Source organism: Cydia strobilella, chromosome 18, assembly GCF_947568885.1.
Source record: "Cydia strobilella chromosome 18, ilCydStro3.1, whole genome shotgun sequence".
In the NCBI taxonomy this organism is placed as follows: Eukaryota; Metazoa; Arthropoda; class Insecta; order Lepidoptera; family Tortricidae; genus Cydia; species Cydia strobilella.
The window spans coordinates 11,403,728-11,659,891 of NC_086058.1; the positions used below are offsets into that span (position 1 = coordinate 11,403,728).

The window sequence follows — 256,164 nt, forward strand, 5'->3', positions numbered from 1 at the left end:
TTGCTCGTTTAAAGGTATAATATATACATAGATAGACAGATATATACAAGAATTGCTCGTTTAAAGGTATAAGATATACATAGATAGACAGATATATACAAGAATTGCTCGTTTAAAGGTATAAGATATACATAGATAGACAGATATATACAAGAATTGCTCGTTTAAAGGTATAAGATATACATAGATAGACAGATATATACAAGAATTGCTCGTTTAAAGGTATAATATATACATAGATAGACAGATATATACAAGAATTGCTCGTTTAAAGGTATAAGATATACATAGATAGACAGATATATACAAGAATTGCTCGTTTAAAGGTATAAGATATACATAGATAGACAGATATATACAAGAATTGCTCGTTTAAAGGTATAATATATACATAGATAGACAGATATATACAAGAATTGCTCGTTTAAAGGTATAATATATACATAGATAGACAGATATATACAAGAATTGCTCGTTTAAAGGTATAAGATATACATAGATAGACAGATATATACAAGAATTGCTCGTTTAAAGGTATAATATATACATAGATAGACAGATATATACAAGAATTGCTCGTTTAAAGGTATAAGATATACATAGATAGACAGATATATACAAGAATTGCTCGTTTAAAGGTATAATATATACATAGATAGACAGATATATACAAGAATTGCTCGTTTAAAGGTATAAGATATACATAGATAGACAGATATATACAAGAATTGCTCGTTTAAAGGTATAAGATATATAGGTACATAGATAGACAGATATATACAAGAATTGCTCGTTTAAAGGTATAAGATATACATAGATAGACAGATATATACAAGAATTGCTCGTTTAAAGGTATAAGATATACATAGATAGACAGATATATACAAGAATTGCTCGTTTAAAGGTATAATATATACATAGATAGACAGATATATACAAGAATTGCTCGTTTAAAGGTATAAGATATACATAGATAGACAGATATATACAAGAATTGCTCGTTTAAAGGTATAAGATATACATAGATAGACAGATATATACAAGAATTGCTCGTTTAAAGGTATAAGATATACATAGATAGACAGATATATACAAGAATTGCTCGTTTAAAGGTATAAGATATACATAGATAGACAGATATATACAAGAATTGCTCGTTTAAAGGTATAAGATATATAGGTACATAGATAGACAGATATATACAAGAATTGCTCGTTTAAAGGTATATTTAAGATAATAGCGGAGTATAACAAATTTCCGGTCTTCCGGAAAATAAGATCGTTAAAATTAGGCAGTTAACCGATTTTACGTGAAGCGTACTGGGGGCGTAGCCAAGGTGACAATCGTTAACGCTGATCTAAAAGTAGAAAAAACATAAAAAAATTAATACTAGTTGCAACAATTTAACAGATACTTGTTGTAAACATAAATATGTCAATGTAAATGTTAAACGTACTTCAAATGTACATACATAGGTACTAATATTGAGGTAGTGTAATTATTTACGCTACTCACATTTGTCCGATTTGTGAAAAGTAGGTATATAATATTTTTGCCGGCAAATGTATGAGAATTGTAAGTGGGAAATTTAAGGGGCTGGTGGGGGTAACGCCACAACTTATCAGCCTGGCAACATTAAGTTTCTTGAAGCCTATAACCAGGGATAAGAAGTCAAACTGCGGTCTAATAATTATGCAAATGACACAGTTCTACTAGAGATCCTGGTCTATATTTATTTACTTCCAAACTGTTGTTGGTTCTTGGCAACATTAAAAGTATGTCAAATAATCACCTGAAGGTTACAAACCCCTGTGTAAGTATATCACTGTTCGATGTCATCTCAAGCGGTACCACTACATAAACCATGGAGACTATATAAAGGAGCCAAATCTCTATGTATGAAAAGTGTCCATCAAAAAACAGTAATTAGGCGGCGCCACCATACACCGAAATACTATCAAAAACAACCTACGTAATTTGGTCGGGTTATTTGTTGCCTTATATGGTTCATGTTATACTCATGTCCCAGAGCCTAACTAGCGCCACCGGAGAGATTAAGAACTATTATTTAAAGCTGAAAGCGGTCACTTTTGCAACAATTCTGCCATAAGAGATTGGCATTCTTTCTATACCATCCATAACATAAACCTACGCTTATACGCTTATATTTGTAACTATTGGTGCCATTTTCAACCAAAATTGTCGCTGGACTTTGTCGCTTGTCAACAAGGTTGATTTCAAATTGAAGCTATATGGAAATAGCGCCTTATCGACAACCGACAATAAGTACCCTTTTGATTGAAAATGGCACATTGTGTGTTGCTAAGCTCATAATCAATTTATTAATAATAAAAATTACGGGTCATAGTTTTTGCCTATACCTAAAAAGGGGCCCACTGACTATCAGTCCACCGGACGATATCGGCCTGTCAGTTGTTCGGAACTGTCAAATTTTTGTTCTACCTGACAGGCCAATATCGTCCGGCGGACTGATAGTCAGTGGGCCCCTTTAAGCCCCTTTAAAGCAAACATAATTAACACTTTTATAAAGTGTAGTAGATTTTTACATAGGTACATATTGTACATTTGTATTACATATCTGATTTTGTAAGATCACGGCCGTAGAATTCTTTATGGTCATATAAAGCCTACTCTATTAGCCAATTCTTCAGTATTGTTTTGGAGACTGTGTTGCTGGTGAATTAACTATTTCGTTGGGTAGATGATTGTATACCTTCAGCCTAGTAGTACATAGTAGCATTATAGTTTGTTAGAAAAAGTGTTGTGCCCATTCAACTAACAAACATGTTTGATAGATGACCCATTATATGTAGAATGGGCTTATAACTACCACAAAAATGCATATTTTGTTAATTTAAATACCATAAAATATCCACCACCATATACCATATTTTTATTTTTATTTTCGTTAGTTTAGCTAGTTTATAGTTAGTTATTAAGAAGTGTATGGTTTTTTTTTATGCCTGCAATAAAACATTTTATTATTTTTTATTATTACTATAAAACTGGCCAGGTGCGAGTCGGACTCGCCCTCCGAGGGTTCCGTACAAATTTTACTATTTTTAATTTTTTAGACATTTACAGTTGTCAGATTTTTCCTGTATTTGTAGTGTAAAACGATATTACTTGCCAAATTTCATAGTCCTAGGTTAACAGGAAGTATACTATTAATTTTGATTACCTTGAGTGTCGAAATTTGCATTTTTTGCGGCATAAACGGCTGTCTTTTTTTACGTTAACTTAGAAATTTGATTTTTTCACAGCTTCTAGGGACTGTGAACTTGAGTATATATGGTTTTAATTTCAACTCGATACCTCCACGCGTTCCCGAGATAAATTGTCTTGAGGAACAGACGGACGGACGGACAACTATGTGATCTGATAAGGGTTCCGTTTTATTCCTTTTGAGGTACGGAACCCTAAAAACAACGGTTTAAAGAGTGACCCAGGCGACCGTAACTATTGCAACGAGTCACAAGGAAAAGTTGATTCACCCATGTACAATCACCTGCAATAATATGTTACACAACGAAGGCCGCAAAAATATCCGACACGATCTTATTTTGTAGAGCCATAAGAGCGTGTCACATATTTTTGCAGCCTTCGAAGAGTAACATATTATTGCAGGTGACGGGACTTTCTTTAACCAGTCATCTATGAGGCGCTTCTAATGAGCCATCAATGACATTGCGTTGTGTTGTTCATATCACAGAGTTCCATTAACTACGGCGGTCATCATGAGGCCAGTTTGGTAGTACAATAATATTGCATTGCTACCAAACACACGTGTACGAATAAAATATTTTAACTCAATCGGACATCGGTATACTATGTAAAATCTTGCTTGAAATATTTCAGTTAAATAAAGTTGCAAGCAGACAATGCAAGTAGAATTGGGTAAATCAACTTTTCCTTGTGACTCGTTGCAATAGTTACGGTCGCCTGGGTCACTCTTTAAACCGTTGTTTTTAGGGTTCCGTACCTCAAAAGGAATAAAACGGAACCCTTATCAGATCACTTAGTTGTCCGTCCGTCCGTCTGTTCCTCAAGAGAATTTATCTCGGGAACGCGTGGAGGTATCGAGTTGAAATTAAAACCATATACTCAAGTTCACAGTCCCTAGAAGCTGTGAAAAAATCAAATTTCTAAGTTAACGTAAAAAAAGACAGCCGTTTATGCCGCAAAAAATGCAAATTTCGACACTCAAGGTAATCAAAATTGATAGTATACTTCCTGTTAACCTAGGACTATGAAATTTGGCAAGTAATATCGTTTTACACTACAAATACAGGAAAAATCTGAAAACTGTAAATTTCTAAAAAATTAAAAATAGTAAAATTTGTACGGAACCCTCGGAGGGCGAGTCCGACTCGCACCTGGCCAGTTTTATAATAATAATAATAAATAATAAAATGTTTTATTGCAGGCATAAAAAAAACCATACACTTCTTAATAACTAACTATAAACTAGCTAAACTAACGAAAATAAAAATAAAAATATGGTATATGGTGGTGGATATTTTATGGTATTTAAATTAACAAAATCTGCATTTTTGTGGTAGTTATAAGCCCATTCTACATATAATGGGTCATCTATCAAACATGTTTGTTAGTTGAATGGGCAAATTAACGCTGGTTAAAAAGGTGAGAAATTGTCGCGAACTTAAGACATTAATATGATGAGAATTTCAGCAGGATTTCCATCGGCGATTAACCATTAAATAAATTTTATTCTTGTGATAAGCGGGGCGAGGCGGCGCAGGGCGGGCGGGCGCCGGCCTGACGCCGTAGTCGCCGCCCGCCGCCCGAGCCGCCGCACGTCCCGGCCCGACGCCGACTCGCCGCGCCGCCGCCGCGCTAAAATTACCAACACTGATGACCTACTGACAGTGAATTGTGTTCGAACCCGTAGTGAGTGTCTTCGGCTGCTCGACCATCTACCGTAAGTATCTAGACAACTTTGACGGAGACGCCGTGGCCATCTTATGGAATGAGAACCTTGAAATCTGTCTGATGTGGCGGTGACGAGAAACTCAGCTTCAAGACCTTTTCGGTTGGTTTTACGCATGTAAGGTCGGTTAGTATTTAAAAATAGCGCAGGAATTTCATTCTGTAGCGCGCTTGTAGAGATGAGTTGACGAGTAATATTCCGGGAGGCACGAAAACAAACTGAGGATTCATGTCAAGGCTCAGAGTTCGGTAACGGAGGAAGATTTCGAAAACCTCAAACGCAATGATAATAAATGTATACGTATCAGAAGAGCAAATGAGATTACTGGATAGATCCCGAGGGGCGGCGCCGACCCGCGGTTCGTTAACACCAAGAACTGTCTTGAAACTAGAAAAAACGAAATAAAAAGCATTATCCTCGGTGGAGAAATGAGCGAAAATTTCTTGAGTGTAAAAGTTTCTGCTTGAAGGGAATTAAATGAAAGAGCAATGTTATTGCATTAGCTTTCAAGACGCTCTCGCTTTACATATTTTTTATAAGTAATACACGTAGAAGTACTTAACTCTTTTCGACCAAAGTTTTATGAGGTTTTTAATGAATGAAAATATGAAGAGCGAGTGACTCGACTACCACAAAAAACTTGCATAAGAAATGAAGAAATCGTTGTAGAGCGTTGTTAGCATGATATATGACTGTGCCTATTCTGAATTTCTTTGATTATGTTTCTATCTCATCACATGTAGGTATGTATTTTTATTTCGATCTCTAAAATATATTTTTTAGGGAAAATTTATGCTTTTTACCAATAAAGTAGAGTGTGATTTAATTTAAAGTGAAATCGACGAACATTATTCATTTATTTATTTGTTTTGATTTATTTATTTGTACTCTCTCTTGATGGAAAGTTGAGTGCCAAAAACCAGACAAGTGCGAGTCGGACTGACTTTTAGTATTTGTTGTTATAGCGGCAACAGAAATGCATCATCTGTGAAAATTTCAACTGTATAGCTATCACGGTTCATGAGATACAGCCCGGTGACAGACAGACGGACAGTGGAGTCTTAGTAATAGGGTCCCTTTTTTACTCTTTGGGTACGGAACCCTAAAAATTGGTTCTGCATTGCTCTAACATATAACAATACGAGATCATTAGACAAGGATATGCTACAGTTGCTCAGTGTGGTCAACAAACTTATAGGCTTATAGAAACTTCATTATTCCGTGTTTAATTGGGCAATGGTGAAAACAGATACCAAATAATGAAGTTTAAACAACGCAGGCTTCGTCAAGTGGACACAAAAGCAAATCAGCAACAGGCTTCGTCATCTACTTACAAATGATGTAATCCGCAACAGGCTTTGTCAATCTTAACCACTAAATTAAACTATTTAGGCTATGGTGCCACCCCGGACCGTAGCCGGCCCAAACGTCCCCATGACACTGGCAGCGTTGCCCCGTTGAATTGCCAAGGAGATCTGTTGGACCAGGTACGATCCGGAGCGAGGATCGCAACCCCTATCTCTCAGTCGCCGACCCAATTCCCACACAAACTCCTTAGCCTCCGCACCCCAAGGTCCTGCAGTCTCCACCGCAACTGGTATAAAATCATACATTGGTTCCAACTCATTTGAAACATCTCAAAAAGTTATCGAGAGAAAGGAACAAAAGGTACCTACTTATAAGAGCGTGTATCAATCATTGAATTTTCGACACACTAGAGCTAGGCTTGTATTTTGTTACCTGTACCCACATTTTCGTCATATATTTGCTAACTTTTCTGCCGTGGTTTCTAGAATTTCTCCAGCGCATATTTTCTCGTGATCTCGAATGTTCCTTACGCTATACGCTATACGGTTCACTAGTGATACAATTATGTTCAGGACTACGAAGTCTACGAACAATTCCTCTGGATCTAATTACAAGGACGTGTGGCAGAGCTCACTCAGGTAAATGAAGATATCTCGCATACAGGATGATTTTCATATCGTGACTTGAAATATGTAAGTACCTACCTATTTTATGATATACCTATAGGATAGGTACTCGTTATCCGAGAAATCATTCCTAAAAGGGATGAAATTGTTTTACACGTAACTATTAAATTGGGGTAAAAATGATAATACTTATTGAGTAGGGTAAACTCGTATTATTTGGTGACACACCTAATTCGGTGATACAAGTTTTGAATCATGACACGCAGGGAAGCTAGTGAATTAGGGATTTAAATAGGACCTCATGGCAAAGCCGCCAAAGCCGTGAGGTCCCATTTAAAAGGCCCTAATTCACTAGCTTTCCTGGATGTCATGATTCAAAACTTGTATCACCGAATTAGGTGTGTCACCAAATAATACGAGTTTACCCTACCATTAATGAGTTTGACGCGGAGTTAGGTGTTATATAGAGCTTTTCACAAAATAAAACTGAAATAGGTATATTTATATCAAGCCACTTCAAACATAAATAATTTATGTTTGAAGTGGCAATAGCGTCACAATTGACATTGCTTGAAGGATAAAATAAGACGAATCCTTTACATTCTCATGTGTAGCAAACTAATTAAAAAAATGTTAAATAATTAAAAAAATGTCACTGTTGAGAACAAGAACTTAAAGTCAAAATCGGGCTTCAGGTCTAAAATAATTATTTGGAAAAGGAAATGAGCATTTAAATATTTTCGGTTCACAGTGTTACATCCTGTATAAATATTACACCATTGTATAATTGGCAACGTTAAGAGCAAATTCAGTTATTTCTGCTTGTATTTTGTAATCCGATGTAAATGATTTATCTGTCTGCACGCGTTTTAATTATAAACGAAAGATGTATTTACACGACGCTCGTTGGCTATCTGTTGAGAAAAACTAAAGTATTAAGATTGTTTTTGTTTTGCACAAAACTCAAAGTTAAGTTCAATTCAGCATCAAATCTAAGATTCTCCACTTATCAACCATACTTAAATGCTGATGGCACAACAATCAAAATTTGATCGTATCTCGTATAAACATGGTTGATTGCTTGTTGTTTCTAAATAAAAGAACCACATAAAGGTATAGTTTTTAACATGCCAACGAAGATCTCATCAGAGTACGTTTTCGCGTACCTAGATTATGTTTTACATGTAGGCAGTAGTCAAAATTATAAGTGAGCGCCCAGCGTGCCAAAGAAACATTCAACCAGAATTATTGACCACCGCCTCGTAAGTAACATTCGAAAACTTGTTATAGGTACACGATGAAATTTAATCGGTAGTCAGTTGTTTTTTTTAATATATGGCTTTCCCCTCTTGTGGGTTTCGGTAGGAGGAATTTTGCCAATGACGACGTTTTATGACGAACCATGTATGATAAGAATATTTATTCGGTTTATAATTTTGATTTGGTAAAAGGAATTATGCTGGGAACCTAAAACAAAAACATTTATTGTTATGGACATCACAGACACACAGGACATTATGTACAGTTTATTAGAAAAAGAGCGGGAAAGGAGACAGTTTTGACAGTTAAGAAGCATGCCAACATAAGGAGAAAGATGGACTATAGATCACAAGTACCAGAAAGTGTAGAGCCGTTAGAGTTTTATATTATTTTCTTGTATGTGTTTAAGAAGAATTCCAGTGATGGGAGAAAAAAATAATAATTACCAACCTATATAAAATTCAATACGCGAGGCCTCATCCAATTAATTCACCGTCTAATTAATCACAGTTAATGATAACGTTAAAATTAATAACCACTGGATACATGTACACCCTATTTTAATTGATACTGAGCGTTCGAACCGCAATAGGCGTATGATAGTCACTAATGCTATTATCCACGTGATAGAGCGAACATCACTTTTTAACACCTTGCGATTGAAAGCTGTCACGTCTATAACACAACTATCAAATTTGTATAACAGTCACGTAATAAAAGTCTGACTAAAAGACTATATTTCAATATAAAGGTAAGTCTTCGTGTACAAAGCGAGTCTCCAATGTTTGCGGAACGCCCGTGCAGTCCTAATAGTACCACTCAGAGTAAATCTGTGGGGAAACTAATGCAATGTACGATGTCTGTCCTACTTCTAAGCTCTCACATTATTATTTTCATGCGAAGGAAGGGTAATTCAGCCTTACAACGCATAACTAAAGTAATGAAATAGTTTGAGAACTTGTAATTGATTGCATATGTATACGATTAAATTTAATCGGTGATCAGGAACCAATTTTTCTAATTCAGTCATCGATGGCGATCACATTTATGTAGCACTAACACAATTCTAATTTATTTTTCAAGTAAAACTTCTTTAGGCGCGACTAGAGGGTAACTCAGTTTTTTTCTGACGGAAGTAACGCTTAGTAGTGACACACGCACAATAGGACACACGTCAAAGTGACAACATAGCGATAAACGTCATCGTCAAAGAAGTTTTACTTCAATCGCGCGTAAAAATTACACGCACATACTGTTTTTATCTCACGCAATTTTTAAGTTGAAAATAAATGTTAACTGAAATTTATTGTCACCCTGCCAATGGCTTAGTCTAAAGAGTTTTAACACCTCTTTCCAAAGTGACAGCCATAAAAAAACTAAAGCCTTATGAGCAATAAGCTGTCAATTTGTAATTGTTAAATTCCCCGCCAAAGCGATGGCACATGACGTACTCTTACACCTACTTTGCTTCAATTAACGTTAAATCGGTTGAAAGCTGTCAATTATTTATGTGGGTTAAGTGTTATGCTAAGGAGTAATTGTGTTATGATTGGAGTTCTAAACTGAGATCGTATATATCGAAGAAGGATATAAGCGTGAAATCAGGAACATTGTAGTGCATGCGCTCTATTTTGACTGCTCTGTAAACGTAATAGGTCATGTAGAGAATTTATTAGGCTAAACAAAAAATGGAAAATTAGAGAAGTCCTTTCTGTGGATTTTGATTGTGCTTTTGTTATCAAACAGAACAGTTTGATGTGTAAAATTATTGATGAAATGGTAGTTATAATACTTATTAGATCCTGTTATTTGACTATTTTATTTAGGTGATAATTATCTAAATTCTTTAAGTACCTAAGTATAGGTAAGTAAACGTTTTTTTCAGTGGCAAAAATATGGATTTAACGAATTAAGCTGTCTTGCTTGTATTATTTTAAATATTTTATACCTTTTTACCTTAATTTATCAATAACTTTTTAATTCATAGAAAGGCTCTACTTAGTTTTCTCGTTGAATAATCACATATTTCTACTATCTATGTAAATATTCTTAAAGGTTTTACGACTTAATACTCACCTCCATGTCTTACGTTGTAATATTAAATTTAATCATCACGGTGTAACCATAGCTACTAATTATAAAAGCGACATGATGTGGCATTTTGTAATAAAACAAGATTAAATTTAATAAAATAAGTATACTTACCAATCTACTTGTGTTCCTTCATTGAATAAAATGAAATGTTTTTGCTATCAATGCAGGAAGATATTTGTGGGAGAGGCCTCCTCGCCGTAGGTGAGGATAATCAGGATACACATATCGAGGAGTTTGCGCTTTAAAGAGAGTGGAAGGTTCCCCATCATTAGCGACTTCATGGACCAGAAGCTCTTCCAGGCGTTTGCGATACGGCAATCAATTTATTTGAACTGCTTAATATCATATACATATACAGCATAGCTATGGAAGAAATCGCTTAAAAGATACATCAGAAAAACGGCAGGGATCCGGGATTCTCTAATCAGATAAGCGCGATGCGGGTTAGACAGGCCCTTAAAACCGCGGTTATTGGCCTGACCGGAAATGGCCCTGCACCGGAAATTGCTTCCGACGCCGTTTCCGACCTCAGTCCGGTCATTTAATTACTGCTTAAAATTAATTTCACGATTGGAAACGGTTGAAGTTTAGCAAGCTTTGTGCCTTGACGGTTACCTACTTTAGACCACTCAATTTCATGGGTATATACCTATAAAGTTTTGTAGGATTGTTTGTATTTATCTATGTAAGTGAATTGTAATCTTCCCATGTATTTAGTAAATTTATGCGGTGGAACTATATGCAAATGGTAGAATAACAACAACGTGACGTGATTACGGATTGCCAGTAATTCCGTGGAAGCAAGACTGTTTGGCCGAATATCGGATTATTTCGAATTAACTAAAAAAAAAATGTTGAAAGCGATGAAAAAATGGGTAGTTAAGGAATATATTTATAATAAACTATTGTCTTTACGCCTACGGCTGATTTCCATCTCGTCGCACTCCATTGAATTGATTATTGTCTAGAAGCGAATATTATTGCAAAAGATATTTGACAACAAATAATCATTGCAATGCATAAAAAATACGATTTTATCAAGTAAGTATAAAATATAATAATAATGTATAAGTAGTGTTTGTATGTATGTATGTATGTATGTAAACACTTTATTGTACATAAGACAGATTACAAACACAATAAAAGAACATAAATATATACAATGTACAAAGGCGGACTTATCCCTATAAGGGATCTCTTCCAGTCAACCTTTGAGCAATTACACTTTACACTAATGCTACAATTCTGTATAATATACCGACATCATTTATTAAGCTTGATTGATGAAAGTGACAGCTTTCGATCACTGATGCAAGTGAATACCTCATACACGTATATACTTGAGCTTTGTGAAATGGGCCAGACGTGCGTGTCAGCCACTCAGCCGATAATCTATTTCAGTGTATATTCTATTTAGCATTTTGTTGTGATAAAACAACCTGTGTATATGATAGAATGTATCATTACTTTGTTTATTTTTATTACAGTTAGTGTATTGTACATGTTATACCTCAATCCGATGACAATGCTACTTATACACTCTTGGTTTATAAATCTTAGTGGGAATTGTCCCAGGATGTAGGTTGCACCTATTAATGTAAAAACCATTCCTCTTTTTTTGTATTATTTGCCTAGATGTCGGTTTTTTCCCCAATAAAGAAAAATAAAATAAAATACATGGCTTACGGAATTTAACTGCTAAGTAGTAAGTTTTTTCGTAAGTATTTTAGATATCAGTCGATATAGAAAATAATTTCTTTCAGTTAGTCCTTATTCCATTTTTAGTACTAAAAATGCATAGAAATGTTACTTTGTTTAACCTGCACGCACCTTACCTTAATGATACGAGAATTACAAAAAAAAAAAAAACTGAGAGAGAAGAAGAACACAATGATGAGAGAAACAAATATAACATCTATTACATGTTTCTAACACGTAATGTATTTGTTTAGAGGACGTATGTTATATAACGTAGGAATCTGAAATGTTTTTTTCTTTTATCAAAACAAACTCAGCCAAGTTCCCGGAAAACCTTAGAATTAATGTTCTAGCCTCAAAGTCTGAGACATAATTTGTGGTATTTTCTATAAAAAGGGACCTTATTGTCGATGGCGCTTACGCCCGTATTAACGATGCTCCGATATAAATACAATGCCGCGCGGCGCTGTGCGGCGTAAGCGCCATCGACAATAAGGTCCCTTTTCATAGAAAATGCCCCATTTAATGTTGAGTTCTTTCCTCGCCACACGCATAATACAATTACATGCGCCTTGAGATTTCACGGGCATATGCAGGTTTAAAATAAACTCAGTCTAATCCCCACGAACGGCCATTGCGTAGTTACTGAAATTTATTGTTCAGACTTCTGGGCAAAACGTTTATAGGACACTTTAATGAAAGGATGGATCGTTATTTAAGATGTAGCATTAGCACTATTAATTCTTGAGTAAGTATTTGTTTGTTTCATGTTAGATTTATGACTGTTTCTAGTGTTTCTAAATCAAAGATCTTATTTTGATCGATTAAGAGTTTTGGTTGTAACAGTCAATCCATGAATATTTAAAGAACGCTTTTATGTAAACCGGAATAAACATCGGTTTCCATCCCGCCTTCCATTTTTCGATAGTCGGTTTTTGTATAAAATGTCAGTATAAACTGTAACGTGTGTTATCTCTCAGATTTTCCGACAGACATATTTTAATAACAAAGCCAATTTGAAAAACATTTTCGAACAAAGCAAACTCGCGAGGAATGAATAATTTCGGACATAATAAACTCCCGAATAACCGCACAAACGGGTTGTGACAAAACAATACGTTTTGGAAGCGTTTCCCTCGAAGTAGTACCTTAGCCGCATAATGAGGAGTGGCTGGTTTTAGTAGTACTTGACAAGCAATTTGTGGAATTTCTGTTCAGTGTCCCGTGGGGGATATTATTTACAGGTCACAATAAAGACGAGAACTTGTTAGTATGCTTGCGCTTTAGAGTCCATTGAATTTTATTAAAGCCATTGAATCGTGTCCGGCACCGGTGAGCCGGCAGTGTAAACATAATTTGCCTTTGGCTCGCTGCGCTACGGTTCATATTTTAGACTACCTACGGAATGAGCGGAGCGGAACATGTTTTAGCTTAAGAGATGTTAATTTAAGCGTTAGTTAAGAAGTCGCGACTTCCTAGTTGAGTTAACGCACTCGTTTACTCCGTGGTTTAGTTTGTAAATGTAATATTAAGTATTTTACTCCTTTTATGGTTTGTTATTTCTATTGACCCGACATTTGATTTTGGACATGAATTATTTCAACAGGTGCGTTTTCATTACACGTATTCCGACAAATGTTTTCCATTAATTCAACGATGAATGATCATGATATAACTGAAAAACCCGAACTTATCTCTCTAAGAGAGGAAACTGCTAGCGCTATAAGTTCACTTTATCTACTTTTAATGAATAGATTGGTAGTAACAGATGGCGAGCACATTGAAGATTCAACTTAGCAACTTCGCAGTTGCCGTTCAGCGTTGCCATCGGCGTCTCATTTATTTTCAAACCCGACTGAATTAGCCATTCGATTGAAACTTCCTCACAATCGACAACTTGCGGTAGCAGCTACTGGAAGAGGCACTCGAAAATTAAAAATCTGATATTGATTTGGCATTGTAATAGTGATTTTGTTATGACTGATCATTTCTGAGAGGTAGTGTAAACAATAATCAATATCTATTCAACAACTTTTATTATGAAAATGCGTAAAAAGTAGCTGTTTTATATTATTTCCTCTTGGAATTTCGGGGTTGGCTTCATGATATTGTAAATTGTTTTGACATAGCAAAATTAACCCGTATAAAAGTACATGAGATGCACACATATTATGATCATTTACTAACGTGAATTCAATATCAATTCGAGTTCAGACTTTTAAAGTTCGAAATCTGCTTGGGATCGACTATTGGCAACTTAACATACCCTTTGGCAGGAAAGTTAGTACAATTAATGCAAACTGTTCTTCTGACATGACAATTTACCCCATTTGTGTTCATAAAAATGTATGAATTAACTATCGAAAACAATAATAAATATAGAAAGCTCACAACCCAGTCCAAAGTTGACCAAAGCAACTTTTGCAAAAGGTTCTCAGCTGTCCTAAAAGCAAAAGATAGGAATATCAGTTCAATTACCCGACAAAGTATCTTCTCGGCTCCCTCGGGTACAATTCCTTGGAGGTCAGGCGGAATTACCAACTCCTAGTCACGGCATGCCGAGCCTTGCGTGGTGAGACGGTCTGTCCCGAAATTGTCTCTGGTCTCGTGCGTCTGTTTATCCCGGACGTCCCGAGAATGGCCCTTAGACCACGACAACGCGATCTATTGGCCGTGCCGCCGGGGCGCACCGTATCGCGCAGGAACTCGCCGCTGCCCCGCGCCCTTTCAATGCTCAATGCGCTCCTGGCATCGACGCCTGAGTGCGACCTATTTGCGTGGCGATGGACGGCAGTGTATAATGAATGCCTGAGATTCTGTGAGGCGATGGATGCTAGGTGCTCAACTGTTCCAACATAATTTGTCTGTCTGTCTATTCTAATGTTATGTGATATTATTGTTGTTATAATTGTTGCTGTTTTATGTATTATTATTGCTGTTAGTTTTAAGTTTCGTGACGCATTGGTTCAACTGTAATGTCATGTAAACATTCTTATCAATAAAATAAATAAATAAATCAGCAAGCAACTAATTGGCTGAAGGCTTGGCTTGTCATTCGCCGCTGCCTCTTTGAAGACTGCGACTTTGAGTACCTAATTAAAGGAGCGCTAGATTGAAAAGAATCTAAGGGAACTTTTAAAGTCGAATTTCAAGGGTCAAAGCAGATATTTTAAATACCATTAAGCGGTGGCGTTATTTTTAAAATTTTACATAATGCAACTTAATTACCAAAAAAACTCATATTTTACCGGAAAAAGACCGTACTTCCCGACAATAAAGTTTAGTTAAAAGTTAAGGCTTGGCTCAGTAAGGCAAAAGGTTAGAGCTGTCCTAAAAGCAAAAGATTGGAATGGTAGTGACAAGCTACTAATTGGCTTGTCATTCGGCCGCTGCCTCATTGAAGACTGCGGTCACTTTGAGTACCTAATCAAAGGAGCGCCTGATTGAAAATCATTAGAGCAACTGTGAAAGTGGAATTATTACTGAAATTTTAATCGCTTCCGGACACTAGTAGGGAGGCAGTAGTAGTATCAGAACGGTAAATTTAAAATTCTGGCTATCTGGTGCAACTATGTTTTTTTAAGCGAAACCTGTTCTATCGCCCCAATTTTTTTGAGCTGTCTATCAGCATGTCTCATAACAGCATTATAAAATAAGCATACGACTTTTTGTTTACAAACATCACGGATACAATACTTAATTCACGAAGGCTAATATTTGCTTGTCTGGATGAGATTGGTTCAGGACCGGGATAAGTGGCGTACTCGAAGAGAGGCCTATATATATATGCTCAGCAGTGGGCGATAAAGGGCTAAAATGATGATGATGAATATTTGCTTGTAATTTCATACAAGATTTTAAGGAGAGTAGACCTTATGAACTTAAAATACCGTAATAATTCGTCTCTCGTCTTTATCTGTCAAATTCTACGGTGAATGGCAAATAGTCATGTCATAATAGGAAGTTAATAGTCACATACGACTTTTTGTTTTCGAACGTCACGGTCAACGTCCCAACGGTTGGCTACTCGCAAGCGTGTAGACATCTCGAAAACGCCAGTGTAACATGACCTTGAGATCCGTAACAACCTAAGCGTAATCGGAGCTTACTTATACCGGTTTCTTTAGCCCTTAACTCGCGTATGATAAGTAAGCGATATTAATAATAAATTACGTCGCAGCAATGTTGAGTAGCTGAATTAAATTAATTGGCGTGATTGGCGTTGGGCGAGCTTTTATAAGATAATTAAAAGATAATTCAAGAGAATATTTATCAAGTTAAGATAAAAAACGCGATTTTAACACCCTAAATCAAATAATTTTCCGAATATTTTCAGTTAATTGCCTATCTATAATCCGTAAAAAAGTTTCACTTGCATCGTGGTTTCATAAAACCACACAATTACTTTTTTTAAATTACTTACGGTATCAAGCGAGTGACAAAATCCATATGTAACTTGGATTAATGCGTGCGTATATTTTCTTACTACCTAAATTATAAAAGGACGTCCTGGGACTCCAATACATTTTAAAGGGCTCTATCAACATCATTTAGCTGTGTTTGTTTTAAAACAGCTGAAATCACAACCAGTTAACTTAATTACTCTTTTCCATACACCAGTTAGCATGAGGAGGAAGTTATCTCTTTTTAAAACGGAATGAGTTTTCTTTCTCTTTGTGAAAAACGCGTTAATTGAAGAGAGACGAAGAAACGGATAATTGATCTGAATGTCGATTCTGTTTAAATATTTTGATTACGCTTTTCATCTGATTTTGATACGTAGCGGCTCACGCTGGTTTGTACTTAAGAGATGCTATCACGAGTCGTCTTATACCGCATCTCGCTTGCTCTTATTGGTGCGCGTGAGATGCCTGATGCCACGACTGTCAAGGTCGTGTCAGAATAAGATGAAAATTATATCAACATATTGAAACAGAACTTTTTTGTGGCTAGCCCCGGAAATAAACAGATGTGATTTTCATGTAAATGTTTCTATACTATATTATACGGGGTTTGATACTAGTCGAAACACGAATGCTTAAAATTTTCTCTATAAAAAATAAATCCTAACTTACATCTTAATTTTTCGTGTTCAGCTTAAACTTTAACTTCAAAATGTATTCAGCAAATAGGCCACAAGGGCACTGTTACACTTCAATATTGAATTTACATGCAATGTAAGCAAAATAATATAGCACAAAACCCACTCAGAAAGTGGATCTGCCATTGGAACATCTCTGGAACAATAGGTTTTCAAAGTATAATCTTAACTATATTTTTAATTTTAATTTTAGTATTATTTTTAATCAGAATTTAATCAATCTTTTATTATTATCAATCAATTAAATTTTAATGTCAAGATTTATTTATTATTAATTTTAACATAATTTTATTTTAATTCTTATTATAATTGTAACTGTTGTTTTGTTGTGTTATGCTTATTATGTATAAGGACCAATGTACGTAACGTAAGAACTATCAAAACCCCCTCCCATCCCCTTCTAAGAAAAAAAGGTATGGTCGATCCCCCCCTAAATCGACTTAAGTAATAAATGAATGGCACCTAAACAAATTAGTTGATCTAGAATAAATAGTTTATATTAAACTAGTGACTCACTACCACCACGGACAAACGTGACGGACCACCATGGCTCCGCCATTTAAAAAAAACAAAAGCTGAATGGACAAAAAAAAAACAGTTAAACAATTATCAGACCTACTCACAAAATTTCAAGAGAATCGGTTGAAAAATGCGACCTGTAGAGGAGAACAGTCGGCTCAAAATTATTTTTCATTTAATTTCTTTAATCAGAATTCGTAATATAATAATATCTAGCTAGATATATGTTAATACAAAGCGACTCCGCTGCAAGAACACACATTCATCACATACTTATAAACTCGTATGTTACACAATAGATATATTATACTATGTATAAAAGGTCGGCGCGCCATTTCGAGTCGGCACTGATTGAAAAGGAAACTCATTACGACACTCAGACAATTTCTAAAACAATTGGCGGCTCTCGCTATTCTACCTAGCTACAGTAGCTACGTACGGCACAAGCATGTGTAGTATGTTGATCTTGCGTCTCTGCCAATAAATGTGTGACGTAGCGAACAGCTGAGTTCAACGAATTCAGAAACGGAAAATCGGCTGCTTACTCTCAAACTCGCATCTGATCCGGCTGAAGCGCTTTGGATAATTAGGCTTTAATTTAAATCAGGTACTTTTTATGAAACGTCAGGTTTTTTACAGTTAGAAACCAGTGACGTCACCATTTATGCAACCGCTTCTTTTTGGAGTTTTGCTAATTTGAAAATCGGGGGACTTCCGGTTCGAACGCCATCTTGATAGTAGCCTCGTGATTAATTCCTTTGTTTTTTGCTCATAAATATTGTTTAATGTGTAATATCGATAGCTTTATTATACAGTAATCTAATGTGGTAGTGTGCAGTGAATGGAGAATTAATCTCAAAGCGTGTTTAACCACCATTTTGGAGTCAACGGCCGGTAGTCCACGTGCTTCTCGTAAAATCCAGCTATCGGTTTTACGAGACAACTACAACAACCACCGAACAACGCCGTGCTCTAAGAGCATTTGGTATTTCTACCTCTAACCGTGTCTGGCTAGAGCCCTAGAGGCCCATAATTTTATTGTTTACCGTACACTGGCTATGGCCGATGGCCGATATGTTTTAATCAAGAAATATTAATTCGATCCCACGTGGATCCCACTTTGACGTTGGCGAAATCATCGACAGTATCGATGGAGCCATACTACCTGAAAAATTGATTGATTGAATTTGAAAATCATTGAAAGCGTAAAAGAACCTTGAATGACCTTGTTTTTTCTGTGTATTTGCGTAAATTAGTCTTTACTTTTTTTCATGACTGCCGTAATATAATTTGATTTAGGTTGCTTAATACCCGCAGTATTATTCTGAACGATGATTAATTTCGGAAGTCTTTTCATAGATCACATTGTAATGATTTCTTATGCAACACAAGTTCGAAAGAGGAAATAATTTTGAGAATTAATAATGCAAATAATTTCATTACCATAATTGGTTGTTTTGTTTTCAGAATTTAACATAAAGAAACTTATCCAACATGAACGAATAAAAAAAAAAAGCCCGGATAAGATAGAAATACGAAATAAACCTACACAACACACCTATAGTTAACCAAAAAAAGCCCGTATTTTCCAATAGTCAGGCTTAGTTTAAGATCCCTATTGGTGACAAAGTTATATTGTTACCTTCATACTCGTAGGTACATAATGTGAGTTACATAGAAAATAAAATAGAAAAGTTATGATATCGGCCTCGGCCCACATCACTTTAATACTCGTAAAAAGTAAAGGTAAGTTAGAAATTTATTTTTCAGGAAACACGGACTAAAGGAGTTTTGCGATGGGTATTTAATCGGACTTTGATGTTTTAAAAGACCTATTAAATAGCCATCAAGAAAACGGGCTGAGCAAAATTCATTAAGGAGATTATTTATTAAATGAAGTTTCTTGATAAGCTTTACCTATGGTGTTTTAACAGAAATTGACTTTAAAGTATAAACAATACGTATGTATATAGATATACATAGGTATAAGTATATTTCAATCCACAATTTTAAAGGTAGTATAAATCGGTTCATTGATGTCTGGTCCCCTATAATAGAGAGTGGACCAAATGGAAATCGATCTCTTGACCGATGATTTTCTTAAATGATTTTGTATCACGCTGGACTGTATTATTAGTTTTTTTACGACTTGGTAGCGAGATCTTTAAGCCAAGTCTTTGTTTTGCTATTTTTAAAACACGTCATTTTAAGAGTTAAAGGTATGGCAGAGAATACACTAATTTTGCTAAATAACATCGGTGAGGCGGCGGGGGACATTAAACACTAACGGCCAGTTGCACCAACCACAATTAACAGACTGATCAACGTCAAGCTGCAGATAACTATGAAACTTCCCATACAATAAAATTTAGCGAACGCTAAAACGGTGATAGACGGTTTGGTGTAACCCGACCTAAGTATTTCATTGTTAAATATTTTATGATTATTACATTAAATGTCATCATAATTACATTACAATACTATTTTACAAACACAAATTACATTACAATACTATTTTACAAATACATTTTATGATGAAGTATCTTTAATTTGCTTTATAATCATACCGACTTAGATGTTGAATGTCTTTATACCGTTCTCGCGGAACAATAAATAATCAATCACATTAGGTACTTGTGTGGTGTGTATTTATATATGCTTATAAATAATAAAAATAAAATATGTTTATTTCAGAACATTCAAGATTCCATACAATGTTGTTAGTACCATCGTTATAGCTATGTGTTAGTAAATACATTAAAAATAAAAACAAAACTTTCAACAATAAAATCAAAATACAATAAATTTAAATAATGAATACACCGTAGCGCTTATACCGTAGCGTAGCTGCTAACCTAAAATGTCACAGATTGCGACGGACAAAAGGTATTAGACTTCGTAAGAGGGTTCCCTTGGTACTCTTAGGGTACGAAACCCTAAGAAGCATTTGCAACGTTAATGAATACACCGTAGCGCTTATACCGTAGCGTAGCTGCTAACCTAAAATGTCACAGATTGCGACGGACAAAAGGTATTAGACTTCGTAAGAGGGTTCCCTTGGTACTCTTAGGGTACGAAACCCTAAGAAGCATTTGCAACGTTAAATAGAAACCCTTATCACTGTTCGTCGTCACCTACGACTGACGAAGAATTGTGGGTGCTTGTAGTGTTTTTCTTTACAAGTCCCTGCCGCCAGCCTCTTGGTGAATTTGTACATGTGAAGACGACATACACATTTATGTACTTAATCGACTCTTACTGTTTTTTATAATTTTCTTGAAAATAAATGTTTACTGTTACTTAACTTTTTCTGAAATATTTCGTCTGCGACTTCATCCGCGTAAAAGTCGTTAAAAATTTCAATCTCATTTTTTTATAACAACAAATATTATAAAAAAGTCATGCATCAGTCAAAAAAAAAAAAAAAACTCATTTTCACCTTTGAGGTTGAATTAAAAAAAAAAAATCTTTAGGTACTGAAGCTCTTATGATGCTCTAAGGCTCACTTGCACCATCCCACTAACCCGGAGTTAACCGGTTAAACCTGTAAACCATTTATAAAATTGTACTTGTAACTCCAGGTTTAACCGGTTAACCCCGGGTTACTGGAATGGTGCAAGTGGGTTTAAGGGTTTGAAGAATATTTATTTCAAATTTGAGTGGTTTAGGCTGTGTGTTGTCTAAGAATATCTTGGTAACGGGATTATCTTGGTTATTATCCGGATTCAGTATATCATACAAATATTTCAGGCAGTATTTCAACCAGTCCAATACAATAGTTCCATGTATGAAAAAATGAAATGAAAATGAAAATGAAAATATTTTATTTCATTAATAAAATGTTACATTACAAGGTAGTAGGTTGGGACTTCCTTTTAAGTATATTATACCTGTATCAGGAAGCCCCGCTCCTCCGTAGCAACAAGTAATTTTTAGTTTAACAAAAGCAGAAAGAAAACTTAAGCTAATACAATTTTATCTACATTAAATGTGTATATGTGTGTGTGTGTGTGTGTGTGTGTGTGTGTGTGTGTGTGTGTGTGTGTGTGTGTGTGTGTGTGTGTGTGTGTGTGTGTGTGTAGGTGTATGAGATCGTGTGAGTGCAGGTGGTGAGGTGATGTACTAATCGGCACTTCTTATATATAGGTACTGTAAAGCATAGAACTATGTATCGTACTTTTCTTATACAATAGGTATTTTCTTATACAATAGGTACTGTAAAATGTAAAATGTCATATTTTCTTACTTATTATATTAAAACTGATAAGTAGGTACTTTAGAGTTTGAGTTAATATCAACTTAATTTAATATATCAGAGCCTCTGTCTCCTCGTAGTTAAGTATTTTAAGCCACTCGGTTAATATTTTTTTACATTTATATAGTTGTAAATTGTATATATTTAGTATTTTGTTTATTTTATTGTACACATATGCAGATTGCGCTCCAAATTGTCTCTTAGCAAATACAGATTTTGTAGTTGATATGGGGGCAACATTATGTTTTCTTCTACGATTTAGCAGCTGTGGGTTAAATGGTAACGTTTTATGTAGTCTCGTTGTTAGACTCAGTACATACAGCTTCCTCATTGTTAGTAAGTCACTTAGGTGGTAGAGGTCTTTCGTTGGGAATCTGTATGGCTTAGAGTACATAACCTTTAGTAAACAACGTTGCCCCCTTTCAACTTCCAGAAACTTGGTTTTTGCTGAGCCACCCCACACTGATATGCAGTAAGACATTACTGATTGAGCTAAAGTTATATATAACTGATTTAATAGTTTTTTTGTTGTAATATGTCTTAACTTTTTGAATAGCCATATCAGATTGTATCACAGAGATTGTATCACAAAGTAGACTATAATAAACATGATTTGCGAAATGCACGCGATATGTTATGCGCCGTTACATTTCCGACCCACATGCGAGGCGCTCCGCAATCCACATTTCTTCGATGTCACAAGTGTCAGAACTCGCACACCCTCGGTGCATAGCCTTCATGAGAGTGGCTACGTCGATAGCTTGACAGTTCGACGAGGAAAGGCAGTCGACGACATTTTTGAAGAGTAGTTTTTAATATAAAATGTTGCTATCATGCTTCACTTTTTGAAGAGAGGCAGCTGCCGTCGGTACTAATTTAGTGTCTGACCACAAAAAATTGAGTGTTGCAAACATTTCAAAGAACAATAAATACAAATAAAATCAAGTTTCCTTGTATGGCCTCCTATTTTTATTTTATTTTAGCGGAACTGAACACACGAACACACTAACGAAAAATGTTGACACATTTCAGCAAGTAGGTATCTGAAAAGGTATAATATTCATAATAACATGCAATAAGGCCCTACCTGGTACCTCATGCTTGACTACATTTTGAAGATTAATGAATATCACACATCAAAGCAGATTAGTTTTAGTATCAGACCTGGCCCTTGTATTCAAAGCATTTCGGTCGGAAACACGGACGCAGGTCAGCCAACCGGGTAGTGACGACCGAGTGCTCTTGCTAACAGCAACATATGCTACGGCCCAATTCTAAACTTTATGCCGGTGTAATAAAGGTCACGACTTTTCAATTAACTATGTCAACGATCGTATATAGATATAGGCCAGACAGGTCGACGGACGACCTTAAGTAAATACCGACTACATCTTCTAGTTATCTGTCCTGTGACACAAGCTAGGCAATCCGTGTGACCCAAATATTGTAGCTAGTTCTGAGGACTGTGGTTGAGATCGATCGGGGAGTTGAGAGCGATCATTCGCCCTTATATGTACCTAGAGGTATATCTACAGATTTGTATCTCCTGATAATCGGTCTGTCTAACCTTTGGTATTTACCGTAACCATTTATAAAACTACTGCACGACTAATACGAGACGAGATCCATATGATAGAGCGAGCGCTTTGTATTTTTATTTTATTTAAAAGGCACACTAAACAGACAACATTCAACATTGTTACAAAGAGTACATGAGTGGTAGGTATTACATAAGAATGCCATCCAAAGCAAGCATGCACAGCAAGAAAGAAATATAAGAAGCAAAAACTATCCTAAAATTATAAAAAAGTATCCTAAAACTACTCAAAATTACACTAAATTACAAATTACAACATTTCGCAAATACTTAATAATTACATGTCAGATTGCGTACTATTATTGAGAAGTGTGATGATGGCCGAGAACCCTAAGAACCTGCCTCCTAAATACTGCCTGCCGTGAGTCGAAAATGTCAATATCTTTGTGTTTAAATACCAATTCATTATACTGGCGACACTGACGATTGGATTGTAAAAAGAGGTATTATTTCTGTAGACCTGAAGGGCGAAAGTCTTAAGAGCACGGGATCTAAATCGAGGAGTATTGAACGTAACTAGGGATAGTAGGCTTGGCGAGTCAATTTTGTGATGTAGAAGTTTGTGAAGGAATAATAAGTCCTGTGAGAGACGACGAGATTCAAGAGAGGAGATGTCAAGTGTTTGTAGTCTCTGTTCATAACTATGACGCAGGAGATCACGTCTGTAACGATATCTTGTCCTATCGTTACAGACGTGATCTCCTGATGCATTTTTTCTGAACTCGCTCAATGTTGTTAGAGTGTACTGAGTAATGTAATATTATTTCTAGATAGATAGATGTACAATTTATTTTGTCTCAAAACTGGAGTTTCGCGATAACGCGAGGAAGAAGAGAAAGATCGTCGCCTAGCACCCATATATAGTATAACCTTTGCTTAGTCCTCTAATATTTGTGGTATTTTCTATAAAAAGGGACCTTATTGTCGATGGCGCTTACGCCATTATTAACTACTATGCTCCGATATAAATACAATGCCACGCGGCGCTGTGCGGCGTAAGCGCCATCGACAATAAGGTCCCTTTTCATAGAAAATGGCCCATTTATATATTTATTATTATTAAAGTTTCTAACTGTAGCTTAAGGATCGTCAAGTCTGCCAAATCAGATGAACAAACACCGTTTGGGTTCTTACTATATATCAAAGTTGGTACGTGGTGATTGCATTTGAAGCCAAAACGAGTCCGTTTCGAGATTCCTTCAGTAAGTTTGGTTTCACAGTGACATAAAACTAGAGTGGTCGTATCTTTGTGTCGTGCAAGTCTCGCTAGTAAAACCCCTTCACTTAGGTGATAAAATGGATTAAGTACAGATATGCATGACAAAGTTTTAAGTTTTAACTTAATAAAATTTCTGAAAAAGGTAGCTTTCGTTGCGCATGCTGGTAAGGTCTTCCCAAAGAGGTATATAAACGACTGTACTGCTCTTTTAATGGGTCAGGTGTGTAAGGTGGGTTTACAGAAATTTGCATATGAGTTAGCGACTAGTTACACATGTCGTCGACAAACCAAAAGGCGACACGTTTCGCCGCGTCGCCGCCATTTTCTCTGTTGTACCTTGTACCCAAAACGTGCACTAATAAATGTCATGCGATCAAATCGGGGTTTCATGGGCCGCTGGCTATATGGGCCATATGGGGTATCTTAATTTAGGTAGGTACAGTCGCCATCAGATATATCGGAGCGGCCAAGGTGCTCACAAATATCTGAACACGCCTCTATTGTCAAGGCGCTAGGTGCGTGTTCAGATATTTTTGAGCACCTCGGCCGCTCCGATATATCTGATGGCGACTGTACCAAAAAGTTTGTTAGTTGCCTTTTCTCCCTCAAAGCGAAAAAAGAAGTTTTGTCTACTTTAACATCGACTTCATTGTTTTGCCAAGTCCAAATCCATTCCAAGTAACTAAGGCTTAAATATATAATAAGTACTTATAAGAAAATTATTTAGATCACTCCCAAGTCTCCCAACCTAGGTTTCATCAGCCAAAATAAAGAATGCCCACAATTCGGTGTTTGACTATAATCCACATTGAACTCTTCCATACCTAAATAAATACAAATAGATGACGTTGATAGTATATTTTATCCAAAAATATCGTGTAAATACACCAGTCCATCTTATTTTTCCTTCCATTACAGAATATTCTTTCAGGGCAGAAAAAGACGACTTTTTTCACGTCAAAAGTAAATTAATCGTAATTGACTGAACCCAACTTTCTTATAAATAGTTCAGCGACAGAACAAGACTCTACCTTAATAAATATCATAGCTGTTCGAAAAGATAAAAGGAAAAGTTTGAGCGAAGATTTGGCGTTAGATATAGAAATGGGAAGTATAAATGTGATTTTGGGTGAGCGAGCACTAAGTATATTGTAATTCTATTAGTATAAACAGGTAGCGGTTGATGCAGTAATATAGCTTTATTTTGTTTAGTGGACCTTCTATAAGGTGGGTGGAACAAATATCAACATATTATCTATAATAGGCAATTCTTATGTTGGATGATATAAAACACTAAAATCTACTGTCATAGCTATAATACTTTATGGTATCAATAGCCAAGACAAATATTGAACTTTAATTACAGCCCAAGTGAACTAGAACTTTGCACTCATATATAGGTAGATATCAATTTATTTTGCCGGCGAAGTCAACAACGACGCATATTCTTAATGTTGAACTTGGCTCTCATTTCACATTTATGTTTTTGATAGGATATCATTACTTTTTGTACAGAAATTATTAGTCATAATTATTAGCATCATAATTCATGGTTTACTTCGAAACTAAAATTAATTTTGTAAAATTTTACAAATCATAAAAAAAACACTCATCATCTTCCTCGCGTTATCCCGGCATTTTGCCACGGCTCATAGGAGCCTCGGGTCCGCTTGACAATTAATCCTAAGAATTGGCGTAGGCACTAGTTTTTACGAAAGCGATTGCTATCTGACCTTCCAACCCAGAGGGGGAAACTAGACCTTGTTAGGATTAGTCCGGTTTCCTCACGATGTTTTCTTTCACCGAAAAGCGACTGGTATAAATATCAAATGATATTCCGTACATACGTTCCGAAAAACTCATTGGTACGAGCCGGGGGTTTGAACCCGCGACCTCCGGATTGAAAGTCGCACGCTCTTACCGCTAGGCCACCAGCGCTTGATTAGCGCTTAAAAAAACACTGTTTCTTGATATTAGGTTCGTAACCACATAACTACCCTAGATGCTAGATTTAAATTTCCTTGGTCATTTGAGAGTGGGTTAGGATTTTGATGTTAGGTGAGTCAGTCGGTAAGTGAGAAAAATTCCGATTTTTAGATGTTTGTATCTTAATAACTGGTTGAGCTATATTCATGAAATTTGAGGTTCTAAGGGTCTTAATAAATGAACCAAACTTCATAATTATGTTTAGGTTCCAAATGGTTCGTGTACCTAATATAACACGGCCGCTGCTGCTTCGCCAGTTCTCTTATTTTGAACTTGGCCTGAGACGCAGCCGCGTATCTAGATAATATAAGGCAATCTAATAAAAAGGTGTTTTAATATAATCTACTGGTTTATTTCAACCAAGTTACTATCACCCTTATATTAAAATAACTACAGTAATACCCCGGTTTACGCGAGGGATACATTCCAAAGACAAGTACTCTGGCGAACCCACTTTGTAAGTAGAAAAAGGCGAAATTCAAATTTTTCAATGGGAGATCAACTCTTCGCGCCTACATTTTTTAAGTTTGCCACCTTTTTCCACTGGCGGAAATGGCTTGCCAAACTATACATAAGCAATCCGCGTAATGCGAGGCATTTTAGCGAGAAATTTGAAATTCGCGTTAACCCGCATAACGGGGTCGCGTAAAGCGGGGTATTACTGTATAAGAAAAACGACTTTTCTGAAAGGTTATCAAGTTATCAACAAAAATGCAATTACCATAACAAAAGTCAACATCAAAGACCCCCATAAAAGCATTTTTCCCCAGCGTACAAGTATTACATATACCCGTTGTGACGTTTAGACATCTGTTGTCATCTTTCATCCCACAATCGAAAATTCAGCTTTCGGAGCTGAAACTTCATTCTCAAAGGAAATTTTGGCATATAAAATGATCTAAAGAATATGCACGTGTGTGGCACACTTGATGTTTTTTTTATTGACTCGTCACAAACCCTTCAGGCACAGATCATAATTATAATACTAGTACTTCAGGCAAACAAACTCAGCCTAATCAATCGAATGTTATATCATACGCCATATACGTATTATCAGTAACTTCTGCTCGCGCCTTCGTATGCGTGGAATGATGATAATGATTGATAACAACTATCCTATATCCTTCCTCGGGCCTGCCAATCCTAACTATCTCCATACCAAATTTCATCTAAGTCAGTTAAGCAGTAGCGCGAAAAGTTAACCGACAGACAGAGTTACATTCGCATTTATAATATAAGTAGGTACTAATATATACTAGCGGGGTATTTACCATGTATACTTTTTTATGAGCTCCTGGTGTTTCGTTTTCGTTTCGAGTTCGGCACAGTTGCACATGTCATCTTCACAAAATCTTCCAAAATACGCTGCTAATCAAATCTACAAAAGATTTAGTATACCTACTGAGTTCAAGCTTCCTTCATGCCTAATTATTCAGAAGCATTGACATATTGAGAAACAAATCAAATGAGAACAGTTTTGAATGATTGAAGTTAATGTATTGCTGCATTTTAATATATTGATGATTCAGAATATCTGCCAAGTTAAACCAGTTTGACAGCACTGGCTTCCCTTGAAATGCGGCTGACCCATTGAAAGCAAATGAGTCAAAGAACGGTTATATGTGCGTAATGTTGACAAACGTTGCTTAAAGTTTGGGTTTTCAGGCTTATACGGTATAAGCCTAGAAACCCTAAACTGAAATGAATATACCGTATAAGTTATACCGTATATTTATTTCTGAATTCGGCCCTCAGAATCTCTTTCTTTCTTCGTTCTCATTGAGCGTAACGCGGGACAGGGCTATAACCGCGAAAATTGAAGTTCGCAAATTGCGGGCATTTTTCTTGTCACTCTAATTACGTCTGCATTGGAGTAAAAGAGAAAGATCCCCGCATTTTGCGAATTTCGGTATTCGCAGTAGCCCCTCAGGTTATGCGGATGTGTTCCTTTGTTGCGGAAGCGCCCTTTGCCCTAGTTGTTCCGACGAAAAGAAACCGCCACTGCTTTTTACTTTCAAATGCGATCAGGCATACAGTGAAACTAGGGGATTTTGCAGTTTACGTTGTAGTCCTAGCGGTGTACCCCGAAATTCAGTAAAATCCTGCAAATTGTGTTAAAAGCATGAAAATCGGAACGATTGATCTTTAGGCCATTTGAATCAATTTAACCCGTAGCACCAAAAAAACGTTTTTTGGCGTACCGAACACTATTGGAATTGTCTTTTCATCTTGTGACCTGAAAAACAAAGTAGAAAAACATGCATTTTTATTTATACACTTTGTTGTCTTATAGAATACCACAGCTAACCAAGTTATTTCTACATCTACGACAAAAAAATCTCCGTTTTAAGTCCACTTTATTACGTTACGCTAGATTATGTGCATGGTTTTCTAGCGTCGTAAAAACAGACGGGCTTAAAGAAATCAGGTCATTTCTTCCTCTCCGAGTACATTTTTCTAGCGAAGTATATATGGAGCATAGACATTTTAATATAAGACTCAGAGCTTGTTTAGCATAATTTTATTCGTTAAGTTTTAGAGTTATTTTTCATTATCCAAGACGATATTGGCTACGCTATTGTTGTATCCACTCCACTTAATTCTATGCCTTCATAAGAAAATCTGTGTAGGTAGCTAATTAAGTTATGAGGAGGTTATTTAAATTATTATTTATATCTGTAAAATTTTATATTTCCTGTAAGTTAGTTATTATTTTGTTTCAGGTACGTACTACATTAAATAATAACTCAAGGAAATATTTGGCATAAAAATACACAAACTAAAGGTAGGTAAGTAACAATGAAGAGAATACATATTGTCATTATCTCTCTTATTATTTAATAGCATTATAGTCTCTCGTTCCCGACAACAAAAGACATGAAGATCTCTGAATGTGTTCGTATATAATTAGTTATATATATGTATTCGGGGCTTTTTACACTGATTAGTATTTAGTGCGAGTTCATAGATTTTCCTGTATGCGTTTATTTAGTAGCAAATGTATGAACTAGCAGTAAATACTAATCAATGCGTATCAATTATTTAAACATGCATGAGTTTAGTGAGAGTTCGTACTTGCGTTTAGTAGCTTTGTAAACTCTTACTAAACACTAGTCAACGTGTAAACAGGCCCTATATAGGTACAGTCAGCAAAGTCGTTAAGTGCGCCTGTGTCTGCTTTTTTCTGTTTTGTCCAATATCGATTCGCCCCAGCACAGGTGACTTCAAATTGGTAATATAAAATCAATGTTTTACAGCACAGAAAACCGCTGCTAGGAGGTGGTCTGTGTTTTACACATATCTTCCCTAAACTAAGCCCCTCAATTAAGGGTCCCCGGCAAGCTCGGCCAAATTTCACATTCCAATACAAACGGAGTTTCGGTCTCATTTTAAAACTACGTGTTGGATTGTAATGAAACTTTGCACATACAATGACATAAGGTATATCTAGGTCTGTAATAAGTTCATATAGCTCCTAGTGGGAGATACGTTATACATATGTATATGGTCGACCTTCACCGATACGTCTGACGGATGAAACTTATATTTTATGAAAGAAAATATGTCCCTGAACATAAATAAATAGGGTTGCCTAAAGAAATATGGTCAAGACTATTTAAAAAAAATGCAAATAATTTTTTTCTGCGACTTGTCTGACGAACGAAATAAGTTCCAATGGAAAGTATACTTGTACAAAATGAATAAATTAGGTTGCATATCTTTTTCCGGTCACTATTATGTGGTTGCCGTGTTTTTAAACAGGTGAGTTTTAATCGATAATTGCACTCATCTCTCTGACGCTTGAATTATAAAATAATGGTAATTTAAATAATAAATAATAAAACGTGTGTAATGTTTAAAAATGTGCTTTAATGTAAGCTTAATCCAACCCTGTGGTGTCGTTATTTGTCTGAAGGAGTTAGTTGCGCCTCGTTGCACTTTGAAAACCTGTTTATAGTGTTTATGGCGTTAACCTTTGGATGGGAACTATGAAACTGTAACTTTTGCGGCACTTTTGTACTACACAGTATAATACCGTAGCCTGTCAGGTGCGGTAAAAAAGGTTTGCCACCACCAAAGGTTACCATAGTAAATATAGGCCAGGGTCAACTATAGGTACTCCTCTAGTTATTGGCCCCGACAAGCTTTATTTAAGGCAGCAGTAGTGGAAAAAGTAGGGCCCATAAGAGTAGGTAATTCAAATGTAGGTAACTTGGTAGTTTACCCAAAAAAAATTTTTTAGATAAAAGTAATGCCTCGATATGAGCAGATTGTAGGTGTCCCTATTCAATAAAATGTAATATTCATACGATAACCACGTAAAAACAAACTATTCCAACTAATAATAATTTACTTACCTACCTATTTCCAGCCGTAACAACACACACTAAATAAGCCCACATTCCAAAATGTTTTGGTCAACCCTTTTAGGTAATACATTTCAGGCATTGTTTTCACTTTTATCAAATATCAAATATCGTAATGCGTTTTGTTGGCGGGAAGCGAACGTGCGAAACGGAAACCGTACAAAACAGATAAGCGAGGGCCTCGCTCTGCGAGAAATTGAGCTACCGAATGTTACACTCACAAAACGTTCAGCAAAATGGAACCAGCATGAACTGTTAATTTAAGGTAAAGAACCCACGTAGCGGTGTGGCACCGCTACATCGCGCGGAACGGCGGAGGCGCGGCGTGAAAATTTGTATCGCGGTGTAGGTAAGGTACCTAATCCGCCTAGACCAGACACGCGACGCCGCGCCTCCGGCGTTGCGCGCGGTGCAGCCGAGCGACACCTTACTGTCTCAGCTGCCAAATAAGCTTACAGACTATGGACGGTATAGAAAGGACGACAATCTCTTATGGCAGAATTATTAAAAAAGTGACCAGCTTTCAGCTGTAAATAATAGTTCCTAATCTCTCCGGTGGCGCTAATTAGGCTCTGGGACATGAGTATAACATGAACCATATAAGGCAACAAATAACCCGACCAAATTACGTAGGTTGTTTTTGGTAGTATTTCGGTGTATGGTGGCGCCGCCTAATTACTGTTTTTTGATGGACACTTTTCGTACATAGAGATTTGGCTCCTTTATATAGTCTCCATATTACAGACTTTTAAAGAACGTCATACCTCATACTAATGTTCATTGAGAAGGCTGGGAATATATTCTACAGTCGGAGAAATATAAGTATTTCTACTCTAGCCAAACGTATAGTTATGTAAAAAATAAATACAAGCAACAAAATAAGTCATTTACAAATATAATTTCGACGCTGAGTGGATCCAATTTTATCAAGTTATTTCAGTTCTTTTGGGCGCCAAAACCACAAAATACACGGAAAGCGGATGAAAATATTCCAACTGTTTGCATGTGGCTCACGGCCGATGCGTTTGGTTCTGATTGAGATTGTGGGGACGTGTTATTTGTCCCGTGAGCCAGCCAGAATAATAGTGACACGCGCAGCAGTCGAAAATGTATCTTGGATTTTTTTAACGTTTCAAGCAATCAGAATGGTCTAGAATGGAGCTTGAAAACGCTATATAAAAAAAAACAAAAAAATCAGTGATCCAAAGTATCGAAGCATTAATTTACTTACGTCGTGGTGTCGTGGACTTGATACAATTAGGTTCAATTAGATTATACGAGCAATTCAATTTCTATATTTAGGCCGGCATCATCGCTCAGCGACGAAGGCCTTTTTTTCCTGAATAAAGATTTAAAAAAATATAATAATTCTATATTTACGTCCTGTAAGTTAACCATTAAATTTGTAACCAAGTTATATAATTGTTATAAATATGAGATGTTATTAAATATTTGACTTGCTTTAAGGTAGAGAATGCAGAGTATTGAAGTACCGAACCAAATCGTAATATCGAACCTCGGCGGCATTTTCTAAAAATAGACGTTTATTTATAAGTTTTTTTCCCCTATAACTTATTTCCTTGAAAAGCTTTCACTTTCTCTGGCACCTCTACACGCGTAGTATATTTGACGGTAATGATCTAGTATTCACCGCCTACACCTTAAAACTAAGTTGCTAGAATAAAATGTGGTGCTTAATGCAATTTTAAATATACATATAATTGCATTAATTACATAAATATTTCTTGCAGTGACTTACGTATTCAGTAGGTGAAACATCAATTTATTTTTTAAATTGTTATATTTTTTTAATGCTGCTTTAATAATGCTCTTTGTAGAATGATATCCCCCATGTCTCATGTCAAATAAAATACGGACCAATATTTGTCAGTCATTGTAACACGAGTGATATAGTTCCAAACTACGCAGAGCCACATACTCGTAAAAACGGCTGTTACACGACGTTAGATTTTACTTTGTGTGCTTTATTGAAAAATTGTTCGTACATGCCTGAAACATTTATGTAATAGAACCTACATCCAAAAACGTAATCGGATCTAATCTCTATTCTAGTATCTTTTAAGGGGCCCACTGACTATCAATCCGCCGGACGATATCGGCCTGTCAGAACAAAAATTTGGCGGTTCCGAACAACTGACAGGCCGATATCGTCCGGCGGACTGATAGTCAGTGGGCCCCTTTAGTCCTTTGTGACACATTTTGCACAGATTAATGCACAGGATTACACTTACGCCTACTTGCACCATCCCACTAACCCGAGGTTAAGCGGTTAAACCGTTAAACCAGTGTCAAATTGTACTGGTAACCATGGTAACTCCAGGTTTAACCGGTTAACCCCGGGCTAGTGGAATGGTGCAAGTGCTGGGCCTTACTAGTGCCAGTTGTGCCCTACCGTTGTCACAGCGTATGAGTAATCACTACTAGAATTTGCTTTTACTAGGATGTCGTCGGAAATATACGTTCTGACATAACGAGTACGCGCGCTCCCTGAAATATATGTTCCTATATTATTTGGAGTGAGTGAAAAGAAACTTACTTACTTACTTTGAAACTAGCGTATTTTTGCACATATATTCTTAATAATTTTAAGGCCGTTCCCTGAGCCAGAAAGCGAAAAATTTCCTTATATGATCATATTTTTCTAAGAGACGTTGATATTGAAAAAATATATGTAGTTCGATTATACTATCTTTAATAACACAGCTTCCGATACACGAATTACGACACTTCGCTCGATACAATTAATTCCCAAAGTAACCTCTAACTCGGACTTTTAATCAAACTTTACTCGGTTATTTATTTTGTGACACTATCAACAAAAAAAAGAAGAAATAACAATCTTAGATAACTTAAATAGTAATTTGACACCTTTCGAATTTCGTTATTGTAAGAAAACGTTTTTAAAATAAATAAAAATCGACAAAATTCGATCAAAATTGACACTTCGCGCCAATGGTCTTTCCCGATCTTACTTGCGAAATGTGACAGTGATAGCAGCAAATCGATGTAACGGCCTTAAGCTTAACATTAGCTGTATGAACGATAATGGTGCCCGCCTGGCAATGCGACACAGACGTCAGTCTTTTTGCCAAACCAAGCTTGATGACAATGATCACTGCTTTTAGTTGTCCCTCCTCGGACTTCCTACATCCCTACTAATTTTAGAAATGCGAAAGTAACTGTTTGTCTGTAACTCTTTACCCTTAAACCGCTGCACCGGCCCTGAGACCGGCACGGGAAACGACATACGATTAGCATTTTTATCAATCATTGTCATTATTCCACGCAGACGAAGTTGCTTGCAGAAGATAGTACAGAATAATAACTTTATTTGAAAACACGCATATATGACGTTTCCCGCCGCTTAGATGTGTCCCGCCGAGTTTGTTGCCGGTCCCATATTGGAATACCCTCCTCCAATTGAGGGGGGATTTAAATCTTCTCGAGGCAGAGGTATAGGGTTAGAGCCGGCGTAGCTTTATTTGACGTTCATAAGCGCATTGTAATATGCCTACTTTAATAATAAACTATCTTTATACATATACATGTAATGTCACAACAGTAGGGCAATCCCAGGGGATTTTCGATAAAGGAAAAATAATGTCGGGTTGCTGATTTAATCCCAACAAGGCCTAATTCCTCCGGATTTGGAAAGACAGATGGCGGCCGCTTTCAGAAAAACTACATTACCTAAAAACTCTGTCGCACATTTAACTTATAGAAACTTATACTAATAGATAGAACGATCAGAAACAGACGTTGGGTGCGTTATTGCGCGCGACTCTATACTCGAAGTTGCGCTAGATGTAAGGAGTATGCAGTCGCGCGCGAGAACGCAAGTCATGTTAACCGGTCAAATGTCACTAAACAGAGAAGGGTGATCTGAATATGACTTAGTTGTTAAGGAATTGAAAGCGGGTTCAGACCATTTTCAATATTTGACAACCGCAGTGGCGTGGAATGAGTAACAAACAGCAGCTAGAGTAAGTTTAGCGCCTGGATAAAGTGTAATAGCAATCATTCAATTCGAGCATAATTGACATCAATTATCAGGCAATTCATTAAATCTCTCAATTTCACTCCCCTTTTCACTCTCCTTAGGGATGATTTCAGAGATGAGTAAAAACTATCCTTTGTCCTTCCCCGGGACTCATTATTTCTATGCCAAATTTCAACTAGATCGGTTCAGCGGTTTATAAGCGTGAAGAATGCAATCAATTTTAAACACCAGGTGACTGGAACGGAATAACGTCCTTCGATGACCTTAGGCTTCCTGCGACTTTGAATAAAGGGGTGTCTGCCGTCTTTATAGAGTACCGTCCAAGTACTGTGCCAACTTTATCCGTTACCCCTTTTACGTACGGCAAAAATGCCGGTTGTCTGGAGACATCAGGACGTGTCCCTTTTGGTTTGTGGTTATAACTTACCCCCTTAAAGTCCCGTTTTACAATTTAATAATGTGTAGAAATCGTGAAAGTTTAAATCAGTGTTTAACATTTTTCAAACAAACATCTTGATGGAAAAGTTAGGCAGCATAGTTACATGTGCAATAGTTCTGTTTTTGTAAAAGCTTTCTGCTTTTCTATTGTTGCAATGTTTGCCACAGATAAGTAGCAAAGAGTTTCTTTTAACATCGCTAATGACAAAACATTTGCACATTTCCCGCGCGGTGACATTATCTTCTGTAATTCCTTCTGACTCAAAATAACCAGCATGTTTGTATTTTGGAACAAGTTGGAAGAAAAACTGAATCGAGCCTTAAAGGTAAGGACTCCAAAGACTTAAAAACAACATTTTGCATTGACATTACTAGTTTATAATATTATTATGACAGCAACACCTAGGACCCGAGCGACAGTCGGTGCCTGCATTATGACTACATATTTGGTACATTTATAATTGTACAGATGTCAAGCAGAAATGGGCCTACAAATCGTACAAATACAAATGGGGCTACGTCAAGCGCAAACATCACTTTAAGTTGGTGGTAATGGTGGGGGACCACCCACCGCATATAGTGGTTCACCAGAAACGAACGATTGCACTCAGTAAGACGGGAATAACATCCAGTAATATCCCTTGGGTCGGGTCTTGCGCTTTATCTGTTCTGCATATTTAAAACAAAAGAATACCCTTTGGTCACCAATATTGTGGCATCGATTCACCAATATCGGCGGAAGCCGAATTCGTGAATCGATTCGCATTGCAAGCGGTATCGCGGTGAAATGCAGTTAATTTTTTATTTGTAAAATGGAACATTCTTAGAAAATCAGTCGAATTTTTCAACAGTTCGTATGAAAACTGTACCCTTCACTTTTTAAATATTAAGATCGCGAGAGCTTTTATTTAAAGAAGGAATTGAGAAGATTACATATATTTCAAGACTGCATTAATAATCATCCTCTTAGCAAAAATATAGCACAGTAAATCATCGGGATCCATCTGTAATTTCAATTTACAGAAAGCATCCATCACTCAATATTCATTCAACAGTAACGGTAGTTCCGAACTTAAAGTCAGAAAATGTCGAAAAATACAATTTTTAATATACAGACAGTGACCAAGGCCTTAAAAGCCATTCAGCAGGCGCCATCGCCACTCAATCACCGGTTGAAAAAAAGTTATTTACGTCCATTTTCCCGTTGTGATCTATCAAAGGAATATTGTTTAAGTTTTGTTGAAGATATTCCGCTATTTATGTCAGGCATTTCGCAATCATCCAACGCTTTGTCAAATATTGATGAAGCCTACGAAAATATGTTATTTGAGGGCCATTGTGAAGGTTCGAACAAGGATATTCTTTTGTCGATGAGAAGTCATTACGAAAATAACCTACAGACCTACCTACCTAACCTAAGACCAACCTAGCCTACCTAAGATAATGTTTCCTGTAACATGTACAGAATAGCTGGGCACTTTTCGGTAAACATTTTTAAATTAAATTAGCAATAAAATTTCGCTTTGATACGTCTCAAAATTCGTCGCGATACGTCGGGATCTCATTAGTCCGTCGAAAACTCACGCGGGCTAGAAACTTCTCGTTCCCTACGCCCGCGAAAACTAATGAAAAAACCGGACAAGTGCGAGTCGGACTCACCCACCGAGGGTTCCGTACTTTTCAGTATTTCTTGTTATAGGGGTAACAGAAATACATCATTTGTGAAAATTTTAACTCTCTAGCTATCACCGTTCATGAGATACAGCCTGGTGACAGACAGACAGACAGACGGACAGAGAAGTCTTAGTAATAGGGTGAAAACGGCTTACCCTTTGGGTACCCTAAAAAAGGATACAGATAACATCCACCTGTATGATAAATCAAATGATTAGATTCAAACTGAGGACCTTTTAAATATATTAAAACGGGTCAATCACTTTTTTAAGGCAAAAATTACTCGATATTTTTCGTTAGCCAACGCGCGCTCCATTTGAAGCTACTCCTTATGGAGCGAAACATGTCGACTTGTCGAGCAAATTCTGACTTTAAAATGTGAATGACTCGTTTTAATATATTTCATAAGTCGTGAGTCTCACGGAAGTTTTGCTCTTAAAGTCAGGACTTTTGTTTAAAAGTCCCAAGTTTGAAACATTTACCTTTGGTTTCTGAAAGTAATTAATCACGCGTTACATAATAATACTGTAAACCTACTCGTGATTATACAAATGCCTGTAGGCTTCTGTAGCGAAGCCCCTGTAAGCCAAACTTTCCTCGACTTTTCCCCAGAACTTACAAATTAATTTATATATGAGCTTCCTACAGCCGCTTGGAACTAAAGGGCGTAACCTGCAGAGGTTACTCAAACGCATATATTTCTTTTATAATACAAGTGTGAAGATAGCTTAATGAAGACATCGAGTCATCGAGTCTCAGATTACTTACCCGTTAGATAGGGCAACGTTACTCCCATAACCTGTCATTTCCATACATTTTATCACAGAGAGACGTTTTTGGTATGAAATGTATTGAAACGTTAGATCTCATAATTGATTTCTGAGGTCATTTATGTTGGTTCAGGCATCAACTCGTCACACCAAAATATTGTTCTAACCGGTCATACCGCCAAAAGCAAAATTATTTGTTTCAATCCGTCACAAGTAAATTTAGTTCTATATTAAGTCAGATGGTAGTTTTGTAGCTATTGGTCACACTACAAATCTGTGCTTGCTGCGTATCTGCAATTTTGGTATGACCGGTTAGAACAAAATTTGGGTGTGACAAGTTGATGCCTGAATCTTTAGGTTGTGTTTATGTTTACATGTTTACAACCTGTATAGGTATTCATGTAAATTAAAAAAGTCAACAAAAAATATTTCCAAAGTAAACATTAAAATGGTGTTCGGTGCGCGTGTTGCGACTCGGAAGATAGTATTTCAAGAGACTTTAAAATTCTTTTCGTATTCCTTTCTTAGTGAATATTTTTACGTTACATAAATAGTTTGTAATTAATTTCAATACAATACAATTCCTCTTTAATGCACAACCTCAAAAACATAATACCTATATTTATTTATTTGTTTAAACTTTTTTTGCAAAATACAAAAACTTAATGTACAAAAGGCTGAACTAAATGAGGCTCAGCACTAATATGGTACTGCTACTTGAAAAAGTGGGGTCCACTGAATAAGCTGATTATTAGCCGAACTTATTGAGTAATTAAAAAAAAAACTGAATAAATAAAGAAATACATTTTTGATTAGGTAATTAATTCTAAACCAGCTTTTGTTGGCCAGTGTAAACACATAGTTCGCAAGTCCCATGCAATTTTCGTGTAGGGTAGGAAACAGTGTCTCGGAAAAAAATAGCCGATACAGTGGCTCCCTCAACCTAATTCCAATGATAGATATTGGGGCGACTGAACCACTGTTCGAGCTGAGCTACTGTTTCCTACCCTACTAACAAAATATTTTATTGTTACTGTTAAGTAAACATTTCTTTCAGTGTCTACGCGAAGTGGTCAACGCATAGAGTATATCGCTGGTATTAACGTCCCCGCACGTACGGCACGTCGCGGAGTATTAAGATATGTAATAGGGCAGGAATCTCCGAGGACTCGGACTTGGCCTTGGGGGTTATTGCCAATCTAAGTGGGAAACTTCGTATTGTTCAAACAAGTGTTTGGCGAGAGTAAATTGTATTGTAATACAATACAGTTAAGAATGTTCAAGTACTAGAAGCCTAAACCATAAGCGAAGCGATATTACGGAATACCACCAAGTTTTGGAAATTAGGTAAGAATGGCACAGTCAAGTGGTACTGATGTGTCGTCGAAAAGTTTCCAAAATTGCGAATTTTGCATATTGAAAAAAAAAAGCGGGAACTTCTCTTAATATTTTGTATGTGGATCGAAAATATAACGTAATATTTCCTCATCTTCATTTAGAAATTGTATAACTTTCTTTGTAATGTATTTAAGTATAAATAATACTCTTCTGTATATAATACATGTATTTTAAGTACATAGACACAAATGGAAGGTAGTTGGTACTTATAGCACAGGTGAAAAAGTATCAGCGAAAGACTTGGGCAGTGTATCCTATGTAATATAATTTAAGAAATAATGTATTAGTTATAAACCTTTTGAGCTTAATAATAAACTTACTTACTTACTAATATTTGTATAGGGATTTTAGATGGAAAATAGGTCAGAATGAAACAATGGGGTCAATGGGTCCATCTGGTTTCCGTTACCATCTATCATATGAATATTAAATACTATAACTAAATAGGTAACAGATTTTAAAAATAAACGTATTTGAAAATAAGGCACGACCTGAAATTTTATACCAATGAGTTTTTCGGAACTTGTGTACGAAATATCATTTGATATTTATCAGTCGCTTTTCGTTGAAAGTAAACATCGTGAGGAAACCGGACTAATCCTAACGAGGCATAGTTCCCCCTCTGGGTTGGAAGGTCAGATGGTAGTCGCTTTCGTAAATACTAGTGCTTACGTCAATTCTTAGGATTAGTTGTCAAACGGACCCCAGACTCCCATGCGCCGTGGCAAAATGCCGGGATAACGCGAGGAAGATGATGATCCTGAAACCGATGTTCTTGTTACAAACCGACTTGTTGGCCGATGTAATACATAGTTCGCAAATCGAAATTTTTGTGTAAGTAGTAACAATATATTTTGTTACTGTTATGCAAACATTTATTTTAGTTTAAAAGTGGAAAGATTACTGCCTTGGGTGAGACTTGAACTCACGGCCTCTGGATCGATACTCCAGCGCTCTGCCAAGTGAGCCACCAAGACCTCATCCATAGTCAGCAAAAGCATAGGCATAGCGTAGTAATAGCATAGTCGTTGGTGGCTTAGTTGGCAGAGCGCTGGAGTATCGATCCAGAGGCCGTGAGTTCAAGTCTCACCCAAGGCAGTAATTTTTCCACTTTTAAATTTATTCTAAGCTTAATAGCATCGATCGCAGACGTTTCTGCTTGTTAAAAATTAATTAATTTCAGTGTTAGAAGATGCTTTAAGTCATGCTAAGATCATTTTGACACGACGACCGCTCGGCTTCTGCTGCTGACTGTCCACGACTCTCTGACTATGGCCTCGGGGGGTTATTGCCATTCAAAGTGGGAAACTCTGTATTGTTGAAACAATTAGAGCTCTCCAATAGTTTTGGCGAGTTGAATTGTATTGGGACGATAATGTTTACGGCCAGTCACGCTTGGATGCTTGGGGAATAAATAAACATAACTGCTTAAGTTTTTTACTGGGTGGTTTTGTGGTCGTGATCCTGAATGTCAAAAATGTGTTAAAATGGTCATATTAAACAAATTTCCCCATGGGACACCACAAAATCGCGAAAAAAATCTAATGGACACCTTGAGGGCCCTAAGTAAACGAAACGTGTGGATCCAAGCCAAGCTATTTTCGCGATTTTGATATCCATCTCATAGGAAACCTTGTTCAGTATGACCATCTTAATACATTTTTGACATTAGGGATGAAAAAATCACCCAATATTTTAATACATGGACATTTTTGTCCTCAGACTATCCCAATGTTTCAAAATTCTTTAAAATGGAGAAAACTGCCACTGACTATCTGCTGGGGTAATGTATCTTCATTCTTGGTGGTTCATTGAGCATTTTTCTAAATAATAACTAACACTAATAGGTAATACTAAACCAAGCTATCTTGTTGTGTTCAAAATAACTAAAAGTAAGTACCTTTTTTGACATATCTCCACTGAACTGAAAAAAACCGGCCAAGTGCGAGTCGGACTCGCGCACCGAGGGTTCCGTACTTTTTAGTATTTGTTGTTATAGCTGCAACAGAAATACATCATCTGTGAAAATTTCAACTAGCTAGCTATCACGGTTCATGAGATACAGCCTGGTGACAGACAGACGGACAGACGGACAGACGGACAGGCGGACAGACGGACAGCGGAGTCTTAGTAAATAGGGTCCTGTTTTTACCCTTTGGGTACGGAACCCTAAAAAGAAACTGTACAATGTGTACTTTATTGCATAAAAATGAGGTACTCACTGTACTACTCAGGTACACAATTTTAATAACTCCTAAGAGCACATATTATAAAGTTGCTGTGGAATTGTAGAGCTGAGGTCATCAACGTATACTAGGTACTTGTAAACCGTTATTGTCAGAAATTTCAAGCTAACAAAACCTAACTCAAATGTTTTGGAGCAGTAAAAGGGATGCGGCTTTCTAGGTTTGCCGCCCTTGGAGCTTTTACACATTCACGGGTCGGAGTAATTGAATACGAACTTATACCTACGGTTCGTTCATTTGTACAAGTCGGCTTACCGAGTCGAAACAGTTTACAACTACACATCCGAATAAACAAACGAAACAAACGCAATCAAACTATACTTGCCGCAGAACTAAGTGGCGAGTCAGGTCATAATTCCATCTCTTTCACTCTTGGTTGGTCTTAACCCATTCATGGCCAAGAACCGCCGAGCGTACTCAATTCGCCGGCTCACCATACAAACCGTTTTTAGCTAAAACGCATGACTCAGCTTATGGGTCTCGAGACTCTCGAGCCTGGCGCGAACGGTAAATAAATCGCCGTTTATGAAGCCGACCAGTTGAACAACATTATGCTACATTTTTACTAACCACCTTTTTTCTGTGCCTATCAAAAAAAGAACTAATTATTGCAGTTTGCAGGAATGAACATTTTTACTTTCTACAAGCTTTTAATGTTAGAGCAAACTAAGTTGGCAGCGATTTTGATAGCCCAGCCTGTGCAAGTGTTAAGTTAAACATCATAATATCATAGAAATTTGGCGTTTGAAACTTGCCGTGTTTGTTGTTGTTATCTCTAATAGGGGGATGGGCTGAATCACTTCTTGAACTCTTGTGAAAAATACCACATAAAAGATAATACCGCCGCTCGGATGCATTGTTTACTGTCCAAGTGTGTTCGATAAGCTTACACCTGGTCGGTCATTATCTTTGTTTTGGTAAACGCCATTATATTAATATTAGTAACAATATAGCACTTAAAATGTATTATAGTACTTACATTACACTTTTAGATTTCACACACACACATTTCACTTTCTCCCTCCCTCCCTCCTCACAACAAGTTTACACACATACAAATTCACACTTCACACTCCTCTTTCTTTCTTATTCTTATGTTTAATATACATAAATATATTGGTAACTCGTGATGACCTTGACCCATTGTTTTTTGTTAAATAAAGATAATTTAATTTATTTTGCCGAAGAAACCACAAAAATGTTTTAAAAAACTTGTAAATATTTGTCACACACTATTACGATAATACAATACCTATTAGTTAGTGGTGACTGTTTTAACCGCCTTGTTTTATATTGAAACGAAAAAAAAGAAACTTAACATGATTGTTAGTGGTAAGATACAATACAACGATCATCAAATATTATGACATAAAAGTACAGTGGGAGAAAATCCTTGTTGCCTTACCCCTCATACAAAACAAAATATTATTATACTACGGTTTGGTCCCTACAAAATGTTGCTTACCATCGTCCAAACAGTAATCGGTTGTAAAATGATACAATATCAAACAGCTTCAAGATGAAATAAGCTTTAAAACCAGCCAATAAAGTTTATTTTAGCCTGCTACGGAAACATTTGTAGTTTTTACATCTAGCGCCAGGCCACGGTGACCAATACCTTGAGCCATGTCAATAACTTCTGAAATATATATATTTTTGGTATCTTTGAAATATGGATTTTTCTGTTTGCTTGCAACGCGTATGTATCTAGAATTTCAGTATTTTTACTATATTGCACTGATAGTAAACCAAACTTAAATATTTAAGACCCAGTTTTCATTTAAAAAAATGTGTTTATATTTTTTTGTCCTAATATACCTTATCGAAATGGTTGTTAGCTTATATGATACTTACGTTATTACGTCAAATTACGTTTCGTTTATGTTCGTAAAACGGAGTTCCGTTTTCATTTTAAAACTACGTGTTGGATTGTAGTAAAACTTTGCACATACAATGATATGAGGTATAACTAGGTCTGAAATAGGTTTATATAGCTCTAGTATATAAAACAATCGAAATAGAGCAAAAACAAGTTTTGTATGAAAAACTTAAATTCCCTGTATTTTTTTACTATGGTATCTAAAGCTACATAAACTAATTTCAGACCTAGATATACCTTATCCTATTGTAAGTACTAAGTGTCAGAGCAATCTAGCTAGTCGTATTAAAATGAGAGCGTAACTACGTTTGTATGAAGAACCAAGCCTGCCGGGGACTTGAGTATTCAGCTCATTTTTCTACTTCGATTTTATGATACTTTGTAACAACTGTTACTGTGCGCATATACATAGCGAATGGGCTATGTATATTCGACTTATCACCTACGACGAGTACTAGGTACCTAAATATGTAACATAAAGTCTGAGTAAGTAATTTCTTCTGACTCATTATTCTCATTAAAGATCATGACTTCATAAATGTATAGAGACACAGACTCAGCTAAATGAATAGAAACTCCAGTGTAGAACCTTTACGAACGATTCAAATGTACCTACATTTCTGTTTTAAGTTAATATGTACCTATAAGCTGTGTCAAATTGTAATAATCTATCTCTAAGAATAATGCGTGTTTTGAACAGAACTTTATCTCGCAATCCCTTGATGCATCTGTATTAATCTTAAAAAACAATATATCGCTGTCAGACTCGTTAAAGCGTAAGGATAAGGATTCTGCGTAAGATAATTTGCAAAATATCACCAAGTTTGACACAATATTTTAAGAAAAATTAATTAAAATAAGTAGTACATTTTCTATCTACTTTATTTGGTCACATTTTCATGAATTGACATTTAATAAAATTTATTGCGTATTAGAATTCAAGTTAGAAGACATTCTCTACCAATCAACCATGCCATTAAACAGAGATTGAACGGTACAAATATAACATTTAAAACTTTCACGTTTTGAACACATGCTGGGACATCAGACATCAGTTATCCGCGACCACGACCAGTGAAACCTGCATCGACACATCGAAGATAATGGTTAAAAATAAATTCGCGATAGACCCGGTTATAAATATGTTTTATATTCAGTCCATTAACTGAAAAACCGATAGCAAAACAGTGTCCTTCTTCGGTAAAGTTTACTTTACACCGTCAAGCGCCAAGGCTTTCAGCATCGAGAGGCACTTTCGTAACCTGGGACACATCGGCAGTCACCTAATCCCGTGGCCCAATACTGAAAAGTGGGCCATCAATGGCGCTCCATTAGGGCACTGGGTTCCCGCCTCAAAGGCGCCAGTACACTAAGCTATTTATGTGCTTAATTATTAAAAGCAGTCTACTAACGGCATTTTCTTACAGGGGTTTGTCTTTACGAGTCGATGGTAGTTTATGACACTTTTACTTACATGACACCAAACAGAGATTGAAAACTAAGCTGAAATTATAAAAATATTTTCTTCCTCCAGATTTAATACAATTTATAATTCCACTATTATGAATAAATATTTTTTTCCTACTAACATAGTTCAAGCCATAAAAACGGATTATAACGCGTATATTGAATTTATAATACATCCCCATGGGTGGTTTTCATAGTTTTATTTCATGACTAACTATCGCGGTAACCGAAGACAATATTATAGTTCAAGCCCTTTGCATAACCACTCTAACACGTTTAAAATGGAAACGAATCTCTTTGAGAATTCTTCTCGAGTCTATTCTTTAATGTGCCGTAATAGGTTTTATGTTAATGCAACGAATGCTATGTCTTTGCGATATCTTTGTCACCTCGATCGAGCTACGGGAGCTTTTAAAACACTGAGGGAGTGGTTTCTTTTGTTTTTCCTTGTATCTACATAGAAACATAGATGAAGAGTAGGTAATTAAAGGATCTAAATTACTCATACTCATACTCATAATCTTTATTGCATATCACATTGTATCTAAATAAATAATAAATCCGTTTAAATATTATGATTATTGATTACATACTTCCATCTGATTTGAATTACGCGCCAAAATATTTGTAGTTACTTTGGCTTGCGTTCTTTAGGTTATGATGACACAAAAGATAAATATCACATTGACGTCCTAATAGCTTTTAGCCCTTCAATTGGCAGACACTGCTTTAGATTTATAGAAATTAAAATTCTCTATCAATTACATATATTTCAAATAGAGACTTCCGCTGCGGGAGTTTGCCAAACGAAGGGTACATGTCCATGGTACGTGACCTAGGTACGTGTTTTAGTTTCATTGCATTTAAGTTTTTTTTTATCATTCCTAGTATACCTAAAATGTACTTCAATCCCTGTTTGGACGTTAATTGGATTTTTACAAGCCAGTTAATTAACACAATACTGGCTGAGAGAGTTCTCAAAGGGAAAGGTAATGAACCGGCACATCAAACCGAACATTATCACTGCTTGCCGAGCTTGGGCGAGATTGTAACGTGACCATAAGATCCATATTACGTGGTTTATACACAGGAGCAAAGACAAGACACACAGACAAGACAAGAATCGGCGGGACACTCAGGACAATGAGTTAGACATAGTGAAGTAAGCAAGACAGTCAAAGCACCAGGCTTGTGCCGATGCCGGTCCTTTGTCAGCGGTCAGAACGTCGTGTAAGAGGTTTTTTTTTAAATAAATATTATAGTACATTCTTACACAGATTGACTAAGTCCCACGGTAAGCCCAAGGAGGCTTGTGTTATGGGTACTCAGACAACGATATATATAAAATATAAATACTTAAATACATAGAAAACACCCATGACTCAGGAACAAATATCTGTGCTCATCACACAAATAAATGCCCTTACCGGGATTCGAACCCAGGACCATCGGCTTCACAGGCAGGGTCACTACCCACTCACTAAGCCAGACCGGTCGTCAGAGCATTTCTGCTTATACTTCTGACACTGCTCATACCGCTGCCCGAGGTTGCCGTCGGAGGCGGATTTTCGGGCGGCTGATATAGGACCGGCACCGTTGGGAGCGGAGGCATTAGCAGTGAGTGCTTATATATGCTTTTGACTAAAGAGATTAGGGTATACCCTAACAAATGTGATAAATGTAACCAATTAGGGGACTTACGCTGGTTAGCTTTGATTCGCCTCTACTCGTTTAGCAATTAAATGTTGCACCCAGTCTTTGATCCCCCCCACATTGAGCCTCGAGGCCGGATAGCTTTGCTGAAAGGTAGCACTTAATTCTATTCAATATTGCGATGGCCGTATTAAAATATAGCCGATTTTATTACTTGGCAGTTTAATCTCCTTGGGAAAATCGGGGCTCGAATTATGGTAAATCCCTTTTCCGGACTGTTTTTCCTTGATTGCGGGCAGAGATGTGTAGTGAGTAAAAACTGACGGGTAAATAACTAGTAAATGTTCAGTATTTACTCATTATCCCCGTATTTACTCGTTTATACCCAAATTGGTCGGTATAAACTATTTAGAGTACTGAAAGGGGCATATACATTTGAAATATAGGTGCATTTTGTAAGCCGAAATGTATTTTTAAGAGGGGCACTCCATACATGGATGATGGAACTAATTGTCACAAAAAAATCAGAATCCACCGTGTGCACATCATTAAATGGGTTTTTAAAAATAACTTGAATGTTTCAAAAAAAAATTTGGATAAATTGAATACTTTTAGAGAAAAATCGTTTCTAAAGGCAGAAATAATGTTTGTCTCTCTATAAATTTCAAACCAAAGTACAAAAAATATGAAAAAATATCGGGAGATTAGCCATAGAATACAGTAAAATAAAATACTTTGAACATGATCGGTTGAGCCGTTTATTAGTTTTCTTTAAAAAAAAACTTAATAAAAGGCCGTAAGTGCCGCGTAAACACGTATTTTTGCGCGACATGCAGTAATCTAGTCTACTTAGAACATGGATACAACTTAAGTCCCATTTTTTTAAAGTAACTTTCTTCTTATGCGTTATCTCAAATTGCCTCTCACTAATAATTTCTTTTCTGTAAAATTAACCGTCCTATATGCTTTTTATTATATAAATATTTTTAATACACGTAAAAATTATTCAATAAAAAACAATTTAGTTCTTAAATCTCACTTTTTAAATATTTTATTAGAAATCGTTTTTACGTAAACGAGTAAATACGGGTATTTATCGGGTGCTTTGAGGAAATACTCAGTATTTACTCACCCCTACTCATCTCTAATTGCGGGACAGTAATGAGCAGGTTATGTTCTTTGTAGATCTATTAATGACATGCCTACTTCGTTTTCTGGAATTTTCATGTCTAATTGCAGGAATTCATGTTTGATGTTACTCTCTCAATGTCTATGTTGGGTCTAAATACTTATCTGTTCAGGTATATTTTGTTGATTTATATGTGTACAAAGACAGAGTTATATAAGTGGAATGGTTTTGTTCTATTTACTATGTCCTAAATATTTTCCGTATTAAGACATTGTTATTTTTTATTTGTTTCAGGTACGTATCAAAGTTATAAGGCATGAAATCACCCAAGGTAGTTAGTTACAAATATAATTAAGAAAAATATACTTACACAAAATTTTACACCCATTGAAATGATTACATACTGTCGGTATATCGAAAAGCTAAACCGATTATGCTTAGATATAGATACTAATGCTGTAACCTTAGAAAACATAGGAATTATACCACAAATATAATATCTGTGAATTATACATTCTCTTATTTGATATTTGATTATAATCTTTGACAAAACAGGAAAGATCGATTTCTAACAGGTCTCCGGCAAGCTCGGCCGAATTTCACCTTCCCATACAAACGGAGTTCCGTTCTCATTTTAAAACTACGTGTTGGATTGTAATAAAACTTTGCACATACAATGATATGAGGTTTATCTAGGTCTGAAATTTGTTTATATAGCTCTAAAATATAAAACAATCGAAGAGAGAGATAAATTTTGTATAAAAACTTAAATTATACCTTATCCTATTTGCAAGTACTAAATTTCAGAACAATCTAGCCAGTCGTTTTAAAATGAGAACGTAACTACGTTTGTATGGAGAACCGAGCTTGTTGGGGACTCTTAGTTCAGATGCCATAATTTTTAGGGTTCCGTACCCGAAGGGTAAAAACGATACCCTATTACTAAGACTCCACTGTCCGTCTGTCTGTCTGTTACCAGGCTGTATCTCATGAACCGTGATAGCTAGACAGTTGAAATTTTCACAGATGATGTATTTCTGTTGCCGATATAACAACAAACTGGCTATAATATTGTCTTCGGTTACCGCGATAGTTACTCATGAAATAAAACTATGAAAACGGATTATATCGCGTATATTGAATTTATAATACATCCCGACGTTTCGAACTCTTTACAGCGTTCGTGGTCAACGGGTGACAGTCACCCGTTGACCACGAACGCTGTAAAGAGTTCGAAACGTCGGGATGTATTATAAATTCAATATACGCGATATAATCCGTTTTCATAGTTTTATTTTAACAAACTGGCTCTTAGAGCGTTGTTTTTAGCGTTAAGTCGTATCTCGAATACCAGCAGTATTCAAATTATTCATAAGAACTTAGTTATATAATTGCATTGTGATATGCCTATTATGTTAACTTTTTCAATTGAGTATTTCTATTTGATATTTTATATTGATTTAAATGTATTGTGTGTAATTTCATTGACATTAAATTTGCACGCTTGCATGCAAGTTAGATACATAAACTGTAAAACTAATATATTGTAACATCCCCATACTCATAATCAAATAAATAATTTCTGATTTCTGAATACATATTAAAAAGTTTAATTTGTACGGAACCCTCGGTGGGTGAGTCCGACTCGTACTTGGCCGGTTTTTTTAATAGTTTCACCTACAACTTAGGGAGCAAATCAAATTATTTTATTAAATATTTGATTTGTGTTTTTTACGTATTGACACTAGCATTATTTAATATATACCTCGTTCATGTGCGTCATACCATTGGCTAAGAGAAAGGCCTCAAGAGATGAAAAGGTAGTTGTTATTGTGCATAGAACGCACTAAATCAGTCAAGTAAACAAACATCTGGTTCTTAAATTTTGATCATGGAGTATAAAATCGTTGTCGTAAATATGAATCTTTTGATTTCTAAATTGAAGTTGTTATTCTCAATAATATTAAATGGAGACTATTTAAAATAAACATCATCTCAAGGCGTGATGTGGAGTCTTTGATATATAATAACTTGCAGACTAATTTATAATAAAGACGGCCAATCTTAATATGGAGGCTCGTTCATTGTCATTGTTCTACATGTCACCATCTTGAGCTACCGAGCGAGGGTCTTGCACATGTACAATTAAAGGTTGAACACGCCAAAATTGGGGCATTTTAAATTTCAAATGAAAATAAATTAAAGGTCTACTGGAGCGAAATATATATTAGACGTATTTGCAAATACATATACCCGAATTTTAATTCCAACCTCAGGATTTGACTTTGTGATAACCAGAACACTAGATTTCATCATTTATTGTATAATTATAGGCGTTACATTGCATTTGCATTAGATTTCATCGTTTATTGTATAATTATAGGTGTTACAGTAAGGTTACATCATGTATTTTAGTAGAATCACTATAATTTGCCTGTCAGGCGTACAATATTAGTTTACTTAAATCTAGATTAACTATTTACAATATTTGTATTTATCATATTTTTCCTTTTTGACCTTGTTTTACATAAGAAGAAAAAATAAGACAACACAAACAAGACAAGTCAACAACAACACAACACAAGACAAACACACACAAACACATAAGACAAGTGAAGACAATTGCTATCATATTACTAAGTTGTAGATAAATATAGTTTAGCATAAGTACGTAATATACTTATAATATAGTTATGTAACCTGAAGGAAGAGCGGCGCCACCCAACACAGGCATTTTTGCTTACCGGGTGGCTCCATCACCTTATATTATGAAATAAGTGTGTCTTACGCAATAAAGAATTTTGAATTTTTGAATTTTTTGAATATTATATCGAAAAAATTATTTATATTGTAAGGCATCTTATTTTCAATGCATGTACTTAAGATTTTTCAGCTAGAGTTATTTGCAGATTAGTTGATAGTACAACTTCAACAGGTTTCTTTTTTAAATATCCGTTGATGTGAACCAATCTTTTGGCACCCTCCATTCCTCATTAGGACCATCCACGAAAAGTACCTTTTGGGCAATGTCAGCATTTCTATAATATTAATACCCCTTCGTCACTGTTATAGCGCAGTGCCAACACGATCAATGCCACCAAAATAGTGACTGTGAGCTGTAACTTCTTAAAAAAAAAATAGTTTATTTACCAAAAAATTATACATTGTTATATTAACCTATGATCTCCACACTAGGCTAGGCCTGTCTTGTGGAGTCAGCTGAGACAATTCCAATTTTTAATTAACATCTTCCTACGCTGAAGTTTTGACATTATGCTAATACTAGGTGATACATATAGCTTAAAGTATTATATATTATATTATAAATAGGTTTAAGTCTGTTTCACAAATGTTTCTTGTATATATTTCTGGTCAATGTCCCTCCAGCCTGCGAGTTAAATAACGGCTGCGCTTGCTACAATTACAAGTAGCTTGCACATGCACTGCACCACACTAGTGCGATAACCAAATTCGTAACATATTGTTATTACAGCAAATTACACCAAACTAATAATTGTTAACCCAAAAATAGTAAACGATTACCAAAATTAAAACTCCATTTTAATATAAAAATATAACCAACATTTTTACATCATGCTATCCTATTAAGTAGTAAAGAAAATAACTCCGTCTAGTAAAATTATAACACGAAAATTTGAGATACCTACAAATAACAATAGAATGACATATACCTCAGAAAATACAGTCATATTTTCATAAATTATAATATATATTTAATGATATCTAAGTTGCCATTTTTAAGAAATTTTAGTATTGCCTATGTAAATCATTATGGATACTAACAATCTATATTATATGCATGTCTCTTATATAAGGAAAACCGAACTAACAAACAGGGCGAATAAAACTTAGGTAAATAGGGCACTGAAAGTAGGGCGGTTAAGATTAAACTATTATAGCGTCTAATAAATCAGCTGACTGATGCAATACGAGAGATTTATTATTATGGACTTATTTATAAGAAGCGTGACTGGGGAAGTTTATTCTAGCATGATATTAGTATTGTATTATACTGGGTGTTGAGTTTCTGATCACAGAGGTATTTGGGATATCTGATAAATAAATACATTATTTAAAAGACATTATATTTAAGTATTTGTATAAGTGTTATATATATCTTTGTCTGAGTACCCACAACACAAGCCTTATTGAGCTTTCCGTGGGTCTTAGTCAATTTGTGTAAGATTGTCCCTATAATATTTATTTATTATAAAATTTAGTGTAAGGAATATACTGAAAACCAAGTTTAGCTATATTTTTGCGCGTTCAATCATTATTAAATCAACAAAACTGGCTAAGAACAGGTGGATTGATTGTAACGTTATAGTACTAGAGTTAGTGCCCTACCACAGATGTAGTGTATAATTGTTTTCCATCGTATTTTCTCGGAACGTTCGTACGTTTCGTGAAAATACGATGGAAAATAATTATGCACTACATCTGTACTAAGGTAGTACCTAATGTACTGATCGTTAAACAACAATAAAATTGTTTTTTGTTTGTTTTTACACTACCTATTCATATATGGAGTATTGCATAATTGACCCATTACTAAAACGAAACGTGAGAAACTAAAATATTGAGCCGTAAGTAAAAGTACAAAAAACCGATTCAAATTAAACTTCATGATTTAACTAACCTGGTTAAGCAAACCATTTAAAATTCATAAACTAATTCCGGATTCATAATTGAGTTTTAATAAGTCAACAAGAAATTCATTTAACTTTTGTTAGCACAAGCTCTAAAAATGATTTTAGTGAGACTAATTTTAAACGCGTTTTAAACGTTTAAGCTTCAAAGTTTAATTGAGAAGATTTTTGTCTTCTTCATTCATCTTTAATTAGCGAAAGCTTTATGAACGAGGTTTAATTATTGTCAAGTAGACTTACACAATTATCACTAAACCTTTCCCAATGTAGGTATAGTGATTAATTCCTCTATTTTAAATAAATTAAAAATATCTACTGTTTAAATTACGATTGAACTATTCACCTACATACGTGTCTTGCAGTGACAAGGTTGTAATTGATGCTGAAATTTAATCCCAGAGAACGGAAATGACATTTGCATATCGGAAACGTGGTCGCAGCTTCGGGGCTATATACGACGCACACCGCGCACTTTGCCTCAATGGACCAGTTTGAGTGACCTCAGATTCACCATAACAACTATACTGTATACACACCAACAAGGGCCCGATACGTACTGACAGGCTTAGTGCAGAAATGGGAGCCCATTGCTAACATAACTATGCATTGCTGACTGTAGCTGGTGCCTAATTATAATTAATATAACTAGAACTAAAGAAATCCACATTAAGTTTCTTTGATATAACACTGATTTAAACTGTCACGATTTTTATACATAAATGTATAAGGGAGAATTTGAAGCGGGAGTTGAAGGAGGTGGACTTTCTCTGATCAGATCGGGGTAATCCTGAAAGGCCAGGTCAAGAGCACCTTAAACCGGCGAGCGTGTATGAGGAATGTTATGAAAGTGAAGGAAGCGAAAGAGGTGTCAGGATCGTGGCAAGTGGAAATCCGCGTGGTCTCTGCCTACCCCGCCGGGAAATAGGCGTGATTGTATGTATGTATGTCATCATCATCATCATCATGTCAGCCGATAGACTTCCACTGCTGGACATAGGCCTCCCCCAAGGCTCGCCACTCCGACCGATCCTGTGCTGCTCGCAACCACCGAATTCCCGCGACCTTCACCAGGTCGTCGCTCCATCTCGTTGGAGGCCTACCGGCAGTTCGTCTTCCGGTACGCAGACGCCACTCCAGAACCTTCCGGCCCCACCGGCCATCAGTTCTGCGAGCAATGTGCCCCGCCCACTGCCACTTAAGGTTTGCAATTCTGCGAGCTATATCGGTGACCCTACTTCTACTGCGGATATCATCATTTCTGACTCTATCACGCAGAGAAACCCCGAGCATAGCTCTCTCCATTGCCCTTTGCGTGACCTTGAGCCTTCTTATGAGGCCCATCGTTAGCGCCCACGCCTCAGATCCGTATGTCATCACTGGCAACACACACTGGTCCAAGACTTTTGACTTAAGACACTGCGGCAATTTGGACGAAAAGATACTGTGGAGCTTCCTGAACGCTGCCCAACCGAGTTGGATTCGACGAGTGACCATCTCGAAGTTGGACCTACCTAACTGAACTGTTTGTCCTAGGTATACATAATCGTCAACAACTTCGAGCGCAGAGCCTCCGATTAATACGGGAGTTGGCACAACATGGACGTTAGACATGATCTTCGTCTTGTCCATGTTTATTTTTAAGACCAACTCGTTCAGATACTCTGCTGAGATCAGCGAGCATCGCACTGAGGTCCTCCATGGTCTCAGCCATGACTACGATATCATCGGCAAACCGAAGGTGAGTGATGTACTCGCCATTTACATTGATGCCTCGTCCTTTCCAGTCCAGAACCTTGAAGGCATCCTCCAATGCAGCGGTGAACAGCTTTGGGGAGATTACATCTCCTTGTCTGACTCCCCGCTGCAATGGAATAGGCTTCGAGCTCTGGCCCTGTAGTCAGACGGACATGGTGGCGTTTTCGTACAAACACTTCAGCACTTCGATATACAGGTAGTCAATTTGGCACCTTTGGAGAGACTGCAGCACAGCCCAAGTCTCGATCGAATCGAAGGCTTTCTGGTAGTCCACAAATGCAAGGCAAAGGGGGAGGTTATATTCCTCAGTCTTCTGTATAACCTGCCGCAACGCATGTATGTGGTCTACGGTACTATAGCCTTTACGGAAACCTGCTTGTTCGGGATGTATGTATGTAATTATTATTAACTGAAACATCTCACGTAATTTTTAAAGATATTCATTCATATGCGATGTTGTCTCGTTTTAGTTAGTAAATAATTCGTTGATATAGTTTAAAAGTTTAAAGGTTACTAGATTCAAATGGCGTCAGGCAAGCCGCATTTCTCGTAGAACCGATAGCTGATGAGAAAGGTTCCTTAGTGGTAAAAGGAGGACGCACTAAAATAAGGCCCCCGACAAAGTAAGTTGACGATCCAAGATTGCAGGGGAAGTCAGGGAACCATTTTTTGAGGGCAGCGCACGAACGATCGTAAATGGAGATTCTTTGGGTAGGCCATGTTCAGCAGTGGGCGCCAATGGGTGATATTGATGATTTATAACTTTTGGTCAGTTCTATGTCAAATTATATGGGAAAAAGTTTTTTAAGGTACCGTTCGGATTCAGACTACACCAGTATTACCGCAGCAGTATTAGAGCGCGACATTACTGCCGACTGCATTACTGCCGCAAATGTCAAATCAATATATCTACTCGGATTTTGTCATTTGTGGCAACTAAAAAAAAATTGGCAATGCGCTTGGTACGCCATTGGAATGACGTAGGCGCCGCCATGACGGAGGCTGTCTGCAAAGTATATCCACCACATTATTTCACGTGAACCGCTACCGTATACATGATTTAATTGAAGTATTGTTTCGAACTAGGCTTGTAACGGCACCTACCGATATTTTCACGAGTTCATTTTGCAAGACAAGGAGAGAACTGTCTCGGTATTTCTCTTTGTCTATGGGTATACGTAGGAGACCGCTGCATTAGGAAAATATTGAAATTTCTTTATTTTTGCTTTCAAGGGAACCTGAATGATTAAATAGCAATTATTCTGGTCCAGCACGCCCGTTTGACCCGCCTGCCTATTTTCTGTGACGTTTATGCACTTTCTATACAAAGTCCAAAGGAACTCGGATTAGCAACTTCTGACCCAACTTGTTCGTTTGTCTCCGGAAGTGCGGACGCAGTTTATATAAATAATCTTTTTTTTAAAGTATACAAAGTCAAGGGATTTTTTTTGCAATATTATGCATTACCAAAGGAACTCGGATTAGCAACTCTTCTGGCCCAACTTGTTCGTTTGTCTCCGGACGCAGTTTATATACTTTTTAAAGTATACAGAGTCAAGTGATTTTTTTTGTATTATTAACTTGAAGGATTAAACAGCAATTCTTCTGCTCCAGTACGTACGTTTGTCTCGCGCGCGTTTTGGCTCGCATTTCCGCGCTGCCTTTTTTTCCATTTTTCTTATCAAGGGATCTCGAATTATTAAATACTCGTAAGTATCAATTCTTCTGACCCAGCACGTCCGTTTGTCCCGCGCGCGTCTGCGCTCACGTTCACGCGCCGCTGCGCCCGCCCGGCCGCGCGCTCGCCCGGAATGAACCACTGCGCAATTGGGCCATGCCGCCCTAAACCTGACAGGTATACAACGATTAGCCGATAATTTACAGAGTTTTTGTAGTTTTATTACCCAGTGTTTAGAAGAGTCGGTGAAATTGGGCACTTGTAAAATTTAAGTTTTTATTAGCTTTCACCGTAGCGTTTTTGCATCGTAGTTTTTTTTACTCAACGATTGGAATATTGTCGTTCCAATAGGGCAGTTGTACTTTGCAGTAATAACTAATAAGCTGTTAATGTAAGTACGAAACATAAGCGAGCTACCGCGATTTGACGAGCGGTCTGGCCTAGTGGGTAGTGAGGTAGTGACCCTGCCTGTGAAGCCGATGGTCCTGGGTTCGAATCCCGGTAAGGGCATTTATTTGTGTGATGAGCACAGATATTTGTTCCTGAGTCATGGGTGTTTTCTATATATTTAAGTATTTATATGTCATATATATCGTTGTCTGAGTACCCATAACACAAGCCTCCTTGGGCTTACCGTGGGACTTAGTCAATCTGTGTAAGAATGTCCTATAATATTTATTTATTTATTTATAAGCACTTTTTTATTTATTTTATGGTTATAATATAAGCTGAGTTAAAGCTGTTATATTCCGCTAAATTATAAAGGAACTCATTAAGGAATTTATGAAGACAAAGGAATTTATATAAACTTGAGAAGTGTACAACAAATAGCAAACAATTTGCACGCAGAAACGCCCTTTATTGAAGTTTTTATCAGTGTTTATTTTGCCTTTCCTTTATCTTATACCTTTAAACGAGCAATTCTTGTATATATCTATCTATCTAACTATATATATTTCGGGGATCTCGGAAACGGCTCTAACGATTTCGATGAAATTTGCTATATGGGGGTTTTTGGGGGCGAAAAATCGATCTAGCTAGGTCTTATCTCTGGGAAAAAGCGCATTTTTGAGTTTTTATATGTTTTCCGAGCAAAGCTCGGTCTCCCAGATATTGTTTATTACTTAATATTTCTAACCAATTTGTCGGTGAAATTGGGCAATAACAAATGCAGCGATAACCTGTTAATATGATAATGCCATTGGAGTTTATATCAGAAATTGTAATCCACAAAGGTTAATATAATACTTAGACGCGATTGGATTTTGTTTACGTATTTAACTAATTTTATCAAATCCACCATTCCACTAACCCGGGGTTAACCGGTTAAACCTTTAACCCAGTGTCAAATTGTACTGGTAACCATGGTAACTCAAGGTTTAAACGATTAACCCCGGGTGGCGCTTAGGACCACTTGCACCATTCCACTAACCCGAGGTTAACCGGTTAAACCTGAAGTTACCATGGTTACCAGTTCGATTTGGCACTGGGTTAACGGTATAACCACTTAACCCCGGGTTAATGGGATGGTGCAAGTGGCGCAGATATTTTATGTTTAAACTACCAAATGCTCGCTTTTATTTCATTTACTCAATACAGTATTTGAAGCTTTATTTATGTAGTTATAATGTACATGGTATTTTTATAGACAAATTGCTTTTCTTGGTATATTCATACCTACTAGTAGTATATTCAACTTTGTTAGAAGATCGCACACGTATGAGTTTCGTTCTTAATTTAAATTTGCTAACTGATGCCACTGACACTTCGTTTGTTTTTCAATTCTCAATTAGTTTTGGCAGACGAATTTAGCTGCATGTATTTTTAGACGGGAGTGACTGTATCGCTAATGAAACTATTAGTATTTGCCGATGCTTTTGGACACAACAACAAATTTTGTATGAAAATTTCCAGAGAACAGTTACCCGTTTTGATAGTTTTTGAGTAGTTATTATATTGATATTTATTTGTATTATATTGTGTCATTGCTATAGCTATAGGATACAAGCATTGCTATAGGATACAAGCATTGTTACTATTACTGGTACAGCGCCATAATGGCGCCTTAATTGTGGAAATTAAAGGGGTATGTATTGTATTGCAGCATGGGCAGATTTCCTCGACAACTGGTACCTATTTTGCGTGAGGGTGGGTAGGCTGACCAACTAGTCTAACTCCTCAAAGAATCCTATCAAACCTTTGATGTTGAGTAGGACCTCGGGGATATCTTTCGGAGATCCAAGATGTTTTTTTCCTGTACATGCAACCACGGCAGATAGGATGTCTGTAATTAGCGTTACCAGATGTCAGGAATTTTCCTGACATGTCAGGAATGCCGCCGGAATACGAAAATGTCAGGATAAATGAATGATGATGATTTACTACATGCAGAGCCAGGGTTGGAACTGGTTTGAGGTTGGAACAGGGAGTCAAGTTAACAGTTCAGCTTACGGCTAGACCCCGCCCCCGTCAGGAAAAATATTCGCAAATCAGGAATTTTGTCAGGTAATTCTAAATTTGTATCTGGTAACCCTAAGCAGTGTACAGACGACTATAATATAACACAAGACTTAAGCACTTTATTAACAAACGTAGTTGACTGGTTATCGGATCACAATTTGGAAGTAAACTTTTCAAAAACAAAAATCTTACAGTTTAGACCTTATCAAAAAACCCCCCTTAACATAGATTTCACCTTCAATAGTATAAAATTAGAATGTGTTGATACCGCTCCTCTTCTAGGGTTCGAAATTGACTGCAATGTTAATTGGAAAGCGCATGTAGCAAAACTAAAAACGAAATTGTCCCAGTTCACGTATGCCTTATGCGAATTAAAAAAAGCATGCGACCTCAACACCGCCTTAACTGCTTACTATTCCTACGCCCATGCTTGGCTTACATATGGTGTTATTTTATGGGGGAATAGCACAGATGTAGAAAGCTTATTCATATTACAAAAAAAATGTGTTCGAATCTTGGCTAACATACATATACCGGAAAGTAGTAAGCCCCACTTCATCGATCTAAAAATACTTACCTTAACATCAATATACATTTTGGAAACATGTAAGTTTGTAAAAAAATACCCTCAATTTTATACCAAACATTCAGACACACCCCGACGCTACGCCAGCAGGTTTGAAAATAAGTTGGTGCAGGTTATCCCCTCGAAACTAAAACTACATTCAAAAAGTCCTAACTCGATGGCAATAAAAATATTCAATAAAATTAGTAACGAAATAAAAAACACCAAGTCCGACAATGAATTCTTTAAAAAATCCTATTATACATTAAATGAATTTTTTCACGACCAATAATTATAATTAATAAAGTACCCATTATATAACCTTGTACAAAAACCTCGTTCTCCTCTTGAATAAACTGTTTGCTGTGCCCTACAGGGTGTCATGTTGTACACGATTCTATGTTAAGTATAGGTTAAGATACAATGTGATATGCAATAAAGATTATGAGTATGAGTATGAGCACGCATGTCAAATACTGACTGTTTTTTCTAATCACCCCATATGACGTGTCTATTGACCCCGTTTTACGGATATGGCGAAATCGGGTAGTTTTTCTCGATTTTCTCTAAGCGGGCTTAATTAAAAAATACGTATGCAAAATTGAAGAACCAACTAAGACTCATACCTACAAAAAAGTTAACTTTATTAATTAAGATACTTGAATTCCTTCTGAAAATCGAGCTAGAAGTTTAAAATCGTGTCTATTCACCCCGTTTTACGGTAACGAACATTTAGCCTAAAGTCATCATTTTTGTCAAGTTCAGCGCGAACAACGCGTATAGTTCAAAGTCATTTCAAAGTCGGTGAAGAGTTAGCTTGGACGGACTCTATCTTACTTTTTAATATCATTGAAAAACAGTGCAAGTTTTGGAAGACTTCTGATTACAGCATCCCATTATGTTTGAGAACACGAGGCAAGGGCAAGCCGAGAATAGTCCCAATTAGCATGCTCCTCATTTCGTCGCGCGGTAACGATCGTCTTCGTAACGATTCCGAAGTTTCATGATTTAAGATGTCTGAGGTTATGTTTGTTATTCGTTTAGAGATTTTGTAAGTATTCTATTTAAAAATCTTACCAATATTGTCATGGTGATTAATGAATTCGAATCCGTTTTCATAGATGGACATGTGCCATTCTCAATTAAAAGGGTACTTATTGTCGGTTGTCAATAAGCCGCTATTTCCATATAGCTTTAATTTGAAATCAACCTTATCGACAAGCGACAATGTGGTACCTTTTGGTTGAAAACGTTATATATATAACTCCAATTCTAAACCTGAATAAATTACTTACCTATCTTGATTTGTTGGTTACCGATTCTGATTTCACAATTTGTTAAGGTGCAGGTATTGTTTTGATACAACCTTGACGACCGCTTATACTGACTGGTGCTTGCGAAATGCAATCAAAGCCGTGTAATCACTGTAATGAGATGAGATACCGCATACCCTTTTTCTCTTTGATCTTATTTCAATATAAAGGGCCAAACGCCGTGCGAGTCAAGTCAAAATATGTTCTATTTGTATAGCTTGAATGCCGCTGATGCATTAAAATTGAAGCGAATTATTAGATAAAAGGCTTTCAACATCAATTAGTTTAGTTCGCGGTCCAATTTGTCTGTGTGCAGCACTGAACAGGAGTAGCAGTGTTGGCCAAACGTTAATTGCAATAAACCATTAACCAGTACAAATTGAACTGTAAACCGTAACGGACGGTTACAGTTTACGGTTCAATTGGACTGATTAATGGTTAATTGCATTTACGTTTCGGCCAACACTGTCGAGTAGTAGGTATCTTATAGTGAAGAGTTTAGAAGTTTTGCAAGAAAAGTACTAAAAAATTAATTGAACTGATGAACCGAGGTAACACAGTTGGAATCAAGCTTAGGCAACGTACCCATTCAAAAAGCAATACCTACCCTCTTTTTCAGGTTACGAATTAAAAGGAAAATCGTTTCGAACGAGAATTGAACCCGCATCCAAAGTAATAAAACCAACTGAACTAAGAAAGCTTCTTTCGAAATCAATATCAATCAGATAAGAAAACTTCTGTGCTCAAATCAAATATATTTAAGTAAATAATTTGGTTACAACATACTATAGGGTCTCATCATCTTTTGTTAATATAATGACGCACGTGCGTTATATTAATTATATTTTCTTTCCCGTTAGCTTCATCAATATACCTATACACTACAATACTTCCGCCTAGCTGACTTCCTTATTCAGAATTAATAATACTCATAATATCTTGTCAACGAAGTGAACGAAGACAATTTTCTCTCTTAAAGAAGTCATTAAGACTCCTTCAGATTTTATTACGTTCTGATTTCGAGGGAATTTCATAAGACGATCTTAAATTATGGTTTTCTTGATTATAAGACGAGACATAATTTTCATTCGATTTTCTCCATTTGGCGAATCGAAGACGGAAGCAATTTTACCGCTAGGATGAGTTTATTGGATTGCAAAGATAGTTGACACAGTGATCGTCAAAATGAAGGCTGAGAAATAATAGCGTTTCATCTCGTTGCTATTGTCAAAATATTGTGTTATTTGGGGCTCCAGTCCTGTTGTTTTTTTTAAATAATAAATATTATAGGACATTCTTACACAGATTACGTCACAGTAAATTTACTGCCATCTTTCGACACAGGATTAAAACTTTTAGAACGCCATTTGACTTTTATTCTTGTTCTTTCACTAATATGTGTTAAATTTGTTAAATATCTTAAGGTGTCGCCATCTACACGAGTCTACACTCGTCGTCGTGGCCTATGCCAAAGATATTATGGCGCCCTCGCTCGAAAAGATGGCAGTAAATTTACTGTGACTACAAAATTTACTTTGACAATAAGCCTCTATTCTAAATTCTCTTTGGTACCGCCTATTTACAAAGAAGTTACATAATACGTCATGCAATATGAAACACAAACCAATCCTAAATTAAGAAATAATGCATTGGTAAGTTTTCTGTCGCATGTTTTTTATTTACGTAGGTAGGGTAAGGTAAGTAATTAATAGTTTTGAATGATTCACGGTTAGTTTCACTAGACTTATATTGACCGGGATATAGACCGTGATTACCTTTTGTATTATTTTTATTTTTGTTTTTTTGTCTTTTGTTTTTATTCAAACACGCGTAGTGACACCGTGAGTGTAGTGTGTTTGGACAGACCAACGAGTGTGAACGCGACCGGACCAACAAGTGTGAATGCGACCGTTGGTAACGTTGAAAGTGAACGCAGCCGACGCGCAAGAATGAGGGTAGACAGAGCGCTGTCTACACAACTTTGACACCCACCCGCTATCTTCAGTCACCCGTGAACATGATGCATGTAACTGCGTCGAAATATCGGGAGCTCACAAATAATACAAAAGGTAATCACGGTCTATATCCCGGTCAATATAAGTCAAGTAATTAATATTTTTTAAAGTACAACACAACTTCTAAATTTCCAAGTTTTAATGAAAACCGACAGGTACGAAAACTTTATCACTCAAAGGAATATTTTATAATATTTATTGGTATATGATAAGTATTAAGCGATTAAATAACTTTTCCCTTACTAGTATAAAGCCAATAAACCCGTTCTTATTGGTTTATTCTATTTACCGTTTTTTACAGGTTACATTTAGGTTATGACATCTTATAATATAGTCGGGTAAAACTATCGGCACCTACTTTTTGTTAAACTTTTTGTGGGCAAAGTAAAATGATCATTTAAATAGTATGACTAGGGCTGGCGACAAAATCGAAAATAATGATTATACTTATCTCTTTCAAGAGGCGGCATTCGGGCTTCAAAAATTAGATCTGAATAAGTTTATTTATATATGTTTGATATCTATTACTCGTAGTTCCCTCGTACTTATTTATAAGAATAAGAACAAGTTACCTGCAGTTCTAGTAATATTATCATACAGAAAAAACAATACCTACACCTTTTCGTTTACCTACACCTATTGGTTTACTACACGTTTGTTACACCTGCCACGGCAATCCACTTTGTGGTTTGTTGTTGTGTTGAATAGCTGCGCTGGCTTGCCTTGTATGTCACTACCGTTTGCACGAATATGTGGGTAAATATGTTAGTTGTTAGGTCACATTACACTGGTTCGCCCAAAAACTACAATAATAATAATAATAAGGGTCCCATACCCCCGAGAGTCGGTCAGGCCCCTCCCTCCGGCTTGCCTTCATTGGCCGGCTGGAGTGAACACTGAGCAGGGGCCGCAGGACTCTCACCTCTGGCTTGCCTTTACCGGCCGTCCAGTGGGGCGTCAGAGCTATATGCTCGCAGGGTGGAAGTGAAATATGCATAAGACGCGAGTGGGCACAGTGGCTGTTCAAAGCCACTGGGTAGAAAGCGGTGCACACCTCTCCACACCCTGAGCCACTCACGCAATGTTGTCCACTTGTCGCTCCGTGCGAGCGGCCATTTTCGGGGACCCATATTGTGAGTTGGCAAGTCACCACCTGTCCATTTTTTTTTTCGTGTTTTTAAAGATTGGGACAGGTGCCATATTTCCATAGACCCGGTAACCAGTACATTAACATCTCAACACAATAGCCTAGTTCTTTTGTTTCTTATCACTGCAATAGTCCTGCACTAACCGGGGCTTGTCCTTGGGTGCACTACTATAGTGCATACAGGGATAATCGTCGGTTGGTGTCACATCTCCTTTTAGAGTAAATTGTCTTTTTACAAGGGGTCTCTGCATGTTGGCTTCGGCCCCACGCACGCCTTCCAAATGTCCGGGACCCCATGTTCCCGAGATTATGTAAAGGACGAACAATAATAATAATACATGACAATGTACAGTTGATGGACAACCGCGTCCCAAAGGCCTTAGATAAACCGCCATTTTCTATTATTGTTAGCGAAGTTTCGATTGCCCCAACTTTTACCGGAGCCGCTAAGCTCACTTTGTAATGAAGTTAACGAAATACCAAGGAAGTTTTTGAAGAAATAATGGTAAATAATGACACAATTTGTCTTTTGTGATGAAACTGTTGTGTCATGCGTGCGAATAATAATTTACTTATAGCAGGCGTGGCTCTCTCCGCGATTTCGTCGCGTCGCTACAAGTACATGCGGCCACACGTGGCCCACACCAATTTTGGTGTTTAGCCATAGTAATTGGATAGTTGTTGTCAATTTTTCTTTAATGGTATCAGTGGATCAGGTTTGTTTTGAGGATCAAATGTCTGTATGGGACCCATTGCTTTAAGCAATACAAAAGTCACAAATGACAGTCAAAGTCTGGCACCCGCACTTTACTGACGAAACGTTCTAATGAAATGGCAACACATCGTGACGTCACTGTGTCACTTTGCCTAGAAGCCGCTTTGCTTAAAAGCCGTTTCGATGTATGGAAAACAAGGAAATTGCGATTTTGTCGGTGAATTGTTGCATTTATGTATATTGTTGCCATACAATTTTTTTTTTATAAAATGTAAGGAATCGAATGGTACCGTTATTTTTTTTTATTTTTTTATTTGAGTTTAAAAAAAGTTTCTTTTCGGAACTTTGAGATCTTGTATTTATTTGTTATTCCCATATATTTTTTAAGTTTCCAATTTATTGTGATACATTTTATTGCTCATTTTCTATCTATTTAACTAGATTTAGTTATAAAATTCAACATGTGTCAACTAACCTATTGCCGCGCACAGCTACGGAACCGGAGCGGACGCCTGCTCGCGTTTTTTTTTTGATGGGTTTTATAAATTATTCCGTGGAAATCTTCCAAATCCAACACCGGAACAGGCAACGCAACAGAAAACTGTGTTGCCAAAATGATTTTTATTTAGCTTTTAAATTTTTTATTTTTGTATGTATCTTAGTTTGTAAGGTGTATCTTAGTTGACTGAAAATAAATGATATTTAATTTGTACTTTACCAAAAACGTTAAAATCAACAACTCAAACGTCCTGCATACAAAAAAGATAAGAAATGGTAACTCATAACGATAAAAAGTCATAACTCCAGTTTGCACCAGCTTATTTACCGAAAACTGTATAGGAATCTAGTTATTCGGCAGAGAAGGTACGCGCATTGTGCCTACTAAGTACTAGGGCTGTCACTTATTATGCGTAACAATAACATGTATAGAAAGTACGTGGGGCACCCGTGCGAAGGTTAACGCTATGATTTATTCCAACAGGGTTACTGAATGGTTTATTTGGGTAAAGATTGGTTCCGGGTGAACATGCAGAAGTAAATATTATTGTATGATTCTGTTATTTTTAGACTGCCGCTTTTTGAAATAAGATCAAAATTTTCTCTTAACTTACTACTAGCAAATAAATATATGTACACAATTATATGGATATAACCACTTATTCTGTGGCAGACATCGGATATTAATAAATTAATATTACATACATAATGAATACATCTGACTTAAGAAATGAAAGACATTAAAAATAAGCAAATAAGCAGTTTTTTTTGAAGACGATAAAATTCATTTTTAATTTTTAGTGTTCCGTGCAAAACTTTGTTTTGACAAACGGAACACTTATGGGATCACTTCGGTCTTGCAAATCAGTTAAATGCGTTTTTCTCAGAGACCATTTGACGTAGATACCTAAAATTTGAAACAGTTATAGCAATTACCACCACTAATATTGTAAATAAGTCAAAATCGCTTCTTATTTTAGGGGGAAGTTTAGGGGGTTGAGAGGGGTAACCAGATTTTTTTATACAATTTTGGTGTTTGACGATCCTGTTTTGAAATTCCTATTATTAAGTTTGACATATCTAGACATATCTATAATAATACAATGTTTTTAAGAACAATAATAACTGCATCAATAAATTGCTCTGATATTTGGATTAAAGTAATATTTGTAAAACTTGACAATTTAAAAGTGCTTGCTAGGCCTATTTGAATAAAGAATATTTTGACTCTCGACTCTTGACTCTTAAATTATCTGAATACTAGTATCTGTTAAAACACATAACTGTCATAGGCTTAATTCCGAGAGACCAGCCTAGTTTCTTAGATCGTCTCCATCGGCCTGTTTGCCACATGTATAGAGAAATTCGGGCAATCTCTATACCGATCCTTTGTAGTCGCAGAACTTTGATGCCATTCTATTTGTGTTCAGAGGAAGGTTCGCTCTCCCACTGAGAGAGACATGTGTACGTACATAAATCACGAAATTGCTTCGACCGTTGCGCACCCGCTATCCACTATGGAGAGGCAGCCCTATGCCGAGTGGCATTCTCTTATAGCCCCTATTCACTTAACTGAATGTATAGCCTCCTGACGACTTACTTACTTACTTCTGTGGCGCGACGACCCGAAGTGGATCTTGGCCTCCAACACCAAAGGCCGCCATGCTATACTCTGTCCAAAGTCGACGGCTGACGACTGAGTTTCAAAATTTGCCAGCATAATTGAACTCTGTCAAAAAGTCGAAAGTTAAATGGGGCCTATGTACTATGTGTAGGATGCGGATCGTCAGGAGGATAGATAACCCATTTAATATTGTAGTATTGTAATTCGTAAATATATTAATCATTATTGACAGCACAACTAGCTTTTCGGCGAAGGAAAGCATCGTGAGGAAACCTGCATGAATCTATAGTAGTTAGTCTCTATAGTATGAATCTTCTCAAATGATTTTTACGCCTAAGACCCTAATCTGTTAAACAAAAGCCATTGTTTCTTTTGTACGAGTGGTCTGCCATTGTGTCTGAGCGCGTGGCTCGCATTGCTTAGCTATCTAGGTTGATCTGTGTAAGATTGTCTTTTTTTTTTAACTGAAGTGGCGCTCTTTGTAGGTTTTTACAATAAATGTCTATTCTTTCTTTCTTTATAGTTATACGTCAATAGTAGTAATATAGGTATTAACATATTTACATACGTTATAATCTTCCTAGCGTTGTTGTCCAGGGTTTTTGTCACGGCTCATGGAAGCCTGGAGTCATGGAATTCGTTAAAACCCTGAATATATCAGATACACAGATAGTTGTAGTTTCGATTTTGTGTAAACTAGTTACCTACATACCGACCAATATCATTAGGAAGCAACTACCTCCCGATTATTAAGCTTTTTTCGCATTATAATAAGTACTATGATACCAAAAAACCGGACAAGTGCGAGTCGGACTCGCCCACCGAGGGTTCCATACTTTTTAGTATTTGTTGTTGTAGCGGCAACAGAAATACATCATCTGTGAAAATTTCAACTGTCTATAGGTATCACGGTTCATGAGATACAGCCTGGTGACAGACAGACGGACAGCGAGGTCTTAGTAATAGGGTCCCATTTTTACCTTTTGGGTACGGAACCCTAAAAACATATTGCTTATAGGTTGGATAGGTATATACTTATAAGCAATTACGATTAAGACGTATCTACGTCACAGTATCATATCACAAAATAACGTTGATATAACTCGTTATAACCTATTTTTAACTGGCAGAATACCAGCCTTTTTTCCTGAATGTTAATAAATACGCCAACTATCAGTGTACCCAATATGAATGTATGTAGTTTCGATGTGTCTCGGCAGCGCTAGGCGGGGTGGCAAGCTGTCGCTCAGCGAGTTCTCGCCTGGCCGACCGCGTTTATTAACTCGCATCGATTTTTCCTCCCAAACCCTTACATAGACGCCATACTGTTGAAACATTCACATACAACACAGAAACGATAAGATACAGAGATAGAGTACATACGTGGCTTTAGAGCAACTCAAAAAGATTTTTATATTTAGTAGAGGAATGTTTTATGGTCAATATTTGGACATTTACAAGTGTATAAATTCCAATTTATGATGTAGATAGAAACGCATATAGGTCGATCTAAATTTGGAGAACTGGCGCATTATTAGCAAATCACACGCACACTGCACGCGCGCTGCTAACCATACTACATACCTACCTATAAAATAATATACGTTAACAGTTAGTTTAACAAGAGATTTAAGAGATGAATTTGCAGTGCATTTGAAATGACTCAACTGAAAACATAATACTGAGACAATACGTACTAAGGCAAAAGGTGGATTCAAATTGGTGTCATATTAAAAAAATCTAAATAACCTCCGAACATCTGAATTGTGTAGGCCGCGATATCCGTCTTGCCTTCGATCCACAACCCAAGTATGCGATTTACAAACGTCTCTTCTTATCTCTTAAACTCCTAACTTGACCCTTAAGTCGGTAGTAATTATTTGTAATCGGAGGTCGAACTTGTGCTGGTCAGTCTGTAGTCGGTCAGTATCGTGAATGTGATCCCAGGTGTGCAGTGTACTCCTATTTATAACTCAATCTACCCTTAAGCGACCTGCGTAAATCTTGCTGAGCCATCGATTTAAATATAACGAGAGACTGTTCATTTTATTTTTTATAACAAGTATTTTTTGCGTAAGAGCGATGGAATATAGTAAACGTGTTGTACGAAAATCAGACACAGCTAGGAACACAGTAATTCATTCCAAAATCAAAATATAGGAATAAAATCCTACACAGAGTAAAATGTGAGTGGCCACGACATGCCTGTTAGCTGAATGTACGATGACATAAGAGCCAAAATAACCACCAGCTATCATAATGGTCAGGGTTACTCGAGAATAACGGATAGGGAAGGCTTTTTCCTCAGTATGATAGACAAACAGGCCAATTAAGCAGATCTTTTGACTTCTTAAATCCCGACTATAAAAGATTGTATCAAGCAAGCGCCTAAAGTTTTTAAAACGCTGTTTACTACCCTCGCTCGACACGGTTACGACCGACTGGGGCTAATCAAGACAAATAGCCGAATTAGTCCCCATTTTCCCGGTGTTTACGCATAATTGCAATCAGTTAATGCTCAGTGACGTCACAGATTGACTTTGCTTGATTATTGAAGGTTCTTTTGAAGTTAACTTACGAGTTTCTCAATCATTTGCTGTTAGGTACGCGTTTTGATTTGAGCAGTAAAATTTTAGGTTTGAGAACATGATTGCATTCAATAATGGTTTAGGCATATTTTTAGGATTCCGTACCAAAAAGGTACAAAAAGAACCACCAATAATATAAAAACTTGTTGTACGATTGCATACATTTCGGTTTGTTTGATACTAGCCACAAATGTGGCTAGCCGTTCGGTAAGTGGGGTTATTAGTGCTTTTAGACCCGCCGTGTTTACTATGCACTAATGCTATGAGTATTTGGCTCAGACGAGATAACCTATCACTCGATCAATAATATAGCGTAATCGTAAACTGAACAGAGTCCTTTATAATATCAAAATTGATATTAGACAAAAATAGACCATCCATAATAATCTGTTGTTAAAAGTTACTATACATATACATGTACATAGTGATCTATTTAATGCAAAGCGAGTCGGGGTGCGGATTAAATTACTGGTTCTGATCTGATGGGTTTCTCCTTGTGAAGCGTCCACTGAACGGCGCGCGGCGACACTTAGGGATCCCCTTTATTTTTCTTTTATATTCTTGCATGCACTCGTTTTTATTAGAATAATTTTCATTGATATGTGTTATGTGTTACTCTTCTTTTTTCCGCCTTGCCGTGTTTAGTTGAAACCCCGACAAGGAGGTCAGAATATACTTAATAATAAAGGTTTTATATGTGGCGCAAACAGCGAGAAAAGTTTTTGTAGGTATAGGTATAAGTAGGTGTAGTGTGTGTGTATTGAATACCTATTTCTGAGTATTGAAATAGTCACGTTCAATGCTTCCTCTTGCTTATCTTAGCGTTTTTTTCGGTTGTCTAATAAAGTAGACAAGACGCATGCATTAGACTACTTACTTATAAGATTTACTTATAATAACAGCGACTGCCGTCTGACTTTCCAACCTAGAAGGGAAGCTAAGTTTTATTAAGATGAGTTCAGTTTCCTTAAGATGTTTTCTTTTACTGAAAACTAATTGGTAAATATTTAGTAATAATTACTAGTTATTTACGAGTTTTTTTTAAGTTTCAATAAACTTATTAAAATGAGACGAGACGGAGTACGCGGAGTTTTCTATCTGAAAGGTTACTTACTTGGCCAGCAACCATTTTTTTACTTAGAAAATTTGGTAGAGAAGAAATTTAATTGCGTAATTTTAAGCATAATGTTTTTTTGGAGTTGTAAAATTACAAAATATGTAGTTACATTACATTCGTAAAACAGTCCTTATATACAAATTGGCAAATGAGAGAGAGAGAGAGAGAGAGAGAAAATTTATTTAACAAATATACAGCTAATGCTGTTGTAAATGGAAACAATGTTGCCCATCCCAACAAGACCTTTATGCGTAAGTTAGCGATTCTAGCTAATGGGCCTGTTAAATGAACGAAATAGCGATTGTGCAACGATTAAGTGGCGATTTTGTTGCGTAACGTGTTCTGTCATTTGTTGCTCCCATTACCAAGGACTGTAATTGGTGCTATTGGTATAAGCGGGCGGCTGCCACGCCACGTCCCAAAGAAAGGGGAAGGTGCATTGGGGTAACTCCGGAAATGGAGTTATTTGGAAAATATAAAATATCTGCTTAGACTAGTTAGAAGCCGTTTGTAGTTTGACCACACTTACTTGCTATAGCTATATATTGTAAGAGGTGGTTATAAGTGTATTTGAGATTTTCGGGATTAGGTTCGTGACCTAGTTTCCGAAGTTACTGAATGCACCTACTCGATAAAATATGTTACCTATAAATACTACATCCCCTTTATCCTTTAGAACTGAGAAATTCTTTTAACTATGGATAAAGTGTGAGTTCTAAAGAACTAACAGGCCGTAAAGTAGCCATTACTGCACGCTACGCTGGCGGAATATCCTCTTTCCTGATGGTCAGCGAAAAACTTAACTTTTTGTAGAGACCTAGGGCTGATATAGTAAAGAATAGCATCAGATCAGTCCATCTGTTGGTTACACTTGGCTTGAAGTACGCCGCAGTGTAAAAATAACATGTCTTGTTATGCTTTAATTTAAGCACATTTTGAGTGTAGCGCTTGTTCCGCCTCTAAACCGGGCTTACAAGAATTCATGTCCAATCTGCTGTTCTCTAAACAATATTTTACAGTACATCTGGTGCTAGATTACGACACCAGGTACATAAGCACATTACGTAACTACGTCGTAAATTTAAAGGGCCATATGTACTGTAAAACGTTGTACGATACACTTGCGAATAGGTAATTCGCCATTGTAGCCGCCGTGCAGGTCTCGACGACAAATAAAAAGACTTCGATTTAAAGTAAACTATAGGTATATATAATCAATAGGTGCTGGTTACTTTACAAGGTACAGTTGACGTAAACGGTTAAAGGTGTAGAAGTGGTGGTAACAGTATGGAGGCTGATGCGAAAGTGGTTAAGCTAATTTTGAATGTTAAAATGGTAGTCTAAATTTAGGTGCCTCTAATTGGCCGCGATACAGGTTATGTGGAGCGCTCCTATTGGTGCATTTAAATAAGCCTCCGCATAGTAAGCGAGCCCGACGGCTGCGTTTTGCTACTGCATTATACACATAAAAGGTTGCGTTCGCAACAGCCATTTATTGCGAATTTCCTATTTTTCGCACTTGTACCGTAAATAACTATTATGCAACAGATACGTAATAAAAGTTAAGAGCTAGAGTTATGAACCGTTGTACACTAAAAGGTGTGCGTTAATTGTACGTTTACAGGCGAGCTGCAAAATTGCATAAACACATAATTATAGTGTTTTTCAAATAGCTTGGGTACCTACGGTGACATCATTCTGTCATCATATTTTTTTACATATTGCGTTTTAGTCATAGACCTAGCATTACATATTTAGATCAGCAATGCGGAACATACGCAATGCGATAATATGATTAGTCGAGTATATTTGTAGCCCACCATAAACCATACAAATTTACGGTAGGAATAAAAAAAAATGTGAGACTGTGACAAGGACAAACAATAACAGCGCTTTCTCTGCTACCCCTATTGAAAGATACATAAGACTATCCCGTTCGTCATTTCCCCCCACCCCTCATGCCGATCCAGTTATACTGGATTCATGGTTTTAGTGTTATAAATTGTATGAAGATGACAGCGCTCACCGACTGTCAATGTCAAGCTTAAAATCTTGATTTAGACCACGACGGCAGACTGCAACACACATGACTCATATTATACTTTTATTACGACAGCAAAATAAATTTCATTCACTCCAAGACGCGAAGATACTGGCTTAGCCTACTTTGGGTATATTTCCAGTTTAAATTTTTTAACGGTAGCAGAATACAGGTGTTAATTCATCCATCTGTTAATAAAACAATTGCACACAATATTGTTTTCATCTTGCACAAACATGTCATTTTTATAAAAAATATATCTTCACGGCATGATATAGCCATGTAGGTTATATAATGGAGCGATGTTACGGAGACAGTGATAGATGGATCACTCAACTGACAGGAAATCGGGTTTTCATTGCGGAATACTGCCAGTGTTTGGGTCAAAATTCTTTTCCTTGTCTTGTTTCTGACCACTGTCACGCTTCTATTTTTGTCTTTTATAAAATAAATAAAAAAAGCTGAGTGCTAATTGTTCTTGAGAAAAATTAAAAAATTAACACCCCATAAAAAAGCTTCACTGTGTTTTTTCAGGACAAAAAACAAGACAACGAAAAGAATTTTGACCCGTTTGTTGCGATTTCGCTTTAAATAAGTTCCAACCACATTTGGGAAAAGTTTTTTATTACTAAGTCGGTGGCAAACAATCATACGGCCTGCCTGATGTTATAAGCAGCCTCTAGAGGAGATACATGCGCGTTGCCGACCCTAACACTCCGCACCCTTATTGAGCTCTGGCAACCTTACTTACCGGCAGGAACACACTATGAGTAGGGTCTAGTGTTATTTGGCTGCGGTTTTCTGTAAGATGGAGGTACTTTCCAGTTGCGCTCTGCTCTAAATCTGGAATGACATCCGCTGTGGTGACCACGCAAAGCGAGATGACATTGACAGTGCCCATACCTCTGTTTTCGACGTAGTTCCCCGGGACATTTTTAAAATTTGATCGGTATTTGTCGCTGTACGATTTTCATCTCGGCTAGGTACCCTGGTGTGTTTACGGCTTAAGTCTTAAATGTACTGTACATAGTGTGAATTAATTCAATTGAAACATTGTTGATAGAATCATAATTGTACACTTCATCATAATTACAATACATTACGAAATCCTACAATTAATGCTACATTACTATTTGGAAGAAAACTTTAGTACGGGTTAAACGGATAGCAAATACCTCATTGAAAACACTATTCAGCGCTCGTATTCACCTAACCCAAGCCTTTGTGCTGTTTAATTAATTTAATCTGCATACTATCAATCAGAACATAAATTGAAGTCTAAAATGTTAGATATATATGTTCTGCCAGATTGAATTGACTTATAACTAGGGAACAAATGAAATTATTTTATTAAGTACTATAAGTAAATTATAAACTGAATAGATGTATGTACTACTTCCTTACTGACAAAGGAAAAAGTGACCAATGTCTCCAGTGCTTGGGCTGGGTTTTGTACCTGCGATTTCTGCAGTCGCGCTAGACGCCATAACCAAAAGCACCTTAGCTTTTACAACATCATAAAATTCTTAATTTCTTACGTAAAGTATACTTAAATAAAGTAGTAAAGTATAAAGGGTCTCCGGCACGCTCGGTTCTCCATACAAATTCCGCTCTCATTTTAAAACGACTAGCTAGATTGCTCTGAAACTTTGTACTTACAATAGGATAAGATATATCTATGTCCGTAATTAGTTTATGTAGCTTCAGATACCATAGTTAAAAAAATGCATAATATAATAAAATAAAAAATAAAATAAAATAAAATGCAGCGAATTTAAGTTTTTCATACAAAACTTGTTTTTGCTCTAAGTAGTTCGTATCTTTTATAAACTGGAGCTACCTATATAAACTAATTTCAGACCTAGATATACCTCATCATGTCACTGTATGTGCAAAATCCAACATGTAATTTTAAAATAAGAGCGGAACTACGTTTGTACGGGAAGCTGCAATTCGGTCGAGCTTGCCGGGGACTCTTAAGCGGCCGTTATCGCTGTGAATCGAGTGCCCTAGTGGTTATCTTCAGGCGCCACTTTTACCTTTTATCCTTATTTATTTAAAAAAAAACCGGCCAAGTGCGAGACGGACTCGCCCACCGAGGGTTCCGTACTTTTTAGTATTTGTTGTTATAGCGGCAACAGAAATACATCATCTGTGAAAATTTCAACTCTTTAGTTATCACGGTTCATGAGATACAGCCTGGTGACAGACAGACAGACGGACAGACGGACAGCGGAGTCTTAGTAATAGGGTCCCGTTTTTACCCTTTGAGTACGGAACCCTAAAAACCGTACTTACCTTAAAAAAAAAATGTGTGCGTTTGTTTATTTCAATGACTGTCTCTTTTCTAATATGTGGGATCCGAAACAAAATCTCAAAGAATGATTTGATATTTGAGACTTTTATCAAACTAGTTAGATTCTATTCAATCGTGTACCCGTTCCTTATAATTCTAAGTTCCTACAACGCCCACGCCGGAAGGGAAAGAGTTTTTTGATGGATTAAGGTTGTTTTCACAGCTCTACCCACGCAAATTAGTTCCAACTTTTCTTCCCCGGATCATATATCGCGAGATTGCCACGTCATTGTGTGGCCTCGTAGATCTGGAGACCGATTCCTACCTACTTATTATCTTGATGAATTACCTCGCCCCGCGACATCAGATTGACGGCCGTTTGCCGGCCGCTCATTAGGTACTATTTTTAAGCAACACACTATGACGCATGACGCGTGTACAGACGTGCTGTTCACACAATCACACATAGAAACGCAAGTGATTTTTGATGTATAGCGTGTCCGCCCTGTGGTACTGGTTATCCCGAGGCGATATTCTCAATAAGTAGTTTGAACAACACCCTTGGTTATGGATAGGATTTGCCGGACTCATTTACTCGATTAACCCGGAAGCTTTTACTTCAGGCGAAATATTGGACTTCTTAATGGGTATTCGATCAAGATTTAAAAGGTACGCCATTTAAAAAGATAAGTTCGCCATTATTTTGTTTTAACGAACATTGATTAAAAAAAGAAATCCGTGTGTTATTGGAAATTATTACCTACTGTTTTTGCAACTGTTACCGATAATATCAAGTTAGTTTAAAAATAAATGATCATTATATCTATTTGGTTCAATACTTCGACAGTTTAAAACTCCCTGACTCCTACGCTTAAATTACTTACACCTACACATACTTGTCCCTAAGGTTTAAAATATTTGAAACCCTTTTTTTATAATAAACTGATCGTCGATTGGCCCTAGTCACACCTGAAGGAAAGGGATCGTTTTTCCAATGACAACACTTTTACCCAAACCCTTTTGAAATGTTCCCATAATTCAATATAACCTTAAATGTGACGTAAACAAAAGGTACCACATTGTCGCTTGTCGATAAGGTTGATTTCTAATTGAAGCTATATGGAAATAGCGCCTTACTGACAAGCGACATTGAATACCCTTTTGGATGAAAATAGCACAAATAATATATTATACCCGTCGTCAAATATATCATAAAGTCTTACCTGCGTTATAATAAGCCACTTAACAAATTTCCATTTTAACACCCCCTAACGAGCGACTCGAGCATTTTCTCAAATCCCACTTGAACCTAATTGATATATGGTATTTTTATGTAACATTAGTAATAAATCACGGAAGTTGTGAAAATAGATGACGGGGAAAACACATTTTTTCACCGAATGACAAGTAGGGGCACAATGCAGACAGAAAAGTAATCATTCAAGTTCGTTTGGTACTGAATTATGTTTAGTACTAAATTTAATATTTAGTAAGGTGGTGACATATTATTTTGCTAAAATAATATTACGAGGAAAACAAAAGGATTTGACGTTCAAATTATATAATACTGCTTTCTATAATAATATGAGCAGGAAAGTGCAAAATACGTATTAAAAGTGCCCTTTATGATTTTAAACACTCATGATCATCAATCGACCTCTCTGTCGATACTATATTTAAGCTGTTTTAATTTGGATGCAGAGAACTGTTATTCAAAACATTTAAACCTTTTATGAATCGGCTTTAAAAAAAGTAGTCTACGCTTTATTTTTGACTATGCCTCAAAGAAAGTTGAGCGACGCGCTGGCGGCACAAACAAGTTGAACCTTGAGCAGAGCCCTGGAGGGTGTAGCCCTGAGGTAAATTAAGCGCTCAGCCTGTTCAGTATTTATTTATTTAAACTCTATTACATAGTCAAAAAATGTACCTAATGAGGACATAATGCCATGAAGCTTTTCTGCCAGTTAACAGTCAGGCTATAGAAAGCAGCCAATAAAATGTTGTGGGGGAAATTAATGCAGCAATTTTGAAAATTAAAACAACAAGAAGTTGCTTACATCCAGCTGATAATTATTATGCTGCTTATTGTGTTTAGATAAGTATTTATAATGAGACTACAACAACTGTAGCCCCAACCCAGGGAATTGTGAAACCCCAGGATTTCTAATATTTTTGTCACACTCGCATTGTGGGTTAAAAAGTGTGTCAATTCACCGTAGGTACAATTAATTCACTTAAGCAAATTATATTAAAGAAAATGAATTGCACGGCTAGATGTAACATTCAGTCAAGGTTGGGAAAAGCCAATCACACAAACAAAGTCCGCGGCCGACAGGCGGATCATCCATTTGACAAATCACAAGCGCGAGATGAAACCGCGATACGATTGATTTGTTGAAAGTTGGGAGCGTTTTGGAAAAGCTTTTGATGGAAATACAAAATTTGAGCGTTTGTCCGATTGAATTGACACGGATTTTGGATATTCGCTTTGTGTGGTTTATGGTAGCTATTGAATTTTATCTTTTAGTGGTTGAAAAAGGATTTTAAAAACTTTAATTTCGACATAGCGAGCTCATTTGCAAATAGAGTTGTGCCGTTCCCGGTAACATTACCCATTTTGTATGGGGAATGTTACCGAGCGAGAAATTTCCCCATACAAAATGGGGAATGTTACCGGAAATGACACAACTCTATTTGCAAATCACTCATACCTACCGAAATCCGTTATAGAAATAAATTTACTTACCTTTCTAACGGTGACAAATCACAAAAGTCATGAATTTATATTTACAGTGTTGTGTTGCAAGGACATACTTATGCATTTTGTATAGGAGAAAAAAATACATTTTCGTATTTTTTTTTAAATACTTAAAGCAATGTTTTACTGCGAAAGTGTAAAATTCTTGTTAGCATTTGAGTTACACTAATATGTAAGTGTTTTAAAATAATTGTATTGTATATTCTAGTGCTGAAGGCATTTCTGATTGTGAAAACTACACTTTTTTTGCAATTCAAATCAAAAAATCAAAAATCAAAAATGTTTATTTTCTTTAACAATCTCATCATCTTAAAAATTAGTGGTTGGAACCTCCTTTTAAGCTTTAAAAGCCTGTGCCAGGAGGTACCGCCCTTCCTTATCTGGAGAATATTAACAATAGTGCGTGCTACATTTATGAGTAGGTATTTATGCTAGGTAAATATTACATTAAGATTTACTTACAGTTACAAATGTTACAATAAAAATGCTGAGAAGCTTTATACAAGACATGCAAAAGGTATGTACATATAATTAGAAAAATAAACAGATGTAAAATCCCTCGTGTGTGTGTGTGTGTGTGTGTGTGCAATTCGCTCTCGAATGGTCCAATCACTCACGATTACACTTCACTGTCCACGTAAACTGCACAGGGGTCAAACAAGGCCTTTAATGAAGTAGATTTATTGCACTAGTACATATAACAACAACATATTTAGCAGACCATCGATGGACTGTATAACCTGGTGATAAGGTTCACTAATAATCGGTTAACTGTGTCGATGGTACTACGGACTCGTGGCTCGCGTAGACTGAATGATTCCCATATTGTATGGTTAAAGAGTTTTATGGCTCATAAATACTTAGGTCTCCCAATCGACATTTTAATTACAAAACGTGTCCTTGCTACTCCTAAAAGTTAAGTGGCCCACTGACTATCAGTCCGCCGGACGATATCGGCCTGTCAGTTAGAACAAAAATTTGACAGTTCCGAACAACTGACAGACCGATATCGTCCGGCGGACTGATAGTCAGTGGGCCCCTTTAGAAATGCTAGTCTAGAACCTCGTTGTTGCATTTCTACATAAATTGAAAATAATATGTACATCCCTTGCTGTCAAGAAACTTTATTCATAGTTCATAGACCACCTTTCTTAATTACGAATCTAAGATCTGTTTTTAAATTTTAACAAAGCCTTAACGTGATTTTTAATTTAACAAAAGGAAGCGTTAAAATAACTTTTCATCACACTCGTTAGTAAATGTGGAATTGCACGCAGGCTTGAGGGAACTATAGAATAAGCGTTTTACCTAGGGAGTTATGAAGTTTCTAGTATTATAATTAACAGTTTTTTTATACTTCATTTTTGTATCGCAAGTGTGATGAAAAACATTGTGTGTAACTCGAAGCGTAATAATATTGCAAGCTCGAGTCTCGCTCCGGCAAGCCGTCGCGATTTAACTATACTCTCGTTTGCAATATTTAACTTACGCTCCATGTTGCACAATTAACTATTTATCACACTAGGAAGTTATAGCTTTCTTTTTTAATTATGTCACTAATTCATACGAACCAAGTAGGTTGTAAGTAAAATACTTTGTTTAGTCAATGTATAAGGGAGTTTTACTTTTAAAATATTGACGTTTATAGTTAATATTCTTGTTTATGTTTAAAAATATGTAATTTGATTAATTTAATAGCCCAACTAGGAAACAAATCAAATTATTTTATGAAATATTTGGTGGACTTGGTCACTTTTTCTTTACTACACTACTATTACCTCACTCACTCGCTCGAGGTAGAATCAAAATGAGATCAAAACCGTAACAAATTTTGAATCTGAATCGGGCACGAAGCTACGTAGCAATAATGATCCCTGAGTCAGTGAAGAACCAATCGAACAGGGGAATGCCCAATCTCAACGCGTCAGAAGCTCGTTCTGAAATAGGTCCCTTTCAAAATAACAAAGGCACGCGTAAACAAACGTAAACATTACAGAATCTCATTTGACCTTGAACGTTCGACGTCAAATAATGTATACATTTATCGCCTTATCACAATGAGATAAGGTCCAAAACAGTTAACATATCTTTGAGTGAACAATCCGGAATTCTGTGTGAATACTGGTCCGGCTGCGGCTGCTCTCGGCTTTTTTAATATTCAAATTCAAAGCAGGATAATTGAAATTCTTCGTCTACATGAGGGCGTAATGGAATTGTACACAAGGTTCAGTTACAGTATGCGAGTCGGAATTTCCTGTTTCAAGAGAATTTGTTGTTGGTTTATGTCCACTTAAGTGTAAGGTAAATCTTTGGTTTTTATGTGTTGAAAAGAGCATTTTTTACACGCTGCGTCTTACGTAAGCGAACAACTCGTGAACGCGAAGCGAAGCGGCGCGGCGGGTCCACGGCGTTCGCGTTCGCACCGAGATCGCCCACGTAGGACACTTCTATAGGTAAATATCAAAGATTTGATAAACCCCGCGCCGCATCGCTTCAACTTTTAGCTCAACATACAGGGTTCATGACTATGCAGCCTTTGCTATGCAGGTGAGTCGTCTCTAAAATTCGCTCCTCTCTCAATAAGACAAGCCCCGGACAAGTTTGCTTTCAAGCGTTTGCTCCATAACCATCTGCTGAAACAAGAGTTTTGAGTAGTGATCATTATACTTGTGTAATATTAAGTATATAAGAAATATGTAGGAGTATATTAATTATACTATAGTATTTTTATTTGTGTACCTACTGTATTTGTAGTTTATTATGTTTTTCAGTTGTTTGCAATAGTACCGAATTAAAATTTTCTTACTTTTCACCGTGCACCATTTTTACGTTTCTGTTTAGCCCTAACTCCCAAAACATATGATTGTTTTCAGGATATAGGTAAGTTTTTACTGTCACCAAATTAAATACAGTTAAATTAAGTCTCTTTGCGCTTGTACTATTCACTATTTTGATTATAGTGACATACTTTCCTGCAGCTGTAGACTTGTCATCACTTTCTTGCGCGCGTATCAACAAATACATTTGTAATTCATAAAAGTTGTAGCTAAAGGATCAGTTGAAAAAAAAGAACGACTTTCAGTGTCTAAATTATATAAAATTTTAGAGTTAAATGTTCTAGCACTTACACTATTTAGAATCCTCGATGCTACGATGATATGTGTCATGCTACATATATTTTTTCGATGTTTTTCTCTATTCGTTCAAAAGTATTAACTTTAAAGCACTGTTAATGACAACAAATCTGAACTCCGTTCCTTCATCTGCCTGCACGAAATGTCGCAACTCGGGCGACCAATTAGCGAGACAACGACGACCAATAAAAAATGCACGGTGTCAGTTACCATTACTTCCGGGAACTTCGCCGGGGAAATCTTACCCGGACAAAAACGGGACAGACGTTATCCCTAAGTTGGACACGGCTTTTTGTGTTGGGAGAGATTTAATATAGGCTGGCCCAAAAATTTGTTGACACAGAATTTTTACTGTTACATTTATTTTTTATTTAGAACACTAACAGTCGTAAATAATAAGCATATTACAAAATATTGTACACAATGTAAGATAAAGAACAAATAGACCAGGAGGTTCATAAATAACGTTAACAAAATAAGATTTAATAAACAACCTTAATAGTTCCAGAATAATAACATAATAATCACAGACAATGAAAACGGGCCACCTTGTATAGAAAATGCCACACAATGAGGTCCATATCCATTGTCCCTGAGGGTACATTAATAATATCGAAAAATAATTGCTAACTAAGTAACTAAAAGAGTTTATTATTAAGGTAAAACTATCACTTGACAATTACATATGTATATCGACCGGGATATGGACCGTGATTAACTTTTGTATTGTTTTCGAGCTCCCGATATTTCGCGTGTGTCTAGTGAAACTAACCTTGAATAATTCAAAACTGTAAGACTATCACTTGTATGGAATCCTCATACTGTTAGTCTTGCCCCACCTTATCTTATATATGATATTATGTTAAAAAAGAAATTTGTCGATAATCGTAGTTTTAATTTTGAAAGACATTTTGTAAAAGGTTCAAATAAAAATCCTAAAAAAATATTGGTGACGTATTTTTTATCACCTTATCATCGTCGGGTGATTGGCTGTATATTTTGTCTTCAATCACTCAGTGGGCATGTGCCTACCTAAGCTATTAATATTTGCTCGAATTTCCATTAGTTATGCGCCTATATAGTTATATGTCTTTCGAAAATTCAGAATCAAAAGGACTATCGATTTAAAAAGAAAAAAAAATGTGTTCCCAAAAAAGTCAGTTTTGTAACGCATTGTCATATACATTTTGTATGGAGCGTTACAAAACTGACACCCAAAAGTATGAAAAACTAGGGACACTTTTTTTCTTTGTCTCATTCAATAGTACTCGTGATTCTGAGTCTAAGTAACCCAAAAGTTGATGGTTTTTCAAAAAAGGAAATGGTACAATTTTTCTGAAAACCCCCAGATACCAAGAGATTTAAGAATCTCATGAAAATGAAATCCGGCCAGGTTATTAATTTTATGCTACCGTCAGCCCGGCTTTACTGCGAGCTTACTAATATTTTATCCTCTTCGGTAGTGTGTAAAGTTCCACACAACGCCTGTCCACTGTCGCCTGTGGTGTATTTCCCTGGGGATCTCGCCGTGGACGGAGTTTGACCAGCAGGGGTGGCATTTCATTTGCCAAGCGAGAGCAGGCTACACCCATATTCAAATACTAGTACCTATAATCATTAGGCCATGGACAATGGACATGCAATTCAAGTGATGGAGAGCGTGAGTCATTCTGCATAAGCATCTCATTTTTATAAATCTACAGAAAACCTAGATCAACGTCGAAAAATTTGCGTAAAAATAACACTTTTCTGCGTGTTTTATAAAACTGCTGCTTCAAAAGTGCTGTTAGTATTTATGGGGATGTTTTGGAACATTGGTAAACTCTTATTAAAGTTTTTATTACGTAAGTATATTGCGATCGCATTACACTGGTGCCCATGAGCTTGGCTAACAAGTTCGCGCTAGCAGTTGGTATACTCGACCAGTTCGGACACGTAATTCAATTATTCCTGATGTAGAGCTACAGCATTGTTTACCGAACCCGGAATCTTAGTGCAAATCCGGGTCAAATAGTATCATTAATCAATAGTACGGTCGTACAAATTTATAGGTACTAGTTAAGTTATCTTTTCTATGCTAAAAGTTCAAAACGTTGATGAAACATATGGCCACAATTTTGATACAGTCCATAAGGACTAGTTTTCGTCGATATAATGTCACAAAGTGGAATTAGGAACCAGGTGGGCTACCAATCTACTTACACATTTTCTGACATAAATAGTACGAAAATATGGGCCCACATATTTTTCACTGAATTCACGTATTTTTAGCCCCCCCACCATGTACTTCGCACATTCAGGAATATAGTTGTTTTCTATAGATAGTAGTACTACTACCATTTATCATATCATATCATCTGGTACTTCCGATACCAGTTTTCCACGGAAAATGGTAATAGGATTCAAGAGATATTTCATAACAGAATATTCCATGGATTAGTTATTAAACCAAATTCTAAGTACCTACTCATTAACACATATATAGATAGAATTAACACATAGATATTTCTACGTACTTCATGTATTATAGTAACTAGAATAAGTAAAGCCAAATAACTGAAATAACATTGACTAGTTTTGGATACCGTTCTAACACAATATCGGTCGTAACAACAGCCTTCAGTTAACCGAAACTTAACATCTCAATTTATATTCAAATTCAAATCTCTTTATGAAGAAGTTCAGTCAATTCGGAAATTATCTTTCGGAAATTACCGTTGGTGCCCAACTTTGCCCAAGTGTAACATTGAAAACCGGGTTTTGGTTATTTCCACTAAAAATGACGAGTACTAGCGTCATTCTCGTAAAATAGGTAACGGTAACGATTACAGGCGATAAAAACGCGACCATCTTATTTAGCCCGGTTTCAAGCGTCTTCAGGCTTAAGAACTTCACATACTTACCTTACTAAATTCAGTAACTAACGATAGGGACGCAGCTATAATGTTAGACACGGCAGAGATATCTGCATCTTACATATTAATACGTATTGCTGCGTCCCTGTCGTCACGCAGTTACCGAAGTACGGTGTGTGAAGCGCTTTACGTGGCCATCGTTTACAATTTACAATAAAGTAATGCGTGATGTTACTGTATAATGCCCGAAACCATGACAAATTCTTTGAAGTAATACGTGAGCCGGCGTTTTAAATTAATCAAATTCACAAGAATTATTCTCAAAATTACCGTTACCTAAAGCAAACGTATTGTAATTCAGAACACGATTCGCGGTTAAATTAACGTTGCCAGAGAGACTAAAATTTTCAGTCAAGAATCAGAAGAACCATAAATCTAAATGTAAATAATTTATATTAAAATAAAACACAACTCAAAACATTCAACTTTTAGAACACTTAATTTTGTGTAAATGTTTTTTATTTATTTATTATAGAGCGCCTTACAACTTTGACCCATGTTCTTTCACTGATATGTGTTAAAATTGTTAAATATCAAACGCGGACGCCATCTCCCGAGTGAAGGCCAAAGGTGTGGCGCCATCTATTCGCGCATAATTTTTTCTTGATTTTACGAGGCACGTTTTTTCCTTAGACTACTTATCTTATACGGAGTTACATATATCTTTGCTCATACTATAAAGTCGCACGAATTTTTTTGAATAGCTGAGGCACGTGATGATCATTTTAATATTTAATTGGAAGTCTGCTACAGCTCTCTACCCTAAAATTGGTTAGAAAATATAGAATTTTTCTTTTTTCCCCAGATAAATGAAACAAGTCAAAAGCATGAAAGGCATCAACGCAACTCCGCCGTAAACTACTTACATTTTGTTTATACTAAGTCCTTTACAAGAATAACAGAGAATTAGAGATTTATCATAAAAACGCCGGTTACGACCCTTGTTCTTTGCCTTGGAAAGCTTTCAACGCGCCAGTCCCCAGCTTACGTTGATCCGTTAAATCACAGAAAATGTACAAGGAACTTAGTAAATGTAGCCAGAGTGCAGGTCTCTTTATATTGGACAGTGTTATGAATGAAAATGTAGGCACTGCGCCGAGGTAGGTTGCGTATAGTGAATATTTGATAGTGGTCGAGATACATTTTGTTGGATTAACAACGTTAACAATCTCGGAGTGCGTGAAATTAATAATGAGACGTCGAAATAAAAAAAGAAGAAGAAGTAACATGTACATTATATTACATTACTAACTTATCCGCAACAGTACAAGGTACATATGCTATTAGGTACCTTTGTGTGTTCATATGAAAAAATGATTCCAGTTATCTTCATAAAGGATTGGCCGATTTAGTTGCTGCTTCCTGTAAAATATTTGTACACTGGAGATAGGCTTTAGAATGCTAGTCGCCATTAGCTAGTGTAGATAACGCTATTATATATTTGCATTTCAGCTTTCTGCATCAGAGGATTTTCGGCATGTACATAATATATTTATTTACTTGTCTTGAACTCTCAAAGTCATGATTAGATTGCACTGTACTTTAATAACCTACTTTAATATCATGTATGTAAAGCGAGGTTTAGACTAGCAAGAACATGCATGCAATTTACGATACATTGCTGACTACTAAGGTAAACTGCATTAAAAATGTTTATCAGATACCGCAATGTAATGAAAATTGCATGCAAGTTCTTGCTAGTCTAAACCTCGGTTTAAACTGTAGCCGCGGAAAATTCCAGCACGCGAGCAATATTACATACAACAAATACAGTTCGCCCTTGACTCAGTGGAGGCATTCCTTGACTCACTGTTTATTTCTGTGCCATTTCATACACAAATACACATGGATGTGATATCTGCATTATATACTTCCGATTTCGTACTAAGGATATAAATTTGTTTAAAAATGTAATTTAAAATATGTACGCAGATTTCCGATAACGTCCCACGGTCCTAATACTGGTACGAATTTTCCCAAAGAAATTTGAATAATTATTAAAATTTAATACGAGTAGAAATGTTATTACATAAAAATAAAAATGAAAATATTTTATTACATTAATAAAATGTTACATTACAAGTTAGCAGTTTGGGACTTCCTATTAAGTATATTATACCTGTATCCGGAAGCCCCACTCCTCTGTAGCAACAAGTTGTAGGTTAACAAAAACAGAAAGAAAACTTAAGTTAATACAAATATTGTTATTAATACTGGTACCTAGTACCTAACTAATGTGCCTACTCCATATCAGACATAGAATTTTTATTTATGTGATATTAGTGTATCTAATAAATAACATTAGAGGGCGTTATCTTATTTTAATCTCTCTCATTAAATGTTTAATTCACAGTCCGCCCCTACTTCCGATTCGAAGTTATTTAACAGAATGTCCCCAAGATGCAATTAACACATTACGTTGGAAATTTGTTAAAATTAACTATATTTTACGACAGCTATTAAGGCGAATTTAGCTTTGATGAACCGCGAACACGGGTAATAACGGATGATAAAAATGCGCTCATAAACATGTGAGCATCTTTACACCGCAGATACACAACAAAGTCTCTAAATACCTACTAAACGTCATCAGCAAACTAAGATACCCATTCTAATTTAACAATTTGTTATGATTTTAATCTTATTTTGACACGACTAAAGTTCGCTCACGCTTGCACAGTGTGTTAAAAACACTAATTTTGTCTAATTCAGTTTTTATTTGAAAAATGCATAGTTCTAATTAAGTAGCTCAAAAGAACTCCGGCTTACCAAAACATTCTAGTTTTTATGTTATCAGATGTCAAAATTGACCCGGGTCTGTGAAGAAAATTTAAAAATAATTTATTGTCATAAAATTAAGCGGCCTTTTTTTATTGGGGCATTAACAACATTTTTCACAATGTACCTACCCAAATAAAAAATACCTACACAAATATACGCCTATCACCAATATACATGTCGTTTCAAAACCAGTTCAAAACCATAACAATTTGTTAAATTAGAATCGGCATCTTGGAGTTGGCAGTTTCAACAACAGGAAAGTTACATTGCGTGTATAGTTTTTCAAGATACCTAGTACTAAAAGTTTTTTCCATGAATTATGATAATTAGCAACGTTGATAAGTCACTTTTTGAAGAAAGTTTTTAACTGACTTCAAAATAGGAGGAGGATATCAATTTGACAGTACGATTTTTTCTATTTTGAAATTTGGGATGAATTTATTATAAACATTTATTTTCTATTAAAACAATAAAGTGAGCTAAAAACATTTGACAGTTTTTATAGTTTTTTTTATGTAATTTAACATTAAGAGACCTTATACACATCTAAGTAATTGTAATACGTTAGTTTGAATTAGTATAGTTGCAGTCAGTTACTTGTAATTGTTGATGTATTTTGTTTTGCTTGTATGTAAATTCAATGTTGACGTCTAAAAGTGCCCTTGTGGCCTATTTGCTGAATAAATGTTGGAGTTGAAGTTAAAGCTGTGCATTAAAAAAACTGCCATTTGGTGTAGAGCACGCTGTTTAAGTATTTTACTACAGTGCATCAAACTTCTTCCATTACAGCGCAACGTATAATGACATTTTCATAATTGAAATCAACTGTTTTCGCATACAAACGTGGGGTATGGGTATTTACTGCAGCGAGTCGAAATTGTATTTTCAATTAAGGCGGTTCCCTGAGCCAGAAGGCGAAAAATCGTTTCGCGAGTTTGGGCGAGGCGAGTTTTCGGGAGGCACCAGTGTAACGTGAACTCCGGTTCCTAATTTTTACCCGTTATCATAGTTTTCTTAGAATCGTCTGGGCGTAGTCGTTTGGAATAGTCCAAAATATCGGCCTGTTTTGTGATATAACTACAAATTGTGTTTCGATTTCATAAAATTATACGAAGTTGTGAAACGGTATGACTTCATATATGTATGTCGTTCATTCTTTTTGATCATTGGTATCATTCATTATTAACATGAAAATGCATTCACTCACTACTTTAACTGTCGGTACCTATGTATGTATGTTGTTGACTTGCCTTTATGTTTTAGCCTGAAAGAGTACTTAATACTTACGTACCTAAAATTATTTATTTTTTATTTACATAAATGTAAGGTGTGAGAGTCCTTAGGTAATCCTATCAGTCTTATTACTAGACGTGCCACGAATATTCGGCGACTATTCGGTATTCGGCCTATTCGGCCGAATGTTGCCTACTATTCGGCAGAATACCGAATATCTGTTGCACCTACCTAAGAAGAAAAATTACACAGTAAAAATAACCCAAAATTTGGTATATTTAATATTTAAAAAGCCCCTTTTTTGAGCATTAGTAGATTACAAAATATTTTATTTATTATCTTGGATCTGATTTGATTGACTCTTAATACATTCATTAATTCGGTTCTACAAAAAATATATCTTAGCAAACGCTGTGCTTTGTTGGCGAACAGTTTTCATAATAATTGTGACTCAAAATGTTCGCATGTCATGCCGAATATTCGGCGCTTCGGCCGAGAGGGGCCGAATATTCGGGATTCGGTATTCGGCCAAAATCACTATTCGGGACATCTCTAGTTATTACACATGATAAAACATGCTTAAATATAAAAATTAAGTACATTTACTTGGTAAGCATAAAATAGCTTTATTTTTAACATACGTAGGTAATTAGGCCATTAAATAAGTACTACTTATTCAGATTTCTTTAGTGCCACACAGAATAAATATAAAAATATGCTAACGACTATTGGTTGGCTCAATAGAAAACAACACTATTTTAATCATGCAATGACACAATTTCACGCTTAACGAAAAATAAAATGTCGATCGTCACACTTGGCGTAAACAATTCATTCTTTTACTCAGGGTTATTTTAGTTTCATTCATAATCGTGTCAAAGATTTTCCGGTCGTAGTGGCCGTGTACAGTCAAGGGCATAAATACATTCCCAAAATTTTAAAAATATGTGTACGCTTTTACACCTTAGACAATAAAGTCGTGTTCACAATGTCTTAACAAAACCCGTAGGGGACGGATAAAAAAATTAAGTAATTAAGTCTGAATCACGCTTGACTGCACATTTCTAATAGGTTTTCCTGTCAAGGTAAAGAACAATTTTGTGTATTTTTTTTTAAATTTTAGACCCAGTAGTTTGAGATAAAGCTCTCCGGGCAAAGTCAAATCAAGACTATATATTTAATTTCTGAATGCCATTCCGGTTGAATTCTTGGCCAAACCTGCGTTATTGCGGCCTCGAGATCGATAAAAACTGACGCGCAATCGGAGAGCTCTCTTATTCGAGTGATCAAGATAAATGCTCCTGAAACTTGCGCTGACGTAGAGGCTGCGTAGGCGCACGCGCAGTGTTCTTTCACTTGCTCAGTCGCCGTTCGCCATTGGATGTGTCAAATGGTCATTATACAATTAGGATTTTTAAAAAACATTTTAGGTATCGAGTTCGGTACATGTACCGTTAAGGTTAGACTGTAATCTTTTTACAAATGTTTGTTATAATATTGAGAAAAAAATGGACTGTTTTATTATTTACTTTCTGATATATTTCTATACATTTAAAGAATATATAATTTAGAAAGTATACTTTATTATATTAAATTATTTTTCTTATTGTTTCAGGCGGTGACCAAAACTATGCTTCGGCGCGTAGCGGCCTCACTAGCATCCAACCTTCCCACTTCCTATTAACATTAAAGCTACGTAAATGTGTGTATAACGTAAATGTTTTGATATGAATATTAAGCTAAAATCTAGTGTTAACAGTGAAAAGTTTATAGTGTAAAGTGCCACTGTCTAGTGAACTTAAGTTTAAAAAGCATCATGTCGTCTCGGACGGGACAGCGAGGCACGTCGGTGGCCAACAGCCAGCGCCGGCAGCCTCGCTCCAGGTCCTCGACGCGGGCTGGCGAGAAGAAGTCGAAGGGAGGCGAGAGGACCGGGGCGACCAGTCTGGTCTCCATCCCTAACACCATCAAGCTGAGCATGCTGAACAGCGGGCTCATTTCATTTGGTAAGTTTTAAACTTAGGGCTGGTTACACCTTCTGATGTGCAGTTGGAAAGTTTTAAAAAATGTGAAATTTCCACTTGGCTAAATTTCCATATTTTTGTATGAAAATCAAAATTTTCCATTTCCAAAATGAAAGTTTCCTTTGTTTTCTGTGGAAATTTCCGAGAACTTTTCCGTTTTGTTTTTTTTTAGTAAATCGCATATCTGTAGAAACCGTCTGTTAGTTCTTGATTACGTAAGCGAAAGTGTTATTGTTTGTGAGGTTTCATTGAAATAGTCCTCAACAGTCTTTCGTCTATTAGTTCATACTCAGTTGCAATAGCGTAATGGAATATTCCACTATGTCCATGCCTCTGATTGTATTCTGATTCGTTGTACCTTCTTACTAAAAAAAAAACACAATAAATTAGTCGCACACTGCAGCCAAACCCTCGACCACAACATAGTCAATCATAATAATAACTTATCAGCTTTCCACCGCTGTGCATGTATGTATGTATTGTAAGTTGAACGAAAACATAAAGTAGCTATTTACCGGAAATTGATCCCCCCTTTACAAACAAGGCTATTTAAGCACCGAAGCTTTTATGGGAATATGAAATAGATTGAAACCGGACATGGATAAAGAAGCAATTCACCGACTACTTAATTAAAAATATACCCCGCTTTGTGAATACAACCTGAATTTCCACAAACTCCAATAAATCAACAATTTCGCGGAACCGTCCAAAATCTGTCCGGGTCTCGTCACGCCATCACCACTGACGAGCGAGTAATCCAGTCTGAACTGAACGCTACCCACAATTACTTTTATTCACCTAATTAAAAAAGTTGTAACAGCGACAGAGCGGAGAAGTTGTCACATGAAATTCGTGAAAGTTCCCGGCTTTATAAACCAACTCATTTTGTTTTTAAACACCCGTAAAAAATGAAAGGTGTTGTTAGCTTTCTGAGTCGTGTCCATGTCCATATTTAAGCGATAAAAAAATATTCTTCGCAAGTTCTTCTCCGCAAGTTTGAGGCGTTGGAAGCGTTTTTGGCTTTGAATTGCTAAATAGTGGGCATGAAGCGCTAATCTCACGGGTGGATTATTTATTTATTAATTTAATTTAATTTTATCTTTTGCCTTACCCCAAGGGGTTTCATGTACTGTAGGTATATAATGTATAGTATGTTGAATGCAAATAAAAATAAAGAAAGAAATTGTGATTATATAAGTGGGTATATACTCGTAGATATTTTTCAGCAAAAAAAACTTCATTTTAAGCTACTTTAACTTACTAATTGTTTTGATACTGGTTGAATGTAAATATCCAGCTATTATGTAAAATATTAGCTTCATTTATTTAACTAATTTAACTTCCTCAGCTGAGCACATCTCTGGCAAGTTTAAGATTAATGTACGAACATTGTAACCAAGTACTTGTAAATTAAGAAACAATTTAAAATTTCCTGTTTCCCACAAATTATGTTTGTTACGAAGCGTTACTTTGGATAACTTTGTCCAATAAATAAGCAGAGAATGCGGAGGTGCATTATAAACGTTCGGTAAATCCTGTAAATCATCCGATAATCTCTTGAGTCTTGTATAAAATTTACTTCCCTGACAATTGATAGTGAACTAAAGTAGCCAATCGCTTTTGGCAAATTTATCGTAAGAATCTATTCTTCTCAAACACTGATTTTAACGACAGCGAACTGACATCTGACCTTTCAACCCCAGGGGGAAACTAGGCCTTGTATTAGTCTGTTTTTTTACAATGATTTCCTTCACCGAACTTTAAAAACTATTAACTATCAAATAATTATATTATTATGCATATATGTAGGTAGGTAGAAGTAGGAGTTTCAAGAAACTCTTTGGTACAACCTCCTGTTTCAAATCGCACGCCTTACCGCTGGGACACTTAATCCCTATTATAAATGTGAAGGTGACGAAACCAAAGGTGGATGAGCTTTCTGTAATGTGATAGCCTGCGCTGTGAATATGATGGTATGCTTTATTTTTGGTTAATAAAGTTTAATTTTTTCGATAAAAACCAAAAAAATGTGAAGGTAGTTATTTTCGCTTATAAACAACTAGCGACCCGCCCCGGCTTCGCACGGATTACACAAACCTCTACAAATTACACACTAATACCTTCCTCAAGAATTACTCTATTGATAAGTGAAAACCGCATCAAAACCCGTTGGGTAGTTTTATAGATCTAAGCATACATATAGACAGACAGCGGAAAGCGACTTTGTTTTATACTATGTAGTGATATAAACTGCCTGTCTGTTACCTCTTCGCGCTTAAACCGCTGAACCTATTTAGGTGTAATTTTATACGGAGATAGTTTGAGGAAAAATCTAGCATAGTTTTAATCAATCATCATCATCATTCCACGCAGACGTAGTCGCGGGTAGAAGCTAGTTAGAAATAAATATATTTGTTACCTATACTTAAATTTACAATTCATCTCCAAACTTACCTTATTCGCGCTCGTCTGTCAATATTGAAGTTATCAAACATCGGTACTACTCTAGAGAAACGATGTGAAAACTTCCACTATGTCAAATCAGTAGCTCATTGAAATTCGGCCACGTCCTCCCCGACGTACAGTCGCGGACATTCCCGGTGAACCGCCTTAAGGCCTTAAGGGCAAAAATCGTTTAAACGTCTTGCAGACGTTCAGGCGATAACATAAAAGTGATGACCATACCATGGCACTAAAAAATGTCGATGTTGAAAAGAAAGGTTAGCTCAGGTAAAGTTTATTGCGGTGCATTGTCTTTGTGGCAGCCGGCATTTGCAAACTAAGATAAGGAAGTGCCAGTATCCAAAATGCATCCTTATTGGTTATCTTTATGGGGAGGCGAAGCTTAGCCTAAACAACAACAACTAAAAACTGTCCTTACTACCTATTATTTGTCTCATTACCTGTTTTTACCCTTTTCATCATTAAGATTATTAATCCTAAATGCATCGTAATTGGTTATCTCTATGGGAGGCGGAGTTTAGCTCGCTCGTAAGGATCGAGGTACAAAAATTCTGAATTGGGTCACCGGCAATGTCCCCGATTGTACTACCCGCGAACGTGCGGGCATTACGAGTGCTACGTCAGGCGCCACTCATATGTTTACCCGTCATCGGCCCTCTGTAGTCCTAGTGTAATCGATAGCGTGACGTGACATACGCGTGTGCGTTCTCATTTTGTATGGGATTTTGAGTTTCCAAAACGTCCCGCTTGGTGCGCTGTTCAAAATCCCATACAAAATGAGACTTAACGCAAACGCGTACGTCCGTCACGCTATCGAATGAAATGCCCACTAGCGGTTCTGTTTATTTTTTGTTTCACGCTGGTAATGACACTGTTACAGTCATAGACATAGTATATACAAGTAGTTATAGACGCGGCACCGAGCGACCGGGGGTAAGAGAAAGAATATTCATATAAAATTTAGGCAGCATAGGATTTTTTCTCTTTCACTTATAAATTTCGGTATTTCGCCATCGCCTCCTACCTATGATGCCACCCGGTCGGTGATAAGGACAAAGCATGGCACTATTTTCTCTTTCCTCTTATAGGAATCGCAATAAGACTATCTTTCTCTATCAAAGAGTGTCAGGCCCTTGGTTACAGTTGTACAATCTGAATATAAAGTACAGAAAACTGCAAAATTTAACATTATAATTTAAAAGTGGTAATGCAATTTTGCGACTGGATGAATATTTTAAATTAAGAAAATTTTTAGCAGTACAAATATTTATTATATATTTCAATTTAACATTGTGTCTTCAGGTTTATTGTTAGTCCCAAGTAGGGAACAAATCAAATTATTTTCATGAAATATTTAGATTTGTTTTTTTAAGTAGTCACACTACTATATATAAATTGTAAACTGAAATAGATATCATACACAAATGAAAAAGTGACCAAGTCCACAGGTCGCCGGGGCGGGAATCGAACACGTTTCTTCAGCTTACCCAACTAACGTCCTGGTGCGTCTATTTTAGTTTATAAATTTATTGTTAGTGTGAGACTTTCGAACTGTAAATCTTCCGGTATTGAACTTTTAATTCGTATGCCAGAAAAATATTACACTCGATCGTTTTTTTTAAAATAAAAATAATCCTTCTGTTCGTTTATTACATTTAAAGTGTCAATTTTATGATTTACGACGTAAAAAACATAATAAATCATTGAACCGTTCTTTGTGATTTTTGGAAGAGATCTAAAGAAGTTATTGGCTACGTAGTGCCAAAGAAGTGCCGTATAAGATGGATACAGTCTAAGGAAAAAACGTGCCTCGGAGATCAAGAAAATTTGATTCTCGAACAGATAGCGCCACCACGTTTTACCATCTTTGGCCTATTCTCGACTAGATGGCGTTGACGCTTTTGTTTGTTATTTAACAATTTTAACGCATATCAGTGAAAGAACATAGTGTGTCAAAATCAGATGAAATAATAAATGCAATCATTTATCCATATATAAATACATTTTATTATGGTAGTTTTAACCATCTTCATTTATAATTTTAATCGTGTGTCGATAGATGACAGTGAATTTACTGTGGCTACAAAATTTACTATGACAGTACTCCTCTATCCTATATATCCTCTTTGGTAGTGCGTAATCAATCACGCGAAGCTCACGCCAAACATTGAGTCTTCAATCTTGGTTGTTTTTAGATTAAGGTGAGGCGAGCCGAAACCGATGTGTCAAATTTTCGATTAGATTTTCCATCGATCAAATTCTATGTATTTGCACATACCGTAAAATGGGGTGAGTAGGGTTCGCGGGAAGAGTTGGGTTATGAATGGGGAAAGAAGGTTTGAAAGGGGGGTGAGATGGGTTTTTAGGGCTACTGCTACAAAAATAATGTATTCCAATTTAAAATGGAACTATAGTAATACTCATAACAAAAAAAAAACGATCCAACAATCTTCCAAAATCACCTTTGTATGAAAACCCATCTCACCCCAATTACGAGGGACTACGGGGTGAGGTGGTTTTTCCTATTTATCGTCAAAGTTATGAAATGGAACTACCCAAAATAAAATAAAAACTAAAATACAAACGTCCGGAACACTTATTATTATACACAATTAAGTTTGCATATGTAAAAGTAAAATGTTATCGAGGGGTACTCACCCCATTTTACGGTACTAATGCAAATGCATACAACCGTGGAAGTAGGCTTCACCTATATTCAGCCGACTATGCTCAGATGCACAGAGGAGAGTAGATTTTTCAGTTTTTCGGGAGAGTTAGGCTCTCGCGTTACTTGAACTTTTTGTTAACTTAAGAGAATGGTACCTAGATAATTTTGACGCGTAATCTGAACCGCGTTTTTGAAGCTGACTGTAGTAGGTACCTACTCTTCATTTTGTGGCACTAATTTGTGAGAAGCCACCGATATTTTTCGGCTTATAACCCGTCACCAAATGTCTCTCAAATTCACTCTCATGCTACAAATCAAATAAAATGGCTGTTAACCTCCAATGCGCTTTTACCGTCTAATGCATGTGGTTCATTCGCTAATAATTCTTGACATCTAAACCCACACATATGTCAATACTGAGGTGTGTGAAGTAAAAAGACAATGTTTTTTCAAAATATGAAATTTAAGGTAAACATTAAAAGTAATGATTTTGGTTGAAAGTAGTCACAATTATTAGATTGATACCAAATTTGCTCCCACGATAACTGATTTTTTTTTTCTTAGATTGTTCGCGGCCAGTCACATTACGGCTGTTCAGGATTTTGCAGCCACTCCTTTGGCCATACAATGTATTTTGTAAAAAAAAATGGCTTTTGTTATAATTCACCTGCCACGCGCCTATGCGATGAGCAGAACAGCTCCAAAACAAATTTATTGCCACAGCCCACAATAAACGACCGCATGAAACGACAGAACTTCCTAAACGTTCATAGGGCATTGTTATTTTCTTTATCTTTATTTGTTTATTCCTTAACCAACAAGCCGATCCTGTTTTAACAATTCGATATTTTTCGTCTAATTTTAGTACAACCTTGAGTTGTGTCAACAGACATCTCACGCGCTTCCTTATTGTATCAGCACCAATCATGGCGAGCCGCTCACAGTCAAGGCCGTATCAAAATAATATCATAACCATATAAAACATAATCAGCCTCAAAGTAGCTGAGCGAGGCGTGATTCTTGAACTAGAAAATTTGCTACGTATCAGAGACGAACGTTTGTATGCCAATTTCGGAGTTGCAAATACGTCGTTTTGGTAGTCTGATTCGAATGATTGTATTCTGTGTATGCTTTGAAGGAAAACGTTGAGTGATGAATGTGTAACTAGGTATGTCTTTGAGCATTCGATTGAGTGTCGAGTCGCTAAGTGTTTACTGATCTCCGAGCTTAATGCCTCATCACGAAGACTTAAAAAAAAAAGCTTTTATCTTTTTACTTTCTAAATACTTACCGTAATTATTTTAAAGTATGTTTCTTTATCAGTTTTTTTTTTATTTAAGTTTTTGGTAAATACATACATGTAGATACCTACTCATCTTTATCGAAAGTACTCATTGTAACGAGCTCCAATTATCACCATAATACCGGCCGCTCCCTGAAAAATTGGGTCAGGGCTGAAGGCTGGCATACATACTCGTACACAAGAGTGACATTATTACGAATTATCTTAAGGAAATATGCTCGGTCACCAAACTGTGTCACATTGATTGTGATCGTGCCATTGAACGTTTTTTAAAAATACGTACTTACCCTGAATTTGCCTTTAGTAGGTACATAACTTTTCTTTTTCGGCGACGTTTGGAGGAGGATTGGGGCGCTAAAAGGGCATACCTGGGACGCTGGGTAGAGAGGAGGCCGATCGGACGTCTCAGGTATCGCTAGGACGATGAGGCCGATGAGCTTGACGCTTCAACATCGCCCATGACACATGAAATGGTTTGACTTGCGCGATCTCTAAGCCGATAACTGGTCGGAGATGGCACAGGATCGAGGCAACTGGCGTGTACTTACCTAATCGTGTCGGAGGCCAAGACTCATTGTGGGTCCCTGCGCCATTAAGTAAGTAAGTAAGTAAGGTACATAACTTCGCCTTAACTTGCATTAAATAATAATAAAAATACTTTAAATTGTATCATGGGATTAATGGGCGTAATCACATTTAGGATTTGGAGTAAGTTTTAGTATAATTTTCATTAAAAAAAATGATAAGGCGAAGTTGGGGTCGGGTGGGAAGATTATTTTTTTACTTAAGAACTATTATTACAGTAGCTCTTTTCATTGTGAATTAAATGGAAACTTATTTCTTGGTTATTATAATGATAATGATATTTTACTTGGGCGAAGTTGGGCACTAACCGTGAAGTTAGAGTTTTCCTACGGTACTTAGATACTTTTGCCTACTGATTTTCAATAAATTGCAACATTTGCAACATTGATAACAGGGTTAGGTTCATACGTATACTGGTTCATCCTAGATATTAATTCGCCCGCGTTTGACAAGCTCTTAAGAGGCCCACTGATTACCAGTCCGCCGGAAGATATCGGCCTGTCAGTTGTTCGGAACTGTCAAATTTTTGTTCTAACTGACAGGCTGATATCGTCCGTCGGACTGATAATCAGTCTTTAGAATAACAGTGGGTAAACATCCCGTCGGGTCAGGCAAATAAATCATTTCGTGCGGCACTATTTACCCGCCTATACTATTAGGCTTAGCCGAAGGCGATCTATCTAGGTCTTCTAACGTGTCTTATTGTACTAGACGGGGCTAGTTCCTGGAATGAGACTAATTGAAAAGGAGTTTTTGTTCTAGAAACAAAATCAGGCACGTGAGGTCCATTATTTTCACAGATATATTTGAATGAGTCTTGATTTGGGTCGGTTCAAATAATTGTATATTGTTCTATGAATAAATGACTATGCTATTGTTTATACATAAGTTCGAGGCGTATTGTATGACCTGAGGGCCTACCGCGAACACCGAAGTTCGCAACTTGCGGGCATCTTTCTCTGTCACTCTAATTACATAACTTTAGATCAATCATATTTGAACTTTTATTGTTATTCTTCTGCGTTACTTACCATTATTTAATTCAATATCGACGAAGTTTTTTTAATCACATTGAAAGTAAAAATCATGCAAACCGGCTGCTTATATTTACTTCCTAGCAGAAATTCTTATAAAACTGGAAAACCCTATAAAAATATACAACTGTGTGCAATTCTTTTAATTTATCTACAACCATATTACCCAGAAACTTTTGTTTTCTATAAGACGATCTTCTTCGCAGAGTGTACCAGTGGTTCATCATTCGAACTTGATTTCTGACCGACTAATTTGGTTTGCTTGCTTTGCTTGATTTTTTGAAATGATTTTTTGAAATTATTAACTCAATTTACTCCAGTATAAATAAACTACTATTACGCACACTACTGTATTATGTTCTAACACAGATGTTTGCGCATGTTCGCTAACCCGTACGCTTCCTAATTACCCCGTGTTTGCGTTCATTAATGAATAATGCAACAAACACGTCACGCTTGTTGTTCCCTGTACCACCTTGTACACACCTTGCCATATCAACAACGTAAAACTGTACTTTTTTAGAATGCTTATTCTAGACCTTACTTTAAGTACACTACCGGTCAAAGTTTAAGTTCGATCTATTGTTTCGGTACAAATGAGACCTTTTTTGCGATTACTTTTTGCAAGGTTGATGTCGATATTTGTTACTAACTGATATGCTATTGTTTCCAGTGGAATTTTTGATTAGTCGATCTCAATTTCTAAATATCTGACGGTTTCGAAGTTCTCTTGGTGTACTTAACGGCAGTACATTCAACAACAGAAGTTGTTAAGCAGGGTGAGGTGTTAAAAATGTACACATTCTTAGTCACTTAACAATAAAGACCTCTCAGTTAATTTTAAACACCTCGCCCGCATAGCAACTTATGCTTCTGAATCTTACTACGGATAGGATAAGCCGTAAAAGTGCATGGCGACTTTATCAATGAATTCATTCATAATTTCTCCATGAAATTTCGCAGCTCACTGTACATAACTTACGAAACTATCTATAAAACACCATGGCTTCCGGCAACTCACTCAAACATGGACAAAATGTCAGCAAACATCCAAAGAACAAACAATCGACGAGCAACTTAAAGCCCCTCTACAAAAACCTTCTGACATTTTCCCTTATCGGAAACTCTAGAGGCGCCCAAATAAACAAACGCAGTTTTCGTACGCCGATATCTGAAACGGCATTCAAACTTTTAAAATACGCTTATTTTATTACGTCCAAATTCGCTGGTACACAATGAAGTGCGGAGAAGTATCTTTATATATATATGAGCTTTAAAAGCGTTTCATATATGTTCTTTTGAGAATCGTTGTATAAGACGTAAATTATAAAATATTACTGCAAGTACAAAGATAAAAAAGATATTCGCTACGGCACCTTATCCTATACAAGGTGTAACAAAAATAATTGGGATCCGTTTAAAAGTTTTCACGTCAAAAAAAATCTTCTATTTTTTCCTAATCAGAACACGATACCGAATATGCCCTTAAAGTTTAAACGGATCCATACCTAACCTGCTCCCAAAAAGATAAGGTTGTAAAACTCCGAATGCCGTTCTTAAAGCGTCCGCTTCAAGTGTTTGGTGTTGACATTTATGCATTGGACCGCTTTATCTGCCGGAGAGCTCTGAGGGTATCGGTGATTTTAAACTAAGATATTTATTCGAGATAGTAACATAAATGTTGCATCATAGATTCCCGTTTATAGGGTATGAACCGTATGAAGCGCTGGATTTTAATAATGGATGCAATATCGGCGGATGTTAGTCTTTGTTATATTGCATTGTTACTTTAATAGCAAACAATATTGATTCCCTGTTGATTACTTCTCGAGGGTAATGCAATCAATGCAGCTTCAGAATTTATTACTCGATTTGAATTATTATTGGACAACATGTAGGTACTAGGTACGTAAATGATGATTAGTTCCTTAGTCCAGATAGTCATTAAGTGACTTATATACCCGTACGACGAGTCACTGACAGTGTCAACACTGGCATATAATGCTAACGTCTACGTAAATAACTTCCTATACATCTCGCTCGCACATGCCAGTACGAGCGAGTTGCATAAAAAGTAAGCTAAGTTCACGCAAGCGTTTATGTCAGTGCCAAACTGGTGGTAGCTGTATAAGAGTTGTGAAAACTATTCGTACACATAGACCATACTATACTGGCTTTCTAAGAAACGTTGTCTTTACACACAACAATCGCCCGATAGCAGACAAATCTGTCAATACATTCGCGACGGTTGGCTGATGATGGATCGCGGTGACAGTCGGGTCTACATTGCCGTTGTCACAGCAGCACAAGACAAATAACACTTTATAAATGTGAAAGTTTGTATCATACATGTTTGGATATTTGGATGGTTTGGTTTTCCATGATATAAAAGTGGGTGAACGGATTTCTATGAAATTTAGCAGACAAATAGTTTTTTGTTTATTGTTTAGGTTAGGTTTCGACTAAGTTCAAGTACCTATATTAGAGGAAAGGGTGTACGGTAGATTGAATAACACTGACAATATCACGGGCAAAGTCTAGAACTTCAATTTTTTTTCGTAAATAACTTTTAGGGCGTTAGGAACCAGAATACATATGCCCCTAGCAACAAACTATGTTTCTCTCACATGACCCGCCAGCCAGTATATCGATATCGATATGGTTACTTAAGTTGGGACACAAGTAAGTACTGTACTAGAGTTCATTTCGGGGCATAGTCGAGAGCTTATGGACTAGGTAACAATCTGCTTCAAATAAGCTTTTCTATCGTTCTACAAACCCATTCCCGACCGGTCTCATGCTCGCCTGCCCCGGAATGTTTTATTCCAGGCTCCCTGATTTCGGTCATTTCCGCTTCCGCTTCGCAAAAACAGTCATGGCGGCCATGACACCATTCTTAATTGAAACTGAACTAAAATAGATATTATACACTTAAGAAAAAGTGACCAAGTGAAGAAAAACAAATCAAATAATATTTCATAAAATAATTTGATTTGTTCCCTAGTTGGAAGTTCTCGTAAGATATATATGTAGGTAAATAGGTACCTAAATACTTGAATAATTATCATCCGTAAATGAATGGGCCGCTTTTAATTTTGTTGACGTTTTGTTTGCGTTACATTTGGATAAAATATGAACTATGTTTTTTTATTCCGTAGACTAAAATGACGTTTCATGTCATGTGTAAGACATGACATTTCTTAGTACCACATGAAATGTCATTTTAGTCTACGGAATAAAAAAACAGAATATACTTTAAAATAGCTCCTGGCTCCTTCTGGGAGGGATAATTATGAAATTACTACTTGCCCCGAAAAAAATGTTTGAGTTGCGAGAATACCATTTAAGTACTTTTTCGTAACTTATTGGACCATTTTTTTGGGCATACGATGAAAATGCACCTATTTAATTAATATTGTATTTTTAATATTGTACAGAATAGGGAACTCTATATTTACAGGTGGGTCATACACAGATTAAGGGTCTAGCTAAAAACTAAGCCCGGGCACTTTTTAGTAGAATAAATTCACAATAAAACAATATTAATTATCCTCAACTAAGGATAACTTCTTAATCAGTGAACTTATAAAACACGTGCCTACACGTGGTAGGTCTGTAGGTATCATTAGATACCTACTTACTTACATAACTCTGAAGTGTTTGTATATCTTTTTCCTTATAACAAACGTTGATTTGATGTGAGCAAACTTTTGTCTTTCTTCTGGATACTTATCGTTCTTTAAGACTCATATCGCTTTGACGATACTGAAACTTGTTATACGACCATAACTTTTTTACTTTTTTAGGGATCCATATGTGTAAGTAATGCCAAAAGGGTTTTTCATACAAACCTATTCTCAATGTAACTATAACGTAGTTAGATTATATTGATCTATAGGTATGTACTACCAAAAATAAAATAATACGGCTCAAAACCTGAAGTTTTACTATGCGAAAAATATTATTTAAATATCAACCAGCGATATGTTTCGACATTTAAGTATGGCAAGTATTATGCCAGTAGCAAGTAGTATTTTACCCATGAATATATTTATAATGTGGCGTCGCTTTTCTTATTGCTATACAATACATGGTTCAAAAGATCGCAGAAGTATAGTGTACAGGCCCCAGTCGGTATATATGATGAACTGACAGTTGACTCAAACTTTGTCAGTTATACACACACATACAAGCAGTTACAGTGTAATCTTTTATCTTGGTCATTCTCCGAACATCGTGCCGTAACCGGCGAATAAAGAGCGTTAACGTCGAACGTAAAATATACGGCCGCGTGCTTGTGATCTACGTACTTTAGGAACAACATGGTTGCACGACAGGGCGGACACGCTATATCAAAAATCACTTGCGTTTCTATGTGTGAACGGCACGTCTGTACACGCCGCATGCGTCATTGTGTTGCTAAGTTGCTTAAAAACAGTACTGAGCGGTCGGCAAAAGGTCGTCAATCTGCTGTCGCGGGGCGAGGTAATTCGAATCAAGGCGGGGCTGTGCGTGGCCGTTCTGTATGATAATACTTACTTATCTATGGATAATACTTACTTATTCTGTGGTTGCACTTACTTTATTTAAAACCCGGGTCATTGTTGGTTCTTATATGTTATAAAAATAATAGGTAGGGAGGGACATACCTACATATTATGCGTCGTGACAGATCTCCGTCAGATGCATATAGGTATCTGCTTTTATTAAAAGACTAATAAAATATCGCATTTTATTTACTTGTGTTCGTTTATAAAAAAAAGTAATGTGATTGAACTTACCAATTCAACTTTAGTTAAAATAAATAAATAATTGTGACGTCACTACCGGTCAGCCCACCTGACGAAAGCAGGTAAAAGCGGTGAGGCTTGGAGGGGTGATGATCTAATAACGGGCACCTCATTGAAGAGACGATTATTATCTGAGCAGCCATAGGAACCTCAGCCCTCCTACTACAAATTAATCCGAGCGCTGACATATATATACCACATTAATGTTATAATAAAATAAAATACCAACCTACAGGGAACCTATAAAGGTTTCCTGTAGGTTGATATTTAATCATAATTATTACATTTTGAGCCAAAGCAATTTAATTAAAAAAGACAATATTAAAGGCATGTAATCACGGCCTTTTTTTATTATTTGCGAGAAAAATAAGTTTGCCTCTCAAATCGGGTATAATTAATCCTACGGCAATAAAAACTTTTTTGTTCAATATTGAACGCAATTTTCTTTCATAATGATGATTTCTCAATTTATTCATTGATCCTGAAACATTTTCGTGATAATATCTCTTTTCATGAGTTATCGGGTTTATTCGAGTGACGGGCAGTGGAAATATAATAATATTTAAATATAAAGATTTTGAATTTATCTATTTCTGACACGATAAGAAATCTGTTTTTAGGGTTCCGTGCCCAACGGGTAAACACGGGACCCTATGACTAAGACTCCACTGTCTATCACCAGGCTGTATCTCATAAACAGTGATAGCTAGATTAGCTAGACAGTTGAAATTTTCACAGATGATGTATTTCTATTGCCGCTATATTAACAACAAATACTAAAAACGGAATAAAATAAATATTGAAGTGGGGCTCCCATACAACAAACGTGATTTTTTTGCCGTTTTTTGCGTATTGGTACGGAACCCTTCGTGCGCGAGTCCGACTCGCACTTGGGCGGTTTTATGTTTTTGAGTCCGTTAAAAAAACAATATATGATTTGGTATATGGGGTTGCGTATTTATGTATTAAGGGAAACATGAAAAAGGTTGAAAAACATTGTTTAAAGTATATTAAATAAAAGCACCAATATTCTGATATACTTTCTAATTTCCTCTTACTGGCCTATTGCTGTGATACAATACAACCAGCATTGTAACATTACTTCGTATGTGTATGTTAATCCGAATACTGTCCGGAACGTATGCAGCGAACCGGACGGCGGCGGTGGTTCCGGCGCATCCGGCGCCGGCGCGGCAATTAACGGCGCTGTTTGCCGGCTACAAGTACAAACCTACTTCATGTTACTTACACATTGCGAAATAGGGTAGTGTACTAACCGGTTATAACTAAATAGTTATAAGTAGCAACTTTTTATGAAACGGCACCATGATTTGTTATCATGAAAGTGAAAGACATCTTAATGATATGAATTATTGACTTTTGTTGATATCTTTCTCTCTCTCTCTCTCTCTCTGACACCTGTTTCACCACTGCGACAATTGTCATCTGCCAGTGCCAATTCGCCGTATATTGCTGGTCTACCGACAATATTTGTATTGACACTGTGTACGAACCTTACTTATCGACCGGACATGTACGCAAAATTTGTAACGCAGCGTGGTGAAAGGTGGCGTGGTCAAGCCAACTCTGCATAGCATTTCCTCTGCAATGACGAAGTTGAGGCAATATCATCATGAAAGTCAAATTTATAATGACACAGCCACACTTTGTTGTGTTCAAGTTGGCGCAATGTTAGCTTAGACGGACACAAATTTTTGGTTCGGTTCTACCGTTACCAAACAGTTTCATTCCAAGTGCCAGTGTGAACACAACGCCAGGATTGGCAATTATCGGCTCATGCACCATGTAGGTAAACAATAGATACAAACACGCTGCTAGATCGACTATGTAAGACAATGCGCGGTCACCACATATTGGCGCTCTCAAACTAATTAGGTATAGCCCGCGTGCTAAAGAGGCCCACCCATTACCAGTTCGCCGGACGATATCAGCCTGTCAGTTAGAACAAAAAGTTGTCAGTTCCGAACAACTGACAGGCTGATATCATCCAGCGGACTGATAATCAGTGGGCCCCTTTTCACTTTTGCAAATTGTTCATTAAATGATCATTACGCTTTAATTCCATGTTTACTGGACAGGCGTCTAATAGGCCTATATTCCCATAGGTAAAGCGAGCTGCAGCCAATCGAGTTGCCGGTTGAAATATGAACGAAATAATTGATATGGTTTTCATTTTAGAGCATCAGGCATCTCACGCGCACCAAGCTCCAGTGAAATGCATCATTAGAACCAAACAGCGTGAGCTGCTAATGCTGATTGCTGCTCACCGTTATGGCTGTTGCTATTGACTATGACTGGCGGGCACGATAGTGTAGAGGGCATACTCGACAGTCCCCGCCAGTCATCGTTCTATCATCGCGAATGTTCGCCTGCGACCCGTGAGTTGTCGGTTTTTTGGGCACGCATCAAAGGGAATCGCCGGGTGGTTGCGTTGTACAGGCGATCATGTGGATGCTTGCACGATGATCTTGCCGATGATAGACGATAATACTATTAACGATCATCGCCGATAGTGTAGAGGAAGCATTAAGGGCGTATCAAAATACAATGAAAACCATATCAAATTGTTAAAACAGAATCGGCACCCAGAACCGTAACAATAAGTATGTTACTTATTGACATGTTATTACCTGCAACACGTCTTGCATGCACTAATAAATATATAATTCGGTATGAGTGATATGAATTGACAATATTTTTTGATTTATGAATTTGCCCCCAGTGTATTGAGATCCAGAGGCTCGTAATAAGTACGAGTACAAATTATTCGTGAATTTCCCAAAGAGTGTCAAGCTAGCGTTAGAACACAGACGGGCAGTGTAGGGAATATCTTAGCCCACTCTCTTGTAGCCTGTGTTCAGCAATGGGAGATTTATAAGTACCAGTACCTTTCATAATGCTCATTTGATATGGTCATGTCCATGTCATGCAGCTCGTGAGCTGAACTGACAGAATCAAACTTTGTTCGGAACGTTAAAAATCTCAAGGTCCCAATTAACAGTGGTCCGTATAAGAAATCTTCCCGCTCGCGCGCCAAACTATGAGAATACTTACACGGCAATGCTCGTTATTGGGTTACGATTAATTAACTGAATGTATAGTTGTTGTGGGTAGTAATTACGTATTAATTAATTTAATTAACATGTTATCTCAATTATTCCTTCCCCTGGGTTTTATTTTACAAAATACAGCAGGTGCCTGCCAGTAATACAGGGTGTGCCACCCTCGGTGACCCAGAGCAGGTAGAACATGTTCAAAAATCAATAGGTAGGTACATATATATGTTTCACAAAATCTATAAAATATAGGGAGTTTTCAATCTTGCTTGTGACTTCTCATTACTACTCACTACTTAGGGAACATGTCCAGTGTCCATACTACGTGACCCATTTTTCACAATTTTGTATATACAATAAATATAGGACACGAATGATTTGGAATCACATTTTCGACACGAACGCACCAGTTACGAATAGAATATTCCAACAAAAACATTAATGTAAAATGAGAGCCAAGTTCAATATAAATATGTTCTTTCTCACTCTCTCTCTCATTTCACATTTATGTTTTTGTTGGGATATCGTTACTTTTTGTACAGAAAATACTACAGCATTCATCATGAATGCAGTTTTGCCCAAGCTGAAAAGGAGACTCGCTAATAACGGTCAATTTTATAAAAAATCAGTTCAAATTTTTTTCCTTTGTATACGCCTAATAGTCTACTTTCATGCCAAATAACAAAGTTTCTAGGTCATCTAGAAGTGGGTTAGGTTTTTGGTCTATAAGTCTTAATCAGTCTAATAATTATCAATATATGTTTTTTTCATCGAATTATCAATGATTTTCAGTTTTCAGTTAGTGTCAGTCTAGTTTCAGTTTTAAATTATAAATGTTTGTTAACATATAAGTAAAGAGGTGCTTTAATATGCACACTAAAGGTGGCAGCATAACCCTGAGGCATGTTCAGATTTATAAATACTTAAGAGGAAATGCGAAGACAGCTTCTCCGTACAAACTTAGTCCCTATTTTCCGGCCTGGATATTGACATTATGGCAAGTATTTTTACATAATTTGACGTATTTTAACCATAGCTATACCCTTTAATGACGTTTTAGATTTTATAATTATTACAAAAGTTATGAACAAACTCCATACAATTTTTAAAAGCTCCTTACTCTTATAATAATTAATAAATCGATAAAAAAATCAAACGAAGGAGCATATTTATGATAAATATGCACCAAATTGTGTAAAAATATAATCCATAATGTCAATATACATAGAGCATACAAATTCCGTGCACGGCTGAGAAATGTTACGAATGTTGGGCGTCATGGCAGAGTGATGGTGACTGGTGTCATGTTGTACGTACGGGCGCGGCGCACACCCCCCCACTTCCTCGATATCCGAATGCACGGAACTGGCGCGCTGACAGCTATACTATATACTAATTATAGGTAGTACTATACTACTACCTATATTTAGTAAGGCATTTTAAAATAATTAGATAACCTTACCAAACTTTCCACTCACATGAACGCTTTACAGCGTCTAGTCCAATTTACTTCCACTTAAACCAGAAATCGGGTTTCAGTGGCATTTCCCCTAATTATGGTGTTGTCCCTCGTAGGTAATCACGTTCCTAGAACCTCTCAACGCTCGGGCCGCATTACCATCTCATGTCTTAATTATGACCTCTGGGCGGGACGTGATGTGGGCGATTATAGACCCTTCCGACATATTCTACCTTTAGTTTCACTCAACTGAAACCTCTTATGCTCTTGTTACTGAGTTTGAATGAGTATTTAAAGAAATGCAACTGTAAATGTGAGTATAATTTGTCGATTCCTCCATGAATTCCGACATGATATCAAATGTGCCCTTTAAGTCAAAATCGGTGTAGATCTATTCAAAATATCAGAGAATATACATTCAAACAAATCCCGCGAATATCTATAGAATCTTGTGATTCTGCTAAAAACCGAACTGAAATTTTGGCAAATTTAATATTAAAGAACAAAAAAATTGAAAAAATTACGCTGCCGTAGACTTATCTGCATGTTAAAAAAAATTTATTCTGGCCATTGGCATACCTACACTTAACAATGAATTGAATAATCACCCGCGAGTTCTCCTAAATCCCATAACAATCTCGTCCCATTCAGGTGCCACAATCGGTAAATAAAGTTGATTACGGACGGAAGATTGCCTAAACACAGATAGGAAAACTTTGTCGGCTAATTTCTCATTAGCATTCCCTCAACGGAAAACGAACTTATCAACGTTCTGAATGTTCTGATAAATCATTTTGCGTTTACGTAGGCGTAGGTATTCTCTAAATGTTCATGTAGGTACTTAGTTTGTACATTATAATTAAATAAAGATAATGAATTAATAAAAATTGTTCTATAGAAAAATTTAAATAATCTGACACCTACGCGAAGTGAAATGCTTTCTTTCGAGCTTTCTTTTAAATCGGATCATAAATATGAAATGATCAAACCTTTTCTCGTTTTTCTTTATTCTTCCCTTACCGTTGGGAGCACTTCGTTGTTTGCTTTAAATTCGCATTTCGGTGTGCATTACGTAATTGATGGTGATTGATTTCTTATACCTATATGACAACATCAAATTATTGTAGGCAGGCGGATTATACTTGAAGCGTGCCCGGTTACGCTTGAATTTCAGTATGGTCTGTACTTAGTTTAAATTTCATTCGATAACGTGACTTGACGTACGCATTTGCGCTAAGTGTCATTTTGTATGGGATTTTGAGTTTCCAAAACGTCCCGCTTGGCGCGCTGTTCAAAATCCCATACCAAAATAGACATAACTGAAATTTATACTAGGGGTTCTGAGCTTCCCTGCGGTTCACTTTCGCTGTTTACCCTTTTAACGCGCACAATCTATTTTTAAGACAATAATTACCACCTACAATATCATATTTTGTATTTTTCCCTCAAACAGTTTTTTTAGGACTATGAATTGGCAATGAGGCTTGAATTATACCAAAAATAGATATAACTCCGTAATAGATAGATACAGTCTAAGGAAAAAACGTGCCTCGAAAATCAAGATAATTTGATTCTCGTTCAGAGGGCGCTACTAGTTTTGGCCTACAGTCGTATAGATGGCGTTGACGGTTTCGTTTGTTATTTAACAATTTTAACGCATATCAGTGAAAGAACATGGGTAAAAACATAAAAATAATTAATGCAAATAAAAAAATCATTTATCTATATTTAAATACATTCTATCGTATTTTTATAAATCTTCATTTTTAGTTTGTCGTGTGTCGACAGATGGCAGTGAATTTACTGGGGTTACAAAATTTACTATGACAGTACCGCTCTAAGTATAAGTTACTCTATGATTATACTTACTTCCTTTACTGCTGTGGCGCGACGACCCGAAGTGGATTTTGGCCTCTGACACCAAAGACCGCCATACTACTCTGTCCAAAACCGTTTCGGTCCAGTCGACGGCGCCGAGTTCGCTGAGGTCTTTCTGCACTTCGTCTCTCCAGCGGTACCTAGGCGGTAGGCGGTAGGCGGTGGGGTATCTAGGCGGGCTTGAAGAATATTTAAAAATCTGGTTCGTTTTAAAAGCGTTATATTGCGCCAGCCGGGCTAGCACATGATTGGCGCGAGAGTATCGCGACATAGACTACCCGTCCCTCTTTAATTCATACAGTTAGTAAAACACGGGTAGTCTATCTCGCGGCGAGATACTGTCGCGCCGGTCATGTGCTCGGCCTACTGATGTAGTAGATGAAACAATATCGTTGTGAAAGCAGCGTTGGCAGCCCTCAACCTTGATTACAAAATACCGTTAAATAAGGGCAATACAATTTGTAGCATCACTCAAGAAGAGGCTTAAAAAATTGTGGCTTCCCGACTCATAATTCTGTTTCTCTCTATTTAATAGGTATCTTTCAATTTCATTTAGCTTTCTTGTTCGAATTCGTATATATTTATTTATATTGAGTGTTTGTTTATTTATATTTACGTTATATTTATTTAGGTATGCATTATTTTATTCATATATTTGTATTTGAGTATATTTGTAATAATGTGTATTTAAAATTTATAATTTTTTTCATTGCTGTGTTAGTAGTTATACATTGTTGGTTTTGTTTTTTATTCATTGTTACTTATTTTATGCTCATTTCCTCAAAGGTTGACTGGAAGAGATCCCATATAGGGATAAGTTCGCCTTTGTTGTATTTAATTCTCTTTGTAACTGTGTTTCTCGTATGTGTTTTTCTATGTACAGTAAAGAATATACATACATACAAGAACAGGGTGCGTAGACAAGATTCCAATCGTTCACGCTCCGTAGCGTAGCGTTTCGTAGACAGTTGCGATTCGTTCGCTACAGAGCGTTAACGATTAGCATCTTGTCTACGCACCCCTGTCATTGTAGAGATACTTTATCCCTTGTCCGTCTCAGGAAGGACATCACAACATAGCCCGATACCGCGAATGTGTGCTCGCTACAACGGAATTAACAAAGATCTCGACATTTTCCACTACAGCCTTGTAACATTTAAGTATAGAGTTAAATCTACCTTACAATAATTAGTTAAGTAAAGTTGAGAGCTATGCTCGGGGTTTCTCTGCGTGATAGTCAGAAATGATGATATCCGCAGTAGAACTAGGGTCACCGACATAGCTCGCAGAATTGCAAACCTTAAGTGGCAGTGGGCGGGGCACATTGCTCGCAGAACTGATGGCCGGTGGGGCCGGAAAGTTCTGGAGTGGCGTCCGCGTACCGGAAGACGAACTGCCGGTAGGCCTCCAACAAGATGGAGCGACGACCTGGTGAAGGTCGCGGGAATTCGGTGGTTGCGAGTGGCACAGGATCGGTCGGAGTGGCGAGCCTTGGGGGAGGCCTATGTCCAGCAGTGGACGTCTATCGGCTGACATGATGATGATGATGATGATGATGATGATAATTTGTATGTTGTTACTGTGCCTAAAATTTATATAATAAAATAAAAATAAATCTTGAAGCATGCGGCGTAGAAAATATTATTATAATGACAACTCAGTAGTCGGGTGAATAATGAATACTTTATTAGAATAATGCTTGTCTTATATCATAGAATTATTCATACGTTAATCTAGGTTACATTATTGTTCAATGGTGTGCAATGATGTGAAAGTAATAAAAGTATCAAGTAACAATGGTTCGTAAAAGAAGTAAATAAATATTATATTTATACATGATTTATCGTATTGTCTCAAGTTATTGTTCTAAATCAATGATGCGTTAAAGGTATAATTTATATATGTGCCATTCTCAATCAAAACGGTACTTATTGTCGGTTGTCAATGAGGCACTATTTCCATATAGCTTCAATTGAAAATCAACCTTATTAACAAGCGACAATGTGGTACCTTTTGGTTGAAAATGTCACATATTTTATGTTCGTCAGCTGATCACGTGTGATCCCACTACAAATTAAAATTGTAATAAAATTGTGATTAGGAGTACTTAACATTAAATTCTTCAAATACCTGTTAAGTCCTTATCGACCAGTTTTTTACAAATTTAAAAAAGCCGAATCAGCATGGATTGTCTTATTCTAAAATCTTATAAATCTACCGCGCCTCACGAACGAATTGAATATTCACGAGAAAGAATTCGTTTGACGAAATATTTTATTTCCGCTCCATTTAAATAATTGGATATATGCAAGAATTGCGAGCCGTCAAAGACGAAAAGGAACCTATTTTGCTTTGAATTGTAAATTAAGTATGATTGTACAATGACAAATTGAGCAAAGTGCGCCCTAATTGCAAAGAATCTTGTATTGTAAAGTCCTTTGCGAAGTTCTGTAAAAGGCTTTTTTGCAGAAAAGTTTTTTCCTTTCCCAAAATCAGCAGTACCCTCTAATTAATTTAACAAGCAAAAATCGCTAATTTCCATTCCTATTTACTCCTATTTATTCCTAATTACTACTAGTACTTTTGCAAAACGTAAAAAGAGATAGATAAACACACATCGCAAAAAAATATATATTAAAATAAAACTATGAAAACGGATTATATCGCGTATATTGAATTTATAATATATCCCGACGTTTCGAACTCTTTACAGCGTTCGTGGTCAACGGGTAACGAACGAGTAACTATCGCGGTAACCGAAGATAATATATATTAAAGTCCAGATAGCAGTCGCTTTTGTAAAAATGAGTGCATAAGTAATTTTTTGGGAATAGGTTGCCGAGCTGACCCTGGTCTTCCTGAGCGTGGTGACGATATATTATTATGACAAGGTGTAAATAATTGCTATATTTTTGTCTGAAACATATCTAGCTTAATTTTGTTGCAAAAATCTAGCTTTAAAAAGTATTTTGAAATATAATTTCACGTGCACGTTCACCATGCATAAAGAATTTAAACGAGAAAAATTTCAAATATTTTTAACCGCACTGGGTCACAGAGAATGCATTGTTTTCTACAAAGGACGAAATAGTTACTCTTGCTTAGTTGGATACGCAGCGTCCGTGTCTCATAAGAAAGTTTGATATTCCGTATTTTAAATTCAGATAGAAATCGAGGCACTAACCCAGGGCGCATATTTTGTTAAATACTTTCGCTCATATCCTCTAGATAGCGGTTTAGTTACAGAGGACCTACCGGGAAACGCGAATCCGAAATTTCGCTACCTGCCTCTTTATCGCTCGAATATGCAAGTGACAGAGATGTTAGATAACAAAACTTCGATTTTCTTGTTTCGCGATAGACCTTCAGATTGTGGTAGTGGCGCCCCCTAAGCAGAGTTTAGCTAACACTCTAGGGATGCATTTGTCCGAAATAAAGAAATTTTATTATTTATTCTTTATTTTAGCGTAATATTCCCTATTTACTAGAGAGATGTTTTTTAATTTTCAATATCGCTCCCGGTGCAATGTTTATGACCGATAAAATATACAGTCGTAGATACATGTCAAATTGTTAATAAAAATAATAATTATTTTATTGTATGCTATATAGCGCGATGAGATCGCAACATAGTTTCACATACAGTCGCCATCAGATATATCGGAGCGGCCAAGGTGCTCACAAATATCTGAACAGTTAAGTTCAGTTAAGTGCGTGTTCGGATATTTTTGAGCACCTCGGCCTCTCCGATATATCTGATGATGACTGTACGTAGTAGGTATTAATAATTTAGAAACATCGCCCTATCACGGAAACGCAATAAATTTTAAAATAAGATGAGCAAAAACACTAAGTTAACATGAAACAACAAAAAATAGAAAGTTTCTAATTTATGACTTGCACAATATTTCGTTTAGAGGACGTTATACAATGACTATACGCAAAAACAAAACCCATTATAAGATTCTCTGGAAAAACACACGTTACTGCACACGAGAGTCGAATAATTTAAAACCTTAGCACATTATTTTACGGCTTACTAAAGAAACCGCGAAAAAAAATTTGGCTGTTTCATACATTTTTTTTGCGATTTCGTTTTTGGTCCCATAATAAAAGTTGCTCAATATAATCACAAAACCTCCCTGACAACGGGAATGCACTTATTTTTAGCCGCCCTGTATAAACGCAGATTAGCTCTGGCGAACGTTGGTATTGGTGTACCAAGACAGTATTTATACCAACGGAATATAGCAGAACAGCCGCAGAATTCTACACATAATTAGAGCAATTGAACAAGATTGAACGGCTTCAAAATGTGTGCATTCGCTTCATTTTCGGGCTACGAAAATTTGATCATGTCTCCAGCTTCCGGTCACAGCTCAGGTGGTTACCGATTCGTTTCCGACGTAATACACATATCCTGTCTCTACTCTATCGCACTTTATTTATTCCAAATACTCCTGAATACCTTAAAAAACGGTTTAGTTTTCTTTTGTCTGTTAGGTGTTCTCAGAATCGCCTTCTTGCTGCCCCTCGGTCATCTAGTAAGTTCTACAACAAATCCTTCACTTTCCAGTCTGTAAGATTGTGGAATGCTTTGCCCATTGATATAAGACGTGCTCAATCCCTACCCATTTTTAAAAAACTTCTAAAAGAACACTATTTAAAATCTCTTTCTTAGTCTTGGTCCTTTCACTTACACATATATATTTTTCTTTTTGTTCACGCTACCTGGTCGTTATTCTTCTCTTGCTTGAATTCTCATTATGTATTTATGTATTTTGTGTAGGTTTATGTAGTGTATTATTGTTGCTTAAATAATATATGTAGTTTATGTAGATTATTTTTCATTGTTTGTTATTTATACGTAGGTATTTGATTTGTAAACTTTACACCTTTGTTATTTTGCACTGCCCATTAACTTATTTCTAGCCACTGAATCGCTATCTGAAGGTTGTCTGGAAGAGATCGCTTTTTAGCGATAAGTCCGCCTGTTGTTACCTACTCACTTATGTCCTGTCATTGTTTGTAACATGTATTTTTCTTTGTAGTGCACAATAAAGTATTTTATTATTATTATTATTATTATAATTTAATAACATAGGTATTATTTCGCCTTGATGAGCGTACACTCAGCGTCTACTTTGTAGCAACCAAAGTAGCCAAATAGTTCGGTACACCATATATTTAGTATGGTGTACCGAACTATTTGGCCACTTTGACTACTACAGAGTATTTGACGCTGAGTGTACCTACTCGTACTACTACGTAATAATATTACATTGTGTTTACGATGGAACGCGACGCAAAATTGTGTCGCTGTTGAGTTTAGAACGCGATCAAAGTCACAGTACATATATATTGATTTGGTAGGTGTTGTACTCGTACAACACCCATTTAATATCATAATACTCGTATTATGATATTAAATGGGTCAAAATTATTTTTGTTGTCTTGTTTTTTGTCCCCAAAAAATGTGACGGAGTGTAACTTTTTGTAATATGAGATGAAATACGTGTAAGTAGGAAAAATATGCCTAAAAATTCTTTGCCAACGTATTTTTCGGCCAGCCTGTAGTAATAACATCAGGCATCATATCCACGTGCCAATTTGGGCTTATTTTTATTTTGTTGACGATTTTGTTGGATATTAGATAAGAGTTCTCTATTCTCTAAATAATAAGCGCAATTTCGCGCTATTGTCCTAAAAAAATCTTCCACTGAGTTACAAAAACGTAAGTAGGTAACTCAAACGACAATTTACATATATTTTTTGTCCCAAATCGTGACCTCCTGTTTATTCCACACAGAATGAGGAGCCCTTCAAACAGTTCAAACCAGCCAAATTTTATCCAAATGTCACACAAAAAAAATCGACGACGAAATATAAATCGATTGGCCATTTTAGTTAGTTAATCTGGCAGAAAACAACGTGAAATGCGCTTGCCACCCAATGTATTACGACATTATATTCCAGTAGTTACGTGGCATGAAATGGCTGCAGCCATTAATATGCATGACGTGTTGGGGTGTGTGTTTCAGGATAGACGCGTGGTGCTCTGTTGTGATTACTATTGGCATAGAGAAGTTGACATCATCCTGTCCATTAATCGTAGAACGGGGTGGCTTTCAAATGCAAGGGCGACTGAAAGTTTAGTTTTTAAGCCACAAATATATTTTTAAGCAAGATTTTTTACAGTACGTGAACATCAATATTATATAGTAATCTAACTAGTTACACGAACAGTTTCAGTAACTGTGACGTTTTCAAGTAAAAGGTACCACATTGTCGTCGCTTACCATAAGGACGAAATTTGCTTGTATCTTTATACAAATAACCTGTCAGAGCGTCCTTATGGCAAGCGACAAAGTGGCACCTTTTGCTTGAAGACGGCACAAATAATGAATAATGGTAATTTTATGTCCGTTTTAAAACTATTGAAGTAGTCTCAAAATTTCCTAAAGTTTCCACTCCACCCCGTTTTACGGTACTTGCTTGGAATAACCACTGAGCTCTCCATAAGTCTGATTGTCTGTTACCTTTAAACACCTAAAATACTCCACAAACTACTAAAATAATCCAGAGGCCGTGAGTTCAAGTCTCACCCAAGGCAGTAATTTTTCCACTTTTAAATTTATTCTAAGCTTAATAGCATCGATCGCAGACGTTTCTGCTTGTTAAAAATTAACTAAAATACTGAACATAATTTGATAAAAATCGTGCATAAAGGAAGCTTACCTATGTTGTTCGTTGTTGTGCTGGTCTAAGACTAGATTATATTTTTTTAATCAGGCATAATTTTGTTGTAGATGTGTTAACTATGTAGGGATCTCTAATTTTCTAAAGTTTTTGTAATTAGGTACACAACAACGACAGCTTTTTTACTATTTTAGTTAACATACTAGTACGGCACAGGGAAGCGGCGCTTCCTAAAAATATCGTATTAGATGCAAACATGTTTGTGAGCATTTGCTATCAACCGCGTTTAGATAAAAACATGTTTGTTGCTGATAACGCGTCGCATCCGCTATCGCGTCGGAACCGCCCGAGGCCCGAGGGTGAACGTATCCGCCCATTCGCCTGGCGCCTTTTTTTTCTCAAATTTCGCTTACGGCAACGACGTATCGGTAGATGTAAAAAGGAGCGATATTCTGATATTAAAAATCTGTTAAGAGTTTGATAAGTAGGAACGAAATGCATGCTATTTTAATGACATCAGTTAGATGTCAGTCTGATATCAGTGTACGTTCGAATTGGCCTCTTAAACAATGATGGTCGCGCTTTTATCACCTGTCGTGTCATGCGTCACTTAGTTACGAGTTTTAACAAAACTACCTTTTAAAACTTTCTTGCAAAAAATATTCTTCAGAATACTCATTTCTAAATAAGCACAATGTTGTTGTAGCATTTTTTAGGTTTTTATATAACCCAGTTCCGATTCTGACAGAGAACTTTTGAGTTTAAAGAAAGAACTTTGAGAAACTTTAAACTTTTAAGAATCATTTAAGACTTGGACTTTGAGGGACCTTTGAAGGCTTTAGCTTTTCTTCTAGTTCGGACTTACCTAAAAATTTATTTGCAAGAAATGTTGCGATAAGTTTTAAAGAGGGATTTGAAATATTATGCTGTTGGTTGGTATTTTCGGTGGTTTTTTTTTGTAGGTAACGTTCTTTGTTGTATACGCCAAGAAATTCTCCGTGAGAGAACAAGACATTTTTATAAGACTAGATTGAATCTACATCGATTTTTCCCTATTTACGTAGGTAAATAATGCAAATTTAAACGAAATATTTAAAGCAGTTTTTGATAATCTATTATAAATTGTATTGTACTTAACATAAATACTACCTAATCCAACTATATATGGCTTTCTTATGCTTCATGTGCAATAAGGAACTTTCTATCAGAATTTCTGTTGGAATTTCAGATAAACAGGACCTTATTGCACTTGAATCATAAGGACCCTTCTGTGCTGAAAAGCCACATATTTACTTATAAAAAATATTCTCCCTAAATATTTAAACAGACTACGCCTGCTATATAAACGTAGCTCATTAGTTGGACTTAATAATAAAATTCCGTCTTAGCCTTTTGCGTAGACTAATAAACGAGACGCAACCTTTAGGTACTTAGCCCCGCCAGACGTTTAACGCAATCAATAAGACTTAACTCAAAATGAGGCAAAATGAGGTATTGTTTGGTTTATAAAAAAAATTTAATACAAAAAAATTTTCCTGTAGATTCTTACGTAATATAGCCAATATAGGGGGGAGGGGGTCAGCCTTTTCTTATTTTTTCTTACATAGGGGAGGAAGGGGGTCAAAAACTGGCAAAAATCGTCTTACGTAATAAATGAATGGCGCCTTGACAAGACTTTAATTTGTTTAAGATGGTTGTAATCTTCTTTCAGAAGATTTCACTACTAATCTCCCTAACTAACGCGAAAATTAAAGTTAAGTGATTATAAATTTTATCCGCTTCGATAGCTTCGGTAGCTCACATAGCTCGAGAATTACTGAAATTCTTGAAACTTGAATCTATAACATGTTCTTCAACAAAAGTCAAACTTAACCGATAGTAACACATAACTAACTTGTTCACCATATATGAGTAACAAACAAACTTCTGCCTTAGATGCTTGTAAGTTTAGCGCAAGTTTTCCCGATGAACGTTAGTGGTCAGTCTAGCTGCATTGTTCCTTCAAACACTAAACAAACAAGTGTAAGTGTAAGGCTCGAGTGGACGCTCGAAGCGGAGCGTTAGACGTGGCGTGCAGCGTGGCGTCGGGCTCACAAGTGATTTGAGCAGCGTGCACTAAGGCCGCTCCTATACGTTTGCATTTTGTTTAACATGCACGCCGCACGCCCCGCCCCGCTGCACGCCCAACTCGAGCGTCCACTCAGGCCTTACACTAAGTGCGAGAATAAAGCACGATAAAAGTGCAACCATCACTCATTACGGAACAGTAAATTTAATAAGGTGTTAACAAATTAGGTACCAATATTTATGGTGTATTCCCATTTGTCCCCGCCCCACTTAATCACCACCATACATGAGGCGGAGACAAATAGGAATTAATGATTTAGTATATTAAAACACCGATTCCCATCTGTGCCCAGAGGGGACAATTCTAGACCTTGACCAGACACGTTGACCAGAGTTGATTTTTTCATTGTGATTGACATCTGCATATACATATTAAATCACATTTAGAAACGGGTCTATCGCGAATTTATTTTGTTACCTTTATTTACCGACGTTTCGACACAGGTTTCACTGGTCGTGGTCGCGGCTAACTGACGTCCCAGCAAAATGTCAAAACAGAGATTTGTGTGACTACCCCACGAAAAGTGCATTTAAAGTTCGAGGTAGACATCACATTTTCAAACCACCCACTACACATAAAAGTTAATTATTGTCAATAGTCCGACACACAACACTCACAACATCCGCGCACACATCCGAAGATAGATCCCTTGGCTTCTCCTTGGCTTGGCTTGGCATTTTGCTGGGACGTCAGTTAGCCGCGACCACGACCAGTGAAACCTGTGACGAAACGTCGGTAAATAAAGGTAACAAAATAAATTCGCGATAGACCCGTTTCTAAATGTGATTTAATATGTGTTTAAACCGCGAAAGTTTTAAATGTTATATCTGCATATACAATTTATAGATTGTAATAATGTGATACGTATCACAATAAAAAAAGGAAAAATATATTAACATTTAATTCTAGACCTGATAGTACAAACAGTCCGTTTACTCTCAGAATGACATTCGTTTTTCGGGTAAAATCGGACGTAATCGCGTAATAGAAAATGACAGTCTCTTACTGATTTAGTTGCAATCCAACACCCAAAGAGTGCAGTCGTCTTTTCAGCCTTAAACTATATAAGAGTAGTTAATACCACCATAACAATAATATCACAATTTTCCAATTGTATAATTTTACCATATGAATTGAAGTATGTGACTGGTATTATCAACTCTATATAATTTCAAATTTGTTTTCGAATTTCAAATTCTGATTCTATTTTATTTAGATTATGACAAAAAGTCAAACCGCAATATAGTCATCAACCGAATATTAATTAGGGCTTATTTTACATTGAAACAATAGTTATCCTTAACTTTTTGCGGTAAGTTTAAAACTTTTTGTGAGTTAATAAGAAAGCAGAAAAGCAGTATCACCTTCGCTTGTTATCGTTATCGCCGATACCTGATGTATCTTTCTAAAATCTGAAGGTCATTCTGAGAGTTAACGGACTGTACCAACATTCAAAGGAACATGATAGTTCAATCAAAACCCGCATCTAGTATGTATTGAAAATGGACGCGCTTGCTCGCTTGAACCGTAGACGCATACTGTAGTAATATAGTTAAGTACGAACATGGACCCCAACTCGGACCCGGACCCGGACCGAACTCTGACCCAAACTTGGACCCGGACAGCCGGACACGGACCCGGACTCTGATATACTATATCTTTCTTATGACGTTTCATGCCTACGTAGGACCGTGATGCAAAACAAATATGAATGCGCACTAATGGAGACTTAGTTAGTATTAGTACTTCCGTAGTAAAATTTATTACCTACTCATATAACCCCACTGCACACTGCACATATATTTATCCTAGTAAAAACGCTAAACTTGGCACACTTGGAGCACATACCTACTTTATGAGCATATACTGATGATACAGACAGAAACTAAGCTTTTACTATTCTCGTGTCATTTCATTTTATGACGTATAGGAAAAACATCAAAGCGAGAGACTTGAGTGTCTGTTTACTACCGGTGGAAATATAATTCTTATTTTAGAATCTGACCATCTTTCTGACTTTTTTTACGATTGAGCGACTTGAAATGATTCAACTGTGAGCTCACAGTTGAAACATTTTAAGTCTAAAGATGTCATTTTATGTATCTACTCGTATACCTATGCTAAGTACGTCACGTTTTGTCCTTGGCATGCACATGTTATTTATTATGAGAGATAAAAGAGCAAATACTACTCATAGCTGCTGGAACTACAGTTTTACTGAAGGGAACATACTTTATATTCCAACTGATACGCCTTGCATATTTAGCCTCGCCTCTGTCACAACACTCATTATTAATTATCTTACACCGTTATTGCTTCAGCCTAATGGACTCTAATAAAGCTATTTGATGAGTTACCTAGGTAGGTAGTAGGTAACTTGTGGGGCTGTCTGATAGATTTAAGTCTTCGTCGACAAATACTACGAATAGGTAGGAAGCGAATTTAAATTTTTCATACAAAACTTGTTTTTGCTCTATTTCGTTTGTTTTATAAGCATGAGCTATATAAACTAATTACAGGCATGTGTATGTGCAAATTCTCATTACAATTCAAAACATAGTTTTAAAATGAGAACGAAATTCGGCCGAGCCTGCTTAAGCCAGAAATACAATGCATAAAATAAGCATAAACGCTGCGTAAATTTTTGGTATGTGATTTTAAATTACATCCGAAGAACGTTACCTCTTTATACAGCGACACTCAAGGCCCACCAACCATAAAAGAGAATAAATAATACATTTGTAATGTTCCGAGAATTTGTTGATAGGATGGAAAAAGGAAAGTGGCAACCCGGAGGCGTGTACACGCCAAAGACGTTTAGATAAGTGAGGCACGACACGACCTTGTGAGAAATTTCCATTATCTATGGGTAAATTGGTATTGACATTTTGTTAAATGGGACGTATTTGACTCGTCGGAATAACATGTCGTGACGTGGCCACCTATGGCAGCTATCCAACCGATGACGATGAGAAACAAGCAGATCTGATCTGACTGGTCTGACTTATTTCTTTCATTGATAGTATTATAGCTATCAGTACTGCTACTCGACACTAGATGTCATATGTAAAAGCGTATTGCTTAACAATTTATAACTAGTATTATAAGCAGAAGTAGTTGAAATAGAGTTCCGGATAATCCGGTTATAATATTAGCTGAAAATCGTTGAGCATTAGACTTTCCGTTCGCCGCGAAATCTATAGTCGAGTAGCAGTACTGATAGTTCCGCTACTTGACGCTAGATGCCGACTATGAAAATAATAGTCGTTTTGGTATCAAAACTGATATATGGAGTGAGTAATCGCACTTAAACTATCGTAAGACATATTTCAAAATATTTATCAGTACGGTTTTTACTCACTATTATTTTTAGTCGCTTTTGGCGACATGTTTCGGATTCTTTGGGAATCCATCCTCAGGCACGAGTGTCCGCGGCGGTTGTACGTCGTGCACTCCGTACAGTTCAGTGCACGACGTACAACCGCCGCGGACACTCGTGCCTGAGGATGGATTCCCAAAGAATCCGAAACATGTCGCCAAAAGCGACTAAAAATAATAGTGAGTAAAAACCGTACTGATAAATATGGAGTGAGTACTCTATGTCTTCTTTATTGCAACTTTAAATTATTACATAACATTGGTTCCTCTTCCTGGCTCTCAAAGTAGGTTTCCCTGTGTCTCTAGAGCCAGTTTCTTCCCGATTACAAGCGTATGGTTACAATGTTAGACATTTTATAATATAATTTTAACAATATTTAAATAAGAGAAAGAAGTAAACATTTGAGACTATGATGTGTGTATGTGCGCGCGCGTGAGTGAGTATTATGTGTGTCTGATTTTTGGGATATGTGTGTGTTTCTGTGTGTAACGCGCGTGTGTGTCCGGTTATTTTGGATTGTACTAGAACACGCTTCGTAATAACTCTTCTGCTTCACTATAGTTTAACGATGTTAACCAAATCTTAATTGTGTTTTTTAATTGAAAATTACTAATGTTGTTTATATTAAGGGTTTTGTTTGCTTTATTATATAAGTATGGAGCCAAGAAGGAAAAATGCCTTTTAGACCATGCACTATTACAGCGCGGTACTGGGCAGTGAGCTATGCGTTTGTTGCCAATTGTGATTGTAGGGGCTATTAGTCTGTGGTACCTTCGCAGTGTTTGGTAAATAAAAAGTTTGCGCACGCTCAATAAGAAAATAGTCAATAGCTAATCGCTTTCTCGTCGGCAGTCGGACAGGTGCCTTTAGTTGTATATAGCTTCTCTGACGCACACTAAATGTATGCATCTGATTTTTATCTGGCCATTAAATCTCAAAAACATATGGTACTATTTAATGCATCGCTCCCGTGTAAAACATGCTCAAACTAAAAACAAAATACCCAATAAAAATACCGACGCCCACGAAGAAAAGTTCCTACCGCTAGCAACGTATTTCATTAACCGCTGAAAAACAGTTTGATTTCTGCGAAAGGGATGTAAGGAGACAATGTAATGTATTCATTGCAGATTACTCGAGTATTACGCAGGGGTTTGGCGCCACCTGTTGCTACGCGACAGGGCGTGGGTGCCACGCATGCGCTCATCGCATTTACGCTCAATTGAAAGACGCAGGTTCGAGAAACAGGAAAACCAAGGTTTTTGAATGGAATGCAAGGAAAAGTAAATGGGCTGTATAGGCTTGGGCAATAAGTAGCAGATATCGAACAAGCAATAGACAGGATTACAGGAATAGTAGATTGTGTCACAAGGGAGCAAAATTACATATTTACGGCGAGGGCGTACAATTGAATCCTAAACGAAGCGACGGATTCTATAATAGAATCCTGAGCGTAGCGAGGGATTCAAGTGTTAACGCCCAAGGTGAAAATAATTTTGCTACCATGTGACACATAGTGCTTTTCACATTGTAACTTTCCCCACTACATTAACCTCTACTTTACCCCTAAATAAATACATATTTACATATATAAACCCTTTACTTACTTACTTACCTAAATAATTTGGCCATGTGATCGTCTAGATAATAGTTAGGACCCCTCGAAGTGTACCGCGGTACCCTAGATTCTTTAATGAGTATCAGCTAAATTTTGGACTCTGATTCTATTACTATTATTACCTAATTTTTAAGGAATAAATATTTTTTATATTGAAGATATATTTTATTATGATGCTAAGGAATAATTAAAGGAATATTTTAATAGTTACAAGAGTAGAAATAGTATATTGTGTCACAAGGAAGCAAGATGATGTATTGACGGCGAGGACGAACATAGAATCCTGAACGAAGCGAAGGATTCCATAATTGAATGCTGAGCGTAGTGATGCTTTCTAAAATGGAATCTCGAGCGTAGTGACGTAAAAATTTTTACATTTTTATTAAATCTATTCGTGTAAAGTAAATGCTGTTGAAGGTTTACTACATATGATGTTATTTAGGTATTTGCAGCATATTTGGTTAATATGAGGTTAAAAATGTTGTTGGAAAAATGAGTTTAAAATTGTTTTTGGTGAAGTCCCGCTACGCCTATTAAGTTTTCGGGATAACATACAAAGCAGTACTCCTGGGATGAGCCCATTTACACCCTAGCTTTTTAGGAAAGTTATAATTATACTATCACTTTCTAATCGATGTGTGAGTCCACACGTACTGCTTCGCATGCTCGATGCGGGTCAGAAAACTCTTAGCCCGTTTCAAAACATCATTCGGGTCACCTATCCTAACATTGTAGCCAGACGGGCTATGACCAACGCTTCGCAATCCTATGCATTCCTAGATGATCTGATGAAAGAAACGCCAAGTATCATCAATCAATCAAAATTACTTATTTTTTTGATGTTCAAAAGCTAGGGATACTGATCCCTTTTTCCCAATCCCCAAAACTAAAAGAATAGACTGTATTTCTAGTCTTTAGACGCACAAACGAAGCACTAAGATCATTTACTATATTTTATAAGACAGAAATATCAAGTCGAGCATTATTCCACTCTGACTCCTCCCATTGGACTGCTCTTGCCTGCCAAGGGTTCCCTAAAACAAACCATTCTTCTATTCCAGAACGATGTGTATACCTAAACCCAGCTTGATATTTTAGGAATTTATTTTGTATATACCTTGGAAACCAGAATGAAATATACAGTACCTCGTTTTTACATCAGAACACTAGAAATTTTAGCAAAATAAAACAAATAGGATAAGATTTTATAAACAACAATACCTTTTTACGCAGATACATTATAAAATAGGAATATCTAGGCAATTAAACCCCTTGCCTATTACACGTACGCTTTTTAGGATAATGAAGCCATATTAAAAGTCTTTAATAGAGAAATATATATCAACCAGATTAGATTTCGATAAATAGTGTGTGATTCTACCCTACACCTACCTGGAGCCCTAGCTAGTACACTCAAAGCACAATCCGTACTTACCATAGGCCTAGTGCTTTGACATGTACGCAAGTGTATCCCTAACTCTCTGTACAGTTCAGGAGGCGACCCTGAGGTATGGCAACCTATCGGCCAGTGTTGTGTGACTCCCCCCTATACAAGCTCGCAAGCCCGGTGGTATAGGATAAGTCGCCCTATTCCGTGTCTATCAGTGGATCAGCACCCTTAGAACACACCAGCACTACCTACATTGGAAGCTCTGCCGAGACTATGACTGTAAGTGTATGACATCAGTCACGACAGAATCCTCCCCTGCAGTCAGCACTAGTATGAACCGGAGCACCGAAATATATAAGTATATTTAATAGAAGACCGGGGATCAGGTACTGCCGACTGCAATAAGCCCCGATTACTCGGAATGGCACGCACGTGATGCCCTTACATTCATCGGACAGCTGGACCCTGATACCTGGGAGGTAGTTCATCTCTTAGGTAAATATAACCGAGATGCCAAGAGCCTCAAATCTTGGAACAAAGACTCCCAAGCATCCACTTCTTAACACCGCAAGGGAACTGGATGTTTGGCTGGACAAACAGTCTGTCCAAACAATGATCTGGCTTATAAAATAGTAAAAGCACCACATAGCAAAACACTAAAATAATTACGTTGACTTTTATGTAACTAAACTTTTCACAGAACCAATAAACTAATCAGAGAAATGAAATTTCCCCACTGTTATCCAGGCTTAACGTTACGAAAATTGCTTTTCGTAAAATCAAACCAAGACACCATTCTAAGTCCCTGATATGCACGATATTTACTATCTGTGCATAGCTTTACGGCACTAAGAACAACACAGCGTAGGAAACCTCACTTCACAATAAAATAAATCAAACAGGTAAGTAAAGATCCTCCATCATAGTCCAGGCTTAATTCCACAGAGATAGGTTTATCTTTGTACAATCAAACACAGATCCAATGTCCCAAGTTTAACTTCACTTAGATAGCTCTAAGCTAGGCTATACAAATGGACAGAGTGACAGAGTAATTTCACTTACGAAAGTAATGTACGCGCGAAGCCAGAGACACTGCTAGTTTGAAGGATAGAAAATTAATGAATCCCCCCTGCCCCGCTCCAGCTATTTATATTGGCCAAATGGCGACATATTCTAAAAAGAAAGATCATAAGTCCTGGTTTGTTTACCATTAAGGAAAGGCATATGACCGACACTTTAATGCTTACAATCGCTTAACGCTGGCAAATTAAAATATTCTAATAATATGGTAATAAATCTTACGAATTTAATTACTAAGATAAGGATTTAATCCCTGGTTTGTTTACTATGTCTTACGCCCATCATATTAAAGACCATATTCTTCATAATTCGAGAAAGCAATTATTAAACCATAAAACCGTAAAACTAGCGACACACTCCAAAAGGAAATAGTCTTAAATCCTACTTTGTTTGTTAAGTCATCTGTAGTACACATTAAGAATCATAATCTATTAATGCTACCAAAATAACCTACGTAGGCATTTCTGCAGGTGCGATCTTGGAATTGCATTTGTGTGGTACTGTAAAAACGGCGACAAAAAGTTACTCCTGTCTTGCTTACTAAACTTTAAGTCAAACATATTAAAACTCCAAATCCATTAATGCTCACGAAGGTGACTTTCTCGCACACAAGTTAAAGTAGCGACCAAGAGTTTCTCATGAACACATGTCTATAATCCCGCCTTGATTAATAAGCTTTATGTCAAACATATTACAGCTCCAAATCCCATAATGCTAACGAAGACAATTTTCACGCACACATGTAGACTAGCTCAACGAAAACGGTATGTTCCAAAATCTGTCAAACTCCATTGTGCTGACAATTTCCCATTTTTAGATTATTTCTTATTTAGCTTGTTATTTCAAAATGATGCCCGTTTTGAAATATTTCATGTTTATTTTTAACATATTGTATTAAAACATAAATAAACTTAAAATTCAATTATGGCAACGTTTTATTTCTATCGCACCTTTTGGACTTTATATTTCATAACGATTTTGGAACGTTACGTCACTTACGTCACCCTCAATGTCAATAAACAATCGTAATGTCAATATATTTTCTATTTTCTCAAGCGGATTTCTGCTTGTATTTTGTGTTTTTACTAAGTGAATTAGTAATTTATTTAACCTCAGTTATATGTGATAAAACGTAGGCCGTGAAAGCAGTGTTACAAGTTATTATTGTTAGACTATTTGATAAAATTATGAAGAAAACCGGCGATGGAAAAGACCGACGAAAACGAACTTTGCTTCAAGGCTAAAAATGTAAGTTTTATATTGATAAGTAAGCTTTTTACTGCTTCTGGCCAGTCACAGCCGCCCCCAATAGGTTCAAGTTTTTGTAATGGATCACAAGCGTGTGCTATGGAAAACTTTAACCTATTTTCTAGTCATGAATTAAAAAATTAATTTCCTCTAGATTAGTCGGAAAATTTTCCCCCCCTCTTTAAACGTGTAGTGTGTATTCCAATACTAAGTGACTGTTAGCGACTCAGCTCTGAAATTAGTTCATTAGAACACTGTCAATGAATAATGACGACTCTTTCCCCAGAAACTTCGCTCCGCCAGAAATACCGGGTTGTGAATCCGGTAGGTTCTAATAACCCGTCCTTGCCAGCTTATCCCGGCCGCGGCGAGTATTCTTTCCCTCTATGCGCCGTACCCCTCCGTAGAAGAGCGTCTAATGAGACAGCAAAGACTTTCCATGCAAAACGAAGAGACCTTTAATTTTTATAAGTACGGAACCTTCAAGCTCCATTGCCAGAAATTCAAACCAAATTTCATTACCCTATCACCTCCAGCCACGTTTTCTCGGCGCATGTCTTATATTTGAATAAAATATACCGACCTTTAAGTTTGCTTGGGTGTTTTTTTTTATAAACAAACTTAAATTGACAAATACGTACCACAACATGATACGGTAAAGCATTCTTTGTCCAATTCAAAGAATTGTTTATTATTATATCTAATTCCAACGAAACCAATAAATTAATTGTATTTAATTAACTCTTGAAAAGAGCCTCGTCCCTCTAGACGCTCACGGCCCATCAAATTATGTCGGATGTCGGATATACCTCATCCAAAATAAGGTGTGTAAGATTTTTGAGCGTCCGTATACCTTGTATAGTCTTAGCCACAAAAAACTACCCTTTACATGGGTCTAATCCAATGGATTTTAACCTACTGATAAGATTTTTCTGGCTAATTGTGTTCCCCGCTCCCCCTTTTTTTTGTTCTCCCCTGCAAAATCCGACAAATCTAGACTGATTACACTCTAGCCTTTGTCTATCTGCATCAATCCAATCTTACCAACACATAAATACATTCGTCTACTTTGCATTCATCATCTCTCATACAAATTCTTACATACTCATAATTATAAGTACTCGCCATACACACACACAACCATTCCTCCTCAGTTACGCTTACACACGATTTCTACAGACAGCCAAAGCTCTCTTGTGTAATCAAATCAAAAAATAAGAAGAATTTTAAGTTTTTTTTTTTTTTTTTTTTACATTTATACTTGAATAATAACAAAAAAAAAACAACTATCCCGTCCTAACCCAATACTAACCCATTATGCCCACAAATAAAATATATATCCACGAAAAAAAAAATTTAAAACTAGTCATATGTCGACTGAAGCAACTGTTAGTTTAAGTTTATTTTAGCATAGTTCTTAAATGATCTTTCGCATGAAAAGAAAAGTTCGCTTTTTTTTTCTAGTCCTATATAACTATAAAAAAACTAGGCATTGATCCCGAGCCTACCCTTTAATAATTTTATTTTTATTTCTTATTTATTAAATTACTATCTGTAAATGTGTTTGACCAATTATTAAGATTAATTGACTCTCGTGGGAAATAAATGCATTTACTTAACTAATTTTTTTTTTTCGGTTCACTAGATTTTTCTTTGTTGGTTCTCAACCGAACGCTATGTCAATGATGACACCCCATGACCCATTCCCCTGTCTTTTGTTCAACAAAGTTGTTCAAAACGCAACACTAACAACTCATTTTGCAACGAACAAACGCTGGAGATGTACAGTCACCTGCAGAGAAAAACGACCCTTCTTGCATATAATTTTGTAAGCAAATACTAGGCGAAATTGTACTAAGGATAGTGGATAAGGATCTGCACAAGCACCAACTAACAAGATGGCATTGCACAGTGGTAGGTTTGGGTGAACGAAAGAACAACCACAGATGATCGCGATATCGCGACCCTCAGTCATGAGAAATCGTGAAAGAGAATGAGCGAATATTATAGATGACTGTACATACAAATAATGAAAAATTAATTCTAAGACGCGCTCGACCATCCTACTTTCAACCCCAGATAGTTGATATGGCTGCTTGTACTGTCTGACAATTTCTCTACCAAGAGTCCAATAATATATTACGCAATAATCATAGAATTCTGATCTCATCACCTTAATATTGGGCAATTTTGTTTCAATGAAACTACATGTCACTTATTTAAAAACTGGACTAAAATCCGGAATACGTTTCATATATGTAAAAACAAAATAAATATATATATCGACTCTATTTGTATTCGTACATTGCCTTTATACAACTAGCCAAACTAATTCAACCATACAAATAAATAAATAAAAACCCAATGACACTTATAATGCTAATGATGATGATGATTATGAATCATATACCATATATGCTGCAAAACATATCTTTTATAATGTTCATTTTGATTTCTGCCGATGATTATTAATTAGCCTTACAACTTCTCATTTACGCTACACTATAACATACAACAGTGATATCCCTTCATGTTAGATGGGGTATCGAAATTTACAATAGAAAACATTCCCTAATTTTTTTATTTATTTTACCTACCTCATAAAATCGAAATTTCTAAACTAAAAATTTTCTATTGAATGTTCTCTTCTTGGTTGGTATCTCCTATCCCATAGATTCTCTCGAAAATTCTCTGCGGTCCTTATGACGGTGGCAACAGGGAAAACAGTGGTTGTCTTGTTTGGTTACACAAGCACCTTGGAGACTGTCCATGGTGTCTTCTTCTTTTACAAATCGGCAGCACAAATATTCACATTCTCCACTACACTAGAGTATTGTATTGTATTGTACACTTGAAAACATGTAATCACTATTTATTAACACTATAAAACGCACACACTCACAATAAACCACACTCCTGAATCATAACACTATTAGACTCCTAGGCATCCTAGGTTCTAAGTAAGTTGGAACTAAGTACCTACTGACTTTGTTTTATAACACTGCACAAGTGCATAACCATAATAACTGGTACAAGTAAATTTTATAAAAATTTTGAAAGGAAACAGATTACGGAACTAAAACATTGTATAAAAATTTTGTTCTAAAATGATCCAAACCATAGCCATAAAAATCTGCAAAAAGTCTAATTATTGATTCCAGTTCGTAAAAGAAAGTAAAAAAAAATTAAAACTTATTCACTACGTGGGATTCGAACTCTGACCTTATAAGAATATATATCCCATACATTTGTCTGCCCTAGAGACCGCTAGACTATCAGGGTGTTAAGAGGCTGGTCCAATTTAGCAATGGCTTTCAAAGATGCACCTTTTGTATTTCTTTTATTTTCCACGTATATATTAAGATAAAAACCGGCTAAGTGCGAGTCGGACTCGCTCACGAAGGGCTCCGTGTCACTACGCAAAAAAACCGGCAAATAAAAAAATCACATTTGTTGTATGGGAGCCCCACCCAAATATTGATTTTATTATGTTTTCAGTATTTGTTGTTAATATCAAAGGGAAATTTAATAGCGGCAACAGAAATACATTATCTGTGAAAACTTACTGTCTAGCTATCACGGTTCATGAGATACAGCCCAGTGACTGACGGATAAACAGACAGAAACAGACACCGGAGTCTTAGTAATAGGGTCCCGTTCTTTACCTCTTGGGTATAAAGCCTTAATAACTAACTAAAAGATCTTTATTTATTATAAAAAAAACCCAAATCCGAACGTAAATATCTATACATACACTGCAAACAAATTATTATGGAATTCTATGAAAAACGCTATTAAATTAAAATTTATGTAGATGGAAAATCCAACAAGCCTGTATATTAAAATTCTGAAATGTTTCAAGGATTTGAATTGTAATGCAAATCATCGTTATACCGTATGTAATATGAACAGGAGATTTAATATGTAAACATAACCTATAAATGTTCCAACTTTCTGAGTTCGTCAAAATATTTGTACTTACGTGTTTTTATGAACATTCCTCACACTGTTACACTTAACTGATGCACATGAACGAACCCACATGATTTTTTTGTTAACAAAATGCACTAGTACACTAGTTTCTTAAGATCGCAACATGAAAAACCAATGAAATTGGCGCAATAAAAAGTAACTATTTTTCACTTAAGTACGCGTTTTCACTAATTTATGAACCTCGTCCGAGATAGGTTCTGCATCCGTATTTGTCTAAAACACTATTCACTTCACTAAAAACACTCCCTAATAGCTTATTTCTGTTCAAAACAAACTTCGTCGTTTACAAGACCGACATGACTGATTATAACTACGAATTATCCGGATTTCTTGACCTTACTTTGTTCAAAAGTACCCGAACTAAACTTCTTAATATCCTCTATTTGCTTCACAAAGGATTTGAATCATTAACACTACTCACAGTTAAAATTTTATGAATAAACAACTTTAAAAACTAATCTAGTTACGAGACGCTCACGACTTCGACAAAACTGTCAAGCGTTTCTGAGGTGTATTTTTCTTTTAAAATCTAAAGTATGACTCGATAAGTCACGTTCGTCAGTAAAAATGGCGGCAAACTTGAAAATGTATGCGTACAAAGCTGTCTTTCATAACCTTAAAAAATAAACTTGAACTCCGCGCTTCTCGTTGAATCGTATTTTATTTTATCGATTTTTAGAATTGATTTTCTTTATTTTTCTTATATTTAGCAAAATATACGAATAACCTCAACTATAACTCGTCGATGTCAAGTAGCAACACTATTAACGATTGACATTTACTTACTTACTCACTCTAATGCTAATACTAGATTTACATTCGCGTCTCATGTCTCGGCTTGTAGCTCGTACAGGAATGTAAACCGGACTTAATAATGTCGTTTCCCGATCCGAAAATCTACATTGTCTATACTCATCTTTTCTTTTGGGTGCTAGTACTAGTGCAAGACAAAGATAGTATGACTCTCTCTGTCTACGTTTGAAATGAAACAGTCTTTTGACAAACAATTACATATTAAAATGTAGGATATTTTTATAGTAGTCGATAAATAATAATAATCAACCTTAAAATATGGAATAAATAACAATAATAAAAGAAACCGTCAACTACAAATTATTTTGATCATTGCAATTCAAAAAACGTCTAAAGTACGATACTAGCTGGCCTTAACTTTACATGTATTTCAAATTCAAAATTTATCAATAAAGGAAAACTGACTTTCACTGAGTAAATGAAAATGGCAATTTATTTATTTATTATTTCAATACTAAATGAAATCGATCGTGTGAACTCGCTTTTTTTTGCATAAACGTCATTCTCTATGACCACACGCACACATACATTTCCTACAGACAACACACGCACATACGCTATACGATGAAATTAAAAACACGTTCCAATAATCCTGACAATACACCAAACACGACCCACACAAATTGGTCGGATTCAACGAGTGAATTCGAAAATAACTTGTCTATAGCTCGTGAAGCTGACTTAGATATAAGATCCCTACAGATGGCGCGAGTAAATTAAGATTAAAATAAACAAAAACGCTAATATTTTATCATCTAGTTTTTAATTTTTATGTAAAATCATTTGAATGGTAAAAACGCTTTTATACAACATAAATAACTCAATAATTGATTTAATAATTTCAAACCATAAGCTATTTCTAGAGAAAGATGGAACGTTCCTTTTCTGTCTCGTGAAAAGATTTTTTTTGTCTATGGCGTATTTTCGCTGCCGCGAATCCGCCATTTTTCGGATCCTGTTGTTTGACATATGTTTATTGTAGTTTTTTCTCTTCAAAGATACTTTTACAGATTCTGAAGGCAAAATTATATCGTTGAGCTAAATTTAATGACAGAATTATAAGACAAGAATATTCTCCTAGGGATTTGTAAAGTTTTCGCGAAATCGAACAAATATTTTGCAAAGTATTACAAACGTCAAACAAAATGGAAGTATTATGGAACTATTATGGAATAAACAGTGAATTTTCTCGTCAAAAACGGTGTTCCCAGTATCCTCAAATAAGTACGAGTGCATCTATTAATAGCCCAAAGCAACAAATGTCTAGAAATGAGCCTACAGAGCGGATGAAATGGATTTAAAAGTTCCGTTCGCTTCAAGCAAGGTAAAGTTATGTTATAGTTTTCTTATTTTAGATAAGTTACTGCTGTTTGAAAGCTGTTAAAACATACTACTATATCACTAATCAGAAAGTATTTGTTCGCAACTAGTCCTATCTATCATTTAATCTACTTTCCGGACTGATCTTAAGTGTTACAAACTAACTTTTGAGTCTCCAATTTTTATCATTCTACTTAAAATGCTTATGACTGACGTGTTATGTTGCCTTATTGTTACGCTTTGTTCAACAACATGATCACAATTCCTTTTGAAAAACTGACAAGAATCAATGTAAAAATTGGTATTGGAGAAAAAAAAAATGACATGTTGAATTTGTCTTACACTACCTGACATACTGTTAGGTCTCCATTACTCCCTCCCTATTGCAACAAGGCTTACAAACTGTGTTTGCTTTTCCAGCCAGCTGAAAACTCTATTGAAATGTTTCCTGGTGCTTGATATACATGACTGTCATTGAAGAAAAACAGAAGTTGAAATTTTGCTGTGGAAACTTAAAAGTTAGTATAAAAACTCTGTACCCATAAAATCCATGCCATCGCTCTAGAAAGATGAATTGGTAAATATTTTTTTCCTGAAATAATGTTTTTCGAACTTGAAAGTGCAATATATTATAAAAATTATAATTATTATATGATAACGTCAGCTAAAAATAAACAGGCTTCTTTGCATGTTAATGACAATTGATTTCTACACTTTACAAAAGAAAGTCCCCGCTGTGTCTGTCTGTGTGTATGTATGTTCGCAACAGACTCTAAAATTACTGGACGGATTTTGATGTGATTTTCGCCTATATTGAGGAAAGTTTAGGTATACAATCTTGTGTAACCCTTGTGAAGTCAGGGCAGGTTGCTAGTAATGAATATGTATTTTCCTGAAAAGGCACCCGCTGCTGTTTGAAAACTTAAAGTATGTGGACCTAAAATCCTTCTGTCAGCACAAACCCATTTTTCATTCAAGGAGGCTTTTTATCAATAATGCTCCTACACACTTTACTTGCTTGCTTACTGTCATACAATAAATGTTTTTCTTTTTCCCTGCTGATTATTTAAATATTGAAAGCATTTTTCATAAACACATTCTTAAACTATACTATCTGTTGCCACAATTTATTCTTAGTTGCCTATGCACTAATCATTTTAAACTGAGTGACCATTTGGAATGAGCGACAATTTTTTTTTTATTTGAGTGGTCATTAAATATTATTTTAATGTTTACTACTTACTTATTTACTTTACTGATCATTATATTCCTCTTATTGCAATAAATTTACCGTTATATGCCGAATTTTTCAGCAAACAACCTAGTTGCTGGCCGGGTGGTACTTCAAGTTGGACGGGGAAAAATTTCCAGTGCTGCCTGCCTTAGTTCTTCCGGAGGCTTCGACAATTTCCTAGTAAGTACGAGTAGAGTCAATTACTATGCTACTTAGAACCCAATTTTTAAACTAAGCCCTTCTTAGAAAATAAAAATCTTGTTTTTCCGTTGTTAAAAAAAAAACTGAACTGTTTATTCTTTCTTTTTTTCTTACTAAACTGTGAAGACCTTACCTTATAAATAATAAATACTTAATAAGACTAATAAATATACCCTACTTTAACTAACTTTTTTACATTTTTAATTTCAGTGTTTGCCGGAGTACTGTCCCCGTGCCACAGCTTCGTCCATCCGGCTGACTTCAATGTACATCTACTGAATGCTTCTATTTATGAAAGGTATTTTGTCTCATTATATAAATACAAAACTAATTATAAGCTAAAATATTCATGACTTAAGTCTAACATTAATATTTCAAAAACCTGAGCAGTGAGTCCCCGGTGAAAAAGCAGAGTGATGAAAACTGTCTTTAGCCTAGCATACCTTATGCTAATTCTGTAGACTTAAATAACTTATTCTAACTTATTTGTAACCTAACTTTATGGTAATGAGTCCTGTAAGGCAAAGATTCTCAAACTTTTTTGGATTTTGAAAAGTTTAAGCACTGCCTATGAAACCTGTAATTTCCCATGGATGTTTGGGTCGCTGAATTCAACTGGGAGTTGCAAGAGCAGATATCCGAATAATACGCATGTTCTTGACTACAATATATTAAGAAGCTGGTATGATTATGTTACTCTTGTTACAGTATGTAAGTACTTACATTACATGGCCATCGGTCGTTCTTGGTGCTTACGTTCTACATGGGTATCCAGTCTCGTTGACATGGGAAAGAGAGCTAGAGCGGATGGTGTTTGCGTTTATATACTGTAAATTTACGAGGTGGAGCGACGACCTGGTGAAGGTCGTGGGAATTCGGTGGATGCGAGCGGCACAGGATCGGTCGGAGTGGCGAGCCTTGGGGGAGGCCTATGTCCAGCAGTGGACGTCTATCGGCTGACATGATGATGATGATGATGATGACTGCTAATTTTTATTATGTTATTATTAGAGATCGCCTACAGCGATAAGACCGCCTGTTGCTGCCTTTATTTACATTGTAAATCCGTTATTGAAATTTTCTTTTGTGGGGCAATAAAGTGTAGTTACTTACTTCCTTACTTATATCGCGATAATATTGCCGAAACTCTGGAGAGTACATGTGATTGCGCCTCTGACAATTGCAGACTGGTTTTGTTGAAGTACCTTCTTATTTCGATACACTACACAATACTTAAAAGTAATGACGCGCCCCCGCGAATGGATGTATGAAGAAAAATATTGATGTTTTGCCCAGCTAAAACTGACTCTAAAGTTACTTATTCTTACTCTTCCTTTACTGAAATTTCTAATACTTGTTTAATTTATTTCAGACTGCCGAGGGCTACTGATTTCAACACTCCGGTTTGATGGCCGCATCTCAAGAATTTTGCTGCAACGATGGCTACTACTCCGCATGCTACGGAAATAATGAATTCCACATTCTTTCTCTATGTTAGGTACTTACTATGCTAGCTTAAACTACTGTATACATTATTTAAACGTTATCAGAACATTCAGAACACGATTGAAAAAGTGCCGTCTACAAATCAGTAAATTTATCTCTTTATACTACAAATATGCTTATGTATGTACACTGTTTGCCCAGGTGCTCGGCGAGTTACATATCGTCGTAATCGATTTTCATGAAATTATTAGAACAAGACAGCTCGCAGAGGCTCTAGTAGCTAATAGTATTGACTATAAACTGTAAGCTTTACATATTTCAACGCGATTCCTACTAAATATTGAGACGTTTAGGGTTCCGTACTAAAATGTGAATAGGTAAAAATGTCCATACGTATGTGTATGTCCCACTAAATGTGTTACAATAGTCGTATGATATACTATTTCTATTTAGTTTGATGTCCAAATTTCATGAAAGATGGCGCTGTTACAAACGCAAACTAGGTAACGCTAGTTCATCCTAGAATAAGAAATAGAAATAAACAGTCAAATAAGAAAATAAATGATTGGTAACGTAGCAACTTGTATCTCTACAAGCAATCACGGCTACCTTGGACTAAGTGTCCTTAACAACATGCATAGTAGATAACCGTTAGTCAGGTGTACCCTGTACTCAAATTCTCGTTCATACACACATAAATACATGTATATTCTTTCTCAGCAGCATATGTGTGATGTTTACGTACACCAATCAAACCAAACGTAGCCCTAGCATGACGTGAGTGTCACTCAGACACAATTAATATTCTAAACGTGGGTCTAACATAATTATCTGTTTCTTGATACTATTCTATGAATATCAAGACTACTTTAAACCGTCAGACGATGTATGAAGCTCTATTATTGTTTCTGTAGCTTATAGTGTAGTATTTTTATCAGTAAACAAGCCGTATCTAACTAATATTAACGCATGTACGTAGCCATATTTTTTTAAGATATGGAAGGTAAAAGTGCAGACAAATCGCTTGAAGGCAAGCGATCACCGTCGCCTCGCGGAACCAGAGGGGTTGTAAATGCGTTGCCGGCATTTAAAATGAGAGAATATTTATGATATAGAAGGTAAAAGGACAGACGAATCGCCTGAAGGCACATAAATATCGTCGCCTCGCTAAACTAGAAAGCTGAAAGTGCGTTGCCGATTTTTTAAGCTGAAAGAATAAGAAAACCGCGAAATACGCCCCCTTTTGCGTGTAAATGAACAATTTCACGCCCCCGCAACCCTTCGACTAAAGAATATCTTCTTAAACAACTAGTTATCTTATCTTAGCCTAGGTTATCTTAGGTAAACTTATTTCTAGACTTGACAACGGCCTCCTACCTCAGTCGGTAGCAACCCTGTCTGTGAATGCTGCCCTGCAAATGCATGCATCTACGTGTATTTTACCACGAATATGCGCTCCCAAGTAATGGATATTATTTATTTATCTAAGTATGTACTTATCAATACAGGTATGTACTACGCCGCCGCCTCGGTGCCGTAGTATACGAAGCGTGCATGAACTATAGGGCAATGTAATTATATAGGGGGCAGCACATGAGCTGTCAGATTTTTGGCACGAGGCATAAATGTGAAGTTTATGCTTTCGATGTAACCCACAAGGTGGCGGTACCTACTATGCTGAGGAAAACGTACGTGAACGGTAGATGGTAGCACTTTCTTTGGCAATGTGCCTACATGCTTATGTTTCCGATTCAGGCCACTAGATGGCAGCTCCTTCAACGCTATAGGTACCGTTCGCTTTTGCTTACACTGAAGTTAGGTTGATATGTGAAAGACTGACACGAAATATTTATTTATTTATTTCATTGTTATTATTGGAACCTGCGATGGAGCTAAATTCTTAACGAATCTATGACGCGCGAGAGAAATAAGTCGGCGATAAGAATAACCATAGCAAGCGCTAGGGTATAGTACGAGTACGTACATGGGCTTTAATTTTGTTACTTTGTTTTTCAGGTGTCAAAGACGCAAAAAGATGAATCGAGCCTTGTGATGACCACCAATCCTAGCTCATGAATATGGAAAGGAATCCTTCGGCGACCAACGGCCCTAAGAGAACGAGTGAAAATTGTAAAATAACAAGAAAATCAGATAGAACTTTTATTTTTATGTGTACATAGAAACTATTGACTAATAAAATTGATTTTTTATGATTTTTATTTAAGAACACAACAAAAATTTAGTAACTTATGAGTAATAAACAATGTTTCACGAGTTTTATTTAAAACCAAAATAAAAGCAGGGTCCAAAACTTAGTGTATTCATTCCATTCTCACGCCAACAAAATGTAGCCGTAAGGCTACTCCTATTATTTAATGTAGAAACCTTGGTATCCAAAAGATACCTAAGGGTATACTTTAGATCCCTTGGTCACTGCACCAAAATGTACCTTAAGGTACATTTTACATCCTGGTCACGGCTTATACCAAAATGTAACCCTCCCCATACTTTATACTCTAACTTTAAATCTAAATAAATACATATATACTTATATAAACCCTTTACTTACTTACTTACCTAAATAATTTGGCCATGTGATCGTCTAGATAATAGTTAGGACCCCTCGAAGTGTACCGCGGTACCCTAGATTCTTTAATGAGTATCAGCTAAATTTTGGACTCTGATTCTATTACTATTATTACCTAATTTTTAAGGAATAAATATTTTTTATATTGAAGATATATTTTATTATGATGCTAAGGAATAATTAAAGGAATATTTTAATAGTTACAAGAGTAGAAATAGTATATTGTGTCACAAGGAAGCAAGATGATGTATTGACGGCGAGGACGAACATAGAATCCTGAACGAAGCGAAGGATTCCATAATTGAATGCTGAGCGTAGTGATGCTTTCTAAAATGGAATCTCGAGCGTAGTGACGTAAAAATTTTTACATTTTTATTAAATCTATTCGTGTAAAGTAAATGCTGTTGAAGGTTTACTACATATGATGTTATTTAGGTATTTGCAGCATATTTGGTTAATATGAGGTTAAAAATGTTGTTGGAAAAATGAGTTTAAAATTGTTTTTGGTGAAGTCCCGCTACGCCTATTAAGTTTTCGGGATAACATACAAAGCAGTACTCCTGGGATGAGCCCATTTACACCCTAGCTTTTTAGGAAAGTTATAATTATACTATCACTTTCTAATCGATGTGTGAGTCCACACGTACTGCTTCGCATGCTCGATGCGGGTCAGAAAACTCTTAGCCCGTTTCAAAACATCATTCGGGTCACCTATCCTAACATTGTAGCCAGACGGGCTATGACCAACGCTTCGCAATCCTATGCATTCCTAGATGATCTGATGAAAGAAACGCCAAGTATCATCAATCAATCAAAATTACTTATTTTTTTGATGTTCAAAAGCTAGGGATACTGATCCCTTTTTCCCAATCCCCAAAACTAAAAGAATAGACTGTATTTCTAGTCTTTAGACGCACAAACGAAGCACTAAGATCATTTACTATATTTTATAAGACAGAAATATCAAGTCGAGCATTATTCCACTCTGACTCCTCCCATTGGACTGCTCTTGCCTGCCAAGGGTTCCCTAAAACAAACCATTCTTCTATTCCAGAACGATGTGTATACCTAAACCCAGCTTGATATTTTAGGAATTTATTTTGTATATACCTTGGAAACCAGAATGAAATATACAGTACCTCGTTTTTACATCAGAACACTAGAAATTTTAGCAAAATAAAACAAATAGGATAAGATTTTATAAACAACAATACCTTTTTACGCAGATACATTATAAAATAGGAATATCTAGGCAATTAAACCCCTTGCCTATTACACGTACGCTTTTTAGGATAATGAAGCCATATTAAAAGTCTTTAATAGAGAAATATATATCAACCAGATTAGATTTCGATAAATAGTGTGTGATTCTACCCTACACCTACCTGGAGCCCTAGCTAGTACACTCAAAGCACAATCCGTACTTACCATAGGCCTAGTGCTTTGACATGTACGCAAGTGTATCCCTAACTCTCTGTACAGTTCAGGAGGCGACCCTGAGGTATGGCAACCTATCGGCCAGTGTTGTGTGACTCCCCCCTATACAAGCTCGCAAGCCCGGTGGTATAGGATAAGTCGCCCTATTCCGTGTCTATCAGTGGATCAGCACCCTTAGAACACACCAGCACTACCTACATTGGAAGCTCTGCCGAGACTATGACTGTAAGTGTATGACATCAGTCACGACAGAATCCTCCCCTGCAGTCAGCACTAGTATGAACCGGAGCACCGAAATATATAAGTATATTTAATAGAAGACCGGGGATCAGGTACTGCCGACTGCAATAAGCCCCGATTACTCGGAATGGCACGCACGTGATGCCCTTACATTCATCGGACAGCTGGACCCTGATACCTGGGAGGTAGTTCATCTCTTAGGTAAATATAACCGAGATGCCAAGAGCCTCAAATCTTGGAACAAAGACTCCCAAGCATCCACTTCTTAACACCGCAAGGGAACTGGATGTTTGGCTGGACAAACAGTCTGTCCAAACAATGATCTGGCTTATAAAATAGTAAAAGCACCACATAGCAAAACACTAAAATAATTACGTTGACTTTTATGTAACTAAACTTTTCACAGAACCAATAAACTAATCAGAGAAATGAAATTTCCCCACTGTTATCCAGGCTTAACGTTACGAAAATTGCTTTTCGTAAAATCAAACCAAGACACCATTCTAAGTCCCTGATATGCACGATATTTACTATCTGTGCATAGCTTTACGGCACTAAGAACAACACAGCGTAGGAAACCTCACTTCACAATAAAATAAATCAAACAGGTAAGTAAAGATCCTCCATCATAGTCCAGGCTTAATTCCACAGAGATAGGTTTATCTTTGTACAATCAAACACAGATCCAATGTCCCAAGTTTAACTTCACTTAGATAGCTCTAAGCTAGGCTATACAAATGGACAGAGTGACAGAGTAATTTCACTTACGAAAGTAATGTACGCGCGAAGCCAGAGACACTGCTAGTTTGAAGGATAGAAAATTAATGAATCCCCCCTGCCCCGCTCCAGCTATTTATATTGGCCAAATGGCGACATATTCTAAAAAGAAAGATCATAAGTCCTGGTTTGTTTACCATTAAGGAAAGGCATATGACCGACACTTTAATGCTTACAATCGCTTAACGCTGGCAAATTAAAATATTCTAATAATATGGTAATAAATCTTACGAATTTAATTACTAAGATAAGGATTTAATCCCTGGTTTGTTTACTATGTCTTACGCCCATCATATTAAAGACCATATTCTTCATAATTCGAGAAAGCAATTATTAAACCATAAAACCGTAAAACTAGCGACACACTCCAAAAGGAAATAGTCTTAAATCCTACTTTGTTTGTTAAGTCATCTGTAGTACACATTAAGAATCATAATCTATTAATGCTACCAAAATAACCTACGTAGGCATTTCTGCAGGTGCGATCTTGGAATTGCATTTGTGTGGTACTGTAAAAACGGCGACAAAAAGTTACTCCTGTCTTGCTTACTAAACTTTAAGTCAAACATATTAAAACTCCAAATCCATTAATGCTCACGAAGGTGACTTTCTCGCACACAAGTTAAAGTAGCGACCAAGAGTTTCTCATGAACACATGTCTATAATCCCGCCTTGATTAATAAGCTTTATGTCAAACATATTACAGCTCCAAATCCCATAATGCTAACGAAGACAATTTTCACGCACACATGTAGACTAGCTCAACGAAAACGGTATGTTCCAAAATCTGTCAAACTCCATTGTGCTGACAATTTCCCATTTTTAGATTATTTCTTATTTAGCTTGTTATTTCAAAATGATGCCCGTTTTGAAATATTTCATGTTTATTTTTAACATATTGTATTAAAACATAAATAAACTTAAAATTCAATTATGGCAACGTTTTATTTCTATCGCACCTTTTGGACTTTATATTTCATAACGATTTTGGAACGTTACGTCACTTACGTCACCCTCAATGTCAATAAACAATCGTAATGTCAATATATTTTCTATTTTCTCAAGCGGATTTCTGCTTGTATTTTGTGTTTTTACTAAGTGAATTAGTAATTTATTTAACCTCAGTTATATGTGATAAAACGTAGGCCGTGAAAGCAGTGTTACAAGTTATTATTGTTAGACTATTTGATAAAATTATGAAGAAAACCGGCGATGGAAAAGACCGACGAAAACGAACTTTGCTTCAAGGCTAAAAATGTAAGTTTTATATTGATAAGTAAGCTTTTTACTGCTTCTGGCCAGTCACAACATCACCTATGAGGAAATTACATACATATAATTAGGTTTCAAAACATTATTATTTTAAGCAAAGATCGATAAGGACAGTGCCAAAAATATGTATACACGACCTTAGTATAGGTACATACTTCTGGCACTATGTCCGTATCGATATTTTCAGACGTGACTGTACTGACAAATTAAAAGTACCTACAGCTCATAATTATGTACCTAATATATTTTCAATAACAGCAGCAAACACCTAAAATGATACAATGAAAATCAAGTACATTATTTTTGTAGATTTTTCTGGTAACAAATTAGCTCTTACCCCTTTGAACCAAATCTTCGGAAGAACACTATGAAGACTGACATCACTTATATTTATTATTATAAAGTTATTGATTTAAACTAAGTATTTACAAATGTATGTACAAAACTTTTTGAATATAAACTTTTTAAATTGCATAGTCAACAAACAAGTATGGCTGCGTTTAAGGAGACCTAAAATGTCAAAATAAAAATTAAATTATTAAACTAATGTTTTTTTACGTTTCTTTGTAAATATTACGCTAGTTAATTAATTTACTTAATTTAAATATGCTATTCATTAATTTAAAATACGCTAATTACATTTATTGTTTACAATTACAACAAAATATTATTTAGGTTAGAAAAATTGTATGCACGTAATCGATTATAAAGAAATTGTAATTGATTATATGCATACTAATTTCATATGTCTTTGTGTCGATATTTCATACTGGCAACAAAATGTCCTTGAACAAAAAAGTGCTACTTTGATCCCTCCTAGCAGGGAAGAAAAGTTCCCTTTTCGAATAGGTGATGTGAAAAATATTTAGCGGAACCAGGCGCGATAAACTTGATTTTCACTGAAAATCCATTTTAGGTATATATTCGAATGAGAATACTTTTTGGTTTACCCCAACACAGATAACTTATCAACAAGATAAACCTCATTATTCATAAACATAATCGTTATTCTAGCCGAGTGCCGTAAATGAGATGCCGTAACTCATTTTTTTTAAAGTAGATCTATTCAACGCAACTAAATAGGACAAATAATATTTATCGCAATTGCTTTCTACCTAAATTTTACATTTCACCAAACGAACAATTTAAAAAGCAATGATTATAAACTGAAATAGATGTCATATACTAAAGAAAAAGTGACGAAGCCCTCCAGTGATGAACACAAATCAAAATATTTAATAAAATAATTTACAGTACATATGGTGCTACTTTCTCGTACTAGTGCGTAAAGAGCACTTTTCGTGCATATGTCAAAAGTTTAAAGGGCCATATGTACTGTAAAACGTTGTACGATACACGTGCGAATAGGTAATTCGCAACTCGTGTCGATTTAAAACACTCCTTGCGGTCGTGTTTTAATTTACCGCCACTCGTTTCGAATTTCCTCTTTTCCACACTTGTATCGTAAATAACTATTGATTTGTTCCCGAAGTTGTGTGAAGCAATGAGTACTTTGCCGCAACGAAAAAAAAAACCGTAATTTGCTGAGCTCTGCCATCTCGCCCACTCGCTCGGTCCGGTAGACAAAACACGCGCGCTATAAAACAATTACGACTATATAGTGATGCCACGAATATTCGGCAACTATTTGTTATTCGGCTGATTTTGCCGAATACTCGGTATTCGGCCGAAAGTTGCCTACTATTCGGCCGAATATAAGATACCTGTTGCACCTACTTAAAAAAATCACACAATAAAAATAACCAAAAACTAGGTATATTTAATACTTAAAATGTATTCTTGGAAAGATATAAGTATTGTTAAATACGAAAACTCTTTTTTGAGCATTTTGTTGATTACGAAATATTTTGTTTTTATCACGGGTCTGATTTGATTGACTCTGGCTACATTCATTAATTATGTTCTGTTCAACAAAAAATATGTTACCAAACGTTGTGCTTTGTTGGCGAACAGTTTTCATAATAGTTGTAACTCAAAATGTTCGCATGTCATGCCGAATATTCGGTGTTCGGTATTCGGCCAAAACCACTATTCGGGGCATCTCTAAAAAAATTACGACTATTCTTTGGATGCCGATACATTTCGTAAACGATGTTTTGACATGTCGAGGTCATTGTCATTTGTGATGAATTCACGAGAGATAAACAAAAAATAAAAAAGTCTAAGTGAGCATGGGGCATGTACGCCCTAAGACTGACTTTTATTGTGTATGTGTGCATACTTCTATAAGGTTACTGTACTGTTGACGTGTGCGTAGGAACTTTCGAGAAGCGCGTAGTTTAAAAAAGTTATATCTCTATAAAACTGTATAAATCATGTTTAGGCATATTTTGGTTACACACAAAACACAAAACACGGTTGAACACAACAAAAAATATTACGTCCCTGCGTTTACCGCATATTTAAATGAGTGACTTGAACTTATTTATAAGAGTTAAACATTAACAATCATACGTGGTTAGATTAGAAAAAATATATTCCACCGATAATTTAATAATTTTCTAAAAAAATAGGCTGAAAATAATCTCAACCTATTTAAATCTTCGTGTTGGGTCCTCGTTTACGTTAGTATTGTGCTTGAAGCTTAAATTATACTAGATGTGAGCTCATGTGCTCAAGCAATTAAGTAGTTCAATATATATTAGGTGATATTCTATATGTAAATAGCTTACGACACTATGTTTCAATGTCATTATCATTAGACATAACTAACGGTGCCTCAGCACTCTGTCCCTGATGTCAGCCATCCATTGTGAGGATCTACACCTACCTACTGAATCTGACGAGGGTAGAGATAAGATGGTTTATGCACAGATTTGGGTTCTAATTTCTCTTTTCTGAAGCAGTAAGTTAATTTAGCTAGGACGGATTTTAGCCGATATAAGTCACAGCTAGTTAGGTTTTCTTTTACCTTCGGAACCTGAAGAGACTACTTTTGCTCTACTGAGTGTGAATGTCCCCAATTTGGTATAAGAAGTCCGCTTAATGCAAAATAGGATAATATTTAACTGTAAAAAAGAGTACAAGATGAAATTGCTTGGCACCTTTTTTTAAGCAGTTGTTATGGCCAACTAGATGGCCTGACCAAGTTAAAAAGGCCACCTCAGGCAAACTCCATCAAGCGGTGTGTACTACGGAAGATCGAGACCGATGGAGACAAATCACATGAGCTGCAAAACCAAGTGGTCACGATCCTCAGTAATGAGGGACCGACAAAGATGTAATACCCATTAAAATTGACTTAATTGTTTCTTATTGATTAGAGATGCATTAATTGGTCGTTCTATTATCACATCGGCATAGCCATTTTCCAAAAATATACATTAAAATACATTCTAATAATACATTAAACATACATTCTAATTGCCGTTTGCAATCTAACTTCCTTCTAAAATAACAACCCGACAAACAATTATACCCGACAACAGGCATATTTCTAAAGGACAGCCAGGGTTCGGGTTTCTCTAGGTCCCAAAAAGGGCGGTGTGCCTGAACCCGCCTAATGACATGCATCAATTCGTATCTCCGTGCGAACAACACAATTCGAGTCCATTAGGCTAAAGCAATTACGGTCTGAGATAATTAATGAGCGGTGAGACGGAGACAACCTATCGAAACAGTAGTTCTTTCACCCTGTACCCCCGGCACCTATTTCACCACGCTGACAATTAACACCCTGACACTGGCAATTTCTTTACATTTCAGTACGGACAGCATGCAGCGCCGCTCCGATACTTATTAAAATCCTACTTCTTGGACCAGCAATGTACAGCGATTTGTCATTGATAGGTCACAATTGTCACAGTTGTGAAACAGGTGCATGTTTATTAAAAAAATATAGAACGAATTAGAGGCCCCAACAAGAGCAAGTCCTTCTTGTTACTTCCCAAAAAAACTTATGACGCATTCCTACGCATGTAAATAGATAATACATTCAGATAGATAGATAGTGAAAAGAATGAGTGAAAGAAGGCTAACAAAGAGAGTGTATAAGGGAGAGGTAGAAACGGGAGTTGGAAGGGGTAGACCTCGGCAGACTTTCTGACTTTCTCTGGTCAGATCGGGGAAATCCTGAAGAAAGTCCAGGTCAAGAGCACCCTATTTAAACCGGCGCGCGTGTATGAGGAATGTTATGAAAGTCAAAGAAGCGAAAGAGGTATGTCAGGATCGTAGCAAGTGGAAATCCGTGGTCTCTGCCTACCCCACCAAGAAATAGGCGTGATTATATGTATGTATGTATGTATGTAGATATTCCTTATCCGCAATTCTCAAGATAATCTTGATACCTATTAGGTTTTCTCGTGGCCTAGATTCCCGTCTAGCACAAAACAAATAGTTATAACCTTTATGACCGTGAACATGATGCACGTAACTGCGTCGAAATATCGGGTGCTCATAAATAATACAAAAGGTAATCACGGTCTGTATCCCGGTCAATATAAGTCTAGTGAAACTAACCGTGAATCATTCAAAACTCTAATTATAACCTTTATGGTTTAAATATAAAATGAGCTCTGAAGCACATCGTAAGATAAAAGAAAGAATCGCTCTTGCTACATCTAAATAGAAAATGTAATTAGAGCTAGCATTATCCACTGACTTACTCCTTATCCATGACTTTAACTAAATAGACAAAGTTATCTAACTTATCTAGCACGAACTAGAGAAGAGAAAGTTAGTTCGAGGATTTTTACTGGCAGCTACACTGCAGTAAAATTCTGCCAAATTTTGGACAGATTTGCGCCGGATGAAGTTTGATAGTGATCTGGACTAGTTCACAAACTAGAGCGCATGTTTAAACTGCTCTCATTTAAAGCTGCACGAAGCTGCGTGATTCCTTCAAGATTACTAAATTTGCTCGTTTTTTTTTTTTTTTAATACTACGTTGGTGGCAAACAAGCATACGGCCCGAAGCAGTCTCCGTAGCCTATGTACGCCTGCAACTCCAGAGGAGTTACATGCGCGTTGCCGACCCTAACACTCCTCTCCATCGAGCTCTGGCAACCTTACTCACCGGCAGGAACACAACACTATTAGTAGGGTCTAGTGTTATTTGGCAGCGGTTTTCTGTAAGGTGGAGGTACCTCCCCAGTTGGGCTCTGCTCTAGATCTGGAATGACATCCGCTGTCCTGTGCCCTACCACACAAAGCGAGATGTCATTCACAGTGCCCATACCTCTCTTTTGGACGTAGTTTAAGGACATACCCGGGTCCATTTCTTCAAAGACAGCCCAAGTCGTACTCTTATCTAGTATCACTGACTGTTTATAAACCGGCTACAAAATTTCGTTATTTTTATTAAATATTTTTTATTGCTTATTTGTTATGGTTTGAAACGCGAAAGTTTTTAAATGTTTTATATTCCTTTAAGTGAACAGATAGTTTTGGTTCGCATCTGGAATGTAGGCTTCTCTTTTATTCCCTCAGTAAAACTTGCTGGAATTTACAACTGTAGTGTATTAGCCACAAACTTGAATAAAGTCTGGTAGCTAAAGTTGCGCTCGCTTTGACTATTGGTGTGCCGTTACCCCGAGGGTATGTTGTGGCGAGAAAATTACTACAACGAGCCTTAATTCAGCGTTGGGTTGGTAATTTAAACCAACAACAGCTAACGGTAGTACCTAGTTCTAAATTACTTATTAATATAAAATGTTGGCTGTTGTTGAACTTTATTGTTCTGTTCATATTTGTTACTTCATTTTATATTTCTCGTTTACTTTGTCTAGACCTACAAAAATGTATGTCTGTCTATACACAAATTAATAAGATAAATACCTACAATCATGTGAAATGCTGCAGAAAATATCAAAATAAATGACAATATCCTAGTTAATTGACACTTGCAGACTTTGACTCCTTATTTCTTTACTTTTGTAGTTGGTCCAATATTGTTCTATTGATTATTGTATTTCACACGAATTTCCGATTGAATCCTATTAGAGTTCAATAGAGCGCGCGATGCGGTCCGTGCCGTGCGAGTGATACGTTTGGCCAAAGAGAATTAAAAAGATATAGAGTGCTCACTCCATACCACTTTACTTTGCTACCAAAACGACTATTATTTTCGTAGTCTACATCTAGCGTCAAGTAGCGGAACTATCAGTACTGCTACTCGATACTAGATGTCACATGTGTCGCGACTGACGAAAAGTGTATTGCTTAACAATTTATAACTAATATTATAAGCAGAAGGAGTTGAAATAGAGCTCCGGTTAATACGGTTATACCTAATATTAACCATGTAACTTTTATGTAAAACCTTTTTTATGTGCAAATAAATGATTATGATTAGCTCAAAATCGTTAAGCATTACACTTTCCGTACGCCGCGAAATCTAATGTCGAGTAGCAGTACTGATAGTTCCTCTACTTGACGCTGGATGCCGACTTCGAAAATAATAGTCGTTTTGGTAACAAAACTGATGTACGGAGTGAGCACTCTATGTCTTCTTAATTTTCTTTGGTTTGGCAGGCGACATGCCCTATAAATAATGATAATTAATCGATTTCGCTCTCCAATCCTCTGCCTCTGTTCTAGCTTATAAAACGCCAATAATGCCAAATGCGAAATGGTGAGTTAGGAACTATGGGTCTAAGTAAACTTTGTACTTTACTTGCTTATACAACTTTAGTTATAGCCTTAACTTAGGTACTTTACGTCAACTTTGCTGATGTTATGGTAAAATTTGGCTATTTAGAAGCTAGGTTCTTTGGATATTACTTCAAAACATTGGTAAATTTCTGATATCATGCTTTAACCTTTAAAGTATTAAGGTCCCATGGTGATACTTTATAAATCCCTACGTAGAAAATAATAGTCCATTCAATTATTTGTATTAGAGTTTTAACTTTCCCCATTCATTTTTCTTAGTATTTTTCACTTAATCTTTTGTTTGTATTATTACAATGTCAATAAAAAGTCTTATCTATATTTCAATCTGTCCAAGGACGTCATTACTATGTAAACGGATACGTCACATCATAATTGTCACCGCCGTGTCAAATTATGGCATATTGTCGATACGTAGTCGCCATTTATATGGAAACTGGGTGTTTATTTTAGGGGGGAGATTCGCTCGAGAAACAAGTCAGGTTCAAGGCACAAGAGGTGAGTAATTGGGATATTGCCACATTCATAAAACGACAAAAGGAACTTATAAGTTTTTTTTTTCAACGTAGGTTATAATAATATATCTAATCTGAGACATAAGAAGAAATTTATGTTTGTTCCCCTCATTATGCCGAAAATTATTTTTAACGTGAAATCCCCTCATTGTGTTATTTAAATAACATATATACTTTCGTGTTCAGCTTGTGCTAGTCCAATGAAGTGTCTCGTTATTTTATTGTATTCAGCTTTAACAATATAACGTTAAAAACGCATCTTGTAATAATATAGTAACAAGTAGTAGTAGTGGCAGGGACAAACTGAGCCCATGTACGCAACATATTTAATGGGTTTTGAAATTTGGACGCTGAAATGTATTACGCTTGGAAACATACTTGTCATACATAACGCAACGTATGATGAGTAGGTATGCTAGCATACAAATTTCCTGAAATTTCACCGTTGCCAGGATTCGTATCAGGATTCAGATTGTCATAACGCATTGCATACGTTACGTATGTGGGCTAAGTTTATCCCTGCCTTGGCTGCCTTTAGCAGTATACAACACAAAGCTCCTCACTTTTTCAGCCTGTGCCTACAGTTGACACAATAGTTTTAGACCTTTACGTGAACGTGTAACCATACGACCTTACTTTGAATACGTTTCCTAGCCAAGTGGGCCATCGCCTGTGACTTACAAAACACGTGCCTTTCAGGGCGACACGGATCACTTGGCATAGATAGCATAGATGGCGCGAATAAAACGACGTGATCACCACACTTAGCCACTTCTAATATTTCTAAGTAATACCCAAACCCCGTAATCGAACCCGCAAATCCGTAGCAAATGTACGTCAGGGTTGTCACTACCTATGTACTACTAATAAAAAAACACAATGTTATTGAAAATATCTTTATGAACTAAATATCTTATTTATCTCAACATTATTTTGAAATAAACTATGCTCCTGTATAATTACGTCCTTATCCATAAATGTAATGTATGAAAGGCACCATCGTGAATTATATGCAAGTTGTGATCCATCTGAACCTTCTGCTCTATTGTAATAAGTAAATTTTGTTATCTTTTACCTGTAATCCTGGTTTATCTTGTAAAAGAAAATCTAAATGTGAAGAGTAACCATCTTTCTTTTCTTGATGGCTTCTACTAGCTAAATGTTTAACGACGTTGTCTTTCTTTGATTTTATATTTGCTGCACATACGATACAAAAAATATTTTGTTCGTTTTTTTCTAGTACACCAATATTTTCAAGTAACAAAGATTCCATATTAATTCAAAATACGTGCATTTATGAATAAAATGACAGACACATTAAAACGCATTTAACATTGATGACATTGACATAATTATTACTCTATTTTCTTTGATAGAAAATCAAACTAGGTTTTATATAAAGAAGGTCAGTAAGGTTATTTTTACTTATCATTAATAAGTACTCATACGTGCAGTAGAGTAGGTAAATTATTCATCGTAATCGCCAACCCTGACATCAAACTGTCAAATGCTACAGATTTGCGGGTTCGGTTACGGGGTATGGTAATACCCACTGCTTTAGTAGTAGTAGTAGTAGTAAATGACTTTATTGTACAAAGTAAAATGGTTAACATGAAATTCATATAAATTAAATTTCTTTTAGTATTTATAAGGGCGCAAATGCTCCTTTCATTTGCATCCACTCATCGTTACGTTACTGGGTAAAATTGAACATATTAACAAAGGGTGAGTACCAAGACAAAAACATGGATTATTTTGGCATTTAACTGATTAGAATACAAACGAGTGGAACGATTTGTACTTTAGTAGTTTACAAATAAAAAACCACGTAAGTTTCTGGTTACTGCCGGTCTTCAGATAAGCAGAAAAATATTTTGAATTTGAATTATGTACATGTAAAAATAATGCTTTTATTCTTCTAGTATATTTGTCTGTAAACGTGTAAAACGATTACTCATTTAATAGAAATAAAATATTGTATTAAGCTGGATTTAAAAGGCTATTCAACCTACATCCAACCAGCCACTACTCACCAGCTTATAAAAATTATATCATCGACCGAAGTTTCAATTACTTGAGGGTTTTACTCAGAACTTTCCGCTGTTTCTATTGAAAATAATGTCTTTTGAGTAAGCATATTTAATGAAACAAACAACGATACAACAAAATGAACAATGAAATTAAATCGCGGTAGACCCGTTCGTGTAACAAATATATTAAAAAAAAAGTGTAAGTATTACGGGGGTAATAGTTAAATATGCAAAGGAGTCTGTTAGAGTGTAGTCTCTCCAGGGGGGGGTAAGTAGAGGTCGCGCCCGGCGCCGCGTTGGCGCGACACAGCGGGCAAAAATACCGCGATCAAATTTCAGGGATTTAAACGCGCCGGATAATCCTCACGGGGTGATAAGGAACAACGTTTTTGTTCTAATTCGACGTCTGTGGGAAGATGAAACAAAGCGGCGGAATGTGTTTTGGGCACAGTAATGTTGGGAAATCACTTCTAATTCACTCAAGGCTTCTGTATTTCCTGACAAATGTAATTCTCTTAAAAGGAATGGATGCCAGCTTGGACCCTTCGACTCGGTCCAAAGGCGCGCTGTACGAATCGTCGACGATCCCAAACTCACAAGCGGTATTATAGTAAACTCACCTTTAAGTCTAAGGAGAGACTTCGCCTCCTTGTGTGTGTTCTACCGCTTGTACAATGGGCTGTGCTCTGAAGAATTGTTTGACATGATGCCAACGGCCGCTTTCTATCACCGCACCGCTTGCCATTGCCAGGGTGTTCATCCTCACACCCTAGCACCTAAATGGTCGCGTACTGTGCGGTTTAAGAGGAATTTCCTCCCGTGGACGCTTCGGCTGTGGAATGAGCTCCCTGCCGAGGTTTTCCCGAGGGGCTACAGTATGGGGTTCTTCAATAAAGGAGTGTACAGGTTTTTAAAGAGTCGGCAACGCGCGTGTAATATCTCTGGTGTTGCAGGCGTCCATAGGCTACGGTAACTGCTTGCCATCAGGCGGGCCGTATGCTTGATTGCCACCGACGTGGTATAATAAAAAAAGGAAGACAGAACAAGCTGTTACTGTACCAGTAAACTTAATTTAACACACTGTTTTCACTTTCCATCAAGTGGCACTAAATAAGGTGCATTGCTGGTATTTTTATTTGTACTCATTTACTTCAGCTAAATATTAAAAATATATTTAATTTTAGATCCACTACATTTTTTTAAATTTCTTATGTTATACCATTTACATAAATATATTTATAAACTTCTGTAGAAGTTCATTTAATAGAATTTAGTAATCCACAGTTAACTTATATATATTTGTTTTGTTTCATGTACCTGTCACTCCTGGAAATCCACAAATCAGGTAAGCACAGCTCTCTAATTACTTAAGTACCTAGTTTTATATCTACTGTACCCATGGAGTCCTGGTGTACGTAAATGTAATATACATTGAGATATATGGCACTTAAGCTACAATTAGCTGGCCATCGGAGAACTATGCTTCTCCGGCCACTTCATTATTATCAAGGATGGCACTTGAAGTCTAATCCAATCTTAGCCAGCAGGGCCTTTGAGTGCCATTAAGCCGCCGACCCTGTGTACGATCCATGTAGCCACATTAGCTTATGTTATTAAACTTGCTTCTAGCTTTTATGAGTAACTTGATTTATGTTATAACTTGTTCCTAATAGATACGGTCAGTGTGCGTATGGGTTTGCTTTTGATTTTGGTTCTTTTGTGTGTTTTAAGGGAGAAGGTTGCTGTCGAGCCATAATTTTGTCTTGCACGTTGTCTTTTTGTGTCCGCTATCTTCCCTCCAGCCGCTTTATAGCGACTTAGTTTTGTAACCAGTTGCTATAAAAAGGTACTTGTTGCAAAACGGCAAAACGGCTGTAGAGGTTATACTGACTTGATACCTTAATTTTAAACCCTTTACTGTCGCAGACCTCTTAAACTCTTTTTGAAATCGATAAGAGATTTGCGACTTTGGCCGACGTATGTCGAAATACTGACTGATCCATTATCTCTCGTCATGTATATTGTTCTAGATTGATACAATTAAATAATGAAAATAAAGACAAATGTACTTACTTCCAAATATGGATTTCACTGTACAGCCCAGTGAGGCAAAACAGTGGTTTGACAGTTAAATTTCAAAGGTTGAAATACAATTGTTGAGTATATTCTTAGTGCTTATTTAAAAATGTAAAATATTATATCAATATTAGTGCATCGCGTGTCTTTCCACTAGACTAGAATTAGAACCCATATTAGAGTAAAATGGATGTCATATTTAGAGTTTCTAAATACGCCGGCTTACTCGACGAGTGTCAACGACCTTAACCTTCAAACTATTTAATACCTAACAAGAACATGATCTGGAATCAAAATTAACCCCGTGCGTGTAATTAATGCAGAATAAATGCCTGTAGAACACGAGCCGAGTTAATTAAGTAGCAAATTAGTTTAGATCTTGGTTACAAGTTACAAATTAGTTTAGATCTTAGTTACAAGTTACAAATTCCACGACGTAGGTAGTGTTGATAAGGACTAGACTCTTGAGTTTAACACATGGCACAGTTTTTTTTATATTTTTGTCATTCAGTCAGTCTTTGTTTTGTAAACAATTTAAAACGTCGGGATGTATTTATGTTAAAATATTTCATGAATAACTATTGCGGTAACCTAAGACAATGTTTTTAGTTTTCAAAGTGTCAGCTTAAATTTATTTTAACCTTTAACGGTTTTCTCCGACATTTGAAGCAACTTTTCAAGTTTCATTTGATACGCTACAAGTAAGATATCAAAATACAAGTTTACGAGCTCAATCAAAAGGGGTCCCTTTGTTTGACATAATTATTGAAAGTCATAATGTAATGATTGTCATATTATCATTAGTCATAATTCTGAAACCGTTAACTTTTCAGAATTTTCCTCTAGTTATCTTATAGATAGGTTAGATTAGGTTTGTTTTATGGAAATCCTGAAAAGTTACGCGTTTCTGAGAAAAACCAAATTATGACTAACGAAAATGTGGACAAACAATACATTATGACTTAAATTTATATGGGAAACAATAGAGACCCCAATCAAAACATACCCAAGAGACATTATGTTTAGGTACATGCAATTAATTATTTAGATGTTTGTTTTTTTTATTACATATTTTACATAAAAACAAAACGACTGAAAGAAAGTTAAGAAAAATTGTGTCAAACTTAGACTCATAAGAATTGAAGTCTGTACCATCTCTAGACGGAGGTAAGAGTGAAGAGAGTCGTAACTAATGCCGACTGGAGATTAACATCTCGCTTTATCATTTCAGAACGGGTGAAGTTTAAACCAGAGAGTAAGTCAGTAATGGATTTGTGCAAAACTTGTTTGTGTTTAGAAATTTCACAGCGCTTTAATGGGAACGCTACGATAGAACTAATGCTTCTACAATAGTATTTCTAGTTGAACGCGAAGTACTGAGTAGAGCTGCAAATGCATAAGCGGTAGCGAAGCGGCAGCGAAGCGGGAGTTGAGAACGTCTGTAATATGTGATAGATTACGAAGGGGCTCGCATACAGCAGCGGCAGATCCGTGCAAATAAATGCAATCTCTTTTTTAAATCTCTTTATTACAAACGTATTTTCGCTACGCTGGTACTGTCTGTGCGTTTGCAGCTTAAATTGGAGTCTACTTCAAAATTGCATTTAGCGAAAAATTAATATAGGCACTGCTAATAATATAGCATAGGATTTCACATGTGAATGATATCAGTATAAGTCGCGCTTCTTAGACTTGGAAGTATTTTATTTTAGTTTAGAAGCAGGATAGCATTTGATAATGTTTTGAATAATTTTCCCACACGATTCATTCTTTAATTTTAAAACTTCAATTATTATTCAATTATTCGTTATTGCAAGACTTATTGTAATTACTAATTAATTTGTAAATCTGAAATATCAATACTTATTCAATGAGGGTTAAACTCTACTAGCGCCTCTGCCTTTCTTTATTGTCATTTTGAAACAGTGGGATCATGATTCAAATGAGTCTGGTCAGGCAAACGTATGAATCTGTAAGTTAGGTCAGGCAAAGGTAATCAAATCAACATAAAATTAAAGTAAGTCAAGTATGTATTAATGGCAACTGCAACCGCACAACTGTTCCGACATTACTACTGTGAAGTTATACCACCGCTGTATCTATCAATTTCCTTGATAAAATGTATAAATGAAGTTCCCCGCCACATTACTGCCGCATTTATGACGTTCAATACGTTACTCATTTTATTAAGGTAATTGACAGATACAGCGCCTGCGGTAATGTCACAATAGTGGTGCAGTGATGCAGTTGCTATCAGAATGTCACCTTTAACACCGGGAGAATATTAAACCAGTCAAATGAAAAAGGATAATAAAGTATTTTCCTATCTTGCATAAGCGCCAAACGCAAGATTTAAATATATATTTAAATTTATTTACTTATTCTCAATTTAGACATTTGATATACACTGCTTAAATTTAATATGTGCCACATATTAAATTTACATATTATGTGGCATATCAAAGTAACAAGCGTTGCTAGCTTATTAGGTAAACTATATTACTTATAATTACGTACCTTCGTAATTATGCACTGGCACGCTTGGCTGACCAGACTTGACTCATCACTTGGAAGTGGACTTTCTGTACTAATTTCATTTATGCCAAAGTCGCACAATTTGCTTTAATTAGTACTCTCTCGCCTAATAAAGCTGACATAGAGCTTCAGTTACAATTTTAAATGGGAAATGATATAAACGGGGTTAACCGAAATTGTTACAAGTTGAAATAGAAGAGTCTTGTACCGGAAAAAGTCATTTTATGACAAACATGTTTTATTAAAATGACACCCGTAAAAATTAGCAGTCGCCTAGTAAGGTCCACGTATAAAAGTGTGATTCCTAATTACTTATTTTAGGAAATAACATAGCTTATCCTCCAAAAAACCAAGATTAATTTAACTACAAGCTGCAATTTCTGAATAAGCGCTAGCGTAACTGCGCAAGCGGTGCGAGGATTGTAACGTCTGTATTGTTCTAACTTGTATAAAAGAATTCATATCTGCTCGATTCGAACTTTAACCTTTTAAATGCTTTTTGTCATAAACAAAAACGTCACTGTCACGCCAAGATAACGGGCGCAAGCGAGCGAATGTAAACGTTACTTGAAAGTGTCAAGGTTACTTTGACAGCGTCCGCCATAACCCATATAGTGGTCCTTGGCGCTGTGGGCACGACTAGTAACGACCACTTTATGGGTTCTTGGCGTTCAAAGGGTTAAGATACGTCAATTAATATATCTAAAAACGATATGGATTAGATATCAATTTCAATTTATTTATTTAAAAAAACAACAATCAGATATATTATGTCAGTGTCAAAAGTGACGTTTTTGTTTGAAGAAACGTTTTTAGATCTATTTATTGACGTCTCTTAAAGTTAGAATCGGGCCGAGTGAGTCCTGGAGCCCCGATTGGCATCAAAATTATATCTAAAGTATGTAATTTAATTATCAGACCATTTTTGTAGATTTTGCTCATACTTGTTCGTACATGTTTTGGCGCGAGGGAGTCGCACGGACGAATGATAACAACATTTCATCATACATATAGATATCATTTTGACGTCACAATGTAAGTGTCAAGACTGTCAAGAACCGGGCGCTAACTGTGATTTCTTATGTAATAGTACAACTACTGTCGTGCGGTCGTGAACGTAACCTCACCGCACCGCTACTTTTCCGATATCTACGCTACCGCCATTTTTTATCAATTGTAATTGAAGGTAGCTGACTTCGTAAACATAAGCCGTAGAGCAGCGTTAACGCTTAAATATGTATTGTAGATTTAGATCTAACAAACGCTTCCAGTAGACGTAGGTAACAACAAAACAGATTAACTGCAGCTTAAAGCTTAAATGATATGAGCAGAGACTGCTAAATATTAAAGACTGTCAATTTCCATACAGTTATGAAGCTTTAGGTATGAATAGCAATTTCACCGCCGCTTAATACTGTAACGCCATCTAATGCGGCAATCTTTATCAAGCGGTTAAAATAGATGGCATTACGGTTACAAACGGACCTCGCTAATGTGTCGCCGTCTATAACAATGATAATAAACCAAATGGGAAAACTCTTAGCACATACGAGTATATGTATATTCTTCATCTTCATTTTGCCGGAAGTAGTGTATACGTACCTAAATAGTTATAGAAATCACCATGCGATGTTTATACCTCTCGCGTCAAATTATGGTATCTATGAGAGCGTTTTCACATTGTCCGATCCGATATCGGATGTCGGGAGGAAGTAAAATGTAAGATATGTGTTTCTGTATTTATTTATGCATTTAATAAATCATTATTACTAAAAAACGATAAATAACGCAGAAAAGGCGGACTTAATGCCAATGACACTCTCCTGCAGCTGTTTACGTCATAGGCGTATTCCGACATCCGATATCGGAAAGGCGCTGCCGATAATTCAGCCATGTCGGAGCCCCCCGTCAGCTGTCGGACCGATAATATTTGTTTGTGTGTAATAGCGCGGCATGACTACGCGGATGTCGGATCCTACACCCGATCGGACAATGTGAAAACGCTCTGACAGTTCCTTCAAATCTCTTTTGGTTGGGCTTAATTTAAAAAATAATTAAATAAATATGTTTTTACCGTATTTATCTTTTTAACTTCCAAAAAATTACTCTAAACATTTTATCTGACAGCTACTCCATATAAAAATCAACTGTCCTTAGGGTCCATCATTCGACGCGAGACACAAAGCGAAGCGATGACCAAAATACCAACATATGCCTTGTCATTTCTGCAACCAGCTAAAATTTTGTTTGCTGAGAAGGGAATTCTCAAGACCAAATCACGCGCATCCTGAATTTCTCCATAATTTCCATTTAAGCCGAGTTTATATGTAATGTCAGCCATATTTATTAGTCTCTACTGACAGTCTTTCATATTTATTAGTCCCCAATATAAAGCTTTATAGGTTTAGCGAGATAAGCGTCGTGCCACGTCGATGCATGCACTATTGCTATTAACTACCGTAATTGAATCGTCGGCACGCGCACATAGATTAAGCTAGATAATTTGTTTATAGTTGGGTTAGGTTATTCAGCTACGAGTATTAAGGGGCCCACTGACTATCAGTCCGCCGGACGATATCGGCCTGTCAGTTGTTTGGAACTGTCAAATTTTTGTTCTAAAACTGACAGGACGATATCGTCCGGCGGACTGATAGTCAGTGGGCCCCTTTACACTAAACCTGAACAAACCGACGTCCGTGACTAGAGTCGGACCAAGGTAACTCTGCATGGCATTTGGCATCATTACTACCAACTTTCTATGAAAATATGATGTTCCTTTATAATGACACCTTCTCACTTTGTTCTGTTGAAATCGGTGCAAAGTTAGCTTAGCCGGACTCTAAGGTTAATCGTGCCGCATCCGATGGGCTAGTTAACGTAATGCAACCACTTTTGAAAAAAAGAATTAGATTTTAGTAAGGGTTCTATTTCGATCAAGTGAACAAATATTAACCAATGTGCGTTACGAATATTCAGCAAATCACCATACAAAATTAGGCCAATATATAGTCTTACGTCTTTTTGCTACGAGTATGTTTTAGATGAATTAACTAAACTTATTTTAGTAAAATTACTCAAACAAAACAGAACTACTTTTTATTTAGAAAAATACGCCAAAATTTTTATATATGTGAGAGCGAAAATAGTTTTGTTTGGGCATGTGGTAAAACATTATACTGTTTAGGCACAATCAGTTTCTTCTTTGTTTAAATCATATCCGCTCTTTGGAAATTCGATTCAAATTCAATTATTAGCAAAACAAACTAAAGTCATTCTATATACCAACGCTCGCAACATTGTACAAGTTGCCACTGGCATTTCGAACAGTCTCACGATGTCAATATATCTCGATTGAATAAAATTGGAACACGTTCTACCCCTAGATCGTGACCTAGGTTGCGACATCCTTTGCTAGACTATACTTTGCTTATCTGCCTGTATGTAGAGGTGGCAAGAAGTAGCCTGGTTTGAAAGAGCTACTATCGTTATTTATCGGTTTTCTACGAGCTTTTATTTTTTTAGTTGACAATGATTTCCCGTCAGCTGCACATATAATTATGATTAATAAAAAATCCGCTATCTTTCAAATCCTGGCTTCTTTATGACACTTTTCCCCTAAGTGCTTCAATAAGATATGCTTCGAGGTGGCACGATGATAAACCGCGAAGCGTCAACGCCTCTGCGTACAACGTATGCAGGCTAAACATTTATATAGTGCACAAAATTTAAATTGTTATTGTATTCTAATAAAATATTTGCACAATTTTTTTCTTCAAATCGTTGTTTTTAAAATATTATGTTATCGCTAATCTAATACATTAACGATGGTAACTCTAGGTGCAGAAAATTGATTTAGTATTAATGCTAGTGCATTTAGCCACGTTTCTTTATTACTGGCACGGTGCATAGAGATAAGTATGGCAGGGCGCTACGGCGTAGCGCTACAAGCTTTTAATTAGGTGAATGTTGGCTAAAATCGGAAACCTCGTAACTCCATTTCAAGGACATTTAGTATTTGCAACTTTAGGCAACAATACCTAAAGTAAACAACTCCTTTAGATGAGATAGGAGGTTGCGACTTTAGCTGACGATTATAGAAGCATCCGCAAGTTCTATAGTGGTTCCATTGTGGCCATATAACAACCATTGGGACTACATAAATGTTAGTTTAGAAATGTCTGAGCTTCAGGAATAAATAGAGTAGTAATTTATTAACAACTTACTCGTCTATTGCTAATTATTGTGTGCAAATTAGAAAGTGATTAATACCAATGTATGTAATAATGCCAATCAAATAGAAATTATTTTAGATATAAGAGTACATCATAAAGCTTTAATTACACCTTCACGCAAAACTTCATTCCATTTACAAATAAAATGTAACACTAGAAATAGAAGGCGGTCACTTTACTAATATTTTTCGTAATAATTCAATATCATTTTTTTTTACATATCTAGGTATTTACAGGTTTTGTAAGCCACGCTACATAGTCACGAGTAAATTTTGTTAGTTCTTATAAATACTACGAGTAAATTTTAATAGTTCTTATAAATACTACCCCGTCGATATCAAACAGAAAGCTGCCTTTTAGCAAGTCAGATTCTTGGGAAATCATTTTCAATACACGTTACTTTATTACAACGAAATGTTTTTAAGAAAAAAAACTTCAGTTAAATTTTTTTCCTTACCTATTAATTCTATTAACGTATTTTTTCCAGCATTAAACAGGAATAAGTGACTTGTTTATGCTCAACTCGACAAACAAATTCACGGTAAAAAGCGAGGAATTTTAATTATCCTTTATTACTCGAAGCAAGTTTCACAAACACGTATATTTTACACTAATTTCATGTAGTAGAGTGCTTGTCGCGCTTGAAATAAGACTTATTTTAGAATGGCAAAATTAAGAACATTACAAGGTCGTTGAAAGCTTTAATCGATATAGCGCTTTGCTCATTATTTTGAGCTAAAATTTTAATTAGGGCTGCAAGGGTGAGAACAAATATGTTTATTATAATTCTTTGTGAGTTTATTATAACTGAATTAACTGATTTTAATCTTAATCTTAACGTTCATTTAGATTTGATTTCGTTTGATGTTTTAAGTAGAGTTAGTATTTTTCTCGCGCCGGTATGGTGAATTTTTTTGTGTTTCACTCGGTGGCAACATTTGTTTAACCCTCGTGCCTACTTCCGAACCACTCGCTACGCTGATGGTTCAATTTTGGAAACTTCCTCGGGTATCAATATTAGCATTAGAGGCGTGCGGTGTGGAGATTAAATATACCCTTTTGTTTTATTGTAAAAATAATACCTAATATGCTCTGTGAATGGGGATATTCCGAAAAGTCAAATTTATTTAGCCGTTATCAATGGATGAATCATTGTTTTTACTTTTTCTTCCAGGAAAACTATATTTAGTAAAACACAATGTGCTTAATTATTACTCCTAGTAAGTGGTATAAATAAATAAATGAAACGACATATAGATAAAAGTTCATCTCTTTCGAAAATAGATAAGTATTTAAAATAAAAAATTAAAAAAATCCTTGTTCTGTTCAAGATAAACTCTTTATTTACTTCAAATCAAATACAACGGTCTTTAAATTACGGAAAAGGAAAATTCAAAGGGAATTAAAAAAATAAGCGTCCTCTCTAATTACAGAGGGCACCGAAGCGTCAAGTTGACAAAGGGTAGAAAAATGGCCGTCCCTTCTTATTAAACTGGCGCTTCCTGACACTTTCATTGTGCATCTGTGTCACCGCCACGTTTCATTAAAGAGCTTTGAAATAAGCTTGCGTCACTAAGAGCTGTTACGCACTGTCGACTTGTCGCTGGCGACTTAGTAAATGGCGACTGTAATTTTTAATAGTTGATATGGGCATTTACGCACTTATTCGCCGGTCGCCCGAGTGACTCGGCGACTCACTGCGTAGTGGCGACGCACAAGCGACTGCTGGTCGCCGGCGACCATTAGGATAACGGATTCAAATTTCAAATGGAAGTATTTACACTGCGAGCAACTGTCGAGACGACCAATTTGTATAGTCTGCATCTCTTCAAATGACTTTTTCGTCTAAGACGGTAATCTGTTAAACAAAAGCCTTTGTTTCTTTTGTGCGTGCGGTCGCCCATTGTGTACCATTGAGTCTGAGCGCGTGCTACGGCTCGTGCCATTGTCAAAGACAAGACACAATGGGCGACCGCACACACAAAAGGAACAAAGGCTTTTGTTTAACAGATTACCATCGTAGACGAAAAAGTCATTTGAAAAGATGCAGACTATAATCTGTCTCTCTCTTGAACATAGTTGTGAAGAACATAAAATATTTTATATAGCTTGCGCTCGTTAGGTCTCCTGGCCGTAGTTGCCTATGTTTTGGTCGCCGAGAGACCAAGTCGCCAGCGACTAGTCGACAGTGCGCAACGGCTCTAACAATCACAGGAGCGTTTTTTAATAAATGTGCCCTGTTACCCTACATCACAGCCTCGAGTACATAATTATTTTGCATAATATCTTAAAAATACTTAACGCGTTACGTTAGTTCTTCCAGAAAACATATCAAATATTACCTGCGTATAAAAAAATACAGTTTTTTGTAAGAAAAAGTTTTAAACGTTAAAAAACGTGTTTTGTTTAAAATATCATGTAAAATGTTATATTTCGTTCTTACGTTTCTCGTATGTAAGAGAATCTCTGTTACATATATTATTATCACATGAAGTGATAAAACTATAATCCTTCCTTTCAGTTAACAATGCATCTCATTTAATTAATAAAAATGATGGGTACACTTTGTATAAAACTCCCATGATAGCTTCATTGTTATTGAGTGTAGAAGCGTGTCTCTTAGCTCCGCTTTAGACGAGTGAATACATAAATGGCTGTATTTTGCATACTCTATAATGCAACTCTACACTCGAATACAAGCTCGTGACCCACATATTTACGACACTGATGAAGATTGCAAATAATGGGTTTTGTCTTCGCGAAAGGTATTGTAATGTAATTTAGTTTGACGTAGGTTTTTTTGAAAAAGTCTTGTTTGGGCAACTACTAAAAGTGAATATATATTCAACAAAGTGGATAAGAAGAATCATGAATGACATACAAATAAAGGATGACTCACGTTAGACCGGGCCGTGTCCGGGCCGGAGCTTCCGGCGCTTACTTTTCTATGACATGACAGGTGGTCACGTGATGCTTTCCATAGAAAACGAAGCGCCGGAAGCTCAGGCCCGGACACGGCCCGGTCTAACGTGAGTCATCCTTAAGCCGGGGTACCATAAGAGTGGTATTTTATGATGAAACCACAATAAATGAAACTGCAATTAATATTTAAGTCGGTTTGAAAAGCTTGTATAAAGAACCTTTCCATTATATCATCTCATGAATTTATATTTTAACACTGTTTCGCACTATAAGTCAGAAACATTGGAGCTCGAAACATTGAAAACTAGAAGTACAATATTGCCGCAAATTAATTTCATTCTGTATTAGAAAGCATACTACACATACAGTTGATACAGTACGTATAGTTATGTTTTTAAGTACCTACTATGAAAGGAAAATAAACCGCTTAATCTAATCCAATACAGCTACCCATGTTTCGTAGAATTTAATCCGTGATTCCCATGTCTAGAGCACAAAATGAAAAACGCATTCAATTGTAAATCCTCTATAGAGGCAAACTCAAACGTTTTATCTATGTAGTATTATAGTAAATTGTATATTTAGTATTGTAGTATGTATGTATGTAGTAGTATTTACTTCAAGGTGTCCTTAGTGCGGAAGCTTTCCCAAACTGTCAGGCACAGCGTCTGGGCGGATATTAAACCAGGCAGGCGGTGTTACGTTACAACACTCCGCCAAAGAGAATAGATAGTACGAGTATAGAGGGTACTGTCATAGTACATTTTGTAGTCATAGTAAATTTATTGCCATCTATCGACACACGATTAAAACTAAAAATGAAAATGTATAAAAATATCAAAAATATATACATATATGGATAAACGATTTATTTTTATTTTTACATGATTTTGACCCATGTTCATTCACTGATACCAAAGAAAATATATAGGATAGAATAGAGGGATCTATCGACACACGATTAAAACTAAGTATAAAAATATCAAAGAATGGATACCTATGGATAAATATTGATAGATTAGATAAAAAATAAGGTACTCAAATTACTAACTCCACGCAAACGAAGTCGCGGGCAAAAGCTAGTAATATTATATATGCGAAAGTGTGTCTGCCTGTTCTCTTCACGCTTAAGGGTCCCCGGCAAGCTCGGTTCTCCATACAAACGTAGTTCCGCTCTCATTTTAAAACGACTAGCTAGATTGCTCTGAAACTTTATACTTATAATAGGATAAGGTATATGTATGTCTGTAATTAGTTAATGTAGCTTCAGATACCATAGTTAAAAAAATACAGCGAATTTAGTTTTTCATACAAATCTTGTTTTTGCTCTATTTCGTTTGTTTTATTACAGACCTAGATATACCTCATGTAGTTTTAAAATGAGAGCGGAACTACGTTTGTATGGGAAGGTGCAATTCGGCCAAGCTTGCCGGGGATTCTTAAACCGCTAGACTAGATAGTTTGAATCCCGGGTAAGGACATAGGATAGATTTATGTCGGAAATCATCCCTAAAGAGAGTGAAAAAGGGGGTGGAATTGAGAGAGAGTTAATGATTTGCCTGATAGTTGATGTAAGCAATTAATCATATACTCAAATTGAGTGATTTCTATTACACTTTATCCAGGCGCTATACTTACTCTCCCTCCCTTTAAAGTACACGCGGTTTAGAAAAAAAGAAAGGTACTTATGATTAAATCGCATCCGAGCATTCTAGCATTATAGGATCCTTTAGTATTACCCTTATTACCTGGGCAATAAAGTTCAAAAAAATATCAAGTGGACCTGTGTGTGTGTGTGTCCATCATTCACATTTTTATTGTAAAACCTTATTGCGACGATATAAGGTACAATAATGGTCAGTTACTTAAGTGTTGCTATTGGTAAATACGCTCCCCGCTATGTTGAAAAGCTACATTTTTAATCTAGATCCGTTAACACGTCATTTCCTCGCGTCGCCGCCGTCTGTTATTTTGCTCGCGTTGAAATTCAATTACCTTCTCATCGTTCGGTTTTTGTTTCAAGATGTATGGGTAGGTCGGTAACATAACGTTATTACGAGTACCTACAGAGAATGATGGCAATAATGGCCTGTCTGATGTTGTCGAGTTGTCTCTGTTGATTGAATTTTGTTATCCAATATTCATCCGACAAAAGCCCCGTGGAAGCGTTATTTTTGTCAGCACCTTTCGTATCTCCAACTAAAAGCGCAAACAAAGTAAGCCCCCAATTAATATTCCGTGTCGCATTATCTATGGTCTGGTTAAGCGGGAGAGGGCTTGTTTTGTAAACCGTAGCACGTGACCGTATTAAGGTGAGGGAACACTACAACGGCCCAAAAATATTTCTTTACCTTTTCTCTACAAGTTATTTTATTTGGGTACCCTACACGCGCGTTATTCCGTACCAGTGACGACGTCATTTGCAGCTCGCGGTTATACGAGTTCATACGCACTTAGTCATTACCATTATATACACGAATCACGAGTTCGACGCTGCTGCGCTTTAATTGAAGCAACATTTCTCTAAAACTTTACATATTTGGGCATGTAATATATCATTTTCAGATAAATTAAGGACGAGTAATCAATTTTTTGGACAAAGACAATGCACTTTTTAACAAAAAAAAATATTTGACAAGACTAAAAAAGGTAATTTGTTTTTTTTTTATAATTACCATTTATTTCAAGTATAACGGGAATCTCAAAAACAAATAATAAAGTCGTAAAGCTACACTTTTTTTTTTCAAAAATATGTAGATATATTTGTTGACATAAAAAATAAAAAATAAAAATAATTAACGTGGATAAGGATGGGCAGGATGATCTCAGTGCATGATCGTCCCTGAAGTAGGGTTAAGGCACTCTTTTTAACACACGAAAGACATATAGTTTATTGTTTTAGGTCTTAGTATTTTAAATAAAACAACGCTATATAAATTTATCCATACTTCGGGCTTTTACAGTAACAGTATGAGGACTACGTTTGTATGTATCATAGTATTTGTATTGCCTACTCCAGAGCACACAGTCGCTGTGGCCGAAATCGGTCAGGAGAGCATCATCATCATTCTAGTTAGGAGTACTCGTACGATAAAGCATTGATAGAAACATAAGTACAAGGAGTAACAGTAGGACGTCTTAACAATACTTGCAAGTCGCAAACATTCAGAATAAACGTCATGGAACTATGTGGGATGCGCGCGGCCGCGGTGTATCCTCTTAAGGAGCGCCCCATACGAGTGCCAATTAAGACAAGCCTAATTAAGTCAACAATCTATGGCGGCTCCAGCAGACTGTTCACATAACTGCTGCGTCATGGCAGCTGAGATACTCTTTCGGTATCATTTATGATATCTCAGTTATGATATAAATTCCTTAGATTTTTCGATACTTCCTTTCATTCAAAAATGGTAACAGAATGGAAATAAAAAAGTTGGGAAACTTTTTTCTATTGGGATTGAATAAGGTCGTGATTTTTATTAGAAATAAAAATAAAAATTAAAGTGTAGTGTACCTGTAATATACTTGGAATGATACGGTATGTATCCCACCAAAAACATTTTCATGTAAAAAGATCTGATAACTTTGTCCGTGCGGGCCTTATGGTTTCGTCTTGGCAATGTTTTACATGAAAATATAAACGGATGGTATTCACTTTTTTTTGTAAATTGCTTATGACAATCTTCCATCTGAAATACGTATCGGGGGAGCCATCTTTTATATAAGCTGCTTTTTACTGATTCCCTATACAAACTTCAACCCACTTTTCCCCCCTAACGCTCTTTTCCACTCCCATTTCACCCTTAAGGGGTGATATTGAGGTTAAAAACTATTCTATATCTTTCCAACAAAAACTATCTACTTACATACCAAATTTAAACTAAATCGGTTCCGCGGTTTGTGATTTTTAGGGTTCCGTACCTGAAAAGGAAAAAACGGAACCCTTATAGAATCACTCGTGCGTCTGTCTGTCTGTCCGTCTATCACAGCCTATTTTCTCCGCAACTACTGGACCAATTAAGTTAAAATTTGGTATACTTATGTAAGTTTGTGACCCAAAGACGGACATGTAACGTAAACAAATTAATTTTAAACATGGGGGCCGCTTTTGGGGTAAATGAGAAAATTAAAAAATAAAGTTTTTCATACTACGTGTTCGTTTTTTTCATACGTTTCGTGTTACATACCAAATGAAAGAGCTCATTGTACCGGCACTTCTACCGGCATTTTGAGAGGCAGACCTTACGGCGGTGTTGCTCTTCTATGGCGAAAATCTACGTGCCCGTGTGTATCGGTGGTTAAGTGCAGCAGCGTAAGGCTGGCCGCTATTAAACTAGTTTCTAATGATCGCTCCATTCTTATCGTATCCGTGTATATGCCTACCGCGTCAGCCGATAATCTTATCGAGTTTACTGAATGTTTAAGTGAAGTAAGTGCAATAATTGACAGTTGTGGTGTGAATTCAGTTTACATACTCGGAGACTTCAACGCGCACCCAGGTGAGCTATTTAACAACGAACTATTAGACTTTTGTGCAGAGCAATCGTGGTCGTGCGTTGATATGGATATTTTACCTACTGACACTTATACGTTTGTAAGTGATGCGCATGGGTGTAGGCGTTGGCTTGATCACTGCGTTGTGACTAATGCGGCAAGGCAGTCTATACTGAGCGTTACGGTGTTAAGGGACGTCTATTGGTCAGATCATTATCCTTTACGTATTGAGTGCAATGTTAGTACTATAACACCTAGAATTGTATGCTCCGATAAAAATGACAACAGAGTAATTTGGGGTGAAAGGGACAAGGAACAAATAGATAAATATCATGAGTTATGTAATTCTAAGCTCAGGGACCTTGATTTTCCGAGTGAGTTTATTCAATGTGCTAATAAGAGATGTTTTAGTCAGAATCATAAATTATTACTGGATAATATGTATAGCAATATAACATGTACACTTAGAGAGGCGGCCGAATATACTCGCGTATCGTCTGCTCGTAAAAAACACAAATATGTAACCGGGTGGAATAAACATGTAGGTAACGCTCATAGGGAGGCCCGGCTTTCTTATCTTAATTGGCTATCGTGTGGGAAACCTAATAGTGGTCATGTATATAATAATATGTGTGATACCAGGCGTATATTTAAGTCTAGATTAAAGTACTGCCAAAACAATGAGCAGAAAATAAAAATGGAAATAATTGCACAACATCACTCAAGCGGGAAATTTTCTAGTTTCTGGAAAGCCACAAGCAAATTAAATCCAAGGCCTGGAACCCCTGTGACCGTGGCCGGTTGTCATGAGCCTATCGAAATTGCGAATGCTTTTCGTAGTCATTTTCGTGTTCAGTCGCCCCTAGGGCCCCCGGCGCAGACGCCCGATGCTGACAGCTCTCCCGAGGACTACAGTGTCACGTTCTCTGCCAAAGAAGTGTCTTCCGTTATTCAAAAAATGGCTAGAGGAAAGTCTCCAGGCAAGGATAGCCTCAGTATCGAGCACCTGAAGTACGCCGGGGCTCACTTGCCGAGGGTCCTGGCAATGTTTTTCAATTTGTGTCTTAGTCATTGCTATCTGCCAGATGATCTGATGCACACAGTTGTTGTACCTATTCTAAAAGATAGGACCGGCGATGCCTCTGACGTGTCCAACTACAGACCTATCTCGCTAGCAAACGTTATAGCTAAGGTACTGGACAGGCTGCTTGACACACATTTGTGTAGGCACATACATTTACATGATGCTCAATTCGGGTTCCGACCTGGCCTATCCACTGAAAGTGCCATCCTAAGTCTCAAGCAGACTGTCCAGTATTACACAGCTAGAAAAACGCCTGTATTCGCCTGTTATCTGGACCTGTCAAAGGCTTTCGACCTGGTGTCGTACGATAAGCTGTGGCTGAAGATGAGGGAAGAGACTGACATACCTAGTGAAGTCATTTCCATCATTAGGTACTGGTACAGCAGGCAGAAAAACAATGTTAAGTGGGCAGGAGCGCACTCGGAAGTGTATGGGTTGGAGTGCGGGGTGCGGCAGGGGGGGTTAAGCTCGCCCCGGCTCTTCAACCTGTACATGAACCGGCTTATCGAGGAGCTCAGCAAAACCAACATAGGTTGCTCAGTGGACGGAGTTTGCATAAACAACATCAGTTATGCCGATGATATGGTGTTGCTCAGCCCCTCGATTAGTGCATTGCAGAAAATGTTACGCATCTGTGAGTCATACGCGGAGGCCCATGGGCTTAAATATAACGCAGTTAAGAGCGAGTTCATGGTTTTCAAGGCTGGCACTAAAACATATCTCGATGTACCACCTGTCAGGTTATGTGGGGCTCCGTTAAAACAGGTACAACAATTTAAATATTTGGGCCACTGGGTCACTGATGACTTAAGTGACAACCTTGATGTAGAGAGGGAACGTAGGGCGCTGGCTGTGCGTTGTAATATGTTGGCCCGGCGGTTTGCACGTTGTACTGATACAGTCAAAGTAACCCTTTTTAGGGCGTACTGCCAATCTTTTTACACGTGTAGCCTATGGGTCAGACATACGCAGCGTACATACGGCGCCCTGCGCGTCCAGTATAATGATGCGTGTAGGGTGCTGTTCGGGCTGCCGCGACACTGCAGCGCCTCCGCGATGTTTGCAGAGCGGCAAATTGATGGCTTTTACGCCGTAATCAGGAAGCGGGCCGCTTCGATGATGAGGCGTGTGCGCGGCTCCACGAACACCATCCTACAAACACTGGCCGAGAGGTGGGACTCCCCGATACTGCGGCGATGGATTGAACTCCATTCCACAGTGGGGAAATAAAAATTTGAAGGATTTTTAATTGTAATGAATTTGTTATTAAAATTGTAATTTTATTTTATTTTAATGTAATTTTATTTTATTTTAATGTATTTTATTAACAAATTATTTCCTGTGTACTAACATAGTTCTAAGTATTACCTATTGTTACTAACATATTTAGTTTTAATTTAGGATTAGTTATTTTATTTTATTTTAAATGTAAATGTAATTGTATATGGATTTTTTTATTCTGAAATAAATTAATTGAATTGAATTGAAATTGTGAGAATCACAAATATATATGTATATATATATATTTATTTTAGGACAAACAGTTTAGACGTTATTCAAGAAAATAGCCTAAAAATGACCATTCCCCCCTTTATCTCTGAAACTACTGGGTCCAAAATTTAAAAAAAATACACATTCTTTACCTATAGATCACAGGAAAACCTATAGCTTGCGTCGGACTTAATTACTTAGTTTTTTAACCGACCCCTACGGGTTTTTTAAAGACATTTCACTCTGAAAGTTTCACATAAAAAATACATTGTCTAAATTGTGTAATGTACGGAACCCTTGGAACGCGAGTCCGACTCGCACTTGGCCGGTTTTTTTTGTTGTTTTGTGCTAAGACTATCTTACATTTACATACCAAAATTCAGCTTCCTATGATGTCAGGAAGTACCCTAAAAGTTTTAATGATCATCAGTGAGTGAGTGAGTGAGTGAGTGAGTCAGTGACGAAATCGGTTTTTTTTACATATGTATAAAATCTAAAGTATAAGAGCTATGCAATTGAATTTTTGTATGCTTAATAAGTCCACTATTGACATCATGTCCCGATAACTTTGTTTAATCTGGTATAATCCAAATCCAAGTTATGAGGGTTAAAAAAAAAGACAAAGCGCTTCAAGAAAAGATAGTTAGGGCCCTTGTCGCTTTGCTCGTCTTAGCGGGGGCACTGCCGTGCCCCCAGATTATACAGACAGGTAAATTAATACCGATAATACGATACCTATATTTTGATAAACTAGAAGGTCTTTTCCTTAAAATGTTTTTATGCCAGATAATAAGGAAAAATATGGTAAAGCTTTTTTAGTTGTTTTAAACGCTCTTTGTTGTGATTGGCTTTGATATGCCTTGAAGCGCTTTAAGTATAATCACGATAATTACCAAGCATGTCACTAACCAAACCAGCATAAGACAGCTCTTTAGCGACGCATATTTGCCATTGATTGAGGGATCTTTTTGAAATAGAGACGAGACAATATTTTTTGTGAATAAGTTAGGAGTACTCGTACGATAAAGCACTGATAGAAACATAAGTACGCATGTCTCAAGGAGTAACAGAAGGACATCTTAACAATACTTGCGAGTCGCAAACATTCAGAATATACGTCACGGAACTATGTGGGATGAGAGCACTCGACTTTTGCTCTCTAATAAAAGAGAGATTTTAATACGAGTCTAAATAAAATTTGATCCCTTGTATTTTTTGCTTAAGGCCCATTTCTAAAGACACAATTTACTATGTTTTGCTTCCAACTAAACAACATAGTTAAGAAATACTAAATTAAATTATTCATATAAATCTGCGTTTGCAAATAATTCGATTCCCACACAAGAATAAAGGGTGAGCGTCATTATTTTACCAATGTTTAATTTTTTATCGTCAATTTCTATTTAATTTTATTGCTACGATTAAATAACGCTCTTCATATTTACAGAATTCAATATTTTAAATGCGAAAGTAACTTTCTGTTTGTCTATTACCTTCTAATGGGTAAGTTATTGATGAATTGAGAGAGTAATATTATGAAGCATCATTTTGACGACCGGTCTGGCCTAGTGGTTAGTGACCCTGCCTATGAAGCCGATGGTCTTGGGTTCGAATCCTAGTGAGGGCATTTATTTGTGTAATAAGAACATATGTATGTTCTTGAGTTATGGTTGCTTTTTATGTACCTATTTAAGTATTTGTACCTATATTATATATATCGTTGTCCTCACAACACAACACAAGCCTTCTTGATCTTACTGTGGGGCTAAGTCTATTTGTGTAAGGATGTCCTATAATATTTATTTATTTCTTACTATTATTTATGAAGAAAACTTGACCACTGGTGATGAGCATAAACGACTTTTCTTTTGGAAAACAAGGATGGTTCACTGTAATCATTAGCTTATTTATAAGCCAAAAATATTAAATTTTAATTAATATTAAACAACAAAGTAAACGTAGTTATTTCGTCGGTAACACTAATGAAAGGTTCAACATAGTACAAACTCAACATCAGTAGGAAACGGATTTGCTCTCGGCAATTATTAGCCCGGCGAATTACAGTACACCGCATTGTGCCAAATTTCTATAGTGCAACTGCCACGTCGGCAACATTTCCTCGTTGCTGCGCTAAGAACTTAATTAAATTGTTACACAATTGTTTGTAACAAATAATGAAAAAAACAAACAAAGCTGAAATATAAACATGTTGAATCACAGGGGGTCCAGTGCATGGATGGTGTGTGTTGTGTGTTGTGCCGTAGACTATTAACATAAACAGCTAGTTTCAACATTTTATAAACTATTTTCGGGTAATTTAGTGTTGTTTACATCTCCGCTGACATTTTGCTGGGATATCAATCATCCGTGACCGTAGCTAGTGCAACCCAGCCGAAACCACGGATAAGATAATAATAATGAAATCATCGCGTTAGACCTGTTCTAATTAATAAATTTAGGACGGTCTTGACCCTTCTTTTTATAAATGTTTATATTAAATTATGATTGTTCCTTTCTACTACATTTACACACTTCATTACGAAAAGAGCTATTTTAAAATGTTTGTTCAAATTGGTGCTATTTTTTTATTTAATTCTGGATATGTATCGCTATAGATAAGTTTAAAATAGAATGATAATTCTTTCCTCGGGAATTTTCCTTTTGTGTAACAGCTTTCCAAGAATCCAAAATAAAAAAGACTATTGTCCCTGGAGTATTTTTGTTACAAAAAGTCTACAGATAAATCGCAAAGCCCGGGGGTATTTTTGTTATTCCACAGTTATTTCACGATTGCGGGCCGGCATTGATTTTATTATGGCTCCTCTACACGATGGATCAGCACTAGATCAGCGAGATGGCCATGCGATGGTTGAGAGCACGCTCTATGGAATGGGCCAGGTGTAGATGCGGAGTATGCGGACGCACCATCGCTGGCCTACTACTACCTTTGATGTGCGGACGAAAAACCGACATCGCCATCCCGCCGCGCCATAAGCCATTCGACACCAATCTTAGTGGGCCAGTATGATGGCCCGTCGTGTAGAGAAGCCATTATAGTTCGCCTTTTCTAATACCGTATTCAGCCCGTGTTCGATATAAGCCCGCGGCCTGACGATATCTGTGGTATATCAGAATGCAACTATCGCAGCGGCAACCATCTTAAATCTTCGGAAATGAGAAGTCAAAAACAACACAAGCTTTTGAGCAACAAGGCTTTGGAGTTTTTTTTTTCACATGTTTACATCAGAGTACGGCTCTAGATAACATTATCTTATATTTAGTATCGAACTTATTACACTTCCGAAAACTGCTCCGTACGTTGAATTTTGCGTAAACAACTCGAATTCATAATATCATATTCATAAATCATACCTAAATAATTGACAATAGTGCGGATTCTTCTTTTATTTGTGTGGTCAGCCAGATAATCGTTCGGTGTTGCTTGGCCACCGGCCAGGCCCGCTGGTATTGATTACTGTCAGCCTCTAATTATTGATCCCCATCTATTGGAGATGCAATAACAATAAGCGGGGGAAATGCACGAGTGAGCGTATTGGGTAAACCGCCCATAGCAGCTAAACCTTCTGTAGATTTGTCAACAATATTGCAAAATCGTCTTGAATCCGTTTTTACTCGTATCCATAATTAGAAGGAATAAATTGACATTTGAAAGCATTCATGAGACTACCGCGTTACTGTTAAAACCTTTAACTTTTTATGAATTAAAGTTAATTTATCGCGTATATCTTTACTTGGAAATAGTTTTATTGTATAACTAACCTTATGAACCGATTTTGCATGTACAAGGCTGGTTGTAAAGTTTATAGTTAAGTACTTTTATTTACTTGGCTCCATACCTTCTCAATTATAATTATAATATACTTAAACTTGAATTAAACAATACTTTTACAGTACATATGGTGCTACTTTCTCGCACTAGTGCGTCAAATAGCACTTTTCGTGCATATTAAAAGGGCCATATGTACTGTAAAACGTTGTACGATACACGTGCGAATAGGTAATTCGCAACTCGTGTCGATTTAAAACACTCCCTGCGGTCGTGTTTTAATTTATCGCCACTCGTTTCGAGTTTCCTCTTTTCCGCACTTGTATCGTAAATAACTATTTCGAATCGCTCACTTTTCCTAGTTCTGGATATAAGTACCTATCTATAAGTACCTATGCTGAAGTAAATTATATTTGACAACACCGCTATAAATGAAACATTTTCAAAAGTTTACGTTAAATTACCTGTTATAAAGAAAAAAAATACTATTGTCAATCTTCCATCTCCCTCGCGTTGTCCCGGCTTATGGGAGCCTGGGGTCCGCTTGGCAACTAATCCCAGGAATTGGCATAGGCACTAGTTTTTACTAAAGCGACTGCCACCTTACCTTCCAACCCAGAGGGTAAACTAGGCCTTATTGGGATTAGTCCGGTTTCCTCACGATGTTTTCCTTCACCAAAAGGCGACTGGTAAACATAAAATGATATTTCATACATAAGTAACATAAGTTCTAAAATATATTGGTACGAAATACATTGGTACGAGCCGGGGTTTGAGACCGCGAACTCCGGATTGCAAGTCGCACGCTCTTACCGCTAAGCCACCAGCGCTTTTGAGTTTAGCGCATTTTTGAGTCGAGTATTCCTTGAATGTATACCTATTTACTGGTTCCTCGAACCAGGTTACATTTTATAAATTCTCCATTAAGATTCATGATTAGGAATTTTTGTGGCCAATAAACGATAAGGCTATTCTTCTGTGTGGTGTGGCTTACCTACAAACCTAATTTGAAACTAACCATATTCAAGTTCTAGTATAGTTAGTTAAATAATTTGTTCTCAAATATCCTCGTCACGCTTTATAATAATAATGATAGATTCATAGACAGATTTAATTATTTAAAAAAAACATTCAATCATATGTACGTTCTTCAATCATAAAAGCTATACTCATATAACCATAGCTATAGCCCATAAAACTAAAGAAGTGTCCTTATTCTATGTTCCAAATGAGATTCCATTTTCATATCGTATTATAATTATCAATTCTATTTTGCATAGACGAGGGGCACTTTTAAAGTTTTTACTAATACTACTACTAATCCTTCAAGCAAATATCAACAATTATCATACATTTTAAAATTTATCACTATACAAACAGTATCATCTAAAATTACTGGAGTCAATCAAATTTTCCTTGACATCAAAGATATGTAACTAAACATTTACACTTTGTAATATGGAGAAATAAATATATCTACTTATTTTTGACGATACCTGTACCTTGTTTTGTTGGTTGTGTTTGGCTTTCCAAAATTGTACCTGTATTTTACAAGAGAACATAATTAATTTGCCGCCTACAGAATATTTACTTCACTTCTACAACTTTGTCCATAACGGTTACACTTTTGGGCTGATTGCCATCTAACGTCCATAGCATTGTGTAATATGTGGAATCATATTTCTAATAAACTATTTGCAACATTCCATCGAAAAAAAAGGGAAAAATTTGATTGACTCCAAAAAACTTTCCTACCAAAACACAAGCTAACCACAAAGACAAAAGATAGGCAGGGGTAGAGTTGCTAAGACAGAACTATGATTTCATAAAACGCCGATTTCCTCGTATAGGTATACTATATACGTGCGACACGCGCTCATTAACAACTCCAGGGCTGTGAGTAGTGAATGGCAAAAATCCGATCGTGTGAATACGAAATTGTGATATAAACTATTTAGGATTGGAAGATTTTCTTTGTCTACCTCGAATACTTTTATAACTATTTATTATCGGGTAGTTTAGTGTTGTTTACCCATATCACTGCTGATATTTTACTGGGTCGTCAGTTATTCGTATATAACCACAGCTGAAGCAACTCGACTGAAACGTCGGATAAATTAATTTATATCACTACATATTTGTACAAAACGCCAGAGCTTGAAGCGAAATCGGCTTGTCATGAAATCACAGTTTTGTCTTAAACAAACTTACTTGTCTATATATCAACTCCTTGAAATTGACCTTAATATTTCTGACGCAGCTGACGAGAACGGCTCCATAACGGAAACGATCCCTGACCGGCCTGTGGAGCTGAAAAACTTCCCCAAGCTGTGCGAGCAGCGCCGCAAGTTCCCCGTCCTCTACAAGCTCGAGTTCCAGGTACGTACGATAGTGTACACACATAGACATAGTATATACAAGTAGTTACAGACATGAAACCGAGAAACCGGGGGTAAGAGAAAGACATATTCATGTATTGACAGTTTCATGTATGGCAGCATAATCTTTTTTCTCTTTCACTCTTATAAATTTCGGTATTTTGCCATCGCCTCCTTGCTATGATGCCATAACCCGACCATGAAAAAATGCCCGGTCGGTGATAGAGACAACGCATGGAACTGTTTTCTCTTTCCTCTTATAGGAATCGCAATAAGACTCAAACCAAACGCTGTAAGTGTCAAACACACGACTAGTGATGTGCTAATGGGCGCTTTTGGATCATGACGTTCGGAAAAACCGGCGTCTTTTAGAATAGAATAGAATAGAATACTTTTTTATTCGTAAACACACAGACAATAGACATACAGTAAAAGTAGTATTATACTTTTCTGTGGAAATTACAAAAATAAACGATACATTTTACTAAGACTTTCATCATTAAAAAAATTACAAAAAAGGTTTTAACATGTCTATCAAACCCACTAGACCGACCGGCCATGGCGGTACCCTTCTCAAATTATCTGGTGTATGCTGTCTTTGAAAGGCTAGGCGCCTTTTGACCAACTCGAAGGGCAAGCAGTGTGTGCTTGCACCTCCTATACGAATTCTTTACTGGATTACGGTATAGCGAGAGAGATAGTGCTGCCATCTAGCCAACTAGGCAACAAATCAAATTATTTTATGAAATATTTAAATAATATAATAAAAAAGTCCGTTCATTTTATGATATCCACAGGTGGGTCTCATAACCTTAACTCATACCTACTAAAAAAGTTTTTGACTTATATTTTACCGTCGACGTCCACTTCAACTGCACGTTCATCTATTACGTTAGAGCAGGTAAAGTTATGTTCACGATATTCCATTACCGTCCACGGTAAACTAAAAGCAACTGTATAATATAGTCTCAAAGTCTCATACATATATGTATATCCCCTGCTTTACCGTGACGGTAAAATGTCCCGTTGACGTGGGCATCCACGCGGTGAAATTAATAAAGCGCCAATTGATGTAAATATTCACGAGTAATATCCTTAGAAATTATACATAAATTTAAAAAATAATACTTGTGGACAATAGATAACAACTTCTATGTTGCAACAGTCTGACAATATGGGCTCACAATATAATACAAATAAGCTAATAAAAAAACTTTTATTTTATAGCCCTTGAACGCGATTCAGATATAACAAGTTGGTTCAGTTTTGACCTTATTTTGATACGACCTTGAACATCGCTCACGCTGATTGTTGCATGTGAAATGAAGTAAAAGGGGTGCGTGAGATGCGCGCCAATCATCAAGGCGATCGGCAAGATCGTACCAAAACCAGTTCAAGACCGTAACTAGTTGTTACATCTGATTCGAACATGTCTACAGTGGCGTAGCTAGGCATGGGCGAATATAAGGCCTTCGCCCACGGCCTCGCGCTTAGGGGGGCCTCGCAAAGCCAACCTTTTTATTACCTTCGGAAAACACATTTAAAAGGGCCTCGCAGATGTGGTTTTCGCCCACGGTTAGATTGGTTCACGCTACGCCAATTCATGTCTACAGTGGAGACGTGAACCTAATTGCTGAGATATTCGTTACACTCATGCTGCAGGGTTGAATTTTTGTTTCCAAGTTTTCGCTCGCTGGGTGAAAACTTTTCAACATGCATCTAAGAACTGCAACGTGAGTTGAATGCAAGAAATACGTCCGAATTAAGAACATATGAAGGAATTTTACTTTTTCATAAGCTACCTTATGTAGGTACTGTATGTATTTTATGGGTTTCCCTTACAAACAGAATCTGAGCTAGAAAAAAAAAATTCAGTGATAATAATATTCAACGCAATTTACGCAATTAATTTTAATAAGTTACTTTTCTAATACGTATGTAATTTTCCTAATAACATTAAGAGTTGTACCCCTAGCTGAGCTGAGCTTGCATCTAAAAATGAACGAGTTACTAAATCGAATTTAAACTGTTGTGAGACATACTAACATTAAATCATTTTACGGTTTAGACTCACTTGTTTGTTGCAGAGTTACTAAATCAATAAATTCTAATAGAAACTGAAAACTAGTTATGTTGAATGTTTTTTTTTTTTTTTTTTTTTTTTCATTTTATCATGCACATTTCCGTACCTCAACTATTTACCTTCCCTTAGGAACATCACTACGCACACCTTAATTACGAACCTGCCAGTATTTTTTTTTTCTTTTATTTGCTCATACGTGTGGAAACGCCTTAATTACAACTTTTATTACTGGCCGGTTGTGTTACTCTTTTTACAAGTTTTATTTTTCCAAAAGTTCATTGAGCGCGCGCGTTCGTTGCTAGACGAGCTGAAAATTGACTTTCTAAACTGGATTGGAATCAAGTTAACAGGTTAGAAAATATTTATCGCACAAAACGAAAGTTATACGAGCATCGAAATGATATTTCAAGCTTGAATTTGCCAATCATATGTTTTTGGTAGTTTGGTATAAACCATTCAATTCACTACTAGTCATGTTCATATAGAATGTCTACCTACCTTCAAGCTATGAAATGAAATTAAATAAGATAACAAACTTTCTGATTTGCATTTAATCGGACTTTTTGTTATCGTGATTTCTATTTAACACATACTTCTTAAGATTTCCATACACTTCGACTGAAACCTAACAATTAAATGTTTCCTTGGCTGAGCGTAACAATACCTGTTGTAGGTGATTGTTCTCTATCTACGTTATAGAATCCATTGAATAATAAACTGAATATGATCGCACTTAAACTATCGTGAGACATAGTTCAAAATATTTAGATCAGTACGGTTCCGAAACATGTCGCCAAAAGCGACTAAAAATAATAGTGAGTAAAAACCGTACTGATCTAAATATTTTGAAACTGAATATGCATGGCAATACGAGGTACATTCTATTTAAAATTAAAAACTCTTTATTTACATACAAGATATATACAGTGGTACTACGTAAACGAAATTAATAACTAGCTTAAATCTAAAATAGGCCCTTGAGGCATTGTACCAAGGATGCTGGCGGCATTTCCTCGCTGTATCGCAATGCTGATACGTTGTGCGAGGAAGCGTCGTTACATTCTATTTTAGTTAGAGGTTTTCAATCGATGTTTCATTAATTGCACAAGACAGTGCTGGGTCCCCGGCATCGGCAAGCTCGGTTCTATAATTTCTATACAAACGTAGTTACGCCCTTATTTTAAAACGAGTAGCTAGTTTGGTCTGAAACTTTGTACTTATAATAGGATAAGGGAACTAGTTTATGAATCTTCAGATACCATAGTTAAAAAAATACAGCGAATTTGATTTGATTTTTTCATACAAAACTTATTTTTGCTCTATTTCATTTGTTATATAAACTGGAGCTATATAAACTAACTACAGACCTAGACATACCTCATGTCATTGTACCTATGTGCAATGTTTCATTACAATCTAACACGAAGGTTTAAAATGAGAAACGAAACTCCGTTTAAAGAAGAATAAAGAATAAAGAATAAAGAATAAAGATCATTTATTTCATTGTTTGTATCTCAAAATTACCTCTGTAAGAGCTATCGCAGATGCATGCCTACGTATAGTAAACTTTGTTATTAGCATAAAACGCTAAGACATTTAAAAGCAGTCTAATACTTACGTAACAAGATTGCCGGCAGATGCATTTGTACCAGATACCTGGCTAATTTGCCCAACGCCTGAGATTGCTGTCTTCACGGCGATTCCTTGTCACGGAATTACACCTAACGAACCTACACCTTGTTTTGTAGTATAAGCCACGAACTGATAAAATGATAGACTCGTATTTCGAAATTAAAACTGTAACTCGCTTTTTGGATCTATTTTATCCAGACTACCACAAAAGTGAAGGAATGAGTACTTAATGTGCGAGTACATCGTTTGGCATTTCTCTTTAGCAATAAAATTGTGTTGTTCATCAAAGAAATGTCATTATCATAATTTTACAATATACATGTATTTCTTTACCCTGTTGGTTGTTAGTATAAATCCTAATCGTCAAAACTAGGTGTCTTAAACTCGTTTGTTTTGCATTTATGTTCAGTTATTTTCATAGAGTATTTACCGTGAGGCATTAAAAAAAAATGCCATTTTTAGTTATGCTAATCGAGTATTCTTCGTCGCGTGAATAGAACCGCTTGTAAACTGTTAGAATAATAGATTGAAAATTCACAGGCTACTTCTGTGGTGAGTACAATGAAAGTTAACGTCGTCCTGGGTAAGTAAGTAAGTATTCTTTATTGTGCACCGTATAGTTAAAACTACACAGAAAATGAAATACAGTTAAAAGCTAGGTAACAACATATATAGGTGCTTATCGCTAAGAAGCGATCTCTTTCAGACAATCTCTGGGTAGCAGGAAACTAATCTTTGAACGGGTAGTGCCGATATATAATTAATCCCGTTCATTTATTTAGTCGTCCCGGGTACATATCGTCGGGTGACAAGCAAAAGTCACTAAGTACCACCACAAGTTCATAGCCATAGTGAACCGTATTCTTATCCAAATAAGGTTGATTTTTGTTTAATTATTTTTCAGTAATTAGTGAGTTTTGCTTGTCACCTGACGATATATATCACGTTTTTATTCTTTGAGTCTGCACAGAAGAACTGTATCGCGCCGGTAAGAGTGCAGCATAAAAAATTCCTTTTGATTTTCTTAACTTTGCGATATCTACAGGACAGACGCGAACGAGTTAAGCATACAATAAAATGCGTATGACCCAGTAATACTTCTATTTTCAAATAACGGTAATAGTATTTCAAATACCCAGTCTATAGAGAGATGTCGTTGGCAGACGTTGAATTGTGTTGTGCTAAACTCGCAGACCAAGGTTTACGGTCGAATGGCGGCGTCCGACGTGCCGTCTTAATTATGTTTTTAGGACTCACGCCGGGAACAACGCAATCGTAAACGTTTCCTTATTAGCAAGAACTACGCCCTTTTTTTTCTTTTGCTTATAAGCACAGAAACACTACTTTGGTATGACCCAGATGCAGATTAAAAATAAAAACTCATCGCTTTTGTGTGTCAGCAACTCAGCAGCTAGTGTGCTTTATGTGAATAAGAATCACAACAATACGAAACAAACAATACAAATCGTTTATTTACCAAATATTTTACAAATTGACATCACAGATTGAATTATAAACTGTAATAATAGATGTCATATATTAAAGAAAAAGTAACAAAGTGAAAAGTGGTACAGTGAGTGAGTAATAAAATAATTTGCTTTGTTCCCAAACTTGATCACAGATTGGATTTAACAAAAAAATTGATTTTACAATTAAGCTAATATCCATCGGCCCCAAACTAGGCGCAGCCTGTATCTCGGGAACCGGGTAAATACAATTTACTGACAGATTTTAACAAAACTGAATATGATGGCCGTTTTTTGAATGAGAGATATCAAATATTAAAAAAAACCGGCCAAGTGCGAGTCGGACTCGCCCACCGAGGGTTCCGTACTTTTTAGTATTTGTTGTTATAGCGGCAACAGAAATACATCATCTGTGAAAATTTCAACTGTCTAGCTATCACGGTTCATGAGATACAGCCTGGTGACAGACGGACAGACGGACTGTGGAGTCTTAGTAATAGGGTCCCGTTTTTATCCTTTGGGTACGGAACCCTAATTAATTTAATTTAAAATATATGCAAACAAAAAAATACAATAAAAAATAAAGCATTAAGGAGAGACATGCGTAAGTGGAATTTATATTTAAGGAGTGGTGTGTGTGTGTGTGTGTGTGTGTGTGAGAGTAAGTATGTGTGTGTATGTATACGCCACCTAAGTATGAATAATTTCTTAAGACTAATTTCGTAAGACTGAGAAAGAAGCCATTTCCTTATTTTCGATTTTAAGATAGAGCAAGAGAAGTCATCATGGTTACATAATTTGGAAACCCTATTGTAGACTGTAGGGTGTAGGAAGAATGGAAAGCGTTTGGCGAAAGCAGTATTAACTCGGGTCGGGAAGGGCGGCTTTCTAAGTAACTTTGATTGTAGAATGTAGACAAATTAAATGATCGAGGTAGTGAGGTAAACTGTAGGTATAAAAAGTGTGTATTATTTGCTCTGAAATAACTATGTGTAAACGTGTATGCCGAACGGAAACCAAACGCACAGAAATATACACCTAGACTGTCATGAAGTGCAACTTGTGATCCAATGATTTTTACCGATACAGCGCGTAGGCCGAGCACGTGATTGACGCGACACTACCCGTCTTTTACTAACTGTATGAATTAAAGGGGGACGAGATACATGTCGCGGCGAGATACTCTCGCGTCAATCATGTGCTAGCCCGGCTGATCGCGACATAATGTCGTCACGCCTACGCCTCTACAAAGCTATAGCTAAATCTACATTGCTATTATGAAGCGCTAAAAGCGAAATTTATTAGTAAATACGCTGTAAATCTTTGGTTTTATCGTATTTAATAATCCTTTCCTTATACAGGGCAAAAAGGATATAATAAGATAGAGCGGTACTGTCATAGTAAATTTTGTAACCACAATAAATTCACTGCCATCTATCGACATACTTTAAAACTAAAAATGAAGATTTATAAAATACGATAAAATGTATTTAAATATGGATATATGCTTTTTTTATTTGCATTAATTATTTTTATATGATTTTGACCCATGTTCTTTCACTGATATGCGTTAAAATTATAAATAACAAACGAAACCGTCAACGCCCTCTATACGAGAGTAGGCCAAAGGTAGTGGCGTCATCTGATCGAGAATCAAATTTTCGTGATTTTCGAGGCACGTTTTTTCCTTAGACTTTATCCATCTAGTACGGAGTTATATCTATCTTTGTACTATATATAATCTTACTAAAGTACAGAAACACAGTACGCTATGAGAAAATTAAATAAAGAACCACAAATGCACGCCAAAGGCAGAGTTAGTAGCACAAACAGCTAAATGGGAAACTGAAACTTTCACCGCAAATATGGAAGTGGTCGGGAGACATGACTTCTTAACGACTTTATGAGATAAAATTAAAATATGAGAGCAGTGGGTTTATAGAATTAAATATTAGTAACGTAGATAGTTTACAATTTTGAGTTTAAAGTGATTCATGTTCCACTTTAAGTAAATTCCTAGACTACTAAACTTGTTATCTATGTTAGAAAGCTAGTCCCCTGCTTGCTTAAGCGTTTGATTTTCTTGCCGGCTCTTAAGTACTTATCAGTAATGAGATTACATTTAGACATTTACAGGTGTATTGTAATATGTCTAAATTGAAAAATGCGATTTTTCTTATAAATATTTTTCTTATAGAATAAATAGAATAAAAGTTTATTCGTAAGCACAAACAAACAAGACATTACATAATATAAAAAAAAAATATTAAAGTGCCACGAAATGATTACACGGATAAATATTATGGTTTTATTGTTTGCCCGTATTGAATATTGAACACTGTATACTTTTATCTGGATCATAGGAATCCTAAAACTGGAAAAGAGCAACGAGATACGAGTAGGTGCCTTAATTAAACCTATCAGTCACTTAGCTTTCGCTAACAACAACTGAGATCTCCGATAACATATTAAGTTTCCATTTAAAAGTAAAGTTTGCCTTCTTACATTACTAGTTGGGAAAATAATACAAAGGCAAAAGCTGTGTTATTTCCTAGAAAGAAAATAGATACCAAAGGTTACGCTAGGCAATGCAAGCTTATGCATTGTTTTAAGCGACTGATCCTTTAATAAATAAGGATTGAAATTACATTCCATTTCCATTCATTAAATACTTACAAGGTTAGGGCAAAATTATGCTGAGAGAGCAATTTAATAGCCAATTATTTTCAACAATACGAGAAACGTTATAGAATGTCGGCAGGACGAAACAAACAATACGGCGGGCGACACACAGCTACAAATTAATACCTACGTTCCTTTTGTCGTCACAAATTGGAAAACTGTGTTTTATACTCTTGATGAAGGAAATTGGATCTGAAAACTCGAGCCGAACTGAAGCTATGTAAATCTGAATAATCGGGTGTTTGGAAAAGCTGGCTTTGAAAGGGTCGGCGGCAGATCGTAAAATCGGGCATATCGAGATATTCCTAGGCATATCGTGAAATGCCAGCGTTTCATGATCTGCCTAGGAATATCACACCTTGAGGTTTGCACGATATGGCTGGTGGTTGAATAAATAAATAAATGAAATGGCGACGTTTCATGATATGCCTAGGAATATCTCGATCAATTATTTTACGATGCGCCCGGCATGAAGCTAGGAATATCAACGAATGCATTGGTGTGATCCATCTGCCGTCTCTTTTATAAGGCATATCGTGATATACCTGGTATATATATAATCTTAGTCAGATCATGAAATGGCGGCGTTTCATGATATGCCTAGGAATAACTCGAAAATCGGGGATTTTACGATCTGCCGCCGATATATACAACAAATTTGTTCTGAAAACCGCGCATAGATTTACTAACTAGTAACTACCAATGTACCTATATACATACGTAGTTCCAGTAGGCTTAGCACAGGCCGCGCCAGTATTTTGCCCGCGAGATAGACTAGAAGTACCCGTCCCACTCTAATTAATCCAGTCAGAAAAAGACGAGTAGTCTATCTCGTGGCGCTTCTATTTTTGACGACGTATTTTCATTACGATTTACATTTGTATATACTACAATAAATACCACGCGTTTTGTTCTCGCTTAATGCATTTCCCTCGCGAATCTCGCGATATATCTCAACGCCAAAACTTCTGAAAACTGTAGTTTACAAACTAATAAATACTTAAGTCGTAAGTACAATTTGTGTATAGTTTTAAACGTGCTGGCAGCATACTCGTAAATATCTGGGTTAAGCCGATACGACGTGCCCCTCTCGGCTTTCGGCTTAGCTGAGAGGGAAAAGTCTACAATATCTCAACTTTCCACGATACTTAGCGACTTAGTGGGAAACTATTAGTGAATATTAAGGTGGATAATGTACTGTAGAATTTTCCAGTTACATTGGCACTATGAAAACGGGTCTATAAAGAATTACGTACAAGCATAGAGTAAAATAATGTATGTAGTAACTTTACTTTTGTTATTCGACCTTCGATTATCATTTCATTAACAACATTACACGAAAGTGGTGATAACATAAAGAAAAGAGACTCCTATTTAGATGGGCTCATAATCATCGACGGTGTGTTGATAAACATTTTTTCTACTCGTCGAGTATAATCTGTGTATTACAACTTCATATGCAACACTACAACCTTACTCTTTTCAACGTTGGATAGTCTATGGCACTTCCGACTCAAGCATAAGAATTTTATCGATACAGTTTAGTCAATTATAAAAATTTTGAAAATAGAACTTCATACATTTCCATAAAATATTTCTTGTTTAAGGAGACTCGATTTAATGCAAATTAGCCTATAATCAAGCTTTTCAATCTCGTACTTTAACTTAAGCAACTCAGCAAGCTTCGTTGCTTAAACACGGTACTCGACTGAAAAGCTCTCTATTATATCACGATTGTATAAAATACTATTATCTCGGTCCTTTGATCCGCGGTGAGAGCGGTCAATATTGGGACTTGAACCGAGATTGTAAGCTGGCTTGTTTTACATACGAATATTTTTTTAGGTATTTATTTTTATATGTTATTATTTGGATAGGTATGTCGAGTGATAAAGATGGATGGATGAATGGAGTGATGGATGGATGGATGGATGGATGTGATGGGTGGATGGGTGGATGGGTGGATGGATGGATGGATGGATGGATGGATGGATGGATGTAGATGGTCAAGTTCTAAGCTTTTAGGTCTTTAATGAGTGAATACATAGTTATACACAGTGAGTGACGAAGATTAAATTAAAAAAATAAATATAAGATATATAATATAAAATATAATATATATATCAATAGTTAAAATTTAAATAATCACATTTATTTCGCACTGGCGCTAGTGAGCACGTTGTCACAACCGCCTTTTTCTTGTGGTTTTTAAAAACACTACAAGCAGTATGAACAATAGGAAATAACAGTAAAATTGCAAGCTTACCCCTTTTGTTTAAGCCCGTATTCAAGTCCATAAGAGCGCAACTGCCGTGTTACTTATATTAAAATAAGACATTTTAGTCAGAGAAAACAAAATGTAGGAAATCACAAGACTTGCAAATGCTGATTATCTACGCTTTGTTCTTATAATTTATTAAATCGTGTATCTCGCAGTTACACGAAAATGTTTTACGTTAGTAATATTTGTACAGATGCACATAGGTAATTGTTTTTCGTCGTATTTTCTCGGAAACGTTCGTATATGTCATGCTACTTTAGTCAATGTCAGTACTTTTTATACCGAGACTGACTGTAATAGCAAGACTCGTTCGTATGTTTCCGTGAAAATACGATGGAAAATAATAATGCACTACATCTGTACATGAAAATTACGAGCGAGACATGCATTGTCGTTATTTTGACTTATGTATTCAGTATTAAGTTCTTTATTTGCTAATAATACCAATTACACAGTCAACAATAAAACCTAAAAAATAGTAACAAAAACAAACAAAAACAGGTCTAGAAATAATAACCAGTTACCAATAACAAATTACAAATACATCAGTCAAATAACGACATTTAGCTAATCTACGTAATTGAGACTTGTAGAATACAAATAACTGACATGACCGGGTTTGAATCCCGGTCATGTCAGTTATTTGTGTTGTGTCATGAATATTTTTTCCCGAGTTATGGACGTTTTCTATGTTCTAAGTACCCATAATACAAACTTTGCTAAGTTTGAAGTAGGTGGATGTGTAAGACTGTCATAAAATATTTAGGTACCTATTTATTACATTTCTCATGCTATCATTTTTTACAGACAGCGGTCAAAGTGGAGACGCATTCGTGTCGGCACGCCACCAAGAAGACTAATCTACACAAAAACCAGAACCAAAAAGTTATACCTTGTAAGTTACATTTCTTTATCCTAGTATATCCTACCCCTATCCTAGTATATATTAGATATAAGTACCGTAAAAACACCCAATCTCACATCTATAGCACAAAATTATCTCAAATATCTTCGTTCACCCGGATCGGTGGGCCAAACTGGCTACCGAATGGACACCTCAGACTAACCAGAGGCAGACCAAAAAAGAGATGGCTGGATGACCTCGGCGCTTTTTGCAGCGACTGGCGGGAGCATGCACCAAGCCGTGATGAGTGGCGGAAGAAAGGAGAGGCCTTTATAGGAGTCCAAGATAGGCTATTAAAAAAAATATCTAAGTTTAATATTGACTAATATTCCAATACTACTCAGACAAAACGAAAAAGTACATTCAATTGGTATTTATACTTGACATGACAGGTATAAACTCATGCAGTTGAACATGATGGAATGGAAAAGGTCGCTGGAAAAAGGAACGATGGCGGTCGAAGGAAATCGTGGTTGCGTAACATCCTAGAATGGACCGGGATTAAAAGGGTGGCCGAAATCTTTCGCCTCGCCAAGGACTAACAAAATTATGCAGAGCTGACTGCTAACCTTCACTAGTTGGAGAGGCACCTGAAGAAGAAGATACTTACTTATAATTACGTATTTAATTGATCTTAGTGGAGCATAGTTGTAGTACTGGACTGGGTATAGTCGGGTGGTTTTACGGTCGGCAAAAAATCCTCAGTATGCCGAAGCATTACGGGCGACTTTTGATCTTACCCCGCATGATAAACCCGTTCAATCTTATCCCAACGCACCCTACCAACTTAAAGAAAAGGGAGTTAAAGCGGATAGGTATGTCTAATTTTCAATTCGGTTTTAGAAACTTAAGGTCGAGCTTTATACGCATTTGATGTGCATATATTAGGCTAAAACTAATTACGATTTGAATGTAAAACAGGTATTCAACAATCAATGACCGAGTTTAAAATATTTATGATAAATATCCCAACTCAATTAAAATGAATAAACTCACTTTATTCAGTAAATGAGTTTATGACCTCGACATTTGACATTGTCAATTTTTTTTTTTAAATACAATAAACTTTATTTATTAGCAATATATGTGGTACATAAAAAAAACTGACATCTATAAATAAAACTACATTAAGACTATAAAATAATACTAAATAAGAATTAAATACGTCTAAGAAATTTGGCCCCTTTGGCATGGTGCCGAGGACGCTGGAAATGAATAATAAATATTTACTTGACAATGAATAACAATTAATAACACCAATACAGCATTTACCCTCGGCGAGGCTTTGTTTATCAGAGCTGGAATCAAATGGAAACAGTGATCAAAGTCTGAATGTTCCATAACAAGCTCGGGACAGATTGTTATTGTACAATAAAGCATTCAGGAGACATGCCTGACTGTTGGCACTTTGAGTCGGAGTTTGGAAAGTTCACACCCTTCATTCGGGCAACCGCACCTTACTAGACGGCCCGATTCGAACTTTGATGCGTTAAATATTAGGTTTAGAAACGATATAGATTAGATATGTCAGTGTCAAAAGTGACGTTTCTTCAAACAAAAACGTCACTTTTGACACTGACACATCGTTTCTAGACCTAATATTTGACGTATCTAAAAGTTCGAATCGGGCCGAGAGTCAAGGAACTTGAAACCTTAACCCGTGGAGCGAGTATAGGAGTTCCATACTAAATACTGTGAAACTGAAGCGCTCTAGAGGTTAAGCTTAGAAAACATGTAAACTATGTGTAAATATGAAATAGAGTCTTTAAATTTGACCAGCATATTAACACGTTGGCTGCCATGAGCATCACCGGTGGGTTCAAAAGCTCACTTAAATTTTTATTGGGCGTGGGAGCAATACAGTAGGTGTAGTAAGATGGGCAGCCAACGTGTCAATGTGCGTTCCGACTCCCCCCGGTGGGTAGAAAATTAGGATTTTTTTTCCTAAACTAGTTGCAAATTTGCTTCCGTCGGCTAATAATTAAAACTAGTATGCTCGAACATCGCAAGGTAATTGATTAAAATCAATAAATAGTATTTTTTATTGATATCTTGAAGATTATCTAACATGTAATTCAATAATTCGACGGGTCACATTGTATAGAAATTCTACTTATACCAAATTCCGTTTTCATTGCAAGTGAGTATATACCTAAATAATGTTGTGTTGCTTAGTATATATTCGTGCTTCCGTGGGTAGGTCTAGTTTGATATAATACATATATCAAACAGTGTTATTAAATTAATCTAAGTTTGACAGCAAATTCGCTTATTCAATGTATGAACTGCTTGAACTTCACTCTACTAGTCTACGCTAATTGAATATATTTAGCGTAAACTCAATTCGTAGCGCTTCGTAGAGGCCGTAGAAGGCTACGAAACTGCTACGTGGCTACGCGAATAGAAGGCAATTTACAGAGAACATAATTATGTATGTTTGTTATGTAAACATTTATTGTATGTTTGGAAGGACAGCTTGAAGACAATCAGTCGCCACAATAGGGTAAATAGACATATACAAACCTATTTAAATATGAGATTGCTTGTGTTTTGCTTAAGTTGTTATTGTTATATGGAAATACATAATTACTTGTAACGACTACCGATCTCTTACTTTGTTTAAACACTACTCAAAACAACACGCAAGTGTTATTGGTCAGAATAAAAAATATTACAGCATAATATTGCTAAAATTTAAATACGCCTCGTTATTTAATTTATTGAAGACTCAATATAGGTAATGAAAATAAACCAAATTCCCAATATTCATAAAATCACGATTTCGGAGATTAAGATAATGGCCGCTCGTTTTAGGTAATGATAAATGAAAGTTAGATTTTTTGCTCCCAGGGGCCGTCAACCCTGGCTTAAAAGGCTATTAGGGTTAAGTTTGACCCACAGATCACTTACTATTAGTTATAGTTACTTGCTCTAAGAAAATAGTGACACGTTAGTTCAAATGTTAAGTAAAAGCATATTCATAGTGAAGTAAAAATTAAATAGTTAATATAGCTTTTAATTATTTATAGATTTACTAATCTTTTACATTAGTTATTTAAGTTATTAAAAAAAACTGATAATAAAAACATGCACTATGTAAAGCAACAGCAACGCACACCTGTGGGCTGAAATTCGGTTCTCATCGACATAGAAACCAAAGTTGTTATTTTAAATTTTTTTGCATTGTTATGGTGACTTATGAATTTGGGACGATTTGGCATAAAGTCGTTATGATTTTTTTTCGAAAAAAATGTATGGAGCAGGAACAAAAAAAAACAGTTTATTTCAAAAACCGCGAAACAAACCGTAATATTTTCGCAGATGGTAATACTACGAGTTATTTGTGTTTTTTGGCATACTACATATTTCCGTCTCGAGTGCGATTTTTTTAAATCGTTAATTGTTTCTATACAAAACTGCTAAAAACCTACATTGTTATGCTAAACTATGAATTTCAAACCATTTGGCGACACTCTTTATGCCAAATCGTCCCAAACTAAAAAGTTTCCATAACAATGCTGAGCATAATTTATTTCAATAAAAAAAACTGGTTTCTATTTCAATGAGAGCCGAATTTCAGGCCACAGTGCGACGGCTGATTACCACAAGTTGGCGCTCCTATACCACATGATTAAGTACGACCATCCACGTTTTATATGACATTTACGAAATGGGGCCCGTTACGTAAAAGCTTAAAACTTTAAATAAAAGAGGAAGTATTTTTCTAATGAACTGAATTGCTTATAAAGATACATCATAATTTATGATTTCACGTAACAAGTCCCTTCAGTACATACATACATCTACAAAAAACATCACTAGGGGTAAACTTATGTTTACTCCTAGACTAGATAAAGATCTACAGACACAAAACAAACTGTATAAAATACAACTGATTGATGATCGTACTCGTAGCACAATATTTTAAGGCATAAGCGCGCCCGTATAGTAACCGCGATTTGAAAACCTTATAATGTGAAGTCTGCAATGGGTAGTCTATCATTTGGGCATCAAACCTTGATCAAGGGCGGACGGGCGCGCACAAAACCACCTTCTTAGCCCTCGCAAAAACATTGGTGGATTTATGAGCAAGATATATTTATCTAAACAACTAAGTAATTACTCGTAGTCAAACCGGCCTGAAAATCTAATTAACCTCTTGTATATGTATGATAAGGATCCTGACCGAATTTGCTGTCATCTAATCGAACTTAAACTATCGTGAGATATATTTCAAAATATTTAGATCAGTACGGTTTTTACTCACTATTATTTTTGGTCGCTTTTGGCGACATGTTACCATGGTGTTGGTGTAAACCGTACTGATCTAAATATTTTGTTGTCATCTGTTTGTAGTTTTTTCATGAACGATTTTTCTGCTTCAGCTCAACCGAGGTATGAACCCATGATTTTGACCACCACGCAAACATGAAAGGTCAATGCTATCTCAGAATAAAAAAAGTTGGCAAAAGGAATTAGTTGTTACCACATCACACTACCACAACACGCAACCACAGACAGATATGTATTTTTATTCCTATTCGATAATTGATCTAATAGATACAACCGTTGTTTCAGATGACTACAATCGAGTGGTGCTAAACACAGTGGACCGGGAACCAGACTCAGATTATATTAATGCTTCCTATATAGATGTAAGTATTCGTTACTAATGGCGAGTGATGGGCAACCTGTAAACACAGTGGACCGGGAACCAGACTCAGATTATATTAATGCTTCCTATATAGATGTAAGTATTCGTTACTAATAGCGAGTGATGGGCAACTTGTAAACACAGTGGACCGGGAACCAGACTCAGATTATATTAATGCTTCCTATATAGATGTAAGTATTCGTTACTAATAGCGAGTGATGGGCAACCTGTAAACACAGTGGACCGACCGGGAACTAGACTCAGATTATATTAATGCTTCCTATATAGATGTAAGTATTCGTTACTAATAGCGAGTGATGGGCAACTTGTAAACACAGTGGACCGGGAACCAGACTCAGATTATATTAATGCTTCCTATATAGATGTAAGTATTCGTTACTAATAGCGAGTGATGGGCAACTTGTAAACACAGTGGACCGGGAACCAGACTCAGATTATATTAATGCTTCCTATATAGATGTAAGTATTCGTTACTAATAGCGAGTGATGGGCAACTTGTAAACACAGTGGACCGGGAACCAGACTCAGATTATATTAATGCTTCCTATATAGATGTAAGTATTCGTTACTAATAGCGAGTGATGGGCAACCTGTAAACACAGTGGACCGACCGGGAACTAGACTCAGATTATATTAATGCTTCCTATATAGATGTAAGTATTCGTTACTAATAGCGAGTGATGGGCAACTTGTAAACACAGTGGACCGGGAACCAGACTCAGATTATATTAATGCTTCCTATATAGATGTAAGTATTCGTTACTAATAGCGAGTGATGGGCAACTTGTAAACACAGTGGACCGGGAACCAGACTCAGATTATATTAATGCTTCCTATATAGATGTAAGTATTCGTTACTAATAGCGAGTGATGGGCAACTTGTAAACACAGTGGATATGCTTATGAAGCCGATGGTCCTGGGGTCAAATCCTGGTGAGGGTATCACATTTAAGTTTTGTATAACTATTTATATAAATCCATACTAATATTATAAATGCGAAAGTCTGTCTGTCTGTCTGTCTGTCTGTGTGTTCCCTCTTCACGCTTAAACCGCTGAACCGATTTAGATGAAATTTGGCATAGAGATAGGTTGAGTTCCTGAGAAGGACATAGGATAGTTTTTATCCCGAAAATCATCCCTTAAGAAAGTAAAAAGTGGGGTGGAATTGAGATAATTAACGAAGTGCCTGCTAATTTGTGTGCATAATATGCTCAAATTTAGATTGCTATGAGATTTTCTCCAGGCGCTATTCTTACTCTAGCTGCGGTTACTAAGTCCACGCAAACGAAGTCGCGGGCAAAAGCTAGTAATATATATATCGTTGCCTAAACCACAACACAAGCCTTATTGAGCTTCAATAAGCTTAGTTTAGGGCTTAGTCAATTTGTGTAATATGCCCTATAACATTTATTTTTTATACTTACACTAAGTGATTCCATTTATTTTTTAGGTACCGTTATTCACCGAAAATCGAAGCAGTGTTGTTTTTTTATTTAATTTAATAAAACAAAACAGTAAATCTATACCCAACTACGGTGTAGCCACAAAAGCCAGATAATTATGCAGATAAAATAAGTCAAATTATAAAAGCCAGTTTTTTTCTACTCATTAAGGCATTTAATTAAGCGTTCTACCAATACAGTCATGTGTTACATTTAGTTTAATATTTTTAAAAGCTGCAGAGCAACACTGCTTTAAACTTTGTTCATTTTACAACAAATAATGGAGGGACTGAAGACTCCATACAGAACGGATAACAATCGACGGAAAGTCAAACTCGAGTTTTGCTCGTAATGGGTTCCAATTCTTCTCAGTCTATTAAATGTTAAACAAGTGGGTACTTGCTCAGTAGAGTTGCTATATAACATTAAAATAAAGTATTCAAAATACGACAATACAGTCGTAAGATGGCAACAGAGAAGAAGTAACAAGCTCAAAAACGTTTTCGTTTAATAATGGTAATAGTATCTAGGTGACCTTCATTGCTACACATAAAATGAATGTATGTATCATCTGAAATTGCCCTTTGTTTCTTTGCCATTGACGTCATAAAAACTCTATTTTCACGTTAACTTTTTCGTCATTTTGTACTAGTTCGAGAAAATTCACTAAATAGAATCTAACAATGCTTTTGTCAAACATAATAAAATAATCCTTATTTTAAAATGCCAGCAAGTTTTATTCTAAAACAGAATCTAATGTAGAAACGGCTTTCGAGGCAGAGATCCTGGATTTGAATATAATTTTATATAGGTATACCAGCTCGACGAAACCTTCGCCGTTCAGTTTTCGAAGCAAAATTTTATATTTACTCAGAAATAAACAGTTTTGATTTAATAAACCTGTTCAATATTTGTTCAATATGCAGACGAATGCAACGAGCATAAAGACGAACTTAGATTTATTCTAATTTATTAGTAGGTATCCATATAATTTTTCTAATGCAGTCGGTGCATACCAATGGGTTCTTTTTTTTTATAGCCTGACTCTTTCTTGAAAACTTTGCCTTACAATAATGTTTTGCATGCAATTACCTACATAAAGGGTAGGGTATCTATTGTCATTGCTTTTCAGTGTATTCGCATAACAACGCTCACAAATACCTAGGCATAATGTACATGTACAACATTATTGATTATTAATGAGTATGTATTTTATCTTATCTTATGCCTGGTAATGATATAAAATATTAGCACAAATAAAATACATTAAACACAAATGTATAAAAAACTAAAAATCTGGCTCTGAACTAAGTTTCTTAAGTAGGTAACTAGGTACCTACTTACTAATGATCGGGTAAGCGAAGCTTATTGAGTCTACAAACCCTGTTACGATCAATAATACTACGAAACCCGTAAAACTCTTAAAAGCTTATGATGAAAGTGGAAGATTAATAAATATTATTTACTCTCTCCCGCACTGAGCTTGGAAAACTGAGCACGTTTGTATATAATGAGTGCCGAGAAGGTTAAGTCACATATGTATTTAGAGATACATTTATGTGGACTATGATTTATATGTTGAGGTATGTAAGGATCGTAGCAAGTGGAAATCCGTGGTCTCTGCCTACCCCTCCGGGAAATAGGCGTGTTTATATGTATGTACGTATGATACGTATGTAAAGATATGTATGTAAAGAAAAGAAGAATACGGAGGTTATATACCTATTACGTACTTATATATTTTATATACCTACGCGTGATTCTTTACTGTTTTAGTACAATTTATTTAAGGATGCACCCTTATTATTCGATTATTACATCCTGCATTAATATGATTTAGTGAATACAGGAAAGAAAAAAAATACAAAAATGGCCATACTGTTCAACTTTTCAGAGACCACTAAAAATATACCTGGAGTTCAGAAATCTGATTTAGATACGACCGGTCGCGACCTTGACGATCGTGATGGTGATTGGCGCACTTCTTCGAATTTAACTTCATTTTGCATGCACCAATCAGCGTGAGCGATGTTCAAGGTCGTTTCAAAACTAGTTCAAATGTTAAATCTGAATCGGGTTCCTGTAAAAGAAAACGTATCGGTTTCATGGAATAACTAAGTTGTTCACTTTTTATCTTTCCGCATCAAGACCCCGCAATCATTCGGTATATTATCGTAAAAGTTCATACGTTTATATCAAATGATAAGGACTACCTGCAAAGCTGAAACGTTCATTCATAAAGTCATATCGGGGTCTTAAAGGGCGGCAATAAGCGCAAATGAGGCCAATTTGTAGCGGTCACTATCGAGCCGTAATAATTTAGGAGGAATGGTCGGAGTGCCGCTTATCTGTCCATGTTTTCAACATAAGCGGACGATACAAATCTACCGTTGAACTCAACAACTTTATTTGATTAATAATATCTTATAAACTGAAATAGATGTCTTAAACAAAGGTTTTTTTTTTTACTACATAAAAAACACAAATCAAAATTTGGATAAAAAAAAATTGATTTGTTTGTTTGTACTTTTTACGCTGTGCTCCAGAACAAAATTAGGTACGTAGCTCGAAAAGCGGCCAAGCTAAAGTGGAACTGGGCTGGTCATGTCTGCCGAATGCCGAGTGAGCTGTGGGCTAAAATCGCCACAGAGTGGCAGCCCAGCTCAAAAGATCTGGCAGACCTCGTCGGCGATGGCTCCTTTTTAAAGTAATGGCCAGAGGGATCGGGAAGGCAGGAAAAAGTGGGGGAGGTATTTTTCCAGCAATTATAGACTCATAATAAAATACTTTTTAATGTCGGTTTTTTAATGCTGTTTTAATTTTATTCATTATCTTCTGTATGAAAGTAGCACTGTAATTTTGACGGAGGTGCATATATTTTAAGTTTAATATACATGTACAGAAACATAAACAAAGACAATTGGACAGAGGTAACAACAGGTCGTCTTATCTAATTAGTTTTATTTCATAATATACCTAATGAATGTGTTTTGTTCGCAGAGTATATTAAAACCCAATGCGTACATAGTGACGCAAGGGCCCACAGAAGACACGGTGCTGGACTTCTGGAGGATGATATGGCAGGAGCGGGCGGCTGCCATCGTCATGCTCACCAAGACATTCGACTTTATCAAGGTATGAACAAGAAACAGTGTTCTTTAAAGTAGGTCTACCAGCTAAAGCGGTTATTATTAAAACCCAATGCGTACATAGTAACGCAAGGGCCCACAGAAGACACGGTGCTGGACTTCTGGAGGATGATATGGCAGGAGCGGGCGGCTGCCATCGTCATGCTCACCAAGACATTCGACTTTATCAAGGTATGAACAAGAAACAGTGTTCTTTAAAGTAGGTCTACCAGCTAAAGCGGTTATTATTAAAACCCAATGCGTACATAGTAACGCAAGGGCCCACAGAAGATACGGTGCTGGACTTCTGGAGGATGATATGGCAGGAGCGGGCGGCTGCCATCGTCATGCTCACCAAGACATTCGACTTTATCAAGGTATGGCCATGAAACAGTGTCCTTTGACGTAGGTTACCAGCTAAAGCGGTTATTATTAAAACCCAATGCGTACATAGTGACGCAAGAGCCCACAGAAGACACGGTGCTGGACTTCTGGAGGATGATATGGCAGGAGCTGGCGGCTGCCATCGTCATGCTTACCAAGATATTCGACTTTATCAAGGTATGACCATGAAACAGTGTCCTTTGACGTAGGTTACCAGCTAAAGCGGTTATTATTAAAACCCAATGCGTACATAGTGACGCAAGGGCCCACAGAAGACACGGTGCTGGACTTCTGGAGGATGATATGGCAGGAGCGGGCGGCTGCTATCGTCATGCTCACCAAGACATTCGACTTTATCAAGGTATGGCCATGAAACAGTGTCCTAAGAATAAGAATAAGGTAACGTAGTTATAAAAGTTATTATGGTTTGTTAAGGACTGGTTGAAATGACTGATTTGTATTTAGTTAAGTACTAAGTTACTACTAGGAAACTTGTAAATATTGCCATTATTTTTGAAACTGTGACCTGATACTTAATATAAAAAAACATAAAACAAAATAGCAATTAAGCAAAGTTAAGTAACTGTTAATATGGTATAGTAGCAATTGTTCCAACGACCAGAGCATAGATCTTAAGTAATGATGATGATGATTTTCGGTATTATTCACCATAAATATTAAACCGACCGGTCTGGCCTAAAGGGTAGTGACCCTGCCTGTGAAGCCGATGGTCCTGGGTTCGAATCCCGGTTATGTTAGGTTAGGTTGTGTGATGAGCACAAATATTTGTTCCTGAGTCATGGATGTTTTCTATGTATTAAGTATTTGTATAAGTATTATATTATATATCGTTGTCTGAGTACCCACAACACAAGCCTTCTTGAGCTTACCGTGGGACTTAGTCAATTTGTGTAAGAATGTCCCTATAAAAAGAAAAACCGGCCAAGTGCGAGTCGGACTTGCGCACCGAGGGTTCCGTACTTTTTAGTATTTGTTGTTGTAGCGGCAACAGAAATACATGATCTGTCAAATTTTCAACTGTCTAGCTATCACGGTTCATGAGATACAGCCTGGTGACAGACGGACAGCGGAGTCTTAGTAATAGGGTCCCGTTTTTACCCTTTGGGTACGGAACTCTCAAAAGAAACAATAAGTTTCATACTTGGATACAACAGACACTAACTACTTTTAATCCAATTTATGTCAACACAATCTTGTCACAGACCGTTTTTCCTCTGCAAAGAAATTTATCATTGTTTCGCATTCTCCTTTCGCATAATTCAGTCTACTTGTCTTGTGAAGTCATGAAATGCAAAGTTCCCTTGTGTCGCGGTTGGTTTTCAGAAAATCATATGATGGTTAATGTTGCCAGATTTTACTTGGCGGCTTGACTGTGATTGTTTGGAATTCGTGCTCAAAGTTACGACGTCAATAACGTATCGTATTTTTATTTTAGATTACCTATTACAGGGGATAATATATTCATAGTAAATTATAACTGGAGTGAAATATTACTCCACGCTTACATTGCACGCTTATTACATTGGTAGAAATTGGTTAAGAAATGCAAAAATTTGTTAATACCAAACCTAATCCCATATGACACACATCACTGCACAAATTTTCATCCCAATACATTAGTAAAGTATTTAGTATAGCGAATATTCGCTTTTATAATATCTCTTGCATTTTATCATTATTATATTCAGAGATTTAACAAGTTAAAACTTTAAAGATATTATAATATGTGTAAATCTCATTCGGTACTTGATGTTAACTGTTTGAAAACGCGAATTGCTAATGTTTTTTTCAATAGTATTTTGGGAGTTTTATATTAGTTACCAGGCCGCAGTTAAAAAAAATGCTATTATTTGAAATCCTACAGTGAGTAGGCAACCATCTTGATCTTGTGAGGTAGGATATCAGCCAAATAACTACCTACACTTTTTTGTAGTGAAATATATTAACAATAAAAAATGAACACGTCACATCGAACTAAATATAAATGTAGTAACCAACCATTCCTTTTTGTGTAATATATTATATGTTTATCCTATTAATTTTGTATGTATTTATATCCTTTATCTTTCTGGTACCTTGTTGTACATTTTGCTACATTTGTCACCCTCTTTTCACTTTCTCCTCTCATCTACTCAAAGGTTAACTGGAAGAGATCCCTCAAAGGGATAAGTTTGCCTTTGTAGATCTTATTATTTGTACCATGTAATTTTTAATATGTATATTTGTACAATAAAGAGTAAAAACAAACAAACAAACAAACCATTCCTAAGAGAGAGGTAAAAAGTGAATCCTTATTTCATTTCATTAATAGCATTATACCTATTATAGCATTAAACAACAATTGTAATTGTTACAAAAAGCATAAGTACTCAACAAAAAAGTTACTAAAGTTGGTCAAGCAAATCTTGTCAGTAAATAAGAACAAAAAAAACTACACTTCTCCCCTCTTCTGGGCGCCAGCACCAGTGCAAGACAAAGACAATATGACTTTCTCCGTCTACGCCCGAAATGAGATAGTCCATTAACAAACTATAAGTATATTACAATCTCTCTTTTCCATTTATCAGCCAAACAATTTAAATCTTAAATAAGAGAAATGTTAAACTTCAATTTAAACGAGATTCCAAGTTTGAAATCAGCAGTATTCATGTCCTCTGAATAGTGCTGATTACCAAAATAAGCAATTCAAGTGAACAGCACAGTAAGTGCGACTGGTCGGACTTTAACACATACAATTTTCAGGCAAGCGAGCTTGATACGTGAAATCAGGAATTATTCCAACAGAGGGGTTTTATTACCCAAACCAACATTTTGTATGAGCTTGAGTGTACAAAACTGATCTCGGCCACTAAAATATTACGCCGTTTTACGCCCAGACACATACAATAATATAAAGTTAAATAATATAACGTTGCATATGTCCAAAGCATTATATTATAGGTTAGTTGGCATATTGGCTGGACGATATTTTGAAATACATCATCTTAAAAAATCTTAGATTAATTTGCTGCAGGATAGTGTAATAACAGTGGTGCGTAGTGGTCATATATGGGCTATCTACATGAATGTTGATGCAAATCAATATCCACGCAAGAAAATAATTGAATTTGATTGATAGCAGAACATAATAAATATTAAATTGGTACTAAATTTAGAATATTTAACAATTATTCATATGCGCCGTCACAAAAAACATTATTGTTAGCTCCAACCACTCCGTTGATCGCGCTACGCCGCCGTCAGCATTTTCCGCGCCAGCGCCTCTCTCGAGACGAGCTGACGAAATTTGAAAAATATTTTCCACCCTATTTATTAAGTATATCGAGGGTTGAAAGTTTTCTAAGATTATATAACGAGACGCTCGCGACAGCGGTTGCTCCGGTAAAATGGTGTAAAATAATAAAATATGAATACACTGAAGTTTCAGAGCCTTTTTCCTTCAGTGTTATTAGTTATCTCTTTTATTTATGCTCTGGAGGAAAGTTATTATTCCTCATATGAAGCGTGGTACCTACAGCGTAGAATTATTAATATTTCTGGTTCGTAAATAAATGTACGAACACGGTCTGGCGTAGTAAGATTTAAAAGAAAAATTCAAGCACCGAATTAAACACTTATTTTTACTAAAGTGACTGCTATAGACTTTCCAACCCGGAGGGGAAACTAGACCTTGTTGGGATTAGAAAATATATAGTAATTGAGCTACTTGACCGTTAGAGTGTTTTCACACTGTCCGATCCGATATCGGATGTAGGATCCTACATCCCCGTAGTCAGGCCGCGGGGACGCGCCCAGGCGCCGTCTTTAGCGGAACGCACACTTCAACAAGCATTATGCCTACACATACGCACGCAACCAAATATTATCGGTCCGACAGCTGACGGGGCGCTCCGACATGGCTGAATTTATCGGAAGCGCCTTTCCGATATCGGATGTCGGAAGGCGCTTATGACAAGAACGGTTGCAGGAGAGTGCCATTGGCATTATGTCAGCCTTTTTTGCGTTATTTATCGTTTTTTTGAACGCTCTTAGAAGTTCTCGACTACTGTCGTATACAATCCATCAACTCTTTTGATCCACTTCCTTATATTTCATTCTGTCTCCACTATGGGGGCTCATTGATCAATATTTAAAAATGTTCTCATTCCAGGTGATGTGCGTCCAATACTGGCCTCCGAGCAAAGACAAGGAAGAAACATACGGGGACTTGCATGTATGCATCGAACGAGAAGAGGAGCTGGCCAATTTCCACATACGCACGTTTAGGCTTTATAAGAAAAACGAACAAGGTGTAAGTAACTTTTTCCGTGTTACCAGAAACAATACAGCTGTTTAGCTCTATAAAAGCACTGTTTGTATCTAATATATCATAGATTTGCTGGACTGTTGTGGACAGTGTTGTGTCTCTGAGTTATACATATAAAGTAGAGATATAAACGTTTATATCATCATTTATTATCACAATTTGGCTGCATAAGATTATACAGCTACACACACACATAACGTCACGTGATAACGGTCACAGATATACAGCAAGCAGTGGCCGAGTTGCTTTTGTATAACTTTTCTAACACTCTAAAGTTTCAATAGGTGTTTTTATATCATTACTTTGCTAGAAATTCATTTTTTTCTTAATCATTATTAATTTATAAGCTGCTCATGTCAGTGTACTATCTGCTAGTTATCTAGTCTTTAACTGTTTGATATTTAAGACATGCCATTTACTTTATCCTTCGCTTGATCCCTGTGCTTTGTGTATGTGCATGTTGTGTGTGCGCCTGGATATTTTTTTTATCATCACACTTGCTTGAAAAAGATCTTATATCATGCGTTTGGACAAAGGCCTATATTGTTCCCGCTGGAGTTATGGATTGTGAAAAAAAGCTATAACCCTCGGAAGTTATAGCTTTTTTTTTACTGTTACGACACTAATTCATACAAACCAAGTAGCGTATATAAGTTTTATTACTTTTAAAATACTGACGTTTGTAATTTAATATTTTTGTTTATGTTTAAAAATATTTAATTTGATTAATTTAATAGTCGTTTAAAATATTTTTACATTATTTTCAATCGTGGCTGAATGCCGAATAGGTCTGTGCCTTCGATGCCTAACCTGTCAAGAAATGACAATATGGCGGACGAATGTTTGATATCACCGTATTTAAGAATTATTTCGCTTAAAATTTAGTTATTCTTCGCAAGTGTGATGAAAAACATTGTGTGTAACTCCGGGGGTAAGAATATTGCAAACACGGGTCTTTAATTCCCACCCTCGTTTCCAAAATTTCACTTACTCTTATCTTACTTACCCCTCGTTGCGCAATGTACTATAGGGACCTCTTTTTAAACAGGATATGTATTGTTTATTATTCAAGATCGTTATCTTCTCTTTTTATATTTATGTATGTATATAGGTAGATACATGTAACTTCTTGGATACGCAACACATCCTTATTCGTTATAATCTCAATATCAATATGACCTCGGTCTCTTTAAAACAAGAGTGAATAGGCTGTTACTGAACCGGTGAGCTCCATCTTAGGCCCTGTCTTCACTTTCCATCAGGTGTGACTAGGGCCAATCGCCGATCAGTTTATAATAAAAAAAAAAAAAAAAAAAAATCTCAGTTCATCATAATATATATATATGCCTTCCGTTTCTCTCACATATTTTTTTCTTAATCTTTCTGATGAGTTAATGTATATGTTTTTTCATAAATGGCAACAATCTAGATTACATTAAATATGCAACACCTCTACGTTCGTAATACTCTCCCAGTATTTAGATTTAGACTAATATAAAAAATATCGTTTCCTTTTTATTTCGTAAATAATCCGTTTTCATAGTTTTATTTCTTCAACTGTATATACCTTAGTACATAATGAATTTTGCTCCTGCAAGATAAATACCTTTCGATTCGACTTCTACTATAACAAATAAATGATAATACCTCTTAACATTACATAGCCAATATTTGATATGAACGCGTGTTACGCTCTCTAAATAAACCGTATGTAGCGTCTGTCGTCGTCCGCTATCTGTCGAGAACTAGTCGTCAACTGGTCTTGTTGGCTGTCATGTCTAATTTTGAATTTAGATGTCGGTCGTTCCAATATTCCAAATAATATGTATGTTAGTCAGCCAGTCAGTCAGTCGGTCTATGTCAGGTCGCCACGGAGGTTAGAAGCCCCGACATCCCCACCTCCAGTATTGGACGTCTGCCAATACTCAAGGGCAGAGGGGCCTCCCACCACCGTGACTTAGTCGAGTCGGGCTGTGTCAAGTTAGGCCGTGTCAGGCCGTGTCAAGTCGTCAAGCCGTGTCAGACCATGTCAGGTCGTGTCAGGCCGTGTCAGGCCGGGTCTGACCTTGTCGAGTCAAGTCAGGCCATGTCAGGTCGTCAGGCCGGGTCAGACCACGTCAGGCCATGTCAGGCAGGGTCTGACCTTGTCGAGTCAAATAAAGTCAGGTTAAGTCGTCGCTTAAGTCAGTCAGGGCAGTCAGTTCAATCCTGCGTCGGTCTCACGTCAAGTCTACATAGTTTAGTCACCGGTCGCTGGTACAGTCCATGACCGGTTTGGACGTCTGCCACTCGGACCTGTCCGTCACGTCCTGGGTAAGTCTTCACTACTCTTCCTCGCGGCCACAGGTTGCGAGGTGACTGGCTGTCGGCTATGACGACTATGTCACCTTCAGCGAGGGGGGTTGAGGACTGGTACCACTTTTCGCGCCTTGTCAAGGTGGGTAAATACTCCTTCACCCAGCGCTTCCACAGTAAGTCAGCCAGCCTCTGAGACTCTCGCCACGACCGCCGCAGGAGGTCCCCGTCGTTGAAGGTTCCGGAAGTTGCAGTCATTCCTGTCCGGTCTGTCATCGGCATTAGGAAGTCATTAGGCGTAAGTGGTAAGTCGTCATTGTGATCTAGGGGGACGTAGGTAAGCGGCCTGCCGTTCACGATTGCTTCCGCCTCAGCCAGCAGAGTGGTGAGGGTGTCCTCCCTGGGGATCCTGGTATTGAGGGTGGCTTTCAGCGCAGTCTTCACGGCTCTGACCATTCGCTCCCAGCAGCCTCCCATGTGCGGAGCTACAGGAGCAATAAATCTCCATTCTATCTGCCGAGGGCTACTGAAGCGGGTAAGCTCGTCTCGGTCGATGGCTCGTACGGCTTGCGTGAGTTCGCGGTCAGCTCCCCCGAAGTAATCGAGTCCAGTATGAGTGAAGGCACGGCCTGTTGGCGTGACTCTCATGTCCGGCAGCTGCCCCATTAGTGGGGGAGACGGCTTGACACGAGCATTCTTGCAGACCTGGCAGTCGTTCCAGGCGGTTTTCACAGCATTCCTCCCGCTGACTATCCACCACTTGCGTCTTAGGTTGAGGTGAGCTTCTTCTCGGTTCACGTGCGCTTGGTCAAGATGTTGCTGGCGGACCAGCAGTCGCGTAAACTCATCTTTCGGGTGCAAGATGATTGGGCGTTTGGCTTCTGCAGTCAGGCTTACCGCGGATTCGGTCCTACCACGGGCACGTAGGAGACCATCAGAGTCTAAATACGGGGTCAGCTGCCGAAGGCAGCTTTTGTTGCTCACCGTGTTAGACCGTCGTAGCGTGGAGATTTCTTCGGCAAAGGTTCTCTCTTGGGAGTCAACGGCACACAGTCGTTCAGCATTGTCGAGCTCCTGCGCAGTCAGTTCGCCGGCTTGTATAGAGCCTAGTTGCTGTTGTCTGGCGTTCCTCACGTACCTGAGAAGCCAGGCTACAGACCTCACGAATCTCCAATATTTGGAGAACCGTCTGATGTCTGGGAGAGCACGTCCGCAATGTCTGTTTATTAAGCACACGGCCTTGACCTCAACGTCGTCGGGGTCCAAAGATGCTTCAGTGTCAGGTTTGGGCCAGGTCTCTTCGGGCTGTTTCAGGAAGTCGGGTCCGTTCAGCCATCTCGAGCGATCGATGGCGTCTGCATCGCGCGTTGCGTCGTCGGCAGGGTTGAGGTCCGTCGGCACCCACCTCCAGTCACGGAAGTCTGTCAGCTCGGTGACTTCGGCAACGCGATGCGCGACGAAAGGCTTGAAACGCCCCGTGTCAGACTTCAGCCAGGCGACAACAGTCTTCGAGTCGGTCCAGAACGTCGTAGGTCCGTCAAATTTAATGTACTCCCTCAAAACGCGGGAGAGACGAGCACCCATGACAGCAGCTTGAAGTTCGAGTCGAGGGATGCTGAGGGTCTTGAGTGGAGCTATGCGTCCTCGGGACATCACAAAGGCTAGGTGCCATTTACCTTTAAGCAATGGCAGTCGTAGGTAAGCGACGGTCGAGAATGCTCGGGAGCTGGCGTCACAAAAGATATGAAGCTGTACCTGCTCTCCCATGGCGGAATCTTCAGTCATCAGCCATCTTGGGATCCTCGTACTCTTCGCTTGTTCGAGCTTGTTTAGCCAGGTCTTCCATCGGTCATAATGGCTAGACCCGATCTCGTCGTCCCAGCCAATGGCATCTCTCCAGACGTCCTGAAGGATCAGTCTTCCCTTGATGGTGGTCGGTAGGAGAAACCCTAAAGGGTCAAAGACGCTCATAATGAGGCGGAGCACTTCTCGCTTGCTTGGGCGCTTCGTTCCAGACTGAAGATCTTGGCTGACGCTGTGGAACTTCATGCTGAAAGCAAAGGTGTCTGCTTCAGGGTCCCAGTTAACGCCTAGGACTCGTTCGAGTTGCTCTTCTTTGTTGTCCGCCAAGAATTTCACTCCTCCAGGTGCAAGCTTATCTTCTGGCAGGGGTCGCAGTAGCTCCTTCGAATTTGACATAAGGTTTCGCATGTTGAAGCCTCCGGATGCATGTATCCGTAGTACGTCATCCACTGTGTTGATCGCCTCGTCTATGGTTTCAATGGAGTGGATATAGTCATCGACGTAGTGGTGATTGATTATCGCGTCTACGGCTTTTGGATGAGAGTCTTCAAAGCGACGAGCATTTTGGTTTTTTACGTATTGAGCCGATGCCGGTGAACATATGGCGCCAAACGTCATGACGTTCATGACGTACTCACCATCGACCCATAGAAGTCGCTGTGCTTGTCTGTCCTCTTCCCTGATTAGCACCCTGTGGAACATCTCTTGAATGTCACCCACTACTGCCACCTTGTGGCAGCGGAAGGCGAGCAGTACCCCAGGGAGGGAAGTCAAAAAGTCAGGCCCGCTTAGAAGGTGGTCATTGAGCGATTTCCCCGACACCCTAGCGGCGCAATCGAGAACTATTCGCAGCTTGTCAGGTTTGTTAGGATTAAAAACCGCGAAGTGCGGTAAAAACCATGTCTTTCCTGTCCTGACAGCTACGTCTCTGTCATTCAATTTTGAAATATAACCTTTTTCAAGGTTTTCTTTAACCTTATCCGAATAACGTCTTGCGAACTCTGGCAGTCTAGACATTTTTTTCTTAATGCCGTCAAGACGTTTGAGCGCCAAATTGTAGCTGTCAGGCAGATCAGGTATGTCATCCTTCCAAAGAAGGCCTGTCTCCCACCTGTCACCTACTAATTTTGACGTATTTTCTAAAATGGTTAAGGCTTTTAAGTCGTTTTTCGATCGAGGAACGTCGGTATACGGTTTGACACCAAATCCCTCGGTCGAAAATGACTGTTTTATTGCATAATTGAGCTCCTCACAGGCGCATAAATGCAGGACTGCAACGTCATTAGGCAAAATGTTAGGACTTTTGCCATGCACTACGTGTCCCAGGCGAGTGAGGCACACGTAGAGTGAGTCATTGCAGTTTCGCCCTGAGAAGAGCTCCCTAGTGACAATAAGGTCTACATTGTCAGTACCTAAAAGAAGTAACGGTCGTCCCTCGCAGTCTGTCGTCGTCGGTGACTTGCGGTGGACCAGGCTGTAGAACTATGCGACGGAGCCGGTGATGGCGCGCGAAGCGCCGGCCGTGGTGATGGAGTTCGGCTTATTGCCGAAAACATTCGGGACGGGGCGCGGCTGGTTCCCCCGCGGAGCGGCGAGTGCGCGCGGCTGATTCGCCCGAGGAGCGGCGAGTGCGCGCGGCTGATTCGCCCGAGGAGCGGCGAGTGCGCGCGGCTGATTCGCCCGAGGAGCGGCGAGTGCGCGCGGCTACCACGTGCGGGGAGCGGCGATGGCGCGCGGCTGTTCCGCCCGAGGAGCGGCGAGTGCGTGCGGCTACCACGACGTGCGGGGAGCGGCGATGGCGCGCGGCTGTTTCGCGCGGAACGCGGCGACGGTACGCGGCTGTTATGCGTAGCGCGCGGCGAGGGCACGCGGCTACCACGTGCGGAACGCGGCGAAGGCGCGCGGGTGCTGGTGCCGGCACGCGGTGACGGCTCCCGGGCGGGCGGGTCGAGGACTTTCTTTTTACTTCTAGTTTCCATATCTTGATTTTTTTTACAAAGGTTGAAGGACCATGTAGCGTCTGTCGTCGTCCGCTATCTGTCGAGAACTAGTCGTCAACTGGTCTTGTTGGCTGTCATGTCTAATTTTGAATTTAGATGTCGGTCGTTCCAATATTCCAAATAATATGTATGTTAGTCAGCCAGTCAGTCAGTCGGTCTATGTCAGGTCGCCACGGAGGTTAGAAGCCCCGACACCGTATTTGCACTCATAATACAATACTCTGGATAGTATAACCTCGTAACCTTTGTTTAACCAATAGGCACATCATTCAGCATTTCCGAAGGGTTAGCTTTTACCTCCATAATTTACTGTATTTAATAGAGGTTACAAGGATAAATTTGTCGAACAAAATAAATTCAGATAACTGGTGAAACTTATGGGCGCAGCACTTTCAGAGTAAACATTTGGTGGGCGAGCGAATCGAACGCGTGAACCTGGGCGAGACAAATTCGAGTAACTTTCGGTCGCGCCGGGAAAGCTACGTTTGTTAACTCAATGCACTGTTTTTGCACAATGCGCTTTTGCAGCGCACGGAGTTTTTACCCGCCTGGAAATAATGTTATGTTAGATTTTACGGGTGTATGTTTTTGTATGCAAATCTATTTCATTGGCGAATTTATTTTACTTCTTGTGTAATTCGTGATAGTTACTTATAGTGGACGGCGTACAAGCTCAATTCCAAAGAAAAACCGAAAATCGATGTACAGTTTAGCCATTTGGCACACGCATACTAGAGGTCGAAACAAAATTTTTGACCGGCAGTTCTTAAAAAAAATCTCTTGGGACGGGGAGTGCTGTCACATTTTTTTTGTATGGAAACATTATTTTTTTTCAGAAACCTATCGCATGTAGTATGAAAGGGCTTTTTGAGGCGATTCTAAAAATATACCACATCATTACATTACAGCCATTTTTTTTATTAAAAAAAAAATAATTTTTAAAATATACCAAGTTTTTGCTCCTCCAGACTGATAAGATATGGCTGATTTTTTTTGTACAATATGCCACAAATGATACGTGATATCCCCATTTCATATGATACCTTACGCGATTGGTTTCTGAAAAAAAAAATTAACAATATTATTAATTGACAGAAAGCTAAAACTCCATCAACTTCTTCCAAAATATAAATTACCCATATGTGTTACCAGTCAACTTTGATCGGTCAAGGTTGCACATTACAGATCCATTGAAAACAGCAACTTAATTTTTAAATCTTTATGGCACCGGCAGTCAACCCGCATAGTGATCTCCTGTCTCCTAGTTACAAAATATTACTCCAATATCTCTAAGAGTACCTACTGTTCACAAAATATTACTTCAATACCTCTAAGAGTTCACATAATATTACTCCAATACCTCTAAGAGTACTGTTTTCAAAACGTGCATTTTTTGTTGCTGCAGGTGGTGATCGAAGAGCGATTCATCCTCCAGTTCCACTATACACAATGGCACTCCCACACATGTCCATTCAGCAATGCGCTGCTTGAGTTCCGGCGGCGCGTCCGGGCCGTGGTGGGCCGCCGGCTGGCCGCCAACCCCGCCGCGGGACCCATGGTCGTGCACTGCAAGTGAGTGTTGCAGGACGAGTTCCAAGCTCACTCCAACAAATGTCTGTTCAGTAAGCTGCTGGATTCCTGCCGCGTATGGGGCTGGGTCGCCGGGAAGCCGCCAGGCCCGCCACTGGGAAGAAACAAGTGCTCCTGAATCTAATTTCTACTTTTATAATTAATGTGATTATTCCAATAATGTTCGGGTGTTTGTTACAGCGACGGAGGCGGCCGTTCAGGAGTATATTTATCTATAGATGCTAATCTGGAGTTGGCTGAAGAAGAAGACTGCTTTGATGTTTTCGGCTTTTTGAAGAAGCTTAGACAATCACGGAAAGGCCTTATAGAGAACGAGGTAAAAAGGAAATTAGAACTAAAAATATTTTAACAAGGTTGACCAAAAGACCAAACGCTGCAGCCTGCATGTAGATGCTTTGCGTAGAAGATAATCACAGAAAGTCATTTAAAATCCACAAAAACATTTTTGATTATTTCTGAGACTGACGCCCTCGAATGGGATTGTCACATAAACTTCTTCGTTGTAAATACAAAATTCTTTGCTGTTACAGGAACAATACAAATTCGTGTATGACACGTTAGAAGAGCACGTCGTCTGCGGAATTTCCTGGTTCCCAGTGACGCACCTCACCATAAGACTACAGTCTAAATCACAACGGGACCCAGTGACCAAGCTGAACGACTACCAGCGCGAGTATCAACAGATCTGCAAACAGACGCCGAGGTTTACTATCGGGGACTGCGCGGGCGGGCACCGAGGAGATAACAGGGAGAAGAACAGAGATGTCTTGGTCGTTCCTCGTAAGTATTAAGGATTATCTATTATGACAGCAGTCCAAGTGACAAAGAGATACTGTGATCCAGCTAAGTGACTACCAGTGCAAATGCCAGCCGATGTGCAAATAGACGCTTAGGTTCACACTTCTATTTGTTAGTCGTTCGATAGAATTAGAAATAACTCGCAATCTAAAATGCAGCACTGAGTAGTCAAGGGTCATAAAATTTATTATTTACAACGACGGGACTTAATCGCGTAAAATAAGCGCAAAAAATCGCGTAATAATCGTGAAAGTTTAAATCAGTGTTTTGGTCATAAAATTTGTCACAGTGCTTGTGATAAAGTGCTTGTGTGACAAAAAATATCAATTATCTCAACTTGACTGTCTATACTTATAAAGTTATCTTTTGTTGCAGCTGACAACTTTCGGCCATACCTGACGTCCTTTCAAGGCAACAGCTTCACCGACTACATCAATGCCGTATTTGTAGACGTAAATATCCTACTAATTAACTTTAAAGTAATAAGACTAATAAGAAGTAAAAAACTTAAAAAAAAACTTATGTAGATGTTTGAACAGATGGGTCAGCCCATTGAACTACAAATGCAAAGTCGTGTATTTTCTAGTTCGATTCAAAATCGATAACGTCAACTCGTGGAACTGGTACAAACAATCCGAACAACAAGAAAACTTCGAACATAGAAACTTCTAATTGGACGTATCGAACTTAATCACTATTTAAAATCCGCAATCTCACACGGGCAATCGGAACAGATGCAAATACATTTCAAATGACAAGCAAACTTGCGAGGAACTTGGAAGTGTTAATGGGCATGTGTTGTCGCAGGGGTACACCAAGCCGCGGGAGTACATTGTTACTGAGTGGCCGCTGATCAAGACGCAGGGCGAGTTCTGGTCGCTAGTGTACGACTACGAGTGTGCTGCGGTCGTGGTGCTGTGCGTCCCGCCTAAGAACTCTGTAAGTAGGTCATGTTGGTACCTATGTCTTCTAAGTCTTTAAAAAATATATATATCAAGGTGAAGAAAGAATAAGAATGTTTCCGTAGGTAGGTAACCTCTTATCTACTGTTACTCAGTTGCAATCATTCTCCTGAATAAACACTAAAACCACGATTGATATCTTTAGTTTTGATATGAGGATTGTATTAAATAGTCATGATTGGACTTGATATTAAAATTGTCTGTCTAATAACTTTTCGTACTGGAGTATTTAACATTAAAAATCTTTTGAAAGAAAAAAAATGTTATTTTATTTTCGATTCGGGTAAGCTTAGACTTTAATGAACCTTTCGACATGAATATTGTGCTGAAACGATATGGAAATTCTAATTCAATAAATTATTGGAATTTACTCTAATAATATGAAATATAATATTCGACAACGCGACCAAAAATTACATTTATGTTACAGCAACAATATCCTCCGTTCTGGCCAGAAAGCCGAAATCCGAAGAAATACGGCCCGGTGTTCACAATAGACCACGTGTCACATGAACACTTTACCAACATCAAGACCTGGATATTTCGCATCAACAAGAAGGTAATTCTTCAACAAACACCTCGTAACTAATGAAAGCATCAATACAAAGGATAAGCTCAGATAATTTGCCATTGAATTAACGTTCCAAAGACATTTTAGAATCTATTGTCATTCCCCCGTTCCGTTTTCCTATAATTGGTCCGCAAAATACTTTTGTCATGTTGCGAACGCTAAGAATCCCATTTAAATTCATCTCCATTGATGGTTTATTCCATTGAAATTGTACTGAAGGAAGGATAATATTGAGTTCCAATGTGGGAAAGTTTTAAGTCGCAGCAATTTGCGATGAGCTTAAAAGTGACTAAGTATGCAAATGGGAAATAGGTAAAGCTGATTTAATTCAGATTTAAAATTTCCAAGCAATATGTACAAGATGTAGTTTTTTATATAAAATATTCTGGGTGTCATTTTTTAGGTGATACAAGATATATGTACGCGATAATACCTGTAAGTACCTACTCATTTTTATGATCAACTTTTAGTATAGCAACAACTGAAATCACAAAAAAACCTGGTCTCCATACAACTAGGTGTAATATTGCACTTTACATTTTTTGCGATTTCAGGGTTGCTCTCATAAGAAAAGTTGCTTTCAGTAATGAGTAAAGTCGCGTATATATTAAGATATAATATATTAAGTATCACCTAAAAAATATACTCCGTATATAAATATGCTGACATATTCTCTTCGAAAGTCGCTTGCGAATTTACGATATTGCGTAGTGCTTAAAATACCACAGTAGGTTGAAGATACACAAATATAACACTTTAAACTCTCGCTGAACACATATTTAAACATAAATAAATAATACCTATTGTTAACACTGGGTCGACCGTCCAGAGGCACCCTCATTAGGGGAATTGTGTTTTCTAATAAACCAATTAATATCATGTATATAACTTACTTTTGACTTTATCACCTAAACGGAATGTGGCCACTATTTGCCGTTTAGTTGATAAAGCAAAAAATAAGCAAAATAAAACTATGTGACAAAGACCAAAGTTGGGGAATATTAACAACAATATTAATATACTGGTTTGTACAGAAATTGATTGGTTTAGTAGAAAGCACATTTCTCCTAATGAGGGCGCCACTGGATGGTCGACCCAGTCTTGAGTCCGTATCAAGAGACTTTCATTGTAGACCCTACACTAGAAATATACTAAGATCAACTTCTATATTTTCAACCAATGATTTTTTCCTACTAACTCGATAAAGGTGCCACTGAAAATGTATCCTTCTACAGATCGTGTCCCTAACGGAGCTGATGGCGGGCGTGAAAGCGCCACCGAAGACGGTCCAACTATTCCAGCTGACCTGCTGGCCGATGGGCCACAAGGTGCCCACGTCCACCAACTCGCTGGTGGAGCTCATGAACATGGTGGAACGGTGGCGGCAGCGCACCGACTACGGGCCCGTCTGCGTCGTGTCGCCGTAAGTATTGCGTCGTTCCAGCTGACCTGCTGGCCGATGGACCACAAGGTGCCCACTTCCATCAACTCGCTGGTGGAGCTCATGAACATGGTGGAGCGGTAGCGGCAGCGCACTGACTACGGGCCCGTCTGCGTCGTGTCGCCGTGAGTATTGCGTTGTTCCAGTTGACCTGGTCGATGGGCCACAAGGTGCCCACTTCCACCAACTCAGTGGTGGAGCTCATGAACATGGTGGAGCGGTAGCGGCAGCGCACCGACTACGGGCCCGTCTGCGTCGTGTCGCCGTGAGTATTGCGTTGTTTCAGCTGACCTGTTCGTTGGGCCTCAAGGTGCCCAACATCCACTCACTGATAGAACTCATAAACATGCCGCAAAATGATGTTAGATTTTTGGTTTAATAAATGTGGGCACTTGCCCACGTCCACCAACTCACTGATGGAACTCATAAACATGCCGCAAACTGATGTTCGATTTTTGGTTTAATAAATGTGGGCACTTGCCCACGTCCACGAACTCACTGATGGAACTTATAAACATGCCGCAAATTGATGTTCGATTTTTAGTTTAATAAATGTGGGCACTTTCCCACGTCTACCAACTCACTGATGGAACTCATAAACATGCCGCAAACTGATGTTCGATTTTTGGTTTAATAAATGTGGGCACTTGCCCACGTCCACCAACTCACTGATGGAACTCATAAACATGCCGCAAATTGATGTTCCATTTTTGGTTTAATAAATAAAGTAAATAAAGTCACGATTTCCGAGTGGCTTCAATCCTGAGCGGAGCGACGTTGTAATTGGAAATTAAAAATTTATCTTCGATGATTGAAAATAACAGCAAACATAACAAAAGAAAACGTGAGCAAAACAAATTTCATAACAAAAATGCTCATGTAGTTTTTTCATTTCTACAATTTCCCATTTTTATGACCTGTGCTAGGCTATTGTTTGAAGTAAGTAATTCCAAGCATTATTCATGTTTATTCATTGCATGCTTGTTGCGCGTTAGCAATAAACCGCGCAACAGGTGGCTGTGTGAACTTTAGTAGGTAATCGTTTCTACGCACACTAATACTGGAGGGGTGTATATTATAGGAAATTACATTTTGGCGCTGACAGTGACAGTCGAGTGGTGTAGGCGTGCAATATTTGTGGCAAGCAATAGCAATAAGCAATTTGTTAATCAGTTATCATTTATGAAAGGTAAAATGGTATAGGTATAAAACATTTGCGGTTATTTCCAGTTTTATCGGGTTGATTTTAATATTTTATAAACTGTTACCAAACAATTTAACCACAAACTTCGTAAACACCGTACACCATACGGTATTTGACTGTCCTCTAACCAAATACCATTGGCAAGTGGAGGATTTTACCACCTTAAGCAAAGAAGCGGTACAGTACTTAACCCTTATCTTGGCATCGTAACACCCTTGATACATGGAACATTAAACAATGTAGCAGGTTCACTTTATTACTTAACAAAAAAATATGCTATAAATATGTCGATCAACTCTCTTTATTCATAGCAAAAAAGAATGCACACAAGTGTCATTGTAAATTAATTAGTAATAATCAACATGGCGTCGCGGAAACACCAGTTTATATTTCGTACTGTAAGTTTTGCACTTATTTCTTAGATTAGTATATACTTTTTGCATAATCTGCATTTTAATGCACTTACTATCTGTTAGTGTATTAGGATTTACATAGTGGTCGAATTTAAAAACATTTAAAACACAGAATATTTACATGAAACTGTTATGTATCATATTTGATACATTGCCAAGAACTCATAAAAGTACATGTGTATTATATTTAATACATTGCCAAGTTATCGTCAAAATAGGTGTTCATGATTTATTTTAATTTTGATTATTTTATACTTGTGGGGGGTTGCAAAACTTGTTTCAAATATATCATATTAATGATCATACTATTTAGTTAGAGAACTTAGATTTTTTTAAAGTAATAGATATTATTTAAACTGTATATTTGTACGCTGTAGCCTTATTGCTACGCCGTAGACCGTAGCGCGGCAAATTTTATTTATGGCAAAAACTGCCCCCTACGTTAAAAAAAAGGTTTTTTTTACTATTACAGTTCTTTGTTTACTTGCCCAATTTTACACAACTTTTTGTTAACGTGTTTTTTGAATATCTACGGGATAAAAAATTTCTACTATGTGATCAGGTTTTCGAAGATATTTTTTTATTTTTACAGGTGTAATAGTCATTTTATGCTTTAGATTGCGGTTAAATTATAATCCACATTTTTCTTCTAAAAAGTAGGCAACTAGTTTGACGAGGGATCAGTGCCCATCCCTGAAGATACATATGATTTTCCGAAACTGGAAAAGCCTAGATTTTTTTTAATTATGTTAAATTACCTATTATGGTCAATATGTGCCAAAAAACTAAAAAAAAATTTAAATTTAAAAAATTTTGAACCTTGCCAAGGTAAGGGTTAAAAACTGTAAATCTGAAGTAGAGTAACACAAAAAGCCATCTGAAAAAAAAATAAACAAATAAATCGAACAAGCCTCTCAATTTGTTTGGTTCTAAATTATTAGTGCAGCCTTTGTTATTACGGTAACCAAACAAATGCATTCGGCGCTTTAATACTTACTCGTACTACTCAGTGACTACACAAATAAACCATTGCATTGAAACTTTTATACTGCCAATTTCGGTAGCTTAAAACCTCGCGTACTCGTGTACCATGAGTGAGCACAACAAAGAACTCTCAAACAGTAAGCCCGGGACAAATGCTTGCATTTTGCATGCAATTTGTCGACCGAGAATCGAACACTTCGCTCGGCAGACATAAATGGATTCCGTTGGTCTTACGTTTATCACTAGTTTCATCGTATTACAACCATTTCTGGAGTACAAAAGCAGAGTAATATTCTTTATTCACTTCAAGCTCACTGGTTTTATTCAAACACATTTAAAAATATGTCGATAAAACAAATGTATATACAATATCATAAGTCATAGATATTTATAGATAGCAAAGATATATGTAACTCCGTATAAGTAAAGTCTAAGGATAAAACGTGCCTCGGAAATCAAGAAAAATTTATGCTGGAATAGATGGCGCCATACCTTTGGCTTATACTCGGGTAGTCGTCACCTCAGTTTGATATTTAATATTTTTTTTTAGTTTATTTAGAACACAAACAGTCACATATACAAATGGATTTGAAGTACAAATGTACTTAACATACTTAAGAAACAGACCTGGAGGTTCATTATTAAGTACATAATGTTAACATACATACTAAATAGCAGAGATAAAAAGGTGATCAAAGAAAAACATGAGCCATACCTACCTAGGTAGGTAGGACAACCGGAAAGTTACATTTATACATTTACTTATTTATATTTATATTCAATACTTGAAATATTAAAACAATTTAGGTCTAAGTTTCATTCTAAGACTAGACAGGGAAGTGTGAAAAGGATCAATATCATGTAGGTGCATATATAATAATTTGGGACTCGTCTGCCGAAAAATGTGTGCCGAGCGTAATTCTTGCGGGCAAAGCTGATATAAAATAGATGTCTAGAACGTAGGGGTTGGTGCTGACAACTGAAAGTTACTAATTCTAAGGGATTCGGACATTTTATCACACTTTTAAGAATTTTAAACAAGAACATTACATCTAAGTAGTGTCTTCGGTTATAGAGGGAAGGAATACAAAAATGCTTCGCTGCTAACGAAGTGCGTTCGAAGTAATTACCTGTTCTGTAACAAAGTGATTAAAAAATATATTTTGGATCCTTTCCAGGCGATCAATATGGACTTGGTACTGAGGTGTCCAAACAACACAACCAAATTCTAGTATACTCCTAACAAAGGAATAGAATAGTAGTTTATAGGTATTTAATTTTAACACATATCAGTGAAAGAACATTAATTCTAAAAATAATAATAAATAATTCTAAAAATAATAAACATTTTTTGATATTTTTATAAATTTTCATTTTTAGTTTTAATCCTGTGTCGATAGATGGCAGTAAATTTACTATGACTACAAAATTTACTATGTCAATACCTAACCCTCTTCTCTTTGCAGATAGTCACTTGTTCCCAGTAGCAGTATTATTTTTTTGACCTCAGCAGCTCGAACAAACCTACTTTCGTCACTCCCTGGAATGAGGAAAGTGCGACTTCCCTCAGTCCAGGGAGTGAAACAAAGTAGCTTTTTAATTTAGTGAAGGCCATGAACTGCCACTTCATACTTTTATTACTTTTGTTTTTTTTTTCGAAATACATTTTAACCATTTTAAATATGTTTTCACTACTGAGGTGAAAAATTATGTGTGCAACACGAGAGCAAAGATATTTTACATCTCGTGTTTTTGAGTCCCGAGAAAGCGAAAGATTCTATTTCTAAGTTAGAATCTTGAGCGTAGCGTAGCGAGCAAAATAAACACTCGCAAGAAAAACCAACTTTCCTCTCTTGTTGCACAAATAAGTAATCTTTCATTGCTAAGGGCAGTGACCTTATGAATTAATTTGCGGACGATCGATCGTCATCGTCACATGCAGGATGTGAGGCTTCATAAACAATGTTTTAATCTCACTGATCTGTCCGTTTTGTTTTCTCACTAGCTTTTCCACGTTTTCGCTCTTTTATTTAAAAGTTAACACTTCAATTATACAGAGACGGGCGGAGCCGGGCGGGGGTGTACTGTGCGGCCAATGCTTGCATCGAGCAAGTAATCCAGCACGGCGAGGTCGACGTGTTCCAAGCCGTGAAGACCGTACGTCGCCACCGTCCGCAGCTCGTCGAGAACATGGTCTGTATACTTCACTCAATCTAGGAGCGGTTAGTGTCGTACTGTGTATGTAAAACATTATTAAATACACCATTTCTTTCCCCAGACTGAATACAAATACTGCTACGACCTAGTGCTCCACTATGTGCTGCATTACTTAAATGAAGATATGAATGAAAAGAAGTGAGAGTGTGAACTCAAGGGCGAGCCCTGGTTCATCGAGTTTGGACGCGGCGCGGCGCTACCCACGACGCCCGAGGAGACCAGCCCGGCGGCGGCCCCCAAGGACAAGCGGCCGCCGCGGCCGGCGCGCCCCCGGCGCGGCCTCTCGCTGGACCGGCTGCTGCCCGCGGCCGTGCGTCCACCGCTGCCGCACGCCGCCACCGTCGACCCGCAGCGCCGCAACCGTCGCGCCGACCGCCCGCCGCTGCGGCGCTCCATCCGCCTCGAGGACGAAGACGCCGCTGCCGACGAACGCCGTCGCGTCTTCGTTCATGGGCCTCGCGCGCCCTCCTTTGACGAGGGTGATGCAAGCGACGAGCACGAGGAGTGCGACTGCGCGCATAGCTCGTTCGAGCGCTCGGGCCACTCGGTCGATACCGCCGACACCGCCGAAGACGATGAATACGAACCGGAGCTCGCCGCCACCCCACCGCCCGTCGAACCGCGGCCGGCGGCACGCCCGCACTTACGCGGCGTGTCTTCCGACCGCGTGCTCGCCGACACGCGAGACGCCTCGCCCGCTATGCGTGGTCCGTCTCGCGCTCACTCCCAGGGCGTGTTTGAAAGACGGCTACCTAAAATTTACAAGTTTGGCTTAGACAAGTCGAAACGGGCCAGTTCTAGTGCGCTATACGAGCGGGCCGACCGATCGCCCACGGAGGCTTTTTATAACGCCACTGGTTCCACCCGTCTAAGTTCGCAAGAGCTGTTTGAAAAGTTTTGTTCCGAGGAGTTCACCTCGCTGTACGGAAGGGAGACAGCTCGTCGCCGGCCACCACACTCGAAATCAACGGGGAGCAGCGGGTCTGACGTGCGGCACGAGCGCGCGTGCTGTCGGCGCCCGCCGTGCGGCTCGCAGCCCGCGCTGGGCCGCCGCCACGTGTGTCGCATGCCGCGCTCCGACCGCTCCACCGACTCGGAGGAGACGTCACCTCGCCGCACCACTCTAGGTCCACTGCCCCTCGACGGAGACGAGCCAGATGGAGACGACTGCTCGCGCTCTGCTCCACCTATGAGCCCGGATCGTTTCGAAGCGCGTTTCACCTTCGATATCTCGGAACGCAGTGAAGCACCTTCCATCCGAGATGAGACGCCCTCCGACGCGACCGAGACACGGAACCTTACTCTTTATGAGGAGCCGCGGTCGGACCGCACGAGTCTTTGCGAACTCTACGATGCCGCATTTACGTCGAATCGGCCTTCGTTCCGGCGCGATGGTTCACGCCGTCGCGGACCCTTCGATCTCAGCACGCTCGACTTCCGTGCTATCGACGACGAAAGTCCGCGCACCAGTCGCCGGACCTCGCAGCGAAGTATGGATGATACGCTGCGGCAGAACTCTGAATCGAGGAGTTGGGCGTCAGACTCCGTATTTGCAACCCCGGAGAAACGCGCACCCGACACGTCGCCATCGTCAGCCGATACGCGTCACTATCAAACGGCGCAAGGCGATTCTCTGCGTGCCGATTCGGCAGCGGCCGACTCGACGCTCGCCGACACGACCGTCATCGACGAGGAGCCGAACAGTGTCATCGAGCGATCCGAATACGCACTAGCATTGAGACTCGGACCTATCGATATAGACGACGAAATAGTGTCAGAACGACCGGCGTCGACTCCCGCGGCGGACGGCTCGAGGCTGTCGAGCCGACCGTCGATGCACAAGCTGGAGCCGCTGTCGTCGGAGCGGCTGGTGCATGGCGGTGCGGGCAGCGAAGGTGACACAACGTCGGTGCGCTCGAGCGCGACGCGACGGCGCCGCGGCGCCAGTGAGCCGCGGCGTTCGACGCGCTGCTTCCCACTCTGATGGCGCGCGGCGGCGCCGGGCCCCCCGCGCCGCAGCCGCCGCCGCGCCCCCCCTCGTGCCTTCCCGCCGCGCGCCCCGCACTCTGCTCCCGCAGCGCGCCGCCGACTCGAGCGCCCTCTCCTCCTAGATTTAGACGCTCGTAGTGTCGCTAAACTGTTAAGAGGTCCCGTGTGTATAGCTTAGCGGACCGCCCCTAATGTAGCAGCCTCGCCCAAATGCGAGTTTTTTACCCTTAGAATCGTTAAGAGACGTCTAGACTCGCCTATTCGAATCGTAACTGCCAAATGACTCGAAGCTGTACATTTTCTTACTTCGACTAGTTTATAGCGCCGTCTTTATAGTCCTAGTCATAGGAGGTACTTAAGGTAGGCAGTGCCTAAAACGACGAGCGTAGAGCGTAGATTCTAAATTTCTTAGATAGAAAAATGAGCCCGGGAGTGGCGCGCCGCGCGACCCGGGCGCAGTTCACGACTGACACAGGGTCATCGTTAGCTTCCTAAGGAACGTAAGTAGTGTCGTGCCGCGTGTGGCACGCGCGCTCCGTCTTGGCTGCTGCCGTGCCGTGCCGCGCGAGCGCCCGCGCCACACACTCACTAAGTAGTCTGTTTGCGGTTAATTAATGTCTTCATTTAAATAGCCGAATCCATTTCGGAATAATATATGTATTTACAAATATAACAACTAGATAACAGTATTTAGCTAGCCCTTCGAAAATAAAATTTATTAGATAGTTGTTTTAAAAAAGATGTATTTATTTATTGGTTGTTTGTCCCAAGCAGAATATGTATAACAAGTATGAATATGTATAAATAAAAAATGTAGGTATATATATTCATTAATATGTCTAAGATATTAAGTTTCCATATAGGTGTTTGTAGCGTTTCGGTGTTGTTACAATGTGTTGGATACTTGCTTTCGTTATTATTCGTGATATATTGTGCATCCCCTTGCACAATGCTTAGAATATTTAGAAGGGTCCCATTTCTCGCGCTGGAGAGATAGTCGTATAACGACAACACGCGAATACCGCACTCGATTCGATATAATGTTCCGTTGATATCAGAGAAAAACGAAATAAAAAACATTTTCCCCTCACTAGCTCGGAAAGCCGTCTTTTAAAACTAGCGGGGAAAAACGCATTTTATCCACTAGTGGGGAAAGTAATTTGACCTTGGATGGAGCGTGTTTAAGTAGCTTTTGACAGTTTTGACAGATAACAAAACGTAAAACGCTCATAACAATTGTTCGTTCGATATTAATTATCATAAATAAATGAATAGAATAGAATAGAATAGAATTTGTTTATTCATTATAAAAACACAATACAAATTTGTATCACAAACTTATACGTATTTTAAATAATTATCGTCAAACATCATAATATTCATAATTATATAAGTACATATGTACATTACAATTTATTTGAACTTAAACTAAGGACAAATTATATTTACCTACTTACACTATTTTTTCTTTAAATCGACGTCAAAATTGGAGTAGTCATTTGTGAGGTATTCTTTAATGCTATACAGTGTGCGAGATAATAGCAGCGTTTTCAGGCGTATACGAAAAGAACTCTCACTTTCGATATTCTTCACATGGTAAGGTAGTTTATTGTAAAGTTCACAGCCCATTGCATTTGGCAAGCGTTTTGAAAGTTTCAGCCTGTACACATTCGGTACTATATCAAGGGATCTTTTGGTATGGCGAGGGTTGCATTGAGACCGTGTCTTGAATTCGTGGATGTTCTTTCTCATATGCATGATTACCTCCATTATGTAAACTGAGATAGATGTTAAAATACTCAATTTTATAAAGTGCTCTCTACAAGAATCTCTAAACTTTGCACCAACAAGTACTCTGATTGCTTGTTTTTGCATCTTCAGGACGCGTTCATTATCAGAAGAGCCCCCCCACAGAATTATTCCATATGATATTATTGAGTGAACGTAAGCGTAGTAGGTCTCTTTCAAGCTATCATCCGATACCAACGTTTTCAACTGTTTCAATGCATAAACACCCTTTGCCATTTTATTGCACACCATTTCTATGTGTTTATTCCACTTTAGTTCAGAGTCTAACCGAAAACCTAGTAGTTTAACTTCATTTACTGTTTGCAGGAGTCTATTATTACCTAGATTTACATTTATTGATAATGTTGGTTTTGTGGAGAATGTTGGTTTGAGAATTTAATAAAAAATACCAAATTTAGCTTTATTTAATGATTTTAAGTAATACTTAAACCTTAAATTACATAAGAAACATTTGTTTTTTTAAATGATGTTGAATGTTATTCTGAACGCACAAGTTGAGTCGATGCAATTTCAAAACGCATCGTCAGAAATGTCAACATTGTCAACAAAATTTTTCTCACCGACTCTGATACGTAAAAATTCACAATTTCCAGAGTTTCTGTTATAATATCGTATTATCGTAAAAAAAATTGTGATTCCAGTGATGAAGATGATCTAACGCCTGTGGATGTTGCACTTTTCTCGCTATAGTGAGGGGAAAAGTTTTGTGTTACACACGGGTGCAAAGTTGTATTTTACTTCTCGTGTGTTGAAACACTCGCTACGCTCAGGATTCTATTTTAGAACCACTCGCTTCGCTCGTGGTTCAACTATAGAATCCTTTCGCTTTCTCGTGTTTCAATTCCACACTCGCGGGTAAAATACAACTTTGCACCCTTGTATAACAAATAACTATTCTTAATTTCTATTCTTTCAACGTGGAATGTATTGGATTCGACTATCTCTCTAGCGCGTTTTCTGAATTCTTTGTATATGTGTGATAACGTCCAGAGAAAAAATATTTATTAAAAGTTATGTCCGTAGTATAAACGTGCCAATTATAAATTAATTTTAATACTTTGTGTACTGTAGTGCAAAATATATAACGGGCTTCAAGCTCTCTTTGGTAAAGAAAATATTGCCCTTATTTATTACTACGAGTATTAATATATTTATATAAACTTAGCGTTCGTAAAGAGATAATTATATATATTATTTAAATCTTAATTTACGTATATATTTAGAAGTGTTTAAGAGGGTAAATCGATTTTGGGGTTTCCTTTCTGGTTCCATAATGTCTAAAACAATGTTTCTCTCGAATGACGTTATTGTGCTGCTTCAAGCAGTTTTAAAGTTATTTAAACTTGTATTGTTAAAGAACGCTGGCGTTCTAGATTGAATATTTTTAATATGGTTAATATGTAAATAGGGAATTTAGTTAGATACTTATTATTACTTGTGTCTGGGGCTTGCCCTTTGTTTACTCCTTAAAGAATTGCATGTGTGTATGAGTTTGACCACTATTAATTATTGTCAGATAACTAGCTGTTTTAGTTAAGTAGTTACTTGATAGGATTGTGCCAATGCAGTGCTAGGTTATAAATGGTTATAATATAAGCTTAAAGCGTTGTTTCTGTTGTATTATTGTGGTCAAAATCTGAGGCTGTGGCATTCCTAGGTTTGCCTAATCAAATATCAGGTTTGATTCAAACTCTCAAACTAAACGTGTTTCTTATATAAAAACTTAAAACATCTATAAAATGTTGACGTTTAAAACACTTGCACAGTCTGGGCTATCAAAATCGCTGCCAACTTAGCTTGGTCTTACTCTACAAGCCGATAGTGCTCCAATGTCGAGCAAAGAGGCATTCCTTTTACGTTATCTAGTTAGAGATATGAGGAAGAATCAATTCTATAGCGAGGTTTAGACTAGCAAGAACTTGCATGCAATTTACGTTACATTGCCGGCTATTACGGTAAACTGCATTCAAATTTTTGATCAGATACCGCAATGTAATGAAAATTGCATGCAAGTTCTTGCTAGTCTAAACCTCGCTTATGAGTGACCACCTTGTACAGACAAACCCCGATATGTAAAACGATATTGAGGTTAGACTAGGCAAATCTAAAAGTGCCGGAGTTTCGGTATTGACTTCCACTTATAGGTACATTACTTTTGATGGAATGTAAATGGTAAAATATAAGTGAAATGCAAGTTATTTGGTTATACATTTATCATTATGTTTAGAAGGATATATATTTTTTTGGCAAAACATAATATTATTAAATATTATATAATATTATAATATATTATATAACCAGTTATAGTTGATTTTATTAAAAAGTAGCACATGTATTTGTATTAGGCCTATTTAAATAAAATTTGGGTCATAAACACCTCGGTCACTTCTCAATTTTATTATAATTTTTATTCAGTATTTTATACGTAAGCTTGTTTTACATATATTATGCGAATGTTTTTATTTTTCATTTTATTACTTGATTCGTAAATTGTTTTTCTACTCGTAACTTAAAACTGGGCATGATATAAAAATATTTAATTAAATGTATATTCTAAATAACCATCGTTTTTACTTTGTTGTGTTATACGTTGTATGGGTAATATTCTACCTACCTCTGAATGTGAATAAATCAAACAACATCTTGGAGTAATCCTTGATTTTATTTACATTAATATATTTAAATTACATAGGTACATAATTTAAAATGTGGCAAATAGGTTTAAGATAGTCCCTATCGAATTGATAAACAGAATTAATATGTCGCTTGCTATTCATATTTTAATAGCATATTTTTAAAAAGCTATTATTAAGCCAAAATTATATGTTTACGCTAGTATATTTATATGAATTTTGTATTAATATTGTTGTAATGACAAACGCACAACCTTTGTCCTATTATACATTATTATTATTGAAAAATAGTAATAATTTAATGTCCTACAATAAAATATTGTATGCACTCAGGATTGTTAGCTTAATAATATATTAAGGCATTGTGTATATTTTTGAAAGACATTGCGTGCTTTATTCCTTTTTTTGTTAATATATTATGCAAACCTAATTAGGTACACTTAGATCAGCTTTCTACACAAAAAAATAACGGATTGTTTTGAATTAAGCGGTTATAGTGACGATGACGTCCATATTTTCTTTTTTTCCTTTTATGCAATATGGTAACAATTATTATAACAAGAACCTAAAACACCGACTGATCTCATTCTTTTTGGACATCAAAGTAACGAAGTAAATACGCAGCAGTCCTTTAGCTGGTCTCACGCGACAACTCACCATACATTTTTGACAAAGGGGTCTAAACAAATTTAATATTTTTATAAGATAGTTTTCATCCAGAGGCATGTCAATTTATAAAAATGAACTTTTGAGATTAGTCTCAATGGTTTACCTCGGGCCTCGCACCAATAAATTAGGAAGAGGGAGATGCTCTTAAACTGATATCAAAACATGAAAACATTTTTAGAAATGGAATGCGATTCATTATACTTTCTGGCGGACATAATGTAAACACACATACATACATACATAGATACACATACATAGTGTGGGACATAGTGTGGTCTTACACTCAACTGGCTGTTAGATAACGTAACATTGTGTTGTGCGACAGGGACAACACAATAAACGTTTACAAGCCTTTACGTTTTTTTTTAATCTAACGTGCTACATTAATTACGATATACCTAAGCGAGCACGTGACTCACGTGAACACTACTTAAACTAAGTTTATTTGTTAATATAACTTCCCTCAAAAAGATATAATTTAGTTATCATTCGCCAGTGCGTTTCGCTCGCGCGGCATTATAACAAAATTACATCATTTGGATACCAAAATTAACGTACTATTCGAATTCGAATGTACATTCGAATTGGCATCCCTGTCTAACTCCAATTACGCATCAAACCGTGTTAAGTCAATTGCATCAATCGGTTTAGAAAATGATTATTGATTTCAACTTATATAAAATAATTGTAGTGGTAATTGCTATAACTGCTCCAAATTTTACCTGTCTACGTCAAACGGTCTCTGAGAAAAACGCATTTAACCGATTTGCAAGACCGAAGTGATCCCACAAGTGTTCCGTGAACAAAGTTTTGTACGGAACACTAAAAATGTGGGAGTTGTCAGTTAAGGACTGCCTATGATCCTTCATAAGTAAAAATACACATGGATTTTTCGTATTGCACGCAAGCTAACGCTTTTTTTACGATTCAAGTGCGAAAAATAGAAAATTCGCGAGTGGCAAATTTTAAAACACGACCGAATTATTTTTTATGCATGTATCGTACAACGTTTTACAGTACATATGGCTCTTTAAAATTTCGACGTTGTTACGTAATGTGCTTATTATAGCACCTGGTGTCGTAATGTAGCACTAGATGTACTGTAAAAGAATTTATGTAACTTGTTATTATTTTAATGTATTAAGATAATGTTTTTACATAATTACGCTTTATTGTAAGTTAAAATTTCATGTGGACCATTTTATGACGTTTCTTAAGTACCTAACTAGAAACGTAATACGCAAACGGCGTGCTTTTCTGTGTATAATTAAGTGTAATTTGTATACTGAGACGGATAAATAATAAAAATTGATTATATCCATATAAAGTTGCGGTTTTTGTCATTACTAATACATGGACAACTTTAGATATTACCGCCGTATTATCACAATGGCGTAAAGCGCCACATTAAAAAGCTCTAACAAGGGAAAATAGGCTACATACAATTTAGTACTGAAGGTAATGCTTGCAGTCCTGAAATAATAGAAGGCAGTGCTCTGCTAGAGTGAGAATGTAATATAGTTACGTATTGCCATCTCACTTTTGTAAATACTCGTCTCAGCTCTAGCAAGCCCAACTGAGAGTACTAAATATAACTACGAACTCACTAATGTGACTAATGGCAGATCATCTACAATAATGATAAGTAACACGCCTTTATATGAGATTTTCAGTCTTCATTATTTCCTTGTCTCAACTTGTATGTATTACGGTAAAAAAAGATTTTGCGCACCGACCATCTTTTTTGTAAATAAATTACATAGAATGAATTTGTAGTCTAAATATCTATGAACATTAAATTATACCAGACTATTGTATACCATATACATAGTAAAGAATTTGACTAGATATAGGAAATGTAACTAACTTATAAGAACATAAATTATATTATATCTACCTATAGAAGCATTGTGATTTCAAGTTTTCAACTTCCAAAATATTGTAATATAACTTATTGAGATATTGTTGTCATGAATGTTATTTGAAGTGTAATTTTAAAATTTATACATGGAACTTAATGGAAAATATATTTATTTGTTGTATAAATTAACTTTTATTTAATCCCTTCACAACGTAACGACACAGTTCACATTCAACAATTTGTTATGGTTTGAACTGGTTTTGATACGACCTTGAAGATCGGTCACGCTGAATGGTGCATGCGAAATTAAGTGACAGTTGTGCGTAAGATGAGAGTTAATCACTAAGATTATGTGACGTTGACATGCAATTTGAGCATTGGTGTTGCCAGTCGAAAACACTGAAGGTTTCCTTGATGGACGCACGCAACGACAACTTTATGTGCATGTTTAAAAAGTATATTCCTTCCAGTAATACTTTAGATCCTCTTTGGCCCACCAAAAGCACATCCGCACTCACAGCTGGCTCATCACGCGTGACTGAAGTTAGATACGGGTCAATCAATAGGCCAGTGTTTCAAGCAATATTATTACTCGTAGCTATAAACAATATATTAAAATAAAGTGTATATGTAACTACTTTTAAGTTATTTCGCTGTTACTAATAAAACTGAGACGCGGTGGGCAAAGCTATGTTCAAAAGGCAAAGATGTACACTTTTACGGTATCTCTTATAAACTGAAATAGATGGCATACACTAAAGAAAATGTAATCAAGCCTTAGAAGGCTTGATTACTTTTTCTTAGCTTAGCTTATACCTATAGTAGTGTGCTAGTTTTACCTGGCCCCGTAGACAACATGCCTATCACTAACGCTACGTAGCGAACGAAACGCAACTGTCACTGTCACACTAATATTGGAAGAGTGATAGAGAGACACAGAGCGATTCGATGGCAAAGCGCAAGCGATCGTCACCTTGGCTAGGCCGGTTAGTCTCTTTTTAATTAACATATATTAAGAAGTATCAACCGTCTCCAGCCTCAACAAGTAAAAAAATCTATACCTAATAAAACGGAGGTTTATTTACGATACGAATAATTGTACTTTTTTTTGCGAAGCTTATCTACAGTAGTAAGAAAGAATTAAATTAAGCATATTAATATTCCCGCAATTCAACATATTCATGCAACTATGCACATTGCACTCCAAAGTCCAAATTAAATTTACGATACGCTTAATATACCCCAAAGCATATTGGACGCGAGTTTTGGTTGATTATACAATGAACACAATTTAAATCCATACATTTTGCTCTTTATTTCCAAGCAATAAGGTTCTAAATTGTATACATATTTATGCCCCGAACCGTATGGTAGTTAAGACTAATAGAGACCGAAAAACAACGAGCCGGATTGCTGAAAATAATTAGTGGCAATATAATCTGATAGGATTATAGCGTGTTCCGTATCATTTGGCCCGAGATCTATAAGGCCCCGTCCGTGGGACCACAAGCAAGCGTTGTGCTGTTATGCGAGTATGGCGTCATAAGTGAATGAACAGTGCCGGCCCGTCCTTGATCAGGGTAGAGCGAAATCGGGTTTTGGCGCCCTTCGTTGAAGCTTTTTACCCAAAAGCAAAACGAACCGTATTTTGGGCCCGTGCCACACTCGCGTCTTTTAAAACTTTTTTTTTTCATTTGCCATTTTGGCGCCCCCCTTGCCATCCGGCTCCGGCGCCTAGAGCGGCCGCTCCACTCGCCCCTCTTGCCATCCGGCGCCTAGAGCGGCCGCTCCACTCGCTCTACCCTACATCAGGCTGAGTATGAAGGTATCACACTAATATTTGATACATAACACAAACTAAGTATAGCAAAATCGACCAGCATTTAAATCGTTGTAGTTACTGTCTAAGAGATTCAGAGTCGATAGTGGATAACACAGTTCAGGTAAGATTATTACATGTATTAAGTGATAAATATTTCTTGGCAATCTGTCAGATTATATAAATCATCGTAGACCCTTTTTATAAATACATAGAATGATAATTCTTGAGCGTGACTTTCCACGTGTAAATGTGTCTAATGGCGGTCGCCTCTAACCAAGGGCCTGACACGCTTTGATAGAGAAAGATAATCTTATTGCGATTTCTATAAGAGAAATAGTGCCATGCTTTGTCCTTATCACCGACCGAGTGGCATCATAGGGTAGGAGGCGATGGCGAATTACCGAAATTTATAAGAGTGAAAGAGAAAAAATCCTATGCTGCCTAAATTTTATACGAATATTCTTTCTCTTACCCCCAGTCGCTCGGTGGCGCGATTATAACTACTTGTGAATTTACTATTTTTAATGTGATTATTTCAAGTGTTTAATGTATGTAATCATTTTATATGCATGAATTAATATTCGACACAATGTATATTGTTAAGAATTAAATAAATAATAATAATAATTGTATATACTATGTCTATGCCTCTTACGCTATTATTAATGAGTATTAATGACACTACAATACTAATGCGGTGCTGCTACGTATGCTCCGAGCACCACAAAGTCACAGTCATTTAAACACCGACCTTAAAAGTGCAACACCTATTTTAGATGATTCGTAAGGCCAATAAGCGAGCAGTGACTCCCCTTTACCAACATTTATATAATAATATAATATATATAACAAACTATGACAATTTAAAAGTGTGTTCGTCATGTGGCAGTGAATAATGCATGTATGCAGTGACGGCGGCTAATAGCGGCTCTGATGCACCGCGGAACTGCATTAGTTGCATTACAGTTAAAACTTTTCTAAATGGACGCCAGCGCAAACTTTTAACAAGGGATATTGTGAAATTATTCTGGCGACATTTATTTATTGAGTTATTTATTTTCAGTTTAAGACCGAGAGTTATAATTATAACGTTACCGTCGATAGATATGATGTACCTACGTAGGTGTTTAAAAATGATTTTACCATAAATGTTAATATATTTTTCCTTTTTTATTGTGGGACGTACCACATTATTACAATCTATAAATTGTATATACAGATGTCAATCACAATGAAAAAATCAACGATGATCAACTCTGGTCAAGGTTGTGAACCTTAATATGCAGATGTCGCTAGTGACGTCGTCACAGTTGCAATGATTAAATTCGCGTTGATTGACGGATGGTCAGCTGGCGCAATTGGTAACGCATTGGACCGGCAATCCAAGGATGTGGGTTCGAGTCCCACGTTGACTGATCATCGTTGATTTTTTCATTGTGATTGACATCTGTATATACAATTTATAGATGATTTTACCATCTTTCCCGTTACCACGTCCAGCTATAGTCCTAAATAATAATAATAAATAAAATGTGGCTGTTTCATACATTCCGGCTGATGTGATGCCACTGATTTCTGTGGGACAGCGAAAGTTGTTTTCGCGATTTCGGCATTAGTCCCAGAACAAAAGTTGTTCAGTATGACCTAAGTTATAACGTCACTACGCAGAGTATAACCGGTGGTTAAATTTCAACCTTGTATGTTTTGATTATTCGCTCGTGTTACAGGAGTCACCTGGTACCTAGAAGACTTTCATTGCCGCTCTTTAAAAGTCTGTCCGTCATGTGGCAGTGCATAATGCATTTGGAGTCACGGTGGCGGGCGGCGGATGGCGGCTAATAGCTACCCTAATGCAGCGCGCAACTGCATTACGGTCACAAATATTCAAAATGGACGCCAGCGCTGCAACTTTTATAACAAGGGAATACTTGCTCTTAGTTAATAGGGACGTTGGAAAGGGATTGTGGCGGCATTTATTTACTCATTTGGGGTTTTAATTTTTAGTTACAGTTACCATCGACAAACGAACATGAGTAAATATTTACTAAACAAAAAACTATACTCATCATCATCTCCCTCGCGTTGTCCCGGCATTTTGCCACGGCTCCATGGGAGCCTGGGGTCCGCTTGGCAACTAATCCCAAGAATTGGCGTAGGCACTAGTTTTTACGAAAGCGACTGCCATCTGACCGTCCAACCCAGAGGGGAAACTAGGCCTTGTCGGGATTAGTCCGGTTTCCTCACGATGTTTTCCTTCACCGAAAAGCGACTGGTAAATATCAAATGATATTTCGTACGTAAGTTCCGAAAAACTCATCGGTACGAGACGGGGTTTGATACTAAAATAGGCAAAAAAAATTATCGTTTAAATGGGATAGGATGCAAACATTTTGCAATTATCGGGTTAATAATGGAATTGAGAGAAACAATAATACCTAAATTTGTGAACAATGCACGTTCAGTTAAACATGCACGAGTGTGAAAACAGCTTTAGACAACGAAGGCAATGCATACGGGACGATCCCCGGCATCGTAATTTCCCAATGCTGTGTAAAACTTTAAAAATGAATTTTTAAAGTTTAAGTTGAAACTTAAACACGACTGTGAAAACAGCTGTAGACAACGAACGCAATGCATACGGGACAAGCTTCTGACATCGCACACTCCCAATGCTCTGTAAAACTTTTTTTAAAGTGATAGATAGCACTTCATTTATTGATAGTTTCAAGAAAATTTACAACTTTCGGAAATTTTTCGCAACTTACATAATTATCCGTATCCGTGCATAATATTAATATCCTTTCCTTAATCCGTCTTTTCACTTTATATTATACGACCGAAGCTCATTCCTTATTACACAAAGAAAACACGTGTTCATGTAATATAAACCGGTTCCAGGACCACATTGAAACGTTAAAAATACAACTTGATCTGATACATAACTGAGAAATAAATGAAATTAAATATATTACCAACCTATTAAGAAGCGCTGGTGGCCTAGCGGTAAGAGCGTGCGACTTTCAATCCGGAGGTCGCGGGTTCAAACCCCAAAAAGTGACCACAGAGCTTATAACAGTTTATAACTTGATGTCATTTATCTATTCAACATTATTCGAGCGGTAAATGCACTCATCTACCGCTCGTATTTGTACATATAAGTAAAGCCTATTTTTTTATTGCGTAGACTAAAATGACATTTCATGTGTTGCTAGTTTTTTGTTGTTGCTGTTTAAGCGTGAAGAGGTAACAGATAGACAGATAGACAGACACACTTTCGCATTTATAACATTAAGTATAGATTTCCTATCATGTAGCGTGTATTTCATTTATTGTTTATTTTGAATCTAAAATTAATTTAATATTTATCGGTTATTCACAATCCGAAATCAAAGATCAGCACTGTTTGTTTTAAGGTATCATTATTTCTACGTTTGGCATTTGTGGTTGTTATTTTAGTCTACGCAATTAAAACATAGACTTTAGGTACATGAAAGCTATATTTATTGTAAATAATGTCAAAGCAACATCAAACCAAGTTGTGACGTGAATTCGGTTCCAAGGGCTGCCCCAGCTGCGTCCCGCTGCATTTCTGGGCCGCGCCCGACTGCAAATGCAATTAAGATCAGATCAGCATTCTTTGTTTTATTTCGCTACTCCAGAGTATATTTAGTTATTTACAGTCCCAATTGTCGCTGGGGTCTGTTTCCCAACTTTGCGGTTTGATGTTCGCAGGAATGAACATCAGACCGTTCGCGAACATTGAAATAAAATGTGATTCTACCGATTCTACGTTTTAAAAACATCTCTACTTTTTCAGCGCATCGTAGTGAGTAAAACTTAAATAACGGTTAGAGTAAAAGGAATCGAAATACTTATTTTGTCTAGAACATTATAGAGAATTATCTACGTGCTTCTCTTACCTAAGTATGGAAATTATTCCACCTTATTTTATTACAACCTCCTTCCTTTATGTAAAACCACAACTAAACCAGTTTGTTTTGTGCACAAAGGTTCCTTCTGTTCCGTCACGGATAGTAAGTAAAAATTGAAATAACAGTTTTAAAATTAAATTAAATTAAATAATCATTTATTTCGGAATATAAATTCCCATATTATATTGTTGTATTGTAGTTTTGAATGATTCACGGTTAGTTTCACTAGACTTATATCGACCGGGATATAGACCGTGATTACCTTTTGTATTATTTATGAGCTCCCGATATTTTGACGAAATTACGTACATCTTGTTCACGGGTAACTGTAGATAGCGGGAGCGGGACCTATCACACCTACCTAGTTATCACAATAAATCCCGTCGTCTGACTGTAAATGCAATTAAGGCCAGATTAACAATCCTGTTTTATTTCGCTTCACCCCGGGGTTATATTTACTATACGTGAATAGTCGCAGGCACTCTCAGGTTTAGATTTCGGTGTTTCAACATTGTGGTTTGAAATTCGCAAACGCTATGAAAATGAAGCTAGCTATTTCCGAATTTGCTGAGAGAAAATCAACGGTTGTTGTAATCATGATAGACAGAAGCGTGGGAATATTTACTTCAATCTATCTTAGCTAGAATTATTAAACCCTAATGGACAATTTTATTGAAATTAATTTAAACAAGGTCCAATCAATGTTAAAGCGGCGCTCCAACGAATCGGAACCGCCCAGTAATTTATGTTAAAAACAAGTTCCGATACAAACATTAAACATCGATACAATTATTGTTTACTTTGCAGTCTTTGCACACAAACCATGTTGGGGGGCTCGGATTTTGCAAAAGCTTTTGTAACAAACTTAAGGGCCCGCTAACTTTGACCGGGATAAATTCAATTTAAAAGCTGAAAGTAGGTTTAAACGCGCTCTTATTTTGCTTGTACAAAAACTGGTGGTGAAGGTTTTCAGCGTGGAAATGGGTGGGAAATACTGTCCGTTACTGCTGACGTGCCGGCGCGGTGCTGACAGCTCTCCGAGCCTGACGCTAAGCTAGGTATTAACCTCTAGTCGCCCACGTGTTCAAAAATTTCCAAGACAAATTCAATTTTGATTTGTAAAATTAAATATTCATAATATAATGGAATAGAAGACCTTTTTGGGGTTTCGTAGTCACCTAGAAACCCTTATTATAGTTAACAACAGAAATACATCATCTGTGAAAATTTCAACTGTCTAGCTATCACGGTTCATGAGATACAGCCTCGTGACAGACAGACGGACAGACAGACAGACGAGCAGACGGACAGCGGACTCTTAGTAATAGGGTCCCGTTTTTACCCTTTGGGTACGGAACCCTAAAAATTTAAAGTTTGGTGTCAGGCACAATAGCTTTACGCGAATTTTACTTTTAGTGTCTCATATGTTGTGTTGTGTTTCATGCAGACGTATATTTAACGTGGTATTAATTTCGCTTCATTCTCGTTTATGAAGATGTTGCTGGGTCGTAGCAGCATTTTATCGCCATGGATTAACATTATTATATGTACATCTCGCACCCGCTTAGAGATAAAATACATACAACAACACGGGATGGGAAAAATGTGTACATACTTTGATGGAATTAACATGTTCGTACTACGGCCGCTGTAATAAATGTTTCCCTTGGAGAATTTAACAACCGGAGTCGCCTTTAAGAGCTTACCCCTCTCTCCTTGGAGGACATAACCAAGCGAATGATGTAGACACATTGTCTGTAATTTTCTGTATACGAAACGTAAATATAGCCATGGCAGATAAACGTCAGTCCATAAAGTGTCACAGAGGGGAACGCCTGTTAATGGCTACTCCGTTTGGTTATATCCTCCAAGCCTCTGTCGAAAACCTCGCCCAATAGTCATACTCATTGTATGGACTGACGTCGATTTGACATGGCTATTTGTACGTTACGTACAAACAGCCATACATTTGACGTGCCCCTCCCCCGAAAAAATCGGCAGACTGTTTTGTACAGAAAATTACAGACAAGGTGACTCCGGTTCAAGGTCAGCGGCGTTAAAGTTAAGCACAGAGCGAGTAACCGTTTATTATAGTCGATAGAAAATGTAATATGTTGCCCATTTTAGTTAGTAACTATGCTGTGTAGCGTAATAATGTCGAATAATACATTTGTCCGCTAAAACTTCATTATCGTCTTTGGAATCAAATTAACTACGTTGCACAGAAATCCAGCAAAGCCGCTTATAGGCCAGGGTCCGGTTGAATGACTGTCTACTTCATGAAATAAGGTATGTTCAAGCTAGTCCTTCCCAATTTGTCTGTGTGACAGCTTTTCAAGGTCAACACCAGAGTTCGGTGTACTTTTACAAAAATTTATGGATTGTAAAGCAGAGCGGCTTTACAAGGGTGCTCTTGGGGACAGGGACCACTATAACGTTTAGTCTATAAGAGTGACAACAAGCTGCTGGTGACTGCTTAGAGGTAAGATTCTAAGTTAATGGCGAGTCTTCTGTGCCAGAATATTGATTTCCGTGCTTTCTTTGAATAGGAAGCCCCGATAATTCTTAAATTATGTACGAACGAAATGAAGAGCCAAAACTACATAAAATCCAACAAATACAAACAATTCTTAGAAAAACAAACCCATTTGATATGTATAAAGCGCAAATAACGGCGACATATCATGGGTGAAATGCAATAACAAAATGCTTCATGATTTATAGTTCAGTAGATACCTATAACTAATAAAGTTATCTAATTCAAATTGCTCATTTTGTCCTATCTAATATTCGCATATCAAAACGCTCATCTATTCCACGAATTACGCGAATAATGTAATTCCAATTGGGAATATTACGTGAAACTGCGTGGTGGCGCCACTACCACAATCTGAGGGTCTATCGCGAAACAAGAAAATCGAAATTTCGTTATCTAACATATTCGAGCGATAAAGAGGCAGATAGCGAAACTTCGGATTCGCGTTTCCCGGTAGGTCCTCTGTAAACAAACCGCCTTGATGCATCAATGTCATATTTTATTATCTCTGAAAACTTGTCAAAAACCTGTTAAAGGTACAGTATGTATAAGTTACTCTATGGTTATCTAAAAAGGCTAGTGGTGCACTCTGGTGGCAGAACATTGCAGCAATATCCCCTATTAACACTATTAAGGTAACATTTGCAGCGTTCTTTTATGAAAGTGTTTGATAGGCACCGCCGCGCCGGCGTCACATTTGCAGCAGTAACGCTATGACTATAGCGTTACTGCTGCAGATGAGACTGCTGTAGATGACTACAGACAGATGACAGATGATCTACAACAGTAACGCTGCTGCGGTCGCAAATCGAATGTCACCTTTATACCGTAGATTTCAAGACACAGTTAGTGTCCAACAAGTAAATGTAAAATCCGCACAGACTCAATGCATCAAGAGGTTACATCCCAATGCAATAAAACCAATTTAAAAGTACTATAACTATGTTGAATAGTTTTTATAGGAATTAAACTTCCAGCGAAGGAGAGCGACGACAGACTTTTTGCAGTTCGCCGTTCCAGAGAAACAAAGAGACTCGGTGATCAATATAACTCTGCCGTTACAGCTGGCAACTCGGAAATAGAACTAGTATAGTTGGTCAAACCAAATTGTCAGTAAATAAGAACAAAAAAATTATACTCATCCTTTTCTTTTGGGTGCTAAGTGTAAGACAAAGATACTATGATTCCCTCTATTTATGTTTCAAATGAGACAGTCCTTTGACAAACTATAATTACTGTACGACTACCATCAGTGCGGCACTGACATAAACGCTAGATTGAACATAACTTACTTTCTATGCATCTCGCTCGTACTGACATATTAGTGCGAGCGAGACGTATAGAAAGTGAATTACGTAGACGTTAGAGTATATACTGACATATGTACTGACATATGTCAGTTTTGACACTGTCCGTGACTCATGGTACGGGTACTGATATTAAATTAAACGCGTTGGTATATTTTGCAATAGGAAATATTACGCAAAACACATTCAGAGGGTCTACTGCGAAATACAAAAATCGTAATTACGTTATCTGCCTCTCTATCACTCATGCAAGATTCGTTATCAGTATCACGAACTTTAATTTTTTGCGTTTAGGTCCCTGTAAACAAACCGCCTTCATGCGTCAATGTCATATTTATTCGCAACTAATTATTTGTAAAAACTTGTCAATAAACTGTTTAAGGCCGTTCCATCGGTTTGCCGCTGTCACTGTCACATTTCGCAAGAAAGAACGAGAAAGATCATGCGCGCCAAGTGTCATTTTTGATCGAATTTTGTCGATTTTTATTTATTTAAAAAAGTTACCTACAATATCGAAATTCGAAAGCCATGAAATTACTATTTAAGTTAAGATTGTTTCTTTTTCTTTTTTTGTTTATAGTATCATAAGGCGTAGTATGTACAAGTTATTCTATGGTTTAGGATGTGCGCTAGAGCTGCACTCTGGTGGCAGAACATTGCAGTAATACTCCCTATTACAGTCAGCAGCCGAAGAAGCTAAGCGGGTGAGGTGTTGAAAATTACCTGCTAAAGTCGCGTTGAGCTGATGTTGTACCACATTCTAAACAGCCTCTCTATGAAAATACATAATTTGCGGGCGCTACAAAGGTAACCTTGATGTTCCGAAGGATTTTAGTCCGAATATCGCCGAATTTTAATTTGTCGGAATATATTTTGTCCATTCTTTTTTTTTACTAATATAAACATTTGAAAAAGACATCGAGTTAAAGCCCAAGGTTATTTAAAACAACGAACCCGGATATATTTATGACATTTTGACATATGGATCTGCGAAAGTATATGATAGGTGAATTTCTATAAGAGGCCCCTACCCCGGACATCGAAACTCTTGCATAAAGCATATACGAGCGATAGAAACCCAAATAAATGAATTAACGAAGTATATTTGCAGTTATAGCCAAGGCTGAATAGATAAACAGTGGTGTGACAGGGTTACAAATATTGGAAAGATTTGTTTTAAACATTTGACGACGAAGTTAAAGACAGAGCATTTATTGATTTAATTCCAGTCCAAGTCCAACGGCAATCATTTTTAATTTATTTTTACTAATCGTTATTTTACTGTTTTTTTTAACCAGATCAAATAACTCATAAAATAACTTTCAAACTCAATTTCAATCCAAACCCGCGAATCAGGTTTCGGATTGGAAAATCCTTCGACTCACCCTTATTAATAATAATTAGGGCATTGAGCGTGTATATTTAAAAAGGTGTTCGACCGGCGCCGCCATCAATCTTGGGGGTTATTCGAAAACAACAACTAACTTCACACTTTTATATTTTTGGGCTAATTAAAATTTGTTTGAAAGTACCGTGAAATCGATAACATTGCCCTGAAGGGTACCTAAATATTTATCGCCACCCATCTCCTATCCTATCCTATTTATCTTCCTATAGTGGAATTGAGTGTTTCTTTTTACTGCGCACTAATAATGATGATGATGATGATGATGATGTCCTCCCAGACGTATCCGTCGACAGCAACATCCCGACAAGCGTTTTATTTGTATATAATTATTTCTAAAAGGGTTTTTATTAACTATTACGCGCATGGGCGCGACCGTGACTTGCAAATCCAAATTTGTTTTTAAAAGTCCAACAGCACGAAGCACAGTAGAGCTGTCCAGATGAGTTGTAGGTGTAGTTGTAGGAGGGCTTGGGCCGAGTTTTTCGAAGCTGTCGTTTGGTGTCCAGATTTTCAAGCCGGGTGCGTTCAAAGTTATCAAGACCAGTATTGACAGCAGCTCGCCGGTCCGATCTCCGAGTTGCAAGCTCCTCCCACGACTCGCATGATATGCCGGTGGCCGACAGGTGGCGTTTTACCACATCCTTGTAGCGCAGGTACTGCCTGCCAGCCTTGCGTTTACCAGAGGCTAGCTCAGAGTAAAACACTGCTTTAGGCAGTCTCGATGGTGCCATACGCACAAGGTGCCCACACCAACGCAATTGGCCTTTCATAAGCAGACACTCTATACCTGGTATGTAATTAGCCACCCATCTAACATACGAATAGGTACAAATTATAGTCGTAAGAAATCACATAATTACCTAGGTCTAAAAACGTTCGCGTCCATGGGTTATATATGTGAAGTTATTTTGTATTTTAACCCACCTTTTACAACTGTTGCATAAAATAGGAATTATTATCGTCCCTTCGTGTTCCGATACAAAAATCTTGAAATCCACCACATTACTGGACAACTGAGCACTCCTCTGTGACACGGGTCAATTTAAAAGATGGCTCCATACTTAAGCCGAGTGTGTCGAAGCCACAGATCCCTTAACCTTTCATATGTATTGTGTTGTGATCACAAATCTTGATTTAAACCTCAGTTGGGTTGTATGCAGCAGCAAAAATCGTTTTTAAACAATATAGACACATACACACACACACACACACACACACCAATACATTACAATACAACATAATACTGATAGGTATATAACTAAAAATTCGGTCCAGATAATTATTACCAGAAGCCTACCTAAACATACTTAACGAGAAGGAGCATGAAAAACGACTCGAGGGCACCACACGGTAATGCCTCCCATAATAATTTAGTATGAGAGCGCGACCGCTCATTTTAATTGCGTCCAAGTTTACTAACTACATGTACTCACTTAAATTACAAATAGGTAGCAACAAAAAAAATAGAGTAAAATAAAGGTTATTGATGTATCACAGAATATTTTCTTTTGGAGAGACCTTGTGTTGTCTGTTTTGTACTAGCCTTAAAATTTATATTTTTGTTTAATATTTCTGTATGTGTGTAGTTTCGCGCATTGTAATTTTGGCAGAAGTGAATATATTTTTTCCGCAGTCACCCGTTGACCACGACCGCTAAAGGGTTCGAAACGTCGGGATGTATTTTAAATTACGCGATATAATCCGTTTAAATAGTTTTATATCATGAATAACCCCTTTGGGCAGCGTTTAAAAAACTTTAAATGTAATTTTAAAATTGGTCCTTTGTAAAATTCTCAGAGACCTAGAATAAACGCTCTACAGAGCGGAGCCTGAGAGTGGTGACCCATGGTCGAAGCGTTACGTTGCAAACTACAAAAACCCCAGTTGGGGCATTAGAGCAAAGGACATTTTTTACGCGTCGCCGCATGATGTGGCATGTCCTTTATTTATGCGTACCTACAGCCCGTTCCGTACCCGTATAACCCTTGGTAAGAAGGAAGGGTGGAAGATGGATAAGACAAGTAAATAAAGTTATTGAATGGTGGCTAGAGTAATCAAAGAGACAAGTGGGGAAACCATCGACTGGTCGAAATAGCCAAATGTATTCTGCCGTTAATACGGCAAATAAACAGAGTAGGTATATATGTTATTACGAGGGTTATCTGGTTATCCGGAGGAGCAAAAAAATAACAAAAATTGCGCGGTTATCATACTGATGCGAATTGTCACGTCGGGTCGCCGCATCCAATCTGAAGACCGCCTTAGTAACAGGCTGTTCGGATTCGCATTTTCGCATCAGTGCGAAACTGCGTAATTTGTTGAAGCAAATGTACGAGTTTCATAACAAGATACAGTTCTGGCCAAAACAACAGCTACATCTGAAGCTCATACCATGAAGGGAAACTAGACCTTTTTGCTAAACAACTGCACCTATCTGCACATACTCGTAAATACTGGCCAGGACTGTATCTAGGTATGAAACACACATTTTGCCTCTACGTCAAATTAGTAGTGGCTACATTTGAAGCTCATACGTTGATGCGTTTATCCTCTGGACGGCACAAAGCTGCTATTTAACACGCTTACCGAACTTTCTAAACATGATAACATGAAAACGAGAAAAAAGCAGTTCCATACAATACATTGACAGCTAGTTATCTTCCGAAACGTATTTAAAACATCAATTTATATTTTGCGATCTTGAGCTTGATATTGAATAACTATAACCCCACTACCATATGCCACCAGGGCTACAAAATCAAATCGATTGACACTTCACTCACCAGTTCACCATAATCGGTTCAGTAGTACTGACAGTGGAACACCAGTCACACAGCTGAAGTTTAGCCAAAAATCCAGACACCAGTTTTTACGGAAGCGCTGCGGGGCTACCGCGAAAACCGAAATTCGCAAATTGCGGGGATCTTTCTATTTTACTCCAATGTAAGCGTAATTAGAGTGACAGAGAAAAATGCCCGCAATTTTCGAACTTCGATTTCGCGGTTAAAGCCATGACGTTCCAGAGGAGAAACCATATAGGAGTAGGAGGTGATATGAAACCGGCCCTTATTGGGTTTAATTGAAAGTAATGATCTTTACCACCGACGTGGTATTAAAAAAACACCCAGTACTAGGTATACTGGTTTACAAGAAGCAAGTGTTCAGTAAGCTAAGACAACAGGCCCGTCTGCTCCGCATCACAGCGTGCAACACGAAAAGGGTTTTATTCATGCCCCGTTGGACCTCATTATATTTTACTAAAATATTCGACGACCATATTCATTATATGATGGTCGATAAAAACGCAACCATTATTATTTTTATATTTTAGAATAGTCAGTTTATCTTTTGTCTATTGGAGTGAGAGAAGTGTACGACGTTCTCGACAAAAAATAGCAGACCGCCTGTACTTAGTTCTATTATTTAAAAAAAAAGTTGAGTAATGCTTCGGTCTGGCTAACGGACCTTATTGCCAAATATTTTGTCACAAGGTGAGTCTTCCCAAAGCAGTAAACAACAGTTAATTGCAAATTGCAAATTTAATTTCAAATCCATTTTACCAAATAGGTAACCGAAAGTTGCTAATTATAGATCCCTAATAAATACAATTTCATAATTATAATTAGATTAGAATGAAACCCACATTAGGGTTGCGGTTGCGGTTAGCACAAAATTTGTACATTGAGTTTCAGTAAAATTTGTCCCTAATTCCTTATTCAGCAATCCGGACAGCAAACAGATCACTTGGTGACTAAACAAAGCATACAAAAAGACTTGCGGTCACCACCTATTGCTGTTCTCATAATACAAATCACGAGAAAGAAAGAAGAAAAGAAGGACTGCAGGTTCACTTGCAAGTAATTGCTGCAACTCGTGTGCGGCAAAAAACATTCAAACAAAACTTAAACTTAACTTAACTTAACTTAATTTGGAGCGTAAATTTTGTTTTCCTAATGTTTTAACTTACTGGGTTAATCCTTTATTTTGTACAATTAGTATTCTTATAAATACTTATTCTGTTTCATAGTCTTAATAAATATAATTTGAAATCTGCATCCTTGAAAACTAAAACACTTGGAGAGATAAATCTATCCATTCTGCCTGTATCCAAATCCCAAAAACGTCTAGTTGTATTTTGAAGGAAGAAAATGCGATAACCTGGGTTATTTTAAAAACACTTAGGACAGGTTCAAAAATAGTAATTATATATTCAATAACAACAAAACAATATACCGGTTTGGTACCCAAACATAAATGTAACAAATTATTCTGAATACCTTTAGTCAAACCCAGAAAACCTTTATTAAATTCTGCCCTTTATCTGAAGTAGCCCATGTCACTCGGATCCGACGAAGGGACCCAAAACCGAATATATTTTGCATAGAAATTTGTCCGGTTGCAATGTGTCGTTCCAATAGCTTGAAACGCGGCACAAATACTCCAAGGCCTTGGAGTCCTTTTGGCTTTCCTAAAATAGGGCATTTTCCCACATCGGAGAAATCATCGATTTTGTGTTTTTCGTGAACCCTAACAAGCCTTTTAAAATACCTATTTTTTACTATTTCATCACTTCTAAAAGCAAGCGCCCTTAAAAATAATGACCAGGAGATCAAAATCTATTACAGTACTACACAATTACCAGATTTGACTGAAAACTGTTATAATGGTTACCAATGCATCGAGCCATACGAATATTTCATGATTTCTCCTAATGGGGATCAAATCGGTAAGATCTCCATTATCGGCCTTGCTTTCATGCGTATGAACGCGACACTGTATAAGTATATTAGGAGCAAAGTCTCTCTTTGTCACGATGATACTCATTAAAGAGTGAGTATATAGTCGGTAATTATGTCACGCGCGTGAATCGACTCTCGCTGTGCGACTCGCCCACGTTCACACATGCAATGACATCACACTGGTAACCCCTACGGAATGGCTTACTAAAGGAATAGCTTCGTGAAAAGGATTACTTCCGTTATTCGGTTTGTTAGAAAAATGCCGGATAAGTAATACCGTCAAGTGGGCTATTCTGACCCATGGGACTATTCGGTGTTATGAGAATCGTAAGCCTTGACTCCGAATATTTTGTACTAGCGGTGCTAGCGGTAGAAATAGAAGAAAACGCTTTATAATCCTTCCTAGTTGTGTCCGCGGCTCCGCACTCGTGGGATTATGTCATTTTTAGGGTTCCGTACCCAAAGGATAAAAACGGGACCCTATTACTAAGACTCCACTATCCGTCTGTCTGTCACCATGCTGTATCTCATAAACCGTAATAGACAGTTGAATTTTCACAGTTGATGTATTTCTGTTGCCGCTATAACAACAAATACTAAAAATAAAATGTGTACGGATCCCTCGGTGGACGAGTTCGACTCGCACTTGTCCGGTTTTTATTCTACTTTTTATGTCTTTAAATATTATTTGCCTCAAAATGCCTAGATGTATGTATTTGATACATACTTTTAACTTAGTCAATAGTCAGCCTGTATCGTGTTATGGTGTGAGAAAAACGTTAGTTATTACAAAATGTTTTTATCTCAGCAGCTAGAACAATGGTGCTTTTATACTTAAAAAAAACAGTGAGGAATATTCGATTTTGCCCACCGAATGATACAGAGCATTAAAATGCACAGTGTTTGAGTGAACGGGTGTTTAGGCGGATGGGTAAATGGGTGAAAAGGTTTAGGTGAATTGATGTATGGGTGAATGGGTGCACGGGTGAATGTGTTATTTTTTTTCCTTTAACTTATACGTATTATGTTTTACTGCTGAGGTGAAAAGTTGTATAAATGAGATCGTCGTGGTTTCGTCAACATACTTATACATTCCGTTGCTGTTCAAAATGTATTCAAATTTAAACGTACCTAGTTATATCAATTCATTTGAATAATAACATGTTGAGTGATGAATTGAATCAGACAATCCACTGGGAGAGAACGTAAACGCTGAGTCACTAAGGAATAATGATTCGATTCTCTTATTACTCCCATTTTGGCTATAGTCAGGTCAGGGGATGCTGACAACGACTTTTAATGGACTTAACGTGCAGTGGGTTCAGCCAGCAGTTTTTGAAATATCTTAGCACTTTTGTTAGATCAGAATTGAAAATTGCTTCTAAACATGCGTAATGTTATTTTTGATCGCACTGGTCAATTTTTTTTTGTTAAAAATAAGATTGATATCGGCGATCTCGGCCACGCACGGCCGACCGCCCAGCGTGCTGCGTTCGAAGAAGGAACTCACAATGAAACAAATGAGCGTGATAGATGCATTGAGCTGTCAGTGTATTGTCATTCGCATTGTGTTAGATGAGATTGCGATTCAGTAGGGCTAAGATGGTCGGTTTTTTATCATCTGTCATCATGCCTGTCACGTTCTAACAAGTATATATGTTATGTATGTAAGTGTGAAAGTGAGACATGACATTACAAGTGATAAAAATGCGACCACGATACCACTGCTGATTCTTCTGATTGGTAAATGATAAAAAAACATTAATGCTTTGATTTCGGTACCCTATGAACTTATACCTATTACATCTTACACACTAGTGAGCATGAGCATAACAAGTAAAAATGACTCAAACGATTACAACGCAAATACTCCCAAGGGAGAAATATTCGATGTTACTAACCCAATATTCGTTGTATTTATTTTCTGCGTGTTTTCACGATTGAAACAAATACAGTCACGTTTCCTTGGCCCGAGTATACGAGCTTAGGTCGACGCTCCCGTTGTCTGGACCAGAGTGCCTAGCCAACGTGCAATAGTTTATGCTCCGTAGCGAACGAAACAACTGTTACTGTCGCACTAATAAGCAAGACATGTTGCTTACCCACAAAATAACGTCATGCTCTCTGGCAACCTCACATAGAGATTTGGACTTTTTTTAACAAGCGGCATGGTTTGTACTTCCAAAAGATTGGGGTCACGGAGTACATTTTTTTTTTTCAAAGTAAGTACATATTAAGTACCAATTATGCACTAAATCCTCATGTAATAAAAAAAATAAACAAAACTAAATGTGGGGTTGCCAGAGAGCATGACTACAAAAATACCAAGTGGACGATTCAAATAAAAAATATATTTATATATATTTTGCAATTAAATTAAATTTTATCTTATATCCCAGTCAGTACATAGTTAAGAGAAATAAATTTTGATACCTTAGTCAATATTGATCCTATGTATCTCATGATATTCCAAGCCACACACGTGACCAAACTATGAAATATATGTGTTTCGACGTTTATCTCCTTCATTCCGAGTTTTATTCCTTTTGACTAAGCGAAGTGTTCTAGCGTCCAAGAAAATGTATTTCTCTTCATGAAAACCAAAGCCGATTTACCATAATAGTGTAGGTCGGTAAATAATGACTTTATAAAACGCGCTGTGCAAAAATATACATAAAATATACGCAGTATATTGTGACAAATATCTGTCAAATGAAATCCTACCATGTCTAATGATACCTATAGAAAATATGTTTTTTAATTTATTGTAATCTTAGGCTAGGTAATTAATGGACATGAATATGAAATTAAATTGTAAAATCACAAAAACAATACAATAGTATTTTATACAATCGTGATATAATAGAGAGCTTTTCAGTCGAGTACCGTGTTTAAGCAACGAAGCTTGCTGAGTTGCTTAAGTTAAGGTACGAGATTGAAAAGCTTGATTATATCACTATTGTATACAATTCTTTTTCTACGAGACAAAAAAATAATACTTTCAACTAGTAGAATCATATAGGTAAACAAACCAAAAATATACAGCTACGCGAGCTGCCGCAGCCCGCGATACCTTCATACAGTTCATACCAATGCCCCGGCCGCCGGGCCCGGCGCCCCCGGCGGGTTGGTCAACGACACCTCGTAACTCATGAGACCCTGGTACCTGCTCCTTGCTAAATTCAATTTCAAGACAGTTTTTTTCTCGATTTTGGCCACCGTAGCCTATGGAGACTAACAAGCAACGCTAAGTGGTTTTCGTAGGTTATGGATGTTGCTATATGAAGGGTGTCACATGCGCGTTTCTGACTTATGAAGCAATTGTTTCTACTACAACATAAAATAAAATGTTTTTGTTGGCCGACCAATCACAAAGCAGATGCATTAAATCGAGTCTCCTCAAAATGTATGAAGTTCTATTTTCAAAATTTTTATAATTGACTAAACCGTATCGATAAAATTCTTATGCTTGAGTCGGAAGTGCCATAGACTATCCAACGTTGAAAAGAGTAAGGTTGTAGTGTTGCATGTGAAGTTGTAATACACAGATTATACTCGACGAGTAGAAAAAATATTTATATTGACCGGAATATAGACCGGTCTATATCCCGGTCAATATAAATCTAGTGAAACTAACCGTGAATCATTTCAAACTCTAATACAAAATATGTACCAGCACATAAACACATATAGCTAAACTGAACTATAAAGAAAACTATAGAAATATAGAAAAATTATTAAAAATATACTTGTGAAATAGTACAAATTGATTTTTATGATGTAGATATAGGCAGGCAATAAGTTACCATTTCTATACCTGGAAGAAATGTTTTATCTTAAAAGACCTGTAATTTGATCCTTATTAGCACTTTAGTAAGTGATAGCCTTTGCCTGGGTGTTTGTGATTAGTGGAGTAAAGCCAAGTTTGGGTGTTATATAGGATCTGTATAGGTACCTTAGTGAGATTCATCACAGCTGTCGCAAGCAGGCTTGTTCTTACTTTCATAGCAAGTACGGCGAGACTGAGACGAACAAATATACAGAACGATTTTGTTATGTCTGGCCATTCTTTAAGGGGTAAATACTTATGTAGGTCATACGTCATACTGAACAACTTTTACTTACTATGGGGCAAGCCCCCAAAGCTAAGTATATGAGCGTGATTTTTGTGAAGTTTTGTCATATCTGCATTATTCTTAAACGACTTGATTAATCCGGTCGCCGAATTCCGGGGATCAAAACGTAGTTTAACTTATCTTTGTGTCACACTTTTTGATCGTAGGGTACAATCCGCTATATATATAATATTATAGGGACTTTCTTACAAAAATTATATATATATATTGAAGGTTGTCTGGAAGAGATCGCTTTTTAGCGATAAGTCCGCCTGTTGTTACCTACTCACTTATGTCCTGTCTTTGTTTGTAACATGTATTTTCCCTTGTAGTGCACAATAAAGTATTTTATTATTATTTTTGTTTTATTTTTCTCCTTTTAGGGGGTATTATATTTATTACGCGGGCCACGGCCAAGCATAAAAAATAATTATTGAGTGGTGCTTTCTGTTATTGTAGATGAAGTCATATTATTATTATATTATTCTATATTCGTGGAACGAACACAGACTGCCGTCGCAACGTCCATTCAGGCCTAACTTGGTCCATTTGAATCGTTAGTTACCATTAGTATTGTGCCAGTCAGCAGAATTTGAGACCAAAATTTTACTGTATTCTTACAAATAAAGAATTATGAACTATAATAGATGTCATATATTAAAGAAAAAGTGACGAAGCCCTCCAGTGGTGAAGGCCGGATTCGAACCGGCGTCTAGCTATCGCGGCTAACGCCATGAACCCCTAGGCCACCTCGCCACCATGACCACCATGGCGAGGTGGCCTAGGTGTATGGCGTTAGCCGCGTGGCCGCGAACTTGCTCCTGTTGTTCCTGTTACAGGAAACACCCGGTATAATAAAGCACTAGTTAATATGGAATAAATAAATAAATCACGCATATTTGTGGAGAGTCTAGAGGTCACATTAGACTGGTTCGCCGACAATTCTAGCCAAACCTTTAGGAATATAATAGATGGCCAGCAAAGAGTGCCGGCTCCGGTTACTGCTTCAAGATAGAACTAAATACATTGACAATCTCACAGACATTAAACATGCAGTGCATGCGAGGCCCTTTTCTTTCACTGAGTGCGAAGGGGCCTCGCGCGATGCCGTGGGCGACGACCCACTTCGCCCACGCCTAGCTACGCCACTGCTTACCAATACGATTTTCTAGAGCGACAATGGGACTTTTTTCATTTTAAACTATCTTATTATGAAAATCTATTAATGTAGTACATATCTTAAACATGTAAGTAGCTATTTCACATACCTTCTTATATATATTAAGTTAAACAATCAGAAGATTCTTTTATCAATCCTTATCCATCGCAAAAATAATCCGGATTTCCCATGGCCATGGAAAACATCCACTTCTCATCTGCCAAAGGCCAAAATATATAGGACTCAAACCCACGGAAACAATATTTTTACATACCTCGAAAAATTATTGAATCACATTTTTTTTACTTTGTACAACATCACCACTGTCTAAATTGCTTTGGTGCACTGACGAGACAATTAAAACGTTATCAAGCTAACAAATTTAGGATATGTCAATGTCAACTGACTTTATCCGATTACCCTCATTTTTTCAAATATTTGGAAGACCGAGGAAAGCTCGGAAAACATATAAGAACTCATAAATGCGCGTTCTCCTAGAGATAAGACCTAGCTAGATCGATTTTTCGCCCCCGAAAACCCCCATATAGCAAATATCATCGAAATCGATCGATCCGTCGATCGAGCCGTTTCCGAGATCCCCGAAATATATAAGGTAAATATATAGGTAGATAGATATATACAAGAATTTCTCGTTTAAAGGTATAAGATAAATACGGTAATGTTGTCATGTTATTATATATAGCTTTACTACGTAGTAGCCGAGAACCATAGGTGGCCGGTGAACCGGCTTAACTACCCTACCATCCTATGTTTCTGCCTCATTTGTATTTAATAGCTGGTATAAGTACGTGAAACTTCCAATTGTATACATATAAACCTACTTTGAAACATGTAGGTACAGAATCTGACACACATAACATAGCCGAACTAATACAAGTCGAGTTGAAAACTGTCGCTACGCCAATAAACGCCAGCAGCAGCCGGGGATTTGGCATGTACTCGCAACTCACAACTAAAAGTCAATTATCGGAGTTAGGACACGAGTGTCATACAGCCCCGAGGACAATAAGGGCCGGAATTAGTTGAAGTTATTATACTAGTCAATTACATGTGTAAATAAAATGCTGATGCCCATGCATAATAATATATAGTTTTAAACCGAAATAAATGTCATATACGAAGGAAAAAATGACCAAAGCCTCCAGTGTCCAGAGCTGGAATCGAACCAGCGTACCCCGTTTATCGGACAGGTGCCTGAACCGCTCGGCTATCCGGTCACGGTGGCATGGGTCGAAATTTCCAAATGACAATTCCCGAAGGCTTGTGGCCTTCCCACAAATTAAAAATATTTTCATAGAAAATAATTTAATTTGTTCTTAGAGTAATATATAGTTTGTCAAAGGACTGTCTCATTTCATACATAGACAGAGAATCATACTATCCTTGTCTTACTACTAGCACCCAAAAGAAAAGGATGAGTATAGTTTTTTTTTTGTTCTTATTTACTGACAATTTGGTTAGACCAATTATAAATAAAATGCTGATAATAGATATTCAACTTCTAGAAAGTTGATAGTACAACAACATGGGACTTTATCACTTGAAGTAAGTACGAGTGCCCTGACTTATTTACCTTCATATTTGTATCCAACCTCTTTCCCACTTGCCTTCTATGCCTGTAGCCCACAAAAAGGTAATGCCACGTGTTAAAATAGTTGTTATACAATGTATTATTCTCTGAGTGTAAGGAATCGAGAAGTACATTTTTAGTAGATTGTTAACCAAGGGATGAAAGGCAGTCATTTCTGCCGAGGTATTTTTGGCGCTCGAACGCAGTGAGAGCGCCAATAGTCCGAGGCTGAAATGATGCCTTTCACCCGAGTTAAACACTCTACTTTTCATTTCGAATACGAGGAAAGTAAAATGCATGTCTTTTTTAAAACATGACCAAGTATAATTTTTTATAGTATTTTTAGGTACCCTACCTTCAGTTAACAATTTAGGCAAAAGTGTCTCTATTTGTAGAATGGAGAGTCAAATATCAGAATGGAAATTGTATAACAAATACATTTAAATTCAAATTTCAATTGCTTATCGTAAAAAAATTCAAAAAATCGTACTTCGAACGTAAAATGCTCTAGTGCAGACACGTATCATTTTCTGCACACCTTTTAGAACAACAATGACCCTCTTTCAGAGCATGAGAAATGAAAAATATATTTCTAACAAGTTACTGCGAGTCCGTAAATGAGAACTGCCATTTTCCACAGTCATTTGTTTTTCTAGGTTACATGTTTCTTAGCTTTCATGAAGGTGAGTCAGTCGAGCACGTGTTTCAGCCCCGAGCGTTATAGCTCGACGTAATAAACCGGGAACGTACAACAGTAGTTCGTATTTCCTACTTTAACGAGGCCTCCAACCGCATAATTTATTTTATGTGTGACAAAGGGTCAAAGAGAGCGGACCAGGTTGCAAAAACGTTGAAAAAACAGAGGTAATAAATAGCTGTGAAGACCAAAAGGAACTTTAGGCGAGGAAGGAAATGCACGCTTGCACAGGCTGATTTAATATTTTTCTAGTTGAATTTAGGGACTTGTTCCAAATTAGTAGCTAATCTTTTTAGTCCAAAACTTTTTCATTCGTCCTTTTATTAACACTGGTTAAAACTTCTCAACAACAATAGAGTATAACTTAAGAGCTCTGCTCTTGACGGTGGAGTAATCGCCAATCCTTTCCTTTCATACCTATGCCAGTCTTTTAATTCCTCACTTGGCTGATTCTTTTTCACTTGGCTGAGATGTAATTCTAGGCTTTCCTTAGCTCCTCATCTTTTCAGTCTTGCCCTCCAGAATGTTAGTAAAAAGCTGTCGTGCTGTATCAGGTGTCCTAATCTCTTGGCTTCCCTATTACCTTAATAATCATCGTTTTTCTTGTACCATACTCAAAATCTCATTTGTCTTCATTTCAGTCCAGCTAATCCTTTCCATCCTCCTTCGTATTATTGAACTTTGAAAATTTCACGCAGGCTTTATTATAGGTACAGTCGCCATCAGATATATCGGAGCGGCCAAGGTGCTCACAAATATCTGAACACGCCTCTATTGTTAAGGCGTTAGAGTGCGTGTTCAGATATTGTGAACACGTTGGCCGCTCCGATATATCTGATGGCGACTGTACAATTTTAAACACGGACCTATTTTGTTGCTAATATTAAACGATAGAGCTTGTAGTATTACGGAGAGCACCGTCAGCAAAATACACAACTCGTTAGTGCGATCCCTCACAGGCCACTTCCACTTGCAGCTGTGATTGACGCTGCTCGCAGACACATTAATGAACATGCTGTTCTGATCTCTGTACGCGTTTGTGTTTACTTAAAAAAGGCAGTCAAAAGTTACCAGGTAAGTGTAATATATAATTTTGACATGTCTTTCGGTACTTCCGCGTCCTCAGCTTAAAAACATACTTATACGGAGCTTTTATAACTTTTGTGAGAAACCAACGATCACAAGCAAACGACACTTTAATTTTTTACTACCGTATTTTGCTGTCACAAATAATTATTATAAGGTAGGAATGTTTACCTCGATAAGTAACTTGAGAAATTAACAGCCGACGTACCTGTCGTATGGTTGCCTTTGTGATAAGTCGACGTCTCGGCCGATTGACAAATTTTGCAAGGGAGTAGGTAGACAATAAGGCGACATGTTAAATTGCAAAATTTGCCAATTATCCCAGACATAGGTAGCAATATGGCCACGACACCGTCTGCCACAGTGTCACTCAAATAGGTCCCAAGTCATCGTTAGCTATGTAAACGCCGAATGATTTTAACGCGCAACGAATAACTGTCCGGCTGGAATGGGGTTAAAAAGGCAATCCAATAAATCGTCTCTCGCTAAGGCACTCTGGTGATGCCCGCTACCGCTTTATTACAGACTGGTGGAGGATTCTGATTGGTGAAGCGACTGCGGGCGAGCCAATCCTAGGGTGAGCAAGTGTAAATTGAACTCGTGATTTGTAACCTCGTTTTCCACAAGTTATTTAATTAGTTGAATCTAATTATTTTCATATAAATCTGCGGTGCAGGCACAACTGCGGGGGCGGGGCGCAGGGGTGATAGGCGGAACCTTAAAATATACCTAACCGACATTATTCCATCAATTATATTATGTCAGCTTACGCTTACACTCACACTGAAACGGCAACTTGTCTATATAAGAATTTATCCACCTAATAGCTATTTAATAGGTCATTAACACTTAACACAGTCTTCAGTTGGCTAATACTTAGCAACTTCGATCATGTAAACCATAACTACTGTGTGACTAAAAGGGTTTTGTACTAACTGGTTCACTTTAACCTAGATCTCTCCCAAGCTTTGCAAGTGATTGAAATAAATCCATGGTTAAGCATGTGCTGGCGCTAAGCTGGGATACTTTTATTGTGGCTATTTGTCAATGCGAGACAAGGGGTCCTTGTACATACGGATGTACGGGGTGTATAACCGCAAAATTTGTGAACTATGGCTGGCCTAGGAGAGATTTTGTAAGTTTGACTATAAAGTTCAAATATTAAACAACAAACCAATGTTCATCAGAAACAGAGAAATGTCAAGAATATCTGCTATTGTGTGACATTTCACTACATTGTGACATTTACATTTTTGGGAGCTCACAAATAATACAAAAGGTAATCACGGTCTATATCCCGGTCAATATAAGTCTAGTGAAACTAACCGTGAATCATTCAAAACTCTAATTGTGACATTTTAAAATATCTATACGTATCAAAAATACCTGCTAGGCTGCTAAAAGAAACACACATGAAAAAGTAAAATCAGAACAATATTCAATCATATTTTTATTCTCCCTTCTCCAAAGAGACGCGGGACTTAAAATTAATTATTGAACATCAAGACAGCTTGATATTGAACGAGTGAGTGTATGTATGTATGTATGGATTCCTTTAACACACTAATGGCTTGAAGTTATTTCACTCGTACATACTTTTAGCCTAAGATACTTGATACGTAGTTTTAGCAGCTATTCAATTAAGGAAGTTTCGTCAGTAGACAAGCACCCGAAGTAAAAATTTCAGCCCTTCGACTATAGATACAAAAATTTCTAGACTAGCTTTTCTAGGGAAAGGAACTTTCTTCTTGCAAGCAAGACACCGAAATACTTTTTTTCCGTTTTAGTATTAAGGGTATTACATTAAACGAATAAAAATGAAGTCTTAGCCTTAAAAGCACTTGAGGTCGAAGTACTTTAATTTACCACGACCTTGTTATTTAAAAGTCCTGTATTAACTTTTTTTTAAAGAGACAAGGTTACTTGCAACCGGCGGCCTTTATGAAACGTGACTGAAGACAGCGACTACGAGTATATAAAAGCTTGCAAATTAACGAGCAACTCACGCACCTAGTTGTTTTGTTTGCACTCCCTTTGCCACCGGCATTCGGCTCCCGCGACTGACCAATTTAACTTTATAACTAGTTCCGACAACTTCATACACCTTCACTTCTGACTAGAATTAGCTCAACAACATTTCAAGGACATTGCCCAAGTTAACAACAAAATGTTATTTTATCGTATACTTATTCGCCAATGCAAAAGACGAAGAGAGGAGGTTATTTGAAAGAGTTTTAATTTACATTAAGTTAATATAATGTAAATTAAAACTCTTTCAAATAACCTTTAGCGCATTATTATTGCTGGCAGCGCGAGCTACGCGCTACGAGCGTAGCCCATACCACGGTTTTCCCCGTTTGTAGCGAAAATCGCTTACGAGCAGAGAACCCGCCTAGCTTGCTGCCAGTGAATGTGTTAAAACTCCTTTAATCCATTCCACTCCATTTCACCAGCGAGACGAGAACTAGGTATTAGGTATAAACTTCAGTAAAAATGTGCTAGTGGCTGCACTGCGTGTCACGCACAACTCAGCTTACTTTGAATGGCCTCCATAAAAGATGTAGTGCAGTTTTAAGTTTAACCGACTTGAGGAGCCGAGTTTTAAGGTTTCATGTGAAAAAAGTCCGTAGACGGCGGGTTACTCTTTTTAAACTTCTTAATCTTTTCGAACTTGATCCTTTTTTTAAAGCAAGAACTAGTATTTCTAGGTGCCATTTTATTCATCAATCATATAATACGACTACGTCAAACATACATTGGCAGCATTCAAACTTCGAAATTTTGCTCCAAATTGCATTGGCATGGCAAGACATGTCAAAGTTAAAGTTAGTAACTGTGTATTAGTTTAAACTGTGGAGCTGCAATATTCTATGTCAGTAAAATATTATGCATTTCTGAAACTGTCTGGTGTAAGTTAGGAGTCCGACACGCAGTTAAGTGTTAAATTATTGCTTGGCTGTTACCTACGTTTAATAATACAAATATTGTTCGTATGAAACTTATAGTCGTTCTTCAGGACGATTTTCAGGGTTTTTCTCAATTAAAAATGACTAAACATTACTGGCGGGGCAGAAGCGTTGGTGCCTGGTGGCCGAGTGGTTTCAGACGTCCTATTTTTAACCCGAAAGTCTAGATTTCAAATACTGTCTTGTACCAATGAATTTTTCGGTACCAATATACAGAATCACTCACTCATACTACACTATACTATGTTACACTATACTATACGAGCGGTCGGGTTGAGCTGGAGCGAGGCCAGAATGGTCGCTAAAGATAGGAAGGCGTGGCGAGAGCTTGTGAAGACCCTTTGCACCCTTCTCCCTCTGGGGTGCCATAGGACAACACACACACACACACACACACACACACACACACACACACACACACACACACACACACACACACACACACACACACACACACACACACACACACACACACACACACACACACACACACACACACACACACACACACACACACACACACACACACACACAAGAATTCTAAAGCCGTGTATAATGTCCCCAACCTGCTTTGGACTAGCGTGGGGATGCATAACGCGAAACTTGCCGTAGGAAGATGTTGCAGACTCTTTGCAGCATCAGTTTTAGTTTTCTTTTTTGTCTATTATTTATAAATAAATTCAAATTATAATTTGTCATTGCCTTCCTTCAGGTTTTTTTATATTGATTGGATGTCAACGCTGTGATTTTCCTAGTTCATTGTAAATATTAATACTTAATTAAACATTATATCGAAGGTATAATTCTCCCCTTTCATTAATACAGTCCACATACCATTCCGTCGTTTTTAGAAGAAATACATATTATTATACAATCTGTGATACCGATACGAGTAATAATTATTATGTTACAGGGGCCAAAGGGGAGCGGGTAACGTTTTACAGCGTTTACACTTCTCTTTACGAATCACTCAAGCCGTAAGTACATCTTTTAGTAAAATCAGTATGCGTAGAGCCGATTTATAGCCATATAAACGATTCATATTTAGACCTGTTGAATATATGAGTTTATGGCCCAACTGCCTGAAGGATTATATTGAAATATGTAGATGTAGGGTAAATGTGTGATGAGGGTTTAACTTTATGATAAATCATAAATCTAATATGTACATTGTTGTGTAGAGTAGAGGCCAAAGAGTAGATAAAAAAAAAAAACAATTTTGTCAATCAATTACTAAGTACATGGAAATTCTGACTAGCATAAAATATTGTAGACCGGTTCATTTAACTGAAGGAACGACTAAACTGAGAGCAATTTAAAAAACTTCAGAACTATCTCAATCTGAACACAATCAGAAAAATGTTAGATATTGTGGAAAATTAATGTAATAAGGTATTATTTGGTTTATATAATTAAAAATAATAAAATATTTTTAACTGGAAAATTTGGTAAAGACTGTCAGAAGAACGTGGACAAAAAAAATATAGGTACTGTGGAACATATAACGCTCAAAGTCACAGACAACCTAACTTTATATTATGTCTAATTTTATTATATAGGCCACAAATTATTAAGGGAAAATTAAGTGCTGCTTGAAAATGTACACTCATTTAAAAGCTTTACCACATCAATCGTGGCCGGGTTTCATCGTGTCATCGATTTTAACCATATATTTAAAGACTTTAAATATATGGTATTTATTTTTATTTCATACTGTAAGCTATATGTATTACTTAGTACAATGTCAAAACTTCAGCGTAGGAAGACGTTAATTAAAAATTGAAATTGTCTCAACTGACTCCACAAGACAGGCCTAGACAAGTGTGCAGATCATCTATACATATAATAAAGCGGAAGAGGGTCGAAAGTCTGTACATGGAAGATATTCGAAAAAAAATTGGCTGGGGATACTTAGAATCGATAACAGAACACATTCCAACAGTTTTTAGAATTTTTGTCTGTTTATCTGTTTGTCTGTTTATCTGTTTGTCTGTTTATTTGACCGCGCAACTAATGAAAACGGCTGAACGGGTTTTGATGCAAACTTTACTAATCTGTCGAAAAAATCCACGGCCAGGTTATAGGCTATAAAATTTGAGAAATTTTACCCCTTAGGGGGTTAAAAAGGGGATGTAAGTTTGTATGGGGTTCAAGATTTATTTTAAGCTAGCAATTTGAAACTTCGTAAGAAGATATATTATTGAAATACAAGAAAACTAATTTCAGCGTTTTTGAAAATTCATCCCCTAAGGAGGTGAAATAGAGGTTGAAAGTTTGTATGGAGATCAATTTTTTTTTTGAGTGCGTTACTTGAAACTTTGTATAATGGGCATATTATTATAAAACAGGAAAAGTGATTTTAGCGTTTTCAAGAATTCATCCCCTAACAGGGTTAAAAGGGGGTTGAAAGTTTGAATCCATTACAAATGCTTTGAAACTTCTTAGAAAGGTATGATAGACGATTACAAAAAAACTAATTTTGACGTTTTTGGAAATTTAACCCCACAGGGGGTTGAAAAGGGGATGAAAGTTTGTCTTGGGGTGCAAATTTAATTTTAAGCTAGGAACTTAAAACTTTGCAAAACGTTATTATATTAAAAGCAAGAAAATTACTTTCAGCGTTTTTAAAAATTCATCCCCCTGGTGGTGAAAAAGGGGTTAAAAACTTTATCTTGATAACTATATCATTTTAGCTACTAGGCCAAGTTAGGTATCGTTTTTGTATAAATCGGGTATGGCGAATTCATTTATGATATCAAAATGATATTCCCGAGTGAAAACACAAAAAATATGAAAAAACTTTTTTTAATTTCTCTTTACGCTTAAACCGCTAAACCGATTTAGATAAAATTTGGTATAGAGATAGTTTGAGTCCCGTGGAAGAACATAGGGTAGTTTTTAACCAAAAAATGGAGACTGCGTTTGCATGGAGAAGCGGCCGTGCCCTTTCCTCTTAATAATGGTCACGAAGGTGGGTACTTTAAAAAAAACATTTTTCAGTAAATGTCAAACGATTTGGCACTTAAACGCGTTACCATGCCTTCCCGAAAAAAATCGAATCTTTCGCGAAAGTCTCGCAATGTATTGCGGCCACAAGGGGCACGGTCTCAGGAGTCTAAGAAAAACCACGGTAAGAGACTCAGTGGCGCTCTAGCCAGGCAGGTCGCTTTGCTTTCGGCTGAAACGGCAAGCCAGCGCGAGTTCGATTGTGATCCCAAATACATCGTACGTAATACATATGTAGGCGCAGATCCTGAAGGAGTGT

General features: G+C 37.0%; 2 protein-coding genes and 1 long non-coding RNA gene across 3 annotated transcripts; 2 read left to right on the plus strand and 1 right to left on the minus strand.

Moving 5' to 3' along the window:
• The first annotated feature begins 4,779 nt into the window (after positions 1-4,779).
• Positions 4,780-217,265, plus strand: LOC134749552 (receptor-type tyrosine-protein phosphatase kappa). The gene is made up of 17 exons (XM_063684538.1): positions 4,780-4,963; positions 88,596-88,986; positions 153,606-153,629; positions 175,180-175,298; positions 186,249-186,336; positions 190,924-191,000; positions 195,464-195,598; positions 200,147-200,287; positions 207,806-207,972; positions 208,171-208,306; positions 208,521-208,770; positions 209,164-209,240; positions 209,596-209,727; positions 210,181-210,309; positions 211,557-211,744; positions 216,421-216,556; positions 216,642-217,265. The coding sequence occupies exons 2-17, from the start codon at positions 88,797-88,799 to the stop codon at positions 216,720-216,722; spliced, it is 2,070 nt and encodes a 689-aa protein (XP_063540608.1). The 5' UTR covers positions 4,780-4,963; positions 88,596-88,796; the 3' UTR covers positions 216,723-217,265.
• On the plus strand, positions 131,791-134,828 carry LOC134749400 (uncharacterized). Its single transcript, XR_010128484.1, has 5 exons — positions 131,791-131,933; positions 132,350-132,447; positions 133,243-133,343; positions 133,575-133,662; positions 134,737-134,828. It is a non-coding gene; the product is annotated as an uncharacterized LOC134749400 (long non-coding RNA).
• Positions 202,505-205,417, minus strand: LOC134749632 (uncharacterized). Its single transcript, XM_063684648.1, has one exon. It carries the CDS (start codon positions 205,415-205,417, stop codon positions 202,505-202,507), a length of 2,913 nt encoding a protein of 970 aa, XP_063540718.1.
• Positions 217,266-256,164: the final 38,899 nt, after the last annotated feature.

Excerpts from the sequence above, each read along its gene's own strand:
- LOC134749552 (XM_063684538.1), top strand. The coding sequence starts at position 88,797 with ATGTCGTCTCGGACGGGACAGCGAGGCACGTCGGTGGCCAACAGCCAG. Across the intron at positions 195,599-200,146 it reads AGACATTCGACTTTATCAAG|GTGATGTGCGTCCAATACTG; the intron begins GTATGAACAAGA and ends TTCTCATTCCAG. Across the intron at positions 211,745-216,420 it reads CCCGTCTGCGTCGTGTCGCC|AGACGGGCGGAGCCGGGCGG; the intron begins GTAAGTATTGCG and ends TCAATTATACAG.
- LOC134749632 (XM_063684648.1), bottom strand. The coding sequence starts at position 205,417 with ATGTCTAGACTGCCAGAGTTCGCAAGACGTTATTCGGATAAGGTTAAA.